This window comes from Bidens hawaiensis, unplaced genomic scaffold, assembly GCF_021521415.1.
Source record: "Bidens hawaiensis isolate Kalapana, Puna unplaced genomic scaffold, B.hawaiensis_p1.1 tig00005104_1, whole genome shotgun sequence".
NCBI lineage: Eukaryota > Viridiplantae > Streptophyta > Magnoliopsida > Asterales > Asteraceae > Bidens > Bidens hawaiensis.
Window position 1 is genome coordinate 130,894 of NW_027491326.1, and position 288,358 is coordinate 419,251.

At 37.7% G+C, this 288,358-nt stretch overlaps 1 long non-coding RNA gene across 1 annotated transcript; it reads left to right on the forward strand.

Annotated features, from left to right (window-relative positions):
- The first annotated feature begins 142,928 nt into the window (after positions 1-142,928).
- LOC143628926 (uncharacterized) lies at positions 142,929-144,003 on the forward strand. The gene is made up of 3 exons (XR_013152841.1): positions 142,929-143,248; positions 143,446-143,500; positions 143,653-144,003. It is a non-coding gene; the product is annotated as an uncharacterized LOC143628926 (long non-coding RNA).
- The last annotated feature ends 144,355 nt before the right edge of the window (positions 144,004-288,358 follow it).

The following is a 288,358-nucleotide window of genomic DNA, read 5'->3' on the forward strand; positions in this document are numbered from 1 at the left end:
TTGCCTCTATCACTTTTGCATTCATGCCAAGTTACGATCTCAAAATCCATGAGACAACCAAGTTACTCTCGATAAAGGCACTCAAATGGCATGTGTGTATACTATATATTATACGTGTATTATATATATAAGGAAAATCTTACACACGTACAGGAGAAATTAGGTTACCGACATAAACATGTGTACCTGTCCCCATGACTCATTATCCGTGCCTAAACGACCCCATTTTCAACTTCTCGTTATGAAAACATTTGTGAGTAAAACTATTGAGAAGCTGAAAACTAACCATGACCAGAAACCTATAACTTGGCATTAATGGCAATAACTAATGATTAACAACTTTGGTTTCTGAACACTCTTCGAGGTACTATCGGGCTAAATTTTTTCAAATTTTCCCCATCCCCACAGTTGAGGTATGCATTGTATACCTAAAAATCACCCTCTATTTTGGTCCCTTTAGTAGTCCTAGTTTTTCCGGCAATCGTAATGGCTTCTTTATTTCTTCATGTTAAAAAAAAAGATTGTTTAGAGCCGATGGCACAAAATATCATTTATTTTTTTATGTTTGTATGATAAAACAGATATTCTTTTAGCAAAATATGGTATAAGCGGCTTCCGCCGAAAAATTCTTATGTCTCTATAAAATGCTATATTCTATCTATTTTTAGATAGACCCGAATCGGCGGATGGCTGAGCTGTAAAGCCGGTCTATCTATATGTATGTGGCTATCTTTAGTGAGTCATACGAAGGGTATGTTATTAGTTTAGATCTAACCAATTTAATGAATTAATCCTAAAGGTTCACATCAAACTAGTTCAAACTAGTGCTAGTTAATGCGAGTTACTTCGGAAACAAACAGACTAAAGTCAAATTCATTTGGGGTATTCTCTCAATTCCATGCAGCGGGATCAACTATGAGTTACGATCAGAATATATATGGATAGAACCTATAAAGGATGCTCGAAAAATAAGTAATTTATGCTGGGATATTATCCTTTTTTTAGGTTCGTTAGGATTCTTGTTGGTTGGAACCTCGATTAATCTTGGTAGAAATTTAATATCTTTCTTTCCGTTTCGGCAAATCATTTTTTTTCACAAGGAATTGTGATGTCTTTCTATGGGATAGCAGGTCTTTTTATTAACTCCTATTTGTGGTGCACAATTTCGTGGAATGTAGGTAGTGGTTATGATCGATTTGATATAAACGACGGAATAGTGTGTATCTTTCGTTGGGGATTTCCTGAATAAAAATCATAGGGTCTTCCTCCAATTTCTTATAAAACATATTTAATCCGTCGGAATAGAAGTTAAAGAGGGTATTTATGCTCGGCGTGTCCTTTATATGGATATAAGAAGCCAGGGAGCCATTACATTGACTCGTACTAATGAGAATTTTACTCAACGGGAAATGGAACAAAAAGCTGCGGAATTGGCCTATTTCTTGCATGTAGCAATTGAAGTATTTTAATTAGAAGTTATTTTACCAATAAATGAATGCTTTCTTAGAAGGAGGGCAAAAATGTAAGAATCCTCTTTTTCTAGAACATAACTTAATTGATGTTTCTTCATAACATTCATTCGAGTTAAAGCAGGCTATATGGAACAAGTATAAACAAACGATTTGGGGTATCTTTTATATGTATCGAAATATACACAACTCAATTAAATAAAAAATGAATAAAATATCGAAATATCTCATAATCAACCATTTCGAAATAAGGAAATATCCCCCCTTTTGACTTGCTTTTTACTTGTTGGAATTGAGACTTTATATTCATATAGATAATATCTTGACTATTTTTCGACGCTTCTTTTTGTGCTCCTTAACGACCAAAAAATTGGATCTCTTATAATGATAACAAGCCAATTTCTTTATGTCGTTTTTTGCCACCCATTTTCATTTCACAAGATTCTTCAGAAAATTGCCTTAATTATTCTATCCCTGACTACTCATAGTCAGTTAAATTTTTTAGAAATTTTAGCTATTTTTATATAAAGATAGAAAAAGAGTTCTTTCGTATCAAAATCTTAAAAATATTTATATTCATTATTGAATATTGAAATTGAATTTTCGGAGCATTCATCAAAAGGAGATACGTGCTTCGAATTTTACTATCGGGAAACAATACTTTTTATTCTTTATTATTTATTCATTCGAATTTTTCGTCTATTTCTATCTTTTTTTTTCTAGATTCAAGGCCTAACCACGAAATCACAAATAAAAAATAGTGAATAGATTCATAGGTTCGATAACTTGTAATGGAACTGATGCGTGAGAGAAATATTAGATTACATAGAGTCGACGAATGAGATGGGTTCATTAACAATTCACAGATGAAAAATGGAAAAAAAGAAAGAATTCACTCCTCTTTTATATCTTGTATCTATAGCATTTTTGCCCAGGTGTATTTCTCTCTCAATGTTAAAATATTTAAACAATTAATTAATATTTGAGGGACGGGGTTGAAATTGTTTTTTTTAACAATTTAAAACTTGGGGCTCGAATGTGATGGTTCTACTAGCAATTATACAATTATACAATTACACTTTTAACCTTTAAACTAATAAAAACAAAATAGATTATGAAACTGAAATCACCTTAAATCATCACCAATAGAATGGAATAATCGGCTCGTGAACTCTCGTAAACTCTCGTATACACTCGTCTCAACCAATTACCAAAACTGTCAACCGAACCTGCAAAATCTCAAGACGTGTAGAAGCAAGCTTCTCACAAGTGTAAGACATATGTCTTTTAAGAGTTATAAAAATGATTTTTTGTTAATTTATTAAAACAATTACCGAGCCGAATTAAATCGTTTAATAATAAATTTTGTTAAACAAGTTAAAAATGTTAAAAAAAACCTAACTCACTTTCGTAGAAATCACGATTGCATTTAGCGTATGCAACAAGCCCTTTAAACCTCCCGGTAGTTCCGGGGGGGGGGGGCGAGTGGAGTTTCGTGAGGGTTTACAGCATAATATACAAATAATTAACACATCAGACATCAAAAGATATAAATACATATAAGCCCAACCAGTTACCCATACAATATTCCCAATATAATATTAATATTATACACACCATGAGAATAAAAAAAAAATAAAGCAAAAAGGGTAACCAAAAATCTAATGTGCTGGTGGGGTATCGTCTGTACCATTATGCGGATCCACAGGCTGCTCCACTATGATAGTCAACGAAAATGGGAGCGGTAACCGCGAAGCAACAAACAATAATCTAAAGTAATCATCATGGCGGGCCAGGTGGGCCCGCGTCTCATGCCTATGGGCTCGAGCCTCCTCCAGCATCTGTCGCTGCTGCTGAAATATCATATCGAGTGTAACATGCTGCGACTACGGTGGTGGCTGTGATGATGAAGATGATGCCTGCCTCAACGAATGTTGTTGCTGAGGAAGCATCATGCGCGGGATCAGTACATGTTACCTATATGTTGGAATCCCCATAGGTAGTGATGTGGCGGTGGTACCTGTGGTCCCTCTCTGACCGGGATGAGCATTGGTGGATCATGCATCTCACAAATCCAGGCCCTGCGAGCGTCCTCCAGCCTAAATGTCACTGTAGCTGGTCCTGTGGTGAAGAAACCGATCGGATATCTATCGAAGACCCCCAAACTCTGTGCAATCCGTGTGACATACCGCCCCAACGATAACTGGGCCATTGCCCCCTGCAAACTCCGACCTCTACCAAATGAAGTGAGGAGCAGCATCGCAATTTTTGCTTCCATGTCAGTGATGATAAACAGGATGCACAACAGATCAAAGTTTCTACACTTATCGCGGCCCGAAAGATGGCCAGTGACAGTGTAAGCAACAGTACGATGCACGTACCGATGGACGGGGTCCTAAATAGAAGACACCACTACAGAGCTCGAGTGGGCCCCATCTGCGATCTGCCCCCAAAACTGAGCTAGCTAAGCCTCAGTCAACCAAAACTCCCGTGGCTGCTGTGACTGCATAGTATGCCCATGGAAACTCTGCAAAAACGCGGGATCCTGAACCTCCTCCCACGTGTAAAATTTCGTGGCCACAGCAAAGTCCGGGGCTGATATCTCATACACGTGTCGTCCGAGTGAGAACGACACGGCAGTCAGCTCGGCGAACTCGGTGGTCGTGAATCGAAAAGTCGAGTAGAACTCTCTTGTGAGCTTGACATATGATATCGAGTCACACACGAGCACTCGTAACCACCAAGCTGATATCATCTCCCGGAACATGTCTTCCACCTCTAAGGTACCCAATAATACCCAATCCAAAGTCCTATGTCTAAGGAGCTGCATACCTCGAATACTTGTCAGTCCGGTATACACCTTAGATAGGATGCTGAATCTGAGCACCTGATGCGGTATATGGCGTCCGACACCTATAATGGCCTCTGGATCGATGTTAGGAGTAATCGGTAACTCCAGACCGTCATACTGAATAACACGTGACATCCTCTGCTGAATAGGGCGGGGCGGCTTGGGTTCTCCCCTAGGAGCCGCAACTGGGCCACGTCGGTCTGAACCCTCTGGTCTCTGCCTCTTGCGCCTGGCGACGCGATCAGACATATCTGCAAAATCAAACATTCAAGTTAGATATGTCAACACTGACTATGGCGACGACCGTATAACATTTCGGTCACGGTCGTCCCACATATAATTAAATAATAATAAAATAATAAAATAAAAATAAATAAAATTGAAAAATTTGGGGACCCCCTGCACGCATTTCTAAAAACCAAATTGTCCCGCCCTGATGGAGGTTGAGTAATGGCGGTACAATCAATTTTCATTTCATATCCAACTAACGCGCCCCCCATACTCGATTAACAAACTCACAAACAGACTCGACTCGACTATTAACTAACAGATGCTATTAACAAACTGACTCAGACAAACTAAATGAACTGACAGACTGTCTCGAATAACGTTCAAATCTAACAATTAATCCCCATGCCGGCAGTTAATAATTATGTGACAAATCAGGTTTTGTGTTTGGAATATAACACTTTTAATACAATATTTATAAAATATTCTAACATCAAGTTCAAGAAACTCAGTTAATATAGAACCATCACTATCATTAAACTAATAATAAAATAATGATTTTAAAACTTGAACTTCAAAACCCGAATCGTGACCATGTTTAGCATAAGCCGAACAAGTTGTTAAATCAAACTAATAACCAAACCAAACTAACCCAGTGACCATATAATTTTCAAACTAACAACAAAACCAACCCGACAATCCCGCAAATTTTCAAATCACATAAACACACTACCCGACAACCTGATAACCAAAATTATCCCAAAAACTTCAAATTCCAAACCGAGCAATAATCAGTTCAAAACCCAACATAATTTAATTATACGAAAACGTACCTCGATTTCGGGAGAAGGAAAATAATAATCAAAAGTAGTTGTGGTGATTGGACGTCAGAGACACTGAAGTGGTGGTGCACGATGGATTACAGTGGTGGTGTGCGGTGGTAGGGATGAGTGGTGTGATGAATGAGGGTGGACGGCAGTTGTGATAGTGAGGTGGTGATGGTGATTAACGACGATGGTTGTAGATGGCGGCTGTGGTGATGGAGGTGGTGGTCGCCGGTGATCGGAGAAAGAAAGAAGAATGAAGAAGAAGAGTGAATAAGAAGAAGATGAGCAGTTTATATTAAATTTTTTCCGGACATCCACGACCCATCACGATACGTGATGGGTCGTGTGGGCAATCATCACGTATCGCCACCCAATTGGGTGCAATTTGGGTTTTGACCCCATCGCGATACGTGATGGGGTATGATTAGACGTCATCGCGTATCGCGATGATGTCAGATATGTCAGGATCCTACTCCATCGCGATACGCGATGGAAGAGTTGCTAAGCCCATCGCGTATCTCTATGGGTGTTGTTAACAGAAAGTTTTTTGCCAAATCGAGTCCGGATATTTTCCAACCCGACTACTTTTCGGCGTCCCGGCACACACTGAACACGTTTCCGAACTCAAAACATACTTTTCGTACCTGAAAAGACATGATAATGATCAATTTCTTACCGAACTTCATAAACTTTCAACTCTTCAACAAGCTTTCCCACACTTCGTGTTTGCTGCACAAAACTCGAGACGACAATTCATAGAAGAGCAATAAACTAAAGACACACTGGACAGACACTTACAAACCCCAGGTTGCCTCTCGTAAGCGCTGAATTTCATGTCTACAACTGGACAGTGCCTCGAATTCTCAATTTTCTTCATAAACCGGTGAGGTCACAATGAAACTCGCCGATTCCTTGTCCATCTCGTGTATATCCTTCATCTCCAAATATGGCTTCAATCTATAACCATTTACCACTTGCCTCACACGATCATCAAAGTCCTCAATCTCGTACTGACCATGGTTCCCAACTCTAACTACCGAACGTGGGAAGAGCTTCATCTTTGTGTTGTACAACCAAAACTTTTGTCCAACCTCAAAGTTCTTCAACCGGATATTTGCATCATGAACCTTCTTCATATTTTCCTTCTAAGTGGATGCACAATCATACGCCTCGTCCCTTAACTCCTCAATCTCCCACAAAGCTAACTTCCTTGCCTTACCTGTATCATCACAATCCATATTAACTTGTTTAGTAGCCCAAAATGCTCTTTGTGAAATTTCTACCGATAAATGGCAATCCTTTCCATACACAAGTCTATAAGGAGTGGTTTCAATTGGCGTTTTATACGTAGGCCTATAGAGCATTGGTCAACTTGGTTGACCAATCTTTTCGGTCCATCCGAACGTTTTCTGTAAAATCTGTTTGATTTGCCTATTGGAAACCTGAACTTGTCCACTCGTTTGTGGATGGTAAGGAGTTGCAATCCTATGATCAACACCATATCGTTTAAGCAACTTTCCAAATTTAAAGTTTTTGAAATGAGATCCCCTATCACTTATGATGATTCAAGAGACTCCAAATCTAGAAAATATGTTACTTTGCACAAAATTGCAAACGACCGAGTGATCATTCGTCCAAGTGGCTATCGCCTCAACCCATTTAGACACATAGTCGACGGCCACTAGCATGTACAAATTACCGTGTGAATTCGGGAATGGGACCATGAAATTGATCCCCCAAACATCAAAGATGTCAACAACTAGGATCGGGTTCAAGGGTATCTCATCCCTCTTAGAAATGCTCCAGAGTTATTGACACTTTAAACAGTGTGTCGAGGATCAAAAAGTCATATGGAAAATAAAAGTCTTCCACCTTAACGATAATGTCAGTTAGTATCCCCCGGGGAAGTTTGGGTGTCTGGTCAGCTAAGACAACCGTGGTAGCGGCTCCCCGAAGCGGACCGAAGTCATACTAATCGTATAGACTTCTCGGGAGAATACTAATGCTAGCTCCAAGATCTAGAAGTGGCCGAGTCATTTTAAAATCACCCACTTGAGTGGGTATAATGGGCGTTCCCGGATCTTGTAGCTTGGGTGGAAGAGCACCCGAAAGAATTGCACTCACAATATCAGTAAAATCGATCTGTTTGGGAATCTTATGACTCCTTTTCTGTGTGCACAACTCTTTCAAATACTTAGCATACGTGGGAATTTGTTTTATGGCATCTAAGAGGAGTATTTTAATTTTAACTTGATTAAGCGTTTCCCACATTTCCTCTTGTTGCGGACCCCTTTTTGATGCCATCTTCGCCTTAGATGGCGCCAACAAAGCATCGGGATAGGGGACAGTTTTGACCTTCTCCTTGTCCTTAGGGTTGTTGGTGTCATCTTTCGGAGCCGGTTTGTTAATATTAGTTTCACTTTTATTAGATTTAGTTAATTTAACCTGTTCCGTCTCATCATCATTGACGAGATTTTCATCAATTTCTTACACCACCCCTCAACCAGTGGTGGTGGAACCCCAACCTTGTTATCATACTTTTTATCACTTCCTAAAATACTTACCTGATTGGCGTGCTTTTTCGAACTCGAGCTGTAGTGGTTTGGTTTGACTGTGGTGTCACCTGGGAGTTGGCCCGCATTCTTCTGCAACCTAGCCATGTCTGCGGCGAGCTGACCAATCTGCTTCAACATTGCCTCTGAAGGTTTATCACGTAACTTGAACTATTGCTTCGTTTCAGCCTTATGATCTTTCATAACCTTCATCAATGCATCCAATTTCGCGTGCACTGAATCCTCTGCATTTCCCGAGAACCCCCTTTTCTTGTCCTGATTACCCCGATGAATTTCCATCCCGGTTACCATCTTTATTATATCCCCAATTCTGATTATACGAGCCCTGCTGTTGATAACCGCCCTGGCGGTAATTACCCTGAGATATGTTCTGGATCGATCCCTAAAAGTCCGGGTTCAACTGTGTGGATGCGTTCCCGTAACGAAAATTCGGGTGATTCCTCAAGCCCGGGGGATAGGTGTTTGAATTCATCCCTTGACCCTTGGAATCCCCATAAGCATAATTAACTTCCTCAGGCTCATCCTCTCATCATCATAAAACTCGGGGCAATTTTCTGCCTTATGCCCGAGTTCACCACTATCTTCACAAACCGGGAATTTCACTCCAACTTTCCCGACTTCTTTCTTCTTACCCTTTCTGTACCAACCCAGTTCATGTTCTAACTCAGCAATTCTTTCACACTCACTCATGACTGACTTTACTGACCTGGAAGAAGTACCATGTCTTCGCCTTTCAGCTGCTGCCTCTGCCTTAGAATCTTCAAACATGAACTCCAAAAAATCCCAATCATCTTCCTCATGTTGATTCAGCAGCTGATCGTTACACGAGGATTTCAAATGCTTTCGGTCCTCGGATGTTAACCCATCGACAAAATATTTCACTAATTCCCACAATTCAATCTGGTGGTGTTGGCATTTCTGATCATCTCCTTAAACCTGGTGAATCTTTCATGAAATAAATCGCCCGATAACTTTGAAAAATGGCGAATTTCCATTCGGGCCTCGCTCGTATTTGACTGCGAATAGTACTCGTTCAGAAACACCTGCTGTACCTCGGCCAAGTTCCCAAAACTGTGCATCTGTAGCAAGTTAAACCAATGCTTTGCTTTGTCTTTTATCGAAAACTAGAATAATCGCAACCGAACCTCATCCTGATCAAATGTACTATCACCAATAGACTCGCAAAGAGCCGAAAAATCGGACAAATGAGAATACAGGTCCTCGGAAGCCGAACCGTGAAAATGAGGTACATGTTAATGTACGAAGGCCGGGACTTAAAGGTCTGTTGTCCGGCCCTGCATACCTGTGGAACCAACGGGGACGCTCCATCTGAAATAGCTAGTTTGAACCGACTGTTAACGCCCTAAACCGGGGCTACAAAATTCCTCCTTCGCCCCCCGGGATTTACCAAACCACCCTGTTCTCCTGAGTATTCCGAACTCTTTCGGGCCTTTCTGCCCAGTTGACTCTATTTCGACCCATACCGTTTCTACCCTCATCTCTATTAACCGCTTCATCCCGTCTCTGATTAACTGGCTCTTCCACTACTTCAACCCAATTTTCTTTCTCCTCATTTTCCATCTCAAAACCCTCGTTCTCTGGCTCAACTGCCCGATTCCTTCTAACCCACTGGTTAACCTCATTCTCAAGCTCAAAACCCTGGTTCACATCATTCTGTCCCCCCTCTTCTTCATCTTCTGTCGGAATGCTGGGATGAGCGACATCAAGATTAATCCGAACTCTGCAGTTAAGGGTGTTATTTGGGGCTGATTGTACGGACTGATCGGCAACTTAGTTTCGGTTTAGGTTTCTATAAAGACGGGCTGAGTTATTCTAGTTGTTTTGGGTGTTGAAATTTAATGGTGGAGGTATGTTATCTGGGTGAAACATGTTATTTTCTGGTAGTGGGCCTTGATTCTGGTTTTCATTCTGGTGCTGGTTCTGGTTTGGGTTTTGATTTTGATTTTGGTTCTGCATTTGATCTTCTATTTCTGCGGTTCTGTTCTGAGCTTGGTTCTGCCAAGCTAATCTCTCAATTTCAGGCTCGAAAACTAGCGATAACTGTCTGCCCGAGTGGCGGGTGTGCATAAACTTGTTACCTGCACATATAACACACCCCGCGTAAAATGGAAAATTAAAATAAAAGCTAAAAACTGAAACTAAAACTAAAATTAAAATAAACAAAAAAATCAATTAACACGAAAAACACTAAGCGCACTAACTCCCTGACAACGGCGCCATTTTGATGCTAGACTGTCGCTATCTAGTAAAAAACAATTCAAATTAGTTCCTAATCACCTAAGCAAGCTAGGGTAAGTAGGGTGTCGAACACAAGGAGTATGTGGTCAATGCAAATCGTGTAACAAATTTAGTATTATGAATTAGCAAATTTTAGTGCTGAAAACACAAGCAAATAGTTTTAGTTTAGAATAAAGCAAACGAACAAGCAAACAAGTTTCAATCAATTAATAAAAGAGAATCACACCCGGGACTTCAAGTAAATAACTTGCAGTAATCTCATGCAACCGAACAAATTAATCATTAACGGTTAACTATAGATTGATCAACTAGACAAAACCTTAGGCATCAATAATCTCTTTACACACAGAACTAGTTATTAAACAGTCCCTGCCAGTGTGACTCAGTTAAGGGCAGTTATATGCTTTATCGTATTCAACCTAATCAAACAACCCTATGATTAATTAATATAGCAACTGATAACTAACCGTTCAGATCAACGTAAACCTAAACCGATTGAACACACAGAAATACTAAACATCAATAATCATAGATTAACCATAAACAATTATACATAAACGTTCTTAGTTACATGAGAAAACCGAAGCGTTGCAAACTTTATATTCCCGGGTGAGATTCTAAGAGTTTAGCCACGTCTCGGCATCGTGGAATCTTCAATATGGATGATATAGACCATGTAAGTGGTCTCTGTATGGTCCGGTATGATAGAATTGGCCTCCTAGAGCTCTGGAAATCGCCTGCCTAGAAGTGTGTGAAGATAGGGTCGAATATGATGAAAATTGATATAAAACCCTAACACCCCTTCCTCACTACCCATCTCGATACGCGATGGGTTCTTCTGTGGTCCATCGCGTATTGCGATGGACTCTGGTCAACCTTCATTTTACAACCCATCGCGGTACGCCATGGATCTTCAAGCAAGCCTATCGCGTATCACGATGGGGCTTGTCACCAGCATAAATCTTTAATATTTCTCGTTTTGCGCAAAACAACGTCCCGGGTCTTCATCCCGTGCCAAAACAGGTCCAAATTGAGTACTTTAACGCATGTGATCTGAAATACAATAAACACGTTTGAAATATCGATGTTCCTACAATAAATGATTAAAACTAATAAATAAACGAACTAAACTATATACAAATTAACCAACCATCACCAATCATAATCTGACATGTGTCATGGAAGTTATAAACTTTCCATTTGACACTTCTGGACCCTATGCTTACATGAATATTCTATATACAACATAAACATACTTTGATACAATTATAAAACAACCCCTAAACTTAGTCTTACATGTATCTCCCCCCTAATTTGTTAGTCCATGCCTTCAACATCTTCAAGTTATCTTCATTCTTCAAGTGATAAGGTCTTCATGTTCCTCTTTATCTTCATCACTTGCATTTTGATCCGTCTCCATGTCTTGATTACCTCTGAACAGATACTTGTATCATGTTGAAATATGTTATAAGAAATTATTAAACCGAACCAACCCTTTTTCTCCTTGTTGGTTTGAATCCTTCAACAAAATATCCTATTTTGTTGGAATAGATCACTCTTAATCTTCAATCTCGATTTTTGATTCGTACTCAAACACAAACAAACCACCGTTGTTATCACCTTTGTACACCGGATACCCACCAAAATTACTACAGCCCGCAATGCAACTACCACGCTGCCAATAACTTCGATTACCCCGCCGGAAATCCCCATTGACGCCCTTTTAATACCACCAAAAATCGCAGCCACTACCCACAACAGATTCTCCCGTGATCTGTTAAGTTTTAAACCGGAAATTCCACGAACCTTCAGTCTACAATTTGAGAAACACCAACAACTTCTGTTCTTTAAAATTCTACAGAAAATGGGCCTTCTTGAAAAACGAATTTCGCAGGAATACTCGCTGGAAAAACGTTCTTTTCCTGGAAACACACTTCTTACGTGTTTTTTCTTGTACCAGAACCTTCAATATATCGGCAAACCACCGTTGATAATCACAATTATCCAATTTCACTAAAACGACCCGCCAGAAAAATGCGGCTACTGGAACATGCTGTTGCATTTTTTCTGGCCGAAATTCAAAATCAACAACCACCACGATGCCGGAATCGACCGCTGCCGCTGCCTTGCACCACCGCTTGATGCCTTCTCTTATCGGTCAGAAATCACAACCGACTATCACCACACCGGAATCCACCGTCGTCGTTGCCCTACACCTCGGAATACCATCGCTGATGCCTTTTTCTTATTCGCCGAAAATCCCCACCGGCCACTACCACAAATCACACTTTGATTTGTTACACAACTAAAACCGGAATCACCACCAATTCAAGATTGTCGGAATCCACCGCCAATCACCACTAAACTGCTATTAATCGATCAAAGAGCCTGATGCTCTGATACCAATTTTTTCCCATATTTGATCTTTACAGAACTTGATCGATTAAACAAATATGAAGCAGAATTGATATCAACAGACTTTATCGATAAACAGGTGATACAACAACTTTATAACAATTCTGAGTGTTTTGACTCTTCACCATTGACCCCTATTTATAGATTATCAGAACCAATCATAATCTGACATGTGTCATGGAAGTTTAAAACTTTTCATTTGACAATTCTGGACCCTATACTTACATGAACATTCTATATACAACATAAACATACTGTGATACAATTACAACACAACCCCTAAACATTGTGCTACATGAATTAACCAAATTATAGGCCAACATAGGCAGGCTAACATGTAACTGGCTCAACCGTTCGGTAGTTTAATAAAAATCAAAACTAGATTTTGTAGCGACAATTTCATGCATTTCTGATTTATGTATATCCATTTCTTACATATGAAACAACTTTAAGTATCTAGTTTCATATTCAAGATGTTACATTCAATTTTGCAATTCCTCTATTTCGATTTCTAGGTTCATTATACACATATATGTAACTTAAAACATATGTAACAACCGCAAACTATATGTACTATGTTGTTTCAACTACTCACACATATGTAGCATGTTGTATAAGTGTGTTTTTTAAATGAAAAGATCTTTTTTTCACTTAGGAGAGATGATAGAGAAGAATGAATATAGAGATTTGAAAGTTGTAGAATGATCAATTACAAACGAAAAATAGTTGCTAATTGTCTTTTATATCATTCATATAGTAAATAATTTTATTTCATGATATTGATGTGTGTTATAACTCAAGTTTCCTTTCAAATCCATATCAAAAGGCTACATATATGTATCAAGGGGAATCATACAAACTTATCATGTAATTGAATTATTTAATAATATTTATCTTTTGCGATTTTGTGTATGTGGTTTTGTTACCAATACACGATGAACAAGAACATTATTTTACATACATGTAACACTAAATTTACACAAAGAACCCGTTTTAGTTTACATATATTTAACTTTGTAATTTTATTTTTCATATATAAAAATCATTAAATTACATATGTGTATCTTAGTATGAACTAGTTTGAAAATAGAAAAGTACTGAAACTTCACATATGTAAATGTGTATGAACTACATATATGTACACTAAAAAATATAATATAAGTTAAAATATGTGGGACGCGACTTATGTAATACCACACTAAATTTAATATGTAAAACTAAAAACTAAAAGATAAAACAACTTTGCAAATAGAAATTATAAAGAAATATTTAAAAATGATCAATAACTCTACCTACAAATAAGGAAGGAAATTTAGAATAAATAAAAAAAACACCTACGCATAGTTATAAGTGAGGATTTTTAGGAGTTCTCTAGACTAATATTTTTTTTTACCTAATTTGCTCTTTACCTTCATAATTAATCTCCTTTAACTTTCCTTTATTTACCAAACTGCCATTAAGTATATCAACCATTGATGTAATACGTCAATGGTTCGAATTAATTTATTTGGTTTTCTAGAAAACTATGGTTCTCAATGGAACCCTCTCCTATATATATATATATATATATATATATATATATATATATATATATATAAGGGTGATATCAAGAGAGAACTCCTACTAATGAGAGAACTAGAGAACTAAATAAAAAATCATTAATTTTACTTTATCAATGGCTAAAAAAAGAAGAGGAAAACAAAAAATAAAGGTGGTTTTTTAATGAGGGAATGTAAATTTGGAATAGACAAACTACTAATCGTTATCTTCTCCATAGTTCTCCAGATCTACCCGTTGTTGCTCCGCCGCCGCTTCGCCACCGTTGATCTACCACCTTTACTTTGACACGGGTAACTTTGTTTTGTAACATCCCGAAATTTCCATGAATAATATTAAAATATTAATTTCGCCGGAAGAATTAATTCGAGTTAGTAGAAAAAAAATAATAAAGATATAAGGATGGTAGGCTAAAATAGATGGAATTAGATCATGGACGTAGAATTAAGATGAGCCTAAGGTTCATGGGGTTAGGGAGTATAAATACCCCTTAAACCTTAAATCATTTCAATCTCTATCATTCTACATCTTAGCCTACACCATCCAAAACACACACTTAAGCCAAACATTCTCTACACAATTCAATTCAACGATTCAAGACCAACTGAAGGTAAGAAATCATTTATCTCAGCTGACCCAACAAATTGGCGACACCGCAGCCCCAGATGCCGAATGAGCCGTTTGAATTTAGATCTAGCTTATTTCAAGCTTTTAATCAACCAAAAACGAGCTTAAAGACCACCTTAGCTTGGATCTGGACATCCCGAAGCTACCTCGATTATAAACGATCAAACTCTGGCCAACCATGATGGTTAACGGCGGCTGATGGTGCCGAAATCGAAGAAAACCTTAAAAACGCGAAGAAGGAGGCTGGTCTGAACATATACGGGCGTATATGTATATACGGGCGTGTATGTATATACGGGCGTGTATGTATATACGGGTGTATATGTGTATATGGCCATATATGTACATGTAACGTATATGTAGGTATGCCGTGTATGTATGTATGCCGTATATGTATGTGTAACATATATGTATGTCGTGTAAGTATGTAGGCCGTATATGTATGTAGGACGTATATGTATGTCGTATATGTATGAAGGACGTATATGTATGTATAACGTGTATGTATGTATGACGTATATGTATGTGCAACGTATAAGCATGTATGCCGTATATGTGTGTATGTCATATATGTATAATGTGTATGTATGTATACAGTATATGTATGTATGACATATATGTATGTATAATATGTATGTTGTCGTATGTGTATGTATGGCATATATGTATGTATGACACATATGTATGTATAACGATACGCATTAAAACAAAGAGTATGGACTTATACGGTGTATGCGCTAAGAGCAAGGAGTTAATTAATAATGAAAGGTAATGTTTAAAATGAGAAAGACCTAGAAAGAAATGCCAAGGACACGAATGGGCACTAGAATAGTAGTTAACTTATGTGCCTTATTACAGACAGTCATGCACAGCTAAGGAATGGGATTACGATTAGCTCCGAACGTAACAGAATCCAGGTTTGTTTCTAGCCCTATTTTCTAGTTATGTTTTTGGGGCTGTGGGCATACTCGATGTGATTAGTTAATTCACTTACCTTGAGTGATAAGAGTATGATATGTTATTAGGAATGATATATGAATGATATTGGAAGGATTAAGAGTATGTATGAAATTATATAAATATAAATATAAAGAAGGTAATGTTTGGTTGTATGCTTAAAAGGGTTGCAGACCCTAATAATATCCGCAAAGGTTTAAAGGTTGCAGACCCTAATAATATATGCTAAGTTTAAAAGGGTTGTAGACCCTAATAATATATGTGAAGGTTAAAGGGTTGTAGACACTAATAATATATGCGAAGGTCACATGGTTGCAGACCCTAATAATATCGAAGATTACAGGGTTGCAACCCGAATAATAATTGTGAAGGTTATAGTATGAAAGAATGTATGTATGAATGCATGTACAAAATAAAAGTAAACATTTAAAGTATATAATATGTATCTTCGGATGCGTATATGTAAGTAAGTGTATGAATTGTATGTTGCCTGATTAACTAGAACTAACTCAGCATACCTGACGTTTAGTATGCACGCGGGCATATAGGTTAAAAGAGCTCGCATGTGGATATCACATGGCATGGATTGAACGGCATAGCATGAGACAACTTGTGATGTTTTAAGAAAAGTATTCTATGGTTTGTAAGAAATGGTCGACTTTCATTATTCCACTAAAAGTTTTAATTAACTCTGATATTTAGAACTTTGTTTACGAGTAAATCCAACGTCCAAAGTAGGGCACCGAGATCGGGTCCTTACAGTTGGTATCAGAGCATAAGATCGAGAGAAATAAGCAGCCTATATCATTAGACTCGAACAGAGAATGAGAGTTAAGTAAGAAAAGAAAGAAGATGCCAGTTCAAGAAAGCCATATGTCACTCAAGCAAGCTAAGTAAAGGTACAATACATGATTAATTTCATTTATAATGTGAGAATATGTAAGAAAGTTAGCTTAATTGCTAGGGATAGGATTATTTGATTGCTTGTGGATTGTGATTGATTGTTCAACTGTTTAAAAGTAGAATCTAGCACAAGTGAACTCAAAACGGGAAGTGTTAGGAAACAGAGAGTAACGTGATTAGTAATCACAGTTGGCCACTGTTATTACCTGTTAGCCTTACAATCCTTATAGTAACTAGTTCCTTGGGTGATGATGTTTGTGTTTCCATATAGAATTCGAATGGCTGGAGCTAGAAAGGTTGTTGGCCAAGGAGGTTGCACTAAACATCATGGCAGTCCACATATTGTCCGAGGACCTTATGAGAAACAAGTTACTAACACGAGAGAAGAAGGAGGTGCAACGAAGTAGGACCAGAGTAACAATGAAGGGTATCAAATTGATCCTGTTGTTCACCTTCATTGCTTAAGCAGTAGCTGTTGCAGTGAAGAATTAACATCCTGATAAGTCAACTGAAATCCATGCAAGGACTGCTGAGAGGACAAGGGAGAATGGTAAGAAAGTTGATGAGAATGAAGAAGGTGACTCAAGTGAAGTTCGATATGTGAAAGTTGATGAAAGAAAAAGATGGTGAGGTGGGTGTAACTACAAGTCGTTCAAAGGTTGCGACCCGCCAAAGCTGACTGGTTTAGGAGATGCAATCGCTACTCTCCAGAGGATAACCACAATGGACAAGGTTATCCGAATTAGCGAGTGTCGACCCGATCAAGCGATAAGTTACGCTACCCAGTCCTTTGGTGATGAGGCTATGTTTTGGTGTGAAACTGTGGAGCAGAGAAAGACTCGAGAAGAGCGTAAGGCTACGAGGTGGCATGACCTGAAGGAATTGGTGATGAAGCGGTTTTGTGCAGATGCTGAGGTTGAGAGGGATGAGGTGACGTTTTTGAATCTGAAGGATGAGATGACACACCGCAAGTACACCACCAAATTAAACTGCATGTCTAGGGTTGTGCCCAACTTGATGAACAATGAAGCAAAAAGAATCAAGTGTTACATAAGAGGACTTCCATAGAACGTCCGCACTTTAGTGAGGGCAAGTAAACCTGCTACTTGCGACTCTGCTGTTGAACTCGCAGAGATAGTTTACGATGATGCGGCTATGGACGATGTGGTGTTGGAAGAGATGAAATAGAGGAAATGGGTTGCTCCTGCTAAACAACCCAGTACTCAGTTGTGGAGCTCTAAGGATAAGAGACAGAAAGTGAGGGAAAGGAAGTCATGCAAGACATGTGGAAAGATGCACGGTGGCGAGTGCAAGTGGGGTGCTGGGACTGATATTTGTCACAAATGTGGGAAGGCGCACGAAGGAAAGTGCAGAGTTGGATCAAACGCCTCTTATAAGTGCAGAAAGGTGGGGCACTATGCTCATGAGTTCAATGAGAAACCAGCATGTTTCTGCTGTGGCAAAACGGGTCAAATGGCCAGGGAATGTACTGAAGCTGGAGGAAGCTAGTGAAACCTCGGTTAGGATAATGAGAATGATTAAGGATTGTAAGATAGAATTAAAAGGGATGTGAGTTCCCTATTACCCTATATGTTATGACCTTACTAGGGTTCGATGTGGTTTTGTGGATGGATTGTCTATTTGAGTTTGAGGCTCAGATAGTGTGTAAGAGTAGGTTGTTAAGGTTAAAGTCCCTAGATGGTGGTAAAGTGACGGTTTATGGTGATAAAGAAAGTTCAGGGCTTAATGTCATTTCAACGATAAAAGCCGAAGGATTGTTAAGGAGAGGGTGTGGTGCCTACCTGGCGTATGTTGTCAAAGCTACGGCCGAGACGAAAGAAGTGAAAGATGTTCCTGTTATGCGCGACTACCCAGGAGTGTTCTTTGAGGATATTCCGGGGTTGCCACCAGAGCGAGAGATAGAATTTCAGATAGACTTAATACCAGGAGAACAACCCATCACGAAAGCACCTTACCACCTGGCGCCGTCCGAGATGAAAGAATTGATGTCCCAACTACAATAACTCCTCGAAAAAGGTTTTATAAGGCCGAGTGTTTCTCCTTGGGGCGCACCAGTGCTGTTTATGAAGAAGAAGGATGGGAGTATGAGAATGTGTATAGATTATCGTGAGTTAAACAAGCTTACGATGAAGAACAGATATCTATTGCCACCGGTTGATGATTTGTTTGATCAATTACAAGGTTCAAGTTGGTTTTCACGAATAGACCTTAGATCAGGCTATCATCAGCTGAAGGTGAATGAGATAGATATCCCTAAGACAACGTTTCAGACGCGGTATGGACAATACGAGTTCCTTGTGATGTCGTTCGGTCTAACGAATGCTCCAGCAGTATTTATAGACATGATGAATAAGGTATGTCAGTCGATGTTAGACAAGTAAATTATCGTATTCATTGATGATGCATTTATTTATTCCAAGAGCGAATCCAACCACGCTGAGAATCTAAAAGAAGTATTGGAGACTTTGAAGGAAGAGAAGTTGTATGCTAAGTTCTCGAAATGCGCATTCTGGTTGCGTGAAGTGCAGTTTCAAGGTCACGTAATCAATCCTGATGGGATTTGTAGACCCAGCTAAGATTGAGGCGATAATGAATTAGAAGACTTTGCAAAACCCGGCTAATATACAAAGCTTCTTGGGGTTGGCTTGCTATTATAGAAGATTCATCGAAGGCTTCTCCAAGATAGCCGCACCGTTGACCCGAATGACCCGAAAGTCTGTAGTATTCAATTGGGGTAAGTTTCAGGAGGAGGCTTTTGAGGAATTCAAGAAGAGACTCACACAAGCTCCAATTCTTGCTCTACCTGATGGTGACGAGGATTTGGTTGTTTATACTCATGCTTCGTATTGTGGGTTAGTTGTGTGTTAATGCAACAAGGAAAGGTGATAGCTTATGCATCCAGACAGCTGAAGGTTGACGAGAGTACCTACCCGATGCATGATTTAGTGCTAGCAGCAGTAGTGCATGCTCTAAATATATGGAGAATCTGTGTGGTACTAAGTGTACTATTCATACAGATCATAAGAGTTTGAAGTATTTCTTCGAGTAAAAAGAGATGAATATGAGACATAGGAGATGGTTAGAGTTGATAAAGGACTATGACTGTGATATCAAATACTATCCTGGTAAGGCTAATGTGGTTGCTGTTGCGCCACGCCGTAGCTAGTAAAGAAGTCATTGCAACAGTGGAGTCTTATAAGTTGATCATTAACTCAGATTTCTTCGGAGAAATCATCAAGGTGCAGTCTGAGGTGCTTACGGATGAAGGATTAATGAAAAAGGAAAAAATCTTCGGACAGCAAAACGAGCTGATGGACAACACTCATGGTGTTAAGACTAGGTTTGACCGTATGAGGATTCCACGCCATGGGGATTTTAGAGGTTGAATCTTAGATGAAGCTTATAAGTCCAGATACTCGATTCTTCCGGGGACCACCAAGATATATCAGGATCTGAAGAGAGACTACTGGTGGCCGGGTATGAAGTATGATGTAATAGATTATGTCAATAAGTGCTTAACTTGCTTGCAAGTCAAAGTAGAGCACCAGAAACCTTATGGGAAGATACAACCTTTAGAAGTACAGGAATGGAAATGGGAACACATCACCATGGATTTCATAGCTAAGCTACCGCGTACAGCTAAACATCATGATACCATTTGGGTGATAGTGGATCGTCTAACGAAAATACTTTGGCGTTGGTTTTACTCATAAAAACAGTTCTAAATATCAGAGTTAATTAAAACTTTTGCAGAAAAAATAAAGCTTCAATGTTTTGTTACAAACATTCAAACTTGTCTTAAAAAACATAACATAAAACATCTTATTTAACATCATGACAAATCTTTCTGCAGATGCCAGTTTCTTCAGATCCTGCCATGCGTCCCCCTTAAACTAACTGCTTCAGTTTATTAAACTGTGTGCATACTAACAGTCAGCTACGTTGAATGAGTTCTAGTTAAAGCAGGTAACGTACAATACATTCACATACTTACTCATACATATCCGTAGAAACATATTACTTAACTTTCATATCTTTCTTTCGCACATACATAAGTATATACTTTCTTTCTTTTTTTTATTATTTCTTTCTTTCACACTTCATATTTTATCTTGCTTTACATATATACTTTTACGTTTTCAAGAGCCTTTCGTCCTATAACCGCACATATATTATTAGGGTCTGCCACCCTTAAAGAGCCTTTCGCCCCATAACCTCACATATATTATTAGGGTCTGCCACCCTCCTTCACATATATTATTAGGGCCTGTCCCTCATACCGTCATTTCATACATGCCTTCATTTTCTTTTATATTTATATACTTTCATACATACTCTTAAATTTTTCTATATCATTCATATATCATACATACATCATTCATAGACATTCATATATCTTACATACATCATCCATAAACATTCACATAGCATACACTTACCACTTAAGGTAAGTGTATTAACTAATCACATCGAGTATGCACACAGCCCCGAAAGCATAACAAGGAAATGAGGCTAGAAACTCACCTGAGCTCGGTTCCTTTTCGAGTTAATGGTAACTCCTCACTTTATATGGGCACGACTAAGTGTATAACAATTACACGTATCAATTAACAATCACTATCCATATCGTGTTTCTAGTATAATATAATTCTCAACGAAAGGGGGTCCGGGGGCAGCGCCCCTGGCAGCGGGGTCTAGAGGCGGCAGCCCCTAGCTTGGTCCAAGGGGCAGAGCCCCTGGCTGGGGTCGTGCTGGTTATGATTATTTTATTAGAATTCTTAAATGATTATTTTATTCGCTATCCCATTAGTTATGACGAATGGTTCCATTCGTTATAACGAATGGCTTGATCTAAGACGAATGAGTGCATAACAAATGACTAAGGCTATTCGTGCTTTCTATAAGACGAATGAGGGCTCATCGTTACAAGAGCATGAAAGTTTATCTTATAGCCAATGACTTGATTCGTTGTCTTAAATTGGCGAATGGGTGGATAACGAATGATGAATGCCATTCGTTAATTCTGTATGACGAATGAGAGGTTCATTCGTTATAAAGACACATGAATGTATCATATTCGTTATGACTGTTTTAACGAATGACTAGCGATTCATTTGACATAACAAATGACCAGCGATTCGTTTGACATAGCGAATGAGCATCTGACTTATCCATTCATTGAATCGAATGTCAAAGTCAAAATTGATATGAACAAGAAAAGTCAACAGACATCGGATCTGCAATAAACCTTCAAATCTCGATGAAACAACACAAGTTTGGTATCAATAGGCTCGGAATCACAACGCCTACTAACCCTAACCCATCAAATATTACGTTTAAATGGTGCGCTTGATCTATATATATATACACGATTCTTTATTCCATCGATTAACCTATCAAACGTTGACGGATTTCACTGAGAATCATTTCGTTTGTTTCGTCTTTATCATTTGTATAGATCTAGGAATACTAAAAGAGCTGAACAAGTATTTCGTTATAAAATGTATCTTTAAACGAATCGGTTTACAAACTCGATCTTGTCTTTATGTAGGTATTACTTGTCACGATGCTCTAACGCCCACCAGCTCGGGTCTCTTCCTTCGGATCTTGGTTTGGGATATAGGAAGGTGTTTGGGTGTGTCTTTGAGTGTGTTATGGTGGCTAGATGATAAGAATGAGAGTTTAGGTTTTAGGGAGGTTTAAGGGGTTTATATACCCTTAAGCCCATGGACCTAAGGCCCATCACCATCCCTTATTCCATTTTTTAATTGTACAAACCCACACTCAAATATTTCATTTATCTAAACTGAATAACGACACGCTATTATATAAACGAAAAGTGCTCACTTTCTGCCTATACGAGAGGCCATCTAATCAGAAACGTTAGAAATGTGTTCATAAAAGAGGTTGTGGCTAAGCATGGAGTACCGCTGTCTATCGTGTCTGATAGAAATACTCATTTTACCTCAAGATTCTAGAAGAATTTCCATGAAGCTATGGGAACAAGATTGAACATCAGTACGACATATCATCCTCAAACCAATGGGCAGTCTGAAAGGTCTATCCAAACCCTTGAAGATATACTATGTGCTTGTGTGTTAGACTTTGGAGGAAGTTGGGATGATAATTTGCATCTTGCCGAATTCTCTTATAACAACAGCTACCAGTTGAGTATTGGTATGCCGTCGTTTGAGATGTTGTACGGTAGATGTTGTAGAACTCCTATATATTGGGGAGAGATTGGTAATAAAGAGATTGGAAGTCTAGAAGTTGTGCAAGAAACCTCTTCCAGGTTTGATCAGATCAAGACAAGAATGAAAGCTACTCAAGACCGTCAGAAATCTGTGCTGATAAGCTACAACAACCAATCGAGTTTAACGTTGGTGACAATGTAATGCTCAAAGTCTCGCCTTGGAAGAGGATTATTCGTTTCAGAAATAGAGAAAAGTTAAGTCCAAGGTACTTGAACCTTATCTCGGTCCACCTCAATCCCACGACTCGACATAACATGGCCCAAAACAATCCTCTCTTGGACCATAAAATGGCTCTTCTTCCAACTAAGAACCAAGTTCGTTTCAACACATCTCTTCAAAACTCTTTCGAGTTGATTTAAACATAACTCGAAAAATCTGCCGAAAATCGAAAAGTCATCCATGAATATTTCTAAAGACTCCCCCACCATATCGGAAAAATACTCATCATGCACCTTTGAAAGGTGGCGGGGGCGTTACATAGTCCGAATGGCATTCACCTAAATGCGAATGTGTCATACGGGCACGTAAACGTAGTCTTCTCCTAATCTTCAGGATGAATAGCTATCTGGTTATGCCCAGAATAACCGTCTAAAAAGTAATAAAATTTTTGACCAGATAGCTTTTCAACAATTTGATCAATAACCGGAAGCTGAGAGTGATCTTTTGATGTTGTCGCGTTCAGTTTTCGATAATCAATACAAATGCTACACCCGGTTACCGACCGGGTGGCAACCTCGTTAGATGAGGCGTCCTTGACGACTTGGATGCCAGCTTTTTTCGGTACTGTCTGTGTCTGGCTTACCCACATGCTGTCTGAGATGGCATATATAATACCAGCATCTAACCATTTCAGCACTTCTTTCTTCCCTACTTCCCGCATGTTTGGGTTCAACCTCCGCTGAGCATCGTGTGCGGGTTTGACAGTCGGATCTAAAAAAATCTTGTGCATCACGATCGAGGGACTGATTCCCTTCAAATCCGCTATCGTCCACCCAATTGCCTCCTTGTTTTCAATCAGCACCGCCATCAAAGCATTTTCTTGTTCAATAGATAAATTAGACGCTATAATAACAAGCAAAGTATCATTCTTACCAAGGAAAGCATATTTCAAATGCTTTGGGAGCTCCTTCAGCTCGACTTTTGGTGCTTCTTGCATAGATGGTTTTAACCCGGTGTCAATCTTCTTGGGAAGTGGTTCCACCTGAACTGACGATGGTGGACGGTCTCCTCGCACATCTGCAATTTCCAGCTGTCTCTCCTCCTCTTCCAACAACTTGTCTGTTTCCACTTGTAACCTGTCAAACAAAAAAAACGTCTCCGCTGTGCCATCCGTGCTGACGACAGAGTTGGAAAGCGGGATGCACTCGTCAATGACATCAGCCATAAAGCACTTGTCGTCGACTGGAAAATTATTCCCATGTGTGAAAACATTAATTCTCAACTTACGGTTACCGAATGTCATGCCAACAGTACCATTTCTACAATTAATGTTGGCATTTACGGTAGCCAAAAATGTCCTTCCGAGGATATTAGTTTTAACTTATTTAAACGTTTCCCACATTTCCTCTTGTTGTGGGCCCCTTTTTGATCCCATCTTCGCCTTAGATGGCGCCAACAAAGCATCGGGATAAGGGATGGCTTTTACCTTCTCCTTGTCCTTAGGGTTGTTGGTGTCATCTTTCGGAGCCGGTTTGTTAATATTAGTTTCACTTTTATTAGATTAAGTTAATTTAATCGGTTCCGTCTCGTCATCACTGACGAGATTTTCATCAATCTCTTCCACCACCCCCTCAACCAGTGGTGGTGGAACCCCAACCTTGTTATAAATACTGTTTACCACTTCTTAAAATACTTACCTGATTGACGTGCTTTTTGGAACTCGAGCTGTAGTGGTTTGGGTTGACTGTGGTGTCACATGGGAATTGGCCTGCATTCTTCTGCAACCTAGCCATGTATGCGGCTAGCTGACCAATCTGCATCAACATTGCCTCTGAGGGTTTATCACGTAACTTGAACTATTGCTTCATTTCAGCCTTATGATCTGTCGTAACCTTCATCAATGCATACAATTTTGGGTTCACTGAATCCTCTGCATTTCCCGAGGACCCCCTTTCCTAGTCCTGATCACCCGATGAATTTCCACCTCGGTTACCGTCTCTGTTATACCTCCGATTCTGATTATACGAGCATTGCTGTTGATAACCGCCCTGGCGGTAATTACCCTGCGATATGTTCTGGCTCGATCCCTAAAAGTTCGGGTTCAACTGTGTGGATGCGTTCCCGTATCGAAAATTCGGGTGCTTCCTCCAGCCCGGGTGATAGGTGTTTGACTTCATCCCTTGACCCTTGGAATCCCCATAAGCATAATTAACTTCCTCAGGCTCATCCTCTCGTCATCATAAAACTCGGGGCAATTTTCTGCCTTATGCCCGAGTTCACCACAATCTTCACAAACCGGGAATTTAACTCCAACTTCTTCATTCTTACCCTTTCTGTACCCAGCCAGTTCACGTTCTAACTCAGCAATTTTTTCACACTCAATCGTGACTGACATTACTGACCTGAAAGAAGTACCATGTTTTCATGGTTTTAAAACTTTGTTTTATGGTTTGGTTATAACTAATGATTCCGATCCTGTTAGTTCACACCCTCTGACGGTAAAACTCCGTTAGTGGATTTTGAGGGTGTGACAGAATCGGCCTCCTAGAGCTCTGGAAATCGCCTGCCTTGAAGTGTGTGAAGATAGGGTCGAATATGATGAAAATTGATATAAAGCCATAACACCCCGTCTGCACTACCCATCGCGATACGCGATGGCTTCTTCTATGCCATCGCGTATCGCGATGGACTCTGGTCGACCTTCATTTTACTACCCATCGCGATACGCGAACGGTCTTCAAGCAACCCTATCGCGTATCACGATGGGGCTTCTCACCAGCATAAATATTTAATATTTCTCGTTTTCAAATTGAGTACTTTAAAGCCTGTGACCTAAAATACAATAAACACGTATGAAGTATCAAAGTTCCGACAATAAATGATTACAACTAATAAATAAACGAACTAAACTATATACAAATTAACCAACCATCACGAATCATAATCTGACATGTGTCATGGAAGTTATAAACTTTTTATTTGACACTTCTGGACCCTGTGCTTACATGAATGTTCTCTATACAACATAAACATACTTTGATACAATTACAAAACAACCCCTAAACTTTGTGTTACATGGATTAACCAAATTATAGGCCAATATCCCCCCCCCCCTAATTTGTTAGTCCATGCCTTCAACATCTTTAAGTTATCTTCATTCTTCAAGTTATTAGGTCTTCATGTTCCTCTTTATCTTCTTCACTTGCATTTTGATCCTTCTCCATGTCTTGATTACCTCCGAACAGATACTTGTTTCATATTGAAACTTGTTATAAGAAATGATTAAACTGAACCAACCCTTTTTTCTCCTTGTTGGTTTGAATCCTACAACAAAATATCCTATTTTGTTGGAATAGATCACTCTTGATCTTCAACCTCGGTTTCTGATTCGTACTCAAACACAAACGAACCACCGTTTTTATCACCTTTGTACACCGGATACCCACCGAAATTACTATCGCCCGCAATACAACTACCACGCTGCCCATGACTTCTATTACCCCGCCGGAAATCCCCATTGACGCCCTTTTTATACCACCAAAAATCGCAGCCCCTACCCACAATAGATTCTCCCGTGATCTGCTAAGTTTTAAACCGGAAATGCATAGAACCTTCAATCTACACTGAGAAACACCAACAACTTCTGTTCTTTAAAATTCTACGAAAAATGGACCTGCCTGAAAAACGAATTTCGCCGGAATACTCGTCGGAAAAACGTTTTTCATGGAAACACACTTCTTTCGTGTTTTTTCTTGTAACAGAACCTTCAATATATCAGCCGGAAACCACCGTTGATAATCACAATTGTCCAATTTCAACAAAACGACCCGCCAGAAAAAACGCGGCTGCCGAAACATGCTGCTCCATTTTTTCTGGCCGGAATTCACAATCAACAACCACCACGACGTCAGAATCGACCGTTGCCGCTGCCTTGCACCACCACTTGATGCCTTCTCTTATCTATCAGAAATCACAACCGACCACCACCACACCGGAATCCACCGTCGTCTTTTCCCTACACCTCGGAATACCATCGCTGATGCCTTTTTCTTATTCGTCGGAAATCCCCACCAGCCACTATCACAAATCACACTTTGATTTGTTACACAACTGAAACCGGAATCACCACCAATTCAAAGATTGTCGGAATCCACTGCCAATCACCACTAAACTACTATTAATCGATCAAAGAGCCTGATGCTCTGATACCAATTGTTGCCCATATTTGATCTTTACAGAACTTGATAGATTAAACAAAGATGAAGCAGAATTGATATCAACAAAGACTTTATTGATAAATAGGTGATACTACAACTTTATAACAATTCTGAGTGTTTTGACTCTTCACCATTGACCCCTATTTGTAGATTATCGAAACCAATCATAATCTGACATGTGCCATGGAAGTTTTAAACTTTTCATTTGACAACTCTGGACCCTATACTTACATGAACATTTTATATACAACATAAACATACTTTGATACAATTACAACATATCACACCCCGACCAAAGGTAGCGGAACATGCTGGGATGCAACCATTGCCCATAAGCGCATGACACTATTTAAAGCGACAATATTTAACAAACTCATTTCATTTCACATCATCGAAAATGTCACATAACCAAATATTCATAAGTTAAATACAAAAAAATATAGTAAAATATAGATAATCAAATATTGTTCATATTTGCTAATATCCTAATGGTATTTGTGACGTTTTCTTCACCGAACTCCATAATCAACCTAGACGCAAACCTGTAACATTTCATAAAATAAAGTTTGTCAACACAAAGGTTGGTGAGCAATTCATAAGTTTGAACAATAGATATGTAGTATGAAAAGCCACAAAACTAGTATACAAAACCATAAATAATAGCTATAAACTTGGATAAAATAGTTATCGCTAACAAGTTAGCGACACCCAACTATAAGGGGTTGCCAAATAGTTTAAGATTTTATAATTATCGTTAATTGCATTACGTTAACGACACCTTACCATGAGGAGTTGCCAAATGGTCTAGGATTTATAGTTCCGCCATCCAAAAGCGATAAACATATAGGCAAATAAGCATAGAACACCAAATCGATCAATTATTCAAGTAAAGTATACAACAACGTTTGCGGTTTAAGACCCAAGAATAAAAAAATTAGTTTAGTTAAGATGAAATGTCACCCCCAAAACAAAAGATTGAAAACGGGGTATGAAGTTACTCACGTTCAAGTAATAAACTTGAAAGTTTGATTATTTGGAGATTTGCCGGAACGACGAGTTAACGTATGAAGCCTAAAATAAAAGAAGATCTTTAAATAAAATAATTGTTGCAAAAAGTAAACAACTTAAAGTTCGAGGTTTAAAATGTAACTATTTAAGAAATTATGATAATAACCCCTTAAAATGTAAGTTTGCTCAAAAACCGGGTTAAAGTATCTAACCTTAATATTTACTTAACCAATGTTAAGTCATAAAGTGGGAAAAATGCTAAAATGCAAGTTCCATTGGGACAAAAATACTAAAGCGGGTTTTTAACGAGTGTTCGGGTTGTCGGTTCGGGTCTTGACAAATGGTCAAACCCAAAGTCACTTTCCAAAATATTAATTATTATGAGATAACTCACTAAAACATAATCACCCTTAACCAAGTATGTAGATCTATTGTATTTGAACTTAAATTTACGTTAAGCGAGTAAAAATCGTATTGGTTCAGTTTCCATCTCACAATATGTTCCTTGATGGTCTCCACATTCCCAAATATCATAGATCATGTATAGTAATTTATAAATGAGAAATATTTAAGTTTTACAACTAAAAAGTTAACAACAAGTCTTTTAAGCAAAAGTTTTGGTTTGGTTCGGTTTCCATCTCGCAACGAGTTCATAGATGGATTCCACATACTTAATATCAAAGAACTTGTAAAAATGATTTTAGAAACTCAAATCTAACATTAAACATGTTTAAACAACTATTTTTAACAAAACTAGTAAGCAAAATTTCGGTTTCCGGTTTTAGAGCTATTTACGGTTAAACCAAAGCATAAACTCTTAGAACCCACACCATAGAACTTGTAAATAAACTAAAATGAGCAGAAGTTAAGCATAAATATTATGTATAAACAAGTTATATAAGTTTTTATATATCAAGAACACGAAGTCCTCCATGAAGCCTTGCCTTACAAGGTCCGAAACCTCACCGATCGGAACCGGAGAAGTAACTACCAAAGGTAACAAGGGGCGTGATATTATATATATGTTGTGCCACCATAAACAAGTATTAATAAGATTACATAAGCTAATTAGAAAGAAAGAAATAACTCAGTTTGACTTTTAGAAGTCAAACCTTCAAGAACACACTAAAAATAACCTTAAGATCTTTGAATTTGAGAGAGAAATTGATGATGTAGCAGGTGTAAATAAGTGGAAGTGTTGGTGTATATATAGGGGAAGGAGTTGGGTCAAAGATAGGTGTTTGTATCAAGAGTTTGCATGAGAAAAAGGTCAAAAACGAACACAAAACAACAAATACATGCAGCTGCCGCATGTCTGCCATCGCGCCCCGCAACCAGAATAGGGGTCCCCCGTCGCGCGGCGCGACGGGGTGGATTTCCTGATTTTTCAATATTTTCAAAAATGGCAGTTTTAGCCCCCGAAGTTCGTTTTGAGTGATTTTTATGCGTTTTAAAGACCGAATTGAATGTTTTCAAGACCCAAAAAGTGTAAAACAATATTATAACATAAAATCCATCATTTTTATTATATCATAAGCTTCGGTTTACAAAACGGGTCGGTTTATATCAATAAAGTTTACAAAACGGATACGAATCGAGACCCGGGAATTTGACGAATATTACAGTATTCCCTACTTTATGAAATTTCATCCCGATATTAAGATGAAGACGACGATCCAAAAAAATGTGGATACTTCTCTTTCATTGCGTCTTCTCGTTCCCAAGAAAACTCCGCGCCACGCCGTGATTCCCATCGAACTTTTACTAACCAAATACGACTACGCTTAATTTTCTTCTTGTTGCGATCCATGATCTCAACGGGTCGTTCAACCATAATCATAGACACATCAACATGAACTTCGTCGAGAGGTATATGGAGATTACCCTCGGCTAGGCACTTTTTAAGATTTGATACATGAAAAGTCGGATGAACACCGGCAGGTTCTTCCGGTAGTTCGAGTCGATAAGCCACCTTCCCAAGACGTTCAAGAATTTAAAAAGGACCAAGGAAACGAGGAGCTAGTTTACCCTTCTTTCCAAAACGGACTACCCCCCTTTCAAGGAGATACATTTAGAAGGAAAAGATCGTCAACATTAAATTCGATCGGTTTTCGCCGTTTGTCGGCGTAACTCTTTTGACGATTTCTAGCGGCTAGGAGATTTTTGCGGATTTGATCAATGACATCGGGTTGCTTCTTGGACCATTTCGGGTCCCGTGATTTGAGCTTCAACGATTTCGTTCCAACAAACCGGGGAACGACATATACGACCGTAAAGAGCTTGAAAAGGAGCCATTTCGATGCTAGAATGATAGATATTGTTATACGAGAACTCGATGAACGGAATGTGAGAATCCCAATTTCAACCAAAATCAAGAACACATGCTCGTAGCATATCCTCAAGTAGTTGAATCGTTCATTCATTTTGACCATCCGTTTGAGGATGATAAGCGGTGCTAAGATCGAGTCGTGTTCCCAAAGCTCCTTGAAGAGATCGCCAAAAATGAGAGGTAAAACGGGCATCGCGATCGGAGATGATAGACAATGGCAAATCGGCCGACTCACGATTTCTCGAACATAGATTTGAGCAAGCTGCTCGACAGAATACTTCTCGCGGATCGGAATGAAATGAGCGGATTTGGTTAATCGATCGATGATCACCCAATACTATCGATTCCCTTTTGGGTGTTGGGTAATTTGGTGATAAAGTCCATAGCAATGTCTTCCCATTTCCAAACAGGAATCGGTGGTTTCTCGAGCAGACTAAAAGGTCTTTGATGTTCGGCTTTGACTTTTGAGCAAGTAAGACATTTAGATACAAACAACGCTACGTCCTTTTTCATACCCGGCCACCAAAAGGTAGCACGAAGATCGAAATACATCTTATCCGCACAGGGATGAACGGAATAATGCGAATTGTGAGCTTCGTCGAGAATACAAGTACGAAGGTCATCGCGATCGGGAATCCACAAACGATTGAGAAAGTACAAAAGACCATCAGGTTTTGTTTCGAGTTGAAGTTCGGCTCCACATGACATTTCGTCGTACATGTTACCTTCTTCACAGAGGTACGCTGAGCTTGAAAGATACCAATTTGAAGATCGGTTTGAACAATGACGCTTAGAAGCAGAACGGATTTAACATTAACCTTTCGACTTAGGGCGTCGGCGACAACATTCGCTTTACCGGGGTGGTAACGAATCTCTCAATCGTAATCACTAAGTAATTCGGCCCATCGTCATTGTCTCATGTTGAGATATTTTTGGTTAATAATGTGTTGAAGGCTTTTATGATCGGTAAAAAGCACACATTTTGTTCCATAAAGGTAATGTCTCCAGATTTTGAGAGCGAAAATGACGGCACCAAGTTCGAGATCGTGAGTCGTATAGTTCTTCTCGTTGACCTTAAGTTGCCTTGATGTGTATGCGATGACTTGACCCGTTGCATGAGAACACAACGAAGGCCTTGATGGGAGGCATCGCAAAATACAACAAAATCGTCATTTCCATCGGGAAGGGTTAGAACGGGAGCATTGCAATGCATGTCCTTGAGAGTAAAAAAGGCTTCCTCTTGCTTCGAACCCCAATCGAAGGGTTGTCCCTTATGGGTGAGAGAGGTAAGAGGCAAAGAGATCTTAGAAAAGTTTCGAATGAAACGCCGATAATATCAGGCCAAACCAAGAAAGGATCAAATTTCCGTGGGAGTCGTTGAAGTTTTACAATCCTTAAATGCCTCAATTTTTGCGGGATCAACATGAATACCTTTTTCGTTTACGATATGTCCAAAAATTGAACTTTCTCGAGCCAAAATTCACATTTGGAGAATTTGGCATAGAGTTGTTCGTTTCTAAGGAGCTCGAGAATGGAACGCAAATGATGTTCATGTTCAGTTTTGCATTTGGAAAAGATGAGGATGTCATCAATAAAGACAATAAAGAATTTATCAAGGAATGGTTTGCAAACGCGGTTCATGAGGTCCATAAACACCGCGGGTGCATTTGTTAACCCGAAGGGCATAACCAAAAAATCAAAATGCCCATATCGAGTACGGAAAGCGGTTATAGGAATGTCTTCTTCGCGAACACGCAATTGATGATAACATGATTGAAGATCAATTTTGGAGAAACAAGTTGCGCCTTGAAGTTGGTCGAATAAGTCGTCGATACGTGGAAAAGGATAACGATTTTTAATAGTAAGCTTGTTAAGTTCACGATAATCAATGCACATACAAAACGAACCATCCTTCTTTTTCACGAAGAGAACGGGAGCGCCCCAAGGAGAAGAGCTTGGACGAATGAAACCCTTATCAGAAAGTTCTTCGAGTTGGTTTGATAGTTCTTGCATTTTTGACGGGGCTAGACGATAAGGAGCCTTGGCCACGGGCATCGCGCCGGGCACTAGATCGATTTGGAATTCTATCGGACGAACTGGAGGAAGACCGGTGACATCATCGGGAAAGACATCAAGGAAATCACAAACAATAGGAATATCTTGGATTTTCCTTTCCTTTTTGTCCTTTGTCACCGAGAGAGCTACAAACGGAACGTACTTTTGGCGTAAGTACTTTTGCGATTGAGCACACGACATGAGATTTAGCCTTCGAGACATTGTGTTTCCAAAGACCTTAAGATCCTTGCCGTTGACGAGCGGTATGCGAATTTATTTATCAAAACAAATGACTTCGGCACGGTGCAAAGATAACCAATCCATGCCTACTATGACATCGAAACTACCCATTTGCATCGGGATGAAATCGATGGAGAATTTATGCTTAGAAAGGATTAGAGAACAATCGCGGACGACAGAATTGATGGTAATAGAGTTGCCATTGGCGACTTCAACGGAGAACGGTCGGGAAAGCTTAGTTCGAAGCATAACAAGTTTTGACTCATATTTCAAAGAAATAAAACTTCTATCGGCACCGGTATCAAATAAAATAGAAGCCAAATGATAGTTCACCAAAAACATACCGTTCACAACATCGTTTTCCACTTGAGCTTGATTTTCATTCATCATAAAAGCTCGCCCTTGGTTGCCATGGTTGACTTGTGGTGCTTGTGGCGGAGGTCGAGGTGGTGCTTGGATGGCTTGGATGGGTTGGATAAGTGGTGCATTGAGTTGGGGAAGTTGAGGTTGGTAGGTTTTAACTTGGTAGGATTGGGTTTGGTAGTAAGGTATGGTCACGGTTTAGGCTTGGTTAGCAAAGGTTAAACGTGGTCAATTGTTGCGGAAATGGTTGGGATCACCACAGTTAAATAAAGCTCGGGGTTGTTGGGGTTGGTTTCGTGGGTAGGGTGCATATCGGTTTTGGGGATTTTGGGGAAAAGTTCTTGGTTGGTTAGGTTGGGTTCGTTGGGTGGATCGGCATGTGGTGTGGATATGGCCAAGTCGGTTACAAATGTTACAATGGCGACAAGGCGAGTTTGGTGGATGGTGAAGTTGGCAAGTGTTACATAGCGGGGAGTTTCCAACATAAGGTTTTCGATTTTGAGGAAGGGTTTGGGTTTGTTGTTGTGGTTGAGGTTGGGTGACGACATAATTTCGGTAGTTGGTTTTGGGTTTCTTTTTGTTGTTGTTGTTGTGTCGGGAAGAGTTTGAGTAGTTAATGGCTTGCGGTGCGGGTTCAAACTTGGCTTGCGGTGCGGGCTCGGGCTTAGCTTTCTCACTTGATTTCTTGAGGGTTAGGGTACCTTCCTTCACATGACTTTCTGATAGCGCACCGTCAAAAGTGATGGCTTCCTCAAGGTTCGCGGGTTTGCTACTCATGACTGAGTCCCGGATTTGCATTGGTAGACCCCCAATGTATTTGTCAAGTTACGTTCTGCTGGGGTAACCAAGTGAGGTACAAGAACGCACAGCTCGTGGAAACGGAGCGAGTAAGCGGCGTTATCACCACTTTCTTGCTTTAGGTTCCAAAATTCTTCTTTAAGCTTTTGGAGCTCGTGTTTGGGACAAAATTTCTTTATCATAAGTGCCTTGAGTTCGGCCCATGGAAGAGCCATGGCCACATCCGAACCTTGGAGGTGCATAACACTACCCAACCATGTTAGGGCGGTTTTCCTAAACATGCTTGAAGCGAAATTTTTCTTTTCGCTTTGGGGCATTCGCTGTGTAAAAACACATTCTCAACAGATTCGAACCATTGCAACAAGATAGTCGCACAGTTGGTTCCAATTAATTCGGACTGGTTGGCACTAGTAAATTGTTTGAGTAGGTAGGATGCGGGTTTGGGTTCAACGGGTGCAACAACGGGTGGGGTTGGGCGTCTTGGATTTGGGTTATAAGTTCGGGAATCACAACGGCCATTTGTTTGGAGACGAGAGCGGCCATGCGTCGGGTGGAGTTCTTGCGCGGTTGGCGTCTTAACGGAGGCATGCTAAAATTTATAAAGAAAATGGGATAAGTTTTGGGTAAAAGGAAATGAATATAAAGGTGTATAACATAAAATAAGATTTCGATTTTTGATTTGTGAATCCTAGAGTTAGTATGGAGAAGATGTTAGTGTTAGATAAAATATAAAACTTTGTTTATAAATAAAAAAACCGTAAACAAAAAGTAAATGACTTTGAGATGGTTAAAGCTTGAAAATTTGAGATTTTTAGATTTATAGAGTCGGAAAAACCGTGCATGAAATCACCATTACTCGATATTCCAACACTAAAAAAAGTTTTATAAAACACCACGTTGGAGTCTAAACATGTGCACGTAACCACCACGACTTTTTTTTCATGTTTTAGACTCAAATAACAATGATAACACAATAAATCGAGATACAACGTGATGCCAAAACACTAGTCCACGAAATCACCATAGTTCTATTGTTTTAACACCGAAAATTAGGATGGCGACCGGAACGCTCGCATTCGACTACTTAAAGTATTGACATTTATAACACGGTTTATGGCCTAGAAAACAAGCACTATAACTCAACCATCCGAGGAAAGTAAATCACCTTCGATCCTTGAAATCTTTTTTTCAAATGGTCATTTTATAATGTCTCATTTTCTATGATAGCTACAAACCCGATATAAACGCAAACCTTTAAGGGATTTGAAACAACGAGATTCAAGTTAATCTTGTAATCCATAAAACACAATGAAAATCTACTTTTTGCGTTTTAAGGTAAGGATACCTTGGAAATACTATGAAAGTGTGTGTTTGTGAACATTTAGGATATTGGTGAATTTTAAACAAGTTTATAAATAAACATGCGATATGAACAATTTAAAATAGAGTAAACACGTATGAACACACGTATAGGACCCTAAGCAAAACAATTTTAGGTCGTTACGTCTAACCACATATCTTAATTGTCATGGCTCTGATACCAATCTGTCACACCCCGACCAAAGGTGGCGGAGCATGCCGGGGTGCAACGATTGCCCATAAGCGCATGACACTATTTAAAGCGACACTATTTAACAAACTCATTTCATTTCATATCATCGAAAATGTCACATAACCAAATATTCATAAGTCAAATACAACAAAATATAGTAAAATATAGCAAATCAAATATTGTTCATTTTTGCTAATATCCTAACGGTATTTGTGACGTTTTCTTCACCGAACTCCATAATCAACCTAGATGCAAACCTGTAACATTTTATAAAATAAAGTTTGTCAACACAAAGGTTGGTGAGCAATTCATAAATTTGAACAATAGATATGTAGTATGAAAAGCCACAAAACTAGTATACAAAACCATAAATAATAGCTATAAGCTTGGATAAAATAGTTATCGCTAACAAGTTAGCGACACCCAACTATAAGGGGTTGCCAAATAGTTTAAGATTTTATAGTTATCGTTAATTTCATTACGTTAAAGACACCTTGCCATGAGGGGTTGCCAAATGGTCTAGGATTTATAGTTCCGCCATCCAAAAGTGATAAACACATAGGCAAATAAGCATAGAACACCAAATCGAGCAATTATTCAAGTAAAGTATACAACAACGTTTGTGGTTTAAGATCCAAGTATAAAACATTTAGTTTAGATACGATGAAATGTCACCCCCAAAACAAAAGATAGAAAATGGGGTATGAAGTTACTCACGTTCAAGTAATAAACTTGAAAGTTTGATTATTTGGAGATTTTCCGGAACGATGAGTTAGCGTATGAAGCCTAAAATAAAAGAAGATCTTTAAATAAAATAATTATTGCAAAAAGTAAACAACTTAAAGTTCGAGGTTTAAAATGTAACTATTTAAGAATTTATAATAATAACCCCTTAAAATGTAAGTTTGCTCAAAAACCGGGTTAAAGTATCTAACCTTAATATTTACTTAACCAATGTTAAGTCATAAGGTGGGAAAAATGCTAAAATGCAAGTTCCATTGGGACAAAAATACTAAAATGGATTTTTAACGAGTGTTCGGGTTGTCGGTTCGGGTCTTGACAAATGGTCAAACCCAAAGTCAACTTTCCAAAATATTAATTATTATGAGATAACTCACTAAAACATAATAACACTTAACCAAGTATGTAGTTCTATTGTTTTAGAACTAACAACGTACGTTAAGCGAGTAAAAATCTGATTGGTTCGGTTTCCATCTCAAAATATGTTCCTTGATGATATCCACATGCCCAAATATCATAGGATCTTGTATAGTAATTTATAAATGAGAAATATTTAAGTTTTACAACTAAAAAGTTAACAAGTCTTTTAAGTAAAAGTTTCGGTTTGGTTCGGTTTCCATCTCGCAACGAGTTCATAGATGGATTCCACATACTTAATATAAAAGAACTTGTAAAAATGATTTTAGAAACTCAAATCTAACATTAAACATGTTTAAACAACTATTTTTAACCAAACTAGTAAGCAAAATTTCGGTTTCTGGTTCAGAGCTATTTACGGTTAAACCGAAGCATAGACTCTTAGAACCCACACCATAGAACTTGTAAATAAACTAAAATGAGCAGAAGTTAAGCATAAATAATATGTATAAACAAGTTATATAAGTTTTTATATATCAAGAACACGAAGTCCTCCATGAAGCCTTGCCTTACAAGGTCCGAAACCTCACCGATCGGAACCGGAGAAGAAACTACCAAAGGTAACAAGGGGTGTGATATTATATATATGTTGTGCCACCATAAATAAGTATTAATAAGATTACATAAGCTAATTAGAAAGAAAGAAATAACTAGGCCAACATAGGCATGCTAACATGTAACTAGCTCAACCGTTCGGTAAATATCAAAACTAGAGTTTGTAGCGACAATTTCATGTATTTCTGATTATGCATATCCATTTCTTACATATAAAACAACTTTTAAGTATCTAGTTTCATATTCACGATGTTACATTCAATTTTCAATTCCTCTTTTTCGATTTCTAGGTTCATTATACGCATATATGTAACATAAAACATATATGTAACAACCGCAAATATGTACTATGTTGTTTCCACTACTTATACATATGTAGCCTGTTGTATAAGTGTGTTTTTTAAATGAAAAGATCTTTTTTTTTCACTTAGGAGAGATGATAGAGAAGAATGAATATAGAGATTTGAAAGCTATAGAATGATCAATTACAAACGAAAAATAGTTGCTAGTTGTCTTTTATATCATTCATATAGTAAATAATTTTATTTCATGATATTGATGTGTGTTGTAACTCAAGTTTCCTTTCAAATCCATATCTAAGGGCTACATATATGTATCAAGGGGAATCATACAAACTTATCATGTAATTGAATTATTTAATAATATTTATCTTTTTGCGATTTTGTGTAAGTAGTTTTGTTACCAATACAAGATGAACAAGAACATTATTTGTTACATACATGTAACACTAAATTTACACAAAGAAACCGTTTAGTTTACATATATGTAACTTTGTAATTTTATTTTACATATATAAAAATCATTAATTACATATGTGTATCTTAGTATGAACCAGTTTGAAAATAGAAAAGTACTGAAACTTCACATATGTAAATGTGTATAAACGACATATATGTACACTAAAAAATATAATATAAGTTAAAATATGTGGGACACGACTTATGTAATACCACACTAAATTTAATATGAAAAACTAAAAACTAAAAGATAAAACAACTTTGCAAATAGAAATTATAAAGAAATATTTAAAAATGATCAGTAACTCTACCTATAAATAAGGAAGGAAATTTAGAATAAATAAAAAAACACGTACGCACAGTTATAAGAGAGGATTTTTAGGAGTTCTCTAGACTAATATTTTTTTTCTTTACCTAATTTGCCCTTTACCTTTATAATTAATATCCTTTAACATTCTTTTATTTACCAAAGTGCCATTGAGTATATCAACCAATGATGTAATATATCAATGGTTCGAATTAATTTATTTGGTTTTCTAGAAAACTATGGTTCTCAATGGGACCCTCTCATATATATATAGGGGTGAGATCAAGAGAGAACTCCTACTAATGAGAGAACTAGAGAACTAAATAAAAAATCATTAATTTTACTTGATCAATGGCTAAAAAAAGAAGAGGAAAACAAAATATAAAGGTGGTTTTTTAATAAGGGAAGGTAAATTTGGAATTGGCAAAGTTCTAATCGTTATCTTCTCCATAGTTCTCCAGATCTACCCGTTGTTGCTCTGCCGCCTCTTCGCCACCGTCGATCTACCACCTTTTCTTTGACACGGGTAAATTTTTTTTTGTAACATCCCAAAATTTCCATGAATAATATTAAAATATTAATTTCACCGGAAGAATTAATTCGAGTTAGTAGAAAAAAAAGTAAAGATATAAGGATGGTAGGCTAAAATAGATGGAATTAGATGATGGACTTAGAATGAATATGGGCCTAAGGTCCATGGGCTTAGGGAGTATAAATACCCCTTAAACATTAAATCATTTCCATCTCTATCATTCTACATCTTAGCCTACACCATCCAAAACACACACTTAAGCCAAACACTCTCTGCACAATTCAATTCAATTATCCAAGATCAACCAAAGATAAGAAATCATTTATCTCAGCTGACCCAACAAACTGGAACCCGACACCGCAGCCCCGGGATGCCGAATGAGCCGTTTGAATCTAGATCTAGCTTATTTCGGGTGTTTAATCAACCAAAAACGAGATTAAAGACCACCTTAGCTTCGATCTGGACACCCCGAAGCTACCTCGGTTATAAACGATCAAACTCTGGCCAACCATGATGGTTAACGGCGGCTGATGGCGCCGAAATCGAAGATAAACCCAAAAACGCGAAGAAGGAGGTTGGTTTGAACATATACGGGCGTATATGTATATACGGGTGTATATGTGTATATGGATGCATATGTATGTGTAACGTATATTTAGGTATGCCGTGTATGTATGTATGTCATATATGTATGTGTAACGTATATGTATATCGTGTATGTACGTATGTATGCCGTATATGTATGTAGGACGTGTATGTATGCCGTATATGTATGTAGGACGTGTATGTTGCCGTATATGTATAACGTGTATGTATAACGTGTACTTATGTATGTCGTATATGTATGTGCAACGTATATATATGTATGTCGTATATGTGTGTATGTCGTATATGTATAACGTGTATGTATGTATGCAGTATATGTATGTATGACGTATATGTATGTATAACATGTATGTATGTCATATGTATATGTATGGCATATATGTATGTATGACGCATATGCATGCATAACGCATACGCATTTAAATTAAGAGTATGGACTTATACGGTGTATGCGCTAAGAGCAAAGAGTTAATTAATAATGAAAGGTAATGTTTAAAATGAGAAAGATGTAGAAAGAAGGGCCAAGGACACGAACGGGCACTAGAATAGTAGTTAACTTATGTTCCTTATTACAGTAAGTCGTGTACAGCTAAGGAATGGGATTATGATTAGCTCCGAACGTAACAGAATCTAGGTGAGTTTCTAGCCCTGTTTTCTAGTTATGTTTTCGGGGCTGTGTGCATACTCGATGTGATTAGTTAATACATTTACCTTGAGTGGTAAGAGTATGATATGTGATTCTTTTAGGAATGATATATGAATGATATTGAAAGGATTAAAAGTATGTATGAAAGTATATAAATATAAATATAAAGAAGGTAATGTATGGTTGTATGCATAAAAGGGTTGCAGACCATAATAATATCCGCGGAGGTTTAAGGGTTGCAAACCCTAATAATATATGCGAGTTTAAAGGGTTGCAGACCCTAATAATATATGCGAAGGTTAAAGGGTTGCAGACCCTAATAATATATGTGAAGGTCACATGGTTGCGGACCTTAATAATATCTGCGAAGGTTACAGGGTTGCAGACCCGAATAATAACTGTGAAGGTTATAGTATGAAAGAATGTATATATGAATGCATGTACCAAAGAAAGGTTAACATGTAAAGTATATAATATGAATCTTCGGATGCTTATATGTAAGTAAGAGTATGAATTGTATGTTGCCTTATTAACTAGAACTAACTCAGCATAGCTGACTTTTTGTATGCACGCAAGTATATAGGTTAAAAGAGCTAGCATGTGGATATCACATTGTATGGATTTAACGGCATAGCATGAGACAACTTGTGATATTTTCAAAAAAGTATTCTATGGTTTGTAAGAAATGGTCGACTTTCATTATTCCACTAAAAGTTTTAATTAACTCTGATATTTAGAACTGTGTTTTTGAGTAAATCCAACGTCCAAAGTAGGGCACCGAGATCGGGTCCTTACAAGTTGGTATCAGAGCATAATTTCGAGAGAAATAAGCATATATCCTTAGACTCGAACAGAGAATGAGACTTAAGTAAGAAAAGAAAGAAGATACCAGTTCAAGAAAGCCATGTGTCACTCAAGCAAGCTAAGTAAAGGTACAATACATGATTAATTTCATGTATATTGTAAGAATATGTAAGAAAGTTAGCTTAATTTCTAGGGAAAGGATTATTTAATTGTTTGTGGCTTTTGATTGATTGTTCAACTGTTTAAAAGTAGAACCTAGCACAAGTGGACTCACAACGGGAAGTGTATAGGAAACAGAGAGTAACGTGATCAGCTAATCATAGCTGGCCACTGTTATTACCTGTTAGCCTTACTATCCTTATACTAAATAGTTCCTTGGGTGATGATGTTTGTGTTCCCATATAGAATACGAATGGTTGGAGCTAGAAAGGTTGTTGGCCAAGGAAGTCGTACTAAACATCATGGTAGTCCACGTATTGTCCGAGGACCTTCTGAGGAACAAGTTACTAACAAGTGAGAAGAAGGAAGTGCAACGGGGTAGGTCCAGAGTAACAATGAAGGGTAACAACTTGATCATGCTTTTCAAGCAGCCATTGCTCAAGCAGTAGCTGTTGCAGTGAAGAATTAACATCCTGATAAGTCAACTGAAATCCATGCAAGGACTGCTGAGAGGACAAGGGAGAATGGTAAGAAAGTTGATGAGAATGAAGAAGGTGACTCAAGTGAAGTTCGATATGTGAAAGTTGATGAAAGAAAAAGATGGTGAGGTGGGTGTAACTACAAGTCGTTCAAAGGTTGCGACCCGCCAAAGCTGACTGGTTTAGGAGATGCAATCGCTACTCTCCAGAGGATAACCACAATGGACAAGGTTATCCGAATTAGCGAGTGTCGACCCGATCAAGCGGTAGGTTACGCTACCCAGTCGTTTGGGGATGAGGCTATGTTTTGGTGGGAAACTGTGGAACAGAGAAAGACCCGAGAAGAGCGTAAGGCTATGAGGTGGGATGACCTGAAGGAATTGGTGATGAAGCGGTTTAGTGTTGATGCTGAGGTTGAGAGGGATGAGATGATGTTTTCGAATCTGAAGGCGGGAAAGATGACACGCCGCGAGTACACCACCAAATTAAACCGCATGTCTAGGTTTGCGCCCGACTTGTGAACAATGAAGCATAAAGAATCAAGTGTTACATAAGAGGACTTCTGCATAACGTCCGCACTTTAGTGAGGGAAAGTAAACTTGCTACTTGGGACTCTGCTGTTAAACTCGCAGAGATAGTTTATGATGATATGGCGGTGGATGATGTGATGTTGGAAGAGAAGAAAGAAAGGAAATTGTGAACGCCTAAATCGATCTCAGATCTATGATTACTTAACTAATTATGCGGATCTAGTTCATGATGCTATTGATTATATGTTATATATTAGTATTAGTGTTAGTTGTATGTATGTGTATTTATAATATTAAGATTGAATACGTTAATGAAGCTTGAGAGTAGATCTGGACAGAGGTTCCATAATATTATTCTCAAAACATACATTAATTGTGAACAGTGTTCACATATAAATAGAAGATGGACCTAGTTCGTTAACATCCCCTAACGAACTAGAGTCCACTTTGTTACATATATTACATAGAAATATCCTTAACGAATCACCCTCTAATTCGTTAAACATCCTTAACGAATCAGGATGGATAATCACTTAGGTCTTAGTTCGCTAAACATCCTTAGAGAACTAGACATTACATTAACGAACTAACTTAAGGTCATAATAATTTATTACATAAATTAAATGACAAATACATTAACGTTAAATACAAAGACTCGAGACGCAAAACCGTGTACTAACAGACACCCCCCTCATCTTGAGCTCTTTGTCTTTGAACTTCACTTGAAACGCTTGGACTGCCAATCTCTGCAGCTATGAATCCCGTTCTCATAACATACACGCACAACGCGTTGGAATTGCATAGCCAGATCATAGTCTTCATTGTGTTCAATCAAAATCTTGTTCTTGTGCAGCACGTCATTATCAGTCTCGGTTAAATTCACCAACCACATCGGGTCGATAATCTTAATCAACTCAGTCTTCAGACCCTTTCCCAAGACAATGACGGCCTCGCCGGTTCGATAATCGTAATACCAGCGGTTGAAAGAACTGGCCATGTGTTGATTCAGTGTCTTTACTGGCACACGCTTCATGGTTTTGGTGGCTTTACCTTAAGTACAAGCTTCCTCCAGCCCGTCCTTGGATCAATTTCATCAATACGTTTACGTGTAGGGAGCTGGGGCTTGAAAAACTTGAAACCATGATTGACTTAGAACAACAGGTGTTGATGAAACCACTTTGCATGCCGATTTTCCCCACGATTAATGAAAGGATGAAAAGCTAACGTCCTCACATCCCATCTTGGCAAAGAAATGTAACATCCTAAAATTTTAATGATGAATAAAGGAAGTTATGTTTAGTGATTTCGCGTAATTGATTAATGTCGGGGAAGGAGCGTGTAACGATTCCGGCAAATTCAGGTATACCCTAGCCGGAATATACTATTTACGTGTTATTTAATATTGATTATATGAGTTATAGTACGTTTATACGAGTATATATGATTCATAGTACGAATCATACTCGATTATATAGTGAATCGTATTGGAATTTCAATTAACCAATGAACGATTATTGAAACCCGAACGAATCGGGAATTACATTATAGACGAAGTATATAATGTTTAGTGATATTTACGAAGTATTAATGCTTCGGGATAGGTGAATTATAGCACAGAAAAAGGATTTCGATTTAATGGTACGTCGGTACACTAAACGAAACCTTTAACACCAAACCAAGCAAGAGACGATCAATCAAGCCGAAAAAGATGCTTAATTATTAATAATATGATGTTTTAATGTCATGATTTAAGTTTTTAAAGTTTTTAAGTCGGTTTTATGTAAATTTTATTTTGACCCGAAAAACGACCATTCTATGCTCGTTTTAAGCCGAATTACGAGTTTAAACGAGAAACGAACCGAGCCAGATTATCCACAACGTTATCCGGATTGCGTAATCCGAATATGTGGCTTAGAATGGATTTGTGGGGCCCACCCCCATCCACCATATTGGACCGATCGGTCCAAAGATATTATCATTCATTTCATTTTCTTTTTTTTTACAACCCATTTCACATAAAAACTCTCTCAAATCCTTTCATACTTTCAAGTGTTCATCAAATCCATCTCTTCTAATCAAGAACACAAGGTATAAACATGTTATAATACATGATCTTTGGTGTTGGTTTCTTTACTTTGAGTTGTTTTGCAAGAACAAGAGGTTCCAAGTGAAATATGGGTGAAAACCCGAGATGGAACCGGTTCTCGTATGATCAAGGGATGTATACAATTTATACAAAGGATCTTGATCCAAGTAATTAGTTAAAAGTGTTTAGAATGAATTTTTACGGTTGAAATCTTGTCAAATGAGTTTTCCATGTGAAAGACGGGTGAAAACCCGAGATGAAACCGACTCTTGCATGATCAAGAGATGTATACATGTTATACAAGGGATCATGGTCCAAGAAATGAGTAAAAAGAGTCGGGAATGGATTTCTACGGTTAAAACCTTTGTTTTTACTTAAAAACCGACACTTTGAAAGAAATGGTTTGATTATTGGTGTAACTTGCTTGGTATAGTGATATTGTGCTTGTAAGTGTTGTATCTAGCGGCTAGCAAAGGCTAGAAACCGAGATCCTTGCGATCTAAAGCTAGAAAACACAAAATAGTTCGGTTTTCGTGTGTATATGAGATTTGGACAGATTTTCGTGTGCTTAGAGTCGGGTCACGAAATTTCACAGAGATGATCTACACATGAAAATATGAGATCTGTGAATTTTTGGTAATTTTTGGATAAAAGATGAATATTTGGTGAATTTAATGCTCGGTTTTGGCCAAAAATAGTGAAAAATAGCAAAACATGATGAAAAATTCCGGAAAATTTAAGATAAGCTTTTTATAACATATAAAAGTCACCCACAAAATTTGAGCTCAGTTGGAAAAGTCTAAGTAGGCTTTTCGGTGAAACGAGTTCTAGGGCTTTCTAGCTCGGTTTTGGGTGAAAATGGCTTGAAAAATAAGTTTTAAATTCTGGAAAAATTCCAGGGAGTTATGAGGATGATAAAGATCATCCCAGAAAAATTTGGGATTTTTCTAAAGTGTTTTGGTATTTTTGATATATTTAGTGTTTTAACAAGATTTAAAAATAGATAAATAAATGTAAATGTAGGAAAATAAATCTGGGAAAATTCCAGAAAGTTATGAGGATGATAAAGATCATCCCAGAAAAACTTGGGATTTTTCTAAAGTGTTTTGGTATTTTTGATATATTTAGTATTTTAATAAGATTTAAAAATAGATAAATAAATATAAATATAAGAAAATAAATCTGGAAAATTTTTACAAAATTCCTTTCTGTCAAATTAAGTTTTGTGAAAAATTTCAAGACCCGAGACTAATCGGGTAATTATTTGTGCTAAAAAGAACATAAAAACAAGTTTTTAAAGCTTAAAACGTGTAAACCGGCAAAGTTCGCATAAGCGAGCTGACTGGTACATGAAAACTCTAAAAATAGACTATTTCATAAATCTAAGTAAATTAAGTAAAAATAAATCATCCGAAAATAATCCGGATGATTTGGGTAATTTTACCCGATTTTACCGTTTCCGGCACCGAAATACCGGAAACGGGCCCCACGGCCAAACGGGGTGTCAAACCGAGCTATAATTTCATCACCTTAACTAAATTGACTGTCAAACTCTAAGCAATGTCAATCTGAGTCCTTAGAAGTGTCACGTGGTTAACATTGTCCCCGAATCGAGTACAGTACTGGGTTAACAATGTTCCCAGATGTACCGATTGACATGTATTTAAGTTATGGGAATTATATAGTAACGACTAGATATTATATTACAGATCCAGGCACGTAGCTGTTCCTTATATTACTCACCGACTCACAACAAGGTGAGTTTTCACGAGCCCCTTTTAATGAATTGTTTTAATTATATTTTCCCGGGGCGGAAAACATGTCTTATTTAAAGTATTTAAGTACATACCGATCGTATGGAAATACTTGTACATTTATATATATATGGACTGATGCATAGAATATATAAAATGTTTATAATGTATTATTATTCTGGGGTAACATAGTTCCCAGGGGTTGTTATTGTTCTGGGGTAACATAGTTCCCAGGGGTTATTATTGTTCTGGGGTAACATAGTTCCCAGGGGTTATTGTTGTTCTGGGGTAACATAGTTCCCAGGGGTTATTATTATTCTGGGGTAACATAGTTCCCAGGGGTTGTTATTGTTCTGGGGTAACATAGTTCCCAGGGGTTATTATTATTCTGGGGTAACATAGTTCCCAGGGGTTGTTATTGTTCTGGGGTAACATAGTTCCCAGGGGTTATTATTATTCTGGGGTAACATAGTTCCCAGGGGTTGTTATTGTTCTGGGGTAACATAGTTCCCAGGGGTTATTATTATTCTGGGGTAACATAGTTCCCAGGGGTTGTTATTGTTCTGGGGTAACATAGTTCCCAGGGGTTATTATTGTTCTGGGGTAACATAGTTCCCAGGGGTTATTGTTGTTCTGGGGTAACATAGTTCCCAGGGGTTATTATTATTCTGGGGTAACATAGTTCACAGGGGTTGTTATTGTTCTGGGGTAACATAGTTCCCAGGGGTTATTATTGTTCTGGGGTAACATAGTTCCCAGAAAGTTATTGGAAATGTTCTGGGGTAACATAGTTCCCAGCATGATTATATTGTTAATAAATGATTATTAAAATGATTTGTCAGTGTTTATTTAAATTAGTGAAACTCACCAACTATTCGTAGTTGACCCGTTTTCTTTACATGTTTTCTAGGTATGCCCAAGTTGGATTGATTGATGTGTGCTTAACTATCTGTGCTACCTGTTGGAAGCTTGCTGCTCTATGTTTTGTAATGAAGTTATTAATGTTTTATTGGTAATATATGTGTGTAACACCTAGACAGTAACGCAACTCGCAACAATGTAATATGTTATAAATTAATGTAGTGGTATTTTCTTTATAAGCAATGCTGTTGATATCAGATGTGTCTGTTGCATCCCGTGTACGTTTCCGCTGCGGTTACGGGGTGTTACAGAACTTGGTATCAGAGCCATTGGTTATAAAGAATTAGGATGTCTGAAAAAGATACCTAAAATATAACCAGTAGCTCAAGTATTATAGGATCTGAATATCAACTAATAATATATTGTGACGAGATCGGGATGAACTTGGATGGACAAGTGGGTTATTATGGTCCGGAACATAATAACAGACTTGTCTGCACGAGGGAATTCAGGGGAAGTCACGGGGGACTTAAATAGGTAAAATTGGCAACATATGTGTAAATGTATAATAATACTATTATGTGGCAAAATTGTATAAGTAAGTGCATGATTAATTTAATTATGAATTACACTACGAAAAGGACTATATGTTTGTTAACTTGTGTGCAGGTATAATGGCAAGAACACCTAGTGTGTCGACGGAAGAGGACCCAGAAGAGGCTAGTTCCGGGGCCTCTGGAAGCCCAAGTGTAGCACCCAGCTCCGAGCCTTCGGAGGCTAGTCATAGTACTTCTAGACAGACCACCCCAGCTAGGAGTGCTAGTGTACCCTCCCCTGCTAGGGTTACCAGGTCTCCTACCCCGCCCGCACCACAGACCACCCCGATTCCCCCCAGACACGGTCCCCGCCTCACGGCGCGGATCAGTGCCCCGTATGTTCCGCCCACTGTTACCCCACCCAGATCCACATACCACCGGGGCGAGTCTTCCCGCCCCAACCCGAGCCTGCAACCCTACCTGTGTGGGGTCTGCCAAGGCAGGAGCGGGACTTGGCGGCTTGGCTACGTGTTCTCACCGAGCAGGTGAACGAGCACTCTGCCGCCTTGGTCGTGGGGGTACAGAGGCGGGCGTACCTCGGGGACAGCATACTGGACCACCAGTATGCTATTAACCAGTTAAAAATGGAGTGCTCATACTCCCACTGGTTGATCGACCAGATGGAAACCCGAATGCGGGTTATGATGGCGGTGCTGGTGGTGCTGGTGGCGGTGTTGGTGGGGTTGGTTTACCACCATGTGTAGACGTGTTGGATGGTAGAATCTTGAACCGCTTTTTGATACTCCGTGTAAGTAGTTAGTGGTGATACTAACATGGAGTGAATCTTGTTTAGTTATAGTACAACCACTGGCCCATAGGGGGTCTCTTGTAGGGCATATCATTATCGATACTTTTGGGTATCATTCAAGCACTGACCCATTGCGGGTTATGTCGAGGATGATACCAACATAGGCCCTTTGTATTAAAACTTAGTTGTGTAATGATGACTGGGAAGTATGTAAATGGATGTTTGTGTAATATGTACTAATGTTTATTAATGTATGGAATGTGTTTGTGTTTCATAATTTGGAATGGTATTAATTATATGTGTTTCCTTGATGTTGTGTAGAATGGCACCGAAACGATCAACGAAAGTATCGGAAGTAGATGTGAGCCGTTTGATTGCTCAACAGTTGGAGGCGGCGATACCGGATATAGTATCGCGCATCGCCGCCAGCATTAATAATTCGTCTAATCCAACCCCTCCGAGCAATCAAACGCCCATAAATAATGGCGGGGAACATAATGCTAATCCTCCACCTACCGATAACACTATGCCGAGTACTGACGCACCGCCTACGGTGGTCGCTACCGACAGTAATGGCCCTATCCCTACTGTAGAGACCAACCGCACTGGACCATCCAGGGGTTGTTCAATCAAGGATTTTATGTTATGCAAGCCTTTAGAATTTAACGGGTCGGAAGGACCGAATGGGTTAGTGAAATGGTTAGAGAAAATAGAATCAGTGGTAAATATCAGCAACTGTCCCGAGGATTGTGTCGTTAAGTACGCCACCTGTACGTTCACAGACCATGCCTTGACATGGTGGAACACCATAGTACAGACTCGAGGTCAGGCGGCGACAAACCGCATGACCTGGGCAGAGCTTAAGGATCTTGTTTTGAAACATTTCTGCCCAAAGAATGAATTGCAGAAACTGGAACATGAGTTGTGGAACCTAGAGATGCATGGGGCGGACCACTTGGGATATACCAACCGGTTTAATGAACTGTCACGATTAGTGCCGTGGTTGGTCACCCCAGAGTCAAAAAGGGTGGAACGTTATATTTGGGGACTTACTCCAGTAGTGAGGAGCATAGTTAACGCGGGAGGGCACCAGACGTATGAGGGTGCAGTGACACAGGCTGGTATTGTCACGTATGATTTCTTAAGGAGCGGATCGATAAAGGCGACGGGAGAGTCGGCTGGGGGAAAGCGAGGTACGTATGACAATAGGATCCGAGAGAAGCAACAAAACAAACGAGCTAGGCCCGCTGCCCAGAGCTATGCCATGACTAGTTCGGGCGGAAGGCAAGAACCGCAGAGGGGAACGTTTCCTAAATGCGGGAAATGTGGTTACCACCATAGTGGCGTGTGCAAGGAGGTGGTGTGCCACCGGTGTGGCAGGGTTGGACACTACGCACCAAATTGTAAGACAAATCTGAACAACCTGAACCGTCAACCACAACCTATTCGGGCGCAACCATTTAGAACTCAACCAGCCCGACAGCAGAACCCGCAAGGAAACCAGATGGTGACCACTAGCCGTGCTTGCTACGAATGCGGCAGCACGGATCACTTCAAAAGGAACTGCCCGAAACTGAATCAGGGAGGAAACGGGAGACAACTCGCGGGTCAGCCATCGTCGTCCAATCCGGCGCGAGGCCGGGCATTTGTGATGGGAGCGAACGAGGCGCGCCAGGACCCCAGCGTAGTGACAGGTACCTTCCTCGTCTCTGATCAGTACGCTTCTGTATTATTTGATACAGGCGCCGATAGAAGTTTTGTCTCCGTTAGATTCCTTTCGATAGCAAACCTTCCTATTGGTGAAACCATAGAACCCTACACCGTAGAGGTCGCTAACGGTAAAACCATGATAGTTAATCGGATTGTTCGGAATTGCCCTTTTATTCTAAGCGAACAATCCTTCCTGATTGACTTATTACCGGTAGAATTGGGTAGTTTTGACGTGATAGTGGGAATGGATTGGTTGGCACGTAATAGGGTAGAAATAAACTGTGAAAAGAAAACCGTCAAGATCCGGGTGTCGGATGACGAGGAGGTATTAGTGCAGGGAGAAAAATCCGGCACCATGATACCATTTATATCCCACCTCAAGGTGTTGAAATATATACGTCAGGGATGTGTGGCGTATCTAGCGAGCCTGACGGCCGCTGATTCTGAGGAAAAACGGGTGGACGATATTCCCGTGGTACGCGAATTTCCACAAGTTTTTCCAGAGGAACTTCCTGGATTACCGCCAACCCGACAGGTCGAATTCAGAATCGATCTGTTACCTCAAGCCGGCCCTGTTGCTAAGGCCCCTTACAGACTTGCACCGTCCGAGATGCAAGAACTATCCAACCAGTTGCAGGAATTGTTGGATAAGGGATTTATACGTCCCAGTTATTCCCCGTGGGGTGCACCTGTACTATTTGTGAAAAAGAAGGACGGAAGCCTTCGAATGTGCATTGACTACAGGGAATTGAACAAATTAACCATCAAAAATAGATATCCTCTTCCCCGAATCGATGATTTGTTCGACCAACTGCAAGGTGCGAGCTATTTCTCAAAAATTGATCTTAGATCGGGATACCACCAAGTTAGAATTCAAGAGGAGGATATCCCAAAAACCGCGTTCCGGACTCGCTACGGCCACTACGAATTTTTAGTTATGCCTTTTGGGCTAACAAATGCGCCAGCAGTGTTCATGGATCTCATGAACCGAGTCTGTAAACCCTATCTCGACAAGTTCGTCATTGTATTTATTGACGATATTTTGATATACTCGAAGAGTAAAGAGGAGCACGAGCAACACTTAAAGTTAGTTTTAGAGCTCCTGGATCAGGAGAAGTTATATGCAAAATTCTCCAAGTGTAACTTCTGGTTACAAGAGGTGCAATTCCTCGGTCATGTTATAAACCACCAAGGAATACACGTTGATCCGAGTAAGGTTGAAGCTATTAAGAATTGGCAAGCGCCTAAATCTCCGAAAGAAATCCGCCAATTCTTAGGCTTAGCTGGATACTATCGTCGATTTATAGAGAACTTTTCCAGCATCGCCCAACCTTTAACCCTCCTGACTCAAAAGGATCGGAAATATGAATGGGGTGAAGAGCAGGAAACGGCGTTTCAAACGCTAAAACAAAGATTGTGCCAAGCGCCAATCTTAAGCCTCCCCGACGGAGACGATGGATTTGTTGTATATTGTGACGCATCCCGTAAAGGGTTAGGGTGCGTGTTAATGCAAAATAAAAAGGTCATAGCCTATGCGTCTCGACAGTTAAAAGTTCATGAGAAAAACTACACTACTCATGACTTGGAACTGGGAGCAGTCATCTTTGCACTTAAAATCTGGAGACACTATCTCTACGGTACAAAGTGCACCATATTCACTGATCATAAAAGTTTGCAACACATATTCGATCAGAAAGAACTGAATATGAGGCAACGAAGATGGGTCGAGTTGCTGAGTGACTATGACTGTGACATACGATATCACCCCGGCAAGGCTAACGTTGTAGCCGATGCCTTGAGTAGAAAGGATCGAGTCAAGCCACTACGTGTGCGAGCGTTGGGGATGATAGTCCAGTCGAACCTTTCAGATTTAATTCGAGTCGCTCAACGCGAGGCGTTGAAAGAGGGCCAATTGGTTAAAGAAGGACTTTACGGGAATGAGAAGAATTTCGAACAGCGTGTGGACGAAATTCTTTATTTCAAAAATCGGATTTGGATCCCGACCCTCCATGACCTTCGTGATTTAATCATGGACGAAGCTCATAAATCGAAATATTCCATACATCCGGGATCAGATAAAATGTACAAGGATGTGAAAGAATTTTACTGGTGGCCAGGAATGAAAAAGGATATAGCCACATACGTCGGCAAGTGTACGACGTGTGCGAGGGTTAAGGCGGAGCACCAGAAACCTTCGGGAATGTTGCAACAGCCGGAAATTCCCGAATGGAAGTGGGAGCAGATCACAATGGATTTTGTGACACATCTCCCCAAGACACCCCGAGGTCATGATGCGATTTGGGTAATCGTGGATCGATTAACCAAATCGGCACATTTTATTCCAATTAGGAATACTTTTAACACTGAGAGACTTGCGCAAATTTATATAAATGAAATAGTGTCTCGTCATGGCATCCCCATCTCGATCATCTCCGATAGGGATAGCCATTTCACCTCCAAACTTTGGCAAGCTGTCCAAGAAGCATTGGGAACACGTATTGACCTAAGCACAGCTTACCACCCTCAGACTGATGGTCAGTCTGAGAGGACCATTCAAACTTTGGAGGATTTGCTTCGTGCCTGCGTACTGGACTTTAAGGGAAATTGGGATCAACATCTCCCACTCGTTGAATTTTCCTATAATAACAGTTATCACAGCAGTATAAAGGCAGCACCTTATGAAGCATTGTATGGGCGGAAGTGCCGATCACCACTTTGCTGGTCTGAAGTGGGTGACCCGCAGGTCATTAGATCGGATCTGGTCCAGGAGACGACCAGCAAGATTCTTGAGATTAAGAACAACCTGAGAGCCGCGCGGGATCGGCAGAAGAGTTATGCTGATACCCGTCGAAAACCGTTGTCATTTGAGAAGGGTGAAAAGGTATATTTGAAAGTATCACCCTGGAAAGGAGTGGTCAGGTTTGGAAAGGCGGGGAAGTTGGCCCCTAGATATATTGGACCATTCATTATTACTGCAAAGATCGGTCCGGTAGCTTACCGACTAGAACTGCCTGAGGAACTAAGTGCAGTTCATAACGTGTTTCATGTGTCGAATTTGAAAAGATGTCTGGCGGATGAGACATCGGTGTTACCCTTAGAGGGTGTGCAAATAAGTGATAGGCTCAACTTCGTAGAGGAGCCCATCGAAATAATGGACGGTAAGATCAAGCAACTTAGACACAATAAGATCTCGTTGGTCAAAGTTAGATGGAATTCGCAACGAGGCCCAGAATTTACTTGGGAACGAAAGGACGAATTTCGGAAGAAATACCCCCACCTATTTCCTCAAAAGGAAGTAGTTGACGTGTAAAATTTCGAGGACGAAATTTTTATAACGGGGGGAGAATGTAACGATTCCGGCAAATTCAGGTATACCCTAGCCGGAATATACTATTTACGTGTTATTTAATATTGATTATATGAGTTATAGTACGTTTATACGAGTATATATGATTCATAGTACGAATCATACTCGATTATATAGTGAATCGTATTGGAATTTCAATTAACCAATGAACGATTATTGAAACCCGAACGAATCGGGAATTACATTATAGACGAAGTATATAATGTTTAGTGATATTTACGAAGTATTAATGCTTCGGGATAGGTGAATTATAGCACAGAAAAAGGATTTCGATTTAATGGTACGTCGGTACACTAAACGAAACCTTTAACACCAAACCAAGCAAGAGACGATCAATCAAGCCGAAAAAGATGCTTAATTATTAATAATATGATGTTTTAATGTCATGATTTAAGTTTTTAAAGTTTTTAAGTCGGTTTTATGTAAATTTTATTTTGACCCGAAAAACGACCATTCTATGCTCGTTTTAAGCCGAATTACGAGTTTAAACGAGAAACGAACCGAGCCAGATTATCCACAACGTTATCCGGATTGCGTAATCCGAATATGTGGCTTAGAATGGATTTGTGGGGCCCACCCCCATCCACCATATTGGACCGATCGGTCCAAAGATATTATCATTCATTTCATTTTCTTTTTTTTTACAACCCATTTCACATAAAAACTCTCTCAAATCCTTTCATACTTTCAAGTGTTCATCAAATCCATCTCTTCTAATCAAGAACACAAGGTATAAACATGTTATAATACATGATCTTTGGTGTTGGTTTCTTTACTTTGAGTTGTTTTGCAAGAACAAGAGGTTCCAAGTGAAATATGGGTGAAAACCCGAGATGGAACCGGTTCTCGTATGATCAAGGGATGTATACAATTTATACAAAGGATCTTGATCCAAGTAATTAGTTAAAAGTGTTTAGAATGAATTTTTACGGTTGAAATCTTGTCAAATGAGTTTTCCATGTGAAAGACGGGTGAAAACCCGAGATGAAACCGACTCTTGCATGATCAAGAGATGTATACATGTTATACAAGGGATCATGGTCCAAGAAATGAGTAAAAAGAGTCGGGAATGGATTTCTACGGTTAAAACCTTTGTTTTTACTTAAAAACCGACACTTTGAAAGAAATGGTTTGATTATTGGTGTAACTTGCTTGGTATAGTGATATTGTGCTTGTAAGTGTTGTATCTAGCGGCTAGCGAAGGCTAGAAACCGAGATCCTTGCGATCTAAAGCTAGAAAACACAAAATAGTTCGGTTTTCGTGTGTATATGAGATTTGGACAGATTTTCGTGTGCTTAGAGTCGGGTCACGAAATTTCACAGAGATGATCTACACATGAAAATATGAGATCTGTGAATTTTTGGTAATTTTTGGATAAAAGATGAATATTTGGTGAATTTAATGCTCGGTTTTGGCCAAAAATAGTGAAAAATAGCAAAACATGATGAAAAATTCCGGAAAATTTAAGATAAGCTTTTTATAACATATAAAAGTCACCCACAAAATTTGAGCTCAGTTGGAAAATTCTAAGTAGGCTTTTCGGTGAAACGAGTTCTAGGGCTTTCTAGCTCGGTTTTGGGTGAAAATGGCTTGAAAAATAAGTTTTAAATTCTGGAAAAATTCCAGGGAGTTATGAGGATGATAAAGATCATCCCAGAAAAATTTGGGATTTTTCTAAAGTGTTTTGGTATTTTTGATATATTTAGTGTTTTAACAAGATTTAAAAATAGATAAATAAATGTAAATGTAGGAAAATAAATCTGGGAAAATTCCAGAAAGTTATGAGGATGATAAAGATCATCCCAGACAAACTTGGGATTTTTCTAAAGTGTTTTGGTATTTTTGATATATTTAGTATTTTAATAAGATTTAAAAATAGATAAATAAATATAAATATAAGAAAATAAATCTGGAAAATTTTTACAAAATTCCTTTCTGTCAAATTAAGTTTTGTGAAAAATTTCAAGACCCGAGACTAATCGGGTAATTATTTGTGCTAAAAAGAACATAAAAACAAGTTTTTAAAGCTTAAAACGTGTAAACCGGCAAAGTTCGCATAAGCGAGCTAACTGGTACATGAAAACTCTAAAAATAGACTATTTCATAAATCTAAGTAAATTAAGTAAAAATAAATCATCCGAAAATAATCCGGATGATTTGGGTAATTTTACCCGATTTTACCGTTTCCGGCACCGAAATACCGGAAACGGGCCCCACGGCCAAACGGGGTGTCAAACCGAGCTATAATTTCATCACCTTAACTAAATTGACTGTCAAACTCTAAGCAATGTCAATCTGAGTCCTTAGAAGTGTCACGTGGTTAACATTGTCCCCGAATCGAGTACAGTACTGGGTTAACAATGTTCCCAGATGTACCGATTGACATGTATTTAAGTTATGGGAATTATATAGTAACGACTAGATATTATATTACAGATCCAGGCACGTAGCTGTTCCTTATATTACTCACCGACTCACAACAAGGTGAGTTTTCACGAGCCCCTTTTAATGAATTGTTTTAATTATATTTTCCCGGGGCGGAAAACATGTCTTATTTAAAGTATTTAAGTACATACCGATCGTATGGAAATACTTGTACATTTATATATATATGGACTGATGCATAGAATATATAAAATGTTTATAATGTATTATTATTCTGGGGTAACATAGTTCCCAGGGGTTGTTATTGTTCTGGGGTAACATAGTTCCCAGGGGTTATTATTGTTCTGGGGTAACATAGTTCCCAGGGGTTATTGTTGTTCTGGGGTAACATAGTTCCCAGGGGTTATTATTATTCTGGGGTAACATAGTTCCCAGGGGTTGTTATTGTTCTGGGGTAACATAGTTCCCAGGGGTTATTATTATTCTGGGGTAACATAGTTCCCAGGGGTTGTTATTGTTCTGGGGTAACATAGTTCCCAGGGGTTATTATTGTTCTGGGGTAACATAGTTCCCAGGGGTTATTGTTGTTCTGGGGTAACATAGTTCCCAGGGGTTATTATTATTCTGGGGTAACATAGTTCCCAGGGGTTGTTATTGTTCTGGGGTAACATAGTTCCCAGGGGTTATTATTGTTCTGGGGTAACATAGTTCCCAGGGGTTATTGTTGTTCTGGGGTAACATAGTTCTCAGGGGTTATTATTATTCTGGGGTAACATAGTTCCCAGGGGTTGTTATTGTTCTGGGGTAACATAGTTCCCAGGGGTTATTATTGTTCTGGGGTAACATAGTTCCCAGAAAGTTATTGGAAATGTTCTGGGGTAACATAGTTCCCAGCATGATTATATTGTTAATAAATGATTATTAAAATGATTTGTCAGTGTTTATTTAAATTAGTGAAACTCACCAACTATTCGTAGTTGACCCGTTTTCTTTACATGTTTTCTAGGTATGCCCAAGTTGGAATGATTAATATGTGCTTAACTATCTGTGCTACCTGTTGGAAGCTTGCTGCTCTATGTTTTGTAATGAAGTTATTAATGTTTTATTGGTAATATATGTGTGTAACACCTAGACAGTAACGCAACTCGCAACAATGTAATATGTTATAAATTAATGTAGTGGTATTTTCTTTATAAGCAATGCTGTTGATATCAGATGTGTCTGTTGCATCCCGTGTACGTTTCCGCTGCGGTTACGGGGTGTTACAGAGCGGGTCTTGGACTTGGATTAATTGAGATGGGTTAAATGAGAATGAGATTTCAGGGATATAAATACCCCCAAAATCCCAAAATATCTTCATTTTCCCCCACTCTCCTAAACATACACTTACACACACACCAAGCACACCCAAAACCGCCGCCGGTCGGGCCGAGAAAGAAGGAAGGATCGAGCGAGGTCCGGGTAAGAGAGAAAGATTAGTGGTGATACCAAGATAAACGAGATCCAAACAAGCTCAAAAGGTATGATTCTTGATCTTGGAAGTTTAAAGATCCGAGCTTTTAGTGTATAAACGACCGAAAATGGTCGGGAAGTGTAGTGGGTAGTATTGAACCTTAACAAGGGTGTTAAAATCGCCCGAAATGTTGATCAGAAACCGAAACAGCGGACATCTGGGCAACTTCGCCTTCATCTGGGCAACTTCGCCTTCAAGCGGTGAACTTCGCCTGCAAGCTAAGTTCGCCTGATGAACTTCGCCTGATGACAAGTTCGCCTGAGGTTTAAGTTCGCCTGATGATAAGTTCGCCTGAGGTTTAACTTCGCCTAAAAAGCTAAGTTCGCCTGAGGTTTAACTTCGCCTAAAGCTAAGTTCGCCTGAGGTTTAACTTCGCCTAAAGCTAAGTTCGCCTGAGGTTTAACTTCGCCTAAAGCTAAGTTCGCCTGAGGTTTAACTTCGCCTAAAGCCAAGTTCGTTTGGAAAATAAATTTAAAATCTAATGAAAAATGTGTTAAGACAGTTAATGGAAATAAAATTTTTCCAAGCTGACCTGGCAGCTCGACCCCAGCCAGGGGCTCTGCCCCTTGGACCCTGCTAGGGGCTGCCGCCCCTAGACCCCGCTACCAGGGGCGCTGCCCCCGGACCCCCGTTCGTTGTGGGTAGTAATTAAAACTAGAAAGATGTTATAAGTAGTGATAGTTAAATTGATATGTATACTTGTTATACAGTCAGCCGTGCACAACTGAAGAAAGGGATTATGATCAACGGAGAACGTAACCGTGTTCAGGTGAGTTTCTAGCCCCATTTATGTGATATGTTTTCGGGGCTGTGTGCATACTCAACATGTTTGTTAATACACTTATCCTAAGAGATAAGTGTATGCCTTATGTGGATAATGTGAAATGTATGAATGATTGCTTGATGGTACGTGAACGATCTTCGGATATTGCACGTACTGTCAGGTTGTAACGCTATGTATAAGGTAAGTATGTTATGTATGTTTATGTGTATGAACATGATAGAGATAATAGAAGAAAGAAATGATAATGTATGGTTGTATGGTTACGAAAAGGGTACCGAGCCCTAATAATACTCGAGGTATGATGTATGGTTGTATGGTAACGAAGAGGGAATCGAACCCTACTAATATTCGAGAACTAGGGAACCGAACCCTACTAATATTCGAGGAAGAAGGGTACTGAGCCCTAATAATACTCGAGGAAAGAGGGTACCGAGCCTTAATAATACTCGAGGAAAGAGGGTACCGAGCCCTAATAATACTCGAGGAAAGAGGGTACCGAGCCCTAATAATACTCGAGGAAAGAGGGTACCGAGCCCTAATAATACTCGAGGAATGTAGGGCGTAATGCTCTTTATAACATACGATATGAAAGTAAGTTAATACAAAAGAAAATAAGAAAGTATGAAAGTAAGAAAGTATGAAAGTATGAAAGTATAAAAGTATGAATGAAAGAATATAATGTTATGTGAATGGTATGATTATGTGATTATCTAGAACTCACTCAGCGTAGCTGACTTTTAGTATGCACGCAGGTGAGTAGGATGAGGCAGCTCGCTTGAGGAGACACATGGCACTGAACAAGAATCTGGCATCTGAAGACCTATGATGTGTTAATTTTAATGCTTTAATGTGAAAGACAATAAATGTTTTGAGACAAGTTATGAATATTGTAAAGTTTTATGAAAGTTTTATATTCCGCGTAAATGTTTTAATTAACTCTGATATTTAGAACTGTGTTTATGAGTAAATCCAACACGAAAGTAGGGTTACCGGTAACGGGGCCTTACAAGTTGGTATCAGAGCAAAGTTCGAGAGATTTAAGCATCCTACATGCTTAGACTCGAACAGAGTATGGGATATAAGTAAGAAATGAAAGAAAATGCCAATCCAAGAATGCCATGTGTCGCTCAAGCAAGATTAGTAAAGGTAAATTGTATGATTAAATGATATATGTTAGTGAGAAAGAAAATATATGTGAACAAAAGGGATAGGAATAATTGATTGTTGATTTGACCAATTGCTTAAGTAGAACAGCACAAATAGACTCATAAAGGGAAGTGTATAGGACACGGAAAGCAATGTGATCAGCTAGTCACAGCTGGCCACTGTTATTACCTGTTAGCCTTGCTATCCTTGTACTAAATAGTTCCTTGAATGATGATGTTTGTGTTTTCCCTTTTAGAATACGATGGCTGGAGCCGGAGACATTGTTGGAGCTGGAGGTCGCACTGGACGACGCGGCAGGCCTCGTCGTGTCCAGCAACCTTCGGTTGAGACCGCTTCCAACACTGAAGCTGAAGGAAGCGCAGCGGGAAGGAACCCGGAAAACAATGAAGGAGTCCAACTGGATCCTGCAATTCAAGCAGCTATTGTTCAAGCTGTAGCCACTGCTGTGAAAAATATTACCCCGGGAAGGTCTGTTGGAAGCCGTGAAAGAACTGTTGAAAGGGGCAGGTGGTAATGGTAGGAAGGATGACGAGAGGGAAAGGGGTGACTCAAGTGAGGTAAGGTCTGTGAAAGATGATGATAGGAAGAAGGGCCGAGGCGGTTGCAACTATAAGTCCTTCAAAGGTTGTGACCCGCCTAAGCTGACTGGTTTAGGAGACGCAATCGCTACTCTTCAGTGGATAACCGCCATGGATAAGGTTATCCGCATTAGCGAGTGCCGTCCCGATCAAGCTGTCGGTTATGCCACCCAATCGTTTGAAGATGAGGCTATGTATTGGTGGGACAGTGTGGAGCAGAGGAAGACCAGTGATGAGATCAAAGAAATGAAGTGGGACGACCTGAAGGAGTTAGTAATGAAGAAGTTTTGTGCTGACGCCGAGGTTGAAAGGGCGGAGATGAAGTTCCTAAATTTGAAAGCTGGGACAATGACGCATCGTGAGTACACCACCGAGTTCAATCGAATGTCTAGGTTGGTGCCCGATATGATCAACACTGAGGCTAAAAGGATCAAGTGTTATGTGAGGGGATTACCACAGAGAGTTCGCATGTTAGTCAGAACAAGTAAACCTACTACTTTCGATTCTGCTGTCGAACTCGCAGAAATGGTCTACGCAGACTTGGTTGCGGATGATGTGGTGGTGGGAGATGATAAGAAAGAGAGGAAAGGGGTCGCTCCTGCTAAACGACCCGGTACCCAGATGTGGAACCCTAAGAACAAGCAGCCGAGAGTTTGGGAGAACAGGTCGTGCAAGACTTGTGGCAAGGCGCACAGTGGTGAGTGTAGGTGGGGAAGGGGTTCGGATACATGTCATAAGTGTGGAAAGATACATGCCGGAGAATGTAAATTTGGGTCGAATGTTTGCTACAAGTGTGGGAAGGCAGGTCATTATGCTCATGAGTGCAGTTCTAAGCCTGCATGCTACAAGTGTGGTAAGACGGGTCATTTTGCTAGGGAGTGTACCGAGAGTGAAGCTGGAGGTAGTAGAAGGAAGGATGCCGATCAAGCTAGGCCAAGAACTAGAGCCTACATGTTGACCCAAGAACAAGCCAAGCAGATTCCGGATGTTGTCACAGGTACGTTTCTAGTGAACGGTGTTTCCGCTTCTGTATTATTTGATTCGGGCGCAAACAAAAGTTTCGTAGCCACACCATTTAGTAAACTAGCTAAAATGAAATGTTGCCGAGTGTCTGAAACTTTTGTAGTAGAAACCGCCAGTGACACTTCGGTTAAAATAACAAAAATGGTTAAGAACTGTAAGATAGAATTGGAAGGACATGAGTTCCCGATTACCTTGTACGTTATGACCTTGGGAGGGTTCGATGTGGTTTTGGGTATGGATTGGTTGTCTGAGTTTGAGGCTCAGATAGTATGTAAGAGTAGGATTATAAGGTTAAAGTCATTGGATGGTAGCGCGGTAACGGTCTATGGTGATAAGGAAAGTTCTGGGCTTAATGTCATTTCGATGATGAAAGCCGAGGGTTTGCTAAGGCGAGGGTGTTGTGCCTACCTGGCGTATGTCGTCAACGCTACGGCCGAGACGAAAGAAATGAAAGATGTTCCTATTGTGCGCGACTACCCAGAAGTATTCCCTGAGGATCTTCCGGGGTTGCCACCAGAGCGAGAGATAGAATTTCAGATCGATTTAATACCAGGAGCCCAACCTGTCGCAAAAGCGCCTTACCGTCTAGCACCGTCCGAGATGAAAGAATTGATGTCACAACTGCAAGAACTCCTCGACAAAGGTTTCATAAGACCGAGTGTTTCCCCGTGGGGCGCACCAGTATTGTTCGTGAAAAAGAAGGATGGAAGTATGAGGATGTGCATAGACTATCGTGAGTCGAATAAGCTTACGGTAAAGAATAGATATCCGTTGCCAAGGATTGATGATCTGTTTGACCAACTGCAAGGTTCAAGTTGGTTCTCACGAATAGATCTCAGATCAGGCTACCATCAGCTGAAGGTGAAAGAGGCAGACATCCCTAAGACAGCGTTCCGAACGCGGTATGGACACTACGAGTTCCTCGTAATGTCATTCGGTCTAACCAATGCTCCTGCAGCATTTATGGACATGATGAATAGGGTGTGTCGACCGATGTTGGATAAGTCGGTTATCGTCTTCATCGGTGATATATTGGTTTATTCAAAGAGCGAGTCTGAACATGCTGAGCATCTGAGAGAGGTACTTGAGACTCTGAAGAAAGAGAAGTTGTATGCCAAGTTTTCGAAGTGCGCGTTCTGGTTAAGAGAAGTGCAATTTTTAGGTCACGTGATTAATCCTGAAGGGATTACCGTGGACCCAGCTAAGATTGAAGCGATAACGAATTGGAAGACTCCGCAGAATCCGACTGATATACGAAGTTTCCTAGGGTTAGCTGGCTACTATAGGAGATTCATCGAAGGTTTCTCCAAGATAGCCGCACCGCTGACCGGTATGACCCGAAAGTCGATAGTATTCAGTTGGGGAAAGTTTCAGGAAGAAGCCTTTGAAGAATTGAAGAAGAGGCTCACGCAAGCTCCAATCCTTACTTTGCCCGATGGCGACGAGGATTTCGTTGTTTGTGCTGATGCCTCGCATCAAGGGTTAGGTTGCGTGTTGATGCAACGGGGGAAGGTGATAGCTTACGCGTCTAGACAGTTGAAGGTCCATGAAAGTACTTATCCGACGCATGATCTGGAGTTAGCAGCTGTAGTGCATGCTCTTAAGATATGGAGGCATTATCTGTACGGTACTAAGTGTACTATCTATACCGATCATAAGAGTTTAAAGTACTTCTTCGAACAGAAAGAACTGAACATGAGGCAGAGAAGATGGTTAGAATTGATAAAGGATTACGACTGTGAGATTAGGTATTACCCCGGTAAAGCTAACGTGGTCGCTGATGCGTTAAGTCGTAAAAATGAGGAAGTCCTTGCAACAGTGAAGTCATATAAGTTGATCATGAACTCAAGTCTTTTTGAAGAAATCATCAAAGTGCAGTCAGAAGTGTTAGTAGACGAAGGGTTAGTAAAGAAAGAAAGGATTTATGGCCAGCAAGATGAGTTGATGGAAAACACTCATAGAGTTAAAACTAGATTTGACCGTATGTGGATTCAACGCCATGGTGATCTTAGAAGTCGAATCTTAGATGAAGTTCATAAGTCAAGGTACTCAATCCATCCTGGGGCTACAAAGATGTACCAAGACTTGAAAAGAGATTACTGGTGGCCAGGAATGAAGAATGATGTAGTGGATTATGTTAGTAAGTGCTTAACTTGCTTACAAGTCAAGGCCGAGCACCAAAAGCCTTATGGGAAGATGCAACCGCTAGAGATACCTGAGTGGAAATGGGAACACATCACCATGGATTTCATAACTAAGCTACCTCGTACAGCTAAGCAACATGATACCATCTGGGTGATTGTGGACCGTTTGACCAAGAGTGCTCACTTTCTGCCCATACGAGAGGCCATCTCGTCAGAAATGTTAGCAAGCTTGTTCATCAAGGAAGTTGTAACCAAGCATGGAGTACCGTTATCGATCGTGTCCGATAGAGATACACGGTTTACTTCGAGGTTCTGGAAGAAATTCCATGAAGCTATGGGGACGAGGTTGAACATCGGTACGGCGTATCATCCTCAAACTGATGGACAGTCCGAAAGGACGATCCAAACCCTTGAGGATATGCTACGTGCTTGTGTTTTAGATTTTGGTGGAAGTTGGGATGATCATCTACATCTGGCAGAGTTCTCCTATAACAACAGTTACCATTCAAGTATTGGTATGCCACCCGTTTGAGATGCTTTACGGTAGACGATGTAGAACCCCGGTGTGTTGGGGCGAGATTGGTCAGAAAGAAATGGGAAGCCTAGAAGTAGTTCAAGAAACGTTTTCAAAGCTCGATCAGATCAAAGCAAGATTGAAAGCCGCGCAAGACAGACAAAAGTCTTATGCAGATAAGCGGCGACGACCAATTGAGTTTAACGTGAGTGACTATGTGATGCTCAAGGTCTCGCCTTGGAAAGGAATTATCCGTTTTAGGAAAAGAGGAAAGTTGAGTCCGAGGTACATTGGACCGTTCAAGATTGTAGGTCGTGTGGGTGAAGTAGCTTATAAACTGGATTTACCCGATGAGTTAGAAGGAATTCATTCAACCTTCCATGTTTCTCATCTGAGGAAGTGTCTAGCTGATGACACGTCTCACGTGCCATTAATGGACATTGAGGTTGATGAACAATTGAACTACATCGAGCAACCGATAGAGATCGTTGATCGCAAGGAGAAGCAGCTTCGTCACAAGATTATACCTTTGGTAAAAGTAATATGGAAACACCGCAAGGGATCAGATGCTACTTGGGAAGCCGAGGATGAGATGCGCAAGTTTTACCCTAGTTTGTTTATGTAATAGTTAGGTTTCGGGGACGAAACCTCTTTAAGGGGGGAAGACTTGTAACATCCTAAAATTTTAATGATGAATAAAGGAAGTTATGTTTAGTGATTTCGCGTAATTGATTAATGTCGGGGAAGGAGCGGGTCTTGGACTTGGATTAATTGAGATGGGTTAAATGAGAATGGGATTTCAGGGATATAAATACCCCCAAAATCCCAAAATATCTTCATTTTCCCCCACTCTCCTAAACACACACTTACACACACACCAAGCACACCCAAAACCGCCGCCGGCCGGGCCGAGAAAGAAGGAAGGATCGAGCGAGGTCCGGGTAAGAGAGAAAGATTAGTGGTGATACCAAGATAAACGAGATCCAAACAAGCTCAAAAGGTATGATTCTTGATCTTGAAAGTTTAAAGATCCGAGCTTTTAGTGTATAAACGACCGAAAATGGTCGGGAAGTGTAGTGGGTAGTATTGAACCTTAACAAGGGTGTTAAAATCGCCCGAAATGTTGATCAGAAACCGAAACAGCGGACATCTGGGCAACTTCGCCTTCATCTGGGCAACTTCGCGGTCAAGCGGTGAACTTCGCCTGCAAGCTAAGTTCGCCTGATGAACTTCGCCTGATGACAAGTTCGCCTGATGACAAGTTCGCCTGAGGTTTAAGTTCGCCTGATGATAAGTTCGCCTGAGGTTTAACTTCGCCTAAAAAGCTAAGTTCGCCTGAGGTTTAACTTCGCCTAAAGCTAAGTTCGCCTGAGGTTTAACTTCGCCTAAAGCTAAGTTCGCCTGAGGTTTAACTTCGCCTAAAGCTAAGTTCGCCTGAGGTTTAACTTCGCCTAAAGCCAAGTTCGTTTGGAAAATAAATTTAAAATCTAATGAAAAATGTGTTAAGACAGTTAATGGAAATAAAATTTTTCCAAGCTGACCTGGCAGCTCGACCCCAGCCAGGGGCTCTGCCCCTTGGACCCTGCTAGGGGCTGCCGCCCCTAGACCCCGCTGCCAGGGGCGCTGCCCCCCGGACCCCCGTTCGTTGTGGGTAGTAATTAAAACTAGAAAGATGTTATAAGTAGTGATAGTTAAATTGATATGTATACTTGTTATACAGTCAGCCGTGCACAACTGAAGAAAGGGATTATGATCAACGGAGAACGTAACCGTGTTCAGGTGAGTTTCTAGCCCCATTTATGTGATATGTTTTCGGGGCTGTGTGCATACTCAACATGTTTGTTAATACACTTATCCTAAGAGATAAGTGTATGCCTTATGTGGATAATGTGAAATGTATGAATGATTGCTTGATGGTACGTGAACGATCTTCGGATATTGCACGTACTGTCAGGTTGTAACGCTATGTATAAGGTAAGTATGTTATGTATGTTTATGTGTATGAACATGATAGAGATAATAGAAGAAAGAAATGATAATGTATGGTTGTATGGTTACGAAAAGGGTACCGAGCCCTAATAATACTCGAGGTATGATGTATGGTTGTATGGTAACGAAGAGGGAATCGAACCCTACTAATATTCGAGAACTAGGGAACCGAACCCTACTAATATTCGAGGAAGAAGGGTACTGAGCCCTAATAATACTCGAGGAAAGAGGGTACCGAGCCCTAATAATACTCGAGGAAAGAGGGTACCGAGCCCTAATAATACTCGAGGAAAGAGGGTACCGAGCCCTAATAATACTCGAGGAATGTAGGGCGTAATGCTCTTTATAACATAAGATATGAAAGTAAGTTAATACAAAAGAAAATAAGAAAGTATGAAAGTAAGAAAGTATGAAAGTATGAAAGTATAAAAGTATGAATGAAAGAATATAATGTTATGTGAATGGTATGATTATGTGATTATCTAGAACTCACTCAGCGTAGCTGATTTTAGTATGCACGCAGGTGAGTAGGATGAGGCAGCTCGCTTGAGGAGACACATGGCACTGAACAAGAATCTGGCATCTGAAGACCTATGATGTGTTAATTTTAATGCTTTAATGTGAAAGACAATAAATGTTTTGAGACAAGTTATGAATATTGTAAAGTTTTATGAAAGTTTTATATTCCGCGTAAATGTTTTAATTAACTCTGATATTTAGAACTGTGTTTATGAGTAAATCCAACACGAAAGTAGGGTTACCGGTAACGGGGCCTTACAAGAAAGAACGTCCGTCATCTTTTCATAATACTGGACGCCTTTTTCCCACTTAACAATACAAACTGTTAATTCATAATCGAAAAGCCAAGAAACAATGTCACCTTGAACTTTAGATACAGTCTTGTATGAAGTCATTTGATTTGCCTTTGCACGAGCAGCAGCTTCATCCTTCTGTTCTTGATCTACATATCTATAAGCTTTTATAATCTTACTCACCGTCTTATAGCTGAACCATTTTGCAATATCAGCATCGGTTGGATTCTCGATTTATTTGAATCTCGTATCAACCACCTTCTTACCCTTGGACGTCATTTCCAAATCATCCTCGGCGGCTTTAAACATTTGCTTATTGAAAGCTGGAGCACCTTGATCAACATTTGTGTGTTGAAATAAGTCAGGATACTCCTCAGCAGTGACGTGTTCAACCTCAACTTCCTCGTCTTCATAAATATAACCCGTGTTCATCTCAACAGTTGGATCATTTAAGATCTCTTCATCATTTAGTACCTCAACATCAGGCTCTGCCTCTAACACGGTCAACTGTTCTTCATTCAGACCAAGCAGTAATGAAATCTGCTCTCGTGTTAAGGCTCGTTCAACAAACTGTCCAACCTCAATCTCATTTCTGTTCACAACACTCCTAACCATTCCCGATCCATCCACAAATATGACTCTATCAGCTTCTATCACCAGCACTAGTCTTGATAAACAATAATCTGCTTATCTGAATTACCACCACCACTAGTACCTGCACCTGTAGATGATTCGTGAGCTTGTTTCGTCTCACCACCAGCACCAGATTCATCAGGATCTTCATCATCATTCTTGAGTCGTTTTAGTGCATCATCCTTACAGGTTAATTGTAGGATAAGTTCCTCCAGCTCTTTTAATTTCACCGCCTGAGACGTAAAAATCTCACGTAGGGATTTCGTTTCTTTCTGGCAGAAAGAATCATATCCCATCAGTTTCTTTTGATTCTCCATGAGGCGTTCCTAATTCAGGCGGTCAGCAGACATTTGATTTTCAAACAAGTGAAGCAGGTTCAAAAGCATGTATGTCTGACGATTCTGTGACATATTGTATAAGGATGGATGAACAGGCTGGATTGGTCCCTGAGGCCGTGTAATTCTCATAAAAGAGACATCACTAGGTGGAGGAGGCCTCATGGACGGTGTTGGAGGAACAGTGGAAGGTGTAGTAGAAGGCATTGGTATTTCAGCTAAAGCCATTTGTGGAATCATACCAAGCCTGTCATGAGGGACCATCGTCGTCATCAAGGTAGGCGCCGGAGTGCTAGTAGTAAGCGGCACTGCCAGGCGTTGAGACATAGTTGTACAAGGCCGTGGAATACCAATAATTACACCAGCTCCAGCTGATACACGTCTGTTGGCTGGAATTTCATATCTGGTGCTTTACCCTTTCGTTTCCGTTCACGTTGAGCTGCAATTGTGGCAGCTAACGCGGCTTCGACTGCAGCTTGTTGTTCTCGAAGAGCTGCATCACCATCACCACCATGTCCACCATCTCCACCATCATCACCATCATCATCTCCATCGTTCCCACCTTCTCCTACCTCACGCTCGGAATCCGAGTCATCATGGATCCAGCGATCCTCGAGAGGACATTCATAATCAGGGTTAATAATATGACCAATCATACGTTTGTCCCGTGGCCTCTCCTTATGATAGATCTTCATTCTACGTACAGTTTCGGCCTTCATGTGTTCTAAGGCGAGAACATCATCCACTAAAGTCCGATCAATTACCAAGTTGGGAATCAAGTCTTGAATAATCAGTTGGAGAAATCTTGGATACATGAGGAATTTCTTCTTTTGAACCGTTTGTTGAACTTGCTCCTTGAAATGATAGATGACCATTTCTGAGAAGTTGAATGGTTTATTGAGAACAAGGGCCACAAACGCCGATTGTAGACTAATTCGACATTCATCAAATCTACCTCAACGACCACCCAAACAATGAATCAATACGCGTAAAAGATACTTGTAGGGTGGGCATAGACCATTCTTGTTAAACATAGAATCCTCAATATCTCCACCATAACGTACACGTCTGAACAAACCCTTGATTAACTCCTTATCATACTCACTTGGGTTATCATCATTGTCCCCAAACCGAAGTACACGTCTGATCACTTCAACATCCACTATTATGGGAGTTTGATTGATTGTGGCTCGAATGTGATTCTCGGTGTCAACAAACTCAGCAGTATTCCAAAACTGCCTAATAATGCTCAGATACACAGTGGGTCGAGCAGTTATAGCATAGTGTATCACCGAACGATGTAGAAATGTTAACATAGTCCCAAAAAGAGCTTCTTCAGCAACGTCTGAATCAACATAAGCACAGATGTTGTGCTTCTTGTCATATGGTAGCAACTGTACTTCATCTTGTTCTTGATGTTGTTGTTGGTCTTGGGGAGCAGCGGGTGGGTCTTGATCCATTTGATCGGCCATTATATTGAATAAATATAGACGAATATAAGTAATGTGAAAGTTTAATATACTTTAAGCACTTATATATATATCTATCAATAGACAGTGTAGTTAATTTTAGATGTCGTGTGTAATCGATGTATTGACGCGTTTAGAACCTTGGTATTTTTTTATTAATTTACAATATTAAGTTACATTAATTAAATAAACAATTTTGAAATGTCATTCGTTATCAAAACAGTCTGATTCGTTACAAAAGTATAACGAATCGACTGATTCGCTATCAAGTAAATATTTTAACGAAGAAGAACTAGCGAATTAATCATTAAAAATTAACGAACTAACTTCTAGTTCGTTTCAAATTGACGAATCCATATCCGATTCGTTAAGTGAATGATTCGCTTATCTAATTCGTATGAATCCTTAACGAAATGGACACAAAGAAGTTCCAATTTGCTAAGGTTAACGAATGTCTCCTGGTCAAAGTCAAAATTAACAAGAACACAGACGGTCAAAGTAGCAAATCGGAGATCAATTACTCCATAATTGACGATGAGTAGCCGAACAAATGACCATACAAGTCTCGGAAACTCATTGCGAAACCAATAGTACCGTTTATGAGGTTCTAAACCAATTGATAAGTTAATTTATGAACATAGCTTAAACATCCGAAACAACCAGTAATTATTCACCAAGCAATCAATCAATCAAATTGTGATTAAAGATCACCAATGGTGTCGAAACCCTATTTCGATCAAAATGATATCAAATTTAAGTATATTAACAAAGTATAAATCCGAGTAAACAAGGTGTCAAAAACCTTAATAACCCTGATATCAAAATCACATAATTACCCTATCAAAAATGTGTTATTTTTGACGAAAATCATAAAGCAATGATCATCTATACCTTACGAACACAATGGTATACTCAAAAGTCCTAATTTCAAAGGTCGAAAAATCAGGAAAAATTTGAACAGAGTATCTTTAGGTGTAAGGAAGATGAGGGAATAGTGTAGGATGGTTCGTTGCACGCCGTCCTATATACGCTGTCCTTACATGCTTCCCAATGTACGAATCAAACTAATTCGGTTGAAATTTGAAATAACGAATCAGCTGATTTGTTACTCGAACTGAACACGTGGTATAACGAATTAGGTTTGATTCGTGTCTTGATTCGTTAAATATGCATAATGAACTAGGTGTGTTTCGTTACAGAGAGTGGAAGCGAATTAGGGAACGAACTAGGATGTAATTCGTTAAGACACTACAACAAAAAGGGCTTTTTAGTACGCACAAAAGCGTCCTAAAATGTTATTTTATAGGACCTTTCATTTAATAGGATCAACGAGAAAAGCGTTTCATGTAAAGGGGTCATAATAAGTCTCGGAACTCAAAAAACGTCCTGATATCCCAAATAAGATTATGGAACCAATTTTATGGTCGCATAAAATATCCATTAACAACCCAAAAAGTGTTCCAATAAAAACATATTATGACACTTTTACAATGTTTTAACATGTGCTTACACACCTTTAATCTTTTGATTTACATACAAGTGTCCTTAAAAATTAATTTATAAGACCCTTATGATGTAGCATTATAGGTACTTTAGTACCAAGAAAAAAGTCCTTATATCCCACATAAGATTATGAAACCAATTTTATGGTCGCATAATATATTCATTAACCACTCAAAAAGCGTCCCAATAAAAACATATTATGACACTTTTACAATGTTTTGACATGTGCTTACTTAATTGTAAACTATTAACACATATACAAATGTCCTTAAAACTTAATTTATAGGACCCTTATGATGGAACATTATAGTACCAAGAAAAGGGTTCTAATATCCCTAACAAGATTATGAAACTAAATTTTATGGTCGCATAATACGTCTATGAACAACTTAAAGAACGTCCTAAAAAACATATTATGACATTTATAATGTTCTAACGTTTAATAGGACAAAAATTCGAAGTCCTAACTCTTAACAAATCATATTATACAACCATTTTTTAAACGTCCACACACACAATTTTACAATACGTTTATTGACATCTAAATATTGAAGGAAATAAAACTTCATTATATTAAATAAGCTTGTTCATAACGAAAACACTAAACATAAATAAGTTATAACATTATCCAACATAAACTCTTGTAACATTCAACAAAAAAATTAAAAGCAATAAAAGAAACAAGCACCATAAAATCCTGAGTCATCATGCGTCCTCAATCCTCACGGACTACCTACAAATAAACCATCCATGTATAAGCATTAAGTTCCATGTTATTAAAATTATTCGTATCACAAGTTTAACAAATACATACCGAGATGAATGGACAAGGCAATGCGATGGATGCACCAATACAATCTTGAATTATTGAAAATAACCCATATGGTCTCACTAACATTTCATCTGTTTTTATTGGTACTTGAACATTTACCTCACACCATTTTTATCCAATCTCTGTACCACCAACTAGCTCATTCGGGTCTAGGCTATTCACCCATCCTCTTGCTACAAGCTTAGTAGGGTTTAGAATGCTTTTGGGAAGACTTCATCTCCGACCTAGATTTTAATTTTCAAAAAACAATTATATATTAAACTCAAGTCATTATAGTGCAAAAATATTTTACACAAAAGAAGGTTTTACACTAGCAGGCTAACATTTTATAGAAAAAATAATCTGAAAAAAATCATCAATAGACATTGTTGTTTTCTAGTGTAGCCCAATGTAACCGTTATTTAATCACCAACTTACAATCAATTTTTGGATGAGTCTACAAGCTAAAGATTTACCTCTATTTCACAGCTTCTACATATCCTAAGTCTAACAAAGTATCCAAATTATATACTAATCCTCTTTTTGACCATGTACTTTGTGCAAAATATAGTGACATGCCTATTGTTTATAACATATTTCTGATAAAGTACAAAAGATAACTTACAAAATATGAAACACTAAAGATTTATATAAAAAATACCCCGTAAGCGTGGAAAAGATCAATATAAGTTGAGTGTCTGCATTTAAAAGGTTGAAAAGAACAATTTTCGTAGCAAAAACAGAGTAGGGCATTGATATTTAAAAATTGTCATTGTAGTTATTTTATAAAAACACCACGATATTTTAGTTATATATAAATAAATTACATGTCTTAATTTTACTCATCTCATCACGGTTTTTTTAGCAATGATCACGATGTATCATTAATTTCTTTTGCTTTTTCAGATCAGTATATGTAAGTTCAAGATCAATTTAGAATGCATGGATTTTAGTAACACCTAAAAGTAAAGACATTCAACTTAAAAGAATCGTTTACCACATAAGTTATCGGTTTTCTCAAACAACTGTTGATTAACAGCAGGATCTTGACTAATGACCACCTTCTTTTTCTTCTCTTTTGTTGGGTTAAATGTTGCATGCTGCATCATGGTAGATTGGTAACTATTTAACAACATAAAAAAAAAGAGAAATAAATCAGCAACTGAAACTTACATTTGCAGCATGATCCTTCAACTCAACTCAATTTCTTCCTCTGTCATGATTATAAAATCTGTAATTCAAGTAACGGGTCAAAACAGATCAGGACGGGTTAGGCTAATACGATAAACCATGATTTTAGTTTCCTGCATAGATCACTGAGAGGCTCATAAAATATTTGGTAAGAATTCCACCCATTTAGTGAGTTATTATGGTGATCTTTTTTCCAATCCATAGTTTCTTTGAGTCTGAAATGTTTACACAGAATACGAGTTAATAAAAGAAACAATAAACAATTTTAACTCATATGTCAAAAGATCTATCAAGTTGTTACCTGTTGTTTTCTTGAAGATTTTATATAAAAAGTTGTATTACAATTTACAAAACGCAAACCTCATTAACCAATGAACTAAAATCCCACCTCATAATAAAGTTTAAAAGGTTACATATTGATCATTAACTCATCAATATAATCAACTAATCAAACCTCAAAGTGTAAACTAACTAATCAACATTATCAACATCACTTTGTTAAATCAGGGAAGCAATCAAAATGTTTTCCTATGTATGACAGACCACAAACACCAAAATGGAAAATTGTATCACAAGATGCACTTAAAAGTCATCAATAACGATCGAATTAACCCAAAAATGATCCGTATAATGTTACGAATGAAAACTTACACCCGATTTGATTTCTGCCAGAAATTCAAGCAGCTTTAAAATTACACCCAGAACCCTTTTTCCTCGTCTCCACCTGAATCATCTTTCGCCTTCTTGGTCCCATCAAACCCGAAATCCTTAAACCGGTTCGCAATCGTCCCTATCCTCATCAACCTACAAACTGATCCCCATAACAGCCGCCCTCAACGGAACCCGCAACTGCCTAACAAACTGCTGAAAAACCCGTTCAGACTCAGCCCTAACTTATCCCAATACCAAAATCGCAGACACTCCATTAATTCCATGACCCGCATTATCAACCGCAACGGAAGCCAAAATCATTTTCCGCGAATGGAATATTGAATTCGGCATCGAACAGCTTCGGTGGATGACGATTAGGCAAGTTGAATGATGGTGGAGTGAAGCATGAAAAGTTACGGATTTGAAGACATATGGTGAATTTTATTTGAGAAATAAACCCTAGGTTTGTTGGAGAAGGTGGCCGATGAACAATAGGGTTTGAGGAAAGGGGAGAGGGTACGTTAAGGGGAGTTGTTATGACCTGTTTATGGCTATCCACAAATTTAAACGGGTGTAAACCGGGTTAAATCAATGAGAGGTAACTCGAAAATCAAGTAATCGGGTGCCTTTTATAAAAGGGGGGGCGACCACATCGCGACAAATAGGATTTTAGAGTTTTCGTTTATCTATAATATATATCAACAAAAACATAAAAATCATACGTGTCACGATGTGGTCGCTCCCCTATTTTTTAGAGTCACTAGATTTGCTTAATTTTTAAATGGGATATTCTCATTCATTTGACCCGAATTCACGGGTATGGGTCTTACCAAACCCAGATATTCCTTAAACGGGTTATATATCTCATTTAATTATAATTATTCTCACCAAATTATTGTTTTGAAAATCCTACAAAATATGATATACTAAAAATTATTATATGATTTTCTTTAAAATGTATTATTTATAATTAAAAAACAATTTTATAGTAAAATAAATAAGCGGGTCTTGGGTCTCACCAAGCCCATATAACTTTTAAACCGGGTTATAGCATCTTAGTTATTTGTGAAAACCTTTTATCATCAAACTCTAAATATATTATAAATTTCCTTACAATAAATAAAATTAAACTCAAAAAAGTATATAAATATTAAAAACGAGTAATATAAAACAGCCACCGTAATACGGGGGACAAAAACTAATGTGTGTGTATATATATATATATATATATATATATATATATATATATATATATATATATTACGCTAATACCTTAACGTATGATAGGTACACGAGACGCTCAAAGGCAAAAAAACAAAGGCAAAAGTACCAGCAAAAAATCTAAAACGCTCAAAAACGGTTTTCGTGAGTGTGACATTCGTCAATTTCGGGTCTGAATGAAATGAGTTTTGTTAAATATTGTCGCTTTAATTAGTGTCATGCGCTTATGGGCAATCGTTACACCTTAGCATGTTCCGCCGTCTTTGGTCGGGGTGACAGTGAGAAAAAGTGAAAAATTGATCGATTAACCATCCAAAACTGTTTTCCCGATTAAACTTAGCTTGACCACTCAGAAGAAATTTTTGGTGCATGTTGATGCCAATTTGAGGATCACGAGGTTTTACTCTGTTTGCTTTAGTTAAAGTATAGTTTGTTTTGTTTTTTTGTTTATTTGTTTATGGGTATTGTTTTGGTAAAAAAATCACTCAAGGATAATGTAACAAAATATGTAAAGTGAGGTTTAGTGCTTTGAATAATAATAACAATCATGAAACGATTGAAGGCAAGAACACAATGATTTGTTGTAAGGAAAAACCCTTGATTTGATCGGATCGCGGGCACAATGCTTTTTTATTAATCTTGTACTTTTTTTTAATTCATTTATATATAATGATGCTCATTTTATTTTGTATGTCATGAATTTTCATGGACGTGAACTCGGTTCTATGATACCATACCTAAACACCACAAATGCATGTATAAATTATAATTAAACACTTAAAAAAAATTACAATATTCAAGGAGCAGTGCAAAGCCCGGCCAATATCCCAAATTTTTACGTTTACGCGCCCTTCTATTTGGCGCCCAGTATCCCTCCACCAAACCCTATTCGAACTTCCAAATCTCACAAAGAGAAGTTAGCGCCCAGACCCAACCCTAATTTTACCGGCCACCAATAATTTGAAGCTTTTTACTCCATTGGAAGAGCCTAATATTTGGAAGAACACGCGGGCAAATGAAAATAGACGAAGGTCATCATCATCATCATCATTATCATCATCGTACTCAGTATATCCCACCAATAGCAAAGCTATGGTAGGGTCTGAGGTGGGTAAGAGGTAGACAGCCTTACCTCTACCACGTAAGAATAGAGAGGCTGCTTCCAGTGAGACCCGGCTTGATAGTGGTTTTGCATCAAGCCTTGTACATAAGGCACATAACATTCAATCATCGGAACACCGGTTGATCGGTGCATGTACCCTTGCCTTTCGGCTATCAACGCCACCACATGATGCCTGAGTAACCTTCCGCCACTTTTAACGTTATTTTCACGAGATTAGTAAAATAACGTCAAATTTAGTGCAATTTCACTTTTGTCCACTCGAGGGTTCACACATACATACATTATATGCGCGCGCCGCAAGCAGGGCGTAAAAAATAGACGAAGGTAGGTATTGTAAATTTCTTACTCTTTTAACCATCCAACCTGATTAAATCCATAAATTAGGGTTCTTTAATTATTTATGTTTTCTGTGTAGCTTTTGTGTATTCGAGACAACACAAACAACAATTTCTAATAATGCCTCGGACAGTGGTATGAAATTATTCTTTGGCTAATTTCATTGATTGATATGATGAACAAAAGGGAACCTCCCCACCTTAAAATTACTTCATGGGTTTGGTTTGGTTCAGTGAGTGGTTGTGAAGCTGTGAACCAGTGGCAACAACATTGTATGATTCTGCAGGCTGCACATACTTTGTCTGCACCAGAGACTTAGTCAGGTATTGGTTTATAGATGGTTAACGAGTTTAGATTGTATGTATTATGAAAAAAATATTGAACTTTATTGGTTTCAAGAATTAAATCATCTTTTTCTGTTGAGTGATTAATTGGATCTGGTGTTATTTATCGCGCAGAGCTGGAGAGTGTGTTGAGGGCATCATATTTGTCGAAAGCAAAATTGTTGTTTGCTGAGATGAATGAAGAAGGTTTTAAACTGTGAGTTATCTACATGGTGCATATCAAATTTCATATGTAGTCTGTTTGAATTTGACATACTTTTAATACCAACTTTTTGTTGGTGATTGTTAGAAAGATCCCAAGAGTTACCTTTTGCAAATTCACAAATGGCCAGTCGTACCCAATTGATGTTGATGCAGATGACAACATGGACATGGTGACTAAAGGTATTGCCTATTATCGTTGATCATTATGGTTGTTATTGATGTACTTTGATATGGTCAAATTCACTTTATAAACAGTGTCTTATAATTCCATAACAATTTTCAAGGAAAACAATAGTAAAGGAAGATCTCTCATCTGTTTGTTGTTTGTGAAAACCTGATAGTGGTATGTTTCGAGAGCTGAATTTTGAGTTGGTCGATGTCATCTTTAAGTTTTTGTTTAGGACAAATGCGCTCTTTTAATACTATTGTCAATGCCGTCGAACTGAGATTTTAAACCTGTGGCACAACGTGCGAGTCTGTCGGTAAAGTTTCAACTTTGGCTTTTCTCATGTCCTTGTATGTTTATATTCTTGGTTTAGTACACTATATGTTTGAACTACCAGGTTGGGCTTGTTGTTCCGGCTTTGGTCGGGTTGTATGGTTTTCAGGTTTAGATATAATTGAAAAAAACGCTTAGTTGTTCCGTTTACAACTTTAGATATAAATATAAAATGTGTTTTGAGTTGTTCGGCTTCGGGCTTACATATGAATTAATAAAAAAAATGTTCGGTTTTTTTGGGTATTCAAATGTAAGACGATAAATGTTTGAGTTATTTTTTTCTTCGGGCTCGAGTTAGTTCGGGTCATGGTGTTCGGTTTTCGTTTGTGTTAGTTGGGGTTGGATTTTGGTTTGTTCGGTTATTCTAACTTGTATTTATTTTTTTTAGGATTGGCAAGACTTGACGTCTCCTACAATAATGGAACTCGACAATATGATTATGTGATTAATGGCTACACTTTTTTATAGATTGTTTGTAGCGGCCCAATAGTTTTCATACACCGTAATCTGGGATTTGCTATTGTTGGATATACTGAATACGATAACGATGATTAATATTGGATTTATGTATTTTGTTAATGTTAATATGTTTAAGTCTTTAAATTTTGGATATTTTAAGTTGCCGGATTAGTTTTCACTTTTATGTATATGGATTATTTTCACTTTGATGATGCTGGATAATATTTAATAATAGGTATAATAAAGCTGAATATTTAATGCTATAAAGCTAAATATATGTTTGTTTGTTTATACTAAAACCGCTGCAAACATAAACCAATATGAACCGCTGTAAAATATCGGAACCGCTTGAAATCGGAACCGCTGTAAACCCAATAAGAAAACCGCTTTAAACATAGAACCGCTGCTCTTAACACCATAAAAAACCGCTGCTTAGGGGCTTTTTTTGTAGTAGTGTTAGGTCTTATTACAGTCTATTATACTAATACCACAATAATTTATCGTTTTATAAAGTTTAAAGTTATAAAACTCAAGTGTCAAGTGTCCCAATAAGTTATGTTATAATGAAATTCTAGCGAATAAGTGTACTATAAAATTGATGTTTATGACTCATATATCAAGTGTCATATTACGGTGTATTACAATAACACCACAATGGTTAAACGTCATGTAAAGGTTAAAATTATAAGACTCAAGTGTCACATTAAGTTATGTTATAATAAAACTTTTGCGAATAAACGTCCTATAAAACAAATGTTTTATGATTAAAATATCAAGTGTTCTATTACGGTGTATTATAATAACCCCACAATGATTAAGCTTCCTATAAAGGTTAAAGTTATAAGACTCAAGTGTTAAGTGTCCTGTTAAGTTATGTTATAATAAAACTTTAGCGAATAAGCGTCCTATAAAACAGATGTTTTATGACTCAAATATCAAATGTCCTATTAAGGTGTATTATAATGACACCACAATGATTAAGCGTCTTATAAATGTTAAAGTTATAAGACTCAAGTGTCAAGTGTCCTGTAAAGTTATAAATGTTAATAAGCGTCCTATAAAACAGATGTTTTATGACTCAAATATCAAATGTCCTATTACGGTGTATTATAATAACACCACAATGATTAAGCGTCTTATAAATGTTAAAGTTATAAGACCCTAGTGTCAAATGTCCTATTAAGTTATATTCTTATATGACTTCGACTAGAAAGGGTCCTATAACACTGAACATTTATAACTTAACTACAAAGTGTCCTATTAACTTATGTTATAATAAGACCTCTGGTGATCATGTGTCCTATTACATTACCACATAATGGGACACCAACAACTACATGTCTTATAGATAACTTTATTAGGATATACATTTTAAGTGTCTTATTAAGTTATATGATATTACGACCCTCAAAGAATCATCCATCCTATAAAATAACTTTTTAGGACACCGGTTATGTAGTGTATATTGTAAAAGGACCCCAAAAGTTCATTTGTCCTATGAAATAGATTTTAGGACCCTATTTTACAAGCGTCCCACACAAAAGGTCCTAAAAAGCCCTTTTTGTTATAGTGAGACAACCTAATTCGTTATCCACAAATAACGAATTATGCTTAAATAAAAATAAATAAATCAAATAAATAAATCAATCAAATTGTAAGTCCCGAATCTGGATCACTACAATATGATATCAACTAACCGAGTATTGCTGCAGAATACTAACACTCGGTGACTCAAGAATACGAATAAGAACAATAAAAGTAACACGGAACTGCTTCAAAACACACGTATATTATTGAATACATCGGGTGCTTAAGCACTTACAATTCAACTCGGAATCAACAACCCTTAACCCTATACATTACATCTCTATATATAGGGAAAACAACCAATAGGCCGGCCCAAACACCAAAAGCCCACCGAGAAGACATGAGTGTTCTCGGTTTACATATGAACCCATAATAACCCAAGCCCAATAGCTAGAACTAAGTACAAACAAGCTCAAATCACAAAAGTAGGCCCAACAATCTCCCCCTTGGTTTGTAGCTTTACTCTTCTTCCATGTAATCAATATCCGCATCCTTCAATCCTTCAGCCCAAAACTTGTTATTAATGATCGATGCCACCATGCTTGTGTATTCTTTGGCGGCAGTTTCAAAAATACCATCAGCAACAATCTGATGCGTGCTGAGTGTCTTAATATCTTTCTCATGAAATTTCAGCAAATCTTTAGGGTCAACGAAGCGATATTGACCTTTCCCCTTTTGTAGTTTGACGACAGCTGTGGCAGTAAAAGAATCGTAGAACCAGAATCTCATGTTATCCAATGTACCATCGGGAATGGCACCTGGTACTGGAATGTAAGTAGCTTTCTTTGTGAGAGGCCACATCACATTTACCATAGTCTTCCCAGTTCTTGGATCCAAGACTCCTTTGGCTTTCTTCAGGAAGGAATCGGCAGTAGTCATGTGTGGAAAGCCTCTATCAACCTGACGCTTTAAAAAATTGAAGAAATATGTTCCTCTTTTGTCATTTGTTGGATTGGTAAATGGAGCATTAATCAAGTCACTCAAATCAACCTTAGTCCAAGAACCAAAATCCTTCATCTTTTTATAATACTCCATTGTCCCTGAATTTCTCTTAACCCACCACATATTCTTATCTGCATCAAAACCCCATGATAAAACTCCAGATCGATCACCATATTTATCAGAAAAACACTTTTGAAGCGTAACAACATATCTCTCTGGATGATCCGAAGAGACAACATTCTGATCGGAGTTCTTCATTACCAGCAGTTTCTTCTTTCCCTTTTCAAACAGTTTCTTCTTAATTCTGTCAGATTTTTCTTTTGTGACCGATGGTGCATTCAAATACTGGTTTAGAGACTCTGATTCTTTTTGTCGACTGACGCCATTGTTATCATCTGGATGAATATCAGAATCCTTGTTTTAATCAGCAGTTGGAGTTTGATATGTCATATCTTCATTACATTTGAACTCATCTCCAAATTTCTGAACCAGCTTTTGTTGGAGATCGAGATACATAGCTGTCAAACCTCCCATGCCAGATTGCAACTCTTTAATCTTGAAGTCTTTATCTGAGTTGCTAGCCTCAAGTTCCTGGATACAAACGTCTTTAATCACTGAATCATGTTCGAGTTCAAAGACTCGACGTTGTAGCGCCTGGACATCCACAAGAGCATTCTCGAGAACCACTCATTTTCCCTTGTTTTGAAGATAGTTTTCCTGCATAGCAAGAATTTGAGCAACCTTTTCAGAAACACCAAAACTTGACTGACCTTGATCAAATTGGCCGGCTGAACCAGAGGGAATATCTTCAGTATCAGTGTGTGGAATCTCTGCTTCAAAATCAAAATCATCACCGAAATCACTGGACAATAGCTCCATAAATGTTGGCTCAGTAGTAGATGCAACTGGTTCAGTTTGTGATTCTGGGGCATGTGATTCTGGTTGATCGGTGATTTGTTGAGGGCTGGTGGTTGATTCTGGTGCTGGTGCGATTGTTGGTGTTGGTGTAGCTTTGGTTGTTTCGACTTCACTGGCCAACTCGTTTGACCTCAAATCATCCCTTTTTCGTTTACGATGAATGAGATCAGCAGTTGGCTCTTCAACATAGTCTTCCTCAGCATCTTCAGTAACTGTCAGAGGAGGCTTCCGAGCAGTAGACTGAAATAGGACTTTAGCAGCTTCGAGGGCTTTTAATCTTTCATCATCTATAAGAGTACTTGGCTGACGGAGCTCTTCTTCATCATCTTCATCATCGGAGATCTCAAATGTAGCAGCACGTGGTTGAGCGGGTACCACGTGTTCGTCAGCAACCTGAGCTATGACAGGCCCAGCTTCGGTCTCAGCAAAATGACCGAATTTTTCTAGGGTTCTCAATCCCCTATAAACTACTTTGGCCCCTTTTCTTAACTGTTTCATTAACCCAAAGGAATTGGGTCCCATAGTTTTCATATCCAAAGTCTCAACAGTTTTAATCAAGTCAGTGTAATGAGAATCAAAAATCATCTGCAAAAACCTTGGGTACATCAATAACATTTCCTTCTTCTTTGCCCTTAGATTGCTCATCATTTCATTGAAAACGTACTTGGAGTAGTTGTAATTCCACCCCATGATCAGAGCAACAACGGCAGACATTTGAGTGTGACTGATCTCATCTGAACCCCTCTTTCTTCCCGAGATGCATGTGAAGAACGTGTGCAATAGGTATCTCCAGTAAGGGTGAAACAGTTTCTTGATTGCCGGTGGATAAGTGCCTTCATACCCCATTTTTGTAATTACTTCAGTAACCCCGGCTGTAGAATACTCTGTTGGATAGTCGGGTTGATCCCCAAACAGAAGTACCTCTCTGATAATGGCTTCAGTAACAGTAACAGGCTTCATCTGTATTTTGGAGTCGATTGAAATAACTCCATTTGCCCCTTGAGAATTGATCTTTGCATTCTTCCATAAATCAGTAACCATCTTCTTGCAAATGACAGGATTCTCACGAAGAGCATGAGAGATCCTGCAAGTATTGAGTCCAACAATCATCGACTTGAACTCCTTGTGAGCCAGTGGCGGATCATACTGGTGACCAGCTATATTATGAGTATCTACAAACTTTAACGGATTTTGATCAGCCATATCTGCACCAAACTTAACAAGTTAGATAGTAGTAATGGACATTTGAACCATAAATTAAGAAACACTTGGATTATTAAGCATGGGTGGGCTCAAATGAAATTATGTGACAATTCAAGCTGCATTAGAGTGGGCCAAAAGAAACACCACAGTAAAGGTCTGGGCCAAGGCTGTGAGAATTTGGGCCTGGCAGGGGGGATCTCGGTTAAAGTAATGGAGTTCTCGGTTAACAGAGATTGATGAAAACCAACCGAGACCAGAGGTTCTCGGTCAATACATTTAACCGAGAACAGAGGGGTTCTCAGTCAGTACAATTAACCGAGAACAAAGGAGTTCTCGTTCAGAAAATGACCGAGAACGAGATTCAAGGGGGGTTCTCGGTCAACGAAAGTCAAACCGAGAACTCTTTGCCAGCTGGGCAGGGAACCCCTTGGATTCCACCTTGGAATATGTGAATTCATCTTCAACCCACCGAGATCCTCAAAAACCATCATTAGACCTGCAACATACAGGTTAAAATCAACCAAAACCCCCAAATCAAAGCTAATATATCCATCAACAGCCCAATTACTCATAACACCAATGGTCAGTTCAACAAATCATCCGTAAGAACAGTTTGTGAGACCACAACAGTAGGTCTTAGTGACATGTAAACCTCATATACCTATATCCAGTACCCCCGAATCGCAAAACAAACTTGAAGCTTTGATTAGTGAAAAGGTTTTGATCTCGGCAAGGAGTATTATAGAAGAGGATCTCGGCTGAGAGGGGTTTGTGATTGGTAAAATAATAAAAGTGAGAAATAGAAACCCTTAAGATATTTATATCAAACTTAGCAGGCCGAAAACTCTTTGTGGGCTCAAAGTAAGCCGAACACCAAAAAACAGCCCAACTGGACTCATGACCCATTACCAAATCTTTCAAAAAACCAAGTTTAAGAGAATCACCATTTACACAAACGTTTCGAGGAGAGTAATTTTGAAGAAAGATAAAATTACCCAAGACAGGATAAAATAAAATAAGATAAAATCAAACAAAACAGTAATAAATTTTCACACACAAGTAAGACAACTCTCTTTATTTTAACGTCGGGATCAAATTTCAGTTCTTCATAAAGCTGCCGCCCTTTTCTGAAAAGATCCAAACATGGAATCATATCGTTTAAGAGGCTGTCACAAGGATTCATGTTCAACATTATTATGACATCTAAGAAAAAGATTGATAGCGTGTATCCCATACTTAGCATGATCTTTCATCGCATCAGTGATATGATTAAGGTTCAGTTAGGCATAAAGCTTAGATGGACATCACTCATGGACCTGTGATGCCTCCTATCACTTCTCAAAGCGTATTTGGCTTTCCCCAGATAACCCCAATTTGACTCCAACCCCCTAGTGCTTGATCAAAATAATTTTATACAAAGCATGGCTTAGTTTTAAGGTTGAACGTTGGACTTAGTGCCAGTAAACTGACAGGCCTTTCATTCGAGACATGACAAGACTTACTTGTGTGCCCCCATCTCTGTAGTTCTAGTTTGACCCTTTAAGCCTTGATAAAAAGATAGCTTTAATAAACATAAATAACTTCAATCAATTTTTTTTATAATAATACTAATAATAACAATAGCTTGACTATACAATATTTTGGTGATCAAGACACTAACGGGCTCGTGTATGACTGGGTAATTGCTTTTCTGCCTATCATTCGGAGAGATGTATCTGGAGACATGCACCTGTCTTCAAAATGACTCTCCACATTAAGTTTAACAAATTTAGTTTATATCACATTAACTTTTACGCATCGTGGAAAGTACCATACACATCAATGACCGCTCTAGAGCCTTTTAAGCTTAATAACTTCACCCGTTAGGCACATAGAAACAATTTATCTATCATTTTCCAAAGGTTGAATCAATTTCCATTTGAACGTATTTTAAAGCTTCTAAAAAGCTGTTAACTGAATAGTAATATCACTTCCCAAAGAGTTAAGTAAAACACACGTGTTAAGCATTCAGTCACCCTGGTTACTTTAAGCCTTCAGGTTAATGGCTATCCATATTAACCACAAGTGGTTAACCGGGCCAAACATGCATGAAAACACATGTCCTTCCAACTCAGAGTTACCGACATAATTTTATGTGAAAGAACACGAAACACAAGAACATATCATAATCGCCCCGGGTGCTTTCAGTCGTTAGGTAAATGGCTATCCTGTGAAACTATAAGTAGAACACCGGACCAACCATATACAAGTATATTTCCTTCAAACTTGAGCAACTGACATAATTTTCAGCGAAAATGAATCATGAAAAAAAAACTCAAAAATTTATTATTATTATTATTATTTTTTATTAAAAACAACGCACACACACTGTTTTTGTCTTTTTGGTTTTTCTCCCCCTAAATTTGTGCAAAAACTAAACAAAAATGTACAAATTTATTCTCAAAAAGACTCAATCCTCGAAACGTAGCATTTTAAGAAAACTCACAAGCACGTTAAATTTTGTTGTTCCGACCGGTTTTGTAAATAAGTCCACCACATTATTATCCGTGTGGACCTGCTCAAGATGAATCAATTTTCGATTGAAACAGTCACGAATAAAATGAATTTTAATATCGATGTGCTTGGTTTAGTATGTTGGACTGGGTTTTTCACAATAGCAATGGCTGCATCATTATCACAAAAAATAGGAGTGTCAAGAAATTCCAAACCGTAATCCAGCAACTGATTTTGCATCCAGATAACCTGAGAGCAGCAAGCGGATGCGGCAACATACTCTGCTTCGGCTGTCGAGGTGGACACTGTTTGTTGTTTCTTACACTGCCATGAGATGAGCCGATCTCCGAGAAACTGGCAGCCAGCTGACGTGGATTTCCTGTCAATGTCATCTCCACCATAATTGCTATCAGCAAAAGCATAAAGATCAAATTCTGATTTTTTGGGATACCAAAGACCTAACTTTGGTTGTCCCTTCAGATATCTAAAAATACGTTTAACAACAAATAAATGAGAGAGTTTAGGATTAGCCTGGAAGCGAGCACATTGGCAGACTGCGAACATTATGTCAGGACGGCTGGCTGTGAGATACATCAAAGACCCGATCATCGATCGATAGTATGTTTGATCTACGGGACTCCCTTCAGGATCGGATGACAATAGCGGTCTTTCGGCCATTGGAGTATTAGCACTCTTGGAATCTTGAAGCTCAAACTTAGTCAGCATATCTTCAACATACTTTCCTTGATGTAATAGAATTCCCATTGGACTTTGCCGAACCTGTAACCCCAGAAATGTTGTCATTTCACCCAACGAGCTCATCTCAAATCTTTTCCTCATAACGCCTTCAAATTCTTTACACAAGTCAGCACTGGTGGAACCGAAGATGATGTCATCAACATAAATCTAGACCAGAATCAAATCCTTTCCGACAGTTTTCTGGAACAAAGTTTGATCAATCGTTCCCCGCTTGTAGCCGTGGTCAAGTAGGTGCGCGGTCAGTGTAGCATACCACGCCCGTGGAGCCTGATGTAACCCGTACAGAGCCTTGTCTAACTTGTAAACATGATTTGCTTCTTAGAGTCAACGAAACCCAGTGGCTGGTCAACATAAATTTCTTCTTTGACCTCCCCGTACAAAAACGCGGTTTTAACATCCATCTGATATACTGTGAAGCCCATATATGACGAATATGCCAGAAAAATTCTAATTGCCTCAAGTCTAGCTACTGGAGCATAGACTTCTGTGTAATCTAACCCTTCTACCTGGCGAAACCCGCGAACTACCAGTCGAGCCTTATTATGAACAATAACCCCAGTGTCATCTTGCTTGTTTCTAAATACCCATCTTGTATCAAGAGCTTTCTTCCCTTCTGGCAGTTTAACCAATCTCCATACTTTCAACTTATCAAATTGATTCAGTTCTTCATGCATGGCGTTAACCCAACTAGGTTCTTGAAGTGCCATTTCAACATTCTTTGGCTCGATTTGAGATATTAAACAGGAAAACATACAACTGTGTATATGCCCGGTCTGACTTCTGGTGGACACACCTGCTTCAATGGGACATATGATGTTTTCAATCGGATGATTCTTTTGGATTCTTGACGGAATTGGTTGATCAGAAACATCACTGTTAGATTGAAGATTTGTTACGTTCTCCCCAGAAAAAGTGAGGGGGTTTTTCCATCCAGACGTTGCTGTATTATGAGAGTACGAGGTGCCGGCAACGTATTCATCTGGAATGGCGTCGTGAAACAGAGTGCTCCCGAATATCTGATAAATGGAACTCTCCCCCTCAACATTTGCAGTATTCTCATACGAGATTGGTGAACAATCGGTCTCTGAAGTTTGTATAGGCTGATTATCTGAAGTGGTCGAGGCACTAGTCAGCTCAATAATCTCATCATCCAGTAACGGAGAAATATGAGACAATGATTGAGAGCTGTCGTGAGTACCCTTCACCGTGGAACCACCTTGAGAGTCTGTGTTGATGACTGGAAATACATTAAAAGGCTTAAAGAACTCATTGTAGTCGAATAACCAGTCGGGACCAACACGGGCGTCAGACTCATTTTCTTCTAACCAACGAACTTCATAAGATTCTAAAATCTGTTTAGTGGATTTGTTGTAAACCCTGTAAGCTGTATTTCCCGCATATCCAACGAAGTAACACTCATCTGCTGCTGCTCCAAACTTTGGAGTAGTTTCTAGATTTAGCAACGTGCACGGACACCCGAAAGCTCTGAAATGTGCGACAGTGGGTTGATGACCATAAACAATCTCATACGGAGTCTTCATCTTGGACTTATTGATTATCACCCGGTTCTTAACATAACAAGCCGTATTGATGGCTTCTGCCCAAAAAAACAATGGCAGTTTGGAGTCACATAACATCGTTCGTGCCGCCTCAATTAGAGTTATGTTTCTTCTTTCGGCGACACCATTTTGTTGCGGTGTCCTTGGAGCGCTATACTGACGAAGCACCCCCTTTTCTGAGCAAGACGATTTAGATTATTTGTATTAGCTTGACCAAGCCTACGATGCCAAAGCATCGCATTATGTTCTGACACTTTTGAGAATAAACATGTAATTTCGTCAGGAACATTCTTATTCATGTCGATCACATACGCATTATCTTTTCGTTGTGATCGAACAAAAATCCATTCTTCTGGTATGATTATACCAAGTTTCAGAATCAAGCACTCCTTTTTAGTAAAATGAGTTGAAAAATATTTGTCACAAATTTGCGACACGCTTAAAATACGGTGCTTCAATTCTGGAACAAAATTAACATTTTCAAACTTCAACACACCGTTACTTACAGTACCCTTTTGAGTGATCTTTCCTTTCTCTCCTCCCGCAAAGGACACATACCCACCATTAAAAGTATGAATATCGTGTAGCTTGGTGATGTCCTCTGTCATGTGCCTGGAACAGCCACTATCAACATACCAAGGTCTGATGATATTCCTCCATAGCTGTCCCTGCACGAAGCGCGGGATTAATTAGATTTTGGTACCCAGTCCATGCTTACACTGGGTGACCCTGACTCATCTATGGCCGACACTAACTGCCATGACATATCCTTTTGATAATAAAAAATAGAATGATTTGATGCTTTCGCCGGAGACTTAGGCAACCATTTATGCCTGTAAGATTTGGAATTATAAGTACTAATGGTTGTCATGATCTCCGGTGTTTTAGACGTAGAATGATTAGATGAAACCGTCTTCTTCTCCTGTTTAGGTCTAATGTTAGTGTTTATATGAAATTTTGAACTTGAAACACCCTTACTAACCCTTCTTTGATCATGTTGGGTTTGGTCTGATGAGGACTAAACCTGCCAGATTTGTATCGATTCCAATCATCGTCAAAGGAACTAGCCGAATAATGTCTAAACCCTTGCCTATATGCATTATGTGGCACATATGGCATATTCCTTTGATAAAATATGTAGTATGGAATGTACGGACGATGTGGACAGTTTCTGGAAATATTACCAGGAGTGCCACAGTTAAAACATGTCTGACGTTTTATGAAAAATTCACACTGGTCAGCTCCTTGTCTAGACTGGTTGTGTGGACCAGTCTGTTTAGATTTGCGAGAATTCACATTTTCCTTTTTGAACTTATCACCTTGTTTGTCATTAGAACATCCCTCATTGACAAACTTAGGTGCAACATATTTTTCTGATGTTTTTGAATTTTTTGGAATTTTGTTTTTATTAGAAATCACGTTATTAAAGTTTGAGGTTTCAACGGAATCAATCACACAAGTATCCTTGCTCTTTAAAACAGAGCCCACACAAACAGTCGGAATAACAGAATTCAAAGCAGGAAGTTCTAAAGAAACATTAGAAATAAAATTATTATCAAAATCAAAGCTAGGGTCGTCGTCCTCATCAGTCCACTCCTTCACAATTACTTTTTCTGCACATGAAGTAGACACATTAGAATCGTTCATACATGAGGTGGATGGACCAGTATTTGCAGAGCCTGTCCCATCACCCTTATCTTGTTTACCATATTTCATGTCCTTTATCTTTTCTTCATGTTCTTTGGTAACAGGAGTGGGGACATAATTATGGTTGTATGGTGGGGGAACTTGACTGAATCCTATCCCCTCACCTTCATTTTCTTTCCACCACAGTTGATTTTCAATCATTGAGTTGACAACTTTACTGGAACCATCGAATTTCTTAAAATCAAGTTCAGCCTTTTCAAACTTGCTAGTTAAATTTATAATTTCAGACTTAGAGGCCTCCAATTTAGCAGTCAACTCAGCGATTTCTTGTTTGGCCTCTAGATGATGACAACTCTTTATGCTAAAATCAGACTTAAGTTTTTTAATGTCTTTGTTAAGAGATTCTACTTTGTCTAGAAAACCCTTTTCATTTTTCTTAAGTTTGAAATTTTCTGATTTTATTCTTTCCATATTTCTGATTAGACTATCATTATGAAGTTTATACATTTCTATCTTCTCACCACAATTTAAAGAACATGGTTGAAAACGTATCTCAGATGAATCCGGAGAAGTGAACACCATATATGCAAACTGGAGCTTCTTGACCTTCTCCTCAGCAGTGTTCTCCTCTTCAGATTCCTCAACTGTTGCGAAATTAGCAGTTTGATTTCCAATGTTCAGCGCAGCCATCTGACCTTCCCATGAGAACGTTTGAGCAACCATACCTCTTTCACCATTTCCAGAACTACCTCCAGCTTCACCCCGAGCATTCCCAACTGGAACAAGGCCCTTTCCGTATTCCCATCCTTAGCTGGGTTAGTGCATTCACGAGCAAAATGACCCGGCTCGTGACAGTTGTAGCACCTGAGAGTTTCTTTGTTAAAACACACCTTTTGATTATTTGGCATGTTCCAGTTATTTCTACCCGTCCTCTTGGTAAACTTCTTTGCACGAAAGACTGCCATGGAAATTTGCCATGAGATGTCCATTTCTTCAACATCATCGGGATGAATTTGATCTAGTTCAGCAGTAACCACCGGTTGAAACAAATCTCCGGCCAGAAAAGCGTGATAGCAGTTCATAAAACCCGCCATTAAAGCGATATTCTCTTGAGTTTCCTTAGGCATGAAGGGGATCTGACTGGGGTTTGGATTAGAAGTGGTTTTAGCAAAATCATTTGAAGACTGAGCAGATTTGGTGAAAAATATTGGAGCTGGATTAGGTGCATTTGATGATGATGACTGGCCGAGGGTGGACGAAAACATCTGAAAGTTTCCCTGTGGTGGTTATTGAGTAGGTTTGAATAATGAGAAGCTATCTTGAGACATGAGGGCACTGTTAGAAGCAACATTATAACCAACAGCACTATAAGAACTCGCATGATTTATTGCCCGTTGTTTATCATCCATATCGCATGCTTTAATGGTGGCAATCATTTCAGTCATGCTCATTCTATTAAGATCTTTGGTCTTTTTGATAACTGCAATATTCATGTCCCAATTTTTCGGCAGCGAGTTTACTAACTTGTTGTTAATTTCTGAGGTTTGCAGAAAGATCCCAGCAGTTCTCATTTCAGTTACGAGGGATATAAACCTCTGAAGTTGAGATTCCACTGTTTCTCCCAGAACATGATTGAACATATTAAACTTCTGTCGCAACAAATCTTGGCGACTTCTCTTCATATCCTCATTACCCTCATAAACTTCTATCAGTGCAGCCCATAACTCCTTAACTGATTGGAGCTCTCTAAACTGGAGAGCAATCTCGGGTGAGAGTGCCATGGTTAGAGTTGATAAAGCTTTCTCATTCTCTTTAACTTTTGCAAAGTCATCATCATCGTATTAAGCAACCGGTTTCACAAGAACCTCAGTTGAACCATCTCTTTGATAGGTGATCCTTTGAGGTCCCCTCACGATACTTTTCCAAATCTTTGAATCTTTCATTTTGGCATAATGTTCGTAATGAAATTTCCACTCACAGAAACCCTCGTGGGATAACAAACGGGGTATACGAGTAGCAGTGCCCATGATGGAGTCAAGTTCTTGGTGAAGTGACGAGTTGGTTGAATTGCTGCCATTAGTTAATTGTGTCATTTCAAATTCGTTACTGATTGAAAATTGTACTTTGGTCCGGTTAAATTTAAGCCCAGTAGAACGGTCCAAGTTCAAGAATAACAGGCCCAAACAACAGGCTGAACAGTTGACCGAGAACGCTGCGATTGACCAAACGTTGACTGAGAACGCTAAGGTTGACCAAATGTTGACCGAGAACCTAAGAATTTATCAATGAATGACCGAGAATCACTCTTGGACGAGAACTTCTTTTGACCGAAAACAACCAGTGGCCAAAAACGTATATTGCCGAGATCAAACACAACCGAGATTTCAGTTTCTTTGCCAAGAACTCTATTTTCCAGTCGAGAACACCGAGAAAAAGCTTGACCAGTGAGTTTTGGCAACAACTTAATTCCTAATTTAGTGTGATTCAAATTGTTTCCAAAGATAAGTCAATCTTTGGCCAAAATATCGTCTGTGATCTTCTTCTCCAATCAATTACTCGCCGGAAAAACACAAGAACTACCCAACCTTGATATCTTGAATCCGTTGATACCACAATAACGAGCCTGAATTCGTCAAAGGCTCTGATACCAATTGTAAGTCCCGAATCTGGATCACTACAATATGATATCAACTAACCGAGTATTGGTCCGGAATACTAACACTCGGTGACTCAAGAATACGAATAAAAACAATAAAAGTAACACGGAACTGCTTCAAAACACACTTATATTATTGAATATGTCGAGTGCTTAAGAACTTACAATACAACTCGGAATCAACAACCCTTAAACCTATACATTACATCTCTATATATAGGGAAACAACCAATAGGCCGTCCCAAACACCAAAAGCCCACCGAGAACACATGAGTGTTCTCGGTTTACATATGCACCCATAATAACCCAAGCCCAATAGCTAGAACTAAATACAAACAAGCTCAAACCACAAAACTAGGCCCAACAAAAATTAACCTAAAAAGAATAATTTAAAGGAGTTACCGAGAACCTTTATCTTGATAAACGAATAACTTAAAACGTTTCATGAATTTGAAACATAACCTAAAAAAAATTTAAATAAACATGTAAAACGAAAATGAAAAATATTTTTGGTGTTTTGAAATATTTAAAGAATGTATTTACATGAAAAAATATCCGAAACAAAAAAATAGACAATCTTTTTGTGAATTTATAGTTTTTCAAAAGCAATACATATTTTTTTATTTTTGTTGAGTTTGAGCAGAGAATCATATTGACCAAAATGTCTTCCATCACAGTTTTATATTTCAGCAATATTATGACTGGCGTTAAGTCGGTCATTGATATTGTTATCCACTTAAATCTTATAACAAGCCTTCAAGCATTTTTGTGATATGATTTAGGGTTCAATTAGCGCACAGAATATCAGAAACTATCAGCCCCTAATCTCGGTTCAAGCTTAATTTGATTTTTGCCAAATCACCCCAACTTGACTTAAACCATTATAGTGTTGATCAAATTTTGAGTACCAATTGAGAAATTTACAATTTTTGAGCAATGCATCAAGTTTACTTTACTGTGAGTGAGTATGTACGAGTCCATCTGTCGGCTTACATACATTGTATCCCCTGGGGTCCGTTTCTTATTGGTATTGAGACGCGCGCAAGGGAGGAACAATTGTATGACTAACAGCGGATTTTGATCAAGTCAGTAATTTGGATTGTACGAAGTATAGCAGTGATCAAGTTTAATGACTTTGGGTTTGCTCTAAAAGCGAATAAAATATTCATGTTTATGAATACCCAGATGATTAAGCCGCATAAAGACTCACAGTGTCCAGAATCCTAACGCTTGTTATTTGTTTTATTATATTTTTGGGAGATCAACAACTATACAGCTTGAGTATGACTGGTTATTACATTTCTACCATCCTTACCGAAACTTTTGCTAGAGACTAACACCTCTTTCAATTTGGCTTTTCTTTAGGTTTATATCACTTACTTTACTCTAACAGCATGTTTAAGACCTGTCAATGCAACAATGATTAAGCACTCAGTCTTTTAAGCTTATTTGTTTCTGGATTTGGGGTCAAATAGTCAATGTACTATCATTTTCTCTTTTTGCTTCAAAAACTCAAAATTTTGAGGAGCATAAACAAATTTAGTCGACCCAGTTAATTTAAGTTCATAAATTAATGGCTATCCTATCCATCTATAAATAGATAATAGGACCAATACATGCAAGCATGCTTCACAAACTTAAATAACTGACATAATTTTCAGCTAAAAATAAAGTAGAAAGCTTAACGAACATCCCAAATACTTTCCATTGTCAGTTGAATGGCTATCCCAAAGATTTACAAGAAATTATTAGGACCAAACATATACAAGTATATGTCTTTCAAATTGAAGTAAATGACATAATTTACAGTGAACGTAAGCAAAAATCTTTTTGGTTTTTCTCTTTACATACTAAAAACACAATCTTTTTGTCTTTTCGGATTTATCTTTAAAAAACAGGAAATTCACAATTTTTCTGACATTTTCAAAATTTTCTGTATAAACTGAAAGCACAATCTTTTTTATTTTTCAAATTTTAAGATGATTTTGGTTTTTCAAAATAAATTCAGGAAAGATCACAGTATTTTTGATTTTTCAAAGTTTTCTAATATTTTTGGGTTTTATCTATACAAACGAAATTCACAATATTTTTGTATTTTCTAAGTTTCACCCCCTAAAACCTAAAAACAAAATAAATTTTAAACTAAAAGTAACAGAAAAGACAGATAATCATCCGTGTTTCAGGATATTAGCGAGGGTCTTCAATCCATTTAAACCAAGCAAAAATTAAAAACGCGTTTTATCAAAGGCTTTGGTAAATAGATCGGCTTTCTGAAAATCAGTATGTACTTTCTCAAGGTCAATTAATTTCTTTTCATAACAATCCCATATGAAATGATATCGAATTTCGATATGTTTCGTTTTAGAATGTTGTACGGGATTTTTGGTGATACTAATAGCAGTAGAATTATCAATTAAGATGGGAGTAGTAAGAAACTTCAAACCGTAGTCGCGAAGATGTTGTTGTATCCACAAAACCTGGGAACAGCAACTCGAGGCTGCAACATACTCAGCTTCGGCGGTTGAAGTGGAGACCGTTGTCTGCTTCTTACACTGCCAGGAAACAAGTCGGCTTCCTAAGAATTGACATCCTGATGTGGTTGACTTGAAATTAATCTTGCATCCTCCATAGTCTGAGTCTGAGTAAGCGGTAAGATCAAAAGTATCGTCTTTGGGGTACCATAACCCGATGTCAGGATTGCCCCTTAGATATTGAAGAATACGCTTAACCGCTGCCAGGTGAGTCACTCGGGGACTAGCTTGGTACCTAGCACATAAACAAACAGCAAACATTATGTCGGGTCGAGAAGCAGTTAGATACATTAAAGAACCAATCATGGCTCGATAGAGGGTCGGATCAACGGTATCCTCCAATTCATCCGGTGATAAATTGTGACCCACGGGAAGAGGAGTAGAAGGGATTTTTCCGGCAGTAATCTTGAATCGGCTCAAGACATCGTTCACATACTTTGTCTGGTGAATAAATATTCCTTTCGCAGACTGATGAACCTGCAACCCTAAAAAGAAATTCATCTCTCCCATCGAACTCATCTCGAACTTGGTTTGCATTGATTTCTCGAACTCTTTACACAACGTGTCGTTTGTTGACCCAAAGATTGTGTCATCTACATAAATCTGGACGAGGAGAAGATTTCACCAATATTTTTATTAAACAAAGTGCAATCAACAGTTTCATGTTCGAAACCATTATCCGTCAGATGGTCGGCAAGCGTGCCATACCAAGCTCTCGGGGCTTGATGTAGACCATATAATGCCTTGTTTAAACGATAAACTCGGTCAGGATAATCAGGGTCTTCAAAACCAGGAGGCTGTAAAACAAACACTTCCTCATGAAGTTCACCATTGAGAAAAGCACTCTTGACATCCATTTGATATACTTTAATGTTCTTGTAAGCAGCATACGCTAGAAAGATTCGAATCGACTCTAATCTTACAACTGGAGCATATACTTCAGTGTAATCAATACCCTCTTACTGATGAAAACCTTGCCCCACTAATCATGCCTTGTTTCTCACAATTACCCCACGATCGTCTTTCTTACACTTATATACCCACTTAGTCGGAATAGCTTTCTTGACTCTAGCAGGTTTGTCAATAAGATCCCAAACATCCAAACGTGCAAATTGCTGTAATTCTTCTTACATGGCTTCTACCCAAGAAGGATCTAGAAGTGCCATACGAGGAGTCATTGGCTCAACTTGGGATAGAAAGCAAGTGAATTTAGCAAGATTTACAATCCCAGACGAATGTAAGTCGGCATAAGCACACAATACATTATTTTCACTTGATGAAGCAACTTGATGTCGTGTTTGAAATCCCACATCAAGTTCTCTAATAAGGTTTTCTTTTGGATGATAATTATGAATCTTAAGAGTGGGATTCTCAGGAACATCAACAGTTTCAAATAAATTAGTGTAGTGTTCACCCAGATCGTGAGATGAAACATCACTATCAAGTTCGATAACTTGATCAACAACTAGAGTGTCATCAGATGAAGTAAATGTGCTGTCGAAGAGAACTCGAAACTCATTATCAGGTTCTTCTGTTGGAGCATCAATTGGAACTTCAACATTATTAGAACTTGCAAATCTTGGAATTACCAATTGTTCTTCAAAATAAGCACGGACTAAATATTCATCTGGTTGAGTAGTGTACTTTTGACAGTCCACATGGTACCATTCTTCAACACAACCAGACGTAAAATTAAATACTCATTTTTTAGGAAAAGCATAACCTAAGAAATATCATTCAATGGATTTTTCATCATACTTTCCCACGTCCTTTTTCAATATCGTACAAGGACACCCAAATGGTTCCAAGTACTTTAAATTAGGTTTACAATTATTCAACAGCTCATAACTTGTCTTCTTGAGTCTTTTAATAGTTAGAACTCCATTGAGTGTATAACAAGCAGTATTCACTGCCTCATTCCAAAACTGGATAGGAAGCTTTGAATCAGCAAGCATCGTTCTAGCAGCTTCAATCAAAGTTCCGTTCTTTCGTTCATCTACATCGTTTTGTTGTGGTACGTATGGGGCACTGTATTCTCGATGAATTCCCTTTTGTAAACAAAAGAAATCCAATACAGTATTTTTAAATTCAGTACCATGATCACTTCGAATTCTTCTCACTTTCTGTTTGTATAGTGATTCGATCTTAGTGATTAAATTTGGAACGATAACTGGTGTTTGATCTTTTGAACTCATAAACAAGACCCATGAGGATCGTGAATAATCATCAGTAACTACTAGGCAATACCAATCCCCAGAAATACTCGCATGATTCACTGGACCGAATAAATTTTCCATATGAAGTCGCTCAGGAGGAGTATCAATGGAATTTAATAACATAGAAGGATGTGACTTTTTCTTCTATTTGCTCTTCTTGCAAGCAGCACAGTGATCGGATAACTTAATGTTCTTCAAAGACACACCTTCAACTAGATCATTTGACATTAGATAGTTCATCTTACGAACATGAATGTGACCCATTCTACGATGCCATAGAATAGAGTCTTTCTCGGTTGTTTTCGAGACAAAACATGTTTCGATCGATGTTGATACTTTAGAGCTCATATTTAAGACATAAATATCATTTGATCGTGGTGATCGCATGACAACCATAACCTCGGGAATCACATACCCCGGTTTTAAGATCAAACACTCTTTATCTGTAAATACTGTAGTGTATTGTTTGTCACAGAATTGCGACACACTCAATAAATTATGGTCCACTTTATCACAATAGTTAACCTTCTCAAAAGTAATATGCCCATTTGAAACATCACCTTCCTGTGTAATCATACCCCCAGAATTCCCAGCAAACGCCACATAACCTCCTTGAATATTTCTTACATTTGTTAAGAGATCGAGATTTCCAGTAATATGACGAGAACATCCACTATCCATGATCCAGTTTTCACCATAAATGGTCTTAGATGTACCCAACACAAATAAAAATGATTAGTTCAAAAAGGTAGCCCAGACCTTAGTCTTGGGCACCTTTTGGTTTTCTTGAGAAAATTTAAACTTAGTCGCATTCAACTGTTGTTCAGCAACTTGAGAATAAGTTACAGGTTTCTTAGACTTTCGTCTTAGATACGCAGCTTGAACTACATTTGAATTAACATTTTTGCATAACGGTTCAGTTGGAATAAACTTTGGTTTAACAGAACCAAGAGTTTCATTCAGATGAACAACTTTTCGAGGATGCACGTTAGAGAACATAATATGAGTATCATCAGCATACGACACAGGTCGTTTCAGAATCTCCTTTATCAAAGGAACCGGTTTGGAATGGTCCTTGATAAAAGGATGAAGATTCTGATAGCTCTTCTGGCCACAATTTCTTACTACATGACCTTGTTGACCGCAAAGGAAACAGCTTCGCATGTCAACATGATGATGTTGAGAATTAGTCTGAACATGTATCCCAGAAGATGAATGATGACTCACATTTTTGGTTATGCTCTTAGAAAATCATCAGATAACTCAGATTTCTTTTTCAAGTAGAAATCTAAATTAGAACAGTTTGAAAAACTTTTCAGCGTATCTGTTCCAGTTGACTTCACAAATTGAACTTTCTTAGCCTGTTTTAAAAATTGCTTTGCTTTAGTTAATGGATCAGATGAAGTCGATGTTTTTGCTTGAGCATACAGACGTTCAATATCTTGAATCTTGGAAGTTTCATTTTGAAATACACTCTCAATAAGTTCTGGTTTAATAATACTTATTGGAATGTCTTTCTCTGTAAACATCGTGTCTATCCCCTTTAATTTAAATACTCTACCAGTAGATGGCGTGGAAACAGGTGGATTTATAAAACGCATCAAATCCTCATCAGAAATTTTGGGTTTTTCTGGTTTCTTGGACCTTACTGGTTTGACATTAACATGAGCATCTTGGTTCACCTTGGTTGTGTGCGAACCATACACAGCCTCCTCAAATTCATGAGGTTCACACAGTATGTGATAAGAACTTGGAATGTTCTTGTTTTTGTGTATGATTTCAGGTTCGAACACATCCTCAATGATAACTTTGTCAACATTTTAACAAAGATTTTGTTGCTTTGAACATGAGGTTTCTGAAATGAAGGTTGGCCTTTAACACTTTCAGGTTTAACTGATTTTGTCTTTTCAGGAATCACAGATTCTTTAACAATCACATCCTCTTCTTGTCTAGCAAAAGGATTTGGTTTGTAATTATTATGAAAAGGTGGTGGAATTTCAACAAAACCTATTCTTTTCTTTGAATCTTTTTGCTTACCAGATACTTCAATTATTTCATTTAGCAAAAAGGAAGAGTTTCTGAATTTGCCCAATTTGTTATTTAAATCAAGAACCTCATTTTCAAGCTCGGTTATCTTTGATCTATGTTTCAAGATTTTTTGAAATTTTTGATCATTGATGGTCATTTTCACCGACAACTCAGCCTTAAAATCATTATTACTTATAGTTAAAGCTTCAATTTTCTCTCTTGAATTCATTTGAGAGTTCAAGGATTGCCTATAATTATCTTTTAACGAAACAATCTCTTTTAGAAAATTATCATTTTGAAGTTTTAAGGCATCTATCTTAGACTTATTGGTCTCACAATCAACACATGATAAGTTAGAAGTAGAATTACTAACCTCATTTTGCTTAGCCATCTAAGCAGACGTGGTTGAATCACTTATCTTTGCCATGCAAGCGAAAGTAGTTGGAAGCTTTTCACTTGAATCATCAGACTCAGACTCAGTATCAGCATCAGAAGAAATTTCACTTCCACTTACATCTTGAAAGTACTCAGGAAATCCGAACACTGCAAGATTTGCTTGATTGTTACCACATAATAACTTTTGTGACCAGTCATCTCCATCTACGTTAGATAACATTGCTTGAGATCCAGAAGACGAAGGTTTACTTCCAGAAGACTTTCCAGCATCACTACCATTCTTTCCCGATGAATTTTGATCTTGCTTTATGGGACCGGTTTACTCCTTTTTAGTTTTATCACATTCTTTGGAAAAGTGACCAAACTCTTGACAATTGTAACACTTAACCTTTAATTTATCAAACCCCAATTTCTTGTTCAAAGATGGAAGATCTTTACCCGTTCTCTATATGAACTTTTTCACTTTCCTGACTATCATAGCCATATTCCACTTCAAGTCCATCAGTTCTAAATCATCAGGATCAATTTGATCATAATCTTCATCAGTCAAATCACTTGTGGCAATTTTACTACTAACCAAATTCTCATATGAAGTCATGAAAGCAGATAAGAAAGCAAAATTTTGTTCAACTTCTCTCATGTATACATTTGGTTGTGATGAGAATTGATTTGATGATGAACTCCCAGATCCTCCAGATGAACCAATATTTCTAACTATGTAGAAACAAGCACGTGGATCACTATAGATAGCTGTTGCATTATCACTTACAGTTTGTGTGAGAAAAGCAGTGATAGGTGAAATGGTTGAGCTTAATGGCATGCTTCCACCATAGAATGCAGGATCTTGATTATCTTTCGAAGACATCTGACATTTAAGATCATATTATCAAGCCTCGATCTTTTGCAGAAATTCAGATGCAGTCAGATCCTCATTACTAGAATAATTATCCTCCTTAAACACCATAAGGAAAGTTGAATAAGAACTTGGTAAAGCACTTTTAATAGTATCAATCTTGTCAAATTCAGATATCTCCAATTTCATCTTATCCATTTCGGATATCAAATGATTAAATCGTGTTGTCATCTCTTCAACAGTTTCACCCTTCAGTAGATTAAAGTTTCTATATTGAAACTTGAGCATAACCTTTTTGCTTTCAGCGGTGTTTCTCATACTTCTCATACTGATATGTTGAAATAAAGAAGCACAAATCTTAATACTTCCTACTTAGTGAAAGATGTTTTCAGGTAAAGCCATAGTAAGAGTAGAATAAGCTTTTGTCTCAATTTCTAATGCTTTCTTCTCTTCAACCAAGTATTGAGAGATAGCTTTAGGTGTAAAACCAATAGTCTCATCCCCAATCATTGGAACGGTGTAAACCTCATCCAAACAATATGAACAATCAGGGTGAACTGACCCTAGATGAGCACAAAAACGGGGTTCCCATTTAGCTAAATCGCTAAATTTCATCAAACGTTGACACTTTGAATGTGAACCGATCTCGGTATCCAGTTGTAACATTTGTTGCATCAACATGTTTTGAGACGCTAATGCATACATACCAGCCATTTTTGACAAGTTTTGAACTTTAAGGGTTAATTTTGAAAATAAGATTACCGAATTGTAAACAGTGGAGGTAACGAACTGTGAACAGTTGTAGCGAACTGTGAATAGTAATCAACGAATCAAATCTTAACTATTTTAAGATTGATCAGGTAACGAATTGGAAATGTTTGATATAACGAATCTGAAATTTTGTAACGAATTAGAAACAGTAGCTTTGACGAATTGAAAAGGTTTTTGTTTTAGCGAATCAAGTGAATATATCAAGAAATCACTAAGAGAAAGCTTAGTGAATCCGATGACGAATCAGCTATAGTTGATTAATGAATCAACTCTTATAGCGAAACGGTTTGTTACAACGGTTTGTAAAAAACTTCTGACAAAGAATGCCACGTGGCAAAGTTGTTATAACACAATTTCCAATGTAAACACGTGTCACACGAATCAGCAAGTGTAGCGAATTGGTTAATGAATTAACCAAAATTTATAACGAACTGGCTAAATATTTTAACGAATCAATTTGAATAGGATAGCGAATTAGGTTGAAAACTTAACGAATAAGTCTTCAAATCTTCAAATCTTCAAATGAAGATTTCCAGATTTCGGGAAATGAATAACACAAACCCAGAAACACAAATTTGTAATACAACTTTAAATCTCAACAAAATCGCACAAGTGAATTATCAAAATACTCGTCAGTACAACGCGAAACCAAATCAATACTCCTTATAAACCAATTATCATTATTCCGAATCCAATTTGAACCAAAACTATCCCCTGTTTTGGCCAAAAACAGATCCAAACCAATTCTCAATCACAATACCAATACCTTACTAATACCTTACCAAACCACAAATTAACCAAACTCAATCCATATCTTAATAAAATTCACACTGAATTTGATCAAACTCAAACCGAACACTGAATAATACCAAATTAACAATTAACAGTCCTAAATTAATGAATTAATAACCAAATCAAGAGCAATTGAATCCCCGAAAGCTCTGATACCACTTGTGAACGCCTAAATCGATCTCAGATCTATGATTACTTAACCGATTATGCGGATCTAGTGCTTGATGCTATTGATTATATGTTATGTATTAGTATTAGTGTTAGTTGTATGTATGTGTATGTATAATATTAAGATTGAATATGTTAATGAAGCTTGAGAGTAGATCTGGACAGAGGTTCGATAATATAATTCTCAAAACTTACATTAATTGTGAATAGTGTTCACATATAAATAGAAGATAGACCTAGTTCGTTAACATCCCCTAACGAACTAGAGTGCACTTCGTTACATACATTAAATAGAAATATCCTTAATGAATCACCCCCTGGTTCGTTAAACATCCTTAACGAATCAAGAGGGATAATCACTTAGGTCTTAGTTCGCTAACATCCTTAGCGAACTAGACATTACATTAACAAACTAACTTAAGGTCTTAATAATTTATTACATAAATTAAACAACAAATACATTAACGTTAAATACAAAGACTCGAGACGCAAAACTGTGTACTAACAGAAAAGGGTTGCTCCTACTAAACGACCCAGTACTTAGTTGTGGAACTCTAAGGATAAGTGAAAGAATGTGTGGGAAAGGAAGTCATGCAAGACATGTGGCAAGATGCACGGTGGCGAGTGCAAGTAGGGTGTTGGGACTGATATTTGTCACAAATGTGGGAAGGCGCACGAAGGACAATGCAGAGTTGGATCAAACGCCTGTTATAAGTGCGGAAAGATGGGGCACTATGCTCATGAGTGCAATGAGAAATCAGCATGTTTCTGTTGTGGCAAAATGGATCAAATGGCCAGGGAATGTACTGAAGCTGGAGGAAGCTAGTGAAACCTCGGTTAGGATAATGAGAATGGCTAAGGATTGTAAGATATCGTTAAAAGGGACGTGAGGTCCCTGTTACCCTATATGTTATGACCTTAGGAGGGTTCTATGTGATTTTATGGATGGATTGGCTATTTGAGTTTGAGGCTCAGATAGTGTGTAAGAGTAGGTTGATAAGGTTAAAGTCCCTGGATGGTGGTAAAGTGACGGTTTATGGAGATAAGAAGTTCAGGGCTTAATGTCATTTCAATGATAAAAGCCGAAGGATTGTTAAGGCGAGGGTGTGGTGCCTACCTGGCGTATGTTGTCAAAGCTACGGCCGAGACGAAAGAAGTGAAAGATGTTCATGTTATGCGCGAATACCCAGGAGTGTTCCCTGAGGATCTTCCGGGGTTGCCACCGAAGCGAGAGATAGAATTTTAGACAGACTTAATACAAGGAGCACAACACATCGCGAAAGCACCTTACCGCCTGGCGCCGTCCGAGATGAAAGAATTGATGTCCCAACTACAATAACTCCTCGACAAAGGTTTTATAAGGCCGAGTGTTTCCCCGTGGGGTGCACAGGTGTTGTTTGTGAAGAAGAAGGATGGGAGTATGAGAATGTGTATAGATTATCGTGAGTTGAACAAGCTTACGGTGAATAACCGATATCTGTTGCCACAGGTTGATGATTTTTTGATCAACTACAAGGTTCAAGTTGGTTGTCACGAATAGACCTTAGATCAGGCTATCATCAGCTAAAGGTGAAGCAGACAGATATCCCTAAGGCAATGTTTCAGATGCGGTATGGACACTACGAGTTCCTCGTGATGTCGTTCGGTCTAACGAATGCTCCAACAGCATTTATGGACATGATGAATAAGGTATGTCGGCCGATGTTAGACATGTAAATTATCGTATTCATTGACGATGCATTGATTTATTCCAAGAGCGAATCCAACCACGCTGAGCATCTATGAGAAGTATTGGAGACTTTGAAGGAAGAGAAGATGTATGCTAAGTTCTTGAAATGCGCATTCCGGTTGCGTGAAGTGCAGTTTCTAGGTCACGTAATCAATCCTGAAGGGATTACTGTAGACCCAGCTAACAATTACACGTATCAATTAACAATCACTATCCATATCGTATTTTTAGTTTAATATAACCCTCTACAAAAGGGGGTCTTGGGGCAGCGCCCTTGGTAGCGGGGTCTAGAGGCAGTAGCCCCTAGCAGGGTCCAAGGGGCAGAGCCCCTGGCTGGGGTCGTTCTAGTTATGATTATTTTATTAGAATTCTTAAATGATTATTTTATTCGCTATCCCATTCGTTATGACGAATGGTTCCATTCTTATAACGAATGGCTTGATCCGAGATGAATGAGTGCATAACAAATGACTAAGGCCATTCGTGCTTTCTATAAGATGAATGAGGGCTCATTTGTTACAAGAGCATGAAAGTGTATCTTATAGCGAATGACTTGATTCGTTGTCTTAAAATGGCGAATGGGTGGATAACGAATGACGAATGCCATTCTTTAATTCTGTAAGACGAATGAGAGGTTCATTCGTTATAAAGACACACGAATGTATCTTATTCGTTATGATTATTTTAACGAATGACCAGCGATTCATTTGACATAACGAATGACAATCGATTCGTTTGACATAACGAATGAGCATCAGACTTATCCATTCGTTGACTCAAATGTCAACGTCAAAATTGATATGAACAAGAAAAGTCAATAGACATCGGATCTGCAATAAACCTTCAAATCTCGATGAAACAACACAAGTTTGGTATCAATAGGCTCGGAATCACAATGCCTACTAACCCTAACCCACCAAATATTACGTTTAAATGGTGCGCTTGACATACATATATATATACGGTTCTTTATACCATCGATTAACCTATCTAACGTTAACGGATTCCACTGAGAATCATTTCGTTTGTTTCGTCTCAATCATTTGTATAGATCTAGGAATACTAAATGAGCTGAAAAAGTATTTCGTTATAAAATGTACCTTTAAACGAATCGGTTTACAAACTCGATGTAGTCTTGATGAAGGTATTGCTCGTCACGATGCTCTAACGCCCACCAATTCGGGTCTCTTCCTTCGGATCTTGGTTTGGGATATAGGAGGGTGTTTGGTTGTGTCTTTGAGTGTGTTATGGTGGCTAGATGATAAGAATGAGAGTTTAGGGTTTTAGGGAGGTTTAAGGGGTTTATATACCCTTAATCCCATGGACCTAAGGCCCATCACCATCCCTTATTCTATTTTTTAAATGTCCAAGCCCACACTCAAATATTTCATTTATCTAAACTGAATAACGACACGCTATTATATAAACGAAATTTCTTTTATTTATTTTTATCAAAAGTAGATTGTTACAGAAAAGTGCTCACTTTCTGCCTATACGAGAGGCCATCTCATCAGAAACGTTAGCAAATGTGTTCATAAAAGAGGTTGTGGCTAAGCATGGAGTACCGTTGACGATCGTGTCTGATAGAAATACTCATTTTACCTCAAGATTCTAGAAGAAGTTCCATGAAGCTATGGGAACAAGATTGAACATTAGTACAACATATCATCCTCAATTCGATGGGCAGTCTGAAAGGTCTATCCAAACCCTTGAAGATATACTACGTGCTTTTGTGTTAGACTTTGGATGAAGTTGGGATGATAATTTGCATCTTGTCGAATTCTCTTATAACAACAACTACCACTCGAGTATTGGTATGCCGTCGTTTGAGATGTTGTATGGTAGATGTTGTAGAACTTTGGTATGTTGGGGAGAGATTGGTCAGAAAGAGATTGGAAGTCTAGAAGTTGTGCAAGAAACCTCTTCAAGGTTTGATCAGATCAAGGCAAGAATGAAAGATGCTCAAGACCGTCAGAAATCATATGTTGATAAGCTGCGACAACCTATCGAGTTTAACGTCGGTGACAATGTGATGCTCAAAGTCTCTCATTGGAAGAGGATTATTCGTTTCAGAAAAAGAGAAAAGTTAAGTCCAAGGTACATTGGACCGTTTAAGATCGTCGATCATGTGGGCGAAGTGGCTTACAAGCTGGATTTGCCTGAAGAGTTAGAAGGGATTCACTCTAGTTTTCATGTTTCTTACTTGAGAAAATGCATAGCTGATGACCTTCTCACGTGCCATTAGTAGACATCGAGGTTGATGAACAACTAAACTATATTGAGCAGCCTGTGGAGATCGTTGATGGTAAGGAGAGGAAACTTCGTCATAAAGTTATCCCTTCGGTGAAAATGATATGGAAGCATCGTAAAGGATCTGATGCCACTTGGGAAGTAGAAGAGGAGATGCGCAAGTTTTACCCGGATTTGTTAAAGTAAAAGTTAGGTATCAGGGATGAAACCTCTTTTATGGAGGGTAGACTTGTAACATCCTGAAATTTCCATGAATAATATTAAAATATTAATTTCACCAGAATAATTAATTTGAGTTAGTAGAAAAAAAAAATATTAAAATAATTATAACGATATAAGGATGGTAGGCTAAAAGAGATGAAATTAGATCATGGACTTAGAATGAAGATAGGCCTAAGGTTCATGTGCTAAGGGAGTATAAATACCCCTTAAACTCTAAATCATTTCCATCTCCATCATTCTACACCTTAGCCTACACCATCATAAACACATACTTAAGCCAAACACTCTCTACCCTATTCAATTCAACGATCCAAGACCAACCAAAGGTAAGATATCATTTATCTCAGCTGACCCAACAATTTGGAACCCGATATCGCAGCCGCAGGATGCCGAATGAGTCGTTTGAATCTAGATCTACCATATATCAGGTTTTTAATTAACCAAAAATGAGCTTAAAGGCCACATTAGCTTGGATCTAGAAACCCTAAAGCTACCTCGGCTATAAACGATCAAAATCCGACCAACCATGGTGGTTAACGGCGCTGGAATCGAAGAAAAACCCTACAAACACGAAGAAGGAGGTTGGTCTGAACACATACAGGCGTATATGTGTATATGAACGTATATGTATGTGTAACGTATATGTAGGTATGCCATGTACATATGTATGCCGTATATGTATGTGTAACATATATGTATGTATGCCTTGTTTATATGTATGTATGTCGTGTATGTATGTGTAACGTATATATGTATGTCGTGTATGGATGTATGTTGTATATGTATGTAGGACGTGTATGTATGTCGTATATGTATGAAGGATGTATATGTATATGTATGTATAACGTGTATGTATGTATGCCGTATATGTATGTGTAACGTATATGTATGTATGCAGTATATATATGTATGTAGTATATGTATAACGTGTGTGTATATATGTCGTATATGTATGTATGTCGTATAAGTTTGTATAACGTGAATGTATGTTGTATGTGTATGTATGGCATATATGTATGTATAACGTATACGTATGTATGACGCATAAGTATGCATAACGTATACGTATTTAAACAAAGAATATGGACTTATACGGTGTATACGCTAAGAGCAAGGAATTAATTAATAATGAAGGTAATGTTTAAAATGAGAAAGACCAAGAAAGAAGGGCCATGGACACTAACAAGCACTAGAATAACAGTTAACTTATGTGCCTTATTACAGTCAGTCGTGCACAGCTAAGGAAGGGAATTGCCATTAGCTCCGAACGTAACAGAATCCAGGAGAGTTTCTAGCCCCATTTTCTTGTTTTGTTTTCGGGGCTGTGTGCATACTCGATGTGATTAGTTAATACACTTACCTTGAGTGGTAAGTGTATGATATGTTATTGTTTAGGAGTGATATATGAATGATATAGAAAGGATTAAGAGTATGTATGAAAGTATATAAATATAAATATAAAGATAGTATTGTATGGTTGTATGTTTGTATACTTAAAAGGGTTGCAGATCCTAATAATATCTGCAAAGGTTAAAGGGTTGCAGACACTAATAATATTTGCGAAGGTTAAAGGGTTGAAGACCCTAATAATATATGCGAAGGTTACAGGGTTGCAGACCGTAATAATATATGTGACGGCTAAAGGGTTGCAGAACCTAATAATATCTGAGAAGGTTATAAAGCGAAATAAATGTAAACAGGTAAAGTATATAATATGTATCTTCGAATGTGTATATGTAAGTAAGTGTATGAATTGTATATTACCTGGTTAACTAGAACCCACTCAACATAGTTGACTTTTAGTATTCACGCAGGTAAATAGGTTAAAAGAGCTGGCATGATGATAGCACATGACACAGATTGATCGGCTAGCATCTAAAGATGGAAGAAATAATGTTTTACTTTATGCTTTATGTTGAGACAACATGTGATGTTTTAAAACAAGTATTATGTGGTTTGTATGAAATGGTCGACTTTTATTATTCCGCGAAAAATTTTAATTAACTCGGATATTTAAAACTGTGTTTATGACTAAATCCAACGTCCAAATTAGAGAACCGGGATCGGGCCTTACATGTATAAATAGATTTGTAGCTTCATAATTATGTTAGAATCGGTTTTAATCCAGACCTTCGCTCATCGCACGGAATCATGATTTCGATCGTCTAATTCGTCCAGATCTACTTTGAAATCGAGCACAAATCAGAAGGATAATAATAGGTAAACAATTGTTATTTTCAATTTCAAGTATTATCTTACCTATTAGGTGTATTATACATCTAATCAAAGTAAAACAAAAACTAGGCTATCATGTTCGAGGCTCTGTTTTCGTAATTTGCTTTTTGTTGAATTGAGTAACAATATAGTGAAGAAGAACAACAATTTGTACACTTATTACAAATGAAAAGGCCATGGAACATGCACATGCTTATTAGTACATTTATTTTACATGATTGTCCATGTATTGCATATATGTATTACTATGTACTGCATGTATGTGCAACTTTGATGTATTACATATATGTATTTCTATCTACTACATGTATATAAGTATTACATGCATTAGATATTTGCAGTGATGTTATAATACATGCATATGCAACTTTGATGTATTACATATATGCAATACTTTTTATAGTTCATAAATGTTGTAATGTATACCGTATAAATTAATCATATTGCATATATGTAGTGTTGAAAGTAATAATGTTTATGTAAGTGTATATGTTCATGTATATTGCATATGTGTAATATATTTGAACCTACTAATGTTAGTGTACCAAATGTATTTATTATAATTTCTTATATGTAGTACTAGTGTATTTCATATAAATATAGCGGTTTGCTTTAATATATAACCAGGTGATGAAGAGTATAAAAAAAATAAACTGATTGCTGAAAACGCATGTCAAACGAGGTAAAGTCCAACAAATTGTTTATTTAATGCATAATTATCTTAAAGAATTTCATTCAAAAGATCGTGTTATTATTAAAAGAAATAAAAACTAAAATTCTGGACAAAAAGTATATTTGGTCATATTTTAATAATCTACTCTGACCTTTTACCCAACACTCAATGTTTATACGTGGAATAGGCGTGATTCTGATCTAGTCGAGTTGCTTTATGATCATTCAATGACTGTAAATTGTTTGAGCTACAATCCTAAGAGACTACAAATGATAGCATATTCTAGTGATGATCAATGTATGTCACATATGGGGCCCATAGTCAGAGAAGACATGTAACAAAGATTTGAATTTAGTCAAAAGTCAAAACAAATTTTCTTTTCTTGATGTGTTCTATTGATACACAATATATACGGATCCAAATGTTTTTGACTTCCTGCACTTTGGCTCTTCTGTTCATAGTACAACCATTGTTTCTTTAATTGATTTGTGCAATTCATTGTGGCATCAAGAGACAAATGATGAAAAAAGCTAATAGTTAAAAGTCCAAGTCAAAATATCTTTATTTATGGAATTATTGTGTGAAATACACCTACTTGATATATGCTCATGGACCAGAAGTTAGAAGAATGATAAAACAAAAAAAGGTAATTCATCCATGAAAAAAGTTGTTAGATAATAGAGGTCTCAAATGCAATTTGGAAAAGCAGAAGAAGACATCTGAAATAAGATTTTGGGTAATCACTAAGTTTGGGTCGGCCTTACAGTAGGTATACATCATTGGCTCTTTCCCAGCAGTATTCTAGATCTAAAACGGATACTCAATATGCGCCTTTCTTAGGAGTTTTAACTTGCCTAGGTGTGTATGAAGTACAAAATCAATCTTCGTATAACTATAATAATAGGCTATTGTCTTCTTTATTTTCAGCTCCTTATTGAGATTGTACTTGGAATTGTTTTTGAGGTAATGAAAGTTATGTTGATTGGAGTTGTTGTCTATATTTGCTACATGTTTTTGTTGGTATTATAATTAACAAATGGCGTGTAAATTTTCGTTCTTTGAAATGGGAACTGGTTTGTTTCCACATCAGTTGTTTGCGTGTGTTAATGCAATGTCAAATAAATAGCGGGATGTTAGAAGCGTGGGATATGAAATCGAATGAATATGAATATTATGGTACCTTTATGTGGTGGTCGTAATTATCGTGGTGCTACTATTAATGCGACATTTATTTATACTACATGATAAGTTATGATTACATCACACGTATGCATCGCATATACACTGTGCTTTCGTTACATAGATTTTTGAAATAATATAATATGATTTTATTAAAAGTATTATATGTATGCAGTATAAATGTGTTACATATATGTAGTCTAGTGTAGTACATACATGTAGTACTAGTGAACGACATATATGTATTGCTATTGTATCATATATATCACATATAGATAATAATGGTCTGCTTTAATTTCTAGTTAGCTATTGGTATTCAACGTTAAAATGCACATGGACAATTTAAAGCGTACACAACATGTAATACAAACATATAAGGTTGAATGTAAGTTGTAATTTGACTAATAATCATGCTTTAGGTATGATTACATGGTTAAATACTATAAATCTCACAAACATTTCCGACCCAAAGTAACTAACATCACTGATTTAAGAAGATGGAAATACTTATATAAACACGCAAAAAAATATGTCTCCACATGTAGGCGGTACGCATAAGTCCGTGCATGAACATGAATCTAATTTATCATGTACATCAACGTTGACCTACACATGAGTCACGTATAATGACATTAAAACATATTAGCATAAACTATTGTACCGTGAAGAAAACAGAGAGGAAAATAGTTACCATTAGGTAGTCATAGTCATACTGCGTATATGTAGCATATGCTGAATTCTTTTGGGAAGTCCGTTCAAACAAATTATGGACTTTTCCTTTAGAATTAACTGTTTTTTGAACAAAGACAAGTCAATTTAATATGCATTAATCATGTGTAACATTATATTGCGTATATGTAGTATACAAAATGAGATGTTACCTTGTTGATCAATACCATAAACTTGCAAGATGTTACCAGTGTAGTTGCTAAAACTTGAGGAAATGTCAGCAAAAGAGCTGAACTAGACATTGGTCAAATAAACCAAATGTAATTTTATACTGCATAAATGTAATACATAAACTGCATTGCATATATGTAGTGTAAACACAAGATGCTACCTTGTTGAGGCACACCAATAAGTATAAAGGAGTTCGATTGGGCATTCTGAAAAAATAAATCATATGTTATTTTTACACTTGTAAGGCCTCGGTCCCGGTGCCCTACTTTAGCGTTGGATTTACTCATAAACACATTTCTAAATATCAGAGTTAATTAAAACTTTTCGCGGAATAGATAAATGTCAACCATTCATTGCATAAGTATTAAATTAAAACAATATAAAACATGTCTTTTAGTTCAAACATTATTAACTAAGTCTTCAGATGCCAACTTATTTATTCGCCTGCCATGCGTCCCTCTTCCAGCAGCTGTCTCATCCTACTCACCTGTGTGCATACTAAAAGTCAGTTACGCTGAGTAAGTTCTAGTTAATCAGGAAACATATATTCATACACTTACTTTCATATACGCATCCGAAGATACATATTATATACTTTACCTGTTACCTTTCTTTCGTACGTTCATACATTCATAAATTCTTTCATACCATCACACTTTCATACTTTCATACTACATACATAACTATCTTTACCATATCAGATATTAGTAGGGTCTGGCCCCTTTCTTTTCTATCTCAAATATTATTAGCGTCTGCCCCCTCCTATCACAGATATTATTAGGGCATGGTCCCTTCTATCCATACAACCATACATACGTTTCTTTACATACACATTTCATTATATACTTTCATACATACTCTTAACCTATTACATATATCATTAATACACAATCACATATCATACGCATTCACATACCATACACTTACCAATTAAGGTAAGTGTATTAACTATTCACCTTGAGTATGCACACAACCCCTAAAACATAACAAGGAAATGGGGCTAGAAACACACCTGAGCTCGGTTCCTTTCCGAGTTAATGGTAACTCCTCTCTTTAACTATGTGCGGCTAACTTTATAACAATTACACGTGTTAGTTAACTACTTCTAACTATATCATACTTCTAAGTTGTGGTAACCCCTATCTACGGGGGTCCGGGGGCAGAGCCCCTGGCTGGGGTCGAGCTGGTTAAGCATCATTCGCTATCCCATTCGTTATGACGAATGACTCCATTCATTATAACGAATAGTTGGATATGAGTAACGAATGAATTATGCTATTTGAGATTTCTTTATGATGAATGAATGGCTCATTCGTTACAGGAGCACACGAATATAGCCTTTTACGAATGGTGGATTCGCTGTTCCCACATGGCGAATGAATGGATAACGAATGAATAAAGTCATTCGTGACTTCTGTTGGACGAATGGAAGGCTCATTCGTTACCGGAACATAAGAATATGTCTTATTCGCTACGATTGTTTCGCGAATGAACAGTCATTCTCTTATTCATAACAAATGAATATAAGTCTTATCCAAACTTTGACTCAAGTGTCAAAGTTAAAATCGATAAGAACAGTCAACAACACCATATCTACAACTATCCTTCAAATCACGATGAAACAACAAAAATTTGGTATCATTGAACTTGGAATCACAGTCTTACTAACCCTAATCCACCAAACATATAAACATTGCATTTTAATGGTGCGTTTGATCATTGTTTAAACCCGGTTCTTTAAGTTAACAATTAACCTATCAAACGTTAATGAATTTCATTGAGAATCATTGCATTTGATTAGTCTTTATCGTTTGTATAGATCTAGAAATCCTAAACGAGCTGAAAAATTGTTTCATTATAAAACGTACCTTTAAACGAATCGGTTTACGAACACGATCAAGTCTTTATGTAGGTTTTATTCGTCACGACGTTCTAGCACCAACGAGCTCGGGTCTTTTCCTTCATATCTCGGTTCAGGATATAGGATGGTGTTTCTGTGTGTTTTTGAGAGTGTATGGAGGCTAATGATAAGAATGAGGGTTTTAGGGTTTAAGGAAGGTTTAAGAGGTTTATATACCCTTAAGCCCATGGACCTAAGGCCCATTACCATCTCGTATTCCATCTTTTAATGTCCAAGGCCACACTCTATTATTTTATTTAATCTTAACTAAATATAAACACACACGTAGGTAAGCAGAATCTCTTTTATTTAATAACATCAAAAGCAGGATGTTAAAAACTACATATATGTATTATGTAACATTATAGTGCATATATGTACTATAAGAGCAAGATGTTACCTTGTTGATTATCACCATCAGACTGCAATAGGAAACCATTATAATTGACAGAATTTGATTTAATATCCACAGAGGAATCGGTTGGGTACTCTGATGAAAAAATTAGGGGTTTCTCATGGAGTAGCTTCTGTTTCTAACCAAAAATCGCCTAATTCTAAAATTATATTGTCAAAATTGTTTATAGAACTTTGAGATGAAACAAAATCTGATTGATTAACGGTGAAACAATTGATTGTAAATCAGTAAAAAAACATGAATGAGTCAGGAAGATATTTTCGGAACTGAAATAACTTTAATTGTCATGTTAAATGATTGTACTTCATCTGAATCAATATTCAATCGAAATTGAGACACCAGAGGAAACTGATCTTCACTAATAAGGGTTCAAAATCGTTGCACATGCTAAATCGGGGTACAGGGGAAGCGTGCATCCATACATATTAAAGTGGCATTTATACAAAATCTTTTAATTAGGAGTTCTCTATTTCTCTCCGTAATAAAGAGTTCTCTTATGATCATCTCTGTGTGTATACATATATATATATATATGATTCGTCTCTTTTGAGAACCAATTTGAGTTTTAAGAACACGAAAGAACTCAGCGTAACAATTTTTTTTTTCGAATTTTTTTTACACATGTGTAATACGTAAGTGTAAATGATGTACAAAAACTTACGGTATTTTTTTACACACCGAATCGACTTTTTACACATGTGTAACTAACGTTTAAACTTGTGTAATTATCAAAAATACTTATTCTCTCTCCTGCTTCATTTTTTAATTAAATTTAATCTCAGTCACATATTTCATATCATTTAATTAAATGTGTGGTTCAAAATTGAGTTCTTAAAGTTCTTAAAACTCACCATGGTTCTCAAAATAACCCTCCCCTATATATATATATATATATATATATATAGGTAGTATCTAGAGAGAATTAGAAAACTAATAAAAAAACTGTCGATGTAGTGCATATGTGTAATAGTGTGCATTTCATATATACAATATTTTTTATTGCATATAATACAACACAATCACATTATAAAATACATATATTGAATATATACAAATAAAACACTATTGCATATATGTAATACAACACTAATGCACATATGCATTATATTCTTTATTTTTGCATATAATATAACACTATTACACATATACAATACAAACAATTGTATATATGATATTCAACACTGTTACACAAATAAAATACACACTAGTGCATACATGCAACAATAAAAAGTCGATGTATTACAACGAGTTATTTTTTATTTTTATATTTTTCTCTAGGAAAAAATAACAATACATAAGAAAGAAGAAAAACAAATTTAATTTTTTTAATTGAATAAAAATTAGTTTTTTATTGGTTCTTTAGTTCTCTATTAATTCTCCCCATATATTTTCTTTAGTTATCTATTTATTATTATTATTATTATTATTATTATTATTATTACATTTTCGGTTATTATCCTACCGACATAAGTTAGAAAAAAAATAAATAATAACAATAATAATAATCTATTAAAGCAAAACCTATTTTTCACATTACCTTTAATTAAGCTATACACAAAGGTTGATACATAAGCAATTTTCTAATTTAAGACTAACTATTAATAATAGATGTAATTCAATTAAATTAAAGGGTTAGTTATTAATTTGTTTTAAAGGTTTAATTGTTATCTATATACTAAATTAAGGTCTGTAATTTTGTTGATAAAAACAAGATTTAAAATTATTTAATTCGTTTCAATAACTACCTTAATTGATGGAGGATTTGAAAGGCAAGAAACGAAAAAGTGTTCGAAGGTGAAGACGTCAGGATTGAAGAAGTTATAGGAGATATAAAGTCTCTCGGTTTTTTGTTGTTCAAATATAAGTCAAAAAATAGAAATTTAGATTGGCTAAGATGGTGTAATTTTGATTTACTGTAATTTTGCGTAGGTGTTTGTTGGCCTCTCCTGGTCTTGGAGTTGGTCGGTTTGTTGGTGTTTGTTTTGTTATTAATATACATAGATCGAAAAAAAAATAACTACCTTAATTACCCTTTTCATTATAACCATCCCTTCTACATTGTAAGATTTAATCTCCCATAATTCGTCTTGTGTAAAACATCATAGATGATCTTAGATAAAATATTCGAATAGCCATTAAGCCATTCCTGATTGTCTCATTTGATCATGTATATGTTTTCTTTCATCATCCTTCTTATTTCTTCGATTATTTAATTAATAGCCTACCATTGTTGATTTCTTGGTTACTTCACCGCCTTGGAAGCCATTGAACACAAGGATTTTGATCCGTTTATTCAGATCTAATTATTATGCACAGGATGAATATTGTATTTTGATTGATTATTTTTCAACCCTCTTACCAATATATTAATGGAGGGAAAGTATGCGAGGATCCATAGATGAAGACAACAAAAGGATCAGTAGATCGAATGCTCCATCGGATTTGAGACATCTTAAATTACAAGAATTCAACAACACACCACTATACCGTGTTTCATTTTTCTTCATTTTTCAATTTAGTCATTTGTAACCTTTGGTACCAATGTTTATGTTTTGTAGCATGGTGTATTTGAAAACTTTTGCAATAATCTATATGGTTAACGATTTACACCAACGTGCAGCATCGGGCGGGTAAAACTTTATTTGTTCCATTTATATGAATACAATCACAAGTCTTTCCATAATAATGTTTGCACAGAGTATAGAACGGTCTCCTGAGTTGATGAACCACTGATTATCCGTGATAAAGTGAAGGCCGGCATCTGTTTTTCTCTTCGATGCCTAATTTTTGTTATAGTGTCATGTTTGGCGTCCCCGGTGCCCTACATTGACGTTGGATTTACTCATAAACACAATTATATTTATTATAGTGAATTAAAACTTTTCACGGAATATAAAAACACCAAACATTCATTACAAATATTATAATCTTGCCTTTAAACTTTCAAATTATCTTAACATAAAACATCATAACTTTTCTTCACTAGATGTCAGTCAGCTCAGTCCATGCCATGTGTCCCCCTCAAGCCAACTCATTCATCCAATTCGCATGCGTGCATACTAAAATTCAGCTACGCTGAGTGAGTTCTATTTAATCAGGCAACATACATTGCATTCATATATATGTATATGTGTGTGTGTATACGTATCTGTAGATACATATTACATACTTAACATTTTTCTTTCATTCATACATACATTCATACTTTTATATTTTCATACTTGCATCCTTTCATACTTACATTCTTTCATTGTTTCATACTTTCATACCTTCTTGTTTTAGATTACTTATACATACATAATTATCTCTACGTTTTAAAGAGCCTTTCGCCCTATAACCTCGCAAATTTTATTAGGGCCGGGTCCCTACATTTGCAGATATTATTAGGGTTTTTTCCCTACATTCGCATATATTATTAGGGTTTTTTCCCTGCTTAACCATACAATCATACATACGTTTCTTTATATACTAGTAGGAAACCCGCGCGATGTTGCGGCAGCGGAAATTTACAACGCAATACTCATTTCTAGTTTTATATCCGCCCGGAGACCGGATAGTCTAATGACATAAGATATATATAACTTTATTTATGAAATAATCACTGCTCCATGATGTAACTCTTAATTTATTTTTAAAAAACGACTCACACATCCATCTACTCCTATTCCTAAACTACTCCAAGAAAAATTCTACCAAAATGCTAGAGTTTGAATTATGTTCTTCTCCCCAAAAGACAAGTGCCTTAACCACCTAGCCACGATTGGAATTAGGGTTGTCACTTTTACCCGAAACCCAACCCGAGAAAACACGTACCCGAACCCGAATTAACCCGACCCGAAAAACTAGAACCCAAGAAAAGACTAACCCGAATCGAAGTAATTCGAGTTGGTTCTCGGGTTTAATTTATAAGTTTCGGGTCAACCCGAAATACCCAAATAAACTTTTAGTTTTGAAATTAATATTATCATGTATATTATAGATCGATTGTTTATAGTTAATTTATGTTTTCAGTTTATTACTAATAGCAACAGTAATCGAACAACCAAATCACGCCCGATAGAAAACGATTATGGTTCAAGTTAGTTTTACGCTTCTTTTGGATTTTTTTATCAAGTTATGTTGGTTTATTATTTGATTATTTTCTTACGAGCAAAAAATAATATGTTGTTTTAATTTTAACATTGTAGTTTTTTATTTCTTTTTTGTTTTCTGTTTTGTTTTGTATCCTAGGTTACTTGAAACCCGATTAACCCAACCCGATAAAACACGAACCCAAAAAAACCGTGAGAGATTCGCGTTAGATTTCGGGTCAAGATTTAAAACTTTGAAACCCGAAGAACCTGACCCAAAAAATTCTAAGATCAAGATGCAAAAGTTATTTTATGCTAGAAAAGTAATAACTAAAAGAGGAGGGACTATTGTGTAACATATTATTATTAAATAATAACAAAAACCCTAACCTCCCTTCCCCCTCCCAAAACCCGATCGCCCCCCCCCCCCCTCTCTCCCTTGGCTGCCGTCACACTACACACACATACATACAAGGATTTTCAAGTTTGGTTGAAGAATTAAGGTGCTAGGAAGGTATGAACAACTCCCCTATATGTTTAATTTTGATATTGAATGGGTTAATCCAAAACCCTAAGTCACGAAATTGATGATTAAGATGAGTTAGGGTTTGATTATATGCTTGATGATGATTGCTAATGAAATTGATAACTAGTTGTGTTATTGTTGTTTGATAATCACTTGTTCTTTGATTTAAACTTTCAAGAAAAACCCTAACTATGTGTGTAATGTGATATTGATATGCATGATTGGTAAATATTGTGACTAGAGTGTTATATGCATGGATTATGGTTCATAGATTGTTATGTTGAGTTTTGATGTAAACTGGTACTGGACAGATTGTTAAGTTTATGTTTAGACGACTGTAACTGAATGTTATTGTGGTAATTGGTCGAAATTCTTAACACTACAGTGTACTAGGTTGAGTCTAGTTTCTATAAAGTCCAAGTTTGTAATTTTTGGACGTGTAAAAGTTAACTTTTATTATTTTACAAAACTGAAGTACAAGTCTGAATTGTGAGGTCTGCTGTTAGGCTGTTTTGTAATTATCATATCACATAAACTACAAGACAAAATGGGTTGGTTCCACTTCTGGAAGCTAACATGTTGAGTTAAGAACCTAACTCAATTGGTCTTGCATTAATTAGAATTACCATTTAACGGGAATAACAAATATCATTCTGTTGCGCATGATTTTGACTGCTGTGAGTTTACTGTAATGTTTTGGTTATTGTGAGAAATCTATGTGGAATAAAAATACAATAAAAGTAGTTCTGGAAACCTAACTCATGTGTGCTTTGTGACGATTTTTGGTAAATTAATTGATATGTTATGATCTGTTGAATTGAGTAATCTTTCCAAGTAGAATTCTGTCTTGATAAAACTAGCTGCTGAACTATGTGAAAATACATGAAACGTGTTTGTTGATCGATAATTGCTATGTTTTGACTAAATTGCCCCTTGTGGGGAATAATTTACTGGTAATGTACAATATTAGTATTTGATGCTTAAGTAGTTGTATACATATGTAACGTGTCACCAATTTGTTTGTCGAGTCACACATAATTCACAAACGAAACACGAAATGTATCTCATGCATAGGTATTATGTGCCGAGTCTAGAGACTCAATAATAGTTCCAACACTTAGAAAATCTCATTCTTGTTTTAGAGCGCTAGTGAGGATTTTCTGTGACGCGCATCTCTCGGTTGACTTGTTTTTGAATTCTTCGCAAACAGTGAGTTTCACGTTCCCCTTTTACTCTTTTAAACGTTTTTTATTTGTGGGAGATAACATACTCCAACACTGTAGATTTTGTTTAGTTTTTATATATCACTTGTAAGGCTAAGTGGCAAACAAACCAACCAAAGTCCTTCATAACATCGAACCGGTTAATATTTGGATAATAGCGAGTCACTATTGAGTAGTACTACTGGGTTTGACAAACCCCACCCAACTCTAAACTCGACTGGAGGTCGAGTGGGTGTAATTTTGGCTAACACATTTTCCATGGTCGTGGTAGACATGGTGGCATGGCAATTGATAAACAGTCAGCTTCGGTGTCGAACACTTAGTAATACTTGTTTTATAGGCTAGCTACCTATCGATATATAATTGATTTAACACTATCTGTTAACGCAAACGCAAACGCAAAACGCAAACACTTAAACGCAAACATTTTCTTTATTTATATACGTGAACTCACCAACTCTGTGTTGACACTTTTAGTATGTTATTCTCAGGTAGCCGAGGCGGGCGCGCGGTATAGGAACATGCATTTCATTGAACTCTATCATTTTTGCAAACTTGTTTTTAAACTGTTATTAATTGGGTTTTAAGTCATCCTGCGTGACGCAACTCTTGGTTTACGAATTTACGCTTTCGCACTTATTTAAACTTAAATGTTTCACTGGTTTGAAAACTTTATTTATGGTGTTTGATTATAACTAATGATTCCAATCCTGTTAGTTAACACCCTCTGACGGTAAAACTCCGTTAGTGGATTTTGAGGGTGTGATAGATTGGTATCAGAGCCATTGGTTATAGCGAACTAGAATTTGCATGCATACTAGAATATAACCGCAACGACCCATTAGTTATAATTTCTACGCACTGCATATTTTATTTAGTCTTTCGTTATCATTATCTCTTTACCTCATTCACTCATACGCGCGCGTACACGACTTACCTGTAGGGATGTCGACGCCACCATCATCATCATCCGACCAGGTGACTCATGCCCATGGAAAGGAACCGCAGCCACCTACCCGTCGCCACCCCGAGTAGCCCCGGAACTAGAAGCCCTTGCACCGAAGAGGTATCGTCTATCTGGAGGCATGTACGATAACGACGTTAGCTGGGATTGGTACCCGAGTCTGATCAGGCGTATGGTTTATCGCGAACAAGTTCCCCCACTACCTCACCCGAGCCGTCCTGCATACCCCAACACTCTACCACCCATAACCGAGCCAATAGAGCGTGTTCTCGCAGCTGTTGTTTCCTGTTTAGAGCGTGACGCGGGTTTTATGCGCTCGGCGAGAGCGAACGTTTCCAGATTGATAAGAGATGGAACCGAGGCTAGGGAGAAAATTTCCAGCCTGACAGCGGCTATGAAGGAAGTGCAGGATGCTAATGATCAGCAAATGAAGATAATGAGAAAAATGCAAGCGGAGATGATAGATTTGCAAGAGCAACTCCTTGTGGCGAGATCCCGGACAGAGATAGCTCTAGAGCGTTGTGATATCTTACAGACGCAAATTGCCCAGAATGCAGTAGATACCGAGGAAGAACCTGAGGAGGAACCCGAGGAAGATCCCGAGGAGGAACCCGAAGAGGAACCAGAGGAAGAACCGGCTGAGCCGGAGGCACACTCAGAGGTGTCCTCAGACGATGACATCCGAGAATGATAACACCTAGATGGAGGGGTTGTCTCCATCCAAACTATTATTTTCTATGATTTTAAGGATTGGTTTTAAATACTTTGTAGCAAATACAATGGTTTTAATCATGAATTATTATTTGGATTATTATATGGTTGTGATGTGATGTTTACTTCTTTTATCTTTTCTTTCTTACCTACCTTTTATTACATGTATGGTGTGTTGCATATGAAACCGAGGATTCATGTCTAACATTTTATGCTGTGATTCTAGGAGATGGCCGGAAGAAACGCTGGACACGGTCGTGGTAACATCAACCTAACCGCAGCAGAACTCCAAACCCTATTGAATGACCATGCGGCGGCGGCTCTAGCCGCACATGTTCAGAATCAAGCCGGAGGTCCAGCCGGAGCATGTACTTTCAAGAACTACCTGGATTGCAAGCCCAATTCGTTTAAGGGCACTGAGGGAGCCATAGGTTTCCTGCGTTGGGCTGAGAAGGCAGAGTCAGCTTTCGAGATGTGTAACTGTCCACCCTCCAACAGGGTCAAATTTGCTGCTGGAACACTGGAAGATTCTGCCCTCACTTGGTGGAACTCCAATGTGCAAATTCTTGGATTGGAATTGGCGAACGCTATGAACTGGGAAGAGTTCAAGAATATGATGCGGGAAGAGTATTGTCCTAGAGAGGAAATCGCGAAGTTGGAATCTGAGTTTTGGTCGTTGAAAATAGTGGGCTCCGAGATTGAAGCCTACACTACCCGTTCCCATGAGCTAGCTGTAATGTGTCCACGGATGGTAGACCCGCCGAGTAAGAGGATCAAGATGTATATCGATGGTTTGGTACCACAAATTCAGGGTATGGTGGCGTCTTCCAAACCGGCTACAATTCTACAAGCGATCCGATTAGCCCACAAACTGACGGACCAGGCAGTGACACAAGGTGTGTTACCACCTAGAGGTTCAACCTCTAAAACCCGAGACAACTCAATCACTGACAACAACAATAACCCGGGTAATGGAAAGAGGAAATTTGACAACACCAGGTCCTCATCATCGAACCCCCCACAGCAACAACACTACCGTAAGCCCAAACTCACTCGGAGCTTCAATAACCAGGGTTCCAACAATAACAACAACGGTGTCGGGCAGGGTTCGAGTGGCTATGCTGGGAAGTACCCGAAATGCAACAAGTGCAACTATCACCATGCTGGCGCATGCGACCGTATCAAGTGTCTGAGATGTGGAAAAATGGGTCATCAAGCCAAAGACTGTAGGGGAGACCTAGCGACAAAGGGTGCTCCTAAACAGCCTACGGCAACTAAAGGGTGCTTCGAGTGTGGTCAAGAGGGTCATTTCAGGAAGGATTGCCCCAAACTAAAGCAGAATGAGAATAATGGAGGCAGCAACAGTGGCGAAAGCAGTGGTAAAGGTAGAGCTTTCGTCATTGGGTCGGGCCAGGCCCGCAGCGATCCGAATGTGGTTACCGGTAATTTTCCTGTGAACGACTATTTTGCTTCTGTTTTGTTTGACACTGGAGCTGATAGGAGCTTTGTATCGAAAGCCTTTAGTAGACTCTTAGACTTAACTCCAACCTCGTTAGATGCTAAGTTTCCTGTTGAATTAGCTGACGGTAAGTCTATAGAAACAACTCATGTACTTGCGGGATGTAAGTTGAAACTGTCGGGTCATACTTTTGATATCGACCCCATACCTTTTTCACTTGGTAGTTTCGATGTCGTTGTCGGCATGGACTGGCTATCCGAGAACTGAGCTGAGATTATATGTCACGACAAGATAGTCCACATTACTACCCCTTCCGGCGAAATCATTTCGATCCTGGGCGAGAAGAGCGGCATGACCACCAGCGTCATCACCCTCATGAAGGCGCAGAAATATTTACGAAAGGGTCATCCGACAATTTTAGCCCATATTGTCGAGAAACCCGCGGAGGAGAAGCGAATCGAAGACATACCGATTGTGCGAGATTTACCGGAAGTCTTCCCGGAGGATTTGCCTGGACTCCCACCTATTCGACAAGTCGAGTTCCAAAACGAATTGACCCCCGGTGCAGCACCCATAGCACGAGCCCCGTATCGGCTCGCACCAGCGGAGCTTCAAGAGTTGTCCACTCAATTGTAAGATTTGTTGGATAAAGGTTTTATCCGACCTAGCTCATCACCATGGGGAGCCCCTGTCTTATTTGTCCGAAAGAAGGACGGGACTTTCCGCATGTGCATCGACTACCGAGAGCTGAACAAGGTGACAATTAAGAACCGTTATCCCTTACCCCGAATTGATGATCTGTTCGACCAGCTTCAAGGATCGAGTTACTACTCGAAGATCGATCTGAGATCTGGTTACCATCAATTAAGAGTGCGCGAAGAAGACATTTCAAAGACGACCTTCAGAACTCGGTACGGTCACTACGAGTTTTCGGTTATACCTTTTGGCTTAACCAACACACCAGCCGTATTTATGGATCTCATGAACCGAGTATGCAAGGCGTATCTCGACAAGTTTGTGATTGTTTTTATTGATGATATCCTCGTCTACTCCAAGAACAAGGCTGACCACGAAGAACACCTGAGATTGATCTTAGAATTTCTAAAGAAGGAACAACTGTAAGCTAAACTCTCGAAATGCGAATTTTGGCTTCGCGAGGTTCACTTCTTAGGACATGTGATCAATAAGAATGGTATCCATGTCGATCCCGGCAAGGTAGAGGCCATCAAAAACTAGGAAGCACCTAAAACTCCGACTGAGGTGCGACAATTCCTAGGAATGGCTGGCTACTACCGACGTTTTATCGAGGGATTTTCAAAGATTGCTCAACCCCTCAACGCTTTGACTCACAAGGGTACTAAGTACAATTGGGGTGACGCGCAGGAATCCGCTTTCCAACTGTTGAAAACCAAACTCTGTAGCGCCCCTATCCTAGACCTTCCCGAGGGAATAGAAAATTTTGAGGTACATTGTGACGCGTCGATACAGGGTCTCGGTTACGTATTGATGCAACTCGAGAAGGTTATAGCCTATGCCTCTCGACAACTACGGATTCACGAGAAGAACTACACGACCCAAGACTTGGAACTCGGAGCTGTGGTATTTGCTCTTAAGATATGGAGGCATTACTTGTACGGTACCAAGTTTACCATTTACACCGACCACAAGAGTCTCCAACATATCTACGATCAGAAGGAGCTGAACATGCGACATCGTCGTTGGGTCGGGCTGCTTAAGGATTATGACTGTGCCATCAAGTATCACCCTGGCAAGGCCAATGTAGTGGCCGATGCTCTCAGCAGAAAAAAAAACCGATAAACCTAGACTAGTGCGAGCATTACAACTCACGATTCACGCCAACTTACCCGATCAGATTCGCGATGCGCAACTCGAAGCCTTGAAAGACGATAACCTCCCATCAGAACTCATGCGAGGCATGAAGAAGCAACTTGAAACCAAATCGGACGGGGTTCGATATTTCGAAAACCGGATTTGGGTTCCTCGATACGGAGAGCTGAGAACCCTAGTGATGGACGAAGCACACAAGTCCCGATATTCCATCCACCCTGGCTCAGATAAAATGTACCATGACCTAAAGGCACTTTACTGGTGGCCAAACATGAAAGCCAACATTGCCATCTACGTGAGCAAATGTTTAACTTGTGCAAGAGTCAAAATAGAATATCAGAAACCATCTGGTCTGCTACAGCAACCGGAACTTGCAACGTGGAAACAGGAACACATTTCCATGGATTTCATCACGGGATTACCCAAAACACCGACGGGATGCGATACCATCTGGGTGATCGTTGACCGGTTGACTAAGTCTGCACACTTCTTAGCAATCAAGGAATCGGACAAAATGGAAAGACTGACTCGCATCTATATGAAAGAAGTAGTGTCTAGACACGGAGTGCCTGTCTCAATCATATCTGATCGAGATTCCCGTTTCACTTCGCACTTCTGGAAGTCACTACAGAGTGCATTAGGCACCCGCCTTGATTTGAGCACAGCATACCATCCTCAGACCGATGGGCAAAGTGAGCGCACCATTCAGACCTTGGAGGACGTGTTGCGTGCATGCGTGTTGGATTTCGGAAAAAGTTGGGAACCTCACTTACCTTTGGTAGAGTTTTCGTATAATAACAGCTACCACGCAAGCATTAAAGCAGCGCCGTTTGAAGCGTTGTACGGACGAAATTGTCGATCACCTCTCTGCTGGGCAGAGGTGGATGATAGCCAAATCACTGGTCCAGAATTAGTACTTGAAACCTCTGAAAAGATTGTCCAAATCCGAAACCGCATGGCAGCAGCACGAGATCGCCAAAAGAGTTACGCCGACAAGCGCCGAAAGCCTCTTGAATTTCAAGTAACGACCAAGTATTACTCAAAGTCTCACCTTGGAAAGGTGTGGTTCGCTTCGGAAAGCGAAACAAACTCAATCTACGATACGTTGGCCCTTACCGGATAACTGAGCGCATTGGTCCGGTAGCGTACCGACTGGATTTACCAACGGAACTCAGTAGCGTACACAATGTATTCCATGTATCTAACTTGAAGAAATGCCTTTTCGATGAAACCCAAGCAGTTCCTTTGGACGAGTTGCAAGTTGATGAACAACTACGATTCATCGAAGAACCAGTCGAAGTTTTGGATTGGGAAACCAAAACACTCAAGCACAGCAAAATTCCAATCGTTAAGGTTCGTTGGAACTCGAGACGTGGACCAGAGTTCACGTGGGAACGCGAGGACCAAATGATGAAAAAGTATCCTCACCTTTTTGAAGGGTTGACCAAACACCGAAAATCGCGAAAGCCGTCAAACCGTCAGAAATCACCAGAGATATGAATTAAATTTCGGGACGAAATTTCTTTCTACTAGGGGATGATATGACAAACTGAAAATTTTTCTTGCTTTTTCAGACACCCATCGCGACTTGACTCAAATTTTCGGGACGAAAATTCTTTCAACATGGGAATGATGTGACACTCGTCAATTTCAGGTTAACTCCGTTAATTCGAACTCCGTCAAATCAAACTTAAGATCACTTGATCTATAACGCACATCTCATTACATTTAAACTAGGGTTTTAAATGACGCTTGACAATCACTACACATGTAGTCTTTCGGGATTGCACCGAAACGCAAACGAGTTGACTCAAACCATTGGTGAACAAACGAAAAACATCAAAACAATAATTATTTGATAATTATGTGTTAGGTTTATGTATTATTTGATATTTATATGTAGAACATTAACTCAAGATGCAAAAGTTATTTTATGCTAGAAAAGTAATAACTAAAAGAAGAGGGACTATTGTGCAACATATTATTATTAAATAATAACAAAAACCCTAACCTCCCTTCCCCCTCCCAAAACCCGATTGCCCCCCCCCCCCCCTCTCCTTTGGCTGCAGTCACACTACACACACATACATACAAGGATTTTCAAGTTTGGTTGAAGAATTAAGGTGCTAGGAAGGTATGAACAACTCCCCTATGCGTTCTATATGTTTAATTTTGATATTGAATGGGTTAATCCAAAACCCTAAGTCACGAAATTGATGATTAAGATGAGTTAGGGTTTGATTATATGCTTGATGATGATTGCTAATGAAATTGATAACTAGTTGTGTTATTGTCGTTTGATAATCACTTGTTCTTTGATTTAAACTTTCAAGAAAAACCCTAACTATGTGTGTAATGTGATATTGATATGCATGATTGGTAAATATTGTGACTAGATTGTTATATACATGGATTATGGTTCATCGATTGTTGTTATGTTGAGTTTTGATGTAAACTGGTACTGGACAGATTGTTAAGTTTATGTTTAGACGACTGTAACTGAATGTTAATCTGGTAATTGGTCGATATTCTTAACACTACAGTGTACTAGGTTGAGTCTAGTTTCTATAAAGTCCAAGTTTGTAATTTTTGGACGTGTAAAATTTAACTTTTATTATTTTACAAAACTGAAGTACAAGTCTGAATTGTGAGGTCTGCTGTTAGGCTGTTTTGTAATTATCATATCTCATAAACTACAAGACCAAATGGGTTGGTTCCACTTCTGTAAGCTAAAATGTTGAGTTAAGAATCTAACCCAATTGATCATGAATTAATTAGAATTAACATTTAACTGGAATAACAAATATCATTCTGTTGCGCATGATTTTGACTGCTGTGAGTTTACTGTAATGTTTTGGTTATTGTGAGAAATCTATGTGGAATAAAAATACAATAAAAGTAGTTTTGGAAACCTAACTCATGTGTTCTTTTGTGACGATTTTTGGTAAATTAATTGATATGTTATGCTCTGTTGAATTGAGTAATCTTTCCAAGTAGAATTCTGTCTTGATAAAACTAGCTACTGAACTATGTGAAAATACATGAAACGTGTTTGTTGATCGATAATTACTATGTTTTGACTAAATTTCCCCTTGTGGGGAATAATTTACTAGTAATGTACAATGTTAGTATTTGATGCTTAAGTAGTTGTATACATATGTAACGTGTCACCAATTTGTTTGTCGAGTCACACATAATTCACAAACGAAACACGAAATGTATCTCATGCATAGGTATTATGTGCCGAGTCTAGAGACTCAATAATAGTTCCAACACTTAGAAAATCTCATTCTTGTTTTAGAGCGCTAGTGAGGATTTTATGTGACGCGCATCTCTCGGTTGACTTGTTTTTGAATTCTTCGCAAACAGTGAGTTTCACGTTCCCCTTTTACTCTTTTAAACGCTTTTTATTTTGGGGAGATAACATACTCCAACACTGTAGAATTTGTTTAGTTTTTATATATCACTTGTAGGGCTAAGTGGCAAACAAACCAACCAAAGTCCTTCATAACATCGAACCGGTTAATATTTGGATAATAGCGAGTCACTGTTGAGTAGTACTACTGGGTTTGACAAACCCCACCCAACTCTAAACTCGACTGGAGGTCGAGTGGGTGTAATTTTGGCTAACACATTTTCCATGGTCGTGGTAGACATGGTGGCAAGGCAATTGATAAACAGTCAGCTTCGGTGTCGAACACTTAGTAATACTTGTTTTATAGGCTAGCTACCTATCGATATATAATTGATTTAACACTATCTGGTAACGCAAACACAAACGCAAAACGCAAACACTTAAACGCAAACATTTTCTTTATTTATATACGTGAACTCACCAACCCTGTGTTGACACTTTTAGTAAGTTATTCTCAGGTAGCCGAGGCGGGCGCGCGGTATAGGAACATGCATTTCATTGAACTCTATCGTTTTTGCAAACTTGTTTTTAAACTGTTATTAATTGGGTTTTAAGTCGTCCTGCGTGACGCAACTCTTGGTTTACGAATTTACGCTTCCGCACTTATTTAAACTTAAATGTTTTCGTGGTTTGAAAACTTTATTTATGGTGTTTGATTATAACTAATGATTCCGATCCTGTTAGTTCACACCCTCTGACGGTAAAACTCCGTTAGTGGATTTTGAGGGTGTGACAATCTGCAACTGCAATTATCATAGCAGTTTATTATTTTTTTTTAGCAAAATGATGAAACTAACATAAATATATAAACTAAGACATGCCCGGAAAGAAGCTAGAACCAACCCGGTAAGAAGCTAGAGGCAACCCCGAAAACAAAGTCAAATATATCCTATGGTGTGTTGTTACCATTGATTGTCAAATACAAAGAGGAATTTAACACAACTCCTAAGAATGTATGAGTAATGGAAAAAAAGTTCAAAACAAGTACTTTTTCAATATGTAGAGCCTCAACAAGCAGATGATTTCAGGAATTCTTTGTTTCCCCATCGTAACACATAGAGCCACTAATTCCAGTGTTTTAAAAACCGGTTCAAACCGGACGGTTGAACCAGTTAAACCGGATTTCGTACAGCAGGCCGGTATTTTGAGTCCGGTATTTTTGGCCGGTTTTCTAAAACATCCTACCGGAGGTTTTTTCTAAAATACCGGTTTTTTCCGGCAAACCGGTATGTCTGAGAATTTTTTGATATTTGTGGCCCATATTTTTTCAAAATTACTTTTAACCCAACAATTAATATTCAAACGTGTAAACTTTAGGACTATTGTTTTAAAATTGAGTGCATTTGTATTATTTTTTAATACGAATTAACTTTTAGATTATTTTTTGTTATAAAATCATTTGCTTTTAGGTTATTTTTGGAGTTGAAGCATCTATAGGAAACTTTAAGGTAAACTACTCAACCGTTTGAACCTCCCGATATAACCTGGTTCAACCGGTTGTAGCATTTTTTAGTGCAATCCGGTACGGGTAAAAAAACGGTTTTTAAAACATTAACTAATTCTAAAACTCCATCAGCACTTGTATTCATATAATCTTCCCTTGTCTTTTAGTTAGTTTTGTAGTCTCTTAACAACATTTTTAGTCTCCGTGTCAGCCCTTAATGTAAGGGTCAATATTTACCTTGTTTTATGCTTCTATTTCTTCAGTAGTACGTCCCTTCATGTCCTGAACCATCTTCTTAGACATGTGAGCCAAAATTCACTCCTTTTTTTTACCTCCTATGCTTTCCAACCACCATAATCAAAATACCATTCAAAGAAATTGGTTGTCAATTAATAAGTAAAAAACAAACCAAATTTTACAAATTGAGAAACAAACATACCATGTTACAAATAAAACGTAGATTGAGGTCACAAGAACTTTATTTAAATGACTATTTTACCCTTCTTCTTGTCGTTACACTCCAAACTCTCATACATTACTCTAAGTTTTAAGAGGGTATAAACATTTGAGGTCAACTTTCTCTACATAAATTAGTTAAACATCCTTATTTGTAAAGTCAAAGGGAATGATAGAAAGAACTTGCAGCATGTGAAAACCAATGACATTTACAAGGTACAAAATATCTCTTCCAGCTTCGGATTTCCTATGACCCTTGAATGCATACCTAGATAACACTTAGGCGCGTTCGTTTCACGGAATGGAATGTAATTGGAATTTGAATTTGCATAGGAATTGGAATTTAAAGGAATTGGAATTGGAATATAAACATTCCCATAGGAATGGAATTTGCTGGAATTGGAATCCCAAATTCCATCTAACGTGTTTGGTTGGCCAATGAGTCGGAGGCAATCACATCTACCCACTCTACCGACGACCCACAACGTTTTTGGACGATCCGGCCCGCTGATGATCCGAACTGCTTCCACCCAACCCGACCCGGCCCGCTTTCGTTTTTTTTTTGTTTCGTTATTTTTTCCAGTTTCATTTCGGTTCGTTTTTTTGCTTCAGTTGGTTACTTTATTAGGTTTTGTTCCGGCTCGGTTCAATTTTTTCGGTTCTTTTAGGTTGGTTTTTCGTTTTCAATTTTCTTCGAGTTCGTTTTTTCTTTAGTTTTATGGGTTTCGGCCCGTTTCGGTTTTTTTGGTTCCTTTAAGTTGTTTTTTTCTATTTCTGTTTGGTTCAAGTTCTTTTTTTTTTTGCTTATTTTGTTCAGTTTTTTTCGTTTTTTGTTTGGTTCAAGTTCGTTTTTTTTGCTTATCTTGTTAGTTTCTTGAGTTTCGCCTCGTTTCGTTTTTTTTTGTTTCGTTTATGTTGTTTTTTTCGGTTTCTGTTTGGTTCAAGTTCGTTTTTTTTGCTTATTTTGTTCAGTTTTTTGGGTTTCGGTCCGTTTCGTTTTTTTTTTCCATTTTTTTCTGTTTCTATTTGGTTCAAGTTCGTTTTTTTTTGCTTCTTTTGATATTTTTTTGGGTTTCGGCCCGTTTCGGTTTATTTAATTCGTTTATGTTGTTTTTTCGGTTAATGTTTGGTTCAAGTTCGTTTTTTACTTATTTTGTTCAGTTTTTTGGTTTCAACCCGTTTCGTTTTTTTCGGTTTTTGTTGGTTCAAGTTTGTTTTTTTTTTTTGCTTATTTTGTCATTTTCTTGGGTTTCGGCCCGTTTTGTTTTTTTTGGTTCGTGTATGATGATTTTTTTGGGTTTTATGTTTGGTTCAAGTTCGTTTTTTGCTTATTTTATTCAGTTTTTTTGGTTTCGGTCCGTTTCGTTTTTTCTTATTTGTTTATGTCGTTTTTTTGAGCCGAACTGACCCTGGCGTCAAACCGAACACAAACTGGCGCGGGGCGTTGAATCGAATGCAAGCTGACCCGGGGCGTTGACCCAAACGCGACCTGACTCGGAGCACCGAGCTGAAAGCGCTAAGACTCGAAGCGTCGACCTGAATGTGAACACACCCGAAATGTCGACCCGAGCGCGACCATGTTAGTCGCCCAACTGAAGATTCCATCAAATTTACTTGAATTCCTTCACATGATGGAAGGATTTAGAATCCCTTTGTTTAAAGGAATTTGAAGGAATTGAATTCCAATTCCAATTCCTTGTCAACCGAACACACCAAAATGGAATTTAGATTCCAATTCCAACGAAACGAACACGCCATGTCATGGGATTTTAATTCCAATTCCTTTGAATTCCCACGAATTCTGTGAAACGAACGCGCCCTTAAATCACCAATATTTTCATTTTCATATTTATTTTTCTAAATATTCAAAACTTCATACATCTCCTTTGAATTTCATAAGATCATAAGATCAACAAACTGACTAGCTGAAAAAAATAGCATTACGTGCTAAAAGATGATTCACACTAATAACATTGGTTTCCTATTTGTTAATATAATAAAATATAATAATAATTCTCTTTTATTTCCTATGTAACGAGTAAATATGACATTTTAGTGTTTGAAATAGTAAATATAATATTATGAACATATACTATTGTAGACGTATGCCTGAAATAGTTGAAATTATAAGTTATTTCAGTAAATTATACGTTAATTGTAACAAATTTATACATTTATGATCTATTTTAATAAATAAATACCTATATGTGTAACTGTAAAAGGAAATAAGTATTCATACAGTATTTGATGGTACAAGATATGAGAACTGGAATTGTTCAAAACTTCAAATACCTTAGTCTCATGTCCCGTAAACACTACAACCCCAACAATATACTCTGTATTACGTAGATTACATCCCTCAAAAACATGTACATCAATACGAGGGATCATTAATCAACTGTCAACCAAGAAAGAAAAACTGAAATAACAAGAAAAAGGGAAATATCATATCTTACCCGTAACCGAATTTGATTAGGACCAAGCGGTAATGATTGGTTTGAGTTATCAAATTCCCAGTGAAGGGTATAAACTATAAAGTATATTATTGGTTGTTGACATTGTATTTCTCTTGAAAATGGGCCAAGGCATCTGAAAAATTCATAAAACATGCAACAAAAATATGTTAATAAATGGAAATTTTTGTTAACTGCTTTAAAGGTAATCATTTAGAAGTTAGACTGAATTGACCTGGTGAATTATTGTTTAGCTCCTTCGTTGACAAGGTAATGGAAATCGTTGACACCATGTGCGTCATCTCCACACCGTACTTTATTATGTGCAAAAGTGTGTAATGCTTAAAAGCTGCTGATGCAAAAGAAGTTGCTTATTCTGTTACGTAAATTGCAAATGAAAAGTTCAAAGTAGAGTAAATGAGCTGCTACTGGTAAAAAGAAAACACGCATGTCCCTTTTGGAATAATGCATATGGGCTATTCTAGTTAATTTAAGTGGCAAATTCCAAACATTATTTTGTATTAGTTTTTCATAAAAGTTTTTTCATAAAGATGCTTCTATAACTGCATATTCCAAAAATAAAATAGTAATAAAAATAATATTAAGAGGCCGGTTCGTTTTGCACTTACAGTGTCAAAGTCCCAAACTTTAAGCGTGTTCAGTTTCTTTATTCCTTAGTTTAGTTAGCTTGAACCAATTTAGTAAATATGGATTGTAAACGGAACCTAGATCAACCAATTTGTATGCAAAATGGCTAATAAATCCAGAATCTCATAGCTGATCTTAGGAGACCTGAAAGCGTCACATAAATAAAAGAAGAAAATATAACACTTCAAATAAAGAAATCATAAATTGGAAATCAAATTGCATATAGTAACGTATGAGAGCTGACAACATAAATCGAAGTTGTAATGAGAAAGGCACATACAAAAACCGATGAAATTTGGGGAAAGAAGGTTGGCTTGCTCTTCCAGCTTCATCGGTATTGATTCTGCAATCCATCTCAGCCACCAACACACATGTCGGCCGTCCGGTGTCCTTTGTACCACAAATCTGATTCATGTGCTATGAAAGCTCATGGAACAATCAATAACAAAAAAAGAGGATTTCACTACAATTTTGCGAGTTTTAGAAGAATCTTACATAGTATAGATCGATATGGATGAAGGGAAAGCTAGACGGTCGGAGAAGCGATTGAAGATAAAATATAAGAGATGAGAGAGGGTGCTGGCAGAGTGCAAAGCAATAGAACGGAACACAAATTGTAAATTGTAGCGATGATACTAACTTGTATTAGGACTCCAATCACAACAAACAACTCAGACGATGATTAGAATAAGAAAATTTGTAGCCGGAGAGTGCTGATGGTGGTTTACAATGACGCAGTGATGGAGCCCTACAATCATGGTGGCATCTGCATAGTTGTTGGAGGGAACAGGTTTTTTCAGTTAAACTATCACTTTGAAAATTTGTATAATCTCAATTAAGTTTATTATCAATGACTTGTACATTGGTGCATGGTTAACTTGTACATTAAAATCCACATCTCCGTATTAAAGAAATTTTATATCGAAACGTCGACAAAAATAAGCACGTCGTGATGGTATACTCAAAATTTATAAAAACTTATTTCATTCAAGGATATAAAAGAAAAACAAAGAAAAATTAAAATAGAGGAATATTATACTTAAGGGGGTGAAAGAACAAATATTATTCAAATTTACAAAGTTGTAATTATAATTTAACAACCGGATCCTTCGTGAGATTGAATTGCCTAAAAGACCATAATGCCCTCTAAAATTCAAAATTCTATGCTACAATGATTGTATCTAAAGCACTAAGTTTGGTACCTCTTAATATTTAAGAGGTCCCTAACTCATGCTTTATATATACATATATATATATATAGGGGTGGATTTAGAGAGAACTCTTCTAAATGAGATAACTATAGAACTTCATTATATCCATTGATTTCACTTAATCAAAAGTGAAATTAAAGGGAAAAGAAAAAACAAAGAAAAGAAAATGTGTTTTATATAGAAAAGGGCAAATCATGTATTAAAAGTAAATCACATTCTCTGCTCACAAATATCGCTTCTCTCAATCCAGATCTCACACCATCATCCAGTCCAGAAACCTAGGGTTTCTTCATATTCGCTGCAAAAATTCATCCAATTCAACGTGAAAATCAGCCGATTACATCGAAGAAAACCATCAGGTAATCGTCTATGCAAGTTATCATCACGCTCTCGTTCGTATTACAGCGAATCTGTGACATTCGTGACAAAACGAGGTATACTATATTCACTACGTAACAAGTAAACGATAAATCGGTTAATTCGTAGTGCTTAAACGAGTAACCGACCGAAACTAATTATGACCCGTATATATAATGAGGGGTCATATACGAGTTGTATATATATTGTAGAGGCTAACATATTGATATTTAGGCCCCAGTACGTTTAAAACTCTTTAAACGAAAAAGGTTTCGTTTATTGATACGCAATAAGTTTAAACACAATCGTTAACATCAAAACGAGCATTGTAGCATCCGTTAAGCCGAAAAAGATTTATAAAACACTTATATGACATGTTCTAGGAAATCCGTGAAAATATTTTGGATTTTTACAACGAGTCAGTACGTTTTTCTTATTTTACAAAAAGAAGCTGAAAAACACTCGTTTTCGCGCTGGTTTTCGCACTCGAACTAGTTTTCTTGCGAAAAACCAAACTAGAATTAAATTTTGGACCGACTTTTACGCGTGGCACGAAAACCGAGGCACCATTGGGCCAAAAAGAGGCTCAATGGGCCCCTTATACTTGCGACCGCAAAAGGGTGGGACACCCCCCTTAGTTCTAACTTGTTGTATATATTAGAATAGTAAAGATATTTTGCACATTAACCAAACTAAGATCAATATCAGCTGATTTCTGCATCATCCCTTCCAAAACCCTAAAGGTAAACATTAAATTCATGAAGATTTCAAGCTTGTTTAGTAAAATTTAAACATAGAAAATTAGTTCTTGATTAGTATTAAACATGTTTAACCATCCAAAACTCATAAAAATCAAGTAAAATCATGTATTGGTGTTAAACATGTTTACAAACCAGAAACATATACTTTTTTGGTCAAAAACGCGGATTAGAACATGAATACAACGTTTTTACGGTTTGAAAGTTCGGTTTGAACCCAAAACCGAAACCCTAATTATCAAGGCTTTTACATGGATGATTTATGCTTGGTTTGATGTTATATAATATGTAGATACACTGAGTTTGCAACCCCAGACCCGGAAAGTCGTTTAAGCTAGCAAAACTCATCGAAAACCGACAAGGTAAACCCGTAACACTCGTTTAGGGGCTGTTTAGTATTAGGTTGTGACGTTCTTGTTGTTAGCTTGTGAAAATTTGCAGGGACATTAGGTATCATTTAAATGAGTCCCTGTTCAAATTTGGTAATTTTTCGATAAAGGAGAATATTTGGCGAATTTATTACCGTTTATTGGCGTTTATTCGGGAAAAATAGGTAAACTTCATGAAACATTATGAAATTTGTTTTGGAACCCATAAATACTATATTAAGATCACTGGTAAATTTTGAGAACCTTTGGAGATGTCTAAGTATTATTTATGCAATTGTGTTTTAACCGAGTTTTAATAGCCGAAAAACGCGCAAAAAGGCATTTTGACCAAAGAGTTAGATTCTGGAGATTTTGCAGGGGATATGTACTGATATTGAGACCACTTGGAAAAATTATCGGATTTTTCGGATGTCGTTTGGTATAAACGGGCTATTTATTACTTAATTTTAACACATTAAATGAATTTTTATAAATGGATAACTAATCATAAAATTTCTGAAAATATTTTTATAAAACTCTCCATAATTTAATTTATTTTTACAAAAATTTCCATAATTTATATATAAGTACATAATTAGTTATGAATAATCCAAGATTTAAACTATATTTGTTTTAACGAAACCGACAGTTTTGTGTTTAACGGACTGACTGGTATGTCAAAATGTCAAAAGTGGTCAAATATCGTATTTTTGAATGAAATTGATAAAAACAAACTTTTTACGAGAATTCCGGACAATTCGGGTGGATTATACGCGTTTTGTATAATCAAACCCGTGTGAAAACGGAAACGAACCCTGCGATCAATCCAGATACCGAAACCTCAAGATGCTTTCATAAATCAAATAATTTTAACAATCAACATGTTTACTTAAGATTGTGTGATCTTACCTATTCTCTAAACGCGTAAACGATCAACTTGGCTAGGCTCGGGAAACGGTGAAACTGAGCCAAATCCAGTTTTAAACATTTCATAGTATACAACATCACAATCTAAGACTATGGTCATGTTCTGGGCCTAACAGCTATAACCAGACTAGTCATACAGCCCAATTTGGTTTAAACACTGTACTAGTATTAACAGTACGATACTGATTATAGGATACGAGTTATAATCGAGGCATAACACTTATTGACGTATATTACCTGCTCGAACTACAATAAGGTGAGTTTCACGACCCCACTTTCTAAACTGTTTTACGAACTTTTGGGGTGGAAAGCATGTTTACATATACTTATATACTTGAAAACGTGTGGTGATGTGAATTATCTAAGTACTAACACTTGAAAGTCCCCACAAACACAAGTGATTAACTTCGTGCCAGTGACGTGTGGATAGTACTACCGGTTTGACAAACCCAACTGAAGGCGCCGGTGGGGTATGCCGGATATACTTGTTTACACAGTTGCACATTGTCATTTATACTTATTACATTCTGCTATGTGGTGTTAGACATAGTACATACTTGGGGCAAAGTGGCTGTTAAATGCCAACGGGAGTACATGGGCAAGGGTGGCCATGCAGTGCGAGCTGTCTTGGGTTCACTTGTGGCTTAGTATAATACATCATACACATACTTATATACATACGTATTGTGAACTTTACGAACTCGTATACTGATTTTGTTCGTACTCGTGAAACTTGAAACTCACCAACTAGATGTAGTTGACCCGTTTTAACATGCTTTTCAGGTAAGCCGAAGTTGGAATGATTTGCTTACGTGCTTGGTGTTAGAAGGAAAGTTGAATAGCTGTGAATAGATGCAAATACGTAGTAATGAATAAGAAGCCCGTGAACTGGTTATGTGATTTTCATCTAGTTTGTAAACTTAGTACCTACCAATGTAATATGATGTAAATTAGTTTGTTGAATTTCTTTATAAACAATGTGGTTGATACCAGTGTTATCTGTTACATTCCCATATTACGCTTCCGCAACTACCTAGTCGGGGTGTGACAGAATCAGCTAAAAAAAGTAGCCGATTCTCTGTTTTTGTGCTTTATTTTTTGTAAATCGAGTAACATTCTGTAGATATTAGTTCGTATATGTCTGATTGCACACATGTAGTACACGAATTATTGGTATATTACACGTAATCGAAGCAACATATGTTGTTATTGTGCGTTTCGGTTGTAAATTAAACGTTAATGTGTGTAAACCAGTTCACATATGCAATATTACTTGAGTTTGTGTTTTATTTTGTAAATCGAGTAACACTCTGTTGTTATTAGCTCGTATATGTCTGATTGCACATATGTAGTACACGAATTATTGGTATATTACACACAACCGAAGCAACATATATTGTTATTGTGCATTTCGGTTGTAAATTAAGTGTTACTGTGTGTATACCAGTTCATATATGCAATATTACCTGAGTTTGTGTTTTATTTTTGTAAATCGAGTAACAACATGTTGATACTAGCTCGTATATGTTTGATTGCACATATGTAGTACACGAATTATTGGTATATTACACATAACCAAAGCAACATATGATGTTATTGTGCGTTTCGCTTATAAATTAAAAGTTAATGTGTGTATATCAGTTCACATATGCAATATTCTTTGTGTTTTTGTTTTATTTTATAATTGAGTAACAAAATGTTGATACTAGCTCGTATATGTTCGATTGCACATATGTAGTACAAGAATCATTGGTATATTATACACGATTGGCACAAATATATGTTGTTATTGTGTGTTTGGTTTTTAAATCAAGCATTATTTCGTGTATATCAGTTTACATATGCAGTATACTCTGTTATTTTTTTAAACCAAACAATAAAACGTTGATATAAAGTTACTATTTGTTTGATTGCATGTACACAGTACATGATTAATGTGATTGATTGAATGTTTTATAGATAAGTTCGTCAAAACACGATAATGTTGTCTTACATGATCACATATGTATATAAATGCATAGATGTATTACATTATAACACGAATATAGTTAGAACTCAATTAAATACCACTAAATGCTGATAAATAAAGTGAAATGAAAAGGAGAAACCTTGTGGGTTTTTTTAAGAGGGAGAGAAAAATTGGAATTAAGTAGATTTAATCCATCGTGTCCATCTACCTACTCAACCATCATGCAGAATCAAACCTTCGCGATCGCTCTGTAAATCGGTCGATCGATCATCTAATCTGTCTAATCCATCACGGAATCAAGCAGAAAATTGAAGAACACTTTCAGGTAAACGTTCACAATCATTCAATTAATACATAATAAGTATTGATTAGGTCTATTACATTTATAAATTGTCAATACTCTATTTTTTGGGTTGAATGAAGATCAACATAGTGTCGACTAAAAAATACTTTTTACATTGATTACTAGTGAAAGTTAGGAATGATTTGCGTATGCGGTATAGACATTGATATTAATTTAGATGTCTTACATAATTAGTCGAATATTACATATATGTAGTACATAAACAATGTATTTACTTCATACTTTTATCTATATTGCACATATGTAGTATTGAACGTAGTAATGTTAATGTAACCTTATATGTTTAGTTATAATATATATGTGTAAATGAACTCGTTTTAGTTACATGCATATATGATTGTTCCATTTTGGTGCTTAACTGATCATTAATAAGCTTAATTTATCATTTGATTCGGTACGCCCTCCAACTGTTTGATGAAATGTCTGTATGAACTTGTTTCGGTAATCACATGTTTAATCGATTATTATTACATAATTCTTATTTAAGACTTTAAGCTACTTATTCTTTATGGTAAAACATCTCGAATAAAACAGGCTATGGTTATAGTTGTATATTTCAGTTATCGGTACTTGAATCATAACTCACTGTCATGTTAATTTTACCACATAATTATTAGTTTATGTAGTTTATAAATGATGTATTTTACTGTATAATGAGTTATATTGCATATATGTAGTTTTGAAATAATAGTGAATGTAAGTGTATATGTTTAGGTATATTACATACGTGTAACATGTTTGAACTGAACAGTGTTAAGTGTACCATTTATTATAATTGATTATGTGTATTACTTTTGTATCATGTATAAATATTAATGGTTTTATTTAATATAAGATTAGGTGATGAAGAGCATCAAACAAGGAAGGTATAAAAAAACAGAAAGAAAGAAAGAAACTGAGGTGTTGAAAAAGACATGTCAAATGAGGTGAAAGTCAAATAAGATACTTATTTAATGTATCAGTTTCTTAAATCGTTTTATTCAAAAGTTTATGTCATTATTAAAGGAAATAAAAACTAAACATTTTAGACAAGAAAGCATTTTTTGTCATATCAAAATAATATGTTTTGATATTTTACTTGACCTTCAGGTTTATACTTGGAATAGGCTTAATTCTGAACCAAACGAGGTGCTTTCTGGCCATTCAATGACTGTAAACTACGTGAGTTGGAAATCTAAGAGACTTCAAATGCTAGCATTTACGAGTGATGATCGAACGTTTAATGGCCCACAATCAGAGAAGACATGTAAATTTGTAGTAAGTCAAAATTCAAAACATGTTTTGTGTTCTATAAGTTTTCTGTTGATACACAGTATATATGGATCCATATGTTTTGACTTCCTAAATTTTAGTTCTTATGTTCATAATACAGTCATTGTTTCTATAATAGATTTGTGCAATTTAATGTGGCATCAAGAGACAAATGAAGACAAATGATGCTTATGGACCAGAAGTTAGAAGAAAAAAACAAAAGGCAACGCACCCATGAATAAAGACACTAGAGAATACCAGACTCGAATGCAATTTGTAAAGGCAGAATAATCTGAAACAATTTTTTGGATAATTACTAAGTTTGTGTATGTAGCATAAAATCTTTGTATAACTCTAAAAATAGGTTGTTGTTGCCTTTATTTTAAGCTCTTTGTTGAGATTGTCCTTGAAATTGTTGTTGTGGTAATGAAAGATCTTTTGATTGGTTAAAAAAACAAAATTTTAATTTTCTGCATATGTTTGTTTGATTATAGTTAACAAATGGTGTGCAAAATTTCATGCTTTGAAATGCGAACTCGTCCGTCTCCACGTCAGTTGTTTGCTTGTGTCAATGCAATGTCAAATAAAAGGAAGGACAGTGTGAATTTTATGTGTACTGCATATATGTAATATAGTATATTTGACGGCATGGTTTGGATAAGTTTTGGTTAAATCACTCGTATGCATTATTGTGATTGCATATATGTAGTACTAATGTCCTACATACATGTAGCACTAGTTTATGACATATATGTATTACGATTGTATCACGTATTAATAATAATTGTTTGCTTTAATTTCTAGTTAGGTGTTGATATTCAATGTTAAAATGCACATGGAAAATTTAAAAGCATATGCTACACATATGTAATACATACAAACATATAAGGCTGAATATATGTTGTGAATTGATTAATAATCATGCGTAAGGTATGATTAGACGATAAATTACTAACAATCTCGCAAACATTGTTGACCAAAATCAACTAACATCGCTGATTTTAAAAGATAGAAATACTTATACAAATACACAAAAAAATATGTCTGCACATATAGCCGACACGCGCGAAATCCGTGTATGAACAAAAATCTGATTTATCATGTGTATCAAGGTTAACCTACACATAAGTCACGTATAACACATTAAAACATATTAACATAAACTATTATAAATATTAGGGGTGTGCACATTTAGGTCCGGCCCGAAAAAACCCGAAGAACAAGCCCGAAAAAACCCGAACCCGGATCGGCCCTATTTACAAACTTATATAGTTGGTCTTTAATATCATTCAAAATCGGTTTCGGGTCGGGTTTGGGTCAGGTCCACTGAAAACCGACTAAAACCGAATAACCGATTATGAACGTTACTTGACTCAGCCATTTCATCAAACAGATGGCGTGCGCTTACAAAAAATATTGCAGAAATACATAATGAATTGAATTCATTCCCTAATTATCAAGTTCACAGTGAGATGATGAATTTAATCAACTTAAGTAAATAAAATAAGAATTTTGTAAATTAATTGTACCCGGAGGTTAATGGCGAAGAACATAAAAAAAGTACTGGTAATTTGAAGATTTGATCATGTTTGTGTGAATCATTTGAACTCACACCAAGATCAACAAAAGATCTCATCCACAGAAGGTAAACGCATATCCAATTCCAGGCTATAAACTCCAACTGTTAGCGTTAACTGATTAAAATATTGGGTTCGGTTTTTGTTCTAAGACCGGAAAACCGATTCCAGTTAAGACCGATACCGGACCTGCTTTAAAAGGTTCGGTTTTCGATTTCATTTATTTGCAATTTTTGGTTATCGGGTCGGGTAATCAGATTTGCATAGCCCTAATAAATATATTGTGAATAGAACACAAAGGAAAATAGTTACCTGTTAGGCGGTCGTAGTTATATTGCTTAGATGTGATTAATAGATATTAAATTGACATGTATTTGTTTAGAAATAGTTATTACTCAAGGAAAATACCATAATTTGTTATCTTATTGTTCAACACCATAAAATTGCAAGATATTACCAGTGTAATTTCTAGAACTTGAAGCAATATCAACATATGAGCTGGAATAGACATCCTGGTCAAATAAACCATATGTAATTTTATACTGCATATATGTAATACATAACATTATATTTCTTGTATGTAGTATATAAACATTATGGTACCTTATTGAGCAACACCAGTAAGTAGAAAGGAGCTCAATTGGGCATTCTAATCAAATAAATCATTTGTTATTTTACATTGCATATATGCCATACGTAACATTATATTACATATATGTAGTATAAGAACAAGATGTTACCTTATCGATAATCACCATTAGAGTGCAATATAATACAATTATAATTGACCGATTTTGAATTAATAAGAACAGATGAAATCAGTTTGGCATCATGATGAAACAAATTAGGGGTTTTCCATCACATAACATCAAATTCTGACCTAATATCACCTAATTATGGTATTATATGTCAAATTTGTTTATAGAACTTTTAGACGAAGCAACACCTAATCGATTAATAGTGAAACAAGTGTAAATCAGTAAAAGAAAAAAAAAACATGACTAAGGAAGATACAATCGAAACTGAAATACCTTCAATTGCCATGTTAAACGATTGAAATCCATCAGAATCGATCTTCAATAGAAATTGAGACATGAGTACGGAACATATCTTCACTAATTATGGTTCAAAATTGATGCACAGGTTAAATCAGGGTACAGGGGAGTACAGGGGAGACGTGCAGGGTACAGGGGAGATGTGAGTGCATCCCAACATATTAAATAGCAATTTTACAAAAATAACCCTCTAGTTAGGAGTTCTCTAGTTCTCTCCCTAACAAGGAGTTCTCTCTTGATCCTTTCCCTATATATATATATATATACACGTTCATACATTCTCTTAACATTTTCTATATCATTCATATATAATTGGTATATCATTCATAAAGCATTCACATATCATACACTTACCACTCAAGGTAAGTGTATTAACTAATCAAATTGAGTATGAACACAGCCCCGAAAACATAGCAAGGAAATGGGGCTAGAAACTCACCTGTAAGCGATTCTTTTCTGAATTTACGGTTATACCCTTCTTGAGCTGTTCACGGCTAACTGTGTATCAATTAACAAGAATAACTTAACTACTCCAAATTACATTAAACTTCTAAGTCATTTCCCGTTTTAAACGTTACCTTTCCTTATTAATTAATTACTTATCTTTAGATTATATATCATATAAGTCCATATCTATTGTTAAAGAATTCAAACGTATAAGTCCTTTCGGGCGTGTAAGTCTTTCCAACGTATAAGTCGTCCCCATCGTATAAGTCATACATATGCGTCCATACATATACGCCATAGCTATACATATACGGCACACATGCATACATACACGCTATATACATATACATGGTATACACATACATATACGGTGTACACATACGGTATACGCATACATATGCGTTAAAAACAATGAGTCGAGGTGAACTCGTCAGTACAGGTTACGTTTGTTTCAATATAAATAACGTTGTTAAACCTGAGCGTCAAAACCCAAAAACTAAATTCGCCATATTTACATACAAAGAATAAAAATTAAAATGACATAAATTCAGCTGGTAAAACCCGGGTGATGGCCGAAAACAAGTGTTGTTCCTGGAAATTGAGGCAGTAACTTGACGTGAATCCAGTCAGTTTCGTTTGCTTTCGTAATGGTACTTGAAATAATACAAAAAATAAAAACAAAAACAAACAACATATAAAAATTAAGGTGAACCAATGGAGACGCAAGTCGTTAAAATTGGGGTGTTGGTCCCGAGTGTTGAGGCAGAGTTTCTACGCGAATTTGTTCGGTTTTTGTCATGTTTTTTATGGTTTCGATTATGTTCGTTACGGTACCGGAATTAACACAAAAAGAAGTATAAAAATTTTGTGGACCAATGGGTGGCATTGGTAAGTAATTTCAAGTGTTGGTAAAACCTAAGCGGTATGGGGCGTTAAGTCAATCGCTCTACGAGAATCCGATCGGTTTTCGTCATTTTATATCGTAACTAAAACAAACAATTTCGTTCAGTTACATTCATTATGGTACAAAAACTAATATATTGTCACACCCCGACTTGGTTAATGCGGAAGAGTAATTCGGGAATGCAACGGATAAATCTGATATCAACCATATTATTTATAAAGAAAACTTACAACTAACTAATTTACATCATATTACATTGGTTGATACTAAGTTTACAAACTAGGCTAAAACACATAACTAGTTCTCGTGGATGCTTATTATTTATTATATAATTGTATCTATCTATGGAGATTCAACTTCACTCTTAACACTAAATACGTAAGTAAATCATTCCAACTTTAGCTCACCTGAAATGATCTAATGCATATATTCAACCCTCCATCTTCTCATACTCTCTCTCCTTGAGACGCTTTTTATTTATTGGGTTCATGGCTCCAACTTCAGTTTCAGACCATAAATTATACTCCGGCCTCCATTTAAACTTCAATTGCAATCAATATGTAATCAATTGAATTGAATTGAGCAGTTGCGTTCCAATCATCATAATATCTCATCAGTTGAATCAAGCACCTGCTTCATGTTCCGTTTCACAACTCAATCGTCGATGTCAGTTTCGACCCTCCCTTATATGTTGCTACCTCAATTGGAATTGGTTCTCACTATCATCAGATTAGGGATAAAGCTTATGTGGATCGATTTTGGAGGGGTAGTTATCAGCCTAGACTAAGTACCATGGCCAGCGTTTTCATCCTAGGTAATCTAATTCCATAATTTATCATCATCTATATTGATTGCTTTTAACAGGTCATCCCATCCATCAAACCAACAAAAGTTCTTGAGATTTTGCATCCTAGTCTCCATACAATCTATAAACATATATGTTTACGTCTTTAATTCAGACCCATTAGTGTCCTTTACATGCTTATGAGGTTGTTTATGTTGTTTTTACAGGTGGTGAAGAAGGGTGACATCATTTTATGTTGAAACCCCGCCGGTTTGACTGAGGGTATGAATTTTTTTTTCTTTTCAGCTCTTTTAAAAACCATAGCAGTTAGCAAAACATATGCTTTTCACACCTCCATATCCCATTTTAAGCAAACACATGCAAAATCAGATTTTAAAATCGTAACTGATTTGTTTATTACTGGATTTGAGCAGACTATTGAAGTGGATGGGTGATGGTGATTGCAAGATAAAGAACTCTGCAACTTTATTCGGGTCCTTGATTAGTCTCCGTTCCTCGCAAGTTCATATTGATCTGCTTATTCTTACCGAAAAAGATAAAGCAGTTAGCGATGTTCACATAGTTTTTGTTTCAGTTTAACGAATTTTATGGTTTGATGTACCTATCTAACACTGTACTGAACAATTAACTTTTGATTTATATTTTCGCTGAGATTTCTTACCTAAACTAATGTTAGGTGCGCAAGTCCGGTATCGTTTGCAGATTTGTTAGGTGCACAAGTCCGGTATTGTTGGCATTATGTTCAATCACCAGAGTTCTGTTCTTTTGTCTTTTCATGGTAAATTAAATTTCTTTTATTATTAAGTTCACACTCCTTAAAAAATTAGTAGGCTTGTACACGAGTCGAACAAACAAGACTCAACAAATGATTGAACAAGGACAGTTGAACAACAAGGTTTTCTGTTTGTGTTTGCTCGTTAAGGATATGAACATGTTCGATTATGTTCATTCATTAACATTATAAACAAACGCTTCACGATCATATATGGACAAATATAACTGAACATATATGAATGATTATAACTGAGCTAAGACCCACTAAAAGTAATGTGAAGATGATAACAAGCATAAACGAACAAAGTTAAATAAATGTAAACTAACTAACTAACATAAAGGAACAAAACGAATGGATATATACCAATTTAAATGAACGACGTCAGCTTCTTGAGCAGAATAAGCATGGTCATGAATCAAATTTCTCCAAATATTTCTGCTTTTTACGTAATTTCAGACACATTTACTTATAAACGGGTTGATTCGAGTTATGTTGATTTCTAATGGCTCAAAATGGTAAAAATATAAAACTTTTGCAGCGAATATATCGCATCTAACATGTAAAAATTGATTGTTTTGACTCACATTCAACATGTAAAAAATAGATTGTTTATAACAATATCATGTACTATCGCTGCAAAGTAGGTAACGGGTTGGGCTTAACCCTTCATGACTGGATTATGAATTTATCTTTGGTTGGGTTCGGTTTTTGTAGGGTTTTCACGATAATGTATTCGAAACCGGTTCTTGCATATACTCAAAATCAAATACACATCGAGTATGCCCAGGTTAGTTTTCTATCGGGTTTTTTGGGTACAGTCTTTAGATTAGTTTCAGGTATACATGACCTATTTGATGTTTCTTTTTATGAGATTTTATTAATGAGTGATGTGTTCAAGGAACTATGTCCCCAATAACGAAGTCGAGCACTTCCATCGACTACAAATTCTTAAACTCAGTTTCAACAGATTGAGCATGATAATTTTGTTCTTAAGTCTTACAATTATATCTTGTTTGATTGGCCAAGTATCGATAGCAACACTATAAACCTGAGTTTGCTTAGTAATATTTGATTGTGTAAAGATTTCTAGATTTCTAAATTCGAAATTCTTATTGTTTTGAGGCTACTTGCTAAAATTTTTCTCATTTAGGTGATGGCGAATATGCATACTTTGTGAAACTTATAAGGCAGGAGCTCAGCTTGTATCAACTTACGAGGGTTCAAGCTCGAGCTCGGCATGTGAATTGTTTTACCAAGATTGAGCTCGGCTTATTATATATTAATTAATTCATATATGTATTTAATTGGTTTATATATTTTGAGAAAACCATAAATGGACCTAAGTTCGTCTCGATCTCGGTCGTTGCGTAAAGTTAGTACCTAGAAGTACAAACATGATAAACGATTGTCCCATACATGGCTCGAGCTCGGGCCCGATAAATAAACGAGTATTTCAAATACTTTGTCAGTACCCAATAAATTGAATGTTATGTTAATGGTATCGTTACTCGTGGGATTATTAACAATACCCTTGTAGAGAATGTTAATAAATTCCAAAATCCATTTCGTCGTCCAGTGGCGACAACCGTATTTTGATTGGTACTGACTGGAGTCATATAAAATCCACCAACTATGTGGATGGATTAGTACTAAAAAGCTCAAATGTGAACTAATGAGTGGTAATGTTTATATGTTGAATTAAACCTTTTATATACCGTAGAAACTCTAAAAAGTAATACACTTGGTACCACCAAAATTTATTAATTAAAAGAGTTATTAATTAATTGACAAATTAATAATTAATAATTTATATATTAATATGTATTTTATTAATTTATAGTAGAATACCTAGTTTACAAACACCTTTCAAGCTTCCACTTAATTATTGTATACAATGCATGTATATCAAATGAACGACCAAATTTGAAAGAAACCTTCAATCTCCTACCTTATTATGCTTCTTGTGTTCAATGTATCACTTTATGGGCATTTGAGAACTCAGATGAAGATGGTGAAAGCACTCAAGAACTCCAGAATTTGATCAAAGAGTTGGGTTATCGCAATGCAATGGATGTCGAAGATGTTCTGACTCACCCAAAAGAAAATGTAGTTGCACAGTTGTTGACTTATGAAGAAATTATTGAAAGCGTTATTGGAATTAATAAAGATGATATCGATGATGAAAGTTCTACAATGGAGCCTCCTTCGCGAAACGAAGCTATTAAAGCGGCAATCACATTGAACAATTTCTTGTTGAGCTATGAGAAAACAACACCAGAAGTTCATACCATGCTAAGGAAAATTAGAGACGAGATTCAAGGGAAAATTGATTTCAACAAAAAATAAAAGACAATTGAGTCATTTTTCAAGAAACCTTCAATCATTCATGTAATATACTATATATAAGGAATTATTAATTTATATTTTATATGGGGTCTAAAAAAATTATCAAAAATGTATTATCTTCTAATTTTAGCGAATTATTAATTTAACACCCTATCCCCGAGTCGGGACCGGCAAAAAATATTATCTTAGCGAGTTTATTAAATAATCGAGTATTAATTTATCGAGTTTCTACTGTAGTATATAAATGTATATACATACTATGTCTGATTTAAAGGGTTTTAAAAAGGCGTATAATCTATTTTTTTGATTAATAAACCTGAACTCTGTTTGTTTATTATTAACAATCTTTGTTTTCAATCCATTTTTAGCATCATATTTTGTTCTCATTGTTTCTTAAAAAGTTTCCAACCAAAAACTTTAATATTGTATCACAAAACAACAATATACTATTTTGATAAAAACATGCATACTATGTTTGATCCATATACAACAATTCATACTTTATAATATGAACTGTTTTGCAATTTTGGCTTCATTTACCACTTACATTTTAGCATCACTGACAATCACTTGACTGTTTTGGTAAAATGAGTGGAGTCTATTAAGTTCTCTCTATATTTTTTTTATAGAAATTTTGGTTAAGATGGAGTAGTCCATTAAACTCTCAGGTCAATTAACCAACGATTCTTGATGAAGCTAGACGTTATTTTTCATGGATTTTATGGTTTGAATTTCATTTGTTTAGTTGAAATATTGATCTGAAGTTTTTCAGTTTGTTAAATATTTGCGTATGTAAATATGTAATGATAAAATTTGCAAAACATATACTCACATTTTTTTGGACATGATATGATGATGATGTGAAAATAAAAGCAGTGGCTTGGAGGGTGAAGGAAAGTATTGTTAACTTTATTCTTGAAGCTTGTTTACACAATCATTTGGCGACTCGCTTCTTATGATTATAGATCACTTTATGCTCACTTTGTTTTTCCTATAGTGAAACTAAAAGTTTAAAAGCGTAGTTTGTTAGATTTGATGACAATACAACTCATATATATAAATTGTATATACTTTTAGAAAAGGTTCATCCGATGTTGTGCTTACAGCTTCTGTCATTTGTGACGATAGAGTGTTCATCCTTATAAATTAAGTATTTATTCAACATGAAATTTTGTATGACTTAGCATGAGTTTTACCCAAACGAAGCCATGGCGTTAGGGTTATCTGTATAGATGAATTTGACAACATGAGACCGGAGGACGGGTTAGGTTAGAATATCACATTGTGGTGTGTTTGTTTTGTTTTTTTTTTAAACTTTCTTATAAATTTTATATAAAAAGTTGTAATTACGGTTGCTAAACACGAAGCTATAGAGCAACCAACAACATCAATTTCTAAAGTAAGAAACGAGTCACGTTGCAAATGTTGGCATACAAACTTGGCTATAGCAAATGCGAGTACCATAACGAACCGGACCCCTCCCGATCGAATTTCAATTACGTCTCCGCTGCGCGCGAATGGAGTAAGTTGTGAGATTTCTCTTGTGATTGCTTCATTACAAGTTGTAATTTTGAATGATTTTTGGCTTTTTATCCAACTATTTCAATCTTCAAGCAAGTTCATTTTTCATTTTTTTTTTTGATACAATGTTAAAAGCAAAAAACATTTGACTAAATTTGATCATACTATTGAAAAGGAGAGGCCTCAATCCACTTCTTATTTGCGCCATATATCTTCTTTAACACAAATTTGTCTATAACGACAATAAATTTGGCCATAACAAACTGAACCCTAACGACCGTATCCTGACAATAAATTCGGAAAACAAGCACATCCCCCTTCCAGTTACTACATATCCGCCATAACGAACCATCTATAAGAAGAAGAAATATCGGAACACCACAATAAAAAATCGATTATTGAAAATGTTTGAAAAATCTTTGCTTTTAGGCATAAGCCTTGGACTAGTGTGTGCTTGTGTAATCGAAGTAATTGAATCATCAGTATAATGGCAACAAGTATGTGCTTTGAACAATCACATAAGGCCCACATAATTTTCTAATCATGCAACCTAAACAATTAAGCAAATAAACTATAACTAACTAGAACGCTACGTCTAATGTCCTATCTTATAGTCACGGCTCTGATACCAATCTGTAACACCCCGGCTTTAGCGGAAATCGCCCGGGTGTGACGTACAGATTGCCCAAAACACATGTGACACTATTATGTGGCAATAATATCATTAATCATTGATGATTCAAATAACAAGTACTTTTGCAAATAAGAAAAATTACAAGGAAATAAACAAGTCAAACACTTTAATGTTGATAATACTATTTCTAGTGTCTTCTCTTGTTTCATCCTCTAATAAGCGTACCTGTAACATATGTATAAAATAATGTCAACTAACTTAATAGTTGGTGTGTTCACACATTTTTATATAATACATAAAAACCATACAATTCCATGAAACTCGTGAAAGCAAATAAGGTCCTTTCCAATTAGGATTGTGCACCAATGTACTCGGTTAATGAGACCCTTTTCCACTCATAATACCAATGTCTTGAGTGCAAACGGGGGCGTATGATCATACTATATTGAAGTAATCCATGAGCAAGTAATATTGAGCAAGTAACAAGTAAGCACACAAGTCCATGTATGAATTGTAGTTTGTAAGCAAAATCATAAAACAATTGTGTTTTCATAGGATACATATGCTACCCCAAAAACAATAAAAGATTAAAAATGGAGTTGTGAGAAACTCACCTTTGAGATTGGATGACAACTTGGAAAATAAACAGAAAGCACGTTATATGAAACCAATAAATCGAATCTCGCGAGCTAAACATAAGAAATACGAGAATTACTAATTAATTTATAGAAATAACATGTAGGTTTTAAGGTTCATATATTTATTATTTGTATATATACATTTACACTTTTAAAGTATATTTAAAGTTTAACGGATTTTAACGATTTAGTATTGTAATATTATTTATATATAACAACGTTTCCGAAATTTTAGTGTTACCGGTATGTTTATTTGTTATAAATGTTTGTTGGTATAGAGTTAAAGTTACACGATATTAGATTACATATATACATATTTTTATAGTTATTTTACGAGTTATAATGACTGGTTCGGGTTTGTAAAAGCTGATTCTTGAACGAAAATGCTAACGGAAATTAAAACAACTTTTATTTAACTAAAAAAATAATTTTATTTATTTTATAATGATTTATAAATGTATATATTTGATTAAAACAAAATGATAAATATGTATATATTTTATTATAACTTAACACATGATTTAAAAACAAACAAAAATATATATATCTAATAACCTTCGAGTTCATCATCTTCTTAACAAACCCTAGATTCAATTCTTCTAATCTGTTGATTGTTTGCTTGATTTACGTTAGGTGTTTTGTTATACACTCGAAACTAATACGAATCCATATAATACTTACTGGATATGGTGCTCGAATGATGGAGAACAAGACTCGCCGGAAAAGTAAATTTGATGAACAAATCGGAGTTATAGAGAGTGTTAGAGAGGATATTGAAGGTTGGTGCGAGTTTAGATGTTGATTTGGGTCCTATTTATAGCCTCAATTGCTTTGTTTGATGTTTAATTTGAGTTAATGGAGATTTTATTGTAAGTCCGGCGAGTTTAGTGGTTAATACAAGTTAATTAACTGTTAAATGGTGAAATAACTCGCGTAATAAAGCTTATAATTAATGGAGAAGTCGTTTGATGGGATTAACGGATCAAATGGAGGTTAAATGATGGTTTTAGAGGTTCATCGGAATTTTTACGTCGCCGCCGGCGATGCTCTTGCCGGAAAAACGTGGGAGAAGAAGGGGGAAGGAGCTGGGCTCATATTTTATTATTATTTTAAGTGAAATTTACACATTAAGTCCCTAAACTATCAAAACTTATATGTTTTGTTTTTAAACTTTATTTATCCTATATAACTAGATAAAAATTTTACATACTTTAATATCTTTGATTTGTTTACATTATATACTCGAATAGTTTGAATCTTGATTATTTTATAGACCTTTAAGGCTCGGAGATCCATTAATCGAACAATACGAATAGAAAATGAACATAAACGAACTTTAAATCCTTGAATATGATATAAATTGATAACTTTCAAAACAAGTACATTGAAATGACAAAACGGGTCGGTTCAACAAAAACAAATACAAATACGAATATAAAAAATTGACAAATGTCACATCTCGTCTGCACTCTTGATCGTACTTTTGTAATCTAAACATCTTCTAGTTGTCACCGCATTCTTATCAATTAACCTGAAGGTCCCGTTGAAGCTCCCCGGAGCTCCAACACATCAGTCACGGCTAAAGCTGCCCTTAACCCCTTCTCTATCCCTACCGGCTCCCACTGAAACAAACTACCAGATCCTGAGATACCCTGAGAAAAAAAACACTCTCCATATTCATCAAATAATCCACTGAAGAGACTTTTACAACTGGAATATTGGTTTTCTTAATCCACTGTCGACCTGGAGCTGTACCTGAAACACGACATGTTCTTCCACTGTCACGATGTTCTCTGATTGATTTAACCTTCCTAGCTCGTTCATCCTGAATCTTCACGTTGGCTCTGGGTTTGTTACCTGCAAAACGAACCTTCTTCTGCCCACGAGATTCTGTGAACCGGACTTTGTCTTTCACCAAAACTGGATCCACTCCTTTCGGTGACATATCGACCATATACAACGAACCCATTTTCTTGCCACGAGCAACCACGAGATTCCCTTTGACTACTTTCCACTGCCCATTCCCGAACTTAACATCGTGCCCCTGGTCATCCAACTGCCCAACTGAAATCAAACGTTTCTTCAAACTTGGAATAACCCTAACGTCTTTCAAAGTCCAAGAAGTACCGGCTAAAGTTATCAAATCAACATCTCCCATACCCGTAACCTCTAAAATATCATCGTTCGCAAGTCGAACCTTTCCAAAATCCCCAAACTTAAGATTCTTCATCGTTTCACTACATTGAGTGGCATGAAACGATGCACCATAATCCATCACCCAAGCATCAACGCTACTCTCAACACTACAAACCAAAGCCTCATCACTACTGACTCTGTCATATGTGACGTCTTCTGTAACGTTCACCTCTTTCTTACCATTCGGACACTGATTCTCGAAGTGTTCTTTCTCTTTACCACCCCAACATTCAATATCTTTACGAGTCTTAGACTGACTTCTCTTCCTGCTCCCACTGCCTCGTTGTTTTCCCCTACATCTACCTTATGTGACTAATATATTACTTGATGATTCACCTAAACTTCCGCGTCTTGAATCTTCTCCAAGAATCATATCCCGAATCCCATTAAAAGTAATTTTTGTAGACGAACTACAAATCGCAGTCACTGTTTGCGACCAACTGTCGGGAAAAGAGGATAACAACAAAATACCTTGAACTTCATCATCAAACATAATGCCGACTGACACTAAGCGGGAGAGATTCGAGTTAAGATTATTAATATACGTTGTAACTGACCCACCCTCCTTCATTCTGGTTGTCCCGAGCTCATAGATAAGATAGACCTTATTCGCTGCCGAAGGTTTCTCATACATGTTGGATAGTGACTCCATCATACCACGGGCTTTGGTTTCTTTCATGACGTTAAACGCCACATCTTCCGACAACGACAGTGTAATACAATCCTAGCTTTCTTGTCTAACTTCTTCCACTCTGCTTCTGATAACTTTTCTGGTTTTTCATCCTCAAACACTACATCCAAGTCTTTCTGACAAAGTAGCGCTTCAATCTGCATCTTCCACCAACCAAACTTCTGTATCGAAACCTTTCTGTCTTCTGCCATAACAATGACTAAATGAAATCTTGAATAAAACAGAGACATGCGTAACAATGGCACGGGCCTGAACTTAACGAATGCTCTACTTAACTCTGTTAAATAAATCAACCTATTCAAATGCAACGGAATATGAACTTTAAATCAGAAACTAAAACTTTAAACTGAAACGATAAATCTGATAAACGCGGTTGGCACTGGTTCTCCGTTTCTTTAAATGATTTATTCTGACTTGAAAACTGTTCTTCAACAAAAATAGGGTCTTCACTCAACGGCTCTTGGCTATTTATGTGCCTTTTGTAAGATATGATCTCCACCCAATATATATATATATATATATATATACTACCTTCTATTTCTATTTCATAATCCTACCCCAAAAAATTGAGCTTGGCAACAGCCAAAGTCACGGCCAACAGCAAACAAAAAATTTACTAGACCACTTTTAATTTTCTAGGCCAACATGGGATCTGTCCAAAGAAACAAAATATCCCGGTCTCCAACCAAAGTGAAAATCACGTTCCAAGTAAAAAACAAAAGTACCTTTTGACTTCAACTTTGTGCAAATCTCGCTCGTCGGCTTAACTGCCTTACACAACGAATTCTTGTGCCGGTGAACGATGGTCTATTACTTTCAAACTGAACCTTAGTCGCAATCGGTTGGGCTGGGTTTAGTGGCGGCGAAACAGCGGCGGCGTATACCCTAACGACAATCGGTAAACCGTAGCGGCGACGGAACCCTAACTCAGTAGGGTGGCGGCTGCGGAAGGTTTGGTGGCGACTCGGCTGGTTCCCGTGTTCTTCGTGTGATCCCGAACCTAAGCTCTCAATACCACTTGTTTGGATTAAACACACACGAACCGAAAACACACGCGAAAGCAATAAACGACACGAGGATTTAACGTGGTTTTGTCTAAACTGACCTATGTCCACGGGTGGCAACTAGGTATATCTTTATTGAGTGACAATGATTGCAAGTACATAATGTGGTTTATTTATATAGAGACTGAACTAGGGTTTATAACTTATTAAACAAGATATCAAAACCTGGTTGGGCTTGGGCTTGGGCCTGGCCGCCCGCACTCGTCTCCTCTTCTACTTCATATAATAAACCGGGCCTACAACAAAAGGCCTACGAAACCCAACAGAGTTTACTCGTTTATCTTTTCAATACTGGTCTTGACGTATGGAAGTCAAACTTGACATTCGTACATGTAACTGATTCATGATGCTGGACACATGGCAGATTTTGCTAAAATGTTCTGATCAATCCATTTGGCTAAAATACTTTTTATCAACTTGTTTGGCTAAAAAGTTTCATTTGGCCTGTTTCAATCAAAATTTCAAAACACATTTTAAATTGAAACATGTGATAATAAAAATGCACTAATAAGAAAAGGCGGGTTTTCGGTTTTTGTGGGTCTGATTCAATTATAAAAGCTGGTTTGATTTTGAATGGCTGGTTCACTTTTTTCTATTTTCAGTACATTAAAAAATGATACTGAACTAGAATTTGATAGTGTGCACAAAAAAAAATATCATTTTACAGTTAATGGAAGAACAAAAAAACGTACTTATAAATCAAGAAAAACAAATATATCTATACTATTTGCATCTAGGAGCACCAACAAATACATCTTTTAGAGGTGATTGCGTAAACTTTCTTGAATCTATCTTATTTAAATAATGTTTAAAATTTGACTGGTTGAACTAATTAATAATTCAAGGGTATATATATCAGGGTCAGTTTTGAAGGAGGAAATCTTCTAAAAATGCATCGAATGATGAATACTTCTGGGCTGGCTCGTTCTCTTATACCTCATAGAGGTATGTGATTCTCTCAAAGGTCGCACGATTTGTTTTAGATTTACAGAAAATAATGCTCTACTGCTTTATTTCTTACATGTTCGTATATAATTGCTTAGCATTAGGAACAACTTGATTCACCAATCAAATTTCAACTTCATTTTCACAAGTTTATGTGCATTGAAGTTTTGATTTTGGGATTGAATTCCATATTTTCACAAGTTTTGATTTTGGGACTGAAGTTTTGATTTTCACAAGTTCAATCGCCACCTGAATGCATAAAACTGGTTTCATATTTATTTTGTCTGGTTTAAAAGGATGTTCCTGTGTGGCCGTGCATTTTTTCGTTTAGGGGGGCTCATTCAGGTGGAGATTGAAGTGGAAGAACATGCTTAGCGGTTAGCAATTACAAGCAAATCTTCTTCATAATAACGATTCAATAACAACTTACAAGGTTCCATCTAATATATAAATTTATTAAATATCTGAGCTTAAATTTGAAAAATTTTCAAGGGTGAAGCTGATGATGATTCGAGTCCTCGTGGTTGCACTTGCAACATGTGGGGAAACTAAAATTAAACTTTTAGAATTTGTGGGAAAGGTTTGTTTCTTCTTTGGTTATTTGATTTGGGTTAAAACGGGCTTTGCAAGCAAACTGAGCTTGCATTTAAAAATTTTACATAATCTATAAACGAATGAACATAAACGAAGACCATGATCAAACTGGAGTTTTAACGAGCTTAAGGCAGAGCTCTGAAGCTTGGTATTTTTATTTATTTATTTATTTATTATGAATTATGTCTTTTTTGGTTATTTTAAACGTATTGTTTTCATCATTTTCAAATTTTAATTTTCAAGTTCATATACGCTGGTTCAATAGGTCAACAACGATAGCTGATGTGAAAATGTTTGGAAACAAGTCAATTTAGTCAATCAAATGGGGTCAAGCCGTGTTCAAGCTCAAGATCTGGTCAAAGTCAGTCTATAGTGGGTCAAACAAGATTTGCTAAAGGGAAAGAAACCTCCTTTGTCTCCTATTTACAAAGGTATAAATCATGTTTTCAGAAATAAGTTTTTAGTATAATAATTAATTCATGATTTAATATTCATTTTGAAACCAGGATTATCATCCACTTGGAAGGATGTAATTGAAGGAACATTGGTTGTTTTTAACTTAGACCCATTGGTTTCGCGTTACAATCTTTGCAGAATGTTGATGAATACACTCTTGCTGATCCATCAAATGGTAAGAATATATGCATTCTACTTATGTGTTGAATTTTTTTCTTTTTTCTTTTTTATTCAGTTTGTTTTTATAGAAAAGTTGATTTTTAGTTCCGTTCAGGTTCTGCTATTAACAAAAACCAAAAAACCGAACCAATTAGAAGACAAAATCGAACAAGATATCACATTCACTTTTAGGTTAACATTCTTTTAAAAGTATTTTAATTTACCGAAAGCAGCCTCTCTATCTTTATGGGGTAGAGGTAAGACTGTCTACATCTTACCCTCCTCAGACCCTACCATAGCTTTGCTATTGGTGGGATATACTGAGTACGATGATGATGTCATAATATAGTATGGTCTTTTTTAAATTCAAAAGTCAACTACAACTTTTTTTTTCTTCCATTTATATCACCATTAATAGCTTTAACCAATTAGTCTAACAAGCAGTTTTTATAGAAAAGTTGATTTTTAGTTCCGTTCAGGTTCTGCTATTAACAAAAACCAAAAAACCGAACCAATTAGAAGACAAAATCGAACAAGATATCACATTCACTTTTAGGTTAACATTCTTTTAAAAGTATTTTAATTTACCGGAAGCAGCCTCTCTATCTTTATGGGGTAGAGGTAAGACTGTCTACATCTTACCCTCCTCAGACCCTACCATAGCTTTGCTATTGGTGGGATATACTGAGTACGATGATGATGTCATAATATAGTATGGTCTTTTTTAAATTCAAAAGTCAACTACAACTTTTTTCTTCTTCCATTTATATCACCATTAATAGCTTTAACCAATTAGTCTAACAAGCAATTGTTGTTTTTATTTTGACTTTTTATATATTATTTTTAATATTAATTTACTTTTTATATTCATTGTGTTTATGTTGTGTTATCATTCATATCAGTGTTTAGTTTTCATTACATTACACATGTGTGATAACTATTAATAAACTACAAGAAACGATTATTGCGTTGCCAATTATTGTTGTCGCTGCATTTTATCTGTATTAAATTTCTGTAAATGTTTTTACTAACATATTGAAATGATTATTATATTTGGCATATACTAATTAAATTTGTATATGCACAACAATTGTTAAGGAAAGCATCCAGTTGATGGTCAACTAGAGGTGTTAGAAGCTCGCAAGACATGGATTACTGGTCAAACATAGACGTACAGAAGCAGGGTGCCAAAGGTATGCTAATATCAAATAATTAAAATTAACAAAAACTTAATAAGTTAATGTGTTGAATGTTTCAAACGTGCGTAAAGCTACTAAAGTTAATATTTATTTAGATTTATAGATGAAATGACTATTTAAAGAGTTCGTTTGTTGGCACGGTGCAGTGCGTGGATGCGGATGACATAAACCACGGAAACCTTTGCAGTTTTGACGAGAAAAGATGCATTGCAAACTGGGATTCCGAAAAAAAATACATATAAGGAAGCAGTTGAGGTTTTGTAGCTTTAGGTTTGCATATTTTGATAAATAAATAAACAAGTTGTGGGTTTGGCTTGTACTATGATGATCGTAGAATGAATCTTAATACTCTATTTAGGGTTATTATTGAAAAAGCCCTACCAGAAGATATTAGTGTTTTTGTTGCGCCAAAAGTGTGAATAGTAAACTGTAGAATAATTTATTTGTACATACATTTTGAGAGATTTGGTAATAATGTTCCAATATTGTAAACATGTGAAGCATAGTTGAAAGTAGCTGAAATTGTTCAACATTAATAATGTTAACATTAAAATCTTAGGAAAAAAAATCAATAAACATAGTGACGTTTTTGGAAGATACTATACTAATTGATAAACTAAAGGTAGAGGGGTTGCATTGCAAATTGTTGTTGCCCGCAGCATCGCACGGGTAAAATTGTAATTTCTCAAATAAGCTAATGGACAAAGGCGTTGGAGGAGTAAAAGCTTATAAATCGACGCTACAGGCTGCACCCACTAGAAGATCAACTACCAAATCTTTCTTGATGTTAGTTTTTGGTATTTTTGTATTATACTCTTTTAAAAATGTTTTAGAGGACAATGTATTTGAATATATAAATTTTTTTCTTGTATCTATAAATTGTGTATAACAATATTTTGGATTCTAAACGTTTTCACATCATGGGTTTTACCTGTCTAAATCAGCCATAGTAATTTGCAGCCCGTTAAATAACATATACCAGTGAAACCCGCCCACCAGTGGATACTGCTTATTACATATACCGACTCATGTGTTATTTGTTCGAGTTTGAAAACTTTTACCAACTGTTGCCGCCGCATCGTGCGGGTATATATATATGGTGAGAATCCTAAGATAGCTTTTTGAAATTGAGAACTTTAATAATCATTTTGAGTCAAAAAATATCTTAAAAATATTTAAAAAAAATTATAAAACGAAAATAAAACGAGAATTTTAAAAAAGTAAAAAAACCAAAAAAAAAAAAATTATCCCGGTTTATAAAAAAACTAATTATATACATGTATATTTTTATTTCTCAATTTACATAATGTACACATATGTACATTATCATTTATCTTAATTTTACATATGTGTATAAAGAATAACATGCATAAAATTTAAAAAAATAAGTATTATACATATATGTATTATTTTTCTAAACCAATATTCTTTTTTAATTATTTTTTATTTTTTTTTATAAAACTGAGATGAAAAATAAATTTTTTTTTATTTTATAACTTTTTTTTTATTTTTCTTGAAAAAGGGTTATTTTTGGGGTTTAAAATGGCTATCAATGTTCTCAATTTCAAAATGGTTCTCACATGATCCCAATCATATATACATAAATTGCGGTGGACGATGAGGTGGCGTCGGTCGGTAATTTCCGGGCATTGGTCAAACCCGAGGGTTGAGGCGGTGAGTTTATGGGAATTCGGTTGGTTTCCGTCGCGTTTGTTATGATACCTAAACTAAAAAAAATAACAATAAAATTTAATGTTTGATTGGTTGTTATTACGTTCACTTAGTACCAAAACCAAAGCGAAATTCCTGGACCAATGTGGTGTCACAACTTGAAATTCAATTGGTTTTTGTCACGTTCGTTACAGTACCGAAACTAAAACAAAAAAGTTGACGTTTAGTTGATTTTCATTACGCTCGTAATGATATAGGAAATAAAATAAATTAACAATAATTGTTGTACCAATGTGGTGTCGTTATCTGGTCAATTCCTGGCTTTGCGACACCAACGTTAATTTTTAGTTTATATAAATAACTAGGATTTTATCCGGCGCAACTTGGTAAAATCTGAGTGGTGGTACTGGAACTAAAAAAAAGGTAGTGACTTTACACAAATTTGGTCGGTTTCCTTTTCGTTAGTTATGGTTCGGAACTAAAACAAAAAATAAAAAAGAAAATTGGCATCCGGTCGGTTTTCATTATGTTCCTTATGGCACCAGAACTAAAACGAAAAAACCAAATGGAATCAAAACCCTAGCATTGTCAGTCATAGACGTTGATGTAGTGAGTTTACACAAATTTAGTCTATTTCCGTTACGTAAACAAAAAATTGATGTTCGGTTAGTTCTCATTACGTTCGTTATGCAACCAATACTAAAAAGAAAATCAAAATGGTATGGACAAGTTTGGTGCCGCCCCATTGCTAGCGGCACCAAACTTCTCTTTTATAATATATAATAATTTGAGTATATTTTTGTTGCAATGAGTGCTCTTGGTGTCTTCAATGTATCCCATTATTTCTCTTTGATTTCCTTATACGAAAAGAAGGTGTGATTCTTCGATACATTGCTGCCATATGGCGCTGCCCTTAGACATGGCTATTTCCGATGAAATGCTGGACGCTTTGTATTTCTTCCCTAGAAGATTCGGTCAAGGTTGGTCGAGAATAGGAGAACTTGATCTTGGCATTTAATGCGCTTATCCTTTGTGTGTAAGGCCCCGATCCCGGTGCCCTAATTTGGACGTCGGATTTACTCATAAACACAGTTCTAAATATCAGAGTTAATTAAAACTTTTCCCGGAATAATAAACTTCAAACATATATTACGAAATCATTCAAATCTTTCCATATTAAATATCTTTTGTCTTTCAAAATAAAACATAAATAATAATAATATCATAAGAGTTTCCTCAACAAGTCGGTGTCTTCAGTCCAATGCCATGTATCTTTGCTCAAGCCAACTGCCTTAACCTATTTACCTGCGTGCATACTAAAAGTCAGCTACGCTGAGTGAGTTCTTGTTAAGCAGGTAACATACAATACATTTAAATGCTCACACACACACACACACACATATATATATACGTATCCGAATATACATATTCATACTTAGCCAATTACCTTTCTTTCATACATACATACTTTCATTCATACATGTGCGTTTTAAAGAGCATTTCGCCCTATAACATTCGCAGATTTTATTAGGGTTTGTTCCCTACATTCGCAGATATTATTAGGGTCTGTTCCCTATATTTGCAGATATTGTTAGGGTCTGTTCCAAACATTCGCAGATATTATAATGGTCTGTTCCCTACGCTTGCAGATATTATTAGGGTCTGTTCCCTACATTCACAGATACTATTAAGGTCTGTTCCCTTTTTAAACATACATTCCATCCATCCGATAACCATACATACTTTCCTTATATAACCATACTTTCATACATACTCATTTCCTTACGTACTTTCATATATACTTATCCTATATTAGATATACTACACATTACTTTCCTTGACGATACATGCCATACCCGAAGATCGTTCACACACCGACAAGCATTCATTTATCACATTCATACTATATTATCACATCAATCATCATAGCATACACTTACCATTTAAGGTGAGTGTATTAACATTCACATTGACTATGCACACAGCCCCGAAAACATAACGAGGAGTGGGGTTCGAAACTCACTTGAACTCGGTTACGTTCGGAGTTAATGGTAATCCCTTTCTTTAGTTGTGCACGACTAACTGTATAACAATCACACGTATCAATTACTATCACTAGCCATATCATATTTCTAGTTTAATTATAACCCTCAACGAACGGGAATCCTGGGGTAGCGCCCCTGGCAGCGTGGTTCTAGGGGCGGCAGCCCCTAGCAGGGTCCAAGTGGCAGAGCCCCTGGCTGGGGTTAAGCTGGTTGAGCCTCATTTGCTGTTCCATTCGTTATGACGGATGGTTCTCTGGTTAAGCCTCATTCGCTATCTCATTCGTTATGAAGAATGGTTCCATTAGTTATCTCATCAGGACGATTGAATGTATAACGAATGTGTAGGCTATTCGTGCTTTCTTTGAGACGAATCAAGGGCTCATTCGTTACGGGAACAACTATAACGAATGGCTCAATTCGTTGTCTCCTCATGACGAATGAACGAATCACGAATGAATAAGGTCATTCGTTACTCCTACAGAACGAATGGGGGCTCATTCGTTACATGTGCATTCACATGTATCTCATTCGTTTTGATTGATTAGCGAATATCAGTCATTCGCTATTCATAACGAATAAATATTTGTTCCTATCCAATCTTTTACCTCGATTGTCAAAGTCAAAATTGATATGAACAAGGACAGTCAACATACACCAGATTCGCGATTAAACCTCAAATCATGATGAAACAACACAATCTTGGTACCAACAGACTCAGAATCATATTGCTAACAAACCCTAATCACCCAGTCGTCCAAACATCGTGTTTTAAAGGTGGGTTGGTAAATATATGTTTACGGTTCCTTATTTGATTAATTAACCTATAAGATGTTAACGAATTTCAACAAGAATCGTTGTGTTGGATTTGATTTTACCATTTATACATAAATGAGACGACAAGTGTTTCGTTATAAACATACCTTCAAAGAGTGGGCCTACGAACACGATCTAAGCTTGATATCGGTCTTGGCTTGTTACAACGTTCTAGCACCAACGGGTCCGGGTCTCTTCCTCGGGATCTTGGCTAGGGATATAGGAGAGTGTTTGTGTGTATTTTTGAAGGAGTAGGCTATGGTGTAGGGATGGATAAAAATGGAAAGGTTTAGGGTTTAAGGGGGGTATTTATACTCCCTTAAGCCCATGGACCTAAGGCCTATTCCATCCCTTATTCCATCTTTTAAATGTCCAAGCCCACCTTCTAATAGTTTATTTAGCTAAACCGACAAATGTCACGTTATTGAATAAACGAAATTTCTTTTATTATTATCACTGAAAATAGGATGTTACATTGTGAGTGAGGCCTTTTCTATGACCTGAACCTCTTCTCTAGCGTACCTTACCATAGCATTTAGTTCTCTATTTCCTCCTATTTGTCTTCATCCTAGAAACCACTACGTTATGTAGGTTGGGTTTAGAGTTTTTCAGTAATTTGTATTCGGCTTATTGTAAGGCCCCGTTACCGGTGCCCTACATTGGATGTTGGATTTACTCATAAACACAGTTCTAAATATCAGAGTTAATTAAAACTTTCGCGGAATGATATAAAACATCAACCATTCGTTAAAAATATCCATAATTTGTCTTTTAAAACATAACATAAAGTATAACATTCAAAACATCATGACAATCTTCATATGCCAGCCTCTTCAATCCTGCGATGTGTCCATCTCAAACCAGCTGTCTCGATCTGTTAACCTGCGTGCATACTAAAAGTCAGCTACGCTGAGTGAGTTCTATTTAATCAGATAACTTACTTTACATACACATATACGAAGGTACGCATTACATACATAACCTGTTCATCATTCGTCCATACATATTCATAGCTAACCTTACATTATAAAGGGCATTTCACCCTACATACCTCGGATATTATTAGGGTCTGGTACCCTCCATCCTCGGATATTATTAGGGTCCGGTCTCCCTTCATCCTCGGATATTATTAGAGTCCGGTACCCTCCATCCTCGGATATTATTAGGGTCCGGTCACCCTCCATCCTCGGATATTATTAAGGTCCGGTCACCCTTTCTTCCATACCTCCATAGCATACTTTTCTATATACATAATCGTAAGTTTCATACGTACATATATCATTCATTCTTCGTCTTACAACATACATAATACCCGAAGATCATTCATGTACCAACAAGAAATCATCATACATTTCACATAATGCGTATATGGCATACACTTATCACTTAGGATAAGTGTATTAACTAATCACATCGAGTATGCACACAATCCCGAAAACATAACAAGGAATGGGGCTATAAACTCACCTGAACTCGATTACGTTCACCATTAATTGTTATTCCTTTCCTTAGCTGTGCGCGACTAACCATATAACAATTACACGTATCAATTAACTATCCCTACTCATATCGCGTTTCTAGTCAGTTATAACCCTCAACGAACAGGGGTCCGGGGGCAGCGCCCCTGGCAGCAGGGTTCTAGGGGCGGAAGCCCCTAGAAGGGTCCAAGGGGCAGAGCCCCTGGCTGGGGTCGAGCTGTCTTAAAAGTTCAAGGGCTTTTTTGTAATTAAATCATTCTTTTTCTAAGTCCAGGGACTGTTCTGTCATTTTATTAAACTTTCAGTTCGTTACTCAGTTCTTTAACGAATTGACTTATTATAACTAACCGGTCCTTCTAACGAACCGGAGCCTCTAACGAATTGGTCCTTATAACAAACTGGACCCTCTAGCGAATCAGTCCATATAGCGAACCACTCCGTGTAGCGAATTGGACCTTCTAATTCGTTATATCATTTTACGAATTACTATAACGAATCAAAGGTAATTCATTATCTTCTTCCCTTAACGAATTGGATACGAATAAAGCTAGTTCGTTATGCTTTCTTTAACGAATCAACTAGCGAATTACCTCTAGTTCGTTAACTCCCCTTTAACGAACTAGGGTTAGGTCAGAGAATGTCAGAACATTCTCTAACATTCCCCTCTTTCCTCGTACCATTTCCGGCGCTGTCGCCGGAAAAAACGCGGTTTCGCCGGAAAAACGAGTTTTGACTCGTTTTTCACTGTTTTTCGCCTCGTTCAGTTTATACCCGATTCCATCCGGATCTCGTACTTAAACGGTTTAACGGTGTCGACTCGTCGTTTAATGACCATATCTAACGGGTTTAAGTTCATACAACATCATACTATTATTACTTGGATCGGGATCGGCCTTCTATCTTGGTTTGGCTAGAGAAAGGAGAGAAATTAGAGAGAGAGCTTAAGTGTGTGTTTTGGGTGATGTATGGAATATGTGTAAAATGAATGAATTAATTAGTAATTAAGGTTTATATATTATGGATCATGGGCTTAAGCCCATGGTCCTTCCTTCTTTCCTTCTTAGTCCAAGTTCATAACCCATATCCATTTAACCCAACACTAACCCGACTCATAATAACTCATGTTTTCATTTTATTAACAGAAACTAGAAAACGGGATGTTACACTTATTCAGGGGATTTAGGGCCTTCACTCGACTTTTGGAAATGTTTAGGGAATGGACAAAAAGTATTCACGATTGTTTATTATTATCAATGCATTCTGTGTACAAGGAAGACCCTCTATAGGGAATAAACATAACTACCTGACTCGTAAACAAGGAAAGAGAAATATCATAAACAAATATAAATATATTCCAAATATAGGTACATTAATACACGTTAATACTCCTCTGCAGTTCATGCAGGAGCTTGACGGACGCTCACATTGGTTTGAAATAACTGGAACAATTCACGCGGTAACCCCTTGGCGAAAATATATGCATATTGATATGGAGTCGGAACATCAAGGACCCGAACACGATCAAGACAAACTGTTTCCTTTACAAAATGATTGTCTATTTCAATGTGTTTCGTATGTTGATGCTGCACGAGGTTACCAATGTAACACATTTACCTTAGGCGGATTATACATCGGGCTGTACGTTGATTGTTCATAGCTCACATACACTATTAATGTGATAATTATATTTAATTAATTTATGAAATCACAAGTACACAATTGTATGAAAATCAATTAACAATACATTGTGATAGACAAACATTATATTCAATATTAATAACCTAATGTCCGACTAGTTTTCTTCGTGGTGCAATTCTCCTTCAAGTAATATAACAACATTCAAGAGAATTTGACACACCAATGCCACCATGGCAGATTGCGACATAATCCTACACTGATAAAACCCCCCCTCTACGTCCGCCTAAGCAATGGATAAATACATAATATACTTGTATTTCTCGCATAGGTTGGCTTTGTTGTATTGGGAAGCATTGAGATTCTCGTTGTACTTCAATCTCCCAACCAATCCCTTAATCAACTCTTTATCAAACTCGTACACATCATCATCGTATCTCCAAAACTCATACTTTACGGATCAATTTAACCGTAATAATATTCTTTTTTCCTTGAACCTCAACACTGATGTGATTTTCTCTAGACCCATATATAGCTGTCTCCCAAAACGGTCTAATGATAATGTAGTAAACCAGGAAATTGGTAGAAATAGCTCGATAAATGTTGTGTTTCGGTTCTGCTACCCAGCCAACAACAGTAGGCTCATCTTCTTCTTGTTCTTGCTTGTGACTAGCAGCGGGTTGCTCCACTTGTTTTTCTTGAATGATCTTAACATGATGTATCACTGGCTGTTCTTGATGATCCACTAGAATATTAGCATGTTCTTGCTCAACCATTTTCTTCAAAATGACCAAAATGCCCTAATACATTACAAAACTTCAGTTAAAACGAATGAAATTATCACATTCGCTAAAGTTAATCAGCGAATGGCCACATTCGCTACAATTCAGTCATTTGGGTCACACACACTATACAAGTTAACATATGAGCCTCATTCTCTAGTAATACTAATGAATTCAGTTCATTCGTTACAATCTTAACGGATGATCAATAAAGTATAGCGAATGAACACAAAATAAGTGTATAACAAATGGACCATTTGACAAAAAAATTCAAAGTCAATATTAAAAAAACCCAGATAGTCAACATGCAAAATTTGAATTCTGATAACACCCAAGTATGGATCTTTAACATCAAAACTTGTTTGGTTGACATCGATACATGATCAATATTCCCCTGAATTAGTCTAATTTCATTTTACATCAGGTTTTACTGATAATTAGATGATTTTATGTCTTGTAGGGTTTTAGCATCAAAACACTTCTTAATTTGTTAAAATCTACTTTAAGATAATCAACAATGATGATAAACTACTTTAAGATGATTAACGATGATGCTAAAACAATGTTGGCACTCAATTTGATTTTGAACAAAATTGGAAGGGTTTCTCTTAAAGAGTATGAAAAACGAAGCAAACATTGTGAAGACGAATGAATGCTATCGTTACACTGTGATATTTATATGTCGTACAATCTTGGCCCAAACTCTAGGACTACGAATGGGCTCATTCATTAAGAAATTAACGAATGACCATCCATTCGCTAACATACATGATGAATGTGTCCTCATTCGCTAGGAAGATAGCATATAAAGTAGAAGCGTATGTATTAATAGACGAATGGAGCTCATTCGCTAGAGTTAACTAGCGAATGAGTTTCATTCGCTGTAAAAACATAGCGAATGATGACGAAACATAGCGGATGAATGGAAATTACCCTTTTAACCCTGCAAAATTATAACTTACCTTTCAAACCTAGTTTTTTGAAGCAAAAACCAATAATTCTCTTAAGATCCTGGGTAATATTTTGAACAACATGGTAAAATCAAGGATTTTTATCAATTCTAAATTTGCATAGCTCGGTAATCGAAGATAGAAAAGAAATAAAGCAGAAAATTCGCATAGCTCTGATACCAATTGGTTTTCCGATGAGGATCGATTAACTCGATATTGATCAAAGTTACCGAAAACTAACGATGTTTGTTTCAGAGCATTTCGTACTAATCGATGAACGAAAACAACTAAGTTTGTACACAAGATGTAAAGATTAACACGTTGAAGATCATATATAAATTGTGAAAGAGTAACGTTACAATTGGTGGATCATAAGAATAATCATTACAAACTAACTTAACAAATAACCTTTTTATACTACTCACACTCATACACTACTAACAAGCTTCCCATTCGATACTGTAGCTTCTCATTCTCTATCATTCTCTATCTTTTGCTCCTCATTCTCTATCTTTTTCTCCTCATTCTCTATCATTCCCTAACTTTTGCTCTTCATACTATCATTGTTTAACATTGCATCATATACAAACACTAAACGATTAATTAGTTCAACTCTTAGCACTTGTCACCCCAAAAGTGTACTAATAATTTGTGTGTGTGCGTGTGTGTGTATATATAATATGAAAAGAAAGAAATCAACTTGCCATGATGTATTTTTCAAAATAATATAAATTAAACAACCAATAGATGAGAATTCTCCCTCTCTTTAACACAATGCCAAATTACTAAGGATAGATTAAATAGATGAAAATAATACCGCCGTTCTTTTTGGCATAAAGTTAAATTACTAGGAAGCACATGTACGTTTTTCGGACCCTCCCACTTAGAGTATGATTAGTCTCTTCCACATAAAGCAATAAGTACATAACATATTATTCACATAGTTCACAAATAAATAAATAAATATGAAGGAACGTAATATGCAAGACAATAACGTGAATTGGATTAAAACTTGACACAATAAGAAAAATTGTAACGTACTACATCCCAAAAACATTTTAAGATATGGAAAATGGGCTATGAAAACTCACTTGGCATGTTAAGCGAGTTGAAGGTGAAATAAGCACTTAAGCAAGTGAATCGGGTAAGTTCTGTTCGACACGTGATCCTTGAAAATATAACATATTTCTAGGTTCAATGAAATGTATATGAATATGAAGGAAAAAGAAATGAATTGGAGAGTTTGGTTTGTGTCCTTTGAGAATAATCAAAAATGGAAAGCGTTCAATTGGAACATGAAAACGTGACTAAATTGGTCCTAGCTACTCTTCGCGACGGAGTGGGAGAAGGGAGGGGATTCTCGAACACTGAAAAATATCCAATAACTTCAAAATAATTGAACGAGGAGCCGTATGAGGTGAAATCTCATGTACGGCTGTGTAGAGTGACAGTAAGGGTGACTTATCTGTCGTTTGGAGCTTTTAACCTTTGAAGAGAAAGATAAATATTTCACTCTAAAATTGATTTCTAAAATATTTTGTCGTAAAAGTTTTAAGTAGGTTAATTTTAGTTGTTAACAAAAGATTATACTATAATAATGTTTAATCATGTTCAAAAGTTTGACTCGTTTCATGGAAACCGAAACGGCCTAAAAAGTTAGGAAAATAAGTTAAACGAGTGGCTCGTTTTTGGTTAGACACAAACTCGAAATTATTTCAGGTTTGGTTCCGACATGATGAAAATATCATCTTAGAATTATGGAGATGAAAGAGAATGACTAGGTTCATAAGCGAACCATGTTTATTTTTTAAGAACTTACACTTCTACCAAATGAATTTTGATACAGGTATGATATTCTATATGATGGATATGTACATAAAATAATACTGCATTTACCTGAGGAATTCAACAAAAAATAAGAGTTTGAAAGACTTGGAAACTTGGTTTGACTGTGTAAATTTAAATTATGCAAAGAACAACAAATTGAGAGCAAACCAAAGTAGTTTTTTTAATTGAGTTGTGGCAAGGATTAGCATAGGAAGGGTGTGGTTTATATAGCTACAAAAATCATTATTGACAATGTACAATGAGTTAGATGTAAGAAGCAGTCAAAATGCTAGTCTTTAGACATAATAATTGTAACACCCCGTAACCACAGCGGAAACGTAAATGGGATGCAACAGACACCTCTGATATCAACCACATTGTTTATAAAGAAAACTGAATACATTAATATACTTCAGATTACATTATCTCATATTTCATTATCGTCTAGGTGATACATACATCATACCATACGATACATAATTCTATTTATTATAATGTATCCTAACATCCCGCACGCAAATCTTACACACATCAAGCACTTAGCACGTAAGCAATCACTTCATCTTAATTGTACCTGAAAAGCATGTGAGAAAACGGGTCAACTACGAATAGTTGGTGAGTTTCACAATTTGAGTAAACCATGATAAATCATTATCAAAATATAATATTATCGATGTAATTATGCTGAGCCCACAAGTGAAACCTCTGTTAAACCAGTACTGTACCTGTTCCGGGGGCAATGTTAACCCAGAAACACTTCTAGGGATATCTGGGGACACTGTTAACCCAGTACTGTACCCATTCCGGGGGCAATGTTAACCCAGAAACACTCCTAGGGACATCTGGGACACTGTTAACCCAGTACTGTACCCATTCCGGGGGCAATGTTAACCCAGAAACACTCCTAGGGACATCTGGGGACACTGTTAACCCAGTACTGTACCCATTCCGGGGCAATGTTAACCCAGAAACACTTCTAGGGACATCCGGGGACACTGTTAACCCAGTACTGTACCCATTCCGTACGATTCCCGTACAATCAAATATTTATAAATACACGCAAATCCATGCGTTCAGTATGTAGTTAAACATTTCAGTAGTAACATGCTTCCGCCCCGGGAAAATATTTAAAAACAATTCAGAAAAAGGGGCTCGTGAAACTCACCTTAGCACATGCAAGCAGGTAACAACAGTCATTATCAGTTAACATGTCCAAATCTGTAATATGGTCCTTACGATAGTTACTATACAATTATTGTTTATATAATCTTTAACCGTATCAACCGGTACATCTGGGGACACTGTTAACCCAGTACTGTACTGGTTCCGGGGGCAATGTTAACCCAGAAACACTTCTCCGGATTCAGATTGTAATATCGTTTAGAGTTCCATGGTCACAATTACTATTAGTTTGTTTTCCCCGTTTTGCGTGCTTAGTACGGTTATCCGTTTTTACGTTCCAAAATTGAGTTTGGTCACACACGACCCGAAAATAGTCGTTGACTGATAATTTAATTAAAGTTGTGAAATTAGAGCTCGGTTTAGACGCCCCGATTGGCCGCGGGACCCGTTTCCGTCTTTAGCGTACCGGAAACCGTTAAATCGGAATAAATTACCTAAATCATCCGAATTATTTTCGGATGATTTATTTTTAGGGTTTTTATACACCAGTCAGCTCGCTTAAGCGAGCTTTACCGGTTTACTCGATTATATGAAAATAGTTCATTTTTAGGGTTTTTATACACCAGTCAGCTCGCTTAAGCGAGCTTTACCGGTTTACTCGTTTTAAGTTTTAAAAGTTTGTTTTTGCACAAATAATTATCCGTTTAATCTCGGATCTTGAAATTTTGCACAAATCACTTTTTGACAGTGGGGAAATTTATAAAAATATTTCCAGAATTAATTTCTATATTTAAAATTTATTTATCTATTTTTAAACACCATTTAAACACTAAATATGTCGTAAATACTAAACGATCTTAGAAAAATCCCAAATTTTTCCTGGATATCCCCTGCCATCCACATAGTCCCCTGTAATTTTTCCAGAACCAGAATCTTCTTTTACATGCCATTTTCACTAAAACCGACCTAGAAAACCCTAGAACTCGTTTAACCGGAAAGCCTACTTAGACTTCTCCAACTGACCTAAAATTTTTTGTGTGACTTGTACATGTTATAAAAAGCTTATCTGCAATTTTCCAGAATTTTTCATGATATTTAACTATTTTTCACCATTTTTGGCCAAAACCGAGCATTAAATTCACCAAATATTCATCATTTATCCAAAAATTACCAAAAATTCACAGAACTCATATTTTCATGTGTAGATCATCCATGTAAAATTTCATGACCTAAATCTAAACCTACCACAATCTGTCCAAAAACTCCAAAACCGAACATAACCGAATATACCTTTTGTTTTCCGCCACTACAAGCTACAAACTCGTCTTTCCGCCTTATCTACCACTAAACACAGAACCTACAACCAACATACCACAATACCAAGCAAGTTACACTCACAATCAAGCCTCTTACACTCTAGTTTCGGTAATTGTTTCAAAACTAAAGTTTAAACCGTAAAAATTCGTTTTTGGCTCATTTAACTCCTTTCTTGGACCAAGATCCCTTGTATAACCCGTATACATCACTTGATCATGCAAGAATCGGTTTTCATCTTTGAAACCTCATTTTCTTGCAAATAAACTCAAGAAACGAAGATGGAAACGTGATTAACTCGATTCTTTACCTTGTTTTCTTGCTACAAACTCTCGGTTTTAGATCATCAAGTGGAGAGGAAGATGGAATGTTGAATGTTTGTGTTGAGAAAAAGAAAATAATAAGGATAAGGGGTATTCCCCATCCGATCGGAACTTTTAGGGGGGTGGGGTGGGACCCACCTCTCCAATCTTAGCCACATGTTTAGATATCCGCAATCCGGATAATGTTTTGGATAATCTGGTTCAGTTCATTTTTCGGTTAAATGTTTAATTTGGCTTAAAACGAGGCTAAAACGGTCGTTTTCGGCTTAAAAAATGAAATTTATATAAAACCGATTTAAAAACTTTAAAAACTTAAACCATGACATTTATTAACTTAAAACATCATATTATTAATAATTGCGCATCTTTTTCGGCTTGATCGATCGTCTCTTGCTCGGTTTGGTATTAAAGGTTTCGTTTAACGTACCGTCGTACCATTAAATCGAAATTCTTTTTCTGTGCCGTACTTTACTTATCCCGAAGCATTAATGCTCCGTAAAATCACTAAATGTCATATATCTCGTCTATAATTGAACCCTCGATTCGTTTGGGTTTCAATAACTATCGATCGATTAATTGCATATTCAATGCGATGAATTATATATTCACGTACAATCAATACAGTGAATCATGTATTCTCGTATAATTACTATGGTAATTCATGTACCCGACCTTAAATATAACGTAACTACTGTCTACCGGTTAGGGTATACCTGGTTTAGTCGGAATCGTTACAATAATGGTAGAAAATAATTGGTTTTGATTTGCTTTTAAGTCAATTGATGAAGGATAATGATGTTATAATACTTGAATAGGGTCTAGATACAAAATACATTATTTAAATTTTGCAAAAAATAATGTAACATCATGAACATCATACATATAATCATAACCATAAATCATAAATATGTTTATAAGTGACATGAAATTCAATATTTTCATTAATATTGCGGTCCCGAATTATATCGAAATGTAAAGCGATTTGTTCTCGATTTTGAATTTTGACGAATGTCACAACCAGAGAGGTAAATATCAAATATATCACCACAACAAATAATTGTTGCTAGAGTGATAAGAACATGTAGCACAACAAATAATTCCGCAGCCAAGCGGTCATGGCTAACACATTAGCTACACCACAATATTCCGCCTTGGTGCTGGACCGATATATTGTGGGATTTCATTTGATTACCACAATACCTGAATATATCCCAAGTATACACAATAACTAGACGTTGAACGTCACGAATGGGACACCCCCCAATTCGTGTCCGAAGAAGCGTTAATGGAGGAAGGTGCAGACGGAGTAAGTCTTTACCCGCAGTCAAGCGTGCCAAAAATCTAACGTAAAATTCGTTGCTTGATAGCAAGATAAGGTTTCTGTGGAGCATGCATATATGAGCACTAGTTGAACTTGAACCACGTATGTGATATCAGGACGGGTGAAGGTTATGTATTGAAGTGCCCCTACAAAGCTACGACATAGTGTTTCGTCCTTGAGCAACAGTTCATCTTCAACACCAAGTTTAGCTTCAGTATCCACAGGTGTGGCACACATTTTACATGTTGACATGGATGCTCGTTTAAGAATGTCTAAGGTATATTGCGATGGTGACATAAACAAATTATCCCAATCACGTTTAATTATAATACCGAGAAAATGATGTAAAGGCCCCAAATCTTTCATTGTGAATGCTTGTAATAAAGACTGAATAATGGTGTTCAGTACTGTTGTAGAAGAAGTTGTTAGCACTATTTTATGAACGTATAACTAATAAAATTCCATATTGTTTCCATGGTGGTAGACGAACTATGACTTACCCAAGTGCTTCCTTAAAAACCTTTACTAACTATGAATTGAGAGAACCGGTCAAACCAATGTGGTGCTTGTTTAAGGTCATAAAGTGAGTGATGTAATTTACACACATAGTTCATTTGGGTCAACAAGTCTAGCCGGTTGATGCATAAAAACGGCTTCGGTGAGATTAATGTTTAAAAGTGTGTTCTTCACATCGAGTTGGTGAATCGGCTAAAGGTTTCCTCACAATCAATCCCTACCATTTGGGATTTACCATTAACTACCAAACATGCGTTATATCTTTCCAAAGACCTATCTGCTTTGAACTTATGCTAGAACAACCATATTCACCAGATTATGGAATGGTTATCCGGGTGAGGCACCAAGTCCTAAGTACCATTTATTTGAATGCTTTAAACACGTCAAGCATGGCCGACTACCAATTTGGATCGGATATTTCTTATTGGTATGTGGTGGGATTAGGGGAAATTAATGGGCTGGCATGATAGTGTGGAGGTTATATTTGGGATTTGGTTTAGATATGCCGGACATAGTGCTAGTTTGCATGGAGTGGGAAGAGGCATGATTGGTTTGAGTTTTAGTTTGATCAATTTGTTGTGAAGTGGTAGAGACAGTTGGGTGTTGGGAGTTATTTGTTACATGCAAAGAGATATTGGAAGGTGTGGGAGTTGAGTGATCGGTTGGATTAATTAATGTGGGACTTGATGGGGCCTGAGTAGTAAATGTATTGGTGGTATGTTTTGGTGCTGGTACGTGAGAGTGGGTGTGGATGGAAACGGGGTGGATAGATGGTTCATCATCGAGAAAGTTATAGTATCGTGTGTGATTTCTTTGAAAGAAAAAGAGAACTCAACAAAACCGACATGTCGAGATATGTGGATCCATTTGGTTAGTCTTTGGGACATTAGTATCCTCGAAAGTTCGAGGGATATTTGAGAAAAATGCATCAGGTCGATCTAGGGTATACTTTGTGTGGCATGGTAGCGAATAGATTAGGATAACAAGCGCATCCGAGCATGTTCAGAGTTTGAATATTGGGTGGTTGTTGTATAGAGCATAGGTGGGAGTGAGTTAAATGAGTCTTTTATTCGGGAGAATGTTGTGTTGTTAGACGGCGGTGTTGGGAGTCTCTACCCGAAACGAGGGTACTAGTGTACATGCACTAAAAGTGGGCGAATAATATCGTTAATACGTCAAATCATACGTTCGGAATAGACATTTTGTGATAAAGTATATGGACATGCGAAACGAAACACGAGTCCATGGGCAGAGGCAAAGTTATTAAATTCACAGTTTTGAAATTCGCCACCCAAATCACATTGAAAGGTTTTAATGTTACGTTGAAATTCAGTTTGAACAAACTTATGGAATTTGGTGAAGTTGGAAAACACTTCGGATTTAAATTTAAGGGGTTAGACCCATATGTAATTGGTAAAGTTATCAATAATTACCATAAAATATTTATAGCCTGACGAACTAGGGATTGGGGAAGTACATAAGGCATAATGTACGATAAATGTGCAATTGTTTCAAATATATATTCACACAAAAGGTAAACATTTATTGTTTGAAATTTGACAAGAATGACAAACAATGGATATATCCTTACTACAAGAAATAAAAGAACGAACTGAAAGTAAATATAAGATAGAGTATCTCGGATGTCCAAGATGGTTATGCCAGTTGTTGGTTGAGGTTTTGTGTAAGAATTATGCAGAAGCAATAAGTGGTTCGGTGAACAGATAGAGGTCCCTCGTGTTGTCATGGCGTGAAAAAATCCTTCCAGTCGTAAGATTTTCATGACAGAAGATTTTTAAAGAAAAAGCATACGGGTCAAATTCAGTTGACATAAGATTTTCATGACTAATTTACAAACGGAAATTAAATCTTTAATAATGTTTGGGGACAAGGGTAACATTATTTAAGTGAACCGTTTTATTGGGAAGGTTGTAGGTGGAATTACCCGATTCGGATGTTGAGGGACTTTCCATTACCCATGAAAATATGACCTTTAAAAGGAATAATGTTGAACCTAGCACATAATTGATGGCCAGAAACCTAACAACTAATGATACAAACATCTATTGTTCTTCATTAAGGTGTTTTATCAAATTGTTGTTCTAAACATTTGACACTACAAATTGATGACATGAAAGAACTGAAGTCCAAACAACTATTCTAGAAAAATATTGAAGATCAAAACAACTGAAGACTAAAAACTGATGGCATAAACATCAGTTGTTTCAAGAAAGATTAGTTGTTAGCAAATGATTCTTTAAAAAGATAGTTGTTTGTATTTAGTTCATCAGTAGTTTGTAACTAATTAGTTAGATTTTAGCTCATCAATAGTTTCACACTTGTATATAATGAGTAAGAGAGTCTCTTCTTCATTAACACTTTACACATCACAAAATTCATTGGATCAATGTATTGTTGTACTATAAAATTAGAGTGAATGATGAGTCAAGGTTTGGGGGGGGGGGGAGTAGTATATTCCATATGAAACCTCAATTATCTTAACAATTTACGCTACTTATTTTCTTTAACAATACTAATTAGTTCATAATTCAAATATGATTTCAATTAGTGTGATACTAATCAGTTCAAAGGATTAGATAAGTTGTTTACTGTTTTATTAGTGTAATTTTGTTTATTTTCTTAGATCCTAAAAATTGATATCAAAGCCATGGATCTTTGAAATCGATCTAATAATCAATTAAGAAAAAAATATCTAAGCTCAAATTGATAATTCAAGTTGTGAAATCTAGTTTTTAGAAAACTTTGTTGAATACTCTGTTGTTAGTTATAAACAGTTTAATTGAGAATCATGTCTTTCATACAAGATCCTCATAACACCAGTTACGCCTCCAAACCACCTATGTTGGTTCGAGGTCAATACAACATATGGGCTCAGAGAATGCTTCACCTTCTGTGCAATCAAAACACTGGTTGTTGGAGATCAATTATTCTTGGGCTTCATTCCCCTGAAATTGTTGGTCCATTGGATGGTAACAAGACGATCAAGAAGGATCATAAGGATTATTCTGCTCAAGATATACATAAATTTGAATTGGATGTCAAAGCTCATACAACGCTTACCACGACAATTCCACGCGAAATTTATGGTGGAATAGTTCATTGAAAATATGCTAAGGAAATGTGCGATGCTCTTAAGGAACAATTTGGTGGTTTCCCATAAGCCCTTGAGAACACATGTGAAATTCTCACACAACAGTATGAAGCATTTTGCCATATGAAAGGAGAGTGTTTAACCCAATAATTTGCAAGGTTCACTACAATAATTTGTGAATTAAAATTTGTTGAAGTTCACTACAGTAACTTCGCTCTGCATAACAGATTTCTGAGATCTCTTCATGAACATTGGGATACTTATGCTATAATGTCAAGAACATGTCAAATTTCAAGGATCTGATTTTAACTATTCCCCATGGTATACTTCTTACCTTTGAGAGAGAGAAAGAGAGAGAGAGAGAGAGAGAGAGAGAGAGAGAGAGAGAGAGAGAGAGAGAGCGAGCGAGAGTGATCACACAAATGAAAAAGTTGATCTCAACTGGTAAATCAGTCGATGATTATACCATTGGTCAACACTTTTGTGCCAAGAGACTCACCCTACTATAACTACTAGCCAATCCTTTGACTATGACATAGACATCATTATAGGAATTGGTTTATGGTTAGAAAATTAAGCATTTGTTGTTAAATGAAAATCCTCAAAATATGTCAAATAATCTATCCTTTGTTATGAATGACTTGCAACGTATAGATCCAGTGGACCTGGAGGAAACGGAGATATTGAACTCTTTGGCCCTTTTGAAAGTCAGAAAAAACACGTTCTACAAGAGGCCTGTAAGGAATTTTCCTGGGATCAATAATAGGACAAAATTTGGATCTAAAAAGTCGAAAATGACATATCACAAATGTCGCAGACTATAACACTTTTCTAGCGAATGCAGAATTCAGTTACATCGTAGTCCCAATCAAGTTCACCCATTAATAACCTACCCTAGTTCACTTTCACATCCAAATTCACAACAATAATGTTTTAATAACCATTCCACAACCCATTTTGCTTAAACTTCACGAATGCAAAATATTGTTCCTCAGTATTAGTATGTGCAAATACCTCAACCAATGCTACAGATGCAATATGTTCAAACTCCTATCATTCAACCTACCAACAGTAATGTTCACCCTGCAAACACCACTACAAGCACCAATGTTCCTTGTCCATTGTCTTCAACCCAAGAAAACACCAAAACAAGCTTCTTTACTCAAGAGTTTATGAACCTAAGTAGTCTACCTGAAGAAATGAGCACACAAGATCTTTCTTGTGTGGTGCTGATGACAAGTGATGCAAAATAATACAAGTGCTGATGACAAGTGATGCTCAATAAACTGATATCCAAAATGAACTCCCGTACCCTATTATTGGAAGTTCATCAACTGTTTCTTAGAATAGTTGTTTACCTCCGATGCATCCACCTTTAACAACCAATTCTTCATTAGTAGTTTCACCAACAACTTCTTCAAACAATATAAAGGACAATATACCTTATGTGTTTCATCCAGCCCATCCTCAAGAACAAATAATTGGAGATATACAGCATGAAGTTCTCACTAGACATCAACAAGCAAATGTCTGTTTCTTTGGTGGTTTTCTATCTCAACTTGAACAAACTAAGTATCAAATTGCTTTAAGAGAAAATAGTTGGGTAGAGGCTAAGAAAGAGGAACTCATGCAGTTCACCAAGATGCATGTATAGTACAAAATGGGTATTTAGGGACAAGACTGATGAGAGAGTGTGTTGATAAAAAAAGAAAGGCAAGGTTAATAATGATATAGACATTGGAGAGCCATAGACTGATGAGAGAGGGGTTTGATGACATTAGGGTTTATCTTGGTTTTGACTCCCATCATGGTAATGATAAAGACATTGGAACCAGGTTCATGAAACAACCGAGCCATCGTACCAATAATATAGACATTGGAACCCGGCACATTTTGTTAAACTTGAAGCCTTTAGGCTGTTTCCTACATATGCAACCACACACAACATCAAGGTATACCAAATGGATGTCGAATGAGCTTTCGATTATGGTGACATTCAAGAAGAGGCATATGTTACACAACCACTAGGGTTTGAAGATGTATTTAATCTAGACTATGTCTACAAATTGAAGAAAGCACTTTATGGACTCAAACAAGCTCCAAGGGCCCGATATGATAGAGTTTCTTCATTTTTTAATTTCAAATCACTATAAAAGAGGACAAATTAACAAAACTTTGTTTCTCAAAAGAGAGGGAAAAGACTTATTTCTAGTTCAGATTTATGTAGATGACATCATATTTGGATCCACAAATCCAAAATTATGTGATGATGTTACAAAGCTCACAAAATATGAATTTGAAATGAGTAACATGGGTGAGTTACAATACTTTTTGGTCTTGCAAGTCAAACAAACTAAAATAAGAATTTTTCTACATCAATCAAAATATGTTGAAAATCTCATTGAAAAGTTTAAAATGACTTATTGCAAAGCAAGTTCCACACCCATGAGCAAAATTAATCCATTATCAGCTGATGAAACTGGTGAGTATGTTGATCAAAGCTTGTATAGATGCATGATTAGATCTTTATTGTATCTAACTGCTTCTAGACCTACTATAATGCATGCAACATGTGTGTGTGCAAGACATCAAGCTTCACCTAGGAGATCTCATTTAAGTGTTGTTAAAAGGATATTTAGATATCTCAAAGGTGCACCTACCTTAGGTATCTGGTATCCATCCAGCACAAAAACCCAACTTGTTAGTTTTGCAGATAGTAATTATGCAGGGTGTCAAATGTTGGTCCCTGGAATGGATCGCTACAGGAGATATCACAAACTCAAAGGGTGTGGAATCCCCTAAGTGCTTTTTTACAAGTCTTAGTAATGATAAGAACAATAGAACAAACAATCGAATAATATCACAATACATTTCAATACACGGCAACGCACTTCACACGTTCATTGATGGTTGGTTAATTTGTATATGTTTTAGTTCGTTTATAATTTACTTATAATCGTTTATTTTAGGAACTTCGATACTTCATACGTGTATTATTAGATTTCAGTTCACAGGCGTTAAAGTACTCAATTTGGACCTGTTGTGACATGGAATGAAGACCCAGGATGTCCAGCACGCGAAACGAAGAATATTATGGAAGTCTGATGGTGACAAACCCCATCGCGATACGCGATGGGCTTGGCTGAAGACCCATCGCGTATCGCGATGCGTTTAAAAATAAAGTTGACTTTCTGGTCCATCGCGACAGTGCAAACGGGAGTTAGGGTTTATATCATAAACTTTCACCATAAACAACCCTAACTAGTTTTTTAGAAAATGAGGCGATTTTCAGCTGTTCCTAGAGGAGATTTCACCGTTGTAGCTCGTGCAAAGACCATCTACATGCTTCACATCATCAATATTGAAGATCTAACGATGTCAAAGCTCGATTAATCTCTTCGAATCTCACTAGGGATGTATAGTTTGTAACTTTTACAGTTTTTCTCATGTGATTAAGAACACTCTTGTATAATTATTGATGGTTGATATATGATTATTGATGTTTAGTATTTCTGTGTTTTCAGTCGGTTTAGGTTTACGTTGGTCTGAACGATTTGTTACCAGGTGCTAAATAATTGATCATATGATTGTTTGATTAGATTGAATATGATAAAACATATAATTGTCCTTAACTGAGTCACATTGGCAAGAACCGTTTGATAACCAGTGCCGTGTGTAAAGCAATTATTGATGTCTAAGGTTTTGTTTGATTGATCAGTTTGTAGTTAACCAGTAATAATTAATCTGTTAGGTTGCATGGAATTATTGTAGGTCGCTTACTTTAATTCCTGGGTGTGATTTACTTTGTTAATTGATTGAAACTCGTTTACTTGCTTGTTTGTTTAATTCTCTAAATTTAAGCCTTTGCTTGTGTGATCAGCACTAAATCTGCTACTTCATAATATTAAAGTTGTGTACACGAATCACATGGACCACATACTCCTGGTGGATACGATACCTTATTTACCCTATCTACTTAGGTTATTTAGGTTTTTGATTTACTTGAACGATGGTCATCAAAATGGCGCCGTTGCCGGGGAGTTAGTGCGCTTAGTGTCTTTTGTGTTATTTGATTTTTGTGTTTATTTTAGTTTAAAATTTAGATTTTAATTTTCAGTTTTTAGCTTTTTTTTTATTTTACGCGGGTTGTGTTAGTTGTGCAGATAACATGTTTATGCACACCCACCAGTCGGGCAGACAGTCACCGTTAGCTTTCGAGTCCGAAATCGAGAGGTTAGCTCAGCAGATGCAAGTTCAAAACATAAATTCAGAGCTGGAAGATTAGAACCAAAACCATAACCAAAACGAAAACTAAAACCAGAATGAGAACCAAAACAAAGACCCACTCCCACAAAATAACGTGTTTCACCCATATAACATACCTCCACCACCAAACTTCAATAACCAAAATGACCAAAATCACTCAGCTCGTGCTTTCAAAACCCAAAACCGGAACCAAAACCGAAACCTAAACCTCAACTTTGACCAAGCTGGACCATTAGTTCCAAATAATAACCCCAACCGCAGAGTTCGGATAAATATCGATGATGTTCAACCGAGTATTCCAACAAAAAATGAAGAAGAGGGGGAAAATAATAATAATGGGAACAAGGGTTTTGAGATTGAGAACGAGGTAGATCGGTGGGTTAGGAAAAATCGGGCGGTTGAGCCCGAGAATGAGGTTGTTGAGCCAGAAGACGTGAGTGATGAAAATTGGGAAGAAGAGGTAGAAGAGCCAGTTAATCAAAGACGGGCTGAAGCAGTTAACAGAAACGAAAGGCGTCAAGACAGGGTGAATCAGGCGGAACGGCCCGAAAGAGTTTGGAATATTCAGGTTAACCGGGGCGGTTTGGCGAACCCCGGGGGGCTAAGGAGGAGTTATGTAGCCCCGGTTCAGGGCGTTAACAGTCGGTTCAGACCAGCTATCTCAAATGGAGCATCATCATTGGTCCCACAGGAACGAGTGTCAGGATAGCAAACTTTTAAGTCCCGGCCATCACACATTAACATTGTTCCTCATTTTCAAGGGATGGCTTCGGAGGACCCGTATTCTCACTTGACCAATTTCTCGGCTATTTTCGGGTCTATTGGTGATGGTACTTTTGATCAAGATGAGGTTCGGTTGCGGTTATTCCAGTTTTCACTAAAAGACAACGCAAAACTCTGCTTTAACTCGCTACCAACAAACAATATCAGAAATTGGGCCGAGAGGTAACAAGTGTTTCTAAACAAGTATTATTCATAGTCGAAGTTGAGCGAGGCTCGCATGGAAATTCGCAACTTTTCACAATTATCGGGCGAATTATTCCATGAAGAATTCACCAGATTTAAGGATATGATCAGGAAATGCCCACACCACCAGATTGAATTGTGGGAATTGAACTAGTGAAATGTTTTGTTGACGGTTTGACATACGAGGACCGAAAGCATCTTAAAGCCTCGTGAAATGGTCAGTTGTTGAATCAGCCTAAGGAAGATGATTGGGAATTTTTAGAGTTCATGTGTGAAGATTCCAAGGCAGAAGCAGCAGCTGAAAGACGAAGACGTGATAATTCCTCTAGGTCAGTTAAGTTAGTCACGAGTGAGTCTGAAAGAATTGCTGAGTTAGAACGTGAACTGGTTTGGTATAGAAAGGGTAATAAGAAAGAAGTCTGGAAAGTTGGTGTTAAATTTCCGGTGTGTGATGATTGTGGTGAACTCGGGCATAAGGCAGAAAATTTCCCCGAGTTTTATGATGACGAGGAGGATGATACTGAGGAGGTTAACTATGATTACGGGGATTCTAAAGGCCAAGGGTTCAATTCTAACACGTATTTCCTGGGCCTGAGGAACCACCCGAACTTTCGATACGGGAACGCGTCTTCTCAGTTGAACCCGAACTCTCAGGAATCGAGCCAGAACATATCGCAGGGTAATTACCGCCAGAGCGGTTATCAGTAGGGTTCGTATAACCATAATCGGAGATATAACAGAGACGGTAACCGGGGTGGTAATTCTTCGGGTAATCAGGATCAGCAGAAAGGGTATTCGGGGAATTCGGATGAGTCGGTGCACCCAAAGTTGGATGCGTTGTTGAAAGTCATGACTGATCATAAAACCGAAAGGAAGCAACAGTTTGATTTACGGGATAAGTCATCAGAGGCAATGATGAAGCAGATCGGTCAGCTCGCTGCAGACATGGCAAAGTTACAGAATAACGCGGGCCAACTCCCAAGCGACACCACAGTCAACCCGAACCACTACATCTCGAGTTCGAAAAAGCACGTTAACTAGGTAAGTATTTTACGTAATGGTAAAAAAGTATGATAATAAAGTTGGGGTTCCACCACCATTGGTTGAGGTGGTGGTAGAAGAGATTGATGAAAATCTCGTCAGTGATGACGAGCCGGAACCGGTAAAATTAACTGAATCTAATAAAAATGAAACTAAAATTAACAAATCGATTCCGAAAGATGACACCAATAACTCTAAGGACAAGGAGAAGGTGAAAACCGTTCCCTATCCCGATGCTTTGTTGGCGCCATCGAAAGCGAAGATGGCATCAAAGCGAAGCCCCAACAGGAAGAAATGTGGGAAACGTTTAAACAAGTAAAAATTAACATTCCTCTTTCAAATGCCATAAAACAAATTCCCGCCTATGCTAAGTACTTTAAAGAGTTGTGCACACAGAAAAGGAGTCATAAGATTCCTAAACAAATTGATTTTACCGATAACGTGAGTGCAATTCTTTCGGGTGACCTTCCACCCAAGCTACAAGATCCCGGAACACCCATTATACCCATTCAAGTGGGTGATTTTAAAATGACTCGGGCGCTTCTAGTTCTTGGAGCGAGCATCAGTATTCTCCCGGGAAGTTTATATGATCAGTATGACTTTGGTCCGCTTCGGGCAGCCGCTACCATGGTTGTCTTGGCTGATCAGACACCAAAACTTCCCCGAGGAATACTGACTGATGTTATTGTAAAGGTGGAAGACTTTTATTTTCCAGTTGACTTTTTGATCCTCGATTATGTTTCGAGTGAAAGGACCAAACAACCTACGTTTATCATCGGTAGACCATTCTTGGCCACCGCAAATGCCAACATTAATTGTTGAAATGGTACTGTTGACATGGCATTCGATAACCGTAAGTTGCGTATTAATGTTTTCACACGTGGAGATAATATTCTGATCGATGATGAGTGCTTCATGGCCGATGTCATTGAGGAGTGCATCCCGTTATACGACTCTGTCATCAGCTCGGATGGCACAGCGAGGCATGTTTTTTGTTTGACAGGTTACAGGTGGAAACAGACAAGTTGCTGGAAAATGAGGAGAAACGAATGGAGATCGCAGCTATGCGAGGAGACCGCCCACCATGATCAGTTTAGGTGGAACCGCTTCCCGAGAAGATTGATACCGGGTTGAAACCGTCAATGCTAGAAGCACCGAAAGTCGAGCTGAAAGAGCTCCCAAAGCATTTAAAATATGCTTTTCTTGGTAAGAATAATACATTGCCTGCTATTATAGCTTCTAACTTATCTGTTAAACAGGAAAATGCTTTGATGGCGGTGCTGGTTGCGAATAAGGAAGCAATCGGATGGACGATAACGAATTTGAAGGGAATTAGTCCCTTGATTGATATGTACAAGATTTTAACAGATCCGACTGTCAAACCCGTACACGATACTCAACGGAGGTTGAACCCGAATATGAGGGAAGTGGTGAAGAAATAAGTGCTGCAATGGTTGGATGCTGGGAATATTTTTGCTATCTCAGACAGCACGTGGGTGAGCCCGACTCAGACAGTACCGAAAAAGGCGGGCATCCAAGTTGTCAAGGACGACTCAGGTAACGAGGTCGCCACCCGGCTGGTAACCGGGTGGCGCATTTGCATTGATTATCGAAAACTGAACGCGGCAACATCGAAAGATCACTTTCTGCTTCCGTCTATCGATCAAATTGTCGAAAAGCTATCTGGTCAAAAATTTTATTGCTTTTTATATGGTTATTCCAGGTATAACCAGATAGCTATTATCCTGAAGATCAGGAGAAGACAACGTTTACGTGCCCGTATGGCACATTCGCGTTTAGGCGAATGCCATCCGGGGTATATAACTCCCCCGCCACCTTTTAAAGGTGCATGATGAGTATCTTTTCTGATATGGTGGGGGAGTCTTTAAAAATCTCTATGGATTACTTTTCGATCTTTGGCACATTTTTTGAGTCACATTTAAATCAACTCGAAAGAGTTTTGAAAAGATGTGTTGAAACGAATTTGGTTCTTAGTTGGGAAAATAGCCATTTTGTGGTCCAAGAGGGAATTGTATTGGGTCATGTTGTGTCGAGTCGTGGGATCGAGGTGGACCGGGCTAAGGTCCAAGTCATTTCTACTCTACCTCATTCCACCAATGTCAAAGGCATTATGTCGTTTTTGGGGCATGCTGGGTTTTATTGACGGTTTATGAAGGGTTTTAGTGATATAACCAAACCCTTATGTCATTTATTACTTAAGGTTGCCCCGTTTGACTTTAATGATGAATGTGCTAAGGCCTTTGATATTTTGAAATTGAAATTAGTTGAAGCCCCGATATTGCAATCACCCGATTGGAGTTTACCTTTTGAAATATTGTGTGATGCAAGTGATTATGCTGTCGGGGCTGTTTTGGGTCAACGGGTTGACAAGAAACCCGTTGCTATATACTTTGTGAGTAAAACTCTCTCGGATGCACAATTGAATTACACAACACCCGAGAAAGAGTTACTGGCAATAGTATATGCTCTAGATAAATTCAGGTCATATATTTGAGGAAGTAAAGTAATCATTTATTTTGACCACTCTGCAGTTAGGTACCTCATGGATAAGAAGGATGCAAAACTGAGGCTCATCAGATGGGTTTTGCTACTGCAGGAATTTGATCTAGAGATACGGGACAAGAAAGGAAGTGAAAATGTTGTTGCAGATCACTTGTCCCGAATTATGATGGAGAATGGGAACACAGACGGGCCCATTAACGAGTCCTTCCCGAATGAGCACATTCTGGCAGTTTCACAAAATCCCTGGTTTGCTCATATTGTTAACTTTAAAGTTGTAGGTGACTTACCGGAGCATTGGCCATGGGGAAAGACGAAACATTTGATGTCCCAAGCTAAACAGTACATTTGAGACGATCCAGACTTGTTCAAGATTTGTGTAGATCAGAGGATCAGACGATGCATACCCGAGGAGGATGCCAGATCGGTGTTGGAACACGCACATTCATATGCGTGTGGTGGTCATTTTAGTGGCCGGAAACCCGCTCAAAAAGTTTTAACGAGTGCCTTCTTTTAGCCATCAGTGTTTAAGGAAGCTCACGAGTTCGCGACACATTGTTTAAAGTGTCAACAACTCGGGAGCATTTCTAAGAGGGATGAGATGCCCTTGAGCCCGATCCTAGTTGTTGACATTTTTGATGTTTGGGGAATCGATTTCATGGGCCCGTTTCCGAATTCGCACGGTAATTTGTACATCCTAGTTGCCGTTGACTATGTGTCTAAATGGGTTGAGGCAATAGCCTCTAGGAAAAATGATCACATAGTCGTTTGCAATTTCGTTCAAAGTAACATATTTTCTAGATTTGGAGTCCCCCAAACCATCATAAGCGATGGGGGATCTCATTTTAAGAACTTTAAATTTGGGAAATTGCATAAATGATATGGTGTTGAACATAGGATAGCAACTCCTTACCATCCACAAACGAGTGGACAAGTTGAGGTGTCCAATAGGCAAATAAATCAGATTTTACAGAAAACTGTTCGGGAGAACCGAAAGGATTGGTTAACTAAGTTGACCGATGCTCTATTGGCCTACCGAACCGCTTATAAAACGCCAGTTGGAACTACTTCTTATAGACTTGTGTATGGAAAGGATTGCCATTTACCGGATGAAATTGCACAAAGAGCGTTTTGGGCTACTAAATAGGTTAATATGGATTATGATGATGCAGGTAAGGCGAGAAAATTGGCTTTGTGCTAGATCGAGGAGTTGAGTGACGAGGCATACGACTGTGCGTCCGCTTACAATGCAAAGATGATGAAAGTTCACGATGCTAACATCCGATTGAAGAATTTTGAAGTTGGTCAACGAGTGTGATGGTACAACAAAAGGATGAAGCTCTTCCCGGGTTAGTTGAAAAGTAAGTGGACGGGCCCGTATTTGATTGCAAAAGTCGGGAATCATGGTCAGTATGAGATTGAGGAATTTGATGATCATTTGAGGCAAGTGGTAAATGGCTATAGATTGAAGCCATATATGGAGATGAAGGACATACACGATGATGGATGAGGAATCGGTGAATTTCATTTTGACTTCACCGGTTTATGAATATAATTAAGTTCGAGGCACTGTCGAGCTGTAGACTTTAAATTCAGCGCTTATGGGAGGCAACCCGGGGTTTGTAAGTGTCTGTCCAGTTTATTTTCATTTTGTTGAGTCTTGTACTTAGTGTCGTCTAGAGTTTTGTGCAAAAAACACCAAGTGTGGGGAAGCTCGTTGAAGAGTTGAAAGTTTGAGAAGTTAGGTAACCGTTGGTCAAATTACACGTCTTTCTAGGTACGCAAAGGTGTTTTGAGTTTGGAACGTGTTCAGGGTGATGTCGGGATTACGAAAAGTGCATTTTTCTAAAATTTTGTTTATGGTAACAGAGCCCATCGCGTTACGCGATGGGCCTGTTATTAACTCCATCGCGTATCGCGATGGAAGTTGGGCATCCTGACATGATGACATCATTGTTATACGCGATGACGTCACCTACACCCCATCGCGTATCGCGGTGGGGTTCAAAACCCTAATTGGATTCAATGGGTGGCGATACGCGATCGCGACCCTTTTGACCCATCACGTATCCCGATGGGTCGTGGAGCTCCGAAAGATTTGGTTTATAATTGTCCCTTCTTCTTCTTCTTCTACCCTTTTCTTCTTTCTTTCTTCTTCCTTCTTTCCTTCTTCTTTCTCTCTCTTTCTTCTTTCGGCGACCCCCGTTAATCACCACCACCACTGCCATCCATCCACCACCACCTATCATCACCGTCACCATCATCTACCACCTTCACCATCCACTTCCCATCACCACCCCGTCCACCTCCCACCACCACCCGTTCCCTCATACACCACCACCGTCATCCCCACCCACCACCACCACCACCACCACCCCAGTCACCATCATCTACCACCTTCACATTCACCACCACCCTAAAACCATCTACAGTCAACCACCACCACAGACCACCGACACCGTCACCGCCGTACGCCGCCGCTATTACTATTATTGTTTTCAGTACACCCGACTACGAGGTATGTTTTAAATTATTTTATTGTGTTGGAATTTTATAGGGTTACGGGAACACTAGGTTTCCGAAATTGTATCGGGTTTATTAATTCGGTTTGGTTGAGAGTTTGTTATTATGGTTGCTGGGTTGTAGGTGGTGTATTTATGTCGGTTTTTCGTTAAACGTGAACGTCTGGCCAAACGGATTTTTAAAAGTTCGGTATTAAAAAATCATTATTTTATTATTAAATAATTGATAGTGATGGTTTGGTCTGAAACGTCTATTTTGAACTAAATTTATCAATATTTTATTCACAATACCTGATTTGTCACATAATTCAATGTTACCGACAGTTTATTGATTTGTTTGCACTGTAATCAAGTCAGTTTGTAATTGTGTCTGTTTGTTTTGTGTCGGGTCGTGTTGATTGTAAGTATGATAATCGAGTCGCGGGGACACATTGCTAGTTTGAAATTAAATGCTTTGAATTGCAAATTGATTATCCGCCCGTACTCAATCTCCATTCGGGCGGGATAATCTGGTTTTGAGAAATACGCAAAGGGTGTCCCCGAATTTTTCGTCTTTATATATTTTTATTTTATTATTTTATTATTATTATTTTAATATTATTTTATTATATGGGATGATCGCGACCGAAATGCTATACGTTCGTCGCCACATTGACCTTTGACATATCTAACTTACACGTTTAATTTTGCAGATATGTCTGATGCGCCAGAGTCTTCGCGCACCACTAGGCGCAAAAGAAAGAGGACTCGGGCCCGCACCATACGGTACGATGGTGAGGAGGTACTGATTACCCCTGGCATCATGCGAGCAGATATCATGGGCGACGGACGTCGCACACAGCATCAGGTTCTCAGATTTAGCATTACGTCCGAGGAGTACACCAGGTATATGCGCATTAGAGGTATGCAGCTCTTGGGTATGAGGACTTTTATTGGGGTTTATTGGGTACTTTAGAGGCGAAGGACAGGCTCCGGGGATTGATGTCGGATCGGTGGCTGGAAGTACTCGAGTGTTACTCGATATCATATGTCGAGCTCACACGCGAGATTTACTCGACGTTCACATACACGGTCCCCGATTTCGATGAGCCACATGCCGTGTCGTTCTCACTTGGACGACACGTGTATGAGATGTCGGTCCCTGATTTCGCTGTGGCGACTAGCTTCTACGCGCGGGAGTATGTTCAGACTCCCGCGTTCTTACAGAGCTTTCGCGGTTATATGACGCATCAGCAGTGGGGCCGACAGTTTTGGCTCACCGAGCCCCATTTGGCTCAGTTTTGGGGGAAGATCGCAGACGGGGCCCACTCGATGCTGTAGTGGCATCCTCTATTGGGGACCCCGTCCACCGCTACTTACACTACATCGTTTCTTACACTATCACTGGCCGTCATTCGGGCCATGATAAGTGTAGCAACTTCGACTTGTTGTGCCTCCTGTCTATCATCACTGGCAGGGAAGCCAACATTGCGATGCTGCTCCTTACATCTTTTGGCAGAGGTCGGAGTTTACAGGGGGCGACGGCCCAGTTAGCATTGGGGCTGTATATCACCAGGATTACAGAGAGCCTGGGTATATTTGATAGATATCCAGTCGAGTACTTCACTCGGGGACCGGCTACAGAGCTGTTTGGGTTGGCGGATGCTCGGAGAGCCGGGATTTGTGAGATGGACGATCCACCGAGGCTCATCCCCGTCCGAGAGGGCCCACAAGTACCACCGCCGAAGGGTTTAGCAGTAGCTATCGCCTTTCAGAGGGGCAATCTGACACACAGACATCATATCTTGGTCCCTCGCATGATGCGGCAGCAGCCGCAGTTCGAGCTTCGACAACCACCTCCTCAGCATCAACAGCCCCAGCAGCGATGTTGGAGGAGGCTCGGGTCGAGAGGGAGGAGGCTTGAGCCCATAGGCAGGGGACGCGGGCCCACCTGGCCTGCTACGATGATTATTTTCGTTTGTTGTTTGGTTCTTCGCAGGTACCACTCCCAGCATCACTGATCATTACAGAGGAGCAGCCTGTGGACCCACCGGAGACTACTGATGATCTACCATCACAGTAGCTTTTGGTTACCTTTTTTACTTTATTTTGTTTTGTTCCCGTGGTCTGTATTATATTAATATTATATTATTGGGAATACTGTATGGGTATCCGGTTGGGCATATATGTATATATATATCTTTTGATTACTATTGTGTTTGATTTATTTGTATATTTTGTTATAACCGAACTTTGTGGGTGTAGTTCACTAATAAACCCTCACGAGACCCCACTCGTCCTCCCGGGCTACCGGGAGGTTTACAGAGCTTGTTGCATATGCTAAATGCAATCGTGATTCCTACGAAAGTGAGTTAGGTCTTTTAACGTTTTAGCTTGTTTAACAAAATTTATTATGAAACGACTTAATTTCGCTCGGTAATTGTTTTACTAAAACCAGAAGAAAATCATTTCATAACTCTTAAAAGACCGATGTCTTACACTTGTGAGAAGCGTGCTTCTACACGTCTCGAGATTTTGCAGGTTCGGTTGTCAGTTTGGTACTTGGTCGAGACGAGGGTATATGAGTGTTTATGAGAGTTCACGAGCCGACTAGTCCTCTTCCAGTCTTGTTGATATCAGGTGATTTCAGTTTCATAATTTATTTTGTTTTCTTAATTTAAATGTTAAAAGTGTATATGTATAATTGCTAGTAGATCCGTCACATTTGAGCCCCGAATTTTAAAATTGCTTAATAGTCAATAAGTCAATTTCAACCCCGTCCCTCAAATGTTCATTAATTGTTTATCTATTTTAACATTGAGGACAATGTTTAACTATTTTAACATTGAGGACAATGTAAACCTCAAGTGTGGGGATGGGGGAAATTTGAAAATTTTAACCCGATAGTACCTCGAAGAGTGTTCAGAAACCAAAATTGTTAATTATTGCCATTAATGCCAAGTTGTAGGTTTCTGGTCATGGTTGGTTTTTCAGCTTTTCAATAATCTTACTCACAAATTTTTTCATAACGAGAAGTTAAAAATGGGGTCGTTCAGGCGGGGATAACGAGTTTATATCGGCAACGTTATTCCTCTGGTATGTGTGTGACTTGACCACATATATATAATACACATATAATATATATTTCACACATGTCATTTGAGTGCTTTCATCGATGTTCATGGATTACGGGATCGTAATTAGCCAAATGCAAAAGTGATAAAGGAAATTAGGTTAAGCCTCGTCTGGATGAGCGAGAGTGTGGATACTGGGTGTTGGGCCTCATACATTATACATATGAGCGTGGGTAATGAGAGAGGTGGGGGTTATAACACTTAACCGTATTTATGGGATATCAATCTAGAAAGTGTCAGTCTGGGAAACTGGGTATGACCTTAAACCTTACTAGTATTAATGGCGATAATCTACATACCTATGATGGAGGTTGATGTTTGCTTTAGAGTTTGCTTGATGGCAAGGAAAAGATAAGTGTGGGGATGTGATGGTTGGTTAATTTGTATATGTTTTAGTTCATTTATTATTTAATTTAATAGTTTATTTTAGGAACTTCGATACTTCATACGTGTATTATTGGATTTCAGGTCACATGCATTAAAGTACTCAATTTGGACCTATTGTGACACGGAATGAAGACCCGGGATGTCTAGCAAGCGAAACGAAGAATATTATGGAAGTTTGCTGGTGACAAGCCCCATTGCGATACGTGATGGGCTTGGCTGAAGACCCATCGCGTATCGCGATGGGTTTAAAAATAAAGTTGACTTTCTGGTCCATCGCGATATGCGATGGACCAATGAAGACCCCATCGCGTATCGCGAAGGGGTGTGCAGACGGGAGTTAGGGTTTATATCATAAACCTTCACCATAAACAACCCTAACTCGTTTTTTAGCAAAAGATGCGATTTTCAGCAGTTCCAAGAGGCGATTTCACCATTGTAGCTTGTGCCAAGACCATCCACATGCTTCACATCATCAATATTGAAGATCTAACGATGTCAAAGCTCTGCTAATCTCCTCGAATCTCACCCGGGATGTATAGTTTGTAACTTTTACAGTTTTTCTCATGTGATTAAGAACACTCTTGTATAATTATTGATGGTTGATATATGATTATTGATGTTTAGTATTTCAGCGTGTTCAGTCGGTTTAGGTTTACGTTGGTCTGAACGATTTGTTACCAGTTGCTAGATAATTGATCATATGATTGTTTGATTAGATTGAATATGATAAAACATATAATTGCCCTTAACTGAGTCACATTGGGAAGAACCGTTTGATAACCAGTGTCGTGTGTAAAGCTATTATTGATGTCTAAGGTTTTGTCTTATTGATCAATTTGTAGTTAACTAGTAATAATTAATCTGTTAGGTTGCATGAGATTACTGTAGTTTGCTTACTTGAATTCCCGGTTGTGATCTGCTTTGTTAATTGATTGAAACTCGTTTACTTGCTTGTTTGTTTAATTCACTAAATTTTAACCATTGCTTGTGTGATCAGCACTAAATCTGCTACTTCATAATATTAAAGTTGTTACACGAATCACATTGACCACATATTCTTGGTGGATATGATACCTTATTGACCCTATCTACTTAAGTTATTTATGTTTTTGATTGACTTGAACGACGATCATCATTCGTACAAATATAAAACTCTTTGAACCCTACGCCAAAGATGTGTTTATATACTACACATATTCGCCTATTACAAGATAGTCAAATTAACCCAACTTCGTTGAACCCATAACTTCGCTTTTAAAAAAACCATTCAAACACAAAACATAAACACAAAATGTTGTTTATTACCTACACGACTACAATAAACCTATGGACTACTGACTCACCAAAGTGCACCAACAAACTCCCCCTTGATAGTAGCTCAATTTGTTTCTTGTTTTTCTTTAGCCTGCAATCCAACACAAGCTTCAAGCGAAGCTTCCAGCATGCACTCTGTGTCTCACATAAACTGAGACAACCCTCTCTCCCATCTAACTTCCATGCAGGAATGTAAAAAATCTTGATATCATTAAGTAACTTCAAATCAGATTTTGAGAGATTTACTAAGTGCATAGGATCATACACTCTCAACAACTCTTTCCCGTCCTCACCCCCCATCACCGCTTCATCACTATCAACTCCCAAAGTTTTATATTCTTCAACACATCTTGAGGCATCGACTTCATCATAACTTTCTTCAAGCATCGAACGGGTGTCTATTTTTCCATCATCCATGGTCTCCCGTTAGATCACACACCTCTATCAGCATCCTCAACATGTTTTCCCTTCTGAGGCTTGAGCAGAGCGAACTTCTTTTCCTTCACCACTTATTTCCAAATAATGTTCTTGACACAATCTACAAAATTATCTTTACCCCGATTGATCGAGTTCATTTTCTCCATATCCTTTACCTCACATTTAGGTAAAGTATTGATTGATCTCAAAAATCTTGGAAAGTATTGAATCCCATCATGTCGTTTCAACACAAAGAACTTTAACTTTTCATCATAAATCTAATAATACCTTTCTTCAATTCATTAAACACCTTGATATTATAACTTTTCTTGAAAGTAGGAGGAACCGCTGGTTTCTTTCTCTTCATAAACCATTCGGCACACTCTTCTTTCTGTCTGGGTTGCTCTTGTTGGGTTTTTGCAAGATTATCAAGTCTAAATAAACCCTTTTATGAGGAAATATAAGTTTTAAATCTTGTGTTACCAATACACATAAACCCGTTTATGTTAAACCCAATCTAGGATCCATATACGATTATACATGCTGTCAAAGAACAACCATAGGGTGTTAACATACATACCTTCAAGTTTTCGGATATGAAGGAGATGAATGAGAATGAATGGCGAGCTTCCAATGAAGGAAACCTCAAGCTTGTATACCCAACGGGCTTTAACAAACACCAAGTTGCTAAAATTCTTACACTTTGCTTGAACTCCTCTTGTTCTTCCTTGTGTTCTTCTCGGCCGAGTAGAGGAAGAGAGAGTCTTGTGTGTGAGAGAGAAAGTCTTGGTGACACAATCAAGAATTGTGATCTCCTTATCACAAAAGTTGCATGTATTGGGAAAACAAAAGGAAGAGAGAGAGAGAGAGAGAGTGGGGAAGGGGCCGGCCCACATGGGTGGGTTTTCCCCCCAAAACTCAAAACCATTTTTGTTATTATTTCCCTATACATGTTAAGTTATTTATCCAAATAAATAACATCTTTCAAATACATAAATTATCCACATAATTTACTTAACACACAAATGCAAATATTTAGAAAACCCATTTTCCTAATATAATAAGTGTTGATAATTATTAGTTAGATCATATCTAATAATAAATATCGTGGCGTTTGTCTAGCTTGTTATTGGGTATGACCCGACTTGGATCATAACGTACTAGCCACATCAACTCTAATTTGTGTCTTGGGCAGATCGATTCCAACAATCTCCCACCTGCACAAGATACATAGAATATTGATGCAAATAGCAAATACCGCCTAACAACGGTCTACTATCCCTAATACGCATGACGAAATGCCATTCAATAACATCATCCCCTTCAAGTCCCTTACTTGAAAATGATTTGGGTGAAACTATCAATTATTCTTTTGTCACAAATTTCATGTTAAATCCAGAGACACAGAGTGATCATTCTCTGTTGATTTAACTAGTCAGGCCTTAGACATTTAGCTCTCAACGAATAAGAGGGACAAATCCCCTATTTACTACATACATATCTCACTATCACCTTGTAATGCACTTGAGCTTAGCCTTATCTAGTGACATATTTCAGAACATCGAAGAACTAAGTCAAAGTGTAATATTTGGTGAATATCAAGACCTAATATGTATCTCAGATCGGAGGATACTACGATGTTCGTCTGTACTCAAATTTACTTATGATCACAAATCACAAGGATTCCATGCAGTAAAATTGAGGGCGGGTCAGTCCAATATTTATCCCATAAATATCTATGCACCTTGGTAGCAACCCTTTATATATTCATACCTCATGAATATCGACCAATCCAAGTTCATAATAGTCTTACTTTCATACTTGTTCCCACAACTATGATCGACTACGGACGTTTAGAATAATCAAATTATTCACGACTTAAACATGCGGAAATGGAACATAACTCAAGAACATGAATATAACCAAAACCATATGATTGAGTTAAAATAAATAGTTCCGATACCCAAATAAAATTTTTTGATCAAATCCAATCACTAGAATATCGAAGTCCTAAGGCGCAAGTATGACCCACATGCTTCGGCCTTTCAAGGAGCTTCGTGAGTGGATCCGCAATGTTTTGATCAGTGTGAACTTTGCGAATACATATCTTTCCTTTATCAACTTCATCCCTTATGTAGTTGAATCTCCGCTCAATGTGCCTAGTCTTTTGATGTGCACGGGGTTCCTTGATTTGAGCAATTGCACTCTCGTTGTCACAAAAGATTTCTAGAGGGTCCTGAATGGTACATACTACCCCTAGGTCGGCAATGAACTTTCTAATCCATGCAGCTTCTTGAGCTGCCAAGGAGGCGTCGATGTATTCTGATTCAGTGGTGGACAAGGCTACCACGTTTTGTTTTGCGCTCTTCCAAGAGACACCACCACCATTTATAATGAAGACATATCCAGATTGTGATCGAGAATCATCTCGATCAGTTTGGAAACTCGCATCCATGTAACCCTTTACAACGAGTTCCTCCTCACCAGAGCCATATATTAGAAACATATCCTTAGTTCTCCTAAGGTATTTCAATATGCTCTTAACTTCCATCCAATGGCTAGCTCCTGGATTTTGTTGGTATCTACTTGTCATGCTCAAAGCGCATCCGGTCTAGTGCATATCATGGCATACATAATGGATCCTATAGTAGACGCATATGGGATTCCATTAATTTGTCTTGCTCAAACTTTGAGCTTGGACATTGAGAAGCACTTAAAATTATTCCTCTTTGAATAGGTACCAAACCTTTCTTAGAGTTTTCCATCTTGAACCTTTTCAAGATTTTGTCAATGTATGCACTTTGATTCAAACCTATCAACTGCCTTGATCTATCCCTATAGATCCTTATTCCCAGAATATAGGCGGCTTCACCAAGATCCTTGATGGAAAAACAATTTCCAAGCCAGGCTTTTACACCTTCCAAGGTTGGAATGTCATTTCCAAATAATAATATGTTATCGACATATAATACAAGAAAGGTAATGTTGCTCCCACTAGCTTTCTTATGCACACAAGCTTCATCAACATTTTTGATGAATCCAAATTTCTTAACTTCATCATCAAAACGGTGATTCCAACTTCTAGATGCTTGTTTCAATCCATAGATTGATTTCTTTTACTTGCATATTTTATTAGGATGTTGTGGATCGACAAAACCTTCAGGCTGAACCATATAGGCATCTTCCTCAGGTGTCCATTTAGAAAAGCAGTTTTGAAATCCATTTGCCATATCTCATAGTCATAATATGCGGCTATGGAAAACAATATCCTTATAGACTTTAGCATCACCACGGGCAAGAAGGTTTCATCATAACCAAACCCTTGAGTTTGAGTGAAACCATTTGCTACAAGTCTAGCTTTATAAGTATCAAAGTTTCCATGCATATCGGTTTTCTTCTTGAAAACCCACTTCCAACCAGTTTGGAATTAAGAGGTGGTATAACCAAGTCCCATACTTGATTATCATGCATGGATTGCATCTCTACGTTCATGGCTTCCATCCATTTATCCCAATCAGATTGTGACATTGCATCTCGGTATGTGGTGGGTTCATCCGAATATACCAAATAGCATCCATCCATGAAAAATGCATATCTTTCAGGTGGGGGTGCTAATTCTACCAGATTTGCGAACGTTTTGTGTGTTTTGATCAATCATTTGATCATTTTCAACAACCTCTTGTTGATTGCTAGTGTCAACCAAACGTGTATAGGCTTGTGGTTCTCGATCCTCCTCAAGTTCCACTATTCTATCAGTTCCTTCCATAAGGAACCTTCTTTCCAAGAACTCAGCCTTTCTAGCAATAAACACTTTATGCTCGTTTGGATTGTAGAAATAATATCCCATCGAATCTTTGGGATATCCTACAAAAATACACTTAGTGGATCAACTTTCAAGTTTATTTTGGGTGTTGTTATTGACATAAGTCTCAAAACCCAATACCTTTAAATGTGATAATGACGGAACCCTTCCATGCCATATTTCTGTCCTATCCACTTTCTTGGTTGGTGCCATATTTAGAATACGGGCTGCGGAGATCAATGCGAAACCCCAAAATGATAGAGGTAATGTGCTTCTAGCCATCATGGATCGAACCATATCCAATAGAGTTCGATTTCTCCTCTCGGACACACCATTATGTTGTGGTGTTCCAGGTGGAGTAAGTTGTAAGACAATCCCACAACTCCTAAGATGATCTAGAAACGCATCATTGAGGTATTCACCTCCTCAATCAGAACGCAGTACTTTGATTGTTTTGTTGAGTTGATTTTGTACTTCATTTTGGAAGACTTTGAACATTTCAAAGGCTTCGTCTTTGTGTCTTAACAAGAACACATACCTATAGCGACTATAATCGTCGGTAAAGGTTATGAAGTATCTTTCACCATTCCTTGTCATTGTCTTAAATGGACCACATACATCTGAATGTATGATACCTAATAAGTCTTTTGCCCTTTCATTAGTTCCACTAAAGGGCTCCTTGATCATCTTCCCCAATAAACAAGACTCACACTTATCAAATGAATCATCATTCGATTCCAAAAAACCATTCTTTTGAAGTGTATGAATATGATCCTTGTTTATGTGACCAAGGCGACAATGCAAAAGAAAAGTTTCACTGAAATCCAATTTGAGTCTTTTGGTGTTAGCTTGGTACAACAAGTTATCAATGGATGTATTATCATGAACTAATTCATAAATGCCATTAGACGGCATCGCTTTAAAATAAAAGACATCATTCATGAAAAAACAAATATCATTGTTTACAAACTAAAAATCATAACCAAATTGTCTTAACAAAGAAACAGAGAAAATATTCCTAGTCAAACTAGGAGAATACAAAATGTTTTTCAAAAGAACTTCCAAACCATTTGGAAGCTTCAAAACATAATCTCCTCGGGCTTGGACATCAACCTTTGCTCCATTGCCCATTAAGAGACTAATATCTCCTTTCTTGTAATCATTTCTTCTTTTGAACTCCTGCAATGAATTGCATATATGAGTTCCACATCCGGTATCCAATACCCATGTGTTAGAAGAAATAATATTAAGATTAATATGGATCATGAAAGTTGTACCTGATGTTTTCCCCACATCCCTCTTAGCTTTCAACTCCTTGAGATAGGTAGAACAGTTTCTCATCCAGTGACCTATCTCCCCACAACCAAAGCACGGATCCTCAACGCTAACCTTTAGCTTCTTGGGTTTGGGTTCCGCCTTTGCCTTTCCCTTGAACTTGCCCTTGACTTGTCCTTTACCACTAGCAACCTTTTCCTTGGGTTCTGGATAATGCCTCTTCTTCAAGCCACCTTCATTGATCGTAAGGACGGGTAAAACCTTTTTACCCATTCCGGCTTCGGTTGTTTTAAGCATTGCGTGAAGCTCACCAATGCTCTTGTCCCATCTGTTCTTGTTGTAATTCATGACGAATGTCTCAAACCTTTTAGTTAAGCCATTAAGGATCAAATCCGTGGCTAACTCTCTTGAGATAGGACAAATAAGCCGTTCAAGCCGATCAATGTGGCTTTTCATCTTAAGTACATAAGATGAGACAGATTGGGTTTCTTCCATAAGGCATGCATGAAACGCTCGAACCGTTCCACCCTTGCTTGAGTAAGGAACATTTCCTTAAGCTGGGTGATCATGTCATATGCCCCATGATTCTCAAAATACTTTTGGATCTCGGGAATCATTGTTCCCAGCATGAGGCAAGAAACTTGCACCGAATCCTCGGTGTATTTCAACCAATCCACGTAGGCATCCAAGTCGTTCACATCAGGTTCATCGGGAATAGGATCGTCTAAAATGTAGGACTTCTTCTTTTGCTTGAGAACAATTCTCAAGTTTCGATACCAGTCCATGAAATTATTATAGTTTAGACGATCCTTATCCAAAATGGATCTTAGTGATAGATTATGCACATGTGGGATAATTGCGTTCTGTGGATTGTTTGCGGCCATCTATAAAAGAATTTAACAAAGTTCAATTTAGTATTCTCGATATCAATAAATGTTAATCGTTAATACCCTTTAATGTCTCCAAGACAATTAATGATTAAAATCTAGAATCCAACGTTTCATTCAAATAGTAGTTAGGTGACCTTTATCCTACTATTCAAATTAACAAGGTAGTCAACGTTTGATGATTGCAACCCTTTGCAACTTCTAGTTTTTATGGGATCGGTTAAACATCATATGCTTATTTGGCATGTTTAATCCCATAAACACCTTTGTATGCCATGCTTTGGTTACCCTATTCACATGTTTTCTAAATCAAGTCGTCCTACTTACACACACATGTGAGTTTACACATACAAGTGGTTAGGTGACCTTTATCCCACAAGTATTATAAATCCACCTCAAGATCACAAGTTTTATTAAATGTGGTTAGGTGACCTTTATCCCACATCAAGTCTCTAAGTGACTCGAGTGTCGTAAAAAAGGATGGTATTCAACTTGTTTTAAAAGGGATTTAAGTTTTCAAAATTCTAGATTGGAAAACTATTTAATGTACCTTGCATTTGCATGCATTCAAATGTTTGGTAACCTTTGAAAACCAATTTTCAAATTCCTTTTAATAAAACCCATTTTATTATGAAATCATTAATAGTTATTAAAACCAATTTTATAACTCAATAATTTCAAAGGAATCACTTTTATGCTAGTTGTCGATTTTTATTGTTGACATTCAAACATGATAAAAAAATAAACATAAATCAACCACACAAGCATAAAATACAATTACATGTTCATAACCTTAGCCACCTAAAATTTGATAACACTTGTTGACCGAAACAAGTGTGTCATAAGGTCTCTCCTAAAGGACGAGCATGACACAAGGTATGAGATGGTGAACTCCCACTAAACTCCGCATCCTTATACTTCAAGCGTTCACTTCTTGTTGTGATACTTCTTCTTTATTTGGGCTTCCACTTGGGCTCCAACCAAAATGGTGTTGTAGTTGCATCTTCTTTTACAAAATATATGCTAATACATTTTTGTCTAATAAAAGAAATACAACTATTCTACTTATTATTACAAACCATTTGAAAAAATAAATATATTACAAACCCGAATAAAGAATATTACAAATAAATTCATACATCACAACAAGTCTCCTCAATATACACAAGGTCATGGCTAGGTTATGAACATCCATACAAGCAGGTCAACCCTTTGACCAAACAGGTCAACCTTTGACCAGAATGGTTCCCCTTTAGACCCTTGGTTCTCGTTCTAAAACAGGAAACACAGAGTTCTCGGCCAAAACCAAAGCTTCAGAGTTTTCGGCCCGAAAACTTTGGTCCACAGAGAACCTGGTGTTCTCGGTCAACACCGAGAACTAGTTTTCGGTCAACCGAGAACTATGGTTCACAACCATGAGTTCTCGGTCCAACCGAGAACATGTTTTCTGTTAACCAAAATCTCATGGTTCCCAACCATGAGTTCTCGGCCAACCGAGAACAGGTTTCGGGTGTCTTCGGCCAGACTGAGAACCATGGTTTCAACCATTGTGTTCTCGGCCAGAGTTGAAGAACACAGATTCAGCCCAAACAAAATTTGGCAAACAAATAACCAATTTTTTCAGATTTACCACATGCATGTATGGTACAATCTTGAAAAACCAAGGGGCAACCAAAATGCCTAAAGTTTTCGTCCAATATGGTAAAAAATACCATCTAACCCGAACACTTTACATCCCAATTTTGAAGCATGTAATCTTATAAGCGGCTCTTGATGCCATTGTTGGGTTTTTGCAAGATTATCAAGTCCAAATAAACCCTTTTATGAGGAAAACGCAGCGGAAATATAAGTTTTAAATCTTGTTTACCAATACACATTAACCCGTTTATGTTAAACCCAATAAGGATCCATATACGATTATACATGTTATCGAACAACAACCATAGGGTGTGAACATACATACATTCAAGTTTTCGGATATGAATGATAATGAATGGCGAGCTTCCAATGAGGGAAACCTCAAGCTTGTATACCCAACGAGCTTTAATAAACACCAAGTTGCTAGCATTCTTACACTTTGCTTGAACTCCTCTTGTTCTTCCTTGTGTTCTCCTCGGCCGAGTAGAGGAAGAGAGAAAGAGAGAGTCTTGTGTGTGTAAGATAAAGTCTTGGTGATACAATCAAGAATTGTGATCTCCATATCATAAAAGTTGCATGTATTGGGAAAACAAAAGGAGGAGAGAAAGTGGGGAAGGGGCCGGGCCACATGGGTGGGTTTCCCTCCCAAAACTCCAAACCATTTTTGTTATTATTTTCCTATACATGTTAAGTTATTTATACAAATAAATAACATCTCTCAGATACATAAATTATCCATATAATTTACTTAACCAACTAATGCAAATATTTAGAAAACCCATTTTCCAAATATTATAAGTGTTGATAATTTTTACTTAGATCATATCTAATAATAAATATCGTGGCGTTTGTCTCGCTTGTTATTGGGTATGACACGACTTGGATCACAACGTACTAGCCACATCAACTCTAATATGTGTCTTGGGCAGATCGATTTCAACAGCTCTTCCCATTCAGACTGATCCTCTTGTTCTTCAAATAGTTTACAAAAACTTGTTCATGTCCACCGACTCAGTACAATCAGCATTAACCCAAACTTGTTCACGAATAGGGGACGGTATAACATGCTCAACCCCCTCCTAAGCAATTTCACCTTCTTCAAAGGTATTGTAAACCACAATCTTCGCACCTATTTCTTTGATTTCTCCATCTTTTAACTCATCTCCTTTATCAGATATCACGTCAAAATCATTTGCGTCTTGAAAAGCACTAATCTTTTCATCAACAACAACTATATCACCACCTCCAGCACCAGATCCATGCTTACCCGACTCCCCCCCCCTGAGTTTGAGTACCAAGAACTTGTGAAGTGCTTGGCATCTCACCACCTGCACCTTTAGATGCATTAGGAACATCATAATTACCCGACTCCCCCCCCCCTGAGTTTGAGTACCAAGAACTTGTGAAGTGCTTGGCATCTCACCACCTGCACCTTTAGATGCATTAGGAACATCATAAGTATCATCACATCTAACATTATTTAAAGCATCCTATTTGCAGCTACTCTCCACATGGGATGTTAAGAACTTCTTAAGAGCATCTATAAACTTGGTTTATTTAACAAAAAGAGCTGACTGTAGTTAATTTAAGAGATTAGACGATGAATATCTTGATTCTGAATAAGATTAATGCTAGACTTCTCGGCCACCACTCGTTATAGTTCAGTAATCCTTTCATCATCCAAACGAGTAGCATTAAATGTAACATGAACCAGTGGCATGACATAGGTGTAGGGTGGAGGGAATTCAACATCTATAGACTTAATTGACAAAGAAGTAGAAATTTGTTGAAAAGTCACAAGCACACCAGATGTAGCCATAACCGTCGAATCAACATACGAAGACACCACCTATGAAGGTGTCAATGAAACTTGTGGTAGAGACATGATAACCGGTGTATCCAAAGCCACTGTTGAAATACCACTCGTAATCAAACCAACATGAACCACCTTGTGTGGGTTCACGTTTTCAAACACCCTAAACTTTTTGTGGTTGTTCCTTGTTAACAGATTTAACATTCTTATTCTTTCTTAATCCATAATTCTTGATAACATGTCTTTGTTCACCACACAAGAAACATGTTCTCATATCCACAAATGGGTGTTGTAGTTTGATAGGTGCTTGTGGAACATTTGAGTTACTTGAAACACCAGAAGCATGTATATTGTCCAAGTCATCAAACGTAACATATTTCTTTTTCATATAAAAATCTAGATTTGAACAATCAGAGAAACTTTGCAACGTGTCAGTTCTAGCTGAGTTAACAAATTGAACTTTCTTAACAGATTTTAACAACTGTTTAGCTTTAACCAATGGATCTGTTGTGTTTGATACCTTAGATTTATCAAATTCTTGCTCAAGATCTTGTAATTTTGAAGTTTCATTATCAAAAACACTCTCAATCAACTCAGGCTTGATTAAGTGCATTGGAATGTCTTTCTCGTTTAATACTTGACTAACACATTTTAATTTAAACACTCGACCAATGTTTTCATTAAGAGAAGGATTAATGAAATGCATTAGATCCTCATCAGAAACTTTTGGTTTTTTGTGATTTCTTAGCTTTAACCTTAGCTGGTTTTGTCTTATTCACTTTAGATGTACTTGAACCGTACACAGCCTCTTCAAATTCTTGAGGTTCACATAAGATGTGATTTGGAAGTGGAATGTTTTGTTCTTTGTGTACAATTTCAGTTTCAGCTACATCCTCAATGATGACTTTCTCAACAAAGACTTTGTTGCTTTGAATGTGTGGTTCTTGAGTTGAACATTTAGCAGTGAAATTTTCTTTGTAACTTAGTTTTCGTTTCTCCACATGAATGACTGGTTCATTAACAATTTCTTCTTTTCCTGCAAACGTATTTTGGGAATAGTTATCATGAAATGGTGGAGGAACTTCAACAAAGCCTAAACCATTTTTAAAACCCTTTTGTTTATCAGATACTTCAATTATTTCCTTCAAAAAAAAGGATGAATTTCTAAATTTGTCTAGTTTGTTTATTTAACTCCAGAAATCATTCTCAATCTCTGTTATTTTTGTTCTTTGTTTGAGGATTTCATTGAACTGTTTCTCATTCATGGTCAGTTTTACTGAAAGTTCTGCTTTTAGAACATGATTACTAACTAACAATCCCTCAATTTTATCCTTAGATTTCTTTTGGGATTCTAATGATTGTCTGTAGTTATCTTTCACTGAAGCAAGTTCTTTTCAATAATGAATCATTTTGAGGTTGAATCAAGTCGTATTTTGACTTAGATTCCACACAAGTATCACATTTAATAATTTCAGATAATTTAATAGTTTCAACTGATAAATTTTCACAGTTAGACACAGAATGAAGTTGGTTGCAGATTTCATGAGATATCTGAGTCTGATTCAGTCTTTGAGTCTCTTGGTATTCAACCCGTCACCTTCAGCATCTTGAAAGTTTTCAGCTTGTTCAGAAACAACAAGGTTAGCTTGATTTCCATTGCCCAACAGTTGTTGATTCCAGTCAATTCCTTCAGCCGTGAGTAGAGCTTGTGTACCAAAAGCTTTAGAAGAATCACCCCAGAAGCTTTTCAAGTTGAATGATTATACTTCTTCCCTAAACTTTTGTCTTGATTGTGGGGTCCGTTGTATTCCTTCTTCGGCTTGTCACACTCTTTGGCAAAATGACCAAAGTCTTGGCTATTGTAGCATTTTACTTTAAGCTTTTGAAGCCAACCCGCTTGTTCAATGTCGATAAATATTTATCAATTCTTTGCATGAACTTCTTAACTTTAAAAACGATCATAGCCATGTTCCATTTCAGATCCAGCAATTCTAAATCATCCGGATTAATCAGATCATAATCTTCATCCATCCGTTCACTCGTGGAGTTTTACCACCCACCAGATTTTCATAAGAACTTATGAAAGCACTTAGGAGAACAAAGTGTTGTTCAACTTCCTTCATATTCGCGTTTGGTAGGTGAGTAAAGACATTACTAGCACCAGTTGGTCCACCAGAATTAGAATTTGAACCACAAGCCATGAAGAAAACATTTTGCATTGGTTCAGTAAATGAAGATGGTACATCTTGAAAGGATTGAGTGAGAAATGCATTGATTGGAGCTGTAGTGTTGCTTAAAGGTAAAGAACCTCTATATAATGTCGGATCTTGAGTTTCTTTTGAAGACTTTTGACACTTCATGTCATATTCCCTATCTTCTATTTTCTGGATAAACTCCATAGTAGTAAGATCTTCATTTTTGAAGAAATTTTTTTCTTTCAACACCATCAGAAAAGTTGAATAAGAATTCGCTAGTGCATTTTTAACAGTACCAATCTTATCTGATTCACTTGGATCCATTTTCAGTTTATTTATCTCAACAATCAGATGATTAAACTATAGTCAACATTTCCTCAATGTAAGTCCCGAATCTGGATCACTAAAGTATGATATCAACCCAAACACGATGTTAGTGCGGAATCCTAACACCGTGGTGATTCAAGAACGAGAACAGAAGAACAATATTAATATGATAAACACAATAATACTCCAAATGCACACGATTATATTAATAAATCGTCTAGTACATAAGATTACCCAAATCGGTATTGCTCTCTAGAATATGGTGGCTATGAAAGTTTGTAAGAGATATCTAGTTCTGCTAACCTAATTATCATATAAGACATGCTTTATACAGTTAGCATTTACAAGAGGCCCAATGACCAAGCCCAAATAAGGCCAAACAGAAATCAACATGATTTCTATATTGCTAGCCCTTCCCAACCGAAATCCATAGGAATCTCGGTATTTCATGCTCCAAGCCATAAATTCCATCTTGTATAATACTTCGACTCTTCTAGATTATTTCTCTTTTGTCTTGATCATGTCACGGGTTTTTGATATGCGTCAGTCTAACAGAATCATGGCCCAAAAATATCCCCCCTAGACTGATGCTTTCAAAACTTTCATAATATTTACTGAGACATGATCAACAATTCATGTGTCTGGAACAACCCATTTAATAAACATTTGTTTTGTGGTTGTTCTTGCACGCATAGTGATCAGTTGGACATACAGACCCAAGTCATGAATGTCCTGGGATTCCTTTGAGTATCAACACATGTGACCCAAACACGATGTTAGTGCGGAATCCTAACACCGTGGTGATTCAAGAACGAGAACAGAAGAATAATATAAATATGATAAACACAATAATACTCCAAATGCACACGTATATACTAATAAATTGTCTGGTAATTGAGATTACCCAAATCGGTATTGCTCTCTAGAATATGGTGGCTATGAAAGTGTGTAAGAGATATCTAGTTCTGCTAACCTAATTATCAAATAAGACCATATCTGGTTTTACAGGTTCGGTTTGTTGAGTCTTAGTTTCCAAATTTGTTTTGGTTCAGTAAAACACGAAAGAACAGGCTTTGGAGTTGAACTTGTTGAAATAGAACTCTCAACACTCTTAACATTGTTTGATTTGGCAAAATTGAATTGCCCTTTACCATGTTTAAAATCATTTGAGTTGGAACAACCTGTCATGTTAACCTTGAAACCTTGAAACCTTGAGTGCTCTTCACCTTAACAGTCTTCATTTTCATTGTACAATATAGAAACTCTATCGCCAGATGCCCACCGTTCCCACATGCGAAGCACACCTTTATTCTCTGATTTTTCTTTGCTAAATTCCAATCACCCTCAGGAGATTTAACTCTTGAATTCCCTTCCGTTGATGTTTTAGGCGAGACCTATTTCATCGGCTTAGATCGAGACTTTATTTTGAATGTAGTCCCTTCATTATTCATATAATAAGGAACATAAGCCGACATTTTCAAATTTAACAGTTCCTTCTTAGATGCATCTAGTTCGGTAGTTAATTCAGCACGTGAAGTAGAGGCAACAAGATTGTTAACACATTGAAGACGGGCTTGATTTCCTTTAGAGATCATGATCCAACAGTTTCATATTGAACCTATTTACCATATTTTATGTTCTCCTCCCTAGCCTCTTCATCTTCAGTTATAGGCATACTCGAATAGTTATGATTAAAAGAAGGAGGCACCTTTTCATTTCCTAATCCCTCACACTTCTGAGTTTTATACTTTAGTTAACTCTTAATTATGTTCTCAACCACCTCAGTTGAAACATCAAACTTCTTGAAGTTGAAATCGGCATTTTCAAATTTAACATTTAATTCTTCAAGTTCCTTCTTAGATGAATCTAGTTCATTCTTGAAAATTTTGGCAAAAATATTTTTTTCTTGGTGATTTTCATTGAATTTTTTGGCGGGAAAATCGGAAAAATTTGTCTTGAACGAAATTTTTCCTAGACACTTCTTTTGAGTGGGACATCTTTCTTGAGAATTTTAGCGATCATATTTTTCGAAAAAAAAATTGGCGGGAAAGTCAGAGTAATTACTCAATGGATTCTCCACAAACCTTCTCAATGTTTAAAAGTACTCTTAATCGGTCTGCTCCCTCACTAGTTGTAACGATTCCGACGAAACCAGGTATGCCCTAACCGATAGACGTTAGTTACGTCATATGTAATGTCGGGTACAGGAGTTACCATAGTAATTATACGAGAATACATGGTTCATTGTATTGATTGTACGTGAATATATAATTCGCCGTATTGAATATGCGATCAATCGATCGATAGTTATTGAAACCCGAATGAATCGAGGGTTCAATTATAGACGAGATATATGATATTTAGTGATGTTACGAAGTAATAAAGCTTCGGGATAAGTGGATTAAAGCACAGAAAAATGATTTCGATTTAATAGTACGTCGGTACGATAAACGAAACCTTTAATACCAAACCGAGCAAGAGACGATCGATCAAGCCGAAAAAGATGCGTAATAACTAATAATATGACGTTTCGAGTTAATAAATGCCATGGTTTAAGTTTTTAAATCGGTTTTATATAAATTTTATTTTTAAGCCGAAAAACAACCATTTTGGCCTCGTTGTAAGCCGAATTAAACGTTTAACCGAGAAACGAACTGAACCAGATTATCCAAAACATTATCCAGATTACGGAAATCGGAATGAGTGGCTAGAAATGAAGAAGTGGGTCCCACCCCACCTCCCCATTTGGACCGATCGGTCCTTGCACACACACACACACATTACAATTTCTTTTTTCTAATACCCAACTCTCCAAATCCTCTATACATTCTTCAACATCCATCCAAAACCCAAGTTTTTAAGCAAGAACTCAAGGTAAAAACCGAGTTGTGATCGTGTTTATCTTCTTTTCTTGGTTCATTTACAAGGAAATGAGGTTTCAAATGAAAAATGGGTGAAAACCCGAGATGAAACCGATTCTTGGAGGATCAAGTGATGTATACAAGTTATACAAAGGATCTTGGTCCAAGAAAGTAGTCAAGAGAGTCAAAAACGAATTTTTACGGTTAAAATCTTTGTTTGTATATCATAACCGTAACCATGAAAGAAATGGCTTGATCGTGAGTATAACTTGCTTGGTATTGTGGTATGTTGTTTTTAGGCTCTGTATTTAGTGGTAGATAAGGCGGAAAGATGAGTTTGTAGCTTGTAGTGGCGGAAAACGAAAGGTATATTCGGTTTTTGTCGGTGTATGTGTTTTTGGACAGATTGTTGGTCGTTTAGAGTTAGGTCACGAAATTTTACAGAGGTGTTAAACACATGGAAATATGAATTCTGTGAATATTTGGTAATTTTTGGATGAAGGATGAATATTTGGTGAATTTAATGCTCGGTTTTGGCCAAAAATGGTGAAAAATAGTTAAATATCATAAAAAATTCTGGAAAAGTGTGGATAAGCTTTTCATATCATTTATAAGTCACACACAAAATTTGAGGTCCGTTGGAGAAGTCTAAGTAGGCTTTTCGGTTAAACGAGTTCTAGGGATTTCTAGCTCGGTTTTAGTAAAAATGGCATTTAAAAGAAGATTTTGGTTTTGGAAAAATTACAAGGGACTATATGGATGGCTGGGGACATCCAGGAAAAATTTGGGATTTTTCTAAGATCGTTTGGTATTTACGACATATTTAGTGTTTAAATGGTGTTTAAAAATAGATAAGTGAATTTTAAATATAAGAATTAATTCTGGAAATATTTTTATAAAATTCCCCACTGTTAAAAAGTGATTTTTGCAAAATTTCAAGATCCGAGAGTAAACGGATAATTATTTGTGCTAATTATCAAACTTTTAAAGTAAAACGCGTAAACCGGTGAAGTTCGCTTAAGCGAGCTGACTGGTGTACAAAAACCCTAAAAATGAACTATTTTCATGTAAATGAGCTAAACAAGTAAAAATAAATCATCCGAAAATGATTTGGATGATTTGAGTAATTTTGATCTATTTTAATAGTTTCCGGTACGCCAAAGACGGAAACGGGTCCCGCGGCCAATCGGGACGTCTAAACCGAGCTACAATTTCACATTTTAAATTAAATTATCAGACAACCACTATTTTCGAGTCGTGTGTGACCAAACTCATTTTTGAAACATAAAACGGATATTCGTGCTAGGCACGCAAAACGAGAAAACGATTAATAGAAATTGTGACCGTGGAACTCTAAACGACATCACAATCTGAGTCCGGAGAAGTGTTTCTGGGTTAACATTGCCCCCGGAACAGGTACAGTACTGGGTTAACAGTGTCCCAAGATGTACCGATTGATAAGGTTAAAGATTATATAACCAATAATTGTATAATAATGATCGTAGGGATCATATTACAGATTGGACGTGTTAATTGATAATGATTGTCGTTACCTGCTTGCATGTGCTAAGGTGAGTTTTCACGAGCCCTTTTACTGAACTGTTTTAAATATTTTCCAGGGGCGGAAAGCATGTTTTTATCAAAGTGTTTAAGTACATGCTGATCGCATGGAAATGAACGTATTTATATAATGTTTATTGTACGGGAATCGTACGGTAATGAATTAAGATGGTAATTGTCTGAGTTGCTAACAGTGTAAGGCCCGAAACAGTGTTCTGGGTTAACAGTGTCCCCAGAGGTTATTAAATGTGTTTCTGGGGTAACAGAGTTCCCAGAGGTTATTGGAAGTGTTCTGGGTTAACAGTGTCCCCAGAGGTTATTAAATGTGTTTCTGGGGTAACAGAGTTCCCAGAGGTTATTGGAAGTGTTCTGGGTTAACAGTGTCCCCAGAGGTTATTAAATGTGATTCTGGGGTAACAGAGTTCCCAGAGGTTATTGGAAGTGTTCTGGGTTAACAGTGTCCCCAGGGGTTATTTGATATGTTTCGGGGTTAATAGTGTTTTTCACTTGTGGGCTCAGTATAATTACATCGCTTATTTATGATTACCATAATGATTTGTTATGGTGTATTTAAATTAGTGAAACTCACCAACTATTCGTAGTTGACCCGTTTTCTCACATGCTTTTCAGGTACAACTAAGATAAAGTGATTGATTACGTGCTAAGTGCTTGATGTGTGTAAGGTTTGCGTGCTGGACGTTAGGATACATTATAACAGATAGAATTATGAACCGTATTGTATGATGTGTGTATCACCTAGACGGTAATGAAAGTTGAGATAATGTAATTTTGAAGTATATTAATGCATTCGGTTTTCTTTATAAACAATGTGGTTGATATCAGAGGTGTCTGTCGCATCCCGTTTACGTTTCCGCTGCGGTCACGGGGTGTTACAGAACTTGGTATCAGAGCCAGGTTATAAAAGAATTAGGATGTCTTTAAAAGATACCTAAAATATAACCAGTAGCTCAAGTGTTATAGGATCTGAATATCAACTAATAATTTATTGTGACGAGGTCTGGATGAACTTGGATGGGCAAGTGAGTTATTATGGTCTGGAACATAATAACAGACTTGTCCGCACGAGGGAATTCAGGGGAAGTCACGGGGTACATTAATAGGTAAAAATGGCAACATATGTGTACAGTATATAATATTATTTATATGTGCTAATGTGTATATATATATATACGTGTGCATATCTTGGGGGTTCAAGTATTGGGAAATAAGACCCGGATAAAGAACCGGGGGATGTGATAATAAAAAGTACCGAGGATGCTGAAATTTCTAGAGCATCGGTTGGTGATAAGTCGGACTATTCGGGTTATAGTTATGATGGTACCAAGTCAAATCTCCCGTTTGACATTAACCAGAAATGTCTAGTAACCGTCACTCCCAACCAAAATTTGATAAATCCCATACCCTACCAACACCGGTACCGCCTATTCTAATAACTTCCTATGTTATCCTTACATCCGTTAGATGTTTACACCCATGTAGGCTCGAATAGAATGATTACCTATACACAAAGAAGTGTTGGAATCATTGTGGCATAGTTGGTTGTTCGTTCGTAGGAGGTATACTGTGTATGCCGGATATACGAATAGACACGGATATTATAACTCCGTGGTACGTAATCGTTCGGTGCTCACGGTGAGCATGTATCGGTTATGCTGACATGCAAAAGGATATTGAAATCAAGCATATTAAACATTGATCTTTGTTGAGAAAGGTCTATATGTCAGTTGGTGACAAGGGTTATGAAACATATATAAACGTTAACCGATGTCAGGTTAAGCCCATATGTTATTATTTTTGTGGGACATATATACTAGATGCCGGTATGTGTAATATATGTGATAATATTTGGTGTATGTGTACCTGTTGTTATGATTGAGCTGGTAACGAGTTATATGGTGAGGTTAGTATTGATTACTGCGTACGGGATGAGTACGACAGAATGACATAAAAAGAGTAACTCCAATGATGGAGATTGATATGATTCAGTTGATTGCTCAAAGATAGCAGATGATGATACCGAATGTCGTATCACTGTTCACTGCTAGTGTTGATGCAAATGTGATCGCGGAATTATAGATCGAGCAATCACATGATTATGAATATTTCAACTCTTAATGTAATTACTAAAAGTGAAAATGTTACACCGAATGCTATTATAACTACAAGTATTAGTTATAAACTAAACATGAATAGTAGTCGTAATGAATTAGATCCGGTATGAAGGATATGTTTGTTGTTTGTGGTAAGGAAATTATTAATAGTTTACTGATGGTAAAGGGAGGAATAGATTAGCGAGTGGATGGACAAGATCGAAATGGTTAAGGATATTTGTAAAAGTCTAGAATATTGTGTAGTGAAATATGTTACAGATATGTTGGTAGATTATGTTGTATCGTGATGGAACACGATGGTACAAGAATTATAGTTGGAAAATTATTACTCAGATGATATGGTCAAGATTTAAAATTCTTGTGCTAGGGCATTTTATTCGAGTAATTAAACTCAGAGATTGGAAACTGAGCTATGAAAGATAGAAATGTTGTGTGCTGATCACTTAGAACACGCAAATCGTTTGAAGGAATTGTCATGTCTGGTAACATGGCTAATTACTCCTGAAACAAAGCAAAGTGAGTGCTAGATTGGGGACTAACTCTATCGATAAGGAGTATAGTCAACCCTGTAAAATATATACAACCTTTGGAAGGGTTGTGGCACAAGCCAGCATTGATATATTTGACTTTATGGGAAGCGGAATGGAAGGACGTTAGGTGAGACGTCGAGTGTTAAAGAAGGGAAATGATAAAGGTATAGTGCAAGATAGACTTGTGAATAAGTAGGTATGTCCTACAACCCAGAATTATACTAAGACTAGTTCTGGTGTGAAACCATGAACCGCATAAAGGGTCCTTCCCTGAATGTGGAAAATATATGGTTATCGGCAGGAAGAAGAATGTCGAGTGATCGTGGGCCACAGGTGTAGTAAAGATGGACGTAATGCCCCAATTGTAGAACCAATTGAAGCCTTGTGAACCGGCAACCCCCAACCCATTCCTGTACGACCACTCCGAACCCAACAACTTCAATAACAATCCACCCAAAGAAATCAAATTATGCCAAACAGTTGTATTTGCTATGAATGTGGCAGTACAGAACGATTCAAGAGAGATTGCCCAAAGTTGAACCAAGGTGTAGTTGGAAGACGAACCTCATGACAAGCATCAACCTCTGATCAAGCAAGGAACCGTGCTTTTGTGAGTAATTTGAATAAAGCACGTCAAGATCCAAAGGTGGTGTTAAGTATGTGGTAGTCTTAAATCAATAGACTTCAGTGATAATTTTTACGGTCGTCGATAGAAGTTAGTTCCCGTTAACCTCCTATTATTGGGTAAGATACCGATTAAGTGAAACTATAGAATCCTATACTGTAGAATCGCTAACGGTAAATCCCTAATGGATAGCTAAATTGTTCGGAATTGTCCTATTATTCGGAACGATTAACCTTTCCTTATTGACCTACGACCAGTAAAACAAAGAAGTTTTGACGTGATAGTTAGCATGGATAGGCTAGCTCAACATGAAGCAGAAATCAAATAGGAAAAGAACATGATTAGGAGTTCTCTTTCGGACTATGAAGCGATTAAATACAGAGAAAAGTGTACGGTATTATGTTGCCACTCAAATCTCATCTTGAGATGTTATAATATTTACGACAAGAAGACGTGGTGTATTTAACAAACGTGATTGCCAAAGTATTTTAAAAGGAAACATATAGAAAATATCCCGGTGGTACGCAAATTTCCACAAGTTTTCCCAAAAGAACTTCCTGGATTACCGCCAACCCGATAGGTTGAATTCAGAATCGATTTAATGTCTCAAGCTGGCCCTATTGCGAAGGCACCCTACCGACTTGCACCGTCCGAGATGCAAGATTTATCCAACCAGTTACAAGAATTGTTGGATAAGACTTTATACGACCTAGTTAGTCACCATGGGGTGTACCAGTTTTAATTGGGAAATGAAGGACGGAAGTGTTAGGATATGTGTTGATTACGGAAAATTGGATAAAGTGATGATCAAGAGTAGGTGCTCACTTCTTCGAAGTAAATGATCCGTTAAACCAACTGCAGAGGGCGTTTTGTTTTTAGAAAATTGGTCTTAAATATAGTTATCACCAAATGAAAAATCCGAGAGGAAAACGTTGCGACAACAGTGTTTCGGACTCGCTACGGCCATTATGAATTCTTAGTTATGCCTTTCGGGCTAACAAATGCGCCGGCAGCATTCATGGAACTCATGAATCGAGTCTATAAACTTTATTTGGACAAATTTGTCATAGCATTCATTGATAATATTTTGATATATTTGCAACGTAAGGAAGAGCACAATCGACAGTTAAGGAAAATTGTGGAAGTGTTAAAGCAAGATGAGCTATTCACGAAGTTTTCGAAATGTGATTTTGAATAAAGAGGGCATAATCCCTTGGTCATGTTGTGAAGCAACAAGGATTTAACAAAGACCCAATTAAGATAGAAACCATTAAAATTGTGCCAAGCGCCGATTTTAAGTCTCCCCGATGGAGACGATGGTTTTGTCACGTATTGTGACGCATCGCGTAAAGGGTTAGAATGCGTGTTGACGCAGTATATTAAGGTCATAGCCTATACTTCCCGACAGTTAAAAGTACACGAGTAAGATTACACTACTCACGACTTAGAACTGGGAACGGTTATCTATGCACTTAAATGTGGAGACATTGTCTCTACGATACGAAGTGCACCATCGTCACCGATCATAAAAATTGCATCACATATTCGATCAGAAAACTAAATATGAGGCGTTGAAAGAGGGACATTTGGAATAGGAGGAACTTTACGGCAACGAAAGGAATTTCGGACAGCGCGTGGACGAAACTCTCTATTTCAAAGATCGGGTTTGGATCCCGACCCCCCATGACCTTCGTGAATTAATCATGGACGAAGCGAATAGATCGAAATAATCCATACATCCGGGATTGGATTTGATTATTGATGATACGGATATCTGAAAGGATTTTTATTAATGGTCGAGTTTGGAGAAAGATATGGTTACGTGTGTTGGTGAATATTGAGTTATGCGAAAGATAAGGCTGCACACCGAAAACCCTAGGGAACGCCACAACGACAGAAAAATTCGCCAATAATAGTGGGAATAAATTACAATGGATTTCGGGACGCAAATTCCTAAGGTATAGCAAAGGCATGATGTAAATTGGGTAATCGCGGATCGATTAACCAATCCTCACATTTCATCCCAATCTATGACAATTACCACAATGAATTCTCGCCCAAAGTCATGATGATGAAATAGTAACTCGTCGTGGAGTACCATTTTCAATGATCTCAGATCGAGATAGTCATCCTACTTCCATTATTGGAAGGAGGGGAAGGAAGCATCGAGAGCTGGAGGCTTTCTATGGGTGAAGTAGTTATCACCAATTTGTCAAATTGAAAATGGGCTTCAATCAAGCCATAAGATTTTAATTGATTCGAGAAACAACCAATCGGATTTATAATGTTTAAGAGAAGTTGAAAGTAGCGCGAGGTTGGCAAAGGATTTATGTCAACGTACAAAGGAAACCATTGTCACTAAATAGAGGTGACAAGGCATTTTAAGGCGTCACCTTAGAGAGAGGTGATTTGGGGTTTGGCAAACCAAAAATTAGCTTCTTAATATATTGGACCCCATGAGAACTATCTCCATGGTTGGTCACTTAGTTTATCAATTAAAGTACTCCAGGGGCTAAGTACTATACATGATATTTTGCCATGTATACGGATTGAAAAGTGCCTAAGCGATGAGGCAACGAGAGTACTAGTAATAGAGGTACTCATAGAGGACATGCTTGATATCATAACGAATTCCGTAAAGATAATAGACGGGAAAACTAAACAGTTTGGACATACCAAGCTTTAGTAATTAAGATTAAGTGGAATTTACAGCGAGGACCAGACTATACTTGGTAACGCGAGGGTGAATTCTTAAGGAAACCCCCCCCCCCCACCTTTCTCTCGAAAGAAGATAGTGGGCGTGTAAAATTTCGAGGACGAAATTTCTTAATGGGGGGAGAATGTAACGATTCCGACGAAACCAGGTATGCCCTAACCGATAGACGTTAGTTACGTCATATGTAATGTCGGGTACAGGAGTTACCATAGTAATTATACGAGAATACATGGTTCATTGTATTGATTGTACGTGAATATATAATTCGCCGTATTGAATATGCGATCAATCGATCGATAGTTATTGAAACCCGAATGAATCGAGTGTTCAATTATAGACGAGATATATGATATTTAGTGATGTTACGAAGTAATAAAGCTTCGGGATAAGTGGATTAAAGCACAGAAAAAGGATTTCGATTTAATAGTACGTCGGTACGATAAACGAAACCTTTAATACCAAACCGAGCAAAAGACGATCGATCAAGCCGAAAAAGATGCGTAATAACTAATAATATGACGTTTCGAGTTAATAAATGCCATGGTTTAAGTTTTTAAATCGGTTTTATATAAATTTTATTTTTAAGCCGAAAAACAACCATTTTGGCCTCGTTGTAAGCCGAATTAAACGTTTAACCGAGAAACGAACTGAACCAGATTATCCAAAACATTATCCAGATTACGGAAATCGGAATGAGTGGCTAGAAATGAAGAAGTGGGTCCCACCCCACCTCCCCATTTGGACCGATCGGTCCTTGCACACACACACACACATTACATTTTCTTTTTTCTAATACCCAACTCTCCAAATCCTCTATACATTCTTCAACATCCATCCAAAACCCAAGTTTTTAAGCAAGAACTCAAGGTAAAAACTGAGTTGTGATCGTGTTTATCTTCTTTTCTTGGTTCATTTACAAGGAAATGAGGTTTCAAATGAAAAATGGGTGAAAACCCGAGATGAAACCGATTCTTGGAGGATCAAGTGATGTATACAAGTTATACAAAGGATCTTGGTCCAAGAAAGTAGTTAAGAGAGTCAAAAACGAATTTTTACGGTTAAAATCTTTGTTTGTATATCATAACCGTAACCATGAAAGAAATGGCTTGATCGTGAGTATAACTTGCTTGGTATTGTGGTATGTTGTTTGTAGGCTCTGTATTTAGTGGTAGATAAGGCGGAAAGATGAGTTTGTAGCTTGTAGTGGCGGAAAACGAAAGGTATATTCGGTTTTTGTCGGTGTATGTGTTTTTTGGACAGATTGTTGGTCGTTTAGAGTTAGGTCACGAAATTTTACAGAGGTGTTAAACACATGGAAATATGAGTTCTGTGAATTTTTGGTAATTTTTGGATGAAGGATGAATATTTGGTGAATTTAATGCTCGGTTTTGGCCAAAAATGGTGAAAAATAGTTAAATATCATAAAAAATTCTGGAAAATTGTGGATAAGCTTTTCATATCATGTATAAGTCACACACAAAATTTGAGGTCCGTTGGAGAAGTCTAAGTAGGCTTTTCGGTTAAACGAGTTCTAGGGATTTCTAGCTCGGTTTTAGTAAAAATGGCATTTAAAAGAAGATTTTGGTTTTGGAAAAATTACAGGGGACTATGTGGATGTCTGGGGACATCCAGGAAAAATTTGGGATTTTTCTAAGATCGTTTGGTATTTACGACATATTTAGTGTTTAAATGGTGTTTAAAAATAAATAAGTGAATTTTAAATATAAGAATTAATTCTGGAAATATTTTTATAAAATTCCCCACTGTTAAAAAGTGATTTGTGCAAAATTTCAAGATCCGAGAGTAAACGGATAATTATTTGTGCTAATTATCAAACTTTTAAAGTAAAACGCGTAAACCAGTGAAGTTCGCTTAAGCGAGCTGACTGGTGTACAAAAACCATAAAAATGAACTATTTTCATGTAAATGAGCTAAACAAGTAAAAATAAATCATCCGAAAATGATTTGGATGATTTGAGTAATTTTGATCTATTTTAATAGTTTCCGGTACGCCAAAGACGGAAACGGGTCCCGCGGCCAATCGGGACGTCTAAACCGAGCTACAATTTCACATTTTAAATTAAATTATCAGACAACCACTATTTTCGAGTCGTGTGTGACCAAACTCATTTTTGAAACATAAAACGGATATTCGTGCTAGGCACGCAAAACGAGAAAACGATTAATAGAAATTGTGACCGTGGAACTCTAAACGACATCACAATCTGAGTCCGGAGAAGTGTTTCTGGGTTAACGTTGCCCCCGGAACAGGTACAGTAATGGGTTAACAGTGTCCCCAGATGTACCGATTGATAAGGTTAAAGATTATATAACCAATAATTGTATAATAACGATCGTAGGGATCATATTACAGATTGGACGTGTTAATTGATAATGATTGTCGTTACCTGCTTGCATGTGCTAAGGTGAGTTTTCACGATCCCCTTTTACTGAACTGTTTTAAATATTTTCCCGAGGCGGAAAGCATGTTTTTATCAAAGTGTTTAAGTACATGCTGATCGCATGGAAATGAACGTATTTATATAATGTTTATTGTACGGGAATCGTACGGTAATGAATTAAGATGGTAATTGTCTGAGTTGCTAACAGTGTAAGGCCCGAAACAGTGTTCTGGGTTAACAGTGTCCCCAGAGGTTATTAAATGTGTTTCTGGGGTAACAGAGTTCCCAGAGGTTATTGGAAGTGTTCTGGGTTAACAGTGTCCCCAGAGGTTATTAATTCTGTTTCTGGGGTAACAGAGTTCCCAGAGGTTATTGGAAGTGTTCTGGGTTAACAGTGTCCCCAGAGGTTATTAAATGTGATTCTGGGGTAACAGAGTTCCCAGAGGTTATTGGAAGTGTTCTGGGTTAACAGTGTCCCCAGGGGTTATTTGATATTTTTCGGGGTTAATAGTGTTTTTCACTTGTGGGCTCAGTATAATTACATCGCTTATTTATGATTACCATAATGATTTGTTATGGTGTATTTAAATTAGTGAAACTCACCAACTATTCGTAGTTGACCCGTTTTCTCACATGCTTTTCAGGTACAACTAAGATAAAGTGATTGATTACGTGCTAAGTGCTTGATGTGTGTAAGGTTTGCGTGCTGGACGTTAGGATACATTATAACACATAGAATTATGAACCGTATTGTATGATGTGTGTATCACCTAGACGGTAATGAAAGTTGAGATAATGTAATTTTGAAGTATATTAATGCATTCGGTTTTCTTTATAAACAATGTGGTTGATATCAGAGGTGTCTGTCGCATCCCGTTTACGTTTCCGCTGCGGTCACGGGGTGTTACACTAGTAGTATTTCAGAGCATGAAGAGTTCTCCCACAGAGGTATATTTAAATACATTAACATGTTTCAATATGGTCGGGGAGATGGAAAGGGTCAAATGTGAGAATTACACTTTAAGAAAAATGAGAAACGGTATAAAGAAAAGATAGATGCACAACGTCAGGACATACGTAAACTTCAATCAGACTTCAGTATAAAAAGGTGTCACCACCTAGATGCTAAGACGCGTATTGCTGAATTAACTGCGGAACTAGATGCATCTAAGAAGGAACTTGAAGAATTAACTGTTAAATTTGAAAATGCCTATTTCAACTTCAAGAAGTTTGATGTTTCAAGTGCGGTGGTTGAGGACATAATTAAGAGTCAACTAAAGTATAAAACTCAGAAGTGTGAGGGATTAGGATATGATAAGGTGCCTCCTCCATTTAGTCATAACTATACGAGTATGCATATAACTGAAGAGGAAGAGGCTAGCGAGGAAAATATGAAATATGGTAAACATGTTCAATCTGAAACTTTTGGATCAGGATCTCTAATGGAAATCAAGCATGGTCTTCAATGTGTTAACAATCTTCTTACCTCTACTTCATGTGCTGAAAATGTTGACATTGAGAACTGTGATAGCTAGAATGAAGATCATGAAGAGTTCTATGTGAAAAGCTCTGCAAGGTTAAAGAAAGTCGAAAAAGGGCTAAGAAACTTAAAAAGGTTGAAATTTCACCATGTGCTGCTGGTGTTACAAGGCAAATGTGTTACCATTGTGGCACTCCGGGTCACATAGCCAGTAACTGTGTTCATCGGCATTACGTACACTATTCTATGAATAATCAATGGGCTACATTAAGAGGAAGGTCTTGATTGAAGCCAATGAAATGGGTCTCACCTAAAACATCAACTGAAGGGAATTCCAGAGTTAAACCTCCTGATGGTGATTGGAATTTCGCAAAGAAAAATCAGAGAATTAAGGTGTGCTTCGCATGAGGGAACGGTGGGGTTCTTGCGAACGAGTGTCTATACCATACAATGAAAAGGAAGACTATTCAGGTGAAGAGCACTCAAGGTTTCAAGGTTAACATGACAGGCTAAGAGTGCTAAGAGTGTTGAGAGTTCTATTTCAACAAGTTCAACTCTAAAGTCTGTTCTTTCATGTTTTAGTAAACCAAAACAAATTTGGAAAGCTAAGACTCAACAAACCGAACCTGTAAAACCAGATATGTTCTTAGATGATGGTAAAGACATGAGTTGGCAAGAGATCACATGCGTTGATGCTCAAGGGAATACCTGGACATTCATGACTTAGGTTCGTATGTTCAACTGATCATTATGCGTGCAGGAACAACCACAAAATAAATGTTTATTAAATGGGTTGTTCCAGACACATGAATTGTTGATCATGTCTGAGTAAATATTATGAATGTTTTGAAAGCATCAGTGTAGGGGGGATATTGTTAGGCCACGATTTGGTTAGACTGACGCATATCAAAATACCATGACATGATCAAGATAGAAGAGAAATAATGTAGAAGTGTCGAAGTATTATACAAGATGGAATTTATGGCTTGGAGCATGTAATACCGAAATTCCTATGGATTTCGGTTGTGAAGAGCTAGCAATATAAAAAATCATGTTAAGTTTTTTTTGGACTTAGTTGGGCTTGGTCATTAGGCCTCTTGTAAAGGCTAACTATATAAAGCATGTCTTATTTGATAATTAGGTTAGCAGAACTAGATATCTCTTACACACTTTCATAGCCACCATATTCTAGAGAGCAATACCGATTTGGGTAATCTCAATTACCAGACGATTTATTAATATATACGTGTGCATTTGGAGTATTATTGTGTTTATCATATTTATATTATTCTTCTGTTCTCGTTCTTGAATCACCACGGTGTTAGGATTCCGCACTAACATCGTGTTTGGGTCGATATCATACTATAGTGATCTAGATTCGGGACTTACACTCAACAGTCTCACCTTTCAATAAGTTAAAATTTCTGAATTGGAACTTCAGCATAACTTTCTTGCTTTCTTCGGTATTTCCCATACTTCTCACCTTAATATTAAAATAATGATGCACTTATCTTAATACTTCCCACTTGATGGAAACTATTTTCTGGTAAAGCCACAGTCAAAGTGGAATATGCTTTTGTTTCAATCTCTAATGCCTATTAATCTTCTTGAGTGTATGCAGAAAAAGCTTTCGCTTCAAAACCCGCTGTTGCATCTCCTAGCATAGGTTCTATTTACACATCATCAAGACATCTTGAACAATCATGGTGTATGGACCCTAGATGTGCTCGAAATCTTGGTTCACATTTTGCAAAGTCGCTAAACTTCATCAATCAAGGACATTTAGAATGTGACCTGATTTCAGTGTCTAGATGAAGCATCTGTTGCATCAACCTATTTGATATTTCAGGTAAAAAATAAGTTAAATGATCACAATTTAAAATTTCAGGTAAAAAATTTTCCAAACTTAAAAGTTAAGGCTTTAAATTGCAAATTCAAGTAACGAATGGGTGTAATGTGTAACGAATGAATGGGAAATCATAATTGATGATGAATAGTAACACGAATGAGTTATGTTAACGGATGGGTATCACGAATCAATTGACGAATGACACCCCCATCTTCAAGAATGTTGATAACAAATGACTGTCACGAATGAATACTCAAAATTGACGAATCAACACACGAATGGTCATGCGTATGGCATAACGGATAGCATGACGAATAGGGTAACTGATAGGTTAACGAATGAGATAAAGTTTCTACAGCGAATGAACTTGTCACGAATGTGATTTCGTAATGAATGAGAACTGACGAATGAAAAAATTGTTGACGAATGAATGATCACGAATGTGTTTCTATAGCGAATAGCTTATCACGAATAGGCTATACTAACGAATGAGCGGTTATTTCGTTATAACAAACTTGCCACGTTCCCATTTTGTAAAGTTGATAAACTTCATCAGTCGAGGACATTTTGAATGTGACCAGATATCAGCGTCTAGATGAAGCATCTGTTGCATCAACATATTTTGAGATGCCAGTGCATAATAACCAACCATTTCAAATATAGGTTAAATGATTACAATTTAAAATTTCAGGTAAAAAATTGTCCAAACTTAAAACTTATGGGTTCAAATTGCAAATTCAAGTAACGAATGGGTGTAATGTGTAACGAATGAATGGGAAATTGTGACCCCCGGCAAAATAAAAAGTATTATTATATTACATAAACAAGGTTAAGACACGTTTTATGTGAGAATTAAGATCCATAAGTTAAATATATTATTTATTTTAGGAATGAAGGGAGTATATATATTGTAAACACATGAGAAGTTAGGGTACATAACTAAAGTTTGGTGGTAAGTTAAGAAGAAACAAACGTTTTTGGTTAAAGGTGTGAATATTCAGCCCGACATTTGAGAAAATGTACATGATTGAAGTCATCTGAATACTGTAGGGAATTGAAAAGCAAGAACTCCGGAGAAAACATGACTCAATTCAGAGTTATAACGAAGCGGTGATATGCAAATTAGTATTTCGAACACAATCGTTAAAGCATATACCGATGTGTTTAAAAACGATTATACTAACGTCGTATTGAGGTATATTATTTGGATAAAATAAATAGAATAGACACCATAAGTTTGGATGATTTGTTCTTGGGAAGATCAACTATGCTATGTTTATGAACTGCTACAATGCATTCCTTGCTGGAGATCTGGTTCAACCAGTAGTTGCTGATAAGGTTGGTCAAATTTATCCTGATGATGTAGAAAAGATGAATATCTTTTGGCAAATCGCCATGACAGTGTTTCGCGCTAAGAAATTCACTAAGAGAACGGGCAGAAATAATTGGAATGTGCCAAATAATTAGAAGGTGGGTTTTAGTAAAGACACTCTGAGATGTTACAACTATCACGAGCCAGGTCAGTTTGCTCGTGAGTGCACCAATCTGACTAAGGAAGGAAACATGGAAAGAGCATTGGTTCATGTGGGTAATTCTAGAGGAGAAAGTGGGGGTAGTTCGGGTGATGGTGAAAGGGGTATGATTGCTCAAAAATTCTCCTGGAATGATCAGATGGCTGCTCTCAACATAAATAATCAGACTGCCAATTTTGCTCGAGTTGAAGTTGCTGAAGAAGAAAATGCTGCTGAGGAACAAGTCATGGAAATTCAATTTGCATTGTTGTGCCTAGTTTTGTGGGTTGAGCTTATCTGTACTTAGTTCTAGCTATTGGGCTTGGTTTTATTTTGGGTGCATATGTAAACTGAGAACACTCATGTGTTCTCGGTGGGCTTTTGGTGTTTGGGCCAACCTATTGGTTGTTATCCCTATATATATAGATGTAATGTATAGGGTTAAAGGTTTTTTTTTCCTAGAATTATTATCGATCATTGTAAGTGCTTAAGCACCCAACGTATTCAATAATATACGTGTGTTTTGAAGCAATTCCGAGTTACCTTTTACTGTTCTTATTCATATTCTTGAATCACCGAGTGTTGGTATTCCGCACCAATACTCGTTTGGTTGATATCATATTGTAGTGATCCAGATTCGGGACTTACAATTGGTATCAAAGCCTTTGACGAATTCTGGCTCGTTATTGTGATATCAATGGATTCAAGATATCAAGGTTGGGTGGTTCCTGTTATTTCCGGTGAGTGTTTGATCGGAGAAGAAGAAAGAAACTATTTTCGAACAGATTCACCTTGGTTTGGAAACAAATCAAAATCCCATTTTCTCGGGAGTTTGTTATAAGTCAGATGAAGAAATCTCTGGTTTTCGGCCATTGTTGTTCTCGGCTCATTTGTGTTCTCGGCTCATTTTTGTTCTCGGCTCATTACTGTTCTCGGTGACTGGTGGTTTTCGGTGACTAAGTGTTCTCGGCCACTGTTAGTTCTCGGTCAATAGATTTGGTCAACAAGGGTAGTTCTCGGTTAACAAATTGTCAACATATTGAGTTCTCGGTCAAGGGGAGTTTTCGGTCAAAATTTTGGTCAACAAGTGTGGTTTTCGGTCAAAGAATTGGTTAACCTACTGGGTTCTCGGTCAACTGTTCAGTCTGTTGGTTTTTTTTTCTTTGGGCCTGTTACTCTTGAACTTGGATCATTTTACTGGATTAAATTTAACTCGACCAAAGTACAATTTTTAATCAGTAACAAATTTGAAATGGCACAATTAACTAATGGAAGCAATTCAACCAACTCGTCACTTCACCAAGAACTTGACTCCGTCATGGGCACTTACCCCATTTGTTATCCTACGAGGGTTTCAGTGAGTGGAAATTTCGTTTCGAACATTATGCCAAAATGAAAGATTAAAAGATTTGGAAAAGTATCGTAAGGGGACCTCAAAGGATCACCAATCAAAGGGATGGTTCAACTGAGGTTCTTGTGAAACTGGTTGCTCAATATGATGATGATGATTTTGCAAAAGTTGAAGAAGATGAGAAAGCTTTATCAACTCTAACCATGGCACTCTCACCCGAGATTGCTCTCCAGTTTAGAGAGCTCCAATCAGCTAAGGAGTTGTGGGCTGCACTGATAGAGGTTTATGAAGGAAATGAGGATATGAAGAGAAGTCGCCAAGATTTGTTGCGACAAAAGTTTAATATGTTCAATCATGTTCTGGGAGAGACATTGGAATCTCAACTTCAGAGATTTATATCCCTTGTAACTGAAATGAGAACTGCTGGGATTTTTCTACAAACCTCAGAAATTAACAAGTTAGTAAACTCGCTGCCGAAAAATTAGGACATGAATGTTGCAGTTATCAAGAAGACCAAAGATCTTAATAGAATGAGCATGACTGAAATGATTGCCACCATTAAAGCATGCGACATGGATGATAAACAACGGGCAATAAATCATGCGAGTTCTTATAGTGCTGCTGGTTATAACGTTGCTTCTAACAGTGCTCTCATGTCTCAATATAGCTTCTCACTGTTCAAACCTACTCAACAACCACCAAGGGAAACTTTCAGATGTTTTCGTCCACCCTCGGTCAGTCGTCATCATCAAATTCACCTAATCCAGCCCCAGTATTTTTCACTAAATCTGCTCAGTCTACAAATGATTTTGCCAAAACCACTTCTAGTCCAAACCCCAGTCAGATTCCCTCCATACCTAAGGAAACTCAAGAGAATATCGCTCTAATGAAGGGTTTTATGAACTGCTATCACGCTTTTCTGGCCGGAGACTTGGTTCAACCGGTGGTTACCGCTGAACTAGATCAAATTCATCCCGATGATGTTGAAGAAATGGACATCTAGTGGCAAATTGCCATGGCAGTCTTTCGTGCAAAGAAGTTTACCAAGAGGACGGGTAGAAATAACTGGAACATGCCAAATAATCAAAAGGTGGGTTTTAACAAAGAAACTCTCAGGTGCTACAACTGTCACGAGCCGGGTCATTTTGCTCATGAATGCACTAATCCAACTAAGGATGGGAATACGGAAAGGGCCTTGGTTCCAGATGGAAATGCTCGGGGTGAAGCTGGAGGTAGTTCTGGAAATGGTGAGAGAGGTATGGTTGCTCAAACGTTCTCGTGGGAAGGTCAGATGGCTGTGCTGAACATTGGAAATCAAGCTGCTAATTTCTCAACAGTTGAGGAATCTGAAGAGGAAAACACTGCTGAGGAGAAGGTCAAGAAGCTTCAGTTTGCATACATGGCGTTCACTTCTCCAGATTCATCTGAGGTACGTTTTCAACCATGTTCTTTAAATTGTGGTGAGGAGATAGAAATGTATAAACTTCATAATGATAGTCTAATCAGAGATATGGAAATAATAAAGTCAGAAAATTTTAAACTTAAGAAAAATGAAAAGAGTTTTCTAGACAAAATAGAATCTCTTAACAAAGACATTAAAAGGCTTAAGTCTGATTTTAGCATAAAGAGTTGTCACCATCTAGATGCCAAACAGGAAATCGCTGAGTTGACTGCTAAATTGGAGGCCTCTAAGTCTGAAATTATAAATTTAACTAGCAAGTTTGAAAAGGCTGAACTTGATTTTAAGAAATTCGATGGTTCCAGTAAAGTTGTCAACTCAATGATTGAAAATCAACTATGGTGGAAAGAAAATGAAGGTGAGGGGATAAGATTCAGTCAAGTTCCCCCACCATACAACCACAATTATGTCCCCACTCCTGTTACTAAAGAACATGAAGAAAATATAAAGGACATGAAATATGATAAACAAGATAACAGTGATGGAACCGGCTCTACGAATGCTGGTCCATCCACCTCAAGTATGAACGATTCTAATGTGTCTACTTCAAGTGTAGAAAAAGTAATTGTGAAGGAGTGGACTGATGAGGATGACGACCCTAGCTTTGATTTTGATAATAATTTTATTTTTAATGTTTCTTTAGAACTTCCTGTTTTGAATTCTGTTATTCCGACTGTTTGTGTGGGCTCTGTTTTAAAGAGTAAGGATACTTGTGTGATTGATTCAGTTGAAACCTCAAACCCTAATAATGTGATTTCTAATAAAAACAAAATTTCAAAAAATTCAAAAACATCTAAAAAATATGTTGCACCTAAGTTTGTCAAGGAGGGATGCTCTAATGACAGACAAGGTGATAAGGTCAAAAAGGAAAATGCGACTTCTCGCAGATCTAAACAGACTGGTCCACACAACCAGTCCAGACAAGGAACTGACCAGGGTTCAGACATTATTCGGCTAGTTCCTTTGACGATGATTGGAATCGAAACAGATCTGGCAGGTTTAGTCCTTATCAGACCAAACCTAACATGTTCAAAAGAAGGGTCAGTAAGGGTGTTTTATGTTCAAAATCTCATATAAACACTAATACTAGACCAAAAAAGAAGAAGAAGATGGTTTCATCTAATCATTCTATGTCTAAAACACCGGAGATCATGACAACCATTCGTACTTATAATTCCAAATCATACAGACATAAATGGTTGCCTAAGTATCCAGAGAAAGAATCAAATCACTCTATTTTTGATGATCAAAAGGATATGTCATGGCAGTCTGTGACGACTATGGATGAGTCAGGGTCACCCAGTGTAAGCATGGACTGAGTACCAAAAACTAATTAATCCCGCCTTTAGTGCAGGGACAGCTATGGAGGAATATCATCTGACCTTGGTATGTTGATAGTGGCTGTTCCAGGAACATGACAGAGGACATCACCCAGCTACACGACATTCAAACTTTTAACGGTGGGTGTGTGTCTTTTGCAGGAGGAGAGAAAGGAAAGATCACTCAAAAGGGTACTTTAAGTAATGGTGTTTTGAAGTTTGAAAATGTTAATTTTGTTCCAGAATTGAAGCATAGTCTTTTGAGCGTGTCACAAATTTGTGACAAAGATTTTCAACTCATTTTACTAAAAAGGAGTGCTTAATTCTGAAACCTGGTATAATCATACCAGAAGAGTGGATTCTTGTTCGATCACAACAAAAAGATAATGTTTATGTGATCGACATGAACAAAAATGTTCCTGACGAAATAACCTGTTTATTTTCAAAAGTGTCAGAACATAATGCGATGCTTTGGCATCGTCGGCTTGGTCATGCAAATACTAAAAACCTGAATCTAGTGTGTGGTTTACCAATCAAGGATTTTGTGACTGTTGAAAAATGTGTGGCTTGCGCTTTGGGAAAACATCATCGAAAATATCATAAACCTAAGTTAATTAATACCATTTTGTCAGTTTTTCAGTTACTTCATATGGACCTCTTTGGGACGGTTCATGTTTTAAGTTTATCTCATAGTTCTTATTGTCTTGTTATTACTGATGACTATTCACGTTTTACCTGGGTATTATTCTTGTCAAATAAGAGTGAAACTACAGATCTGATCAAGAAGTTTGTGATGTTAATGGAAAATCAACTGAACCTAAAACTGAAAGGAATTCGGTGTGATAATGGAACAGAATTCAAGAATGCAATTCTGAATCATTTTTGCTCATAAAAGGGGGTGTTTCGTCAATATAGCGCTCCAAGGACACCGCAACAAAATGGTGTCACTGAAAGAAGAAACAGAACTCTAATTGAGGCAGCAAGAACGATGTTATGTGTTTCTAAAATGCCACTGTTTTTCTGGGCATAAGTGATTAATACAGCTTGTTATGTTCAGAATCGGGTGATTATCAACAAGTCCAAGATGAAGACTCCGTATGAGATTGTTTATGGTCATCAACCCACTGTCGCACATTTCAGAGCTTTCGGTTGTCCGTGCACGTTGCTAAATCTAGAAACCACTCCAAAGTTTGGAGCTGCAGTAGATGAGTGTTACTTCGTTGGATATGCGGGAAATATAGCTTACAACAAGTCCACTAAACAGATTATAGAATCCTATGAAGTTCGTTGGTTAGAAGAAAATGAGACTAATGCTCGTGTGGGCCCCGATTGGTTATTCGACTACAATGAGTTCTTCAAGCCTTTTAATGTGTTTCCAGTCATCATCACAGACTCTCAAGGTGGTTCCTCAGTGGAGATTACTCAAGACAGTTCTCACTCACTGTCTCATATTTCTCCGTCACTGGATGATGAGGTTATTGAGATGACTAGTGCTTTGACCACAACCGATAATCAGCCTATCCAATCTTCAGAGACCAATCATTCACAACCAATCTCATCTGAGAATACTGCAAATGTTGAGGGGGAGAGTTCCGTTCGTCAGATATTCGGGAGCACACTATTTCCCGACGCCATTCTAGATGAATACGTTGCCGGCACCTCGTACTCTCACAGTACAACAACGTCTGGATGGAAAAACCCTCTTACTGATTCCTGGGAGAACGTAACTAATCTTCAACCTAACAGTGATGTTTCTGATCATTCGATTCCCTCAAGAATCAAATAGGATCACCCGATTGAGAACATCATAGGCCCCATTGAAGCGTGTGTGTCTTCCAGAAGTCAGACCGGACACATAAACAGTTGTATGTTTTCCTGTTTCATATCTCAGATCGAACCAAAGAATGTTGAGATGGCCCTTCAAGAACCTAGTTGGGTCTATGCTACGCATGAAGAACTGAATCAGTTTGATAAGTTGAAGGTATGGAGATTGGTTAAACTGTCGGAAGGAAAGAAAGCTCTTGATACAAGATGGGTATTCAGGAACAAGCAAGATGACACCGGGGTTATTTTTCGTAACAAGGCACGACTGGTAGTTCGCGGGTTTCGCCAAGTAGAAGGGTTAGATTACACATGGGTCTATGCTCCAGTAGCTAGACTTGAGGCAATTAGAATTTTTCTGGCTTATGCATCGTATATGGGTTTCACAGTTTATCAGATGGATGTTAAAACAGCGATTTTTTATGGTGAGGTCAAAGAAGAAATTTATGTCGATCAGCCACCGGGTTTCGTTGACTCTAAGAAGCCAAATCATGTTTACAAGTTAGACAAGGCTCTGTACGGGTTACATCATGCTCCACGGGCGTGGTATGCTACACTGACCGCGCACCTACTTGACCACGGTTACAAGCGGGAACGATTGATCAAACTTTGTTCCGGAAAACTGTCGGAAAGGATTTGATTCTGGTTCAGATTTATGTTGATGACATCATGTTCGGTTCCACCATTGCTGACTTGTGCAAAGAATTTGAAGGTGTTATGAAGAAAAGATTTGAGATGAGCTCATTGGGTGAAATGACAACATTTCTAGGGTTACAGGTTCAGCAAAGTCCAACGGGAATTCTGTTACATCAAGGAAAGTATGTTGAAGATATGCTGGCTAAGTTTGAGCTTTAAGATTCCAAGAGTGCTAATACTCCAATGGCAGAAAGACTGCTATTGTCATCCGATCCTGAAGGGAGTCCCGTAGATCAAACATACTATCGATCATTGATCGGGTCTCTGATGTATCTCACAGCCAGCCGTCCTGACATAATGTTCGCAGTCTGCCAATGTGCTCGCTTCCAGGCTAATCCTAAACTCTCTCATTTAATTGCTGTTAAACGTATTTTTAGATATCTGAAGGGACAACCGAAGTTAGGTCTTTGGTATCCCAAACAATTAGAATATGATCTTTATGCTTTTGCTGATAGCAATTATGGTGGAGACGACATTGACAGGAAATCCACGTCAGCTGGCTGCCAGTTTCTCGGAGATCGGCTCGTCTCATGGCAGTGTAAGAAACAGCAAACAGTGTCCACCTCGACACCCGAAGCAGAGTATGTTGTTGCATCCGCTTGCTGCTCTCAGGTTATCTGGATGCAAAATCAGTTGCTAGATTACGGTTTGGAATTTCTTGACACTCCTATTTTCTGTGATAATGATGCAGCCATTGCTATTGTGAAAAACCCAGTCCAACATTCTAAAACCAAGCACATCGATATTAAAATTCATTTTATTCGTGACTGTTTCGATCGAAAATTGATTCATCTTGAACAAGTCCACACAGATAATAACATGGCGGACTTATTTACAAAACCGGTCGAAATAGCAAAATTTAACGTGCTTGTGAGTTTTCTTAAAATGCTACGTTTCGAGGATTGAGTCTTTTGGGAATAAATTTGTACATTTTTGGTTAGTTTTTGCACAAATTCAGGGGGAGAAAAATCAAAAAGATAAAAATAGTGTGTGTGTGTTGAAAAATCAAAATCTCAAAAACAGTGTGTGTGCGTTGTCTTCATTTAAAATATATATATATATATATATATATATATATATATATATATATATATATATATATATATATTTGAGTTTTTCAAGATTCATTTTCGCTTAAAATTATATCGGTTGCTCAAGTTTGAAGGACATATACTTGTATATGGTTGGTCCGGTGTTCTACTTGTAGTTTCAGAGGATAGCCATTTACCTAATGACTGAAAGCACCCGGGGCGATTATGATATGTTTTTGTGTTTTGTGTTATTTCACTTAAAATTATGTCGGTAACTCTGAGTTGGAAGGACATGTGGTTACAATGGATAGCCACTAACCTGAAAGCTTAAAGTGACCGGGGTGACTGAATGCTTAACACGTGTGTTTTACTTAACTCTCCGGGAAGTGATATTACTATTCAGTTTACAGCTTTTTTAGATGCTTTGAAATATTTTCAGATGGAAATTGATCCGAAAGTAATAGATAAATTGTTTCTGTGTGCCTAACGGGTGATGTTATTAAGCTTAAAGGGCTCTAGAACAGTCATTGATGTGTATGGTACTTTCCACGATGCGTAAAAGTTAAGGTGATATAAACTAAATTTGCTAAACTTAATGTGGAGAGTCATTTTGAAGACAGGTGCATGTCTCCAAATACATCTCTCCGAATGATAGGCAGAAAAGCAATTACCCAGTAATACACGAGCCCGTTAATGTCTTGATCACCAAAATATTGTATAGTCAAGCTATTGCTATTATTATTATTATTATAAGGAAAAAAAAATTGATTGAAGTTATATATGTTTATTAAAGCGATGTCATTATCAAGTCTTAAAGGGTCAAACTAGAACTACAGAGATGGGGGCACACAAGTAAGTCCTGTCATGTCTCGAATGAAAGGCTTACTGGCACTAAGTCCAACGTTCAACCTTAAAACTAAGCCATGCTTTGTATAAAATTATTTTGATCAAACACTAGGGGGTTGGAGTCAAATTGGGGTGATCTGGGGAAAGCCAAATACGCTTTGAGAAGAGATAGGAGGCATCACAGGTCCATGAGTGATGTCCATCTAAGCTTTATGCCTAACTGAACCTTAATCATATCACTAATGCGATGAAAGATCATGCTAGGTATGGGATACACGCTATCAATCTGTCTCTTGAAGTCATAATAATGCTAAACATGAATCCTTGTGAAAGCCTCTTAAACGATATGATTCCATGTTCGGATCTTGTAACACCCCGTAACCGCAGCGGAAACGTAAACGGGATGCAACAGACACGTCTGATATCAACATCATTGCTTATAAAGAAAACACCACTACATTTATTTACATCATATTACATTGTTTCGAGTTTAGTTCCCGTCTAGGCGATAGCACATAAGTTTTACCAACATTACATTAACATATTTAATACAAAAAGATCATTAAGCTTCCACTAAAAGCACGCATCGTCAAGCATGTAGCAATTATTCCAGTTTGGGGGTACCTAAAAAGCATGTAAAGAAAACGGGTCAACTACGAATAGTTGGTGAGTTTCACTAATTTAAATAAACAGTGATAAATCATTATCATAATCATATATTAGCGATGTAATTATGCTGAGCCCACAAGTGAAACCTCTGACTATCACACACAACCCCCGTGGCATATCCCCCGCCCACGGACGTGCCCCAAACCGCTATGTCTAACATTACATAGCAAAATAATAACAACAAGATAGACATGTGCAACTGGCTGGGAAACATCAGCAAATCCATGCCGGACCAGTTGGGTTTGTCAGACCAATAGTACTATCCACACTCTACCGGCTTTCAGTTAATCACTCGTGTTCCGGGGCCTTAGAATGTTAGCAACTCAGACAATTACCATCTTAGTACATTTCCGTACGATTCCCGTACAATAAAATATATATAAATCCACGCAATTCCATGCGTTCAGTATGTACTTAAACATTTCAGGAATAACATGCTTCCGCCCCGGGAAAATATTTAAAAACAATTCAGAAAAAGGGGATCGTGAAACTCACCTTATCGTAAACAAGCAGGTAACACAACACAGTACGCAAGCTTTTAATCCGGATCTGTAATACGATCCCTAAGTTCGTTACTATACAATCACTATTAATATAACTTTAACAGTGTTAACCGGTACTTCTGGGGACACTGTTAACCCAGTACTCTACCCGTTCTGGGGGCAATGTTAACCCAGATACACTTCTCCGGACTCAGATTGTGATATCGTTTAGAGTTCAATAGTTAAAATTACTACTAGTTCATTTTCCCGTTTTGCGTGCCTAGCACGGTTATTCGTTTTTACGTTTCAAAAATAAGTTTGGTCACACACGACCCAAAAATGGTTGTTGACTGGTAATTTAATTAAAGTTGTGAAATTAGAGCTCGGTTTAGTCGCCCCGATTGGCCGCGGGACCCGTTTCCGTCTTTAGTGTACCGGAAACTGTTAAATCGGATAAAAATACTCAAATCATCCGAATTATTTTCGGATGATTTATTTTTACTTGCTTAATTCAACTATATGAAAATAGTTCATTTTTAGGGTTTTTATACACAAGTCAGCTCGCTTAGGCGAACTTTACTGGTTTACGCGTTTTAAGCTTTAAAAGTTTGTTTTTATTTTCTTTTTAGTACAAATAATTATCCGTTTAGTCTCGGATCTTGAAATTTTGCACAAATCACCTTTTGACAGTGAGGAATTTTATAAAAATATTTCCAGAATTAATTTTTATATTTAAAATTTATTTATCTATTTTTAAACACCATTTAAACACTAAATATGTCGTAAATACCAAACGATCTTAGAAAAATCCCAAATTTTTCCTGGATGACCCCTGCCATCCACATAGTCCTCTGTAATTTTTACAGAACCAAAATCCCTTTTTATATGCCATTTTCACTAAAACCGAGCTAGAAAACCCTAGAACTCGTTTAACCGAAAAGCCTACTTAGACTTCTCCAACTGACCTAAAATTTTGTGTGTGACATTTACATGTTATAAAAAGCTTATCTGGCATTTTCCAGAATTTTTCATGATATTTAACTATTTTTCACCATTTTTGGCCAAAACCGAGCATTAAATTCACCAAATATTCATCCTTTGTCCAAAAATTACCAAAATTTCATAGATCTCATATTTTCATGAGTAGATCATCTTTGTGAAATTTCGTAGCATAACTCTAAACGTGTCACAATCTGTCCAAAATATAAACATCACACAAAAACTGAACTACCTCGTGTTTCTAGCTTCAAATCGCAAGGATCTCGCTTTCTAGCCTTTGCTAACAACTAGATACAACACCTACAAGCACAATAACACCACACCAAGCAAGTTACACCCACAATCAAGCCATTTCTTTCATGGTTTCGGTTATGCTTTAAAAACAAGGATTTAACCGTAAAAATTCGTTTTTGGTTCGTTTAACTCCTTTCTTGGACCAAGATCCCTTGTATAACCCGTATACACCACTTGATCATGCAAGAATCGGTTTTCATCTCGGGTTTTCACCCTTTTTCACTTGAAACCTCATTTTATTGCAAATAAACTCGAGAAAGGAAGATGAACACGTAAATAACTCAATTTTTACCTCGGTTTTCTTGCAAAATTTCTGGATTTTAGCTCATAATGTGGAGAGAGTTGAAGATGGAGATGGAATGTTTGTTTAAAAAAAAAATGAAGGTTAAGGGGGTTTTACCCCATCCGATCGGAACAAGGAGGGGAGGTGGGGTGGGGCCCACCTCTCCATTTCTAGCCACATATTTAGATTTCTGAAATCTGGATAATGTTTTGGATAATCTGGTTCAGTTCGTTTTTCGGTTAAATGTTTAATTCGGCTTAAAACGAGGCTAAAACGGTCGTTTTTCGGCTTAAAAATGAAATTTATATAAAACCGATTTAAAAACTTCAAAAACTTAAACCGTGACTTTCATTAACTTAAAACATCATATTATTAATAATTGCGCATCTTTTTCGGCTTGATCGATCGTCTCTTGCTCGGTTTGGTATTAAAGGTTTCGTTTAACGTATCGACGTACCATTAAATCGAAAATTCTTTTCTGTGCTTTAATTCACTTATCCCGAAGCTTTAATACTTCGTAAACATCACTAAATATCATATATCTCGTCTATAATGTAATCCTCGATTCGTTCGGGTTTCAATAACCGTTAATCGGTTAATCGTATTTCCAATACGATTAACTGTATAATCGAGTATAATCCGTACTGTGAATCATACATACTCGTATAAACACATTATAATTCACATATTCATTATTAAATAGCACATAAATAGTATATACCGGTTAGGGTATACCTGATTCTGCCGGAATCGTTACATTCTCCCCCCGAAACAAAAATTTCGTCCTCGAAATTTTACGCGTCGACTACTTCCTTTTGAGGAAATAGGTAGGGGTATTTCTTCCGGAATTCGTCCTTTCGTTCCCATGTATATTCTGGGCCTCGTTGCGAATTCCATCTAACTTTGACCAACGAAATCTTATTGTGTCTAAGCTGCTTGATTTTCCCGTCTACTATTTCTATGGGTTCCTCTACGAAATTGAGCTTATCACTTATTTGGACACCCTCTAAAGGTAACACCGATGTCTCATCCGCCCGACATCTTTTCAAGTTCGATACGTGAAACACGTTGTGAACTGCACTCAGTTCATCGGGTAGTTCTAATCGGTATGCTACGGGACCGATTTTTGCAGTAATATTGAATTGTCCAATATATCCAGGGGCTAACTTCCCCGCCTTTCCAAATCTGACTACACCCTTCCAAGGTGATACCTTCAAATACACTTTATCACCTTTCTCAAACGACAACGGTTTTCTACGGGTATCGGCATAACTCTTCTGCCGATCCCGCGCGGCCTTTAGATTGTTCCTAATTTCGAGGATTTTGCTGGTCGTTTCCTGGACCAGGTCTGATCTAATAACCTGAGTGTCGCCCACTTCAGTCCAGCAGAGTGGTGATCGGCACTTCCGACCATACAATGCTTCGTAAGGCGCTGCCTTTATACTACTATGGTAACTGTTATTATAGGAAAATTCAACGAGTGGGAGATGTTGATCCCAATTTCCCTTAAAATCCAGTACGCATGCACGAAGCAAATCCTCCAGGGTTTGGATGGTCCTCTCAGACTGACCATCGGTCTGAGGGTGATAAGCTGTGCTTAGATCAATACGCGTTCCCAGCGCTTCTTGCACAGCTTGCCAAAGATTGGAGGTGAAATGGCTATCCCGATCGGAGATGATTGAGATGGGTATCCCATGACGAGACACAATTTCATTTATATAAATATGTGCAAGTCTCTCAGTGTTATAATTATTTCTAATCGGGATAAAATGTGCCGATTTGGTTAATCGATCACGATTACCCAAATTGCATCATGTCCTCGGGACGTTTTAGGAAGATGTGTCACAAAATCTATCGTGATTTGCTCCCACTTCCATTCGGGAATTTCTGGTTGTTGTAACATCCCCAAGGGTTTCTGGTGCTCCGCCTTAACTCTCGCACAAGTCGTGCACTTACCGACATACGTTGCTATGTCCTTTTTCATACCCGGCCACCAGTAGAACTCCTTCACATCCTTGTACATCTTATCCGATCCCGGATGTATGGAATATTTCGATCTATGCGCTTCGTCCATGATTAATTCACGAAGGTCATGGAGGGTCGGGATCCAAACCCGATTTTTGAAATAGAGAATTTCGTCCACTCGCTGTTCGAAATTCTTCTCATTGCCGTAAAGTCCCTCCTTTTCCAATTGTTCCTCTTTCAACGCCTCACGTTGAGCGACTCGAATCAGGTCCGAAAGGTTCGACTGGACTATCATCCCCAGTGCTCGCACTCGCAATGGCTTAACCCGATCTTTCCTACTCAAGGCATCGGCTACGACGTTAGCTTTGCCGGGGTGATAACGGATGTCACAGTCATAATCGCTTAACAACTCAACCCATCTTCGTTGCCTCATATTCAGTTCTTTCTGATCGAATATGTGCTGCAAACTTTTATGATCGGTGAAGATGGTGCACTTCGTACCGTAGAGATAATGTCTCCAGATTTTAAGTGCGAAGATAACCGCTCCCAGTTCTAAGTCGTGAGTAGTGTAATTTTTCTCGTGTACTTTTAACTGTCGGGAAGCATAGGCTATAACCTTATTATTTTGCATCAATACGCATCCTAACCCTCTACGCGATGCGTCACGATACGCGACAAAACCATCGTCTCCATCGGGGAGACTTAAAATCGGCGCTTGGCCCAATTTTTGCTTTAACGTTTGAAACGACGTTTCCTGCTCTTCTCCCAATTCATACTTTCGATCCTTTTGAGTCAGGAGAGTTAAAGGTTGGGCGATGCTGGAAAAGTTCTCTATAAATCGACGATAATATCCAGCTAAGCCTAAGAATTGGCGGATTTCCTTTGGCGTTTTAGGTGCTTACCAATTCTTAATTCCTTCAATCTTACTCGGATCAACGTGTATTCCTTGATGGTTTACAACGTGACCGAGGAATTGCACTTCTTGTAACCAGAAGTTACACTTGGAGAATTTTGCATACAATTTCTCCTGATTCAGAAACTCTAAAATTATTCTTAAATGTTGCTCGTGCTCTTCTTTACTTTTCGAATAGATCAAAATATCGTCAATAAACACGATGACGAATTTGTCGAGGTAGGGTTTACAGACTCGATTCATGAGGTCCATGAACACTGCCGGCGCATTTGTTAGCCCGAAAGGCATAACTAAGAACTCGTAATGGCCGTAGCGAGTCCGGAATGCGGTTTTTGGGATATCTTCTTCCTGAATTCTAACCTGATGGTATCCCGATCTAAGATCGATTTTTGAGAAGCTCGCACTTTGCAGCTGGTCAAACAGGTCATCAATTCGGGGAAGAGGGTACCTATTTTTGATTGTTAACTTGTTCAACTCCCTGTAATCAATGCACATTCGAAGGCTCCCGTCCTTCTTTTTGACGAATAATACAGGTGCACCCCACGGGGAATCACTAGGACGTATAAATCCTTTATCCAACAATTCTTGCAACTGATTGGATAATTCTTGCATCTCGGACGGTGCAAGTCGGTAGGGTGCTTTAGCGACAGGGCCAGCTTGAGGTATTAAATCGATTCTGAATTCGACCTGTCTGGTTGGCGGTAATCCAGGAAGTTCTTCTGGGAAAACTTGTGGAAATTCGCGTACCACCGGGATATCATCCACCCGTTTCTCCTCAGAATCTGTGGCCATCAAGTTCGCTAGATACGCCACGCATCCCTGGCGTATATATTTTAACACCTTGAGGTGGGATATAAATGGTATCATTGTGCCCGACTTCTCTCCTTGCACTAACACCTCTTCGTCATCCGACACCCGGATCTTGACGATTTTCTTTTCACAGTTTATTTCCACTTTGTTACGTGCTAACCAATCCATTCCCACTATCACATCAAAACTACCTAATTCTACCGGTAATAAGTCAATCAGGAAGGATTGATCGTTCAGAATAAAAGGGCAATTATGAACTACCCGATTAACTATCATGGTTTTACCGTTAGCGACTTCTACGGTATAAGGTTCTATGGTTTCACTAATCGGAAGGTTTGCTATCGATAGGAACTTAACGGAGACAAAACTTCTATCAGCGCCCGTATCAAATAATACAGAAGCGTAATGATCAGAGACGAGGAATGTACCTGTCACTACGCTGGGGTCCTGGCGTGCTTCGTTCGCCCCCATAACAAATGCTCGACCTCTCGCCGGATTGGACGACGATGCCTGACCCATGGTTTGCCTCCCGTTCCCTCGCTGGTTCAGTTTCGGACAGTTTCTCTTGAAGTGATCTGTGCTGCCGCATTCAAAGCAAGCACGGCTGGTGGTCATCATTTGGTTTCCTTGTGGGTATTGTTGTCGGGCCGGTTGGGTCCTAAATGGCTGCGCACGGATAGGTTGCGGTTGTCGGTTCAGATTGTTTAGGTTTGTCCTACAACTCGGTGCGTAGTGCCCATTCCTGCCACACCGATGGCACACTGCCCCCTGCACTCGCCACCATGCTGGTAACCGCATTTCCCACACTTAGGGAACGTCCCTTTCGGTGGTTCCTGCCTTCCACCTGAACTAGTCATGGCGTAGTTCTGGGCAGCGGGCCTAGCACGTTTATTTTGCTGCTTCTCCTGGATCCTATTGTCATACGTACCTCGCTTTCCTCTAGCGGACTCTCCTGCCACCTTCAGTGACCCACTCCTCACGAATCGTATGTGACGATACCAGCTTGTGTCACCGCACCCTCAAACATCTGGTGTCCCCCAGCGTTGACTATACTCCTTACTACTGGAGTTAGTCCCCATATATAACGTTCAACCCTCTTTGACTCTGGGGTGACCAACCTTGGCACCAATCGCGACAACTCATTAAATCGGTTTGTATAACCCAAGTGGTCTGCCACTGCATCTCCAGGTTCCACAATTCGTTTTCTAATTTATGCAGTTTGTTTTTCGGGCAGAAATGCTCCAGTACAAGGGCCTTGAGCTCTGCCCAGGTCATGCGGTTTGTCGCTACCTGACCGCGAGTTTGCACTATTGTGTTCCACCATGTCAAAGCATGGTCCGTGAACGTACAGGTAGCATACTTAACAACGTAATCCTCAGGGCAGTTGCTGATGTTCACAACAGACTCTATTTTCTCAATCCACTTAACCAACCCATTTGGTCACTCAGACCCGCTAAATTCTAGGGGCTTGCACAACATGAAATCTTTGATTGAACATCCCTTTGTTGCAGGAGTCGGTTCAGTGCGGTTCGTTTCTACACTAGGTATAGGGCCATTACTGTCTGTAACGACCACCCTAGGCGGTGCGTCATTACTCGGAATCGGGTTACCGTTCGGTGGAGGGTTAACATTTTGTTTCCCATCATTATTGGTGGTCGTTTGATTGCTCGCTGGTGCTGGATTGGTCGTATTATTAATACTGGCGGCGATGCGCGATACTATATCCGGTATCGCCGCCTCTAACTGTCGAGCAATCAGACGACTCACATCCACTTCTGACATTTGAGCTGACCGTTTTGGTGCCATTCTACACAACATTAAGAAAAATACATATATTTAATACAAATTCCAATCTCGATACACAACACATATTCCATTCATTAATAAACATCAGTACATATTACATAAACGTCAGTACACATTACATTCCTACCATCAACACATAGATTAAGTTTTCATACATCGGTCCTATATCGGTATCATTTCGACATAACCGCTATGGGTCAGTGCTTGAATGATACACCAAAGGTATCTACAATGATATCCCCAAAAAGGGCCCCCTATGGGCTAGTGGCTGTACTATAACTACCCAAAATTTACTCTATGTTAGCATCGCCACTAACTGTTTACACAGAGTATCAAAAAGCGGACCCTGACTACTACCACCCTAACATGACTAAACATGGTGGTACACCAACCACACCAACACTGCCACCATCACCACTAACACCGCCATCAAACCCCGGATCCGTGTCTCCATCCGGTCAATCATCCACTGGGAGTATGCGCCCTCCCTCCTCAGCTGGCCAATCGCGTACTGGCTGTCAAGTACGCAGTCCGCCAGGTGTCTCCTCCTCTGGATCCCCACCGCTAAGGCGGTGGTGTGCTCAATCACCTGCTCGGTGAGCACTCGGAGCCATGCAGCCTCGGATGAGAGACGCTTATCCCTCTCCAGCCTAGGGGTACCCCACACGGGTGGAGGCACAGGCTCGGGCTGGGGGCAGGAGGACTCGCCCATGTGGTAAGTGGGTCTGGGTGGGGTAGAGGTAGGTGGGACATAAGGGACACTGATCCGCGCCGTGAGGCAGGGAACGGGTCTGGGAGGGGTAGGGGTGGCCTGTGGTGCGGGTGGGGTGGGGGATCTGACAACCCTAGTAGGGAAGGACAGGCTAGTACTCCTACGGCTAGTCTCACTAGGCTCAGTGCTGGATACTAGGCGTAAGTTCCTAGAGTCTTCGGAACTGGTCTCCTCCGGGTCCTCCTCCACTGACAGACTTCGTGATCTCGACATCCTTACCTGTACACAAGTAGCAAACATATAGTTCCTTCCATAATGTAAATCATAATTAAATTAATATACACATACTTATACAACTTTGTCACATAAAAATATTATCATATACTTACACATATGTTGCCGATTTTACCTATTAATGTTCCCCGTGACTTCCCCTGAATTCCCTCGTGCGGACAAGTCTGTTATTATGTTTCGGACCATAATAACTCACTTGTCCATCCAAGTTCATCCCAATACTCGTCACCATATATTATTAGTTAAACTTCTGATCCTATAATACTTGAGCTACTGGTTATATTTTAGGTATCTTTTAAAGACATCCTAATTCTTTATAACCAATGGCTCTGATACCAAGTTCTGTAACACCCCGTAACCGCAGCGGAAACGTAAACGGGATGCAACAGACACGTCTGATATCAACATCATTGCTTATAAAGAAAACCCCACTACATTAATTTACATCATATTACATTGTTCCAAGTTTAGTTCCCGGCTAGGCGATAGCACATAAGTTTTACCAACATTACATTAACATATTTAATACAAAAAGATCATTAAGCTTCCACTAAAAGCACGCATCGTCAAGCATGTAGCAATTATTCCAGTTTGGGGGTACCTAAAAAGCATGTAAAGAAAACGGGTCAACTACGAATAGTTGGTGAGTTTCACTAATTTAAATAAACAGTGATAAATCATTATCATAATCATATATTAGCGATGTAATTATGCTGAGCCCACAAGTGAAACCTCTGACTATCACACACAACCCCCGTGGCATATCCCCCGCCCACAGACCTGCCCCAAACCGCTATGTCTAACATTACATAGCAAAATAATAACAACAAAATAGACATGTGCAACTGGCTGGGAAACATCAGCAAATCCATGCCGGACCAGTTGGGTTTGTCAGACCAATAGTACTATCCACACTCTACCGGCTTTCAGTTAATCACTCGTGTTCTGGGGCCTTAGAATGTTAGCAACTCAGACAATTACCATCTTAGTACATTTCCGTACGATTCCCGTACAATAAAATATATATAAATCCACGCAATTCCATGCGTTCAGTATGTACTTAAACATTTCAGGAATAACATGCTTCCGCCCCGGGAAAATATTTAAAAAAAATTCAGAAAAAGGGGCTCGTGAAACTCACCTTATCGTAAACAAGCAGGTAACACAACACAGTACGCAAGCTTTTAATCCGGATCTGTAATACGATCCCTAAGTTCGTTACTATACAATCACTATTAATATAACTTTAACAGTGTTAACCGGTACTTCTGGGGACACTGTTAATCCAGTACTCTACCCGTTCTGGGGGCAATGTTAACCCAGATACACTTCTCCGGACTCAGATTGTGATATCGTTTAGAGTTCAATAGTTAAAATTACTACTAGTTCATTTTCCCGTTTTGCGTGCCTAGCACGGTTATTCGGTTTTTACGTTTCAAAAATAAGTTTGGTCACACACGACCCAAAAATGGTTGTTGACTGGTAATTTAATTAAAGTTGTGAAATTAGAGCTCGGTTTAGTCGCCCCGATTGGCCGCGGGACCCGTTTCCGTCTTTAGTGCACCGGAAACTGTTAAATCGGATAAAAATACCCAAATCATCCGAATTATTTTCGGATGATTTATTTTTACTTGCTTAATTCAACTATATGGAAATAGTTCATTTTTAGGGTTTTTATACACCAGTCAGCTCGCTTAGGCGAACTTTACCTGTTTACGCGTTTTAAGCTTTAAAAGTTTGTTTTTATTTTCTTTTTAGCACAAATAATTATCCGTTTAGTCTCGGATCTTGAAATTTTTCACAAATCACTTTTTGACAGTGAGGAATTTTATAAAAATATTTTCATAATTAATTTTTATATTTAAAATTTATTTATCTATTTTTAAACACCATTTAAACACTAAATATGTCGTAAATACCAAACGATCTTAGAAAAATCCCAAATTTTTCCTGGATGACCCCTGCCATCCACATAGTCCCCTGTAATTTTTCCAGAACCAAAATCCCTTTTTATATGCCATTTTCACTAAAACCGAGCTAGAAAACCCTAGAACTCGTTTAACCGAAAAGCCTAATTAGACTTCTCCAACTGACCTAAAATTTTGTGTGTGACTTTTACATGTTATAAAAAGCTTATCGGAATTTTCCAGAATTTTTCATGATATTTAACTATTTTTCACCATTTTTGGCCAAAACCGAGCATTAAATTCACCAAATATTCACCCTTTGTCCAAAAATTACCAAAATTTCACAGATCTCATATGTTCATGTGTAGATCATCTCTGTGAAATTTCGTAGCCTAACTCTAAATGTGTCACAATCTGTCCAAAACATAAACATCACACTAAAACCGAACTACCTCGTGTTTCTAGCTTCAAATCGCAAGGATCTTGCTTTCTAGCCTTTGCTAACAACTAGATACAACACCTACAAGCACAATAACACCACACCAAGCAAGTTACACCCACAATCAAGCCATTTCTTTCATGGTTTCGGTTTTGCTTTAAAAACAAGGATTTAACCGTAAAAATTCGTTTTTGGTTCGTTTAACTCCTTTCTTGGACCAAGATCCCTTGTATAACCCATATACATCACTTGATGTTGGTGCATGATGTCAGTAGTTCAGTGTCGAGTGTCTGTAATCGTGTTATTTAGATTTGAGTTTTGTATGTAAGCGAAGTTACTAACAAGTTCGCTTATATGGGCGAACTTGTTAGACAAGCGAAGTTAGGGACAACTTCACCTGAACATGCCAGGCGAAGTTGTCGTGTCTATATAAGCTAATTGTTTACGGCTTATTCGAACATTAGAGTTTATTCGTGTATTCGAGTCAGAGAGTTTTGTATCAGTGATCATAGTATCACGTGTTTACGGTTGGAATACAACGTGTGTTTGATTATTGTATCGTGTGTTAGCTCGTATTGTTTTCTATACTCGTAACGTCTTACGTAGGGATTCCGTACCTACATAGAACTCGATATCTCGTGTAGATCCGGCTGGGAACCTACAATTGGTATCAGAGCATTTGCTCGATTGTGTGGTTCGGGATTATCACGCGGGTATAGAAATCGTTCCGTTCGACTATTCGCGGGACGAGTCTTCTGAGTTTTTGTGCTATACTCTCCTACTACAATCATAAACAACCCATAACACCTTCACAAACCTCGAAAAACCCAGAAATCTAATCTGCAGAAAGTTCGTGTTCATCAGGCGAAGTTGCCGTCACTGTTAGTAGGGTTTCGGCGAAGATATAAGGTTAAGTGAAGTTATCCACAACTTCGCCTACCTCTTCAAGTTCGCTTACCTCAAGCGAAGTTACCCACAACTTCGCCTACCTCCCAAGTTCGCTCAATTTAAGCGAAGTTATTCTCAAGTTCGCCAATCCGGCGAATTTAAGAAAGTGAGCGAAGTTACAAATTCACGCGATGTTAAGTTTTAAGCGAAGTTATCCACAACTCGCCTACAGTGCTGTTTGAAAATAAAATTTTTATTTTCGGATTTCTTTGAGTTTAGAAAAAGATGTCTTCGATAAACATTACCGAACTGGTAAAGATGGAAGTAGAAGCGGGTTCGGCTACAAAGGCACCTAAGATGCTTAAGAAAACTGATTATGTAGCGTGGAAAGATCGTTTTGAACAATATGTCAAGTATCAAGATGCCAAGATGTGGGTGTGCATACAAGATGGTTACATTCCACCTACTGCTGAGTATGAGGGTCGTGATCAGATCAAGAAATACAAAGAGATGGAGGAAGAAGAAAAGAAAATGTATGAGGCAGAAAGCAAAGCTCATGCAGCAATTACAATGGCTCTTCCACAAGAGATACTTCACACCTTCCGAAAGTATAAAACTGCTAGAGAGCTTTGGGAAGCACTTGAGAACCGGTTTGAGGGCAATGTGGGAATTCGTGCCTCGAAAATTAAACTTCTAAAAACCCAATTCTCGGTCTTCAAGTATCTGAAGAATGAATCACTTGATGATATCATCACTAGATATTATCATCTGATGACTGAACTCAGCAACTATTCAATTGCTTACAAAGAAGATGAGATAGTTGAAAAGCTTCTTGATGCTTTCCCACCGAAATGGGAGATGTATACTGTGTTGATGAGAGAAGACAAAGACTTTGCTGACTATGACCTGGAGATAGCAGTTAACAAGCTAAGAACGTTTGAACTGAACATGGTACGAAAGGAGACACCTACCGATCAGGTTCAAGATCCGGGTATGTATGGTGCAAAGGTTAACTCTGGATCAAGTTCGAAAACTGAATGATCTGCTTATTACTCTAAGGGAGAGTCAGGCACTAGCTCAACACACGAAGGACATGTATCTCTCAACATGAACGGTGATGTGTGCTTTGTAGCTGGAGGATCAAATGCTTCTCAACCTCAAGCGACCAAGAGTAGTTTTTCCCCAAGTGTGTCAAACAACAACTACTCGAAGATGCCCATGAGTGTTAAATCTGCTGAACAGCAGTTTGCTCTCTATGCATCTTTTATTGCTTCGTATGAGAACTACATTCAGGGTAAGATTGTTGATCCTATAATTTTGGATGAAGATTATGATCAGATCGATGCTGATGATCTGGAGGAGATGGATCTGCAGTGGCAGATGGCTATGATTGTCAGAAGGGTGAAGAGGTTCATGAAGAAGACTGGCAGGAAGTTTGTCGGAGAGAGGCCAGGGTTTGATAAGTCGAAGGTACGCTGTTACAACTGTCAGCAGAATGGCCACTTTGCAAAAGAATGCAAAAATGAACGTGTAGAACGCAGTCAAAACAGATCTACACAGCAAAGTGGTAGTGGTAATGACTATAGAGCCATGATTTCCAGACAGAATGAGGAGTACAACTGGAATCTGCATGTTGAAGAAGTATTTGAACAGGCCAATTTGGCAAACATCGAAACTGCAGATAGTGAGAAGAAGGGAACTGGTGAAAATGAAGCTTACATGGCAGATGTGGCAGACCAGCTCTCCGAGGTAAGTACCGAACTCCCTTGTACTAAGTGTGAACATCTGTCTGAACAACTGACAACTATAACTGATCAGTTTGTTAGTTTGGATGCGCAATTTAAAACTTTAAAAGAAGATCATCATTTCACTAAAGCTAGAGAAAATAGTTACAAAGTAAAAATTAAAGCTAGTGAGAAGGATATTAAAAGTCTTAAAGCAAAGCTTGCTGAAAAAATTCAAGTGATTGATCTTAGCTATGAAGTTCTAGAAGAGAAAACCAAACTAATAGCTGAAAGGGAAAAACAGATAGCTGATCACCAGGTAAAAGTGGTGGAACTTAACCGGAAACTTGAGCAATTCAGAAATTCCACCGCTATACTTGATCACCTTGTAAGTGATCAAGGTTCTCCAAAAAGGGGAGGAATTGGTTATCATGAAGTTCCACCACCTTTCAATCATAATTACACTTATGACCCGAGTAATCAGAAATCTGTTGATGTTGACTATGGTCAGACAGTTCCAATTCAAGTTACTACTAAAGAACCAGAAGTTAGTAAGCCTGTTGCAAGTGTTAAGATTTCTGCTCCGAGTCTTGTCTCATCTAACTCAGACAAGTCCTCTGAGTCGTGTGAGACAAAACAAGAGGAAGTGTTACCGAAAAGTGGAGAGAAAAATAAAACACCTGAAAAGAAGTCTCCACTAAACCCGTATGTCCCACCATATGTGAGACAAACGGGCAGTAATACAGCCTCAACATCTAAGACAACTATAGATAAGAAAGTTGAACACAGGAGTTGTTTTAGATGTAATCAAATAGGACACCGTGTTGCTGATTGCCCTCTGAAGCAGAAATTCAGAGGTGTGAGGACTTCAAAATCTGAGAAAAGAACTAACGCTAATCAATACAATGGTAAAAATGAAAACCCATCAAATTTCAGAAAATGGACTAATCCAGGTTTTCAAAAAAATAGATCTCAGTTTTACACTGCTAACAACCTAACCTTAAGTAATAATTCTCTTAATTCACGAAGGTTTGGATGGCCTCATAGTCAATCCACAAGAAGGTATCCTGTTAGGACTCACAAAAATTATTATGATACTAACTTTGGACAGCCAAGGTACAGAATGTATCGACCCAAGACCAATCGGTCTTGGGTCCCCAGATTTTAATCATCTGCTTTAATCGTGCAGGAACAGTTGAACAGGGCTGCCAACAATCAATGGGTTGTGGATAGCGGCTGTTCCCGGCACATGACGGGTAACAAGAAATTGTTACACGACTTGAAACCTGTTCAAGGAGGAAGAGTGAGTTTCGTAGGAGAGAGCTGTGGAAGGATTACAGGAATAGGGACGGTGTCGAATGGAAAGATGACTTTGGAGAAAGTAAATTTTGTTGAAGAACTGAAGCACAATCTGCTGAGTGTTTCGCAGATTTGTGACAAAGACTACACCGTACATTTTACAAAGAATGAAGCGATTGTGTTGTATCCTGGTTTTAAGATACCAGAGGATTGGATTGTTATGAAGGCTCCAAGAGTGAAGAATACGTATATCATGGATATGAGATCGACTGAGATGGCCACAGAAGAATCGTGTCTTCTGTCAAAAGCAACTGAATCGGAGTCCGAGTTGTGGCATAGGAGAATGGGGCACATTCATCTTCGGAAAATGAACTACCTTGTCAAAAATGGGCTTGTGCTGGGTGTTCCCTTGAAGAATTTCAACTTTGAAGACAAATGTTTATCATGCAAAAAGGGAAAGCAACACAAGAAATCCCATCACACCAAGAAGGTCAATTCAATTGTCAGTACCCTAGAATTACTTCACATGGATCTCTTCGGTCCCGTGAATGTAAGAAGTCTAGGAGGAACATCGTATTGCTTGGTGATCACTGATGATTTCTCTCGATATTCCTGGGTATATTTCCTGAAGTCAAAGGATGAAACAGTGCAGATGGTAAAGAATTTGATTACCAAGGTTGAGAATATCATGGGGAAACGGGTTAAATTCATCAGGAGTGACAATGGAACTGAGTTCAAGAACTATGAGATGGAGATCTTCAAGAGGGGATTGATTACAATGAGGTGCTTGCTCCTGTAGCAAGATTGGAAGCCATTCGTTTGTTTTTGGCATTTTCTGCTCATAAGGAGATGAAGGTCTTTCAGTTGGATGTGAATAGTGTGTTCCTAAATGGTAAAGTCGATGAGGTTGTGTATGTTGAGCAACCTCCGGGTTTTCCTGACCCTGACTTTCCCGATCACGTGTACAAGCTAAGTAAAGCGCTGTATGGACTACATCAGGCACCTCGTGCCTGGTATTCAACCTTATCAGATTACTTGCTTGAGAATGAGTTTGAAAGAGGTAAAATTGATAGCACATTGTTCTTCAAGAGAAAGGGTAGCGACTTTCTGCTGGTGCAAGTCTACGTGGACGACATTATCTTTGCTGCATCAAAGGTCGCCATGTGTCAGGAGTTTGAGGCCGTCATGAAGAAGAGATTTGAAATGAGTGCTATGGGTGAACTAACCTTCTTTTTAGGATTGCAGGTTGATCAGAGGAAAGATGGGATGTTCATTCATCAGACGAAGTATGTCCATGATGTTCTTAAACGCTTCAAGATGGAGGACACCACTCCATATGATACTCCAGTCTGCGTCAATCACAAATTGGGTGCTGATTCAGACAACGATGCAGACGTGGACCCAACCCAATATCGGGCTATTATAGGTTCTTTAATGTACTTAACTGCTTCTAGGCCTGATATAATGTTTGCTGTTTGTCTTTGTGCACGCTTTCAGGCAAACCCAAAAGAATCTCATTTGAAGGGTGCGAAGAGGATACTACGGTATCTCAAAGGCAAGCCGAAGCTGGGGTTGTGGTACTCGAGCGGAGGAGACTTGGAGCTAGTCGCTTACACAGATTCTGATTATGGAGGGTGCAATCAGAGTCGGAAGTCTACAACTGGTGGATGTCAGTTTCTTGGTGGCAGACTAGTGTCGTGGCAATGCAAGAAGCAGACCTCAGTCGCAATTTCAACCTGTGAAGCAGAATACATGGCAGCATCCAACTGCTGCTCCCAGGTTCTTTGGATTCAACAACAGTTGCGCGATTATGGTCTGAATTTCTCACTTAGTCCTATTTGCATTGATAACACTGCTGCTATCTCAGTAACTAACAATCCCGTGAAGCACAGTAAAACTAAACATATTGACATACGCCATCATTTTATACGGGATTGTGCTGAGAAGAAACTGTTTGAGCTCGAAAAGGTTGACACGTTAGATAATTTCGCTGACTTGTTCACGAAAGCATTTGACAAAACTAGATTTCAAAACCTTGTTGAGCTGAATGGGATGATCAATCCCGAGTAACCATGCCATATGTTTGGTTAAAAAAAAAAAAAAAAAAAAAACGTCACTATCGCTTAGAATTATGTCGGTTGCCTCAGTTTGAAGGACATGTCTACGGATATGTTTGGTCCTCATTTCTACTTGTAGAATATGAGGATAGCCATTAACCAGATGATTGAAAGTGACCAGGGCGGTTTATGATGTGTTTTTATTCTTTCGCTGAAAATTAGTCGATCATACTTAGTTAGAAGGACACATACTAGTATGTGGTCGGTCCAGCTGATCCATTGGATCTTTGGGATAGCCGTTCACCTGAAGACTTTGATTTGGTCGGGGCGATTGATGTTAAAATTTTTTCTTTTCGGGAGATGAAATTATTTTTCAAGTCTACTACTTCGTAAGAAGTTACTTTACTATGATTAACAGAAAATTGATCCAACCTTGGAAAATGATAAATATACTGGTTCTGTGTGCTTAACTAGTGAAGTTATTAGGCCTAAAAGACTTTAGAACAGTCATTGTATGTCATGGTATCTTTTTATGGTGCGTAAAAGTAGAAGTGATACTAACTAAATCTACTCGATTTTATGTGGAAACTCCATAAGAGTTGTGCATGTCTTCATACATATCTTTCCGAATGATAGGCAGAAAAGCGATTACCCAGTCATACACGAGCCCGTGAGTGTTCTGATTCCCGTGAAGATAGAGTGTCAAGACGCTGCAGTGATCCAGATTCGGGACTTGCAGTTATTTTCTACTTGAAGTTGTGTATATACATGTTAAAAAAAAAAAAAAAAAAAGAAAAAAAAAAGAAAAACTTCTAGAGTTCATAATGTTAATGATTGTCAATCAAGACGCAAGAAGGTGAACGGGAAGCAGAGTCTAAGATCGAAGAGTAATTACTACTTAATCAGACACTACGGGTCGAGGTCAATTCGGGGTGACTTGGGGAAAGCCAAATACGCCTTGAGAATAGATAGGAGGCATCATAATCTCTGAGTTGTTTCCCACTTAAGTTTTGAGCTTAATTGAACCTAACTCGTATCACAGAAACAATGAAAACCATTTTAAGTAGATTACCTGCTTAAAACCTGTTTCTTTATGTCATAATACAGCTGAACACGGATCTGTGTGACAGTCACGAAATTAGTATGATTCCTGTTCGGATCTTTTCTAAAACATGGTAGTCCCTGTCGAGACTGAAATTTGATCCCGTGTACTTTAATTTTTCAAATTTTCGTTACTTATGTAGTTGTATGATTTTATACGTGGTTACTTGGTCTTGATCGTATCATTTAACGCTTTAAAGGATGTTTTTAAAACTTTATTGACAATTGTTAAAAGTATAGGGGTTTGTTTTGTAAATACAGGCGAACTTGTTCATAACTTCGCCTGGAATAGGCGAAGTTATCGATAACTTCGCCTGTACTAACTTTGACCCTATATAAAGAAGTTTATAGGTCAAACAGTTTCATTATTTCAAATTCAGCGAAGTTATACTCTGAAACATCAGCGAACTTATCGATATCAATCATCTGTTTTTGTTATTTCGATTCTAATCAAATTCAAGGTGTGTAGGGTTTGTTTATCATATTATCAATGTCTTTTGAGGTTAATCATCGGTCGTTTCGACTCGATTCTCGACCTCGTCTTTCGAAACCTTTAACACCCGATTTCAAACTTGTTTTTACGTGATAGTAAACTACTTGAACGTCTAAAACTTCATAAAATCATGTATTTCGGAGTCCTCGATCTCCGAAATCATCATCTCCACGTCGTTCGTAAATCCTAACTGTTGCCAATTCGAATTCGGCGAAGTTACAGTTTAGGCGAAGTTATCCGTAACTTCGCCTGAGGTTTAACTTCGCCTGATTATTAGTTTTTGAAACAGTTTATGGGGCGATGTTGTGATTAGGCGAAGTTATTAGTAACTTCGCCTGGACCATTTTACTTAACTATTATCAGACGAAGTTCAAGTTGAAGTGAAGTTGTTTCCCAACTTCGCCTCACCTTTAACTTCGCCTATACAGAATTGATCACAACTTCGCTCATGGTAACAGGCGAACTTGTGATTCGCTTTGACGTTTATCTAACTTAACCTGTTTGTTGCAGATATGGCTGTTGTTGCTGGAGCAGGTGGTGCAGGCGGTGATGACGGAGGTGATCACCAGAGACAGTTCTTCCCGGGCCATAACATGTACATTACATTAGACCCGGAGGCGAGCGGAGTTGATGATTTCCGCGAAATCATCACATTTCTTTTACGCTCGAGGATATTCCACGCGATTACAACAACTCTGCCAATATCCTTGCCCAATATTGAGGATTTCTGGCAGACCGTGGAATACGACTGTAGAGTCGAGCCCCCGGTGATGCGCGCAACAGTCAACAATCAGATTGTTCAGTTCTCTTCTGAACAAATCCGGGCGGCTTTACGATTTGGGAATGAGACAAGGGATGACCCAACAGAGTTTGTAGCTCCTTTCCGTGATGGAGCGTTTTTGAGAATGGGATACTCTGGTCCCTTGGGGGATACGCAGAGGAGGAAAGGATTTTTACTTGACCAGTGGCGCTTTCTCATGCATGTCATGATTGTATGCATGTCAGGGAGAAAGGCGGGCACTGATGGCATGGGCGCGACCATGCAGTCAGCGATGACTGCTCTGACTTACAACAAGCGATTCAGCTTTAGTCAGATGGTCTTTTATGAAATTGATCGTCAAAGAAGAGCGATGGCGCGTGAGCGATTCATCATGTATCCAAGATTCCTACAAATGATCTTGAATCATGTTGCTCCAACGCTTCCTCAGCGCAGTCCGATCCGATACGTTGAGAGTGTGAACAAACGGATCTTCACCCAATGCAGATCCTCCAGTGCGAGGAGCAAACCTGAGCTCCGTCCTCGGCATACTCCACTCTTTGGGTACTTGATCAACCCGGGGTATGTGCCTGCATGAGGGGACGAGTTTAGGGACCCGGCACCACAACAGGCAGGAGCACCTCAAGTTATACCTGCTGCACCTGTTGTGTCACCGGAGGAGAACGTGGACCTTGATGCATAATTTGGTGGTCAAGGCTTCTTTGATATGGATCGGGTGGATCCAGAGGAGAACGTACAGGTTCCGGTTGAACGTGCTTCGACTGTGAAAATTACTAGGACAGCTGCTACGGTGGCTGGTTCTGATTCTGATGATGAAGTGGCAGAGGCAAGAAGGATTATGGTAACTCGAGAAAGACTACATGGGAAGAGAAAGAGAACTGTTGATGACAGCGAGTCTGATTATGAGGAAGAGGTACAACAGTTGATCCGGAGGTCAAGAAGGGAACGGATATGTGCAGGATCAGGAGCCGGTGAGAGCTCTAGGGTGGTACGTTTCACTCCACCAGCACTATCCGGTATGACAATGGTTCCCTCAACAGTACAGGTTACAAGGCCAAGCGCTACGGGTGTTCCCGTGGTGGCTACCTGGTCTACTTTTGTCCTCCCACCCACTACCTTCCAACTTTCCACTCCTGAGATCGTTTCATTGCCGCCTCCGACCGTTACTCCATCGGAGGTCGTGGCACAATTTATAGAGTCGACTGTTGTGGCCACTGCAGGGCTATCGGTGACGATACCACCTGCGGTTACGTCTATTTCTACTTCTGAGGTCCCGGTGACATCGGAAATCCCTCCTCAGTACACTCAAGATATATCACATATGAGGTTCGATTTCGATGCAACCCTATCAGACTCTGAACGAATAGCAGCACTGGAACGGGTCGTGGCAGAGCAGTCAAGGATTAATCTTATCCAGACCCAGGCTATTCAGCGCCTAGTTGCAGAGAATCAGATGCAGTCGTCCCTGCTGGTACAACATGGTAAAATCATAGATGCTTTCAAGGAGTTCTTGGCATCTCAGGGGGAGACGAGCTGTAAAGGCGATGAGTTGAGGACCAAGAGACGAAATGATAGAGACGATGATCCCAATGCATCAAAAGATGCAGGTGGTGAGTGGCCAAGAACTGATCAAGCTCTTGGAACTTCCACAACTCAGGGGGAGTCGACAACTGCAGCTGGTGGTGATGATGTGGTGGTGGTGGATGTAGAGGAGATGGATGATGTTTTGGTTGGTGATGATGATGTACTACCGAGTGATGTGATAGAGAAGATTGGTGAAGAGATTGTGATTGATACAGAGATAGAAGAGGGAGAGATAGTAGAGGAGAATGTGGAGCATGAGATACCGCAAGTCGAGAACGTAGATATGAGTCAACAGATTGGGAATGATGAGTCTGAATGGGAAGAGCAGCCTAGATGGAAAGAAGGCTATGCTCAGTGGTTCGTCAAAACGAAGAAACCGGCGGTCCCCACAATGTTTAAGAAGAGTTACAACATTAAAGGCTATGCTGAAGCGAAGAAAGGGATTATATGCTGGATATATGATGAGCAGTTGAGGCTCTTCGTGATTAAAAGGTATGACGGTGTTCAGTACTTTAGAAGGATGTTGAGATCGTTGAATACACTTCCAGAATGTGAAGTGAAAAACTTAGCCAGATTGGGATTGATAAAAAGAAGTGACGATAATATGGCTAGAGTCATTGGGAAAATTGTGTGGAAAGAGAGTATAAAAGAGAAGAAATTTGAGCTGTTGAAACCACAAAAGGGAAAACTTGTTGAAGACAAGGATAGAGGTTTGAGAGCTGATGGAAAGCCTTGGATGATTATGAAGTATAAACCGATCCGGTGTTTGAAAGAAGTACCGATGAAGCTAATGCCCAAGGATGTGCTTAAAGACCTGAAATGGTGGTTCGTAGATTGTGAGACAGCTGAGGCAGTGATGTAAGACGAAGATGAACAAGAGCTGCTTAGAGTGTACGATCCGATGCACTTGGTAAACTTATCGCAAGCTGATTTGCAGGTGTTGAATGATAAGAAGATATTTTATATTCCTGCTTGGAAAGACGAAGCGAGGAAATATCAAAGAGTTGTCTCGGTTTGTGTTCGAGAAGGAGTGCATGCTTGAAGATAGAAGATTGAAGATTACAAGACACGTGTTTGAAGCTAAAGAGATGAAGCTACTGCCAAGGGGGAGTCTGTTGGTGCATGATGTCAGTAGTTCAGTGTCGAGTGTCTGTAATCGTGTTAGTTAGATTTGAGTTTTGTATGTAAGCGAAGTTACTAACAAGTTCGCTTATATGGGCGAACTTGTTAGACAAGCGAAGTTAGGGACAACTTCACCTGAACATGCCAGGCGAAGTTGTCGTGTCTATATAAGCTAATTGTTTACGGCTTATTCGAACATTAGAGTTTATTCGTGTATTCGAGTCAGAGAGTTTTGTATCAGTGATAATAGTATCACGTGTTTACGGTTGGAATACAACGTGTGTTTGATTATTGTATCGTGTGTTAACTCGTATTGTTTTCTATACTCGTAACGTCTTACGTAGGGATTCCGCACCTACGTAGAACTCGATATCTCGTGTAGATCAGGCTGGGAACCTACACTTGATCATGCAAGAATCGGTTTTCATCTCGGGTTTTCACCCTTTTTCACTTGAAACCTCATTTTCTTGCAAATAAACTCGAGAAAGGAAAATGAACACGTAAATAACTCGATTTTTACCTCGGTTTTCTTGCAAAATTTCTGGATTTTAGCTCATAATGTGGAGAGAGTTGAAGATGGAGATGGAATGTTTGTTTAAAAAAATGAAGGTTAAGGGGGTTTTACCCCATCCGATCGGAACAAGGAGGGGAGGTGGGGTGGGGCCAACCTCTCCATTTCTAGCCACATATTTAGATTTCTAAAATCTGGATAATGTTTTGGATAATCTGGTTCAGTTCGTTTTTCGGTTAAATGTTTAATTCGGCTTAAACGAGGCTAAAACGGTCGTTTTTCGGCTTAAAAATGAAATTTATATAAAACCGATTTAAAAACTTCAAAAACTTAAACCGTGACTTTCATTAACTTAAAACATCATATTATTAATAATTGCGCATCTTTTTCGGCTTGATCTGTTGGTGCATGTTTTGTGGCCGTCGCTTGGCGAATAGTTTAGATTGTTTATGTTGTATGCTGTACACCTAGATAGTGGTCCACGCCGAAAGTCATCCATTCGAAAGAGCATTTTCAAATGGATACTCATTCGATCGAACCAGTCTCTGATTCGATCGAATGAGTCTGCTATTCGATCGAATAGGACTCATTCGATCGAATGAGTCCTGATCGAATAGCAGTGGGTATAAATACCCAGCTTTCAGGCGTGGTTTATAAAGGATTTGCGTGCCCGGGGCCCAGGTGCTGTCCGGATGAGGGGGGAGGCCATGCTCGACCTCCCCCTGCCATAGATCGTGATTTCAGTGTTTAACAAGCATGTAATCTTTCGTTTTTATCAATGAAATCGTTTGTTTCGTGTTTGTTTCTATCCGTCTTTGGTTATCAAACCTTCCGTCTTGAACCGGCTGGAATCGTCTCGGTCCCGACTGAACCAACAATTGGTATCAGAGCCACGGTTACCGCTAGAAGGGTCTAACAACCGATCTAGGAAGCCGAGCTCTTGATTTTATGCGTTATGGACGTTAAACTGGTGTGTTCTTCGTGTTCTTCGCGTTTTCAGGGCTGGCGATGAAGGAGTCGAATCTGCCATTCGATCGAATAGGCCTATTCGATTGGCTGATTCGATCGAATCAGATTGTATTCGATCGAACTGGTTTTCCCGCTCAAAGTGTCAAATTCAAATAGCTGATCGAACCAGTTCTTCATTCGATCGAATCAGATTGTATTCGATCGAACTGGTCTTCCCGCTCATAAGTGTCAAATTCAAACGCCAGTTTTCCCGCCCATTCGATTGACTTCATTCGATCGAATTGTATTCGATCGAACTGGTTTTCCCGCTCAAAGTGTCAAATTCAAATAGCTGATCGAACCAGTTCTTCATCCGATCGAATCTGTGCTTCATTCGACCGAATGAGCCCTTTTCGATCGAACATGTTCCAGACCAAAAAAAAAAAAAAAAAAGAGAGTCTGGAGCGCCCGCTTACACGAAAATTTGCCCAAGCCATTTTTATCAGTCGGGAAGTCTTCTGAAAAAGTTTGGCAAAAATAAAATTTTTTCGACAAAATTTCCTGGAAATATTCGGTTAATTTTCGGGTCAGTGATGAAGATTTTTCTGGACATCCTATACAAGTTGATTACAATCCAGAAAAAGTTTGGTGACAGTGAAATTTTCACTGATATTTGCCGGCAAAGTCAGAGCGTTTAAATGTTTAATGGTTAAAGCGGCAAATTGGGGCAATGAACAAAGCACAATCACCTGAAGGAATTATCGTCTACAAGTTTAATGGATAACCCTTGTTCATTGAGCTTCTACAATGGTTATTGCTAGAAGAACACAAAAGAGAGTAGTGAAGAGATCAGCAGTTGGTGCTGATATTGTGGGGTAGTCAGGAGCATCTGACTATTTATGGGCCAATCATTGTTATATTTATCTTCCGCATGTGAGGATTCCGCTTTGTGGAGGGAATCAGTCTGTGATTATCTTGTGATACCTAAGGGTCTGCTTGGAGTGTATTGCTTACGTTAATCTTTTTGATTGAGAGTACCAATTTCTCAATTGAAATTCTCTAGTCTACGTGAAGGGTTCTGCATAGTCACTCAGGTTAGAAGTTTAAAGGGTTTGGTACAACGCTTTCTACTGAAGATTTGATCGGCCTCCCGCGGATGAAGTATCCGGTCAAGCTGACCACCTGGATATGGACGCCAGCGGGCTGCTGTGCATTACTGGGTTGACTTCACGAAGGCATTTCAAGTCCGATCAGAGCAAAGGATTTACTTGGTGGAGGTGGCTCCTTAGAGTATTGATGCCGAGATCAAAATGCAATACTTAGCCGGTCCAAGAAGACAGTTTTTAAAAGTTATTTTATCAGATTTTACAGAATGGTGGGAATATTGGTTCGCAATCACGAAGTTAATGATGTGTCTTTGTCTCCGATGATGAATCTGCATACAAACTAATCTGTTTAGGGGGAGTAGCTGTGGATTGGAAGCCTCTGTCCTTTGCCCAATACATGTTGGTGAAGTAACCGTGTGGGTGAAGATTCGCCGATAGTAAGTCGCGCAGCGGAAGCGTGCATGTATTGTCAAGTTTATACATTGGGATACAGTTACTGTTGAGGGGGAATTTCTACAGTTGGTTGTTTTAAACAGATTATTTTGTCTGAAGATGTCAGCAATGGAGAACACTTTGCATCATTAACTGAGAGTTCAGTCTAAGGGGGAATCTGCTGCAATGATGGTATTCTACCACGTGATTATCAAGCCAGAGCAGAGATTGACTGAAGATTGCAAGAGGTGTTTACAGCAATTCGCAAGCAACGTCCAAGGGGGAATATGTTGGTGCATGTTTTGTGGCCGTCGCTTGGCGAATAGTTTAGATTGTTTATGTTGTATGCTGTACACCTAGATAGTGGTCCACGCCAAAAGTCATCCATTCGAAAGATGTTGGAATTTCATATGCCCGAGACACATATTTATATTAATGTGGCTAACTGTGTTTGATCCAAGTCGGGTCATACCCAATAACAAGCTAGACAACACCAAATGTATTCTTTTAGTGATTTGATCACTTAAACGAATACCGAACACTGCGCAATTAGAAAATTGGTTTTCTAAATAATTACACTTGATGATTTAAATAAATTATCTGGATAATTTATTTATATAAATTAATTATTTAATTGGTTAAATAATTAAGATAGCATGTATGTTTTATAAAATTAGTTTTATAAAGTATGAGATGGAGATGTTTTAATTGTTAAAACAAAACAAAAAAAAAAAAAAAAAAAAAAAAAAAAGAAGAAACCGTCCACCCCTCAAGTGGGTGGAGGTTTTGGTCCAATTAGATTGCATGCTACCTTTGCATGTTATGATGTCTTGTTTTAAAAACACTCCATACAAAATACATGCAATTAACCTACTCTTGGTATCTTTTCAAGTGTTTTTCAAGCTTCAAAAATCTCTCTCTCCCTCTCTAAAACTCACGGCAGCAGCAGCAGGTTTTGGGAGAGCTTTGTGAGCTTGTTTTGTGTTCATAAATCCTAGCAAAACAACTTGGTGTTGTCACAAATAGCTTGGGGTATCACACTCTTGAGGTCTTCTTCTTTGGAGGCTTGTCATTCATCCACCATCCCCTTCAACAACCCACTTGTTCTTCTAAAGGTAGAAGAAGGTACAATTTACATTATGTGAGCATCTTGTTCTTGTAATTTTGATCCTTGGCTTCGGTTTTTTTAGTTTTAACATAATGGTATGTTCATTAACAAGTTTTAAAGCACTAGCTTCCGTTGCGTTTTCTAGTTAAATATGGTTAACTTAGACTTTGATAAACTTGCATAAAACCCAACAATGGCATCAAGAGCCGGTTACAAGGACTTATGCTTCTTTTGTGTTCATACTTTTCGGATTTTTCATGGGTGAAAAGGGAGGTCCGAAAATTTGGTGGATTTTACCCCTCATGGTTTTGTAAGATCTTGACATGCATGGAAAGATCTTAGGAAACCATTTAACATTTGGATGATGAAATATCAAAATTGTAAAAAAATTTTTGGGGGGGTGGCCGTAGCCTTTTGGGGGGGGGGGGGGCGTTTTTTTTGGTGATGTTTGGGCATTGGTTGCTTAGGTTGCATGCTTAGAACATTTGGTATGTTTGGATGTGTCATAACCGAAACCTAGACCTTGGATGTGTTGATTGTTGTTTTGTGTATGTTGATTATGTTTATTATTCAATATGGTTGTAATAATTCATAATCTTAGACTTATGTAATTTATTTATTCATAAGATGGTATGTAATAAGTAGATTAGTTGCATTTTTTTTTAAAAAATATGTATTAGGATACATTTTGTAAAAAATTAGAAGATGCAAGATTTGGTGAAATTGGTTGGGCCGAAATTTTGGGCTTGTTGGGCCTCACCGGCCCATCATGGGATTCAAGCCCATTAGGCCCATAAATTTCACTCTTGGGCCCAAGAAGACTTTTGGAAGTTTGGAGCCCATTAACAAGCCCAACAAGAACACAACAACTTGGAAAGGATACTTGAAGCATTTGGATGCAAGATCAAGTGGGAGTCAACATTCCATCCTTGTGTCATGTTTTGTCCCTTAGGTGTGACTAATGACCTATACTTGTTTCGGCTAACAAGTATGGTCAAATTTAGCGGTTTTCGGTTATGACTATATTTTGCATGTGTATGCTTGGTTGTTTGTTTTACTTAATGTAATGTGTGGTTGATAGATATTAGGATATCCAAACCGTCAAATAGGAACGACAACAAGCATAAAACGGGTTCTAATATATATTTGGTAATATCGCGTCAATTAGTTTAATTAAATGGGTTTATTAAAACTAAGCGATCACTCACATATAATAAAATTGGTTTTATTATATCTAGAACCTTGAAAATTGGTTTTCAAAATCGCCATATTACTAAATGCATGTTAGGATATGGCATAATGTTTTTCAACTAGAATATTTGAAAATTTAAAATCCCTTTTTCATATTACCAAGGAAACAAGTCTAACACCATCCTTTTGTATGACACTTAACGTATTAGGGAACTTTTAATGGGATAAAGGTCACCTAACCATTTTGAGCAAACTAATATACTTAGGGTAATATTAACATATTTGTGGGATAAAGGTCACCTAACCACTTGTATGTTAATCTTACATGTTTATACAAGAAGGACGACTTGAATTGGAAACCATGTGATAAAGGTCACCTAAGCATGGGATCCAATGGTGTTGATGGGATAAACATGCCAACACGAAATAAGGATTTCGAATGGTCCCATACATCTAGAAGTTGCAAAGGGTTGCAATTGTCAAGGCTGACTACCTTGTTAAATCAAATAACGGGATAAAGGTCACCTAACCGAAATTTGATTTATCGTTGGATTCTAGAATTTAATTATTATTTTAAAATCTGGAATAAAAGGGTATTAATAATTAAATTGTTTATAATACTAAAATAAAACTTTGTTAAATTTTGTAGATGGCCGCTAACAATGCAAACACCTCTACCCATAACACCCGTAACCTATCCTTAAGAACCATCCTTGAAAAGGATCGTCTAAACCATAATAACTTTATGGATTGTTATCGCAACTTGAGAATAGTTCTCAAGCAAGAAGAGATATCATATGTCTTAGACGATCCCATTCCCGACGAGCCTGACGTGGAAAATGAGGAGGCTTACAACGATTGGGTCAAGTACACCAAAGATTCGGTACAAGCCTCTTGCCTCATGTTAGGGACTATGATTCCCGAAATCCAAAAGGATTTCGAGCATCATGGGGCATACGACATGATAACTCAATTGAAGGAAATGTTCCTTCAACAAGCTAGAGCGGAACGTTTCGAAACGGTTCGAGCGTTTCATGCATGTCGTATGGAGGAAACCCAAACCGTCTCATCTTATATCCTAAAGATGAAAAGCTACATCGAAAAGCTTCGTAGGTTGAATTGTCCCGTGTCTAATGAGTTGGCTACGGATTTGATCCTCAACTCTTTGACCAAAAGGTTTGAAACCTTTGTCATGAATTATAACATGAATGGGTGGGACAAAAGCATTGGTGAGCTTCACGCAATGCTAAGAACGGCCGAAGCGGGAATGGGTAAAAAGGCTTTACCCGTTCTAACAATCGATGAAGGAAAAAGGGGACATAACTCCAACCCCAAAGCAAGTGTTGCTAAGGGCAAGGGCCACGTCCGAGGAAAGGGAAAGAGGAAAGCCATCACGCCCACCAAACCGAAGGAAAAGAAGCAAAAGGTTGCGGCGCAAGATCCATGCTTTGAGTGTGGAGAGATAGGTCATTGGAAAAGGAATTGTCCGACCTATCTCAAAGCGTTAAAAGATAAGAGGGATGCGGGGCATACCTCAGGTATTATCTTTACTATACATATTGAACTAAATGTTATTTCTTCAAATACATGGGTACTTGATACCGGATGTGGAACTCACATTTGCAATTTGTTGCAGGGGTTCAAAAGAAGTAAACAACTCAACAAAGGGGACATTAGTCTCTTTATGGGCAATGGAGCAAGAGTTGAAGTCCAAGCCCAAGGAGACTACATGTTAAAGCTTCCAAGTGGTTTGGAAGTAATTTTGAAGAATGTTTTGTATGCTCCTAAGTTAAGAAGAAACATTATTTCCGTGTCCCTTTTAAAACAATGTGGCTTTGATCTTAAATTTATAGATTATGATATTCATGTTTTGATGAATGGCATATTTTATTTTAAAGCTATACCCATGAATGGTATATATGAAATAGATCAAATTGGTGCGTCACATAGTAGTTCAATGTACAATGTCAACACCAAGAAACTCAAGAAGGACTTGGGTGATTCCTATCTTTGGCATTGTCGCCTTGGACATATAAGCAAGAATCGCATGCAAACTCTTCGCAAGAATGGTATTCTAGAAACAAATGAGTATGATTCATTTGATGTATGTGAATCTTGTTTACAAGGCAAAATGACAAAGCAACCCTTTAATAAAACTTTTGAAAGGTCAAAAGAATTATTGGGTATCATACATTCGGATGTATGTGGTCCTTTTAGACCAATGACTAGGAATGGTGAAAAATACTTCATTACCTTTATTGACGATTATAGTCGATATGGTTATGTGTACTTAATGAAACACAAAGATGAAGCTTTTGAAATGTTCAAAGACTTCAAAACTGAAGTAGAAAGACAACTCAAGACCACAATCAAAATACTTCGTAGTGATAGAGGAGGTGAATACCTAAGTGGTGTTTTTCAAGATCATCTTAAGAGTTGTGGAATTATTTCACAACTTACTCCACCTGGAACACCACAACATAATGGTGTGTCTGAAAGGAGAAATCGTACCCTATTAGATATGGTTCGATCGATGATGGCTAGAAGCACTTTACCTCTATCATTTTGGGGCTATGCTTTACTTTCCGCCGTTCGCATATTGAATATGGCTCCAACCAAGAAAGTGGAGAAGACACCTTTTGAAATATGGCATGGAAGGGTTCCATCGCTATCATTCTTAAAAGTTTGGGGTTGTGAAGCTTATGTAAAGCAATACACCCCAAACAAATTAGAAGTCCGATCCACTAAGTGTATCTTTATAGGTTATCCTAAAGATGATTTAGGATATTACTTTTACGACCCTAGTGAGCAAAAGGTTATTATTGCTCGAAAGGGTAAGTTCTTGGAAACTAAGTTCCTTAAGGAAGGAACTAATAATAGAACAATGAAATTTGATGAGGATCAAGAACCACAAGATGATACAGAATTGGTTGATACTAGCACTCAACAAGAGGTTGTTGAAAGTGATCAAGTGGTTGATCAAAACACACAAAACGTTCGCAGATCTGGTAGAGTTAGCAATCCACCTGAAAGATATGGATTTTTTGTAGAAGGTTGCTACGTGGTAGATTCGGATGAACCAACCACATACCGTGATGCAATGTCCAAGAATGATTGTGACAAATGGCTTGAAGCCATGAACGTTGAGATGCAATCCATGTATGACAACCAAGTTTGGGAATTGGTTGAACCACCACTCAACTCCAAAGCTGTTGGAAGTAAGTGGGTTTTCAAAAGAAAAACTGATATGCATGGAAACTTGGATACTTATAAAGCAAGACTTGTAGCTAAGGGTTTCACTCAAACTCAAGGGGTTGATTATGATGAAACTTTTTCGCCTGTGGCAATGCTAAAGTCTATTAGGATATTATTTGCCATAGCTGCACATTATAATTATGAAATTTGGCAAATGGATGTCAAGACCGCTTTCCTAAATGGATATCTTGAGGAAGATGTCTATATGGTTCAGCCTGAAGGTTTTGTCGATCCGAAACATCCTAATAAAGTATGCAAGTTAAAGAAATCAATCTATGGATTGAAACAAGCATCTAGAACTTGGAATCATCGTTTTAATGAAGAAATCAAAAATTTTGGATTCATCAAGAACGCTGATGAGGCTTGTGTGTATAAGAAAGCTAGTGGGAGTATAATTACCTTCTTAGTATTGTATGTCGATGACATTCTACTATTTGGAAATGACATTCCAACCATGGAAAGCGTTAAGGCTTGGCTTGGAAGTAGATTTTCCATCAAGGATCTTGGTGAAGCTGCCTATATTTTGGGAATAAAGATCTATAGGGATAGGTCAAGGCGCTTGATAGGTTTGAACCAAAGTACATACATTGATAAAATCTTGAAAAGGTTCAAGATGGAAAGCTCCAAGAAAGGTTTGGTACCTATTCAAAGAGGGACTATATTAAGTTCAGCTCAATGTCCAAGCTCAAAGGGTGAGCAAGAGATAATGAAACAAATCCCATATGCTTCTGCTATAGGATCCATCATGTATGCGATGATATGTACTAGACCGGATGTGTCATGCGCTTTGAGCATGACAAGCAGATACCAACAGAATCCAGGAAACAGTCATTGGATGGCTGTTAAGAACATATTGAAATACCTTAGGAGAACTAAGGATATGTTTCTGATATATGGATCTGGTGAGGAGGAACTCGCTATAAAAGGTTACACGGATGCGAGCTTCCAAACTGATCGAGATGATTCTCGATCACAATCTGGGTATGTGTTCACTCTTAATGGAGGAGCTGTCTCTTGGAAGAGCTCAAAACAGGAAGTGGTAGCATTGTCCACTACAGAATCAGAATACATCGCCGCTTCATTGGCAGCTCAGGAAGCTGCATGGTTGAAGAAATTCATTACTGATCTAGGGGTGGTCCCTACCATTCAAGAACCCCTAGAAATCTTTTGTGACAACGAGGGTGCGATTGCTCAAATCAAGGAACCTCGTTCGCACCAAAAGACAAGGCACATAGAGCGGAGATTCAACTACATAAGGGATGAAGTTGAAAAAAGAAAGATATGTATTCGCAAAGTTGGAACTGATCAAAATCTTGCGGATCCATTCACGAAGCTCCTAGAAAGACCGAAACATGAGCGTCATGCGAGTGGCTTAGGACTTCGATATTCTAGTAATTGGATTTGATCTATTTTGTATTTACGTTTAAAAGACTTTTGTAATTTAACTCTTTTATATGATTATGGAATCTTGAGTTAAATTCTAATTTTGCATGTTTAATCCATGAATAAATTATCTTATTCTAAAAGTCCGTAGTCGATCATATTTGTGGGAACAAATATGAAGCAAGACTATTATGAACTAGGATTGGTGGATATTCATAAGGAATGAATATGGAGCATAGGTTTGCTGCCAAGGTTCATAGATATTTGTGGGATACAAATATTGGACTGACCCGCTCTCAATATTACTACATGGAGTCGATGGACCTGATCATTAGTAATTTTGAGTAAAGGAGAATTTCATATTATCCTTAGACCTGAGATGTATACTGGGTCTTGATTTTCACCAAATATTACACTTTGACTCTCCCCTTCGCTATTCGTAAAAGATGGTACATAAGGATGAGCTCGGGTGGAATATAAAGTGATAATGAGAGGCGTATACAGTCAAGATGGAATTTGTTCCTCTTATGTGTTGAGAGTTTAGATGTCTAAGGCCTGATAAAGTTGAATTGTAAAGAGAATGATCGCCTATGTCTCTTAGATCCAACATGACATCTAGTAACAAAGGGATATAATGATAGATTCACCTAAATCATATCAAGTAAGGGACTTGAAGGGATGATGTTATTGAATGGCACTTCGTCAAACACATTAGGGGTGGTGAACTGTTGTTAGGCGGTATTCACCACTTGCATTAATTTTCTATGTATCTCGTGCAAGTGGGAGATTGTTGGAATTTCATATGCCCGAGACACATATTTATATTAATGTGGCTAACTGTGTTTGATCCAAGTCGGGTCATACCCAATAACAAGCTAGACAACACCAAATGTATTCTTTTAGTGATTTGATCACTTAAACGAATACCGAACACTGCGCAATTAGAAAATTGGTTTTCTAAATAATTACACTTGATGATTTAAATAAATTATCTGGATAATTTATTTATATAAATTAATTATTTAATTGGTTAAATAATTAAGATAGCATGTATGTTTTATAAAATTAGTTTTATAAAGTATGAGATGGAGATGTTTTAATTGTTAAAACAAAACAAAAAAAAAAAAAAAAAAAAAGAAGAAACCGTCCACCCCTCAAGTGGGTGGAGGTTTTGGTCCAATTAGATTGCATGCTACCTTTGCATGTTATGATGTCTTGTTTTAAAAACACTCCATACAAAATACATGCAATTAACCTACTCTTGGTATCTTTTCAAGTGTTTTTCAAGCTTCAAAAATCTCTCTCTCCCTCTCTAAAACTCACGGCAGCAGCAGCAGGTTTTGGGAGAGCTTTGTGAGCTTGTTTTGTGTTCATAAATCCTAGCAAAACAACTTGGTGTTGTCACAAATAGCTTGGGGTATCACACTCTTGAGGTCTTCTTCTTTGGAGGCTTGTCATTCATCCACCATCCCCTTCAACAACCCACTTGTTCTTCTAAAGGTAGAAGAAGGTACAATTTACATTATGTGAGCATCTTGTTCTTGTAATTTTGATCCTTGGCTTCGGTTTTTTTAGTTTTAACATAATGGTATGTTCATTAACAAGTTTTAAAACACTAGCTTCCGTTGCGTTTTCTAGTTAAATATGGTTAACTTAGACTTTGATAAACTTGCATAAAACCCAACAAAAGAGCATTTTCAAATGGATACTCATTCGATCGAACCAGTCTCTGATTCGATCGAATGAGTCTGCTATTCGATCGAATAGGACTCATTCGATCGAATGAGTCCTGATCGAATAGCAGTGGGTATAAATACCCAGCTTTCAGGCGTGGTTTATAAAGGATTTGCGTGCCCGGGGCCCGGGAAATGTGGATTGGAAGCCTCTGTCCTTTGCCCAATACATGTTGGTGAAGTAACCGTGTGGGTGAAGATTCGCCGATAGTAAGTCGCGCAGCGGAAGCGTGCATGTATTGTCAAGTTTATACATTGGGATACAGTTACTGTTGAGGGGGAATTTCTACAGTTGGTTGTTTTAAACAGATTATTTTGTCTGAAGATGTCAGCAATGGAGAACACTTTGCATCATTAACTGAGAGTTCAGTCTAAGGGGGAATCTGCTGCAATGATGGTATTCTACCACGTGATTATCAAGCCAGAGCAGAGATTGACTGAAGATTGCAAGAGGTGTTTACAGCAATTCGCAAGCAACGTCCAAGGGGGAATATGTTGGTGCATGTTTTGTGGCCGTCGCTTGGCGAATAGTTTAGATTGTTTATGTTGTATGCTGTACACCTAGATAGTGGTCCACGCCGAAAGTCATCCATTCGAAAGAGCATTTTCAAATGGATACTCATTCGATCGAACCAGTCTCTGATTCGATCGCATGAGTCTGCTATTCGATCGAATAGGACTCATTCGATCGAATGAGTCCTGATCGAATAGCAGTGGGTATAAATACCCAGCTTTCAGGCGTGGTTTATAAAGGATTTTCGTGCCCGGGGCCCAGGTGCTGTCCGGATGAGGGGGGAGGCCATGCTCGACCTCCCCCTGCCATAGATCGTGATTTCAGTGTTTAACAAGCATGTAATCTTTCGTTTTTATCAATGAAATCGTTTGTTTCGTGTTTGTTTCTATCCGTCTTTGGTTATCAAACCTTCCGTCTTGAACCGGCTCGGATCGTCTCGGTCCCGACTGAACCAACATGATCGATCGTCTCTTGCTCGGTTTGGTATTAAAGGTTTCGTTTAACGTACCGACGTACCATTAAATCAAAAATTCTTTTCTGTGCTTTAATTCACTTATCCCGAAGCTTTAATACTTCGTAAACATCACTAAATATCATATATCTCGTCTATAATGTAATCCTCGATTCGTTCGGGTTTCAATAACCGTTAATCGGTTAATCGTATTTCCAATACGATTAACTGTATAATCGAGTATAATCCGTACTGTGAATCATACATACTCGTATAAACACATTATAATTCACATATTCATTATTAAATAGCACATAAATAGTATATACCGGTTAGGGTATACCTGATTCTGCCGGAATCGTTACAGATCTTTTCATAAAAGGGTGGCAGCTTTACGAAGAACTGAAATTGGATCCCGACGTTAAAATAAAGGGAGTTGTCTTACTTGTGTGTGAAAATTTATTTCTATTTTATTTGATTTTATTTTATTTTATTTTATCCTGTCTTGGCTAATTTTATCTCTCTTCGAAATTACTCTCCTCGAAACGTTTGTGTAAATGGTGTTTTTCTTAAACTTGGGTTTTGAAAGATTTGGATATCATCTAATGGGTTACGAGTCCAGTTGGGCTGGTTCTTGGGTGTTCGGCTTACTTTGAGCCCACAAAGAGTTTTCGGCCCGCTGGGTTTGGCATATATATTTTTAGGGTTTCATTTTTTTTTTACTTTTATTACTTCACAAATTTCAAACCCACTAATCATCTTAGCCGAAATCCTCTTCTATATCATTCCTTGCCTAGATCAAAATCTTTTCACTAATCAAAGCTTCAAGTTTGTTTTGTGACTAGCAGGTACCACATTAGGCTACATGAGATTTACATGTCATTGAGGCTCAATGTTGAGTTGTCATAAAGTGTTCTTATGGATAGTTTGATGGTCTGACCATTGGTGTTATGAGTTATTGCGTCTTTGATGGACGTATTACTTTCGATTCGAGATTTCGGTTGAGTTTAATACACATGTTGCAGGTTTATTGAAGGTTTGTTTTGGGGATGTCGGTGGGTTGAAGATGACTTCACATATTCCAAGGTGGAATCCAAGGGGTTCCCTTCCCAGCTGGCAAAGAGTTCTCGGTTTGACTTTCGTTGACTGAAAACCCCCTTGAATCTCGTTCTCGGTCATTTTCTGACCGAGAACTCCTTTGTTCTCGGTTAAATGTACTGACTGAGGACCCCTCTGTTCTCGGTTAAATGTATTGACCGAGAACCTCTGTTTTCGGTTGACTTTCATTAATCTCTGTTGACCAAGAACTCCATTACTTTGACCGAGATCCCCCCTACCAGGCCCAATTCTCACAGCCTTGGCCCAGACCTTTACTGTGGTGTTTCTTTTGGCCCACTCTAATGTAGCTTGAATTGTCACATTATTTCATTTGAACCCACCCATGCTTAATAATCTAAGTGTATCTTAATTTATGGTTCAAATGTCCATTACTACTATCTAACTTGTTAAGTTTGGTGCAGATATGGCTGATCAAAATCCGTTAAAGTTTGTAGATACTCAAAATATAGCTGGTCACCTGTATGATCCGCCACTGGCTCACAAGGAGTTCAAGTCGATGATTGCTGGACTCAATACTTGTAGGATTTCTCATGCTCTTTGTGAGAATCCTGTCATTTGCAAGAAGATGGTTACTGATTTCTGGAAGAATGCAAAGATCAACTCTCAAGGGGCAGATGGAGTTATTTCAATCGACTCCAAAATACAGACAAAGCCAGTTACTGTTACTGAAGCCATTATCAGAGAAGTACTTTTGTTTGGGGATCAACCTGATTATCCAACAGAGTACTCTACAGCTACAGTTACTGAAGTTATTACAAGAATGGGGTATGAAGGCACGTATCCACCGGCAATCAAGAAATTGTTTCACCCTTACTGGAGATACCTATTGCACATGTTCTTCACATGTATCTCGGGAAGAAAGGGGGGTTCAGATGAGATCAGTCACATCCAAATGTCTGCCATTGCTGCTCTGATCATGGGTTGGAATTACAACTACTCCAAGTTCGTTTTCAATGAAATGATGAGCAATCTAAGGGCAAAGAAGAAGGAGATGTTTTTGATGTATCCAAGGTTCTTATAGATGATCTTTGATTCTCATTACACCGACTTGGTTAAAACTGTTGAGACTTTGGAAATGAAGTCCATGGGACCCAAATCCTTTGGGTTAATGAAGCAGTCAAGAAAAGGAGCCAAAGTGGTTTACAGGGGATTGAGACCCCTGGAAAAATTCGGTCATTTTGCTGAGACCGAAGCTGAACCTGTCATAGCTCAGGTTGCTGACGAACACGTGGCACCCGCTCAACCACGTGCTGCTACATTTGAGATCTCCGATGATGAAGATGATGAAGAAGAGCTTCGTCAGCCAAGTACTCTTATAGATGATGAAAGATTAAAAGCCCTCGAAGCTGCTAAAGTCCTATTTCAGTCTACTGCTCGGAAGCCTCCTCTGACGGTTATTGAAGATGCTGAGGAAGACTATGTTGAAGAGCCAACTGCTGATCTCATTCATCGTAAACGAAAAAAGGATGATTTGAGGTCAAACGAGTTGGCCAGTGAAGTCGAAACAACCAAAGCTACACCAACACCAACAATCACACCAGCACCAGAATCAACCACCAGCCCTCAACAAATCACCGATCAACCAGAATCACATGCCCCAAAATCACAAACTGAACCAGTTGCATCTACTACTGAGCCAACATTTATGGAGCTGTTGTCCAGTGATTTCGGTGATGATTTTGATTTTGAAGCAGAGATTCCACACATTGATACTGAAGATATTCCCTCTGGTTCAGCCGGCCAATTTGATCAAGGTCAGTCAAGTTCTGGTGTTTCTGAAAAGGTTGCTCAAATTCTTGCTATGCAGGAAAACTATCTTCAGAACAAGGGAAAATGAGTGGTTCTCGAGAATGCTTCTGTGGATGTCCAGTCGCTACAACGTCGAGTCTTTGAACTCGAATAGGATTTCGTGATTAAAGACGTACGTATCCAGGAACTTTAGGCTAGCAACTCAGATAAAAATTCCAAGATTAAAGAGTTGCAGTCTGGCATGGGAGGTCTGATAGCTATGTATCTCGATCTCCAACAAAAGCTGGTTCAGAAATTTGGAGATGAGTTAAAATGTAATGAAGATATGACATATCAAACTCCAACTACTGATCAAAACAAGGATTCTGATGTTCATCCAGATGATAAGACTGGCGTCAGTCGACATGAAGAATCAGAGTCTCTAAACCAGTATTTGAATGCACCATCGGTTACAATAGAAAAATCTGACGGAATTAAGAAGAAACAACTTGAAAAGGGAAAGAAGAAATTGCTGGTAATGAAGAACTCCGATCAGAATGTTGTGTCTTCGGATCACCCAGAGAGATATGTTGTTACGCTTCAAAGGGGTTTTTCTGATAAATATGGTGATCGATTTGGAGTATTATCCTGGGGTTTTGATGCAGATCAGAACATGTGGTGGGTTAAGAGAAATTCAGGGACAATGGAGTATTATAAAAAGATGAAGGACTTTGGTTCTTGGACTAAGGTTGATTTGAGTGACTTAATTAATGCTCCATTTACCAATCCAACTAATGACAAAAGAGGAACAGATTTTTTCAATTTTCTGTAGCGTCAGGTTGATAGAGGATTTCCACACATGACTACTGTCGATTCCTTCCTGAAGAAAGCCAAAGGAGTCTTGGATCCAAGAACTGGGAAAACTATGGTAAATGTGATGTGGCCTCCCACAAAGAAAGCTACTTACATTCCTATACTAGGTGCCATTCCCGATGGTACCTTGGATAACATGAGATTCTGGTTCTACGACTCCTTTACTGCCACTGCTGTTGTCAAACTACAAAAAGGGAAAGGTCAATATCGCTTTGTTGACCCTAATGATTTGTTGAAATTTCATGAGAGAGATATCAAGACACTCAGCACGCATCAGATTGTTGCTGATGGTATTTTCGAAACAACCGCCAAAGAATACACAAGCATGGTGGCATCTATCATTAATAACAAGTTTTGGGCTGGAGGATTGAAAGATGCGGATATTGATTACATGGAAGAAGAGTAAAGCTTCAAACCAAGGGGGAGATTGTTGGGCCTAGTTTTGTGGTTTGAGTTTATCTGTACTTAGTTCTAGCTATTGGGCTTGGTTTTATTTTGGGTGCATATGTAAACCGAGAACACTCATGTGTTCTCGGTGGGCTTTTGGTGTTTGGGCCAGCCTATTGGTTGTTATCCCTGTATATATAGATGTAATGTATAGGGTTAAAGGTTTTTTTTCCTAGTATTATTATCGATCATTGTAAGTGCTTAAGCACCCGACGTATTCAATAATATACGTGTGTTTTGAAGCAATTCCGAGTTACCTTTTACTGTTCTTATTCATATTCTTGAATCACCGAGTGTTGGTATTCTACACCAATACTCGTTTGGTTGATATCATATTGTAGTTATCCAGATTCAGGACTTACATGCATTTATGGCATTCACTTCTTCCAGCTCTTCTAAGGTAAGTTCTCAATTATGTTCTCAAGCTTGTATTGATAAAATAGATCTTTATACATCTCACAACAGTAACTTGCTTAGAGAAATGGAAACGGTAAAATTCGAAAACCATAAACTTAAGAAAAATGAAAAGGATTATCTAGATAAAATTGAGTCACAGAAAAAGGATTTTTCCATGCTAAAATCTGATTTTAGTTTGAAATGTTGCCACCATCTAGATGCCAAACAGAAAATTGTTGAATTAACTGCTGAACTGGAAGCCTCTAAGTTAGATGTTTTAAATCTAACAATTAAATTTAAAAGGGTTGAACTAGACTTTAGAAAGTTTGATGATTCTAGTAAGGTTGTCAATTCCATGATTGAAAATCAATTATGGTGGAAAAAAATGATGGTTATGGTATAGGATACTGTTAAGTACCCCCACTATACAATGACAACTATACTGGTCTTCCTCTTACCAAAGAGCAAGAAGAAAAGGTACATGACATGACGTATGGTAAACCTGCTAAAGTTGAAAATGGTGACTCAGTAATAGCCACGGCGTCCACTTCAGAAGTGAACAATTCTAATGTGTTTGCCTCATGTGCAGATAGAGTAATCATTGAGGATTGGACTGATGAGGATGATGAGTCTCGTGTTTCAATTAATAAAGACATTATTTCTGATGTTCCTTTATAATTACCTATTTTGAATTCTGTTATTCCGACTGTTTGTGTGGGCTCTGTTTTTAAGAGCAAAGATACTTGTGTGGTTGATTCTGTTAAAACATTGAACTCAGATAATGTGGTTTTTAATAAGTTTAAAAGATCGAAAAAGTCTGATAAATACTCATCGCCTAAGTTTGTTAAAGAGGGATGCTCTAATAACAAACAAGGTGGTAAGTCAAATCATGTGTCAAGTAGTAAACATCAGGTAAAGCAAACTGGTCCACACAACCGGTCCAGACAAGGAGTTGACCAAAATAAATTCTACATAAAACGTCAAACTTGTTTTAACTGTGGTGCTCCTGATCATATTGCTAGAAATTGTCCACATTGTCCATATGTTTCTTACTATGGATTCTATCAGAGGAATATGCCTCGTAATACCTATAAGTGAAATTTCAGGTATAACCAGACTAATCCCTCTGACGATGATTGGAACATAAACAAATCTGGTATGTTTAGTCCTCATCAGACTAAGCCTAACCTGTTTCGTAGAGGTGGTAGAAACAGTGCTTCAGTTTCAAAAACGAACAAGGCTTCTAAACCTAAACAAGTGGAAAGGACAAAATCATTTGTGTCTCCCACTCAAACACCAGAGACCAAGTCATCCGTTCGTACAAATAATGTCAAATCTTACAATGGTAGACATGTATGGTTGTCTAAATCTCCGGTAAAAGAGGCATCAAACTCAATATTGGATGATCGAAAAGATATGTCATGGCAACTCGTGACAACTTTAGATGAGTCATGGTACCAAAGTCTAACTAATCTCGCACATCGTGCAGGAACAGCTATCGAGGAATATCATCAGACCTTGGTATGTTGATAGTAGTTGTTCCAGGCACATGAAATGAGACATTTCCTAGCTACACGAAATTCAAATCCTTAACAGTGGGTATGTTTCTTTTGCGGGAGGAAAAAAGGGGAAGATTACACAGAAGGGTACTGTAGGTAACGGTGTTCTAATATTTGAGAATGTTAATTTTGTTCTTGAGTTAAACACATTCTGTTAAGTGTGTCATAGATCTGTGATAAAGGTTTCTCAACTCGTTTCACTAATAAAGAGTGCTTGATTTTAAAACCAGATATCATTATACCAGAAGACTGGATTCTTGTTCGATCACAAAGAAAAGATAACGCTAATGTGAACGACATGAACAAAAATGTTCCTGATGAAATAAAATGTTTGTTTTCAAAAGTGTCTGAACAAAATGCCATGCTTTGGCATCGTCGTCTTGGTCATGCTAATGTGAAATACTTAAACCGTCTTGCTAAAAATGATTTGGTGGATAGTTTACATGTTAAAGATTTTGTTACTATTGAAAAATGTGTGGCTTGTGCCTTGGGTAAACACAATCGAAAATTTCATAAACCAAAATTGATTAATACCATTTCATCTGTGTTTCAACTGTTGCATATGGACCTTTTCGGTCCGGTTCATGTGTTGAGTCTTTCTCGCAATTCTTATTTTCTCGTTATTACTAATGACTACTCACGTTTTACTTGGGTGTTTTTCTTGTCAAATAAGAGTGAAACTGCAGAATTGATCAAGAGGTTCGTGGTTCTTTTGGAGAATCAACTCAATTTGAAGTTGAAGGACATTCTTTGTGATAATGGCACGGAGTTCAAGAATGCTTCATTGAATTATTTTGCTCAGAGAAGGGGGTGCTTCGTCAGCACAGTTCTGCTCGGACACCGCAACATAATGTTGTTGTTGAAAGGAAAAACAGGACTCTTATTGAGGCGACAAGTACCATGTTATGTGATTCAAAACTGGCGTTATTCTTCTGGGCAGAAGCTGTTAATACGACGTGCGATGTTCAAAATCGGGTGCTAATCAAAAAGTCTCAAATGAAAACTCCATATGAGATTGACTATGGTAACAAGCCCATAGTTGCATATATCAGAGCGTTTGGTTGCCCATGTACTATACTGAATCTTGAGTCAACTCCAAAATTTGGGGCCAAACCTGATGATTGTTATTTTGTTAGTTATGCTGGTCGTACTGCCTAAAGAGTCTACAATAAGTCAACCAAGCAAATTGTTGAATCATATGATGTACGTTGGTAGGAAGAATAAAACCGATGCCCGTGTTGGTCCCGACTGGCTGTTTGATTACAATGAACTCTTCAAACCGTTTAATGTGCTTCTAGTCATCGACACAAAAATTTCGAGTGACGCTACCATAGATGTTGAGAAGGATGACTTACATGTTTTCACTCATATATCTCCAGTTTTAGATGATGATCACTCAGAATCACCTAATATATCTTCGCCTGTGTCTGTCAATCACCAAGAAGATGTTACTGAACTTGTGCCTCACCAACTTCATCAGAAGATATCCAAATAGTTGACGGGGAGAGTCCTATTCGTCAAATTTTCGGGAGCACGTTGTTTCCTGATATCATTCCTAATGAATATGGTGCCAGCACCTCGTACTCGCATAGTACGGCGGCTTCTAGATGGAAGAATCCCCTCACTGAGAATGATGAAAATCTATCAAACTTACCTTCTACCGATGTTGTTCCTGAACAATCAATTCCATCAAGAATTCAGCGAAATCTTCCAATAGAGAATGTCATTGGTCCTCTTGAAACGGGTGTGTCCACCAGAATTCTGACCGGACACATAAATAGCTGCTTTTTTTCTTGTTTTATTTCTCAGATTGAGCCAAAGTCAGTAGAAATGGCTCTTCAAGAACCTAGCTGGGTGGATGCTATGCATGAAGAATTGAATCAGTTTGATAAGTTAAAGGTCTGGAGATTGGTTGAACTGCTAGTGGAAAAGAAAGCGTTGAATACGAGATGGGTTTTCCGAAACAAACAAGATGACAAGGGGGTTATTGTTTAAAATAAGGCACGGCTAGACCATCGCGATTTTCGTCAGGTTGAAGGTTTAGACTACGCTGAATTTTATGCTCCCGTAGCTAGACTCGAAGCCATCCGAATTTTTCTGGCTTATGCATCGTTCATGGGTTTTAAAGTCTATCAGATGGATGTTAAAACTGCATTTCTGTATGGCGAAGTTAAGGAGGAGATTTACGTGGACCAGCCACCAGGTTTGGTAGATTATAAGAATCCCACTCATGTCTACAAGTTAGATAAAGCGATGTATGGTCTTCATCAAGCTCCTAGGGCATGGTTTGCTAGATTTACGGCTCATCTTCTAGGTCATTTTTACAAAAGAGGGACCATTGATCAAACTCTGTTCCTTAAAACCATTGGGAAATACTTGATTCTGGTTCAAATTTATGTGGATGACATTATTTTTGGATCTACTAGTGCTGGGTTGTGTTCTGAGTTTGAAGAGGTGATAAAGAAGAGGTTTGAAATGAGCTTGCTGGGGGAAATGACAACGTTTCTAGGGTTGCAGGTTCGTAAGAGTTCGACTGGAATTTTGCTGCATCAAGGAAAGTATGTTGAAGATATGAATTTGAATTTCAAGATTCTAATAGTGCTACCACTCCTATGGAGGAAAGGCCTCTTTTGTCCTCTGAACCAGAATGGAATCCCGTAGATCAAACATACTATCGATCGATGATCGGGTCCCTGATGTATCTCACCGCCAGTCGCCCTATTATCATGTTCGTTGTTTGTCAATGTGCTCGTTTCCAGGCTAACCCTAAACTCTCACATTTAATTGTTGTTAAACGTATATATAGATATATGAAGTGACAACCGAAGTTAGGTCTTTGGTATCCCAAAAACTCTGACTTTGACTTATATGCTTTTGTTGATAGCAATTATGGTGGAGATGAAATTGACAGGAAATCCACATCTGCTGGTTGTCAGTTCATGGGCGATAATCTCATCTCATGGCAATGCAAGAAACAACAAACGGTGACCACATCGACTGCCGAGGCTGAGTATGTTGCTGCGTCTTCTTGCTGCTCACAGGTTATCTGGATGCAACATCAATTGCTGGATTACGGTTTGGAATTTCTTGACACCCCTATCTTTTGTGATAATGATGCTGCTATTGCAATATGTAAGAACCCGGTTCAACATTCAAAAACCAAGCACATTGATATAAAAATTCATTTTATTCCTGACTGTTACGTCCCTAAATTGATTCATCTTGAACAGTTCACATTGATAATAATGTGGCGGACTTATTTACAAAACCGGTCGGGACAACCATATTTAATGTTCTTGTCGGTTTTCTTAAAAAGCTTCTTTTCAAGGATTGAGTCTTTTTGAGGGTAAATTGGACATATTTTTTTTGCACAAATTTAGTGGGAGAATACTAAAAAAATTCAAAAAGAGTGTGTCTGTGTGTGTTTTTATTATTAAAAATTTCAAAAAGAGTGTGTGTGTGTGTGTTTCTTAATAAAATTTTATTAAAGGGTTATTTATTTACTTCCGCTTAAAATTATGTCGGTTTCTCCAGTTGGAAGGACATATACTTATATATGATTGGTCCTGTCATCTATTCGTAGATTCATAGGATAGCCATTCACCTAAAGACTGAAAGTATCTGGGGCGATTGTGATGTGGCTTTGTTTCTAAATTCTTTTACTTAAAATTATGTCGGTAATTCTAAGTTGTTGGGACATGTATTCTCATATGTGTTTGGTTCTATTAACTCTTTGGGAAGTGATATGATTATTCAGTTAACAACTTTTTGAGGCTTCAAAATATTTTCAAATGAAAATTGATCCAAACTTTGGAAAATGATAGATATATTTCTTCTTTGTGCCTAATGGGTGAAGTTATTAAGCTTAAAAGGATCTAGAACAGTCATTGATTTGTATGTTAGCTTTCCATGATGTGTAAACGATGAAGTGATATAAATTAAATCTGATAAACTCACTATGGAGAGTCATTTTGAATAAATGTACATGTCTTCATATACATCTCTCCGAATGATAGGTAGAAAAGTAATTACCCAGTCATATACGAGCCCGTTAGTGTCTTGATCACCAAAAATATTGTGTTGTTCTGTTCATTATTAAAAAAAATTGTAATTATATATGTGATATTGAGTTGTTAAATTCTTGGTTTTTCAAAAGCTTAAAGGGTCAAACTAGAACTACAAGGGTGGGGCATTCAAATAAGTCCTAAACACTCTGAATGAAAGGCATTTAAGTCCAACGTTCAACCTTAAAGCTTAAATTTTTTCTTGCTTTCTATAAAAGTTTTGATCAAGCACTAGGGGGTTGGAGTCAAATTGGGGTGATCTGGGGAAAGCCAAATACGCTTTGAGAATAGATAGGAGGCATCACAGGTCCATAAGTGATGTCCATCTGAGATTTATGCCTAATACCTACTCCATATCATTGATGCAATGAAATTCATGCTACCTGCTATTAACCTGTCTCTTTATGTCATAATAACGTTGAACATGAATCTTTGTGAAATCACCTTAATCAATAAGATTCCATGTTCAGATTTTTTCATAAAGACGGCATTTTTATCAAAGACTAAAATTTGATCCCAAATTTGCTAAGTTACTAGAAGACAGGTGTTTCATGTTATGTTCTTAAACCATGTTTCTTTTGTTTCTATTTTAGCCATTTTATTTTTTATTTAATTTAAATTTTATTTTCACCTCGAAATTACTCTCCTCGAAACAAATGTTATAAAAGAGCTATTTTTGATTTTGGTTAAAACTTGTTGGGCCTTGAGATTATCTACAGTGTGTTTGATATTATTTGTTTTGGGCTGCTCTTCTGGTTTGGGCTTGTTGAGTTGGTTTGGCTTGTTTGTTTTGTTTGGGTTTATCTGGGTTCTCGGCACGGATTGTCTTGGGATATAAAAACCCTTCCAACTCTCCATTATTGCTATTATTTTCTTAATATCCTCTCTCAGTTATCTTTGGCCGAAAACCCTAAGCCTCTGCTATTCTAATCGGATCTAATCTTGTCTTAGTGGTCTTTGATTTATCAACAGGTAAGGGTCGCAACGAAAAAATCGTTTGGTTCTAAGGGTTTAATTGAGATGTGGTTTTGATACCAGATGATTTTTTTTGTTTGAACATTCATATAATGAACCATTTTGCATCGGACATTTGATTGGGTTAAAGCCATATTTGGGACCTTAGGAGTTTATTGCAGATTTCTTGTTCATGGAGATATCGATCTTTTCTGGAGAAGATGACACAAACTACGATGCTGAATTCAAAGGGTTTTTCTTTACACTCAGTTTGAACGAAAACTCTTTGTCAAACCAAGAGTTCTCGGTTGACTTTGTTGAACAAGATCTCTTTTGTTGACCGAGAACTCTTGTTCTCGGTGGGACTGGATAGAAAACTCTTGCCTTTGACTGAAAACTCTATTCTTTGACCGAAATCCACATGTGTGGACATAAAACAACCTTTTGGACCGAAATCTATTAAAAAATTATTATTATTTTTCATTTATGGTCCATATAATTTGGTTCTTTCATAATTGGTCCTCAATGTCTTGAGAATTAAATTTGTACCCTTAAACTTATGGTTGTTGACCAAGTTGCTAACTTAACTCGTTTGTTGCAGTAATGATCAAGCACCACTAAAGTTAGTTGATACTAACAATATAGCTGGATATTTTTTTGATCAACCGTTGACACACAAGAATTTCTCACACTTTACGAGAAAGTCCTGTCATATGCAAGAAGATGATCACGGAGTTATGGAATAATGCCTCGATCAACCAACGAGGAGTAGGGGGCTGTTACCATAGACTCCAAAGTTCAAAAGAAGTCGGTCGTCATCACAGAGGCCATTATACGCGATGTTCTTTTATTTGGAGATCAACCTGACTATCCAACGTAATATCCGACTGATGTTGCGGAAGTTTTGGTTAGGATGGGTTACGAGGAATCCTATCCTCCTGCAATCAAGAAGTTGTTTCATCCTTACTAGAGGTTTTTGATACACGCGTTCTTTACCTGTGTGTCGGGACGAAAAGGAGGATCTGATGAGATTAGCCACATTCATATGTCGGCTGATTGGAACTACAATTATTCCAAGTTCGTGTTCGATGATATGATGAAACTTGAAGAGAAAGAAGAAGGAGATGTTTCTTATTTAACCTTGGTTTCTACAAATGATCTTCGATTCTCACTATTCTGATCTTGTTAAGTCTGTTGAGACGGTGGATATGAAGTCGATGGGAGCCAACACTATGGGGTTGATGAAACAGTCCAGGAAGGTGTCAAAAGTCGTTTTCAAGGGCCTCAAAGAGTTAGTTAAGTTTGGCAGGTTTACTGAAACTGAGACTTTGTCTGTCAGTGCTCAGATTGCTGAAGAGCATGTGACGCCGGTTCGGAGGCGTGTTGCTACGTTTGAGGTCATTTCAGATGACGAAGAGACAGAACACCATGAAATAGAAACTACTCATTCTACTGAGCAATTAAAGGAATTTGAGAAATTCAAGGAATTACTTCAGTCAACTGCCTTGAAGCCTCCTCAAGCAGCTGCTGAAACTCAAGATGAAGACATTCCAGAAGAATAAGATGCTGATCTTATTTCACGTAAAAGAAGAAAGAAAGATCCTAGATCAGGCATATTGATTACTGAAACCACAACTACAACAACATTAAGCCAATAAAGGGAACCTGAGTTGGACACCACCAAGACTCATGTTGATACAAGTCCATTTGTATCTGAGCTTCACTCTTAAGAAAGATTTTTGATGATATTGCCCCTGAATTTGATTTTGAAGCTAAGATTCCTGTAGTTGACGAGCCATCGACACTATCCAACCCGACTGGTCTGTCAAGTTCTACTGCTTCAGAGAAGATTACTCATATTCTTGCTATGCAAGACACTTTTCTGCAAAATAAAGAAAAGGGGGTTGTACTTGCAGATGCTCCTGTGGATGTGCAGGCTTTGCAACATCGAATCTTTGAACTCGAATATGATTCGGTTGTAAAGGACGTGCGTATTCAAGAACTCGAAGCTAGCAACTCTGACAAAGATTCTAAGATCAAAGAGCTTCAGTCCAACATGGGTGGTTTAACTGCTATTTACTTAGACCTTCAACATAAATTCATTAAGAAGTTTTGGGATGAATTTAAAAGCAGTGACGACCCTGTTGTGAAATCAACCGCTGATGATCAAGGTGGGAGCTTTTCAGTGCACATACCTTTGCATATGCTGATGCATCTGAGTCACGGGTGCACTATCTCTCTATTCCACCCAAGTCTGCTGAATAGTCTGCTCGAATTCGAAAGAACATTCTCATTATGAAGAATTCCAACCAGAACGTTGAATCCTCCAATCATCCAGAAAAGTTTATTCTAAATTTGCAACATGGTTTTTCTAAGAAGTATGCTGATAGGTCTGGTATCATGTCATGGGGATTCGATATTCATAAATCTATGTGGTGGGTGAAACGAAAGTCCGGGACCACTGAGTACTACAAGAAGATGAAGGACTTTGGATCCTGGACAAAGGTGGTCTCAGTGATCTCATCAATGCTCCCTTCCATAATCCAAATCATGACAAAAAGGCCACAGACTTCTGGAACTTTTTGAAAAGGTAAGTCGATCTGGGATTTCCTAACATGACTACTGCTGAGTCGTTTTTGAAGAAAGCTAAAGGTGTTCGGGATCCGAAGACTGGAAAACAATGGTGAATGAAATGTGGCCTGCTACCAACAAAGCGACTCACATTCCAGTATCTACTTCGATTCATGAAGGGTTATTGGATGAGATGCAGTTCTAGGCATATGACAATGAGACTGCCACTGTTGTTATTCGAATGAAGAAAGGGCAATACCATTTTGTTGATCCATGTGATTTATTGAAATTTCATGAGCGGGACATCAAGACGTTGAGTAATTTTCAAATTATTGTGAACCAATATGTTGAGTCAAACAATTGACCTAAGGGGGAGATTGTTGAGTCAAAGATTTGACCAGAATGAAGTATATGGAAGATTGGAATCTTCTCAACCTCCTCAGAATTCACTAAGTATGGATCCGGGCACACCTTAGACATCCGAGCAAGGTTTTACTTAGTCGGGTATGATATTTTGTCTATCGGGCAAGGTTTACTTCAAGAAGTCTTCTTTAGTGGATATCCGAGCAGGGTTTGCAAATTAATGCATTGCCGGGCAAGGTATACTAGTTTATGTAAATATGGGCAAGGTTCACTTTATCAAGTAAGTCTGTTCTTCAGAGCCAAGTATATTACTCTTCCGAGTAAGATTTGGTTAACCAAGTCCAAGAAGCCAAGTGATTGGAAGGCCGGACAAGGTATTCATTAATAAGTATGGTCCAAGTATGCTTGATGATCTAAAGGAATATCTCTAAGTAATATCAGGCAAGGTTCAGCTCAAGCAAGGAACAGTACTCCCGAGTACACTTTGCTAATAAGTTATTTTATAGCAAACAGCTGAAATGGATCATTGAAGAACAAGGTTGCTCGTAAGGATTTGTCGGGCAAAGTTTGACAAAGCCAAGAAGACTGAAGTCTACCCGGTGAGTATTTTACTTGGTAAAATACTCTTCAACTAAAGTTTACCCGGAAACTGATTTCGAGTACACTTCTATGTTACCAAGTCCTGAAGGATGGCAGAGTACACAGCGTACTCGGAAAATGAAGATTTATGAAAAGGCTACCCGGAAGACTTGTTTTACACTTAGTTTATTTTGAATATGTAATTTGAATATGTATGATTGTATTTAGGGTTTCTAGAAGGAATGACAGCTGTCCTAGGTTGGCAGGCCTATAAATATAATGTTTTGGGCACGCCGCCAAGGGGGCACATTAAGGATAGACAGACACATTTATTGAGATAGAATATATCATGTGACGGCTGTCCTAGGATTCCTAAAACCCTAAATCGATTATTCGCTTTGTATGATGAAAATTATATAGATGGAAATCTTTTGAGTGAATCATGTGTGTGCTTTCTACCTTTGATTATTCATAGCAACCGTATGTTTGTTATTGATTCCGCCTTTAACAAACGGATATCTTTCTAAATATAGCAACCCGTCATTAACTCTCTTGTCGGCACATTAATCTGTGTGAGTTATGACATGATTAAGTAAGATCCAGTTGAAATCGAGGGGCCTGACAAGTGGTATCAGAGCTTGTTACTGCTATTTTGGAAAGATTGTTGCTGATTGAAGATTTGAAGAAGAATGATGTAAGCAGACCACTGTTCGATTGATTTGTGACGTCAGCAGCCCTGTTTTTCATTTTTCTTTCAGATCTACAATCTACCGGTGTTTTCTCTTCCTTATTTCAATTAAAGTTCTAATCTTTATATCTAAATCTTGTTCTAATCACATCAGACATATCAGATCTGAGCATTCTGTTTTTCAGATCTGATTATTTTGAAACTCTGTGTTTACAAAGAAACTAATTTTTGATTTCTCAAAATGTCTGGATATGAGAAACAATAGGTGTCTACTAACAAGATACCAAGGTTGTATGGACAGGAACACTTTACCAAATGGAAAGTACTCTTTGAAGCAGCCGTTTGCTTCAAAGGTTGAAATCAATTCTGGAAAGGTTTCTGGGAATTGTGATTGAGCTCAGAACCACAGATTATGTTATGACTGATTTTGATCTCAACACCAAGCTGCTAAACTCTATGCCAAAGGAATGGTATACTGCCTGCAAGTTCATCCTCACAAAGCACAACTTCAATGAGCTAAAGGTAGATGATGTGGTGTGTTTTCTTCAAGTTGCAGAGATAGAAATGATAGAAAATGAAATGATAAGGGAGGAAAGACCCAGCTTCAATTTTTCAAATGCATTGATTGCACCTATGGGTAATCTGACTACCAAGAATCAGCAACAAATTCCTATCATTGGAGAACCTGTTGAGCATAATGCTGACAATACAAAGGCTTTCATTGGTGGTAGCACAAGTAATCAAGGAAACCAACAAAGATTCAATGTGCAACTGATTGATGACACTGATTCTGCCTCTATGCCAAGTGGAAATGTTCCTCATACTGGCACAGGACATGGTCAAAGCAATGATACACAGGCTTTGTTGTCTATGTTTACTGAGTCATATAATGCATTTGTTGTAAAGAATATGATTCACACAAGTGTAGTGCAAGATGATCTAGAGCAGATAGATGCTGATGATTTGGAGGACATGGATTTGAAGTGGCAAGAAGCAATGTTAGCTTTGAGAAGTAAGAGGTTGTATAATAGAACTGGTAGATCTCTAGTTTCTGGTCCAAATGAAAGAATTGGATTTGACAAGTCAAAGGCAATCTGCTATAATTGCCAACAGCCAGGACATTTTGCAAGAGAATGCAACTTGACAAGGAACTATCAGATGAATCAATTCCCGAATCAACAGCCAAGAGGTCAACAACAATACCAGCAAAATCAGCAAAGAAACAACAACCAAAACTTCAATAACAACTTCAATCCCAACAACAACTATAATTCCAACTTCAACAACATTCAGCCTCAAATGAATAATCTAAATCAAAGTATGCATCAGAATCAAGGTTTTCAAATGAACAACAATCAAAACCTTCAAGCTACTCAAAATGTTCCAAACAACACTGTTCCAGCCAACCAAAATCAACCAAGAAATCAAGGAAATGTGGCAGTGACTACACAACATGAAGGAAATTTTGATTGGAGTAATCATGAAGAAGACATTGCAGATGATATCAAGAGGGAAAATGTGGCATTCATGGCTATAATTGAGAAAGAAACTGGATCATCATCTCAGGTACACTCTGCTCCTACTGTTGATTTAAATGAACTTATCAATGAATTGAAAACAAAATTAGGCAAGCTGGAAAGTGAGTGTTTTAAGAAACAAAGTATCATCAATACATATGAGGCAAGTGAACTTGTGAGTGAAGAAAGAATGAAAAGTTTAGAGGAAGACTGTGTAAACAGTTACAGAGCTCAGAAAAGATTCACCACTCAAATTGATGGGTTGAAGAAAATGATTATAGAAGAGAAGTTGTTAAACACAAAACTACAAGTTGACAATGAATTCTTGAAGAACTTGGTCTCCACTGGAAACATCTGTGGAATTTTGAACCAAGTTAAGGAAGAAGACAAATACAAAGCAGTACCTCCACCATTCAACAACAACTTTATGCCAAAAGTTGATAAAGAGAAAAGAAATGCATATCTACAACAATTTAAAGATGTCTTTCAAGACAAAGAAGAACTTGTAGATTTGTTCAAGAATGTTGAAGTCAGTGAAGAAGGAGAGTTTGTTGTGAAGAAAGAACTGAAAGAAGAAAGGTCAATTGGTGTTCAGGTCTCTGAAGATGATCTTGAATCAATTGATTTGAATCAAGATGACTTGAGTGATTTGAGTGATCAAACTACTGAAGAGGAACTTAAAGCTGATGAAAGAGGAAGAAGATACAAGAAGCCAGAATCATTTGATAAACTTCCAAAATACCCACTAGTCACACCAAAAATGAAGAAACAGAATGAAAGAATGAAAAGAGAACATGTTTCTTTTGACTTATGTGAAAGAAAGAAGGTGAATTACAATGCTGTAAGGCCTCCTAGCAAGGATGTATTGGATAAGATAAAGCAAAACAGCAAGAAAAAGATAAAAGAAGATGTGAATGCTAAAAACTTTATTCCAGTTTACCCTATTTTCTCAAGCATTGAAGATTTTGACATTGGTGAAGTAGAAACAATGGAAGAATATGAAAAGAGGAAATTGAGACAAAGGGAAAACTTTAAAGAAGAATCCTTGAGTACAAGAGAAATTTTTTTTGTGAAAGAGAAAGTGGAAAGAAGTGACATAAGAATAGCTGAGTTTGTTCCCTTCTCAATTGACTTTGACAGTTTAAAGTCTAAAAGGACAATTGGAGTTGATCCACCAAGACCAAGTGAAAGGTTCAAGAATGTAACGATTCCGACGAAACCAGGTATACCCTAACCGGTAGACGTTAGTCACATCATATGTAATGTCGGGTACAAGAGTTACCATGGTAATTGTACGAGAATACATGGTTCATTGTATTGATTGTACGCGAATATATAATTCACCGTATTGAATATGCGATCAAACGATCGATAGTTATTGAAACCCGAATGAATCGAGGGTTCAATTATAGACGAGATATATGATATTTAGTGATGTTACGAAGTATTAAAGCTTCGGGATAAGTGGATTAAAGCACAGAAAAAGGTTTTCGATTTAATAGTACGTCGGTACGTTAAACGAAACCTTTAATACCAAACCGAGCAAGAGACGATCGATCAAGCCGAAAAAGATGCGTAATAACTAATAATATGACGTTTTAAGTTAATAAATGTCATGGTTTAAGTTTTTAAAGTTTTTAAATCGGTTTTATATAAATTTCATTTTTTAGCCGAAAAACAACCGTTTTGGCCTCGTTTTAAGCCGAATTAGACTTTTAACCGAAAAACGAACTGAATCAGATTATCCAAAACATTATCCGGATTCCTGAAATCCAAACATGTGGCCAAGAATGGAGAAGTGGGCCCCACCCCACTCCCCCCAAATTCCTATCGGTCTAGGGGTGTTACCCCATTGCTTCATTTCTTTTTTCTAAACACACATTCAACAATCCATCAATTCTCTCAACAATTTCATCCAAAAACCGAGAGTTCTAGCAAGAAAAACAAGGTAATGATCGAGTTATGCACGTGTTCATCTTCGTTTCTTGAGTTGGTCTGCAAGAAAATGAGGTTAAAATGATGAAAACCGATTCTTGCATGATCAAGTGATGTATACGGGTTATACAAGGGATCTTGGTCTAAGAAATGAGTTAAATGAATCAAAAACGAATTTTTACGGTTAAATCTTTGTTTTTAGTATCATAACCGTAACCATGAAAGAAATGGCTTGATCGTGAGTGTAACTTGCTTGGTATTGTGGTATGTTGTTTGTAGGCTCTGTATTTAGTGGTAGATAAGGCGGAAAGATGAGGTTGTAGCTTGTAGTGGCGGAAAACGAAAGGTATATTCGGTTATGTTCGGTTTTGGGAAATTTGGACAGATTGTTGATGCTTTAGAGTTATGTCATGAAATTTTACAGAGGTGTTAAACACATGAAAATATGAGTTCTGTGAATTTTGGTAATTTTTGGATAAAGGATGAATATTTGGTGAATTTAATGCTCGGTTTTGGCCAAAAATGGTGAAAAATAGTTAAATATCATGAAAAATTCTGGAAAATTTCAGATAAGCTTTTCATATTATGTATAAGTCACACACAAAATTTGAGGTCCATTGGAGAAGTCTAAGTAGGCTTTTCGGTTAAACGAATTTTAGGGATTTCTAGCTCGGTTTAGGAAAAAGGGCATGTAAAAGAAGATTTTGGTTCTGGAAAAATTACAGGGGACTATGTGGATGGCAGGGGACATCCAGGAAAAATTTGGGATTTTTCTAAGGTCGTTTGGTATTTACGACATATTTAGTGTTTAAATGATGTTTAAAAATAGATAAATAAATTTTAAATATAAGAATTAATTCTGGAAATATTTTTATAAAATTCCCCACTATTAAAAAGTGATTTGTGCAAAATTTCAAGATCCGAGAGTAAACGGATAATTAATCGTGCTGATTATCAAACTTTTAAAGTTAAAACGCGTAAACCGGTGAAGTTCGCTTAAGCGAGCTGACTGGTGTATAAAAACCTTAAAAATGGACTATTTTCATATAATTTAGTTAAACAAGTAAAAATGAATCATCCGAAAATAAGTCGGATGATTTGGGTATTTTTAACCGATTTTAACGGTTTCCGGTACGCCAAAGACGGAAACGAGTCCCGCGGCCAATCGGGACGTCTAAACCGAGCTATAATTTCACATTTTGAATTAAATTATCAGACAACCACAATTTTTCGGGTCGTGTGTGACCAAACTCATTTTTGAAACATAAAACGGATATTCGTGCTAGGCACGCAAAACGAGAAAACGACTAATAGAAATTGTGGCCATGGAACTCTAAACGACATCACAATCTGAGTCCGGAGAAGTATTTCTGGGTTAACATTGCCCCCGGAACAGGTACAGTACTGGGTTAACAGTGTCCCCAGATGTACCGATTGATAAGGTTAAAGATTATATAAACAATAATTGTATAATAACGATCGTAGGGATCATATTACAGATTGGACGTGTTAATTGATAATGATTGTTGTTACCAGCTTGCATGTGCTAAGGTGAGTTTTCACGAGCCCCTTTTTACTGAAATGTTTTAAATATTTTCCCGGGGCGGAAAGCATGTTTCTATCAAAAGGTTTAAGTACATGCTGATCGCATGGAAATGAATGTATTTATATAATGTTTATTGTACGGGAATCGTACGGTAATGTATTAAAATGTTAATTGTCTGAGTTGTTTATATTGAAAGGTCCCGCAACAGTGTTCTGGGTTAACAGTGTCCCCAGAGGTTATTGGAAGTGTTCTGGGTTAACAGTGTCCCCAGAGGTTATTGGAAGTGTTCTGGGTTAACAGTGTCCCCAGAGGTTAGTGGAAGTGTTCTGGGTTAACAGTGTCCCCAGAGGTTATTGGAAGTGTTCTGGGTCAACAATGTCCCCAGAGGTTATTAAATGTGTTTATGGGTTAACAGTGTCCCCAGATAATATTATATTATGATATGGATTTATCATGGTTTACTAAAATTGTAAAACTCACCAACTATTCGTAGTTGACCCGTTTTCTCACATGCTTTTCAGGTACAACTAAGATAAAGTGATTGATTACGTGCTAAGTGCTTAATGTGTGTAAGGTTTGCGTGCTGGACGTTAGGATACATTATAACAGATAGAATTTTGAACCGTATTGTATGATGTGTGTATCACCTAGACGGTAATGAAAGATGAGATAATGTAATTTTGAAGTATATTAATGCATTCGGTTTTCTTTATAAACAATGTGGTTGATATCAGAGGTGTCTGTTGCATCCCGTTTACGTTTCCGCTGCGGTTGCGGGGTGTTACAGAACTTGGTATCAGAGCCATTGGTTATAAAAGAATTAGGATGTCTTTAAAAGATACCTAAAATATAACCAGTAGCTCAAGTATTATAGGATCTGAATATCAACTAATAATTTATAGTGACGAGGTCTGGATGAACTTGGATGGACAAGTGAGTTGTTATGGTCCGGAACATAATAACATTCTTGTCTGCACGAGGGAATTCAGGGGAAGTCACGGGGTACACTAATAGGTAAAAATGGCAACATATGTGTAAAGTATATAATATTATTTATGTGTGCTAAGGTGTATATACATATGTGCGTATCTTGCGGGTACAAGTATTGAGAAATAGGATCCGGATAAGGAACCGGGGAAGGAAATAATAAAAAGTACCGGGGATGCTGAGATTTCTAGATCATCAGTTGATAATGAGTCTGACATATCGGGCCATAGCTATGATAGTACCAAGTTATATCTTCCGTTTGACATTAACCAGAAATATCTAGTAACCGTCATTCCCAACCAAAATTGATGAATCCCTTACCCTACCAACACCGTTACCGTATATCCTAATAACCCCAGATGTTCACCCGAACCGTCGACCCTCACGTACGGACGGATCCGTACCTGAACCCATTCTTATTCCATTAAGGTAAATAAATAAATAAAATAATAATAATAATAAATTTGATAATAAATCAACAGATAAAAAAAAAATAATGTATAGAAATATATATATATGTATTTCTCACTCTCAAACATATGAGTCATACCACCTCCAAATCGAGAATTACCGATTTCAACGAACCTAGAACGCCTGAGGACATTGACTGAGCAAGTGATAGAATTTCCCATAATAGTAATTAATAATATTTGAAGGCAACCCATGTTGCGCGATTACCTTGAACCTTGCAACTTCCTATGTTATCCTTACATCCGTTAGATGTTTACACCCATGTATACTCGAATAGAATTATTACCTATGCACAAAGAGGTGTTGGAATCATTATAGCGTTGTTGAATATTCGTTCGTAGGTAGTATGCCGTGTATGCCGGATATACGAATAGACACGGATATTATAACTCCGTGGTATGTAATCGTTTGGTGCTCACGGTGAGCATATATCGGTTATGCTGACATGCAGACGGATATTGAAATCAAGCATATTAAACATTGATCTTTGTTGAGAAGATCTCTATGTCAGTTAGTGACAAGGGTTATGAAGCGTATTTAAAAGTTAACCGACGTCAGGTTAAGTCCGTATGTTATTATATTTGTGGGACATATATTTATACTAGATGCCGGTATGTGTAATATATATGATAATGTTTGGTGTGTATGTGTACCTGCTGTTATGATTGAACTGGCAACGAGTTATACGGTGAGATTATTATTGATTACTGCGTACGGGATGAGTACGGCAGAATGACATAAAAAGAGTAATTCCAATGATGGAGATTGATATGATTCAGTTGATTGCTCAAGGATAGCAGATGATGATACCGAATGTAGTATCACAGATCACTGCTAGTGTTGATGCAAATGTGAACGCAGAATTATAGATCGAGCAATCACATGATTATGAATATTTCAATCCTTAGTGGTATTACTAAGAGTGATAATGTCCCACCGAATGCTTTTATGACTACGAGTATTAGTTATATACTAAACATGAATAGTAGTCGTAATGAATTAGATCCGGTGTGAAGAATATGTTTATCGGTTGTGTTAAAGGGATTATTAATAGTTGACTGATGGTAAAGGAAGGAATAGATTAGCGAGTGGATAGACAAGATCGAAATGGTTAAGGATATTGGTAAGAGTCTAGAACATTGTGTAGTGAAATATGCTACAGATATGTTGGTAGATTATGTTGTATCGTGATGGAACACGATGGTACAAATTTATAGTTAGAAAAAAATTATTGCTCAGATAATATGGTCAGGATTTAAAATTCTTGTGCTA